This window comes from Pangasianodon hypophthalmus, chromosome 28 (assembly GCF_027358585.1).
Source record: "Pangasianodon hypophthalmus isolate fPanHyp1 chromosome 28, fPanHyp1.pri, whole genome shotgun sequence".
Taxonomy (NCBI): domain Eukaryota; kingdom Metazoa; phylum Chordata; class Actinopteri; order Siluriformes; family Pangasiidae; genus Pangasianodon; species Pangasianodon hypophthalmus.
In genome coordinates, this window is record NC_069737.1 from 12,607,490 (window position 1) to 12,895,847 (window position 288,358).

The 288,358-nt window shown below is 39.5% G+C and overlaps 8 protein-coding genes across 16 annotated transcripts in view; 7 read left to right on the top strand and 1 right to left on the bottom strand.

Annotated features, from left to right (window-relative positions):
• Positions 1 to 13,183, top strand: part of npy1r (neuropeptide Y receptor Y1) — a 20,900-nt gene extending 7,717 nt beyond the window's left edge. The window contains exons 2-4 of the mRNA XM_026942926.3: positions 1,705 to 1,727; positions 1,818 to 2,629; positions 10,018 to 13,183. Coding sequence (XP_026798727.1) covers positions 1,913 to 2,629; positions 10,018 to 10,434 — 1,134 coding nt within the window. The 5' untranslated portion in view covers positions 1,705 to 1,727; positions 1,818 to 1,912 and the 3' untranslated portion in view covers positions 10,435 to 13,183. The remainder of the gene's footprint in view (positions 1 to 1,704; positions 1,728 to 1,817; positions 2,630 to 10,017) is intronic.
• Positions 13,184 to 38,837: 25,654 nt separating this feature from the next.
• On the top strand, positions 38,838 to 71,971 carry rapgef2a (Rap guanine nucleotide exchange factor 2a). Of its 4 annotated transcripts, XM_053230759.1 has the most exons (30): positions 38,838 to 39,533; positions 52,948 to 53,018; positions 53,221 to 53,277; positions 54,506 to 54,589; positions 54,747 to 54,822; positions 54,976 to 55,143; positions 55,974 to 55,991; positions 58,082 to 58,204; positions 58,814 to 58,991; positions 59,118 to 59,254; positions 60,727 to 60,885; positions 60,982 to 61,134; positions 61,299 to 61,463; positions 61,603 to 61,710; positions 61,802 to 62,005; positions 62,085 to 62,193; positions 62,340 to 62,583; positions 63,381 to 63,541; positions 63,789 to 63,803; positions 65,818 to 66,058; positions 66,245 to 66,628; positions 66,781 to 66,992; positions 67,086 to 67,209; positions 68,001 to 68,024; positions 68,612 to 68,826; positions 68,993 to 69,109; positions 69,349 to 69,483; positions 69,730 to 69,883; positions 70,185 to 70,747; positions 70,835 to 71,971. In XM_053230759.1, the coding sequence occupies exons 1-30, from the start codon at positions 39,465 to 39,467 to the stop codon at positions 70,858 to 70,860; spliced, it is 4,494 nt and encodes a 1,497-aa protein (XP_053086734.1). In that variant the 5' UTR covers positions 38,838 to 39,464; the 3' UTR covers positions 70,861 to 71,971. The 4 variants fall into 4 exon arrangements, with proteins under 4 accessions (XP_053086734.1, XP_053086735.1, XP_034157116.2 ...); XM_053230760.1 differs by lacking the exon at positions 68,001 to 68,024; XM_034301225.2 differs by lacking the exon at positions 63,789 to 63,803.
• A 2,101-nt stretch (positions 71,972 to 74,072) lies between these two features.
• Positions 74,073 to 88,534, top strand: klhl2 (kelch-like family member 2). 2 transcript variants are annotated; one of them, XM_026943090.3, is made up of 15 exons: positions 74,073 to 74,583; positions 76,924 to 77,049; positions 77,915 to 78,021; positions 78,163 to 78,284; positions 80,149 to 80,311; positions 80,949 to 81,058; positions 81,432 to 81,548; positions 81,879 to 82,028; positions 83,665 to 83,782; positions 84,061 to 84,258; positions 85,454 to 85,555; positions 85,787 to 85,915; positions 86,003 to 86,143; positions 86,537 to 86,680; positions 87,071 to 88,534. In XM_026943090.3, the coding sequence occupies exons 1-15, from the start codon at positions 74,516 to 74,518 to the stop codon at positions 87,097 to 87,099; spliced, it is 1,824 nt and encodes a 607-aa protein (XP_026798891.1). In that variant the 5' UTR covers positions 74,073 to 74,515; the 3' UTR covers positions 87,100 to 88,534. The 2 variants fall into 2 exon arrangements, with proteins under 2 accessions (XP_026798891.1, XP_053086737.1); XM_053230762.1 differs by lacking the exon at positions 74,073 to 74,583 and having other exon boundaries at positions 77,919 to 78,021.
• Positions 88,535 to 89,535: 1,001 nt separating this feature from the next.
• On the top strand, positions 89,536 to 96,619 carry msmo1 (methylsterol monooxygenase 1). Its single transcript, XM_026943094.3, has 6 exons — positions 89,536 to 89,633; positions 91,249 to 91,505; positions 93,771 to 93,919; positions 94,316 to 94,442; positions 95,045 to 95,199; positions 95,779 to 96,619. Exons 2-6 carry the CDS (start codon positions 91,251 to 91,253, stop codon positions 95,966 to 95,968), a joined length of 876 nt encoding a protein of 291 aa, XP_026798895.3. The 5' UTR covers positions 89,536 to 89,633; positions 91,249 to 91,250; the 3' UTR covers positions 95,969 to 96,619.
• Positions 96,620 to 98,060: 1,441 nt separating this feature from the next.
• cpe (carboxypeptidase E) lies at positions 98,061 to 116,703 on the top strand. Its single transcript, XM_026943093.3, has 9 exons — positions 98,061 to 98,507; positions 109,801 to 109,997; positions 110,292 to 110,459; positions 111,198 to 111,315; positions 112,625 to 112,807; positions 113,127 to 113,266; positions 113,640 to 113,739; positions 114,706 to 114,824; positions 115,657 to 116,703. Exons 1-9 carry the CDS (start codon positions 98,237 to 98,239, stop codon positions 115,753 to 115,755), a joined length of 1,395 nt encoding a protein of 464 aa, XP_026798894.1. The 5' UTR covers positions 98,061 to 98,236; the 3' UTR covers positions 115,756 to 116,703.
• Positions 116,704 to 134,632: 17,929 nt separating this feature from the next.
• tll1 (tolloid-like 1) lies at positions 134,633 to 170,755 on the top strand. Of its 3 annotated transcripts, none has more exons than XM_034301363.2 (23): positions 134,633 to 134,877; positions 137,024 to 137,443; positions 145,867 to 145,977; positions 147,467 to 147,547; positions 148,372 to 148,548; positions 148,961 to 149,078; positions 153,459 to 153,637; positions 153,769 to 153,874; positions 153,965 to 154,089; positions 155,988 to 156,103; positions 156,181 to 156,283; positions 156,425 to 156,541; positions 156,915 to 157,060; positions 158,377 to 158,572; positions 158,739 to 158,864; positions 160,504 to 160,664; positions 161,050 to 161,230; positions 162,268 to 162,369; positions 163,699 to 163,824; positions 165,071 to 165,198; positions 166,613 to 166,826; positions 167,653 to 167,903; positions 168,182 to 170,755. In XM_034301363.2, exons 2-23 carry the CDS (start codon positions 137,266 to 137,268, stop codon positions 168,314 to 168,316), a joined length of 3,177 nt encoding a protein of 1,058 aa, XP_034157254.2. In that variant the 5' UTR covers positions 134,633 to 134,877; positions 137,024 to 137,265; the 3' UTR covers positions 168,317 to 170,755. The 3 variants fall into 3 exon arrangements, with proteins under 3 accessions (XP_034157254.2, XP_053087089.1, XP_034157255.2); XM_034301364.2 differs by lacking the exon at positions 134,633 to 134,877 and adding an exon at positions 136,083 to 136,209; XM_053231114.1 differs by lacking the exon at positions 162,268 to 162,369 and having other exon boundaries at positions 168,182 to 170,754.
• Positions 170,756 to 179,719: 8,964 nt separating this feature from the next.
• On the bottom strand, positions 179,720 to 209,832 carry spock3 (SPARC (osteonectin), cwcv and kazal like domains proteoglycan 3). Of its 3 annotated transcripts, none has more exons than XM_053231062.1 (11): positions 209,574 to 209,832; positions 209,342 to 209,470; positions 195,953 to 195,992; positions 194,526 to 194,628; positions 187,959 to 188,064; positions 187,624 to 187,729; positions 187,007 to 187,111; positions 186,617 to 186,835; positions 185,763 to 185,825; positions 185,046 to 185,183; positions 179,720 to 182,994 (listed from the first exon to the last, which is right to left on the bottom strand). In XM_053231062.1, the coding sequence occupies exons 1-11, from the start codon at positions 209,580 to 209,582 to the stop codon at positions 182,855 to 182,857; spliced, it is 1,158 nt and encodes a 385-aa protein (XP_053087037.1). In that variant the 5' UTR covers positions 209,583 to 209,832; the 3' UTR covers positions 179,720 to 182,854. The 3 variants fall into 3 exon arrangements, with proteins under 3 accessions (XP_053087037.1, XP_026798955.1, XP_053087038.1); XM_026943154.3 differs by having other exon boundaries at positions 186,617 to 186,838; positions 209,574 to 209,831; XM_053231063.1 differs by having other exon boundaries at positions 186,617 to 186,838; positions 209,592 to 209,830.
• Positions 209,833 to 226,167: 16,335 nt separating this feature from the next.
• On the top strand, positions 226,168 to 261,005 carry ugt8 (UDP glycosyltransferase 8). Its single transcript, XM_034301281.2, has 6 exons — positions 226,168 to 226,340; positions 240,604 to 241,436; positions 245,127 to 245,269; positions 250,420 to 250,496; positions 254,226 to 254,445; positions 258,182 to 261,005. The coding sequence occupies exons 2-6, from the start codon at positions 240,606 to 240,608 to the stop codon at positions 258,540 to 258,542; spliced, it is 1,632 nt and encodes a 543-aa protein (XP_034157172.1). The 5' UTR covers positions 226,168 to 226,340; positions 240,604 to 240,605; the 3' UTR covers positions 258,543 to 261,005.
• Positions 261,006 to 288,358: the final 27,353 nt, after the last annotated feature.

Below are 288,358 nucleotides of genomic sequence, written 5' to 3' on the forward strand. Positions count from 1 at the left end.
TTCAAGAACTGACTGTTCACTAACTAACTGTTCACTTGCTGACTAATATATCCCACCCCTTGACAGGTGCCATTGTAATGAGATAATCAATGTTATTCACTTCACCTGTCAGTGGTTTAAATCTTATGGCTGATTGGTGTAGATCCCATACTCATAAAAGAATAACATTTTATTAACCTAATAAACACTGCATGGCTTTAAAAATCAACTTTAAAAATAACGTTTGAAAGGGAAAAAACATATTTTGAAAGGGAAAAAAGAACAAAGCTAAAAGGGAAAACAATTCACTAGGGGGAAAAACAGTGGTTTCCTCAGTGGTTGCAGTACCATTGTTTCAGCTGGCATTAGTCTTGTGCGACACAATATTAAGAAATTAATGGTCCAGAACCAACAGACTGAAAAAGACATGAAATTGAGCATTTCCACCATTTCAGGTTTAAGGAGAGTACAGGGGGAGCGTACCCATAATATTGTCAGCTGTGCAGTCAGGAACTGCTTGCTGGCAGCGGCAATTGCAAAAACTCAGCTGGATGGTGGATTTTTATGTGATTTTTATGTGATTATGTAATGCAGAATAAACAGTGAAAACCATTACAGTTCATTTCAGATATAACCCTTTTATGAATCAGTTGTCTAATGTCAACGTGTCCAACATTTTCACTGTTGATCCGCTGCTCAAAGTGTTTAAAAGTTTCTGAGCACTGACCGGCACAGGAGACCAAAACCACCCCCCCCAAAAAATGGCTCCTGAGTGGCGCAACCAAAAAAGCGTTCGCCCTATCGTCACCCTAAGAGAGCAAAATTAGCCATCCTTTCTGGATGTGAGGGATGGCATACTCCCTCCCCTATCAATCACAGTGGCACTGGCCAATCACAGGGATCTGTGAGTTGAAGGGGGTGGATAGCTCTTTCCTCCGAGTGTGATAAGCTACCCTGTGACTCAGCATGAGCAGCAGTTTGAAAAGATGTGGTTGGCTGGCTTCATATGTCTCGGAGGAAGCATGTGATAGTCGTTAGCGCCCAGATCGGTGGCTGTCATATGATAGGGGAGAGTGAACTTGTAGGTGGGAATTAGCCAAGACTAAATTAAGAAGAATATTTGGCGGGAAAAAACAGACAAACAAAAAACATTATTACCTTTTAGGTAAAAATTTTCAGCCTTTTTCTCTTTCAGACAAAAAACAAAAGTGCCATTTTTGACTATTTTCAGGAAACATATTTTGGTTGCATCCCTGGTTTGGTTGCATATTTTATGCTCCCTCCTTTATTACCACCCTCTGGTAAGCACTGTGATTCAGATACCTAGATACCTAGATGGCTACCCAGGAGATAACCCAGAAAACCCAATAATGGAAACATGCCATCATTGATTTGACTTAATGCAGTACGGAACTGAGCCACCAAAGGTGGAAAAAAAAAATTTAAAATTGAGTATCTGTACTGAGTACCTGTATTACATGAAACCAGTCTGCTGGGTCCTAAAACCCCAAATCCAAGCAGCTGAGACTACCTTTAGAGTCCCACTTTTTACATAACTACTAATTAATGCCTAATAAATAGTCTCAGTAATAGATGTAGATGCTGCATGGAAAGGCTGACTGAAATCTTTGTTCAAGCAATGGTGTTTGTGCTTAATAACAATGACATTGTTAAAGTATTTACAGTTTGATGAGTAATAAATAATGTTTGATTTTTTTTTTTCAGACCCAGTAAATGAATTAGAATCAGTAAGTAAAAACATGAAGATACAGGATATACAAAAGGACAACAGTCTTTTTAATGTTTTGTTCATACCAATTGTTTCCTTTTTTTGACAGTGCCTACTGCTACATCTCAAAAGTTCAAAGCCATGATCTTGACAAAGACCTTCGACTAAAGCAGTCCTCCAGTTAAAGTGAAAAAAGAAGACACAATGCCTTACCCTGACCTTCTCCCTCCTGTCCCACCTCTTGCCATCCTAAACTGCTCCTCCCCCAACTGTACCCTTGCCAACTTTTCGGCATTTCATGGTGACGAGTGCCATGCTGACAAGCCCTTATTTGTGACCCTTGCTGTGGCCTACAGTGCTGTATTCTTGCTGGGAGTGACTGGTAATTTGGCACTGATTGTTTTGATCTGGCGCCAACGTGAACTCTCCAACGCCACTAGTGTGCTTATTGCCAACCTGTCAGCCTCAGACTTGCTGATGGCATTTGTCTGCCTGCCATTCACTTTTGCCTACACATTTATGGACCATTGGGTATTTGGCAGTGCCATGTGCAAGATCAACAGCCTAGTGCAGTGCGCCTCTGTCTCTGTCTCCATCTTTTCCCTTGTGCTGATTGCCATCGAGCGCCACCAGCTGATCGTGCGACCACGTGGCTGGAGACCCAGTGCATTCCAGGCTTCCCTGGGTGTTGGGATCAGCTGGGGTCTGGCCCTACTCACCGCCATGCCTTTTCTACTCTTCTCCATTACCACTGATGCACCCCTGCAGCATCTGCCCGCCATTATGCGCGAGGACTACCGAGGCAAGGTGGTATGTATGGAGCAGTGGCCCTCACGCCAATTCAAGCTTGCCTACACAACCACCATGTTCCTGCTGCAGTATGTCGCACCCCTCGCCTTCATCTTCATTTGCTACTTGAAGGTAAGGAGTGTCAGCTTTTTTCTAGATAGAACTTAGTACTGAGGCACTGAGCCTGTTATATTCAAGACATGGCATTATAGGCTTTAGGCAAGACATCAATAGAAAGCATTAGTGATGCAAGTGACCACAATTCACAAAATGAATTATTTCTCTATAGACTATAAGCAAGCAAAAGTAAAGAAATACTCATTAAAACTACAGGATGAAAGAATTAGACATTTCTCCATTTCTGGTAGAAAAATGTTATCGTGAGCTACTTGCAGAAGAACATTTCGTAACATGGGTTGCGTTGCATTATTCACCATAGTGTGAAGTAAATGAGACCTGTGAGAGGCATTCATCAAAATTTCAGAGTTGTGTCCCAAACTGCTTTCAGCATGCTAAATAGACTGCATAAGTAGTATAGACACCATTGGTGTACTGACATACTAAGTCTAGTAGTATGTGGTTTTGGATGTAGCTCAACCTGGAAAATATAATTACAAGGGAAGGGAAATAAGTATTTGGACGTTTTTGTTTTTTTGTTGTTTAATGTACTTCCAGTGCATATATCCACTTTTACCCAATTTAATGTCTTTTGATTTTGTACTTAGAAATTTGATCAAAAAGGTACACTATATGGCCAAAGTATGTGGACACCTGACCATCATACCCACGTGTTTGTTGAACATCCCATTCCAGATTTAGTCCCCGTTTACTGCGATAACATCCTCCATTCTTTTGGGAAGGGTTTCCACTAGATTTTGGAGTGTGGTTGTAAGAATTTATGCCCATTCAGCATAAAGCATTAGTGAGATCAGGTACTGATGTTGGTGAGGAGGTCTGGCGCACAGTCAGCGTTCCAGTTCATCCCAAAGGTGTTCAGTGGGGTTGAGGTCAGGGCTCTGTGCAGGACACTCGAGTTCCTCCACACCAAACTTGGCATACCTTGTCTTCATGGACCTCAGTGTGTGCACAGGGGCACTATCATGCTGGAACAGGTTTGGGCCTCTTAGTTCCAGTGAAGTGAAATCTTAAAGCTATTTCATACCAAGACATTCTAGACAACAGTGTGCTTTCAACTTTGTGGCAACAGTTTAGGAAAAGAACCACAAATGGATGTGATGTGTATCAAACAGAGGTGTTGGGTTCTGCAACGATGATTCCCTTTGCAAAACAAGCCCAGAATATTTGAGTAATTTGGCCAATTGTGAAAAAGCCCTTAAGTGTGGTGACCATATTGCGCGGAAGGATTGCAGCAATAACAGCGATAATGTGTTTCTCGAAGATGGTGCTCAAAAAAATCTGTCTAAGGCCTGGGGTGCTGATTGCAAATTTCATAATCGGCAGATATTTAAAGCAGAAACACCTGCACTAAATTTTGAAAGACCAAAATTGTGTCTTTCAGAATTACACAATGGCCTTCAAACAACAATTTATTATAGTTATACAATACAAATACCTCTATCAAAGGAGAAAATAACTCCAGATCAATTTTGCTTGCTTCTTTAAGAAATGACAGGAGATATATTGTATTATTATTATTATTATTATTATTATTATTATTATTGTTGTTGTTGTTGTTGTTGCTGAATGTATAAATTATATTGCAGTCTTGACAGGTCCATGTAAATAAGTTTCTCAATGCAGGTGCAAAAAATTGGAGAGCTACTGGACAGCGTCCAACATTAAGAATAAGTGTTAAGAATATGTGTTGCATTTTGAAAGTTTGATAGAACGTGGAATGCAGATTTGCATAGTCAGCTTATTCAAATTCTAATAACTCGATAGTATATGTGGATTATAAGGGTGAATAGATGAGTTATATGATGTTTCCTTCTCTTTTTCATTTATGGAACCACATTAGAGGGATAACACTTTAAGTAAAGGCAAATTGTGATAAATTGTATCTAGATTTAAGAATCTTGATGTAGATATGTAATGAAATGTAAATACTTGCTGTATACGAGGGTTGCTGAAAAGTGAGTGACTCCAAATGACAGCAGTTTGTTTAGCTCTGAATTCATTTACATGGAAAAAAGAAGGAAACCACGGTGATGGTAGCTCATAGCAGAAAATGGATGGTTGTTTTCCCAGAATATGGCACAGGTTAGACACAACTGATTCACCTTATCAGCTAATTATGAAGCTCTTTATCAGCATGATGAGGTCTGTTAGAACAAGGCAAACACCAAAAACGTGCCAAGCTTTGACCTGCTAGGACAGTCAGCCCATCCCTGATCTAGACACTGATACTGTGAAGGCACATCCTGGAACTGTGCATGAACTTTCACATATTTGTAAAAAGTTAGAGGAAAAACAAAAGTACTTTTCACGTTATGAAAAAAAAACCACAAGCGATTTAAGTCTTAAGACGATCCACATATACTGTAAGTGCTACCCATTTTTTTTTCTTTTAATATACTGTAACTTATGAGCTTCTAGAATTACAGCTTGCCATCACACCGAGGCCACTCCATTTTCAATACCATCCCTGTTTATATATGTATTTATAAATGCAACAATATGAAAATTACAGACTGATACTAATAGCCTGGGACACCCGAGTCGACAATTTTTCAATTAAGTTACATCACACAAGGGGAATTGTTTATTTTTATGATAGTTCTTTACATTCCCCTGACTGAGAGTGTGTTTATTACATATTGAAAATGCTTCCCTGATATGCTAAATGCATTTATTTTGTACTTGACAGGCTAATAAAAAAGCAAATCAGTTGTTAAACTGAATTTAAATTTAAAATAAACTTTTAAAAAAATTTCACTGGATACTTTCATGTGTTTAGACACCTTCCTGTAAAAGTGCATTAAAATCGTAATTACATAAAAGATTTTATGATATAAGTGTAATATGCACTGGTTATAGGAGGCAGGACGCAATTGTGTAAAAGCAATGTGATATTTATTAGAGGTAATCCATGAATCATCATCATTGTCCATAAGCAGATATCACAGGCAGATAACATTAAACAGGAATGATCCATAATTATAAAAACAAGTGAGAGTCCAAACCGGGAAATACTTTACACGGAACTTGAACGAGAAAGCAAGGCTTTGACTTAAAGAGACAGAAAGGCGGAAAGACTTCGCAACTACAACAAAGACACAACAACTTACAGGGCTGTTCCTGAACATTTGGTGACACTAAGTGACAACTTACTCAGTGGCCCTTCCCCCACACCCGTTATATTATTTTATATACAAGAATGAATAGAATTAATACTCCATTCTTTTCGATGAGGGGAAAAACAAATTTGGTTGGTTGTAACTCTGACGACACCCCAGAATATTTCCTTAAAGCACCTGAAAAATAACCGTTAGACCAATAGGGTGTTGTTGTCATAGCTAGTAGTAATGAGCTAGCAACTTAACATGTGTTAGCCTAACACTTCATACTCTGGATATTAGCTAGCTGGTTAGCCATTATCTTTTTCTTGCTCGAGCAGAAGCAACAAAACAGACAAATTGACTAAAATTCAATGAATTAGCATTAATTTCTTGTTTTTTTCCCCCTGCCCAAGTAGCTATTACCTTCCTATTCATTTCACATGCTTACTACATAAAGGTATGGGACAGTGGTGTTATATGGATATTTTTACCTCAGTAAAAATATGTAAATATTATGAAAATTTCAGCTAGTATAGAATAAGACACACAATTACGTCACTTCACTTCATTTCTTGCTAAATTTGGTGTATAGAGCAGCCATTTTTTCGCACACAGCCTACGATTTTGACTAGCGTAAAACAATTTGTGATAGTTTTCAGCTGTTTCAAGCGGCCAAGTGCAGGAATATCTGACGTTGACGTTTTGGCTAGTTCCCACAAGAAAAACTGAAAAACCCACGGAGCTAATAGGTTTCCTTTTGGGTACTGAGGATAAATAAGGCTATGGTTAGATTTAGGTGTAGCATAGCATTAATTAGCTGCATTGATAATTACGTCAGTGGAAGGTCCTCACAAGGATAGTAAGACAAATGTGTGTGTGTGTGTAAGTTTGAAATGAGTCAGCATCTGTGGATGGATTTGATTTGCATCAATTATACTGACAGTGGGTTTAACAGAATGCTGTGGCAGTGAACTAGCTTGGTATTTTAGCTTGGTTTGTGTGTGTGTGTGTTTGTGTGAAGCCTTTTTTAGAGTCTTAGTAATAACTGGAGGTTTACCAAGAACCCTCTCTTCCTCTTCTCTTTCTCATTTTCTTGGTTGATTAAAATCTCCACCCCTTGAGAAGAAAAGCAGAAACACACTTACGCAAAATTCCCCCAGAGCAGCTGGAGTACATGCACATACCAGTCTCTCTAAAGCCCTTCATATTATTTATGATGGATATTGTAGTTGGCTTGGACAGGGCTTTGTGGGATGGAGTGTGTGTTGCTGGTTGAAGATTACTAGCAGGCAGCGTGACCTGCCACATGAGCTCAATAACACACGTTACACATGCACGCAGATGCTACATACATACACAATGAGGCTTTACAAGAGAAAGAGAGAGAGAGAGAGAGAGAGAGAGAGAGAGTCGTAAGATTAGAGGGAATTGGGCCAAAGCTGGAGATGTAATAACTTCAGACTTTAGCTCAAAGGCCATAATTATGCTATGAGTGAGAAAAATTGCAAAGCGAGACAGAGGAAGAGAGATGCGTTTAGAAGCATAGGCCCATTTTGAGCAGATGTCAAAGAAGTAATAGATAAATTCATGAGCGTTAATATATAGCCTTATATATTCGCCAGCTATGTAGAGGGTTATGTTTGTTAATGGTGCTGGTGGGATGAAATGAAGGCATCTGCAATCACTACAATAATAATTAGCCATTATAAAGGGATAGCGGATATTCAGCTGAAGTAATTTACATTTGTCTTCAACTCGCTTATGCTTTGCACTTAATTAACCACAAGCTGTGAAAAACAACACTTTCTGTTCCTCTGAACCTAAATTACAGCTCGTGTGGCATTTGCATGTTTGTGGATGCTTACTCCACACATCCTTTTTAGAAGCTAATATGGCAAAATATATCTTTTATCACTTTTATCTAAAGTGCCCTGTGGATAAGTTGAAGGTTAAAGGCTTTGCTTAAGGGCCCAAACAATGTTTCTTCGGCAGCCCTGGGATTTGAAGCAACAAATCTTCCAGGCGCTAATGGATAACCTTAACCACTCAACTTCCACTGCTTCCAAGGACTCTTTTATTCTGCGTCTGGTCAGAAAATTCAGATGCTCAATGACAGGCCACATGGCAATGGTGGTAGAAAATCTGACATTAAGATGACATTTAAAACCATTTAAAAAGTCATTTGCTACCGGTGCATAACTAGCATACTGGCCTCTTTGATGGGGTAACTTAGCTTGCTGCTGCTTGAAAGTGTATTATAGAGTCAATATTTGTGGGACGTCTCAAAAACCATGCACATTTTCTTCATGCAGCTTGATGTTCTCCTGTCGGTGTGATGAAGTACAGCCGATATGAGCAAACAGGATCACGTGACACAACAGATATGAAGAGTGCAAGGTGACAGGCATGCCCCATGTGGCTAGTCAGTGGTGTTATGGTCTAAGTCTACCCTAAAACACATTAAATATGTTTATATTAGCATTTGTCTGTCGCAGTGATGTCACATTGCTAGGGCAGTTACAATAGCATTTAATAGTGATAGTTAAATGATCTACCTTGAATTATCTACCTTGCTGGGAAAATGCTTGGAATGTACTTTAGAAAAGCTGTATGAACCCTGGGTGATAGTTTATCATATTAATAATCTAATCTGCCTCCTGCCATGTCTAGCAAAAATTTTCATAAACAAGCCAGACAACATCCTGTAGCCACTCAAGATTACGTCTGTAAGACTTAATAATGACGTTAATGCTATTATTATGGACGTTTTTATCCAATTCATAAGGCTAAGGATGTACTAGATCTAGATGTGTTGCACTGTTTAAGATGTCTGTCATCCGTTCTTTCTTCTTGTGGCTTCTTGGCCTGACGTTCATTTATCTTTACAAGCACCGACGGCACACACCAAATAGTGAGAACAGATCAAGACTTACACAATTAACTACAACTACCATGACAACTATGACTCATTAGGAAGACATACTAACCCACGTAACAATACGCTCTCATTATACAGCCACCAATGACGTCAGTGACTGTCATCTTGCGTTAACCCACTCCACAATCCCGCAGGGATTTTCTGCATCTTTTAAACGACCCGGTTATAGCGAATCTGCTGTCAGTGAAATCAACCCCAAATCATGCAGAACTGGCAAAACCCCTAAACAATTCTTATCACATTAACCCACATCCAAGAGGAAGATAATGGGAGATTAAAAGGGGTGGATGAGATCACACACACACACACACACACACACACAAATGCCATGACAATTTAGAAAGGCTGAATTCCTGTGTGTCCAGAAGAAAATTAGCCAATAGCGTAAGGCCTGCTAATAAATAGTGTTATCTGTGAGTCCTGCTGTGTAGTTGCTGTAGGTAACAAGAGCCTCAACCAAACAAATTGACTGAAAAGAATTGATTCAGTCATTCTGAGATCCAGGAATTGAACAGACAGGTTGAAAAAGCGAGAGCGGAGGAGGATAAAGGACAGAGACTCTCATTACTCTCATTAAAACACACACACATACACACGTGACCTGAATATTAGCATTTGATGTGTCAGATGAGTGAGTTTCCTCTTTTCTGTAATTTCTTTTGTAAATTTAAAGGTGAAATCCACCCTGACCAACTTGCATTATCACTCCTTAGAATTACCACGTGATCTTCAATGGCGTCTAAGATTTATTTTGTACTGAATTTCTGAGTTAGCTTTTGAAGTTTACACTTAGTTCTTCAACATATTGCTTCATTTTCGCTTTAGTTAACAGGTTCCTACATTCCTCACAATGAGCATGATGCGGCAGCACTTTAGTCCTTTAGTCTGTCCAGCTCTGTCACCTCCTCGTCTGTACACTCTGCTCAAACAGATCAGCTCCCAATGCTTGAACCTTCATCCTAATGCCACCATCAACGCCATCACACTTGTCATTTCATAGATCGCTAACTAGCCAAGCCGAGTTTCTGCGTTGTGTAGCTGCATTGCGTTCTGTACCTTTGAGTCAGCAGTTGCTATCTCCACTACTTCTACACTAGATTTCTCATAAACATGACACTGAACCAACACTAACCAACAAATTAACACTAGAATCACTAAGCACATTACAAATATTTTAATATATCTTTATATTATAAATTTAATGTGTAATTTCTTTCAGAACAATTTGGTACATGATGAATATATGCAGTTAAATAATATAACCTTTTCTCTCTCCCTCATCCTGCCACTTTCTCCCTGTCTTTTTCTGTCTCCTGTGACTTTCACTCTCAAACCCACCTCAGATCTACGTCCGTCTGAGGCGGCGGAAGAGTGTGATGGAGCGAATGCGTGAGAACAAGTACCGCAGCTACGAGACAAAGCGCATCAACGTCATGCTGTTCTCCATCGTGGTGGCCTTCGCTATCTGCTGGCTGCCGCTCAACATCTTCAACGCTGTCGTCGACTGGAACCACGAAGTGGCCATGAACTGCACCCACAATCCCCTGTTCTTGCTGTGCTATCTGACTGCCATGTGCTCCATCTGCATCAACCCCGTCTTCTACGGCCTCCTGAACCGCAACTTCCAGCGCGATCTGCAGTCCTTCCGGCTCTGCAAGAGGCTTTCTACGAAAGAGGAAGAATATGACCCCGTCGCCATGTCCACCATCCACAGCGACCTATCCAAGACATCTCTGAAACTTAGCAGCGCAGATATCTAGGAGAAGCACTCGAGATGCGGCCCTTTGGGCACTACAGAGCTTACGTCATTTGGGTGCTGCCACAACGAGGCAAGAAACTACAAGGTGAATGTGGTTGTGTCTGAAGATGATCACACCCAAGGCAAGATTTGCGAAAAGCGGTGCTTGCTGAAATGCTCATACTATGTAAGATGGACACCATGAAAGAGCACAAAGGTTCACTGGGACAGCTTAGGACCTTAAATAAAAAGTTAAAGCCTTCCTGTGCTTTCCATCTCTGAAAACAAATGGAAAAATTCAAGATAAAGGACTCCCCTAGGAGACTGAATTTATGGTGGTGGACCTCCTACAGGAAAATGTTGGTTTGAATGTCAGTCCTCTAGAGATGCTCCAAATATAGGAGTATAGAAAGATTTTACTGAACAAGATCTGGTTGAGTTAAAAAAAAAAATAAAAACAGGAATATATTTATGGCAGAATAGTCTTTAGTTTATATGGAATTTTATATTTCAGTTCTGTATTTTTAATATCAATATTGGTTTTATTGTAACCAAGTCATCAGAACACAGTTACCGTATAGAGCAGTACTTGTTATGCACTCATGAATGTTACTGGTTTATATTTATTGATTCTTATAACCAATTTAGAATCAAAAATGTTAGATTTAGAAAGACAGATGATTGTTAAAAAAAAAAAAAAAAACAGTTGTACTTTGTATTTGTCTATTGTGACCAGCTATGAATGTAAGTGACATGAGTTTGGTATTGTAATTGCTTAGAAGTGTTAATTCTTGTCAATAATGTTATTTAGAGCATTGTGGTAAGAGTAATTTAATATTCTAGAGTTATTCATTGGTATAATAATGCTACTTAGAGAGATGTTTAATACATACTCACTGGGGAGTAATACTGGGAGGAGCCTACGTTGCTCTCAGAACAGATTCGGTTCTTCGTGGCATGGAATCTACAATGTGTTGGAAAATTCCTTTGAGGGTTCTGGTCTATGGTGATATGAAGGCACATTCATGCAGAAACTATCATGTTCTACTACATCCCAAAGGTGCTCTACTGGATTCAGATCTAGTGACTGTGTCATGTTCATGGAGCCATTTTTAGATGATTTTAGATGTGCTTTGAGACAGGGGACATTAGCATGCTGGATGGGGCTCTTATAAGATGGTAAACTCTGGTCATAAAAAGCATGCACATTGTCAGCAACAATATTCAGACAGGCTGTGCCATTTAAAATACACGATTGGTATAAAGGGGGCCGATGTGTACCAGGAAAACATTCCTCACACCATTACACCACCACTACCACCACCATTAGCCTGAACTGTTGATCCAAGGCAGGTTGGGTCTGTGGATTCATGCTGATGACCTACCTTAACCTTCTGCAGCAGAAATCGAGCTTCATCAAACCAAGCAATGTTCAGTTGTCCAGTTTGGGTGAGCCTGTGCCTACAGATTCATGTTCTTGGCTGACAGATGTGTGACCCTCCACTGGTCTTCTACTCTTGTAGCCCATCCATTTCAAGTTCAACATGCTGTGCATTCTGAGATGCTTTTCTGCTCACCACGGTTGTAAAGAGTGGTTATTTGAATTCCCATAACCTTCCTGTCAGTTCAAACCAATCTGGCCATTCTTCTCTTTCATCAACAAAGTGTTTCTGCCCAACTGCTGTTCAGTTTTTTTTTTTTTGCACCATTCTGTATAAACTATACACAGAATAGACTATCGTGCATGAAAGTCGCAGGAAATCAGCAGTTTTTGAAATAAACCAATCGTGTCTGGTACCAATAAGCATGCCACAGATAAATTTCCTCCTATTCTGATGTTTGATATGAACAATAACTGAATCTCCTGACTTGTATCTGCATGATTTTATGCATCGTGCATTGCTGCTGCCACATAATGGGCTAATTGGATAACTGCATGAATAAACAGGTGTACAGGTGTTCCTAATGCAGTGGCCAGTGAGTGTAGACAGTATTTCATACATAGGACCGTATTCAGGTACGTAGTGAATCTAGCAACTGCATTTTGATTCGATTCAAATATTATTTATTTAAGACTAGTCTTAAACAATAATATGTGTATTACAGGCTTATGAGGTATATTATAGGTATTTATAAATAGAATTATTGTGCATATTGTGAATTTCAGTGTCTGAAATCATGTCTTTCTGTTTCTATTGGTTTTATTTTCTTTTATAAATAGCACCAATTATACAAAGTATCATTAATGACGTTTTTAAATATGATGTGCTGAATTAGGGAGTGCTTTAACCTTGCCACAAGAGCTTAGTGACACGGATTTTACAGCTTGCCCCAACACAGACAATCGCATTAGACAGATTTTTTCAGAGGGTAGACACCCCATGTGTGTGTGTGTATGTATGTGTGTGTGTGTTGACTGTTCTGAAGTAGGGTGACATTATTTTTAGGCACCGAACAGATTAAATCTATGGCTTACAGCCTGATTTGATTAAAATATTTCCTAATTAGCTGCAATTTGTCTAATTATGTCTGCATACAAGATCATAGGATATCAGAATATTAGAAAACAAGCGCTGTATCAAAGTTTTTAAAGGACGTGTACAGGATTTGGTAGCTTGTACACTTTGTTAGTGAAGATTTCCTGTGGACTATATAATGATGTTCTATGGATATTCGAACCATTTGGATTATATAGTCTCTATATTACGTTATTGATATCTCTCATTGTGTCACATTCACACAGGTGGAGTTTAATAAAGAATATCTCTTTACATCTCTTTTTAGTGTTGTTGTATAGCTATTCTTTTTTATAGGAACACACACACACACACACACAAAACTAATCATCTGATCATCTTAAGCCCCACCCAAAAGTTAATTCACGATAATTATCAATGTGACGACGATCTCAAGATATTTACTTTACAGAACAAACACTGACCTCTGAACTCCAACCTTCAGTGTTTAAATGCCAGCAAAAATCTACTGTACAGGAACACACACATACTCATACACACACACACACATACACACACAGGCAAAGTTTGGATTTCAGCATGCTGAGTAAATAGCTTGGACTGGCATTTATATGAGACATGAACCCTTCTATCCTGATTCACCATATCACCATATGTTACATAGTATTGTAACAAAAATAAGTCCATATTTAAATATAACTCCATATACAGTATAAAGGAGCATTTTAACTGAAAATGATTTTTGGAAAGCAGCTACTACGGTGGCCCGTAAGCACAGTGTAAATTAGCGAACCAGAAATGCAACAGCAAATCCAAAAACAATACGAAAAATGTGAAAACGCAATAATGATAACGAAAATGAAAAGGGTTGGTCCTAATTGAACATCACATGCAATAATCGTTGCTGATTCGCGTCAATCTGAGAGGATGGAAAGGATATATTATCAAGCGTTCGTATGATGTTAATTTAGATATGCTGTCAACTTTGAATGGGATTAATATGAGAGTATGAGAACGCTTATAACCTGTATAAAGGAAGCCGGATTATTCAGATTATTATATCAGACTATAATAACATAAGTAACTTGGCACTGAATAATTATTTTCTAGGCTAATTGACAGAAAAAGTGCAATTCTTTTAACCTGTGATAGTCATATGCTGTATCCAATCAGCAACAGTACTGTATATGATGTTCACTAAGGACCTCCCCTTTCGGTTTTGAGTTAACGTTGATGTGTTTTTGGTTTTGCTGTTGCGTTTTCTGATTCGTTGTTGCCTTTTTGGTTTCCTAACATGTTTTGTATATTTGTTTGCTTCCAATTTGCTTGGATGATTTGACACAAAGATATCCCTGAACCTCATAGATGGAACGTGCCAATATTTATGAACACTGAGTACATAACATGTATAACCAATCACGGAGATACATTTTGTCATTTCAGTGATGCTCCTAAGAGCATCTAAGTTCTAATGAGTGAATAGTGTGTATATACATCCACAATTTTCTACCTTTGAATGGCCCTTAAAAATTTCTAACTCTACCATTATGGCCTCTTTTGATCTTCCTCTGTTTGTTCAGGATCAATGTATCCGGGCTGTGCTTATGGAGAGAAAAGAATGCCTTTTAACAGATTAAATACCACTTTAAACGCTCACCTCGCACACACAAACACCTATAAAAACCACAAAATGACTAATCCAATGTGCCATCAAGATGGAGACTGAGCTTGTGTATTACTTGGAAAATTAGAAGAATTTTGTCAAAATTCTTGTCCAAAATTCCAAACAAGTTCCTCTCATAATCTATAAGACCACACAAAAAAGTCAAGGAGAAGGATCGAGGTAGAGAGAAGCATGAGGAAGAGAAGCACGAGGAACAAAACTGCTTTCCATAAGAATCAGCTTTTTGAAGTTGAAAAGCAAATATAAATAGAATAACTGAATAAGGGATTAGGGAATGGGGACACAGAAAGAATGGAAAGAGGAATCTTGTGAAAGAAATAAGATGGGAAATTCTGGGTGGGTTGTTCCTCCTCTCCCACTTTCAGGGGTATTTGAAGACTATGTGACATAGTCAAATTCTCCTGAGCTAGGATGCTATCAACTTCAGAGCCAAGATACACTAAGAAAATAATATTACATTTTATATTACAAAAAAAAAAAAGATGGGAAAAAGACAGCAAAATGTTTTTCCAATCTTCATCCGTCCAGTTTCTGCCCACAGATTGCACACGGATGGACCGTCCATGGACCATCCAATGTGTAGACATTCAATGTTATGCATTCTGAGATGCTTTTCTGTTCACCGTGGTTGTAAAGAGTGCTTATATGAGTTTCTGTCAGCTTGTACCAGTCTAACCATTCTCCTCCTGGGTTTTTTTTTCACACTCTGATGTCGGACGTGAACATTAAATGAAGCTGGTGAGGTTTTTCTGTATGATTTTATGCATTGTGCCACCGCATCAACTCCATCGAACCAGCATTTTAGCCCTGTGAGATGTGAGCTCATATGAGCTGGTGTGAAATGTTCTTGGTCTAGCGTGAAAATGTCGAGCAGTAGGTACCACGGGCAGTTTCAGAGTTATTTGCAAGTTCACGTGCGCTAAATGAAATGAAGCAGCAGGCTATGTTTGGCCCGTGGGCCTTGACTATGACACCTGTGATCTAAACACAACCTGTTATTTCACTTCAGCACTTTGTCTTTTCTTTCTCTGTCCTGTCTTTTTTGTTCTTCATATTCTTTATTTTTTTCCCATTCGGTGTTCTGTATAGAATGGACGCCATTACAACGTACCTCACTGTGCTTTTGTCCTTTTTCACAAAAATCTAAATAGATTGGAGTGCTGCTCCGCTGTTTTTGGCATCCTGCATCACTCTTTAAGGTTGCGTGAGTTTAAAAACAAAGCATTGTGACATTCTTGATGTAAAATCCACCAAAGCAAAAGCTGGAGAAGATCATACCAGAAATGCAGCTACATTAAGTATACACAGAATGATGCAGATCCCAGACTAAATGAATTGATTGTACTTGATTTGATCAGCTTTTATGTTTTTTTTTTTTTTTTCCCACACATGTTGCAACCTTAAGGCTGCTCAATGACAAATTCAATTAATGACAAATGACACTTTAATATACACTGATAGCCTGGACATCATCTAAATCAGGGGTTCTCAAACTTCTTTGCACGCAGGAATCTCTTTAAGTGTAAAATAAATTCCAGAGATCCCTTTTTTTTTAAAGACAATAATAAAAAATTGAATTATTGTTCATTATTTATATATGTCTATTGCCTGGAGGCTTTCATTCCTGAACTTTACACCACCAGAACACCTTAGGTGCAATTTTTTAAATACATTATATATATATATATATATATATATATATATATATATATATATATATATATACTTGGCCTAATTGTTATTCAGTTATTGATGTTGGGATTAAATCTATTCAATTTTAAATGACCTGTTACAGACCCCCTAGTTATGCTTCACAGACGCCATATTGAGAACCATTATTGACTTTGATGTTGACACAATTGCTAATTTCAACAACCTGTCTGCTATGATAGGTCCTAACCAGTGTAATAGAACGCTTTGCCTAAGAGACTGCTTTTCAAATTGCATCAATGCAACATTCACCAATGAGTATGTAAAGGATTCGGAGACGGCCCTTGTGAACACCTTTTTGAATACAAAAAGAGGAAAACTCTGCAGCCTTACATTGTGAACATTGTGCGTGTGCATCGCTAAATGAAGGCCGTAATAGAGACTGCAAATTCGAGACAGCGATTCGGGACAGCGTGTGAGTATGCAATGCGGTCCCATGTACAGCAAATATTATCATTTCTACTTCCTGTGCATACTGTAGCATGCATGCAGAAACACATTTAATTTGATGTGGTGCAGTATTAGTGCTTTGGGCATTAATCTAATATATATTAAGTCAGTAGAAATGTTTTGAAAATTGGATTTTCTATGGAAAAAAAAGTTTTTTATGGGGCATAGACCCTAACAATGCCATTTCGTTCTGTGTTTAAAGCTCAGCACAGTTAAATGCTTCTGACAGTCGCTGTCAGGAATAACTAAGATCAAAAAACCATGACGGCAAGCGCCACTGAGAAACATGAAATCTATTCATGTCTGCGTGATCAAGCATAGCATTACGGGTAAAAAAAAAAAAAAAAAAAAAAAAAACTGCCACCTAATTTCACACAATTTCCAATTTTTTAACTATCTGTGCGTTTAACTTTCCTACTTGGTTACTTTAAAAGTAGTGATTTCGGTGCTGTCAATGAAAATAAACAACACTGCATCTCCTGCTGATCGTCACTCCATCTAGTTCCTGGATGATGGTTGATTTTTGAGCTGAAACATAAAGTTCAGAGTGTTGAAATCACAGCAGAATCTAGCCCAGTGTTTAAACCCTTGTGACAGAATTAAATAACTTCATTGCTGCAGGCAAAAAACATGGCAAGAACAGCTGTGCCATCACTAGTGAGGTGAAAAATGGTGCCAATACTAAGGGTTCCACAGCTTGAGAGTCAGGCACAATGTATGAATTAGCGGTTTAACACAATGCCACTATCTGTATCTGTATCCGGATCAGTGGAACGTTGCAAAACACTAGAAAAAAAAAAAAACAGAGGTAGAAATGTCAGCACTGGCATCATGGTCTGTCATATTACTCGAACGTTCCTAATGAATTAATCAGTTCTATTTTCCAAAATCAACAATATCAATCAACTAGTAGCCTAATTTAAACCACCACATGGAGGATTTGAAGGTGAAATTAGAGTCAAGTGTTTTCAATCAATGGGATGACAATCAGGTTATGAGTGAGTGTTGTTTTATTTAAAGAGCAAGGATCGATCAAAGTCTGATCACACATGTTTGTGGACATGTATCATGGCATGAACAAAGGGGATTTCTGAGGACCTCAGAAAATGGGTTGTTGATGCGCGACATGCTGGAAAAGGTTACAAAACCATCTCTAAAGAGTTTGGACTCCACCAATCTACAGTCAGACAGATTTACAAATGGAGGAAATTCAAGACCATTCTTACCCTCCCCGAGAGTGATTGACCAAAAAAAGGTAACAAGAACCCAGGCAAAGGAACCCAGGGTATCTTCTAAGCAACTAAAGGCCTCTCTCACATTGGCTAATATTAATATTCATAAGTCCGCCATCAGGAGAACACTGAACGACGAGAAAGCCACTGCTCTCCAAAAAGAACATTGCTACCCGTCTACAGTTTGCTAAAGATCATGTGGACAAGCCAGAAGGCTATTGGAAAATGTTTTGTGGAGACCAAAATAGAACTTTTGGTTTAAATGAGAAGCATTATGTTTGGAGAAAGGAAAACACAGCATAAGAACCTTATCTCATCTGTGAAACATGGTGGTGGTAGTATCATCGTTTGGGCCTGTTTTGCTGCATCTGGGCCAAGATGGCTTGCCATTATTGATGGAACAATGAATTCTGAATTATATCAGCGAATTCTAAACAAATTTGGAAGGACCTGAAGCAAGCAGTTCATGTGAGGAAACCCAACAATATCCCCAAGTTGAAGCTGTTCCGTACTGAAGAATGGGCTACAATTCCTCCAAGCCGATGTGCAAGCCGATTGGATCATTTTCCTCAAAAATTTTACTTAATTGGATTCCGTTTGTCTACTTTTAGGACTTGTGTGAAAATCCGATGATGTTTTAGGTCAAATTTTTGCAGAATTATAGAAAATTCTGAAGGGTTCACAAACTTTGAGAACCTGGAACCTCACCACCTCCTCTCTTCTCATAAAAGGTGCAACTGCACCTGGACTTCTTAAGAAGACTGAAGAAAGCTCATCTTACTCCTCAGATCATGGTGAACTTCTATCGCTCTACCATTGAGAGCATCCTTACAAAGTATGGTACAACAACTGCACAGTGTGTGACCAGAAGGCAATACAACGGGTTGTGTAAACTGCCCATTCCAACACATCACTGGAACACAGTTGCCCAACATTTCAATCATTTATCAAAAGCGTTGCTTGCCGAGAGCGAGAGATATTACCAAGGACACCTCCCATCCCCACCATGGACTGTTTATGCATCTCCCATCAGGAAACGCTACGGAAGTCTGAGTTGTCGCACAAAAAAACTCACGAACAGCTTTTTCCCTTCAGCTGTACTGATGCTGAACTCAGCTTCCAAGCATTAACCTCCAGGCTCCACCTAATAACTAAACATTAGCATTAGACACTACTGTTATCTGCAATTATATGCAAGTACTTGCACTTTACTGCAACATCTGTCATTATTATTATTATTACTATTATTTATATCAGACTGTCATTTTGCACAATTGCACATCTGCATTTTTTTCCACTGTATGTACAGTATCCACTGCATCATATTGCATGCATCATGCTGCTTATCACTACCTGTATACTGTTTATCTCAACTAAATGCACCATAATTCTTATTTATTCCATTTAACTTGATTGCCATTTGCATTACTGGTATGCATCATACTATATAATGCATCAAAGTTGAACCTAACCTAACCTAACCTAACGTAATCTCGCGTGCTACACCTGTCTGCGCACAATTAGTTGTGGCTCCGTGAACTTTCCACTTGCATATTATTGAACCAATCGTACTGACAGGGATGTTAAAGATCTCTGCTACGGCTCTGTAGCTCTTTCCATTCGAGTGTTGTTTAATAATGCTGTCCTTGAGAACTTTAGGAAGGTTCTTCACCATCACCATGATTGCTACTTGTCATGGAAAATCTTCCCAGTCTTCCCAATGGCAACGTCCTTTATCATAGGTGCAATTTGCACAAGAACTTTTTCCCAGCGTTTATATCTAGAACTTGATTTCTTTTTATGTAATCTTTACATATTGTGTACAGTGTGTATTTTAAATATAGTGTCTGAATACTTTTTTCCCTATCAATCAATTTAGTTTTTAAACATATCTTTTTATGCTTATGAATATATACGTTTTTGCTCATATGCATATGTCCAAAAACAAAATACATTATGTGTGTATATTAAATAACAGAAAAATTTACTGTATATCAGGGTTTCTCCTGGGTTGGGATGACCTGCCACCACAATTCGGCCATTTTTGACTATAAATCCTTATATTTTCATCAATATGTATTTAGTTCACTTGAAACCTGAAATGAAAAGCAATGAAAGAATGAAAGAGGTTCACTGTATTAAGGTATATAAGGTACATTTTCACTGAAATGTTTGCAAAGCTTACACCAATCTCTTAAGCTAAAGAAAATGTGTATTGAAATGTGTTCCCAATAACTGCTGCTTTATCCCCGTGAATATTCCCCGGATGATACGAGATGGCATTAAAAACAACGAAACAATGAAACTCAAATTGTCTGCTATGTCCCAGACTGCACACTACCGATGAAGTAGTATGTCAGTGGTTTATAAACCTGTCAAAACATACGAGCTCTGCTAAGTGCAATTATCTTCGTGTAACTGTTTCCACATTACAGCCTGTGTGGTAAAGGGACACAGTTTTGCAGAAGACCGTCTCAGGGGATTTCTGTGGGAAAGAAAAGGTTAAAGTGAGCTGGATGACAGCAAATCTTCTCAAACAGAAAAATGAGGGTTTTGCTGGTAGAATTAGTTGCTTAGCAACAAAGAGGTGGGTAATTTCAAATGGTTCAAAGTTCTAAAAAGGAAAAAGAGACGAAGAAAAAAAAAATAGATGAGCAGGATGAGACAGAGGCAGCAACATAACAAATTGCTATAAAAACATGGTGTAAAAACATAAATTAAATGCAGATGTAAGAAAATAAGAAAAGGTAAAGATGTAGAATATGATAAGATAACAGGAATGGCATGGTGGAGTAGAACCACAAGTCCAGGATTTCCAGGGTTTATCCTGAGCTTGGGATTTCCTGTGCATGTTCTAATCATGTCTAATCACGTGGGGTTCCTCTGGGTTCTCTGGTTTCCTCCTATCTCCCTAAAACGTGCTTGTAGGTGGATCGAGTATCGCAAATTGCCCCTGATGTGAATGGATGAGTGACACTGTATATGTGTGTATGTGTGTATTCCCACCTCATACCCAGCATTCCCAGGATAGTCTCCGGATCCACAGTGACACTAACCAGGATAACGCTCGTCCTGAAGATGAATGAATGATGGTGAATGTTCAGTAAGGCAGCACATGAAGATCTTAAACCTTGATTTGGAAAACAGTATGTTAGGAATTTCCTCGTATTTAAATATGTGAGATTTTGGCTGTCAGTTATTGAAATAGGACTTTCGGGTGTTTAGGCTCCTGCGTGTTTTGATGGCACTCGAGCCAGCTAGGCTAAGAAACCGAATTAATATTTCATGCTCAGCTTATGTTTACTTCACAGCATCTGAACGGGTGCCTAGTGAGGGTATTGTGACAGCACACGGATCTCGTCCTAGTATTCTTCATTTCAAATGCAGCAAGTTCTCTTGATTTTTCGCTAATGAGAAGCATAGTCAGAGAGAAAGCAAGAGAGAGAGAGAGAGAGAGAGAGAGAGAGAGGGGGGGGGGGGGGGGGGGGGGGGGGGGGGGAAGAGAGAGTGTTTTTATTTACTTAATTAATTGTGTGTTGGCCTGGGAAAATTATTTCATGTGATCTCTGTCGAGATGGCTCAGTGCGATCTTTGCAAAAAGCCTCGGCAAGTTTGGAAACATTTCTACATTGTTTTAATGAAATGTATTGATAGTTTGCCAGAATTCAGCCACAGCGACTTCTGACAGGTTTTCCCAGATAACTCCGAAATGATTTACTTAAATATTTTTTTTTGTGATTTTGATTATATTTTGTGTGATTAAGGGTGTGTGTGTGTTATATTTTGAGGTCATATATTTCTGACGACAGGCTTATTGGCTTGTATTAAGCGTGACAGAGGGAACATCAATGCAATCATTCTTTCTCTCTGATGCAAAATATACATGCAGGAGTAACAGAGAGATTGAGAGAGAGAGAGAGAGAGAGAGAGAGAGTTTCTGTACCCTCAGTTTACTCATCATGGTAGCCTAAGTGTGTCAATTACTTTGGCTGTGTGCGGTTGTATTTGCATGCATGAAGGCACACACAATGCGAAGTTACATATCTGCAACGGGCTGACCTTATTATTGTGCATGAATTTTTATAATAAGATACGCACAAGATAATAAGCACACTCTCAGTCATAGGCACCAGTGGGTATCACACCAACCTACACAACCCACACAGGCTTCCTGGTGTGCTATGGGCTGTTTACTAGCACTGTTTTATTTTTACTTCTTGCATCTTGCTTTCAAAAAGAAACAAAGGCATCTTTTTTTTCCATCTTTTATTATTAATATTATTAATAATTGTGAAATGATTGTTGGTAAGAGATGAAATGAAGGAAAGGAAAGAAGAAATACATGTCGTCACTATCATGTATTGAGGTGTGTTCGCTCCGAAAGGTCACACACGCTTTCATACCAGCTCTAAATAAGTGCAATGGAAGAGTAATAAAAAAAGATGATTGAGATAACATTTAGATAATACCTTTGACCTCTTTGATACTTATCAGATGTCAATCTGGATTAGTGTGTGCAGCTCATGACTAAATTGAAATCTTTGTCATGTTTGTGATTAACCTGAGCTCAGATCAGGAAACAAGTTCGATGCCAAGTAAAGAAAAAAAAAAAGACAGCGTATGATTATTTTCCAATAACAGAATATTCTGAAGTGTTACATTCCTCTTTTACCAGAGCAATTCTCCAAGAATTCAATTTTTTGAAATTTATTAAAGTAGGACACATTGTACTTTGTATCCATTTATTGTTACAATTTATGTTGTGGAAAGTCCAGGAACCGAGTTAGTTCCTGCTATCACTTATGTTATAGCAGCTATAAACAGTCATTTCCTCACCAGCCTCTCTGTTTTCTCTATCTTGACAAAAAAAAAAAAGAAAGAAAAAAACCCAACTTCCTTCTCCCTGAAGTCTCTTCTGTCATGGAAAATTTACAGGAGCAGCTTTACCACTGGCTGTTAAAAAATTTGCACACTGGACACTGGAGACTCCTTCCATAAATATTAAATCTCCTTTTAGACATCTTCACCATATCAAGAATTATAACATGTTATTTGTTAAATAACTGCACTTTTTCAAAAGAAACTCTCTGTTGCTATAGAAACTATCATGCACTACTGTCAGAGCTGCTGTTATAGAAAAGTATTCAACACCTTCTGACCAATCAGATTCAAGAATTCAACAGCACTGGGGTATAACATGTGAATACTTTATTTTGCTCTATTTATGATGATTGACATGATAACCTTGTGATCCTGGGCTTATTTTTGCACAAAATTCATTTCTTTTTGGTTGCAGATATAATGATAGGGTTAAGTTTAGTTGGGGTGTAGTGGAATGTGTATAGAGTATTGCTCAGAATGATAACTCGTATATCTTGTGCATTCATACAAGTGTATAAGAAACTGCAGAGAGATAGAGAGACTATATTCCTATACGAAAGACACGTGAGAAATTAAAGGAAAAACAGCATAAAGAGTGTTAGTAAGGTGTTGGGCCACCACAAGCTAACAGAACAGCTTCAATGCATAGTAGCATTGATTCTACACGTCTCTGGAACTGTACTTGAGCGATGTCTAACATATCAGTCCAACATCTCGCATTGTTGTTCGATTGAGTTATGATCTGGTGAGTGCATTTGATTTACCACTGTACCCAGTGAGGCCATCAAGATAGAAAGGTTTCATTATAGGCTCAAGGTGATCAGTCAGGAGACCTGTATTGATTCGCAGTGACTCTTCCCAAACCATGCGAGCAAAATCTCTCCCACAGCATAACAGAGCCACCATTTTCCCTCTCTTTAATTTGTCGCCTGTCTGCATTTTAACATGCCCTTGTTGACTTCAGTTCTTCTTGGAGAAACCCCCTTTCCCAGCTTAATGACTAGTAACTTATCGGTTCCTGTAAAGTTCATTTGATAAACCCTTGAGGCCCTTGATTTTCGAATTGTACAATCCAAAATGTAAAAAAATCCACAAACCAGGCATGAAGAACAAGAACAAAACCAGAAGATGAACAAAAGAATAGTAAAATGAAGAGACAGAGTTAAGACACATTCAAGGCTCAAAACGTACAGGACTAGTGTATTGGCAAGACTTCGCAATGAGCTACTGAAATCTCTAGGCTTATATGTGAAATGATGAAGTGAACAGGAAATAAAGCATTAGAGGTCATTCTAGACCCAGTTTAATGGCTAGTACTTTATCAATTTCTGTAAAGTTTGTTTGATAAACCCTTAAGGCCCTTGCTTGTCGAATTCAGGAGCAGAACTTGCCCGCAAGCCATTTCTTATACAAAGCAGCAGAGAAGACAGATTAACCTGTTTGTAAATGTAAATAAAAGCAACAAAATCATTACGAATTTACTTGCTATGTTCAAATTAGGTTTTATGCAGCCAAATACTTTATCTATACATGACAGCTGACATAATTTGCCCAATAGGTAAAAGGAAATAGAGTCTACAAATGAAATTGGTTCAACTACTGTATATTGCGTTTGCAGCCAAAGAAAATTGCACTCCATATTGAGAGGAATTATTAAAGTTAAAGTTAGAGATTTGGGGCCATATTTATGTTATGGCTTAGGATCAGTAAGATACAAAACATAACACGTGTATGTGTCAGACAGAAAGAAGAGAGCTATCTATTTGTGGGGCTACAAGGTCTGTCTAGACCATCTATTGAAAAGAAACCTTCATACGTCTCGAGACGGAGTGACATTTCCCATCACACATGCTTGGAAAAGAAAGTGCCCCTCAGAAAAATATGTCCCCTCTGGCAGGCTTCTTCCCGTGTGTGTGTGTGTGTGTTTGACAGAGCAGCTTGCTCCTGGCATAGAAAGTGGTGCCAGTGTTGGCCCACAGACAAAAAAAAAACATCTTGTAAGAGAGGCAATCTTGATCCACAATACTGCCAACATGTAATTGATTATTTTTTAAAAATAACAGATTGATTAACATTTCATAGTCTGTCTTTAAAGAGAAAACATATTTGTATTATCCTCTAGAAAATTCAAGGTCTTTACAAAAAAGAAGCACACAAAGAGAATGTTTGAAGTTATTCTTAATGTGAGTGCAAAAGGCTGGCTGTCTAAAGAAGATTACAGAGAATTCACATAATTCAAATGTGATCGTCGCATAGGATGAGATGAATGAGCCTAGCGTGAACACAAACACTTGAAATGAATTCACAGAGATGGATTTACTCCAGAAAGTGTTCCAATTTGTAATACACTGAACTCAGGAGAAGGTTGAGCATTCATATTCAGGAATGCTTTATTGACAGTACCAATACACAATCCAAAATCCAACCCCCCTAACACCCCCCCACCCACACACACACACACACACACACACACACGCATGCATGCAAACGAGGCATCAAACTACAGAACCAGAAGATAAGCAAAAGAATAGTAAAATGAACAGACAAAAGGTTAAGACACATTCAAAGCTAACAAGAATGAACAAGGTTCAGGACTAGAGTATTGGCAAGACTTCGCAATGAACTACTGAAATCTCTGAGCTTATATGTGAAATGATGAAATGAACAGGGAATAAAGAATTAGAGTTCATTCTAGAGCACAGGAGAGCTGATAGGCAGGGGTAACATGGTAATGTTCTGAGCTGGTGTTACACATTTACACAATTACTCTTTTCAGGGAAGGAAAAGAGAGTAGTTGTAGTGTCTTTAGTGTAGTGTCTCAGCCATGAGGCGTGCAGCAGGATCAGAATCTAAGTTGAGGCCCCAAGGAGATACTTCCTCCAGTGAATCTGTCCTTGTGAGGGAGAGAAAAGCTAATGCATGGTACCACTCTAGTGCAGCTCAATCAGCACCTCTATTTTCTCCCCTGGTGTGTCACTTTCTTATCTAGCCATGTACTAGCTGCCAGCTCGGGTTGTGCAGCGTAATTATTGTCATCAAGCCACAAGTGGATAGGTCTGGCTTGGGGTGAATGTGCTGTGTTTCATGAAATTTCCTGTCCAGGGTGTTCCTGACTGGTCACGGTGCTGAGTCTGTGCCATTACTTCTCCAGACGTGGTGAGGTCTTTGAGGCAATTTTGAGGCTTTCATCATTGTACAAAAAAGTGTATATGGGTTTAGTAGTCTCCAACCTACAGGGTAGGCCTCCTCTTCCATGTGGATATTAGCCTGTACTATCTATCTATCTATCTATCTATCTATCTATCTATCTATCTATCTGTACTGCAGAACAAGCCAAGCATTACAGATCCAGCATTACTACCAAGCCTGGGGTTTCACATTCATATTGTTGTGCTAGCTCCCTGCGTTGCCAGAAATCAACCAAGTTATGTGGCATCTTTTGCCTTGGCTTTCCATTGGTGGAGTACTAATCTGCGATCAGGGTTTGTTCCTTCCTTGCAAGCTGTGGTCAAAAGATTCTGGGTTTGAAATATTATTGGGTATTGCTCATTTACACCTTCTTGTGACAGCACAGCCATTACAGAGGTTCCACAGGCATCCATCAGCAGGATGAATGGCTGACTGTCTGGGGTTATTAGCACCAGTCCCGTTGTTCTACTGAATGATGCTTTCAGCTATGGGAACCCATTTCACCATCTCAAGCTTGCCCTTTTTGTTCAGATCTGAAAGGTATGAATATGGGGCAGAATGGGGGTACAAAACATATAAGAACCTGAGAATCTCTGAGGGTGTTCCTGCATGTGTTTTTGTAGTACGGGTGAGATCTGGGCATTTGTTTGGACACCTTCTATGCTATATGGGGAGAGTTCTTCACAGACATTTATGGAACAGGTTATCAGGTCTCTAGCCAATAAGCAGTACCACCAGTTCTTGTTCCCTGGACATCCTGGCTTTCAGTTAATCCTTGGTGAAGGTTTTCAAGCAGCCCACCAGCTCCTATGTGACATGTTATTGTTGCACTGAGGTCATCAGGAGATCCTGGAAGGAAGGCTTCCAGTGGTGAAGCTAGACATGTGATAGAAGGCAAAGCATTAATGGTATGGTATAGTACAGCTCATTTACTCTCTCCATCTTTTTTCTCTGGTGTGCAGCTTGCTTATCTGGCCCCATATGAGCTGACAGCCTGGGTTGCTCAGCGTAATTATTGCTCTCAAGCCACAAATGTGTGGTTCCAGCTTCACAGGTGCATATGCTTTGACATTTTCTAAAGGAACTGTTCACGAATGGTTGTATAGTCCTGACTCTAATCCAAAATTACTCATGATTTATAGGTACATATTTAAATTTCTAATTGAATTTGATCGCATGCCCAGGTGCAATTGCATTGTTATATGAGACAAATGGGCTACATAGGTGCCTTTGTGCAACCACATTTGTTATAAGCCTGTCCTGTTTGTTGGTACCTTGGTTATTGTGTGAGTAAATGTGTACATGTTTTTAGTGAAAGTAAAATGTTTTTGGTGAGAGTTTAGAGATAATGGTTTTCTTACCACTATGGTAAGGTCATGGCAGATTTAGAAGACAGCTGCTATAAATGGGATATATTTTAGAAAGCACTTTTGGGGGAAATTGTATTTTTTTATTTTCATCTGAACCAGCCAAATGTCTCCACATCATTACACATTATTCCCACTTGACCACATATGGTCCTAATAAAAAAAAAAAAAAAAGTAAATACATGGTCCTGTGCACTTTATTTTAAAGTGTGTGATAAACAGAATGACTGCGGTGATTGATTCAAGCATGTGTTTAGCATATTTTGCATTTCAGTCTGAGTTATATGTTTGTTTCACTTGGATGTACAGTTGCGCTAGTGCCTGTGTCACTCATAGCAAGATTTGTGGCAGAGTCACTTGGTAAATTTATGAACCTCTGATGCAAGTCAAACCCTTCTGCTGTGTTACAACTACGGAAACCAAGCAGAAACATGCAAACGAGACAGATGGGAGGATGGACAGAAAAGCCTGCATACTAAAATAAATGGATGCTGTACTGCTGAATTTAGCTTTAAAAGGATAGCTTCATGCTGGATATAAATTAGATATTTTTTGTCCATATGGCATAGCAAATTAGGATAATGGTCATTTTCTGAAATAGCATATGGGTAATTTAAGTGTAGCGCTTCTTTTTTTATAGAATTATAATGAACCCAATACTTTTGTCCACAGAATAATCGGTGTGTGCTGTGGATGATATAGTCCATTCAGTTACACTTGACAAGACATTAATCACTCATTTAAAAATAGCAGTAGTATAAGATTATAGCTGAATGGAACAATAACGAAAAGTGTGTGATCAATCAACCTTTACAACAGCATCCGCTTAAAAACAGCCCACTTGATTGGATGCAGTAACCCAAACACTAACTTAATGCTGTAAGCCAAATCGTAGTGTAAATAGATGATATTTTGCAAGGGTACCAAGGTGATCTTACTTGACCAGACTCTGTTTTCGTGAGGCTGCTCCGTGTTTAATGAACCACTCTGAAGAAGGCCCAGATGAGAAGTGTTCTTTTAACAGTCCTTTGAAGTGCTTCCCAATTTGCAACGTCTTCTGTTATTGATTTCATAAACAGCAGCCATGGTTCCACTCAAGGAGTGGGGGGAAGAGTCCAATAACAAAATCCTTCAGAGAGCTGAAGCAGGCATGATAAGCACGATAAGTCTGGATTCCAAGCACAGCCACGAGCACTCTTTAATCAATGGCCGGCAATTATTTCTTAATAACTGGAGTGTTTCATCATCAGGATGAAGTGAGATGTAATCAGTTTGCCGGGTGGAGTTGCAGGGGCATTGCCTTTTGCTGCTGTATGAAGACTATTTTTTCTTTAAATTACATGCAAATGCGTTTCTGCAAATATTTCTATAGTATTTACTATAGAAATATTTAGCTCAATTAGCAATTACTCACAGGTTAGCATACATACAACAGGATAGAACCTCGTAGACAGTGCACAGACTCTTTAGGATACGTTGCTGGTGTTTCTTTATTATTAGTTAATAACTCTTTTCTTAATAAGCAGAAGGAGCTATCTATGCCCTAAGCTTCTAGTTTGCTCCAGATTAGGTTCTAGTTTCTGGCTATTTTTTCATATTACAGAAGGTTGGATGGAGTTTTGTGGGCGTCACTAAATGCAAATGTAAATGAAATTTTTAGTTCAGTTTTGTTTATGCAAACATTACACACAACAGCCTTTCCAGGCCCTTGCTGTCTGATGTTCTCCACTCTGTTTTCACTAAAATCAACACAAGTAACCCTGAGCCATGGAAAGTGTAAATAATGTGGGCCCAACCTTTCACACAATCAAGCTAGTCACTGAGGAAGAATTTATGATGCTGGTGACCACAAATCATCCGATGACCTACTCGCTTGACCTGATACTATTCACACTTCTCTGCATTCTATGTGACCTCTAGTTTGGCTTGAATCACACCTCTGCTTAAGAAACTCATGCAACATTTATCCACAAATGTTGATAACAACTGACATATTTCCCTCCTTCCATTCCTATCCAAGAGCCTGGAACGTCTATTGCTCAGATAGCTGTCTTCATGCCTTCAGCTAAATGACCTACTGGATGCCAATCACTGTGGTTACAAGGCCATGGATTCTTTGGAAATGGCCATTCTTGCAGTCGCTGAGGCTTTACGCAAAGCCAGACAGAATATTCTGTCTTCTGTCCTCAGTCTCCTTGACTTATCTGCTGCATTTGACACTGTGAATCACCGGATTTTCATTTCCACTCTTGCCAGCTTGGAGATTGAGCGTGACCAAAGTCTCATCATTTTAACAGAATCAATCCTATCTCAATTTCAATCACCTCACAGCCTTACTACTGGACTCCCTCATGGGCCAGTACATAGATCGAGTACTGAATACTAAATCAGTGATCAGGTCGCGTAATGCTGAAATTCACGTTTTGGGCATGAAAATACACCAAACACATTTAAAGCTATTCAAGGGCAATATTAAATACATAATAAATATGACACTGTTATTTGATTATTCATGTCATCCCTGTAACGTCCACAGCAGTGGCTTTTTAAAATAGGGGAAGCACAGGGGTCTGTTATTGAAGTGTGTATCTGTGTGTTGGTTACAAGGTTCCCCCTTTTTGAGGAGTCATATGGAGAAGCTGTGTGTCCAGGCGGAGCAAGTGAAGAGTGGACTGTCCAATAAACACTGAGATATATATATTTTTTTTTACACAAAACCTATTTCACTGCCACATTTTAATGAAATTTTAGGAGAGGAAGCGGCTTCCTACGTAGGCTTAAAGCAATCTCCTCTGATCCACAGGTCATCCAGAAAATCAACTTAAACCCCTACGTAAATCAATTCTTAATACCAAGAACTTTCCCAGCATAAACACTGACGTAACGTTTGAACTTAACTCTTATCCTTCAGACTATAAAACCTTGCAGATGTGCTGGAAGCTTTGTATCACCATCTTCAACTGTTTGAACATGTTGCTCTGGATAACAGCATCTGCTAAATAACTATATATGAAGGTAAATGTATATTTGAGACAAATTCTGTCCTTTAACAGTGAACTAATGCGTAGAATATACAAAGGGCACCACATTTTATGGCATAACACCTCTGTTAGGACACAAAGGATTGCCTAGGAGTCAATTATGTTACTCCATGATGTTCACTAATGTTGGTGTGTCCTCTGCAACCTACTTGGCGTGACTGATACAAGGAACTTACAAAGAACCCATATTTATATCAGCACCAAACACAACTGAATACTTTGCAGTCCAAGATCCCATACTGTGTACATTTGCATAATAAGTGTTGTGCAGCCAAAAACTAGGCATGCCAAGTCTTGTTTTTTTACAACGTGGTAATAAAAACCTAGCGACAAAAACAACATTTTGATATTTGCTTGAATGGCAAGAGCTGCCTATGTGGTTGATTACAGCCTCCGATGTGTGTACGTGTGTCAGAAGAAAGAGAAAGGGTAGCTGTGATTAAATCAGTTACAGAGAACTAGATTCAGAGAGCACAAGTGTGTATAAGAATAAATTGTGTGAGTATGCGTTTAGGGAGATGGAAATGTCTGTTGAGAGTTCATTTTTGGAATGATGAATGTTAATTACGGGTTGAATTAAGTTCTTGCATAATGTATCACCATGGAAAAATCTCACAGCTAGAATCTCATCCACCCCAAACCATTTTTACCAGCATGCCATGCACTGGTCCCAGTAATATTGTAAAAGAAATTATACCTTGGGGTTAAACTGGGAATTAGATGGTAGGGGGAGCCCTAATTCTTTAATGGGTACCAACAGTTTTGGAATGGCACCATTCAGTTTCTCAACATTGAAATTATGCAAATGTGATTAACAGTATTTATGTCCCAAGAACTTAATTTAACTAAATACGACTTGCTGGTCATACTTTAGATTTTCTGTTTTGGCAATATCAACAATTATGCAATATCACACAAGCAAGAGTGCTGATGTACTGAATATCTGTGTATGAACACGGCTGTGATTTGGCCGTAGGCACGAGTACCATGGGTAATCACAACCCTGCTGATATAGTCAGTGCAATTGCACGATTGCAAGCGTGATATTCGTTTTATACGATTTTTGCTCCGTTATAAAGGAAATAGTTCCCAAAGAAGCCACAGCTGGAGAGAGCGTTGCGTGTTGCCATGCCAACGCACAGACTGATTGACAGCCCGTAGTAAGTGTAGTAATGTTTTCAGTGTAACTAACTATTGCTGGAATTGTTTTATGACGCAAACACAGATAAGTGGAGTGATACAAACAATACATATGAAAATATGAAATATATATCCTGTTATAATAAATATCGGAATGCTTGGAATGCTGCTTGTTCAATCAAATTGGTCCTCCGGACCTAACTGTAGTATTATCTCAAAATATCATTTGATTGTTTTTCTGGCAAAGAAGATTGTTGCAATTTAATTGAATAAAATAAAATTTTGCTTTAATGATCAAATGTATGCTATTTATTTTTCCTATTTAAAAATGGCTATTTAAAATGAAATCACAAATATGATCACCATTATGTCTTGCAAAGAATTACATTTATTTTAAATTATAGAATTGCATCTCAGAGCATCTAAGCTGATTATGCCTAGTGTAACACTAACCCAGGACATTGTCCCTCCTTGCCGGCAGAGGAAGTGATCTCAGGAGTTCTAGCATGACCTCTGACAAGCATTTCCAGTTCGCATCCTGATTCTATAGAATACAAGCTCAAGAGGTTTAACATAACTGTGAAGTCTTGCAATTCCTAGTGGTTGAACCTTGTATATTGCTGCCTATCGTTGCTGTTATTGACCATCTCTCTGTTCATTAAGAGTACTCTCTGGATTACCTAATGGCTTTGTTATGTCTTGTCTGCTCATGCTTTGATATCGGGATTGTGTTATCAACCCGGTTTACCTAGATTTTGTAATTAAATACCTCTGCACGTGGGTCCTGGTTTGTTACAGAAGATTTTGCCTTCTACCATGGATCCAATGGAGGTTTGGGGATTTGCAATCGTCAGTTGATTCCCAAGCGCACTAGCTCCAGCAGATTTGTTGCACCCATTAGTCAGGATCCTCAAACAGCAGTGAGTACCTCAGTGCAATCCATAAACCCAGAAATAAACACTCCAAAGCTTTGTGTTCCCCTACCTCAGAAACAAGACAGGTCCCCAGGCAAATGTAAAGGTTTCTTCATACAATGCACGTTCCTTTTCTCCAGTTCTCCCTCCCTGAACTCCTGGGACATCAACAGAATATCTCTGATTATATTGCTGCCTTTTCCCTGTTTGTGGATGAAAGGTCATTACAGTGCTGAATGCAAATCAAGTCCACAGAAAACATTTACACAAGTGAGTGCCAGAAACTTCATGGATAAGGAAGTAGAAAAGCAGACAAAAGTTCCACCGGTTCCAATGAAATAATCCTTTAGTACTCATGCTTTAGATGAAGGCCCTCTGGGCAACGGAATTGTAAAAAAAAATTGAGGACCATCTCCCTAACAATGTGCCCCAGTCTTCTACATAGTAAATCTATCTCCTTAACCATAATCCATCTCCCTTCACAACCCTATAGTGCTAGGCTTCCCACATCTAGCAGCTCACATGCCTTCTATTCTCTGGAGTATGGGTTAATTAAAAGCATAGAGCACCCAGCATTACAGTGGCTGTATCTCCTTTTCGTGTAGGATGTCACATATCAAAAGTTCCAAAACTGCACAAGATGTTCAAAAGGCTCTGAATTACCCCCGTATCACACATGGGACTGCGCCATTAACCTCTTGCATCACCCCTATGCAGCCAAGATTACCCATTATTAGAAGGTGTCCTTCCAGTTCCCTGGCCATTGCAGGCTTCTTCTTTGTGGAGAAAAAGGATGGTAGTATCAGATTCTGCAATGATTACTATAACCTTAATGTGGTCAAAATTAAATACCATTACCCATTGCTGTTGGTGGCATCAGCACCTGAAGAGGATAATGCAGTGTTTATAGTCTCATTAGGATCAGAGAGGGGGAAGAGTAGAAAACAGCTTTCATCAATGCATCAGGCTGCTATGAGCATCAGGTCTGAGTATATATCAATTGCATCCTTATTTTCTCACTGCTTAAGGGCAAATCCAAATCTTTCAAGTGGAATGACTCTGCCTCAAAGGCCTGAAGGATGTCAGTCATCCTGACCCATTTTTGCCATTCATAGTAGAGATAGATGTGTCAAAGATCGGAATAGGGGCAATTCTGTCACAACATTATAGAAATGCTCTGAAATTACAGCCGTGTCCTTTCAAAGCAAATGTAACCCAGCAAAGGTACTAGCTGGAGGGTGCTGGAAATTCTCAGTGACCACAGAAACCTTAGATATGTGGAATCAGCAAAACAATTAAACTCCAAGGTTGTTGGGACATTTTTCCCCCCTGTTCAAGTCCTCTCAGCTTGCGAAAACACAAGATGCTATATTGTGAATTTATGAAAGATATCTTGAACTTCATTCCAAACAAAGAATTCTGCCACCAACTTGCACTGTCACATCCATTCCTTGGAAGATCATGAAGGATATCACCAAAGCCCAAAATGATGAGCCTGAATACCCCCAATATATGACACTTGTTTCTCAGACTTCTTCCATAGACTGGTTTCACACATCACTAAGCTCAGGTCACCTTTGCATCTAAAGACCAATCACTCGTTTACAACAAATTTTGGTGGCCATCCCTAAATAACGATCTCACAGGATTAATAAAGAACTTATCAAACATCCTTGCTGACGTAAAGCCCACGCTTTCATTACAGACCTGTCCAAGTCCAAGGCTTTACCACCATAGTATTCATCCTTGACTGCTTGTTGAAAGCCTGTCATCTTGTGCCACTCCCCAAACTCTTCATTGCCATGCAGACAGTTAAAATTATACATATATTGCAGTGTTCCAATACTATGTTATCCCACAAGACATTGTTTCTGACAAAGGGGAGCAATTCATGTCACAGGTCTTGAAAGCATTCTGTCAAAAATTCAGTATCAATGTCAGTCCATCAGGTAGAACACCAAATAAGAAACATTCTCAGGTCCTACTGTGTTAACAACCAACATGACTGAAATGGGGGATGAGAAACAGCTCAATAGCTTTAACATAATTTTGCAAAATATTCCTATTTCTAGGGTTTCAGTAAGTTATGCTGTTTTGGGCCAATTGCCTGTTCATTTGGATCACTCTCTCATCTGCTCATGTTTTGCTTTTATATCTGGTTTGTGATATCAACCCTAATTACCTGGATTTATTCATAATAAATTGCCTCTGCACATGGATCTTCATTCTCCTCCTGAATCTCCTAGCTTTAAAACTAACCTTAACCACTTAGCATAAGAAGATTTTTTTTTTTTTACAAAAGATGTGTTGTAGTAGTTGTTATTCTTTTTATTATTACACGTATATAGATCTCTTTAAGGACGAATGTAAAACTGTGTCATTCTGAACATGCCAGTTGCCATGGGAACAGAACACCTGCACACCTGGCTGCATTGACACGTTGTGTATGTGTGTGTGTGTGTCTTTCTCAATATACTCTTTTGCTCCACTTGTTTTTTAGTTTCATGCACCACTTCATCAGCCTTTCAAACGTCTGTTTTTAGCCACATCACAGAGCTTTGATGCACATGATAAAAGCTGCTTCACTTGTCTTTGGTTCATGCGTGCACATATGTATACACAGACCTTGTAGGATACAAATATGTGTCGCTTTATCAGTATGTAGCTATATCTTTTACTTTTGAAAAAAAATTCAGATATTGTACGTCTAATAATTTACATCTCATAGGAAATAGTGCACATGCAAAATTGTTGAACCTCAGATTTGGAATCAAACTCTTTGCCATGCTATTTTATTAGCCTTGATGTTTTTTAGTGTAGCATCAATGTAGACCAGTCAAGATTAATGTTCCAGGACTCCCCAAGTAACATGAGTTCCAAGAACAGTTGATATGAACACACCAAATGAGCTATCTTTCCTTGAAACTTTCTTGCCAAGTCGGCAAGTCCTAGTAATTATCTGGTTTATATAGAATGCTAGTTACATATATAACTAGCATTCTATTTGACCCTTACTAACCTCCAGTGGCAGTGAGAAGCACTTGGAAATGTTTGCCAACATCATGAGGAAGAGGATTCACCTAATTGAAAAGGTTCTCAGAGAAGTCTGGTGCACTCACACCACTGGGAGGGGCAGTAGTGATCTTGTAGAGCATCATCAGTGCATCCATCAAGTGACACCATCATTGAAGGCATTGTTGGCTGGTATGGGGCCACACCCGACCTGCTCGTGATCCATCATATTAGCTAGAATGGATGCCATTGAGTTCAAGTTCACTGAGGTATAGTGAATTCTGTTCATCCAAACATCCAAACCTACTGTACATCTTTACACTGGCTTCCACAGCTAGTTTCGAGCCTGTCAGTGCCACCTATGATGGAGCAGAAGTCAACCCAGACTCTTCTTCAGGTACTCCTGAGGCCAGATTTGACCAAACTGTTCAACTGCTAGGTCATTATAAGCCTGGATGAATCTCATGGATGCGATTATAGATATAGCATAGGATGTACGTGATGCAGCTCTGAATTGTAACAATCTCAACTCCTAAATCATTGATTTTAACTGAGCAGTGTCTGCCTCCTGGTCATTAATTCACCTAGAAAACAGACCAGACTGCTTTCTGGCTGTTTAGGCCATTGGGCTTGGGTTACAATCGACTCAGAGTCAGGGTCTAAATCTGTTTTCTGAGCATGCCACATTGGCATTGGCATTGGAGTGCTGCACAATGGCTGTTCTAATTGGACACAGTCCTCTTAAGATGGTCAGTGCTGAGGCAGAGAGCACATAACTGGTGCCCTTCTTCAGCTATCAAGGGGTTCACACAATGGCTGCATGAGTGTAATTCTTGCAGCATGGCTCCTAACAACATGGTGTAGGATTTGTAGGGGTTCTATGGAAAAAAAATACTTGTAATGTTTTTTTTAAAAAAAAAAAATACACTCACCTCAATAGAAGAGGATGGGAGGAGGCTATCCCCAGCTTTGGAAGGGATATTCTCATATTTTCATTTAAGTTTCGTTAATTATTCTCAAGTTTATATCTTATTTTTCCAAATTTCATTCAGGCAGGCATGGTGGCACAGCTGGTAGCGTTGCTGCCTCACAGCTCCAGGGTTGTTCTCCATGTTCTCCGCATGTCTTCATGGGGTTCTTCTGGGTTCTCCGGCTTTCCTCACACCTACCAAAAACATTCCAGTAGGTGGACTGGCTATTTTAAATTGCCTGTAATGTTAGTGCATGCATGGTGCCCTTAGATAGACTGGTATCCCATCCAGGGTGTATTCCAACACTGCACCCAGTATTCCCAGGATAGGATAGGATTTGGAGTCATCTCTATCTTGACCAACCAAGATAAAGTAGTTATTGAAGCTGAATGAATGAATATGTTATTACATATTAGTTCCTGAACGGCTCCTCATTATGTATACAAAAGATTCATAACCTGATGCTTATGCTAATGAGAAAAATGATTGTTTAAACTGCAAGTGTAGTATTTTTCTCAATATTATAAGTGTTTATACTGTTCTATATACTGTATTTGTATATAACAATGTACAGTATATTTGTAGATGTACTGACAAGTATGCCTATGGATAGGCTACACACACTGCTTTAGACCAGTGTATTGTATTTTACCACCACCTTGTGGTTGTTTGGAGTATTGCACAAAAATCTTTGGGGGGGAAATAAAACCACACCCACACCCACGCACACACATACACACACACACACACATACACACACACAAGAAACCTTTAGTTTTCTGTTGAAGTAAATCTCACTCACTTACTAACTTTCAATAAGCGATTTACCTGATAGGGATCGCAGGGATCTGGAGCTTATCCTGAGATCACAGGGCGTGAGGCAGGAATACACCCTGGATGGGACGGCATTCCATCACAGGGCACTATCCACACACACACACACACACACACACACACACATTCACACACTCACTCACACTGATGGACAATTTCAGACTAAGGCCTGAAGTAAATCTGTACAAATTAGATTTGCTGCAGGAAAAGGTCAACTGATTCATACTACATAGTGCTACAAATCTAAAAGTGGCACACAAACAGTGGGTTAGAATGTTACGCAGACACGAAAACATGAAACTTCTCACTGATACGGCTTCCTGTGTAGAGACAGCCGCGGATCGTTATCTGATATTTACCCAGAACAATGAGATGTGTTCAGAGATTAGTGACTGCTCCTGCTCAACTGCTGACTGTTCACATGACATGTCACACACTGACATGTACAGACACACTCTACTTAATTAATATACATTTTTCACAACAGATGATGGATGAGTCATGGGAAAATATGTTGTAAGCATGAGAAATGGATTTACTTGGGACGTAATGACATTTGTGACATTGACATAAATGACATTTAGGATCAGTGGGATATAAATGGCACCCCGGTCATGGAAACACCCATTTAAAGGTGCAGTAGGTGATTTTTTTTATATATATATCTTACTTGTACAGATAACCTGAAAGGTATTTAGAACATGATAAAAAATATTGGTTTAAGTCATAGCCTCAGGACAAGTGTATTAAGTGGGTGAAAAAACCTGTATGGAAAACTGGCTTTGGATCCAGAATAATTGTTTGGATGGGCCTCCTGTCAATTATTATTATTATTATTATTATTATTATTATTATCTATGGGCCACTGTAGATCCTAGGGGCGGAAATCTGTGAACATACGTGGGAATGAGGTGGTAGGCTTGAGGAGTAAAAAAAAAAATCAAAGCCCACCTATATAACTCTTAGAGATCTTACCTATTAACTGCAATGATGGAACAAATATATAGTAGGTCCCTATAGTAGTTGTTTTGTTTTATATTTGTATTAATTCCTGTTGGACTCAAAGTTCCACAGACTCGGCTTGGCTCGATCTATGTGATGATGAGTGTGATTGCGATGACGGAACAGAAGGTCGGGGGTTCAAGCCTAACCCTAACCCACTGCCAAACTGCCACTGTTGGGCCCTCGAGCAAGGCCCTTGACCTACTCTGCTCCAGGGGCGCTGTATCATGGCTCGGCCTGCTCTCTGACCCCAGCGAAAGGGTGCGAGGAAAAGAATTTCACTGTGCTATAATGTATAGCAGACTAGGGACAGACTAAAGGACACTTTGAATTCATTTTTCAAGTCATTCAGGGTAGATTTTGACCTTACTAGCAGGTATGAACACAGCCTTAAATGGGCTGCTGTTTTGTTTCTGTAATTACAGGGTTTGTCCACATGGTGGCAGCAGAGAGTGGTTAATCTGTGTGTAATCTGGACCGCAGCACTCCTCCTGAATCACGACGCTGCTGAAGCTCCCACCCGCCCGCAGAGGGACACAGTCGAAGCTCCGCCCGTCCTGTGTTCACGTCTTATCTCGGTTTAACGGGAGTTGTATATTCGTCAGAAGCTTAACTTCATACTTAATTCGCCTGAAAGCATAGCGGACCATTTGGTTACACAAAGTAACCAGATGTTTGAGTAAATATTGCTTGATTCTGATAACACCATGCTGGGACCCTGAGCGGTAGCTTAGCCGCTGCCTGTTAGGTAGCTAGTAACCCACAGTAAGAGGACTGTTTTTTTTTTTTTTTCTTCTCCTGAGGTAGGTTATACGTCTGTAATCTAGAATGGGTCTGTACTGGTGTGATAAACTATCTCCTGATAGACCGGGCAGTGTATGACAGAAGAAGAAATAAATTTGATTCCTGCAGCGAGGAGACGCTTCACTGACGCCGGAACATCGCTCCTTTCTTCAGGCACCGGGAGCAACTCGAGCCCGCGGCTCTGAAAGCGGCCTAAGAAAACAGAACAGACTTTTCTTCTTTTGAAGCCTTCGGATAGGACTCGGTTTCACGTAGCGGGGCGAAAGCAGTTAGGAGAAATGTTCACAGTCTAACAGAAGTTATTTAATGTGTTTGGTTTTAGTAAACGGTTTTAAAACTACAGAATGGCGTCTTATGTGGATAGCAGTTTCCGTCAGGCGATTATGAAGAACCCCAGCGACAGGACGCAACAGGTAAGAAACAGAATGCCTGTTAGCTAACACTGAATTCGTGTTTTCTTTCTTATTATTGTAACCGAGTTTTTTGTACATCAACATTCCGAATTCAGTTGTGAAGAAGGAAGTTTTTGGTGTAAGAAACATCATTTTATTGTTTTGTAAATACTATCAGCTAGCTAAGCTGCTAATTGAACACTCCTAGCTACCGTTACTTGTTACTTGGGATATAGGATTCAGTTTGGACTTGTTTGTAGACCGTAACAACAAACCATATGATTTAAACATATTAGTTTTATTTATTTAATTTTTTTACATGAAAATTTTTGAGCTGAGTGAGAAAAATGCTAGCTAGCTAATCAGATTTTGTGTTTTTTTTTTCCCTCTTGTGGTTGTTCTATTTTAGCCGCGTTACTCACGCGCTGGTTCAGTGGCTCAATCCCAAAAACACTCCTAGTCCCCTATATAAGTGCACTACGTCATGTATGAAATATGGGCTTCTACGCCCTACCTAGTGCATTTATTAGTACAATAAGGAGCCGATGTGGATTCAGCCTGCTACTCCAGGGTCAGTGTAATTAAATCCAAGGCGACCAGTCTGACATCTGTATACATTTACAGTGTAATATTGTGATAGACCGCAGCATTTTTCTGGGCTTCCTACACGGCCCTGTATTTGAGTTGCAAATTATGGTATGAGCTCATGGAGCTTGGGAGAAAGAAAGAAAAAAAAAGACTGACAAGGCTTTTTCAGAAAGTGAGATGCCAGGCTTTGAGAGAATTTGTAAATGTAAAGAGTGACGTCAGCAACCCAACAATGCGCCTAATTGTTTAAAGGTGCAATAGTCAATATTGTTCATTTCTCACTAGTACAAATAATGTGGAAAATTATGTAGAAATTAAAATAATAATAATAATATAAGGGAAATGTTTTACATAGCTGAAAAAAAAAACCCAGTTTTTAAAACTGCCTTCCGGTCCGGAAGATTTGTTTATATTTGGATTAGCCTCTTGTCAATCATTTTATAGACACGCCCCCAAATCTCTCTCATAAATCACTGTGGTTGCATGTTTATAGCGTTATAACTTGGCTTTCATGCTGTTGAATCTCTGATTGTGCTCAAGAATGATGCCATGGCAGTCCTTGCTAATGGACACTAGTTAGCATGCTAACTCTAGTTCAACCACCGTAAGTTTTGAGGGAGGAACTTTGTGTACACGGGTAGAAAAGAGTCTAAAAATCATCCAGATCTCCGGCTATTTTTCACAAATCTTACCTAATGCACCTTTAAATATCCACGCGTACCAGAGCGCTGTCGAATCCTTAAATCTGATTGGTCAGAAGGCGTCGAATCATTTTCAATAACAGCGGCTCTGACCGTAGCTCCAGTTGCAAGGCAGGTTTAAAAACCATGTCGTTATTTAACAGAGAAAATCCCTCATCATCAAAATGGCGACGCTTCGTATAAGGAGACGGTTAGCATTTATGGAAGGAGTCTCCAGTTCGAGTGTCAGTGCTTTGTGACAGTCACGGGAAAGTCTTGCGGGCTTTGCAGTTTCTCAGTAACGGGACAAACTGTTTTATTAATTTTAAGAGAAAATAAGAGAGGCTGGTGAGAGAATGATTGTGTATAGTGTTATCATGTACGTGGTAACAGGAACTAATGTTTCATAGCCCTTCCAGGACATTAAATGTAACTCTAAATAGTTAAAAGTTGGGGTTTAATGATAGCGTTTCATTTTATTTGATATGAGGCACAGACTGCATAACGAAGTAGGATGTTTGTCATAATGTAACGATTATATCACACGAGGCATAATAAGCATTTACACCTAATAATGCCCTCAATCCTTCCTCTGAAAATGCAGCTTCCTTTTATTTTCAATCAGGAGAGGCTACGGGGGTTTACCAAAAAAAAAAAAAAAAAAAACCACACACTGTGTTTTTGATAAGCGATAGCTATGGTCAGTGGCAGACGGGAATTTTTTTAGCATTTCGGCTTCCCGGGAAGTTGCATCGCTGACAGCCAATGACTTCATCCTTCTGTGTCTTTTTGTAGAACTAGACAAAAACAAAGCACCACACACACGTGCACACACACACACACACTCGCACGCACCTTTCTGTGCATTTCCCACTGATTCAATCTGTCCTGAAGAAATCACCACAGTGTTTTGGAAATTCATAAATGCAGATATGCGATTCTACTGAGTGCATTATTCAAAAACATCTCAGAGCTACAGAGAGCTGCGTAACTTTAACAGCCCAATCAGCTAACAGCAGAATTTGTATTAGTTTTATTAGCTATTAAACTTTCTAACGCACAGCGTTTGCTTTCGATATTTGCTGCTAAGAGTCTAAATAGAACGTATAACCGTTGTCCTTGTGTTTCACTTCTTGTAGTTTGATAATGTTGTAGAAAATGGAAATCTGAGGCACATAACATCTACAATACTTATTTTGCTCTATGGATGGAGTATTGTATCAAGACACCGCCGTATCGTATCGAATTTGAATTCTGTGTATTGTAGACGCCTAGTTTAAACGTACGACATGCTGTTGAAGGAAACGAATCAACTTCAGGACGCTAACAGTAAACCCACTTCATCCACTTCATGTTTTAGTCCTGATTTCCAAGCCATGAGAACACCTGCCATTTGATGAAATGCTTTTTTTTTTTATGGTTGTGCATTCAGTCCTGTCAGGACACGCTACAGAAATTTTCACTTACGGATGCATTACACGTGCTACTCAGGCTCTTGAGGACTCAAACAGTAATCTGTGTTTGATCCACTGACACCCGATAAAGAGTCATACTCTACACATGAGTGATTAGCACCATGTTACACGCCTGGTGAACCTCCAGTTACCCTTCATTATCACTGATTTTAAGCTGCCGGCTTGTTATGACTGCGAGGTGAGAAAGAGAGGCTAAAGGAAATCGAAGAGGAAAGCACAATAAGCAACTTGGAAAGCTGGTGTCAGTGCTGCTTTGAAGTTCTTCCTAGAAGCATTTGATTTTTGCGTAATGGCGCCGGAGTTAAATCGACCAAACGACCGGCCTGGAGACGTTCATAGGCATAGTCAGTCCCGTTTGTAATTTTCCACAAGCTGTCAAGTGATGTCAGCTGTAAAAGCGTGTCGATGAAATGAAAAACGCAGCGCTGAACAGATTCAGATGTAGTGATTTATTGTGCAGTTTTCACCAGAAGGCAAGTCCGAAGTTGTTCCAAGCCTTCCTGTTTATTATAACATTCCCAATTCAGGACTTCTCGCTCTAGCTCTAGATCCCACTTATCTTTATCTTAAGGATGATAAAAACAAATATGTATAAGCAAGAATGTTTCCAAGGAATACAAACCTTTGAAATCAAGAACTAAGAAGAGAATTTCTTAGAATTAAGTAACAATAAAAGGCACTTCAGGTGGTCCACTAGGCACGAATCCATAAGCGTAAGTGTAATGCATATCAATTATTCAGTGTGAGTGGGATCCTGCTGGGAAAAATACCTTCAGCTCTTCCTGGAAACATAAAAGTAACTTCATTTAAAATTTAAAAGGTGGCAAAGAAGAGGTAGGAAGTACCCCGGGTAGGCCTCAGCCGACTTGTTTGTTTAGATTATGAGTTATTAAGATTGTCGGAGAAGCTGAGAAGGTCAGCTAGGTTAAGAGGACTTGATGGTCCCTGGACCCCTGAACTCGAAGGCAAAGCAAGCAAACATTTAAGGATCGCGAGTTCAAATCTCGATGGTTGCTGAGAGCAAAAAAGGGAGCAAAGTTAACCGTGCTGACTATGTGGAAAGGCCCTCTCTCTCGCTCTCTCTCGCTCTCATTCTCTCTCCCGTGTCAATTAGAGTGACACTAGCCAATCACAGGCGTCCGTAAGCTCGTGTATGCGTAAGAGGGCAGATAGCCTGTGTTTTTCAGTATGAGACAATGCAGTAGATGTCTTAAAGTGTCTCAGAGGAAGAACGAGTTAGCCTTTACCCTACCCGGTTGCTAGCTGTTGTATGATCAGGCAGTTTATTTAGCGGGGGAAAAAATGAGTTGGCACATCTTTCTGCCTTTCGCACTTTTTCCACATTGTAAGCCTTTCCTTACGTAGATGGAGTACGTTTCGCAGCACAGCGGCCTGTCTGTGACGTTTCTAGCAAGATTAGAATTAGCAAGAAAAATTTGTCTTGATAAAAGGGAAAACTTGCTGTAAATTAATCTCTCTCTCTCTCTCTCTCTCTCTCTCTCTCTCGCGCTCTCGCTTTCTTTTTTTAACTTATGCATATAAAGTGCAGCTGTACCTCTGCCTTGTCTTGCTAAACTCCGCAAGACGAGTTGCTGCACAGCTCTTGCCCGCAGCATTTCTATTTCGCACACACATTGTCTCGCACCCTCATGCACGCTTCCGGTGCATGTGGTCAGAGGATGTTCAGGTAGAATCGTCTGTAGAAACTGTTATTCTCTCAGAAGCTGAAACCTGCAGCAAGCAACAAACCGTTTCTCACAAGGTTTTTTTTTCACACAGCACACCACACTGTGGCATGTATGTAAATATGTGTGTGTGTGTGTGATATATATATATATATATATATATATATATATATATATATATATATATATATATATATATATATATATATACATATATAACGTATGTGTATAAGAGACGACACTCATCTGTGCTGTGTGTGTGTGTGTGTGTGTGTGTGTTTATTAGGGCTGTCAGGTTTCTTTAAACGATGCGTTTGAATTGTTACTTGAAATGCTTCATGTTTTAAACTCGTTCTTACAAAGATAATCACGAGGAACTAAATATAATTCTGACCATAAACCGTAGCGGTTAATAGGTTTGTTATTATAGAGGATATCGAAACAAGTAGAAGAGAAGAACAAACACTGTTGACTGCTATATTAGGAGCATTATACATCTACTTGTCCTCCAGGAAAGTATGACTAAAAAAAACAAAACAAAACGAGTAGCCCAGACGTGTAATCTGCTCGTCTGATTTGTCTGCCCCCGTGTCTACTCGATTCTGAGGTGATTTTTCTGAATCACATCCAGTTCGCCGCTGCCATCCGTTTCCCAACACGCACAAATGTTTACCCGTGAATGCGTCTGGGTGTGTGATAGCGCATGCAGGAATCGAGGTGAAGCATGTGATGGCATTTCCTGTCGAATGACTCCATGCTGACGAGGCCGTCGCCGGAGGAAACAGGAAAAGCGTCTTAAAAAAAAAAAACAGAAGGAAATAAAGAGTTCGGAGAACAATTGCTTGAAACCTCAAGCACTGAGGCAATGTTTTTTTTTTTTTTTTTTTTTTTTGGAACACATCAGAATAACAGTTTTGTTTCTTACATAAGGTCCTGTCTGACCATAAAGGCAAAAAATAAAACAAACAAACCACAGGATTGTATCTTTTTTTTTTTTTTCCTCTCTTTCTTTTCAGAGGCCCATCATTAATATACACTGTACCATAAGACCTGCTGTTGCGTATCCGTTTCTCTATCCCGTTCGCATTCGATACCTCGGGGGAACGAGCATTCCAGTTTCTTTTTGACGGCGCGCTCTTTGAAGGATGCGCAGACGAAAGCGTACACACCTCGGCAAACATTCTCTTTTGTATTTTCGTCCTTTGTGTTCCTTCCCGCACAAAAGAAGGCGCACACAAAAGAAGGCCGTCTCGAGCTACGCGTCAAAGCACGCGCACTTCTGCCCTCGCATTCTGAACACGCCACCGGGAACGAGATTTAATGGCTTCAGCAAGTGGAAACAGGTGTAGGAATCCCAACGTATATGATTCATAGGTTTTCCACACCCTTCTTAGGTTGTGTAGCGAGCAGTAATAAGTGTACACGTCCTCCCTCTTCTGCTACAGCTCCAGGGTTGGGCGATATGACCCATCTGAAATATCATATCACCATACTGGAAAACATTTCTACAACGCAGGATATGTTTCGTGATGGGATCGTGGTTGCAAAACAGTAGTGTAGCGTTACAAGACGAAACAATTTTAAAGATTAAGTACAAACTCGTAGCATCAAATCGCTGATTTTTATATATTGCTTTTCGTTAGTCACGTACTGAAAACGTCCTACACTGAAAAGCAAAACCTTCACTGCATTGCAAAGGTTTCAGTGGTAGTTTGGTTAAGTGTTATTCTATAAATCCTTAATCTAAACCGAAAATTTCTTAAACTTGCTACTAGGACAGAGCGATATGATGATATATTATCAATATCATGATATAATTTATCACGTATCGCCCCGTCCTAGTAGCAAGTTTAAGAAAATTTCAGTTTGGATTAAGGATTTGTTCGATAATACCAATTCAACTAACCAAGTGAAAGTTTTGCTTTTCAGTGTGGAACGTTTTCAGTACGTGACTAACGAAAAGCAATACAGTTTGCGTATTGTGTTTCACGTTGCGCAGCAGAATTTAATGGCGGATAATGTTCACTTCTGATACTTTTTTTTTTTTTTTTTTTTTTTTTTTTTTTTTCTCTCTTCCACTTTTCAAGTGTAAAGGGTTTGTTTTTCGGTGTAGCGCTTTGTCGTCTGCTTCCGATGCACTCTTAAGTAGCTTTGAAGGATAAAAGACAATTTCCACGCTGCATCCGAGACATTACCCGAAAAGGACAAACGCTATATCTATGCCGAGACGCTCGCTTCCCAGGAATTTGAGTGCTTGTCATACTTTTCGAGTTAAGCTAGTTACTTTTTAACCAAAACAGGACGTCGGAGCTTTCACTTGCTTGATAAGCTAGCTAATAGGTGGTTTAGCTAATAGGTTTCATCTGTTTATGATGAGATGTCGATGTGACGTCTATTTGAGTAAACTATAATAAACTATAAACTAAAATGTGTTTTATGGGAAGGATGCACTAAGGTCAAAGGAGTTTTCAGTATTTGGTATGAAGCAGCGTTTTTTTTTTTTCTTCCTTTTTTCTGATTTCTAAGTCTATAAAATAAGACTCTCTTTAGTGTCGTGAGTGGAATGGAATAACACAAGGTGGTTTTTTTTTTTTTTTTCTCCCTCTCTCTCTTTCCCCCCCCTCCCGAACGAAGCTCTCCACCTGCTCAGCCAGCTGCAGTATCTCTTCTCTTTTCCCAGAACAGCAGACTTTGGTTTCATAATGTGGTTTATAAAAAACAGCTGAATAAAGTATTTTGGGAAAAGTAAGCGCCCTCGCCACCCCATGTTTACACAAATAGTATAAGGAACAGAATATAAGCGTCTAGGCATACTTTCTCCAGCCCTGACATTGTCTTTCTGTTCCTCTCTCTCTCTTTCTCCCCCCCCCCCCCTCTTTCTTTAGAAGCGATGTGTCAGTGCTGATGTGTGCATTATCACAAACACTTTTGCTCCTATAATCGTGCAGTACCAGCATTTCTGCCTGTAACCTCCAGACTATTTTTGTGTATTGCGCCGATAAAAACGTGTACCGCGGCGAAAACGAGCGACGATGGTGCTCTGGGTCGTGTCGGGGCAAATTTAAAGAATGAATAAATAAATAAATAAGAAGAGAGGATTGGTAGTCCAAATATAGATGACTTTTCATCGGAATCGTGACTTCACGGGAATATAGCCTGACGTCTGTATTTGCGTTTCAATTGTCAAATTTTTTTTTAAAAATCCGAAACAAGGGGCGAAGATGAATTTCGAACGGCGTCGCTTTCCTTATTTCTGCATTTCTGTTCCCCTATCCCACTTTAAAAATGACATGTCAGTGCCACGTTTAGTTTAAGAGAAGGAAACGTGCATTTCTTCCTTCCGCATGAAGGCATTTATAGGAAAATCTTGTCACTGTGCTATTGTGCGGGTTTTTTTTTAATTTTTATTGACGTGCGATTCACGATAAATTCAGAAGGCAGTCTATTATTAACCAGCATGAGACGTCTTTCTGTTTCTGTTTGCACGCTTCGTTCGATTATGTGTGAGCGCTTGTCATATCGAACCGCATGACTTTTTACCTTTGATCTATTCCTAGAAGTGGCCACACACACACACACACGGGTAGTTATAATAATGGCGGAGGTCTTTTGAGAAGCAATGCCGATGATGAAGAACGTGTTGCTAGAGTAGTAAATTCACCTCCTCTGTTGATTTGCTGTTAAATGCTTATTTTTCGAGTCAGTGTCTTCCCAGAATTTTTAATTTTCCAGGCGATGATGGATAGATGGTTTGGAATTTACCTCAGGCTTTCCGGAGGCAAGGCTAGCCCCGAGGTTTCTGCAATGTTGGTTAATCGCGTAGGCTGTTATTACTACATGAAGCTGGATAAAGCTAGCTAAAGCACAGGACGTCTCAGCTGGCCAGGGTCTCGGATGATGCATCGGTATTCCCTAGCTCGGAACGTGGAATTCTCTTCAATAGACTCTCTGGAATGTGTGTAATGCAGGGTCAGAGTTGACCTCCCGACTCGAGTGGGGCTTCTGGGACAGCTGCTGCCCTCATTCAAACAAAGCGCAAGTGCGTACCGCTCAGAATGCGCAAGATACTCCAGCGCTTACAGTATCCGCTCTCCGGGCGGCGGTTTGAGCAACGCGAACGTGTCACGCTGACTGTTATTATGACCTTTAACCTCACATTGTTTGGATGGGTTATTCTTGCGCACCTAAATTCCTCTGCCCCGACACACCCAGCTGGTACTGACCATTTTTAACTGTCTGCTCCCCTCGACCTCTGAGGCACTTCAGGCTTTACATCAAAGTCAGGCTGTATATCACGACACGCCGTCCGCATGAAACCACGTAAATGCCGAGACTTAAAAACTAGCTAGCGTTCTGGCATGCCTGCTTTCTTTATGGCTAAGTGACTTGTTTTAAGCCCTTTCTAGTTGGTGTATCTTTTATTTGAACTCTCTTTTCAAGTTACTCAGACAAAACACTTAGCTCGGGTCAGCATTCACGTAGCTACAGTATTCACATAGCTACAGTATTCACGTAGCTACACTCACTGGCCTGACTATCAGAACCTATTATCACATTTAGACTGTTAAATCATTTACGTGAATTAAGCAGAACACAGGATCTGTGAAAGAGGAAACAACTATTGTGCAACGTAAGACGTGTCACCAGCAGTTACGTAACTTCTTAAATTTTACATTGGCTCATCTGTGGCAGAGGGTTTTATCCAAAGTGACTTTTTTTTTTTTTTTTTTTTTTTAAATACATGATTACAGAATCCAGTTCATGCCTTCTGGTCACTAGCAAAGAAACTCTAAGCTAATTTCCTCATCAAGCTAGAAATTTCATCAGTGGTGTCTTTACACCAACGCTTGCTTTGTCTACAAACGTTCAAAACAATCAGTTAATTTTTATATATATTTGGTTTGTTCAAGGCAAGATTCATCATAGATTGGGGCGTGGTCATTGATCACAGTGGGAGTTTCACTGAAATTGGGTGTACTCCATCGTTATGCTGATCTGTAACAAGATTTCTAATGATGACTAGGTTACTTAAAGCACGGCCACCATCAGCCAATCAGCTCGCAGCCAGTATTTCCCATGGTTGAAAGACTGCAAAACTTTGAAAAGCATGTTAATGTGTGGTTTTGTTTATTGTTTTGATGTTATTTGGCAAGAAATGGCCGCTACGGCCGCTACTTGAGAAGAGTGCTTGGACCCCGCAGATCAGCACTTGCGGCTATATTTAATGCAAGTATAACGATATTTGTGGATCTCGATAGTTCTTATGTTTAACTGAAAGACATAAAAGCAGGGCTTCTGATGGTTCTGGCTAGTTCGAACCTGGTCTGGCGTTTGTGGGTGTTTCCCCAGCGTTCTCCGGTTTCCTTCCACCTCCCAAAACATGACAGTAGGTGGATTGGCTACTGTACTGTAAAACGCCCTCAGGTGTGAATACGTGTGTATGAACAGTGCCCTGTGATGGATATCTAATCTCGGGTGTGTTCACGCCCAGTGTTTTCAGATCCACAGTGAAAATGAAAGAGTGTTAAATGCATAAATATGCATACATATGCATTAATATTGTGTCGCGCTGTTTTCTTGCTGTTAGTCATTATCCTTTCTTTTGCTTCTAAGTATTCCGGCTATCCAGCGTTCCCGCCGTTAAAAATACTTACACTCCGAGCTGAGAACTGAACGCTCCAAAGCGGCGTAACGACTTTCTCATTCGGTGTTGAATGAATGACCAGATGATGTGGTCGTGTTTAGCGATGTGTGACTCGTGTGTGGTTTCCCTTGCGACGAACGATCCGTATGTTTACCGTACTCGTGGACAAAGCTGAGTATGTACAAATACAAGCGCTGTGTGTTCCTAGGCTTGGTGTGATCATCAGTGACTCAGCTTAGTGCTTACACACACACACACACACACACACACACACACACACACACACACACACACTCTCTCTCTCTCTCTCTCTCTCTCTCTCTCTTCAGATTCTCTCTGTTGACTGAGCGAGTGTTTGAGTATCGATTTGGCTGACTGCTTGTGTTTTGTGGATAACTGACTTTTGTTGTGTTTGTGCATTTATTTAGACAATGTGTGCGCACCATACAGGCAAAAAAAAAAAAAAAACAACCCTAAATCATTAGGAAATCAGCGTAATTTCCGGTGTTATCACACCATACAGAAAGATGGAGCCGCACATCCAGCATCCTGTTGGACTTGTTTGTGGTTTTATACGAACAACAAGAAGCATAGTCTTTGTTAATCTAGCTGCGATAATGTTTACACTCATATCTTCCTTGAGTTCTTTCTCTTTCTCTCTCTCTCTCTTTCTCTTTCTCTGTCTCTATCTCTTTTAATCCTAACTCTGTCATCAACATCGGCCTGTATCATATCACTACGTATTCAGTGGTGAGAATTCTTCAACACGTTGCATAACGTTGAAAGACGTCTCATCTCATCATCATTCTAGCGTGAGAGCAGAGAGCTTCATGCGTCCTCTTCAAACCCCAGATCATCAGAGCCGACAATCAGCTCCGAAATCGAGCTTGAAAACTGCTACACTTTATTACTAGCTTAAAGAGTTAGGTCCATATTGTCTGTAGTCTCTTTGCATTATATTAGGGATCGAACTCTTAACTAGATTTAATGAAATGATAATAATACAGTATTAATGATGCTTATCAGATTGTCACGTCATGAGAATATTATTATGAGAATATTATTAAGTGCTTATGTCAGCCAAAGGAGACACCCAGACTAACACAAGGTGATGGTGTTCTGTAAGTTTTTAATCATTCTGCAAGATAAATACCCGCTGCCTGTCTCTGATTTCCTCTTTGCTTGCCGTGTGTGTGCTCAAGGTGAAGTATTTTTAGTGCAAAACTGACTTTTTGTTTTTGGGACATCCCCAGAATCAGTGACTCGACTCTTTTCGAGATGTGACCCCAAAGGATTGCGTCCCGTTGACTCGAAACACAGAGCCTCTGCTAAGAAAACTAAACGGTGTAGAGAATCATCAGCGCTGCAGGGTCAAAAGATCAAGAAACGTATGACCATCCAGATAACCGGATAAGACAACTCGGCACACGGCAGTTAATAACTAGGAACGTCGAGTTTCTTCTGTCTCTCGCCGCAACCACAAACAACTGATTACAAATCGAAATATTACTCACAAAAAACACAAGTTATGTCATGAGACATGAACAGTGTTGCGTGAGTGTGAGTGTGTGAAGACTTCCCGTTACTACAGAGGAGGTTTTCTGTGCTGTAACGCGCGCCGGCATTTTAATCAAACGCGTCTTCTATTCCGAATAACGTGACGTAGCACCACGGCATGCTTCGTACCAATTCAGTTCAATTTTTATTCAATTTTATTAGGATAGCGCTTGTAACAGTGGATATTCACAAAGCAGCTTCACAGAAATAAATCCATTCAGATTAAATGAAACCAAAATAAATTGGAAGTATATGGATTTACTATTTATTAACACATTTATTATTATTATTAGTTTTTGTGGGTTAGTCGTATTACAGCCCCACAGCCGTGATTCTGATTGGTCAGCAAGCAAGCAAGCAAGCGAGTGCAAACCGGCGCTCACTGGATGTTTTTTGTTTTCCGCACCATTTCCTGTAAAGTCTAGAGGGTGAAAACCCCAGCCAGTCAATGGCTGACGTGACTGGACGCTCTTGACGTGTGTAAAATCTGAATGATTTTATGAATTGTGCTGCTGCTACGTGATTGGCTGATTGGATGACTGCATGAATGTGCAGGTGTTCCTGTTAAATTGAACAGTGCATGTGATTTATTATTATTATTATTATTTATTTATTTATTTATTAATTTCTTTTGTTCAGATGGACAAGTAGTTTCCGGTGAACTTGCACTCCTGCTCCACCCTGAACCCTGCAGCCTCCTGCCGCTGCACTGACACTTCCCCTTAGGAATGTAGGAATTCCGCGGGGGGCCGTGCGGGCAAACCGAGCGCAGGCGGAAATGCCGTGTTCTGAGAGTAAACATCCCCGATGCACAAATCCACCAATCGCAAGCGTTCGTGCGCTGCCTCTGACCTATTCCCATTGGCTGATTTTTGAACGCGCGCGTGGCCACGATGGCTTGTAAATGTTCTTCGGCTGCACTCGGACAACGTCAGAGAGATCTCTAGAATAGAGTAATATTTAAATAAATAAATATTTAAAGAACGTGTTTGTGATTTAGTAATTGAATAAAATATAAAGGTATACGTGGACTATTAATATATTACACAAATTGAATTTTTTGGGTTCAATGTTCTACATAGATTTCGTTTTTTTTTTTTTTTTTTTTTTTTTTTTCTTTCTTGTGTGTGCGCACAGGAATTTCCCCTTAAAAGCAACTGCTTGTGGGATCTCCAGAATGACAAGAGTTTCCATTCCAGTATTCAGTTTCCATTTCATATCAATTCTGCTGACTGCTCCTACCGCTACTCGTACTAAGGTGGTTCCGAATGCTTAACTCAGAATTTCCCATGGTTAAAGGGCTAAAACAGAAAGGTGCGAGTTCTCCAGATCATGCAGCAGGAAATGGGCTGGGGAGGTGGGGTTTGGGGGGGTGTATGGAGAAAGCGAGAGAAAGAATGACAAACGGGTATTGTGGAATCTGCAAACATGCCGTTCTTGTTAAACATTGATCTGAAGAGCGTTGCGTCATGGGATGGGTGTGAGTCTGTGTGTGTGTGTGTGTGTGTGTGTGTGTGCGCGCACGTGAGTTTGCATGCAGCGTGGAAATGGAAGGGAGTGTCGATTGTAGTAGTGTTGCTGCCTCTCGCTGGTCGTCGTGTGGAACTGCAGGGCGTTTCACACACATCTTCATACACGGAGTTGCAGCTGCAGGAACATTCTTCCTTAAATTCATTTCGTAGTTACGGTTAGGAGGTTAGGATATTCTCGGATTCTGTACACGCGCAGACGTGTTTTTTTTTTTTTTTTTTTTTTTTTTTTTTTTTTTTTTTTTTGACACGTTAACGTGACTGTGTTGTTTTGCAGGACCTTCAGATCGTCTACTCGTACCTGCATGGCATGGAAGCACTGTCCAACCTGAGAGAACACCAGCTCAGGTAGGTTTTAAAGGACGTTCTGTGTAGTGCACTACATGGGTACACCCTACGCAGTGAGCATATGTAGTGAGCAGGAAGTCATTTGAGATGTCCACAGTGTGCACGCTCACGCGTTACATACATGATCGTGATTTTATTTATTTATTTATTTTTTTACTTACTTATTTATTTGTTTATTTTTGTCTGTAATTTTCTCTTTCAGGTTGATGTGCGAAACAGTTCGCTACGAGCATCATGAAGCCAACGAGGTTTTATACTAGTGAGTATATCCTCAACGTTTAACAAAAGTGACGTCAGGCTGATGAGTTGCTCACGTGCACATCTGTCTCTCTCACACACACGCGTACAAACATCTGTCCTGGGCGCAGGGCACGTAAACCATGCCGTCGCCTGCAGGCAGTTGAAGTCATTAAAAGCTCTTTGTTTGTGAGTCATAAACACACACACACACACAAACTGCAATACTTAGACTTTGGACTGCATTACGATACTTAAAATGATCAAAGTTATTATTATTATTTTAACTAAAACGCTAAAATTTAAACACTACCATTTCGGTTCATTTTCCTTTGAATCTCTTAAACCGAGTTATTATAAAACTGTCTTGTAGTAACGCAAATAAATAAATGCTTTGCAGTCACTACGCAAATGCACAGATAGTTAAAACACAACAACTCACGGTTTTAGCTGAGCTCCTCAACGTCACAGTCGATTACGTTCCATTAAAGAGGCTGAAATTACGATCACAAGTCACATATGATTCATTTCTCAGTTCTGCAGACAACACTTCCCTCCTGACTCTCTGCCTCTCAAGCTCTGCGGTTAGTCAGCAGCGTATATAATGATCATGTATAGAGAACATGTTTAATGTTTCTAAAAAAAAAAAAAAAAGCAAGCTGCTTTGATGGAAAGAGAGCGCACAGTGCCCCTGTTAGTCATGCTGAGCTTTCACTTTGACTCTCTGAGCAGCGTGATGTTCATTCACATGTTCCAACATGGTTGTGTTTGTAAAAAAAAAAAAAAAAAGTTTGTTTTTGCTAAGAGCTGTTAACACACTTGGGAGGCATGCTGTTTTTGGAAAACAATCAACGACAGAGTGGTGTGATGCAGCCCGAGGAACTGTTTAACGCCAAAGTTGATCGTTTTGCCAAAACAGCACGTCCCGAGGTGTTCTTTGTTGCCAACCAGTACAAATTTTTTATTAATTAAAAAATTTTAAATAATATTGAAACAGATTCTATCGAAGGTCCGCTGTAGCCGTCGGTCCCCGTGTATTAGCCGTTGCTATAGAAACCATAACGAAATGCGTTAAGTCTTTTTGCGATTGCTGAAGCTGTTATTGGAAATGAAGCCCCTTCGGAACAGTCAGATTGGGCATTTCAACAGCACTGTGTTGTAACAACGGCATGATATGACCTCGTGAAGGTTTGATGGAGTATATAAAAGACCAGCGCGCTGTAATTCCTGGCCGTTTCTTTGTGTTTTAGCCCTGATGACATCGGGACCTGCTGGTACATCTTGCTGTCTGGCTCGGTTTTCATTAAGGAGTCGATGTTCCTTCCACGCAGCAGGTGTGTGCATCATTCTACCACAGTTTCTTTGTTTTTTTTTTTGTTTTTTTTAAAAATTTGTTTACTTTTTTTTTGTTTTTTCTGCATAACCTGTAATAGTTTCCATTTTGCTCTCTCTCTCTGTCTCTCTCTCTCTTTCTGTTTCTCTCTCTGTCAGTTTTGGGAAACGTTCTGCAGGGAGTTTGCGGCGAGGCTGTGAGTGTATCGTCCTCGAGGCCTCAGAAATGATCGTGGTGAGCGCGATTGTGTGTGTGTGTGTGTGTGTGAGAACCGAAGAGGATGTGTTATTGTACTGAAGAGGATGTGTGCGAGCTGATGTGTTAGCGTGCACAGACTGAGACGGATTTCAGCCTGTTTAACCGATTTCCTCTCTCCCTCGCTGTCAGGTGGACTACATGGAGGACAGCGAGGAGTATTTTCAGAGGCAGGCGTCACACCGGCAGTCCAGAAGAAGGTTTCGGAAAATAAATCAACGTGGAGAGAGGCAGACAATCATCGACACGGTGGAGCATTATCCAGTTAGCAAGCCTCCTCTGCCTCCAGGCTATCACACGGTCTGTATAAAAAAAAAATATATACACACTCTTGCTTGGAATGTAGCATAAATCATTGAGCATTTTTGATTTTTTATTTGTACTGATTTTATTCAGGTTTGTTTGCATAGTGCCTTCCCTCTCTCTCTCCCTCTCTTTCTCTCTCTCTCTCTCTCTGACAATCTTCAAGTTGAGAAATGCAATGTAAAATATATATATATTTTTTTTTCTCTCCCTAATTTCACACAGTTGGATAATAGAGCTGGTCGAATTTCTTCGGTTTTAGTAAAAGAGCTTTTTAGCAAAAGAGCCTGAAAACAATTATGTCACGGTAATTTGAGAAACTTTTGTTTATAACCTGACATCATTACCCAATTTCTTTCCCCTCTCCCAGGAGCTGAGCATCGCACACACTGAAACTTAAATATACAAAGAATAAAACGCTTCACGATGTAGCCGTTATAGGAAAATAATCAACACCGGGGCGCTGCGATGATGCTACTACTCTAAAGTCGACTATTTGCGTATAATGACGTGAACCAACATGTTTTATTCGTCTTATAATGCAGCAATTTGACAAAGATTACGTTTTTTTTTATTTTTTTTTTAAATTCACTAAAGAACATCACATCATTTTTTTTTTTAAAGCTATTCATAACCTTGTTTATCATGTTCCGGGAAAACGGAAAGTATTTTTTAAACAAGCAAAGTTTAAGGTTTAACGGTTAAAATTTTGCTGATCGTCCAGCTCTATTATGTAATTATAATGTCTTTATTTTCTGTAATTGGAAGTGGTTGGTTTTTAATAATTGGGTGTCTTTTTCTTTTTTTTTTCCCCCCTCCGGCTGCAGGACTCTTCCAAATCCCAGGTAACATTTCTTTCTGCACCCCCTTCCCACTCCAGCAGTGCCTCAGCCGCTTAAAACCTTTTCATTTTGTTTGCTGTGCATGTAAGAAAAACGCTCACACGCAGTAGTTCTCATGAATTGAAACTCCACTGGGTTCAGTGCTGTGCTGCTTGTTCCCTCTTTTTTTTTTTTTTTTGGTCGTTACTAAATTTTCTCAAGCCCGCTTCCTCTTTCTGCATTATCTCCATCGTCAATGACACTCATTATGATTTACACGGGGGGGCGGGGTCTGCGAGCAGCTTGAATCGAAGCTATTGTTCGGCGAACTGCCTGTCGTTTCGGGGTCAGCGCTGATGACTGGTTTAGTAGGGCGCTGGGTGTCAATCATCCCCAAAGCCCACCCCCTTCAGTGTAAACCATTACCATTCTCACCCTTACTAATCTCTCTCTGTGTGTGTGTGTGTGTGTGTGTGTGTGTGAGAGAGAGTGAAAAGGAGGTGGTCTTTGCTGCAGCACTGTCTATGTTCCTCTCCTCCTTCTCTTTCTTTCTCTGCGCCCGTGCAATGTCTGTTGCTGTGGAGATTTTCACGGGAGTTTGCAAGAAAAAAAAAAAAAAATCCCGATGTTGCTGGGTGTGAGCGAAGGAGAGGAAGCAGTTGTGGAAGCACAGGCTGAAAGGAGAAGGGAAAGAGGCCAGGGTTGCGCTGAAGAGAAAGTAGATGAGACATGAGACGAGTCAGGATGTCGTAGAGAGGGTTAAACAGGATGGTCGGGGGGGCTGGGAGGAGGTTAGTGCTCTCGCACAGCTATGGAGTCAGGGAACCAGAGAGGAGGACTGTGAGTATATTTCGACGCACTTTCATATAACGTGCAACAAGTAATGTGAAGCTCCTGATTACTTCGGCGTGTTGTCACGCAGAGCGTCTCGGTCTATTCCCGAATATCGTTTGCGTAGCCGTCAATGCCGCTGAACGCAATCTAGCCGAAACATTTCCGATTCTGTAAATAAAATTTGCGCATTTGCTTTTACTTTGTACTGACCTCCTATTAACTCTGTTTGGCTTGTGAGAGCGAACAGCTGCGTCGTTTGCATTTTGTTCGCTAATAAAAGCGTACAGTAAAAGGTGTTTGCGTCACCGTTTAATATTTCCTTTCAGCATCTACTTCGTAATTTTCTTTTTCTATCAAAAAGGTGTTTTGTGTTCCCATTTCAGCAGACAAGCAAATTTCCTTTGACGCCAGTAATAAAAATCTAGCGACCTTTTTTTTTTTTTGCGCATTATGTTTTATACACTCACTGACCACTTTGTTAGGAACATCTATTTGTTCAAAAGTGCGATGCATAAAATCACAGATGCAGGTTACGTGCGTCAGTTATTGTTTGTTTAAACATCAGGATTAGGGGGAAGAACGTGATCTCCGTGATTCAGAATATTAAGGTGTGTGTGTGTGTGTGTGTGTGTGTGTGTGTGAGAGAGAGAGAGAGAGAATGAATGTGTGCACGTGCATGTCTGTTCTAACCTGTGTGTAGGCCAGTTGAATGGGGTCCAGAGTACAAACCCATCAGCAGTCTCTTTTCCATTAAGCCTCTGGATATACTGATTACAGATACACACACACACACACACACAAGCATGCATGCACATACGTGCACATTAGCCAGTCTGTTGCAAAATGCTAATCATTAGACGGGGCAGTTAATTTGCTGATAAGCATATTTCTTTCCTCGGCCACTTCAAAATGCTCTTGTAGTGACATTTGTGTCAAGCCTAGCACTCATGCAGAATTGCTGAATATACTTGTATACACTTTAGTTCTGCTCGTGTGTGTGTGTGTGTGTGTGTGTGTGTGTGTGTGTGTGTGTGTGAGAGAGAGAGAGAGAGAGAGAGAGTGTGTGCATGCTTCTTTCTTGTTCTGCTGGATGTAATTGTGCTTTCAGTGAAAGGAGTCTCTAGTGAGCTTAATCCTTTGATCCATCTTGGACTCAATGGCAAAAGACATCTCTCTCTCTCTCTCTCTCTCTCTCTCTCTCTCTCTCTCTCTCTTTCTCACACACACATAATGCGCACACAATCCAAAATGTGTAACAGCCTATTCTGGTTGTCTTCCAGCTTCCTGCGGATTTCACTAAGCTCCACCTCTCAGACGGTCTCCACCTCCACATGTCCTCCAGTCAATCTCGATCCAGCATTGCCAGTGACTCAGGAAGCAGCAGCCTATCAGATATTTACCAGGTACACACTCATAGCTCCCTCTTTCTCTCGTTCTTTCATTCTCACACCTCTTCTCCCTCACTTGCGTCAGCGCTCATCATTGCAGGTAGATTAGAGACAATGCATCAGGCAGCTGATTATGAAAACCCCAAATACTTCTGGTCATAATGGTCTGTGTTGGGTTTTGAGTCCATTCGCAAAAATATCTAGCTGGGAATGGGAGATGAGGACGGTTATGGGCTGCTTGGTAAATTATTTAGCTGAAGGCAGCTCATCTGAGCAGAGATTAGCTGCAGGATTCGAGACGTTAGCTCAGAAAGGGGAGAATTTTCACAGGCTGTCATACACTTTTCATTTTAATTATCCACTCTGGTGTAATTAGTGAATAATGTGATTAAGGAAAAGTAGATGATGAAAACAATGTTTCAAGATGAAAAGACAAAAGTAATTTTCTGTGCTGCAATTTCATGGCTCTAGTCAAAAGTCAAAATTTATAGTCATAAACTAAACCTAATAGTTGTGTATTAAAAGGTATGTATTGCATAAACATGAACTTTAATTCCCTTGAAAACGTCGTGTATTTAAATATTACATTGTAATTGTGCTGTTTGAATTTTCTTTCTCTCCCAGGCTACTGAGAGCGATTGCGGCGACGTGGATCTCAGCGGCCTGCCCGAGACGGCGGTGGATTCGGACGACGATGACGACGACGAAGAAGTGGGGAGATCGACGGACCCCCTCATGAGTCGAGACATTGTGAGAGACTGCCTGGAAAAAGACCCCGTGGACCGTACTGACGATGACATCGGTAAGAAGCACACAAACAAGTCATGTATCATGTATCACTTCTAACTCGAAAAGTCAGCGAGGATGAAAACCACCTGTGTTTACACCTTCTCTCTCTCTCTCTCTCTCTCTCTCTCTCTGTCTCCAGAGCAGTTACTGGAGTTTGTGCAGCAGCTCCCGGCGTTCTCCAGTCTCAGCGTGTCTGTGAGGCGAGCGCTCTGTGCCGTCATGGTGTTCGCCGTGGTGGAGCGCGCTGGAACCATCGTGCTGAACCACGGAGAGGAAGTGAGTCAGGATGCGTTTTTGCGCCGCAGCTCATGAGCTCTCACATTAACATGATAATGCACCGCGGTGTGTCATGGAAGTCCCCACGCAGCAGGTTTTAATTACAGCACGGCCAGCCCTTTGATAGAACATACTGATAAAGTCATAATGTGGCAGAATCAGTTATACATTTATTGCGTTTATTTATTTAGCTACTTTCTATATTTTTACAAGTAGAGTATAGATAAGGATGTTCCTTTATGTGCCAAATTTAGCATCTGGATTTTGCCAAACCATACCTTTTTTTGTCAAAAAAAATCTCTTTTGGTTGGAAGTCTTCTGATCAACTAAAAGGAGGAATTCTTATAGTTTGTTGGTATAATTCTTCTAATTTTGCTGGTTCATTTTAAATGAAAGTTTAATTTTTAAAATTGTGGCTCAGTAGTTAGGGCTCTGGCTTGCTGACTGGAAAGTTGTGAGTTGAAATCCTTGAGCCTTGAGCAAAACCTCTAATCTTAATTTTAATCTCGATAATAAAAAAATATAGCTACAAGCGGCGATCTGCGGGGTCCAAGCACCCTTTACTCCCCGAGTGGCCAGTTCTTGCCAAGTTAAATAGAGCCAAAAAGAAACCATAGATGTACATACTATTGAAGTTTTGTCATAAACCTGTGAAATCCGTGCTGAAACCTGATTGGCTGGTGGTTTGTATCGTTAGAAGTTCACTATTACATCAGTGCAGTATACCACACTTAAGGGGGATTGAAATAATTTTTTTTTTTGAGAAACTGCAATTAGAATTGAACTCCACATCCTATGAACAATCATGTCCCAAATTTGACTCAGAATTTTGTCTTTAACTTGCCTATCATGTTTCCTGGAAATCCATACAATCAGTCACGAGTGAGTCATGAGTAAACTAAACTACGCCCCTGAAGAACTGATGACGTGTGGCGGCCATATTGTTTACAAATCTCAGCTTTGATTTTGTGAAGATTCCTGAGACTAGTTTGCAAAAGTAGGTTTTTGCTTATAATGAAAATGAACTCAGAATCTATGTGACAGGAGCTAAATGTTTTTTGATGCCTTTTTTTTGTTTGTTTTGTTTGGCAGAAGCCAAGGAATCAGTGAAAATAATAATAATAATTCATGGTTCCCAAGATATGGACTGGAATATAAAACACTGTGCTGTAGTGCCACCATGTGGCCGATTGGGCCCATCCTGGTTGCCGTAGTAGCAGGGTGGGGTACTACCTTCTGACCAAGTTTCATCTCTGCAACTTAGAAGAAACCTTCGGTGCTTGGACCCCTAATAATTATAATAATAATAATGATAATAATGATGATGATGATGCAACTACAGAGGCTTGCTATGAGGAACGATGATTAATGATTTCAACTGCAAAAACGAGATTTATATGTATATACTGTGTTCTAAATAAGGGATTGGGGATAAACACTAAGCTTTGCGTATATGTGTGTGTGTGATTTAGCTGGACTCATGGTCAGTAATCCTGAACGGAGCCGTGGAGGTGATGTATCAGGACGGCCAGTGCGAGACGGTAGGGATGGGCGGCAGTTTCGGAGTCTCTCCCTCCATGGAGAAAGAGCTGATGGTTGGCGTCATGAGGACCAAAGTAGACGACTGTCAGGTGTGTGTGTGTGTGTGTGTGTGTGTGTGTTCACAAGGATTTTTTTTTAAATTTATTAATTTCGTTGTTTTGACATTTGGTGTTGTGGTTGTGTAGTTTGTGTGTATAGCGCAGCAGGACTACTGCTGCATCCTGAATCAGGTGGAACTGAACACACAGCGGGTGGAGGAGGAGGGAGAGATTGTAATGGTGAAGGAACACAGAGAACTCGACCGCACAGGAACACGCAAGGGACACATCGTCGTTAAGGTGACCGTTTAGAACTTTTTAGTCAATAACGTCATTTATTTTATTTATATGAAAATAATCCATGCCGGAGTGAGTCTCTTTCAATTGTGTTGTTTCTTGTTGGGTGAAGAAAAGATTGTGTTGCGTGTTAACGGAGTAATGTGTTTTAAAAACTCGTCTCCCAGGGCACTCCAGAGCGTCTGATTCAGCATTTAGTGGAGGACCACTCAGTCGTGGACCCAACATACATTGAAGACTTCCTGTTGACTTATCGCACCTTCCTGTCCAGTCCTCTTATTGTGGGCCAAAGACTTTTGGACTGGTTCAATGACCCCAGTTTACGTGACAAGGTATGTAGGGCTGACTGACTGCATTTGCATTTTTAATTACGCAAAATGTTTCGTAGTCGAGCATTTGAATAGTAACGAGTCTAATTTTAGAAAGTATAAACACGCTCTGTACCGCTTTCTGACTCTCACACTCTCTCAGGTGACACGGGTCGTGCTACTTTGGGTTAATAATCACTTCAGTGACTTTGAGGGAGACCCGGACATGACAAACTTCCTGGAGGAGTTCCAGAACAATCTAGAAAGAGAAGTATGCATATGAGCCAAGGCTACTGTTCACTATATACTGTAAGTCTTATCCATTTTCCTTCACTCATTCATTTTGTTCTTTCTTGAATAAGAAAATGAGCGGTCAGCTGCGATTGCTGAACATCGCGTGCGCCGCCAAGGCTAAGTCCCGAGTAGTTACCATCACTAGGGCCTCTCGGGAGCTGCCACTCCCCTTCACTCTGATGGGTGGTGCTGAACGAGGAACGCACCTCTTCATTAGCTCCGTGGAAGCAGGCAGCAAGGCAGAGGAGGCGGGGCTTAAGCGTGGCGACCAGGTAAGACAGTTTCAATATGGATAAGACAAGATTGGCATGCTTAAAATGCTTTCTGACTAACTTGTGACTAACTATTTAGATATTGGAGGTGAATGGGCAGACGTTTGAAAATGTACACCTGTCCAAAGCCGCCGAGATCCTCAAGAATAACGTACAACTGACCATGAGTGTCAAAACCAACCTTCTGGGTGAGTTTATTCACCTTGCACACGTCCTATACAGACACACAGGCATTTAGAAATGCTTTTTTTATGGTTCTTAATGTTTTCATTATGCAGTCCAGTTACAGAAGTACTGTATTTGAGTGATTGAATTCTTCTCATGTCTTTCTCAGTCTTTAAGGAGCTGGTGGCACGCATGGCAGAGGAGCGGAAAAACGGGGTTCCTCACCTTCCTAAGATCGGCGACGGAAAGAAAAGCTCCCGCTACTCTGTACCCGATCTTGGGGTTGAATCTGGGGTCATGTATCAGGAGAAGGTCAGCAAGAAGGCTAAAGCACATACCGTGGGTGGCCGCAACAAACTGATGAAGATTCTGGACAAAACGCGCATCAGCATTCTACCTCAAAAACCATACAGGTAGGTACACACACACACACACACCAGCAGCCGGTTGCTCCAGTAGAACATAAGCTCAGTACAGTCAGGTCTCAGAACTGCTAAAAATTTACACTTGCACTAACTAACACAGGATAAATGTTTTTATAACTTATCCACTATTAGAGAACAAACTATTCAGTAAATATAAGGTGCATAAATGTGTTCTAAAGCTGATTATAAATGTGTTTTGTGTTTATTGTGTGAGGAGAATAATTTGTTTAAGTGGAAAGTATTTTTCTGGGCAGTGTATTTCACCGGACATGACCCTCTCACTGAAATAAATTGTTTGTAACTCTTCATATAAACATAAAGGATCAGAGGAGGTAAATGTTAAACTGAGTAAGACAAACACTAGCCTTGCGTCTCGATACGCACTCTACATAGAAACTTCTCATCTTACAGTATGCTACTATGAGTTATCACTCAAAAAATACACAAAAAGAGCAGTGTCCCACGCCCCCTCCAGTGTTTCCACTATTGTGGAAGCTCCGCCCCCTTTCCCCCACTTCTCTTCTTAGTCATTTCTCGTTTGATTAATTAACTATATTTATAAAGGATGCCATCAGTTTAAAAAAAAAAAAAAAAAAAAAAAAAAAAAAAAAGAATTAAAAGATTATATATGCCTACAACAAAGTGTAAACTCAAACAGCGTGGCAGAGCCTGTCGAGGTTGTGTGTGTGTGTATATACGTGGTTTTAGCATAGCTTTTTAAATTCCTTTTGGTTCATAATGAATTGTCATGTTCATTGCATGATGGGAGTTGGTGTTTTTGACAGTGACCTCGGATTGGGGCAGACGCAGGACGACAGCATCGTGGGCTTGAGGCAGACCAAGCAGGCTCCGCCCACCACGACAATCACCGGCAGCTTGTCGTCTAGCAACCCTGACTTGGCGCAGGGCCAACAGCGCATCATCGACTACAGCACGCAACCACCCGGTAAACGACAACCCCTTTCTAACGCACACATAGCGCCACACACGGCGCCACACACAGTTTACAGCGCCGACAAGGCCGCGGGCCGCAGAAAAGACGGCTACTGCTGCTCCCCTCTCCGCCTCACTTTTCTTTGCAGCGCTAACTATATAGCGTTGGTCGGATGGTTGGCGGGTGTGGGTTGGAAATGGCTTGCCGAATATGTCTGTGTCACATTCTAACTTTTCCACAACCCTCTTCTCGCTCACAGCACCCGGATTCACTCGTGAGTACTCATGCACTGCCGGGATTTCTCTAGAGATACCTGCAACCGTCTTACGCTTCGAGCCGCCTTTTTAGAAACCTCTCTTAGACTTGCTTTCCTTTCCGTTCAGCTCTACTCGACTATCGTAGATCTAGCTGTAGTTCCCTGAATATGGGGATTTATTCGTAATTTTTCATCTTTCTAGTTACCTGTCCACGTCCGATATACCTGTTTTTGACACTCTATTATGGATCATCATCTGTATGCATCTTTTTTTTTTTTTTTTATCTCTATACCTGTGTCCTTATCTCTTTACTATATACCCATTATAGCTACTTGCTTGCTAACTCCCTTGTCAAATTTCTCTCCAATTTCTTTACTTATTTCCAGTTTTGCTTGCCAACAGACACTGTTCTAACAATTCTGCAGGAATACGAATGACCTCAGTCTTTCTTTTTGTCTGTAGTAGCTCACTCCATCCGATGCCTGTTTCTCCAGCTGCCTTTAATCCTGTATCTTGATTTGTTTGGTCTCCAGTAATTTGGGTTTTAATTCAAACCTTTTTTTTTTTTTTTTTTGGTGGATTATAGTTAAATTTGTTCCAGTGGATAATGTGCATGTGATTAGTGTAATGGCAATGCGGTCCTAAAACTCATAAGCTTTCATTTTGTTCCACTCCATGGTTTCAGGCTGGCCTGAAATAAGACCTGAGATAATTAGCGACTGCAGCATTTAGCGGTCATTAGATTTAAAGAATTCGCAATAATTTTTTTTTTTATAATGAACCGTGTCCTTTATTTAAGGAAGGCCTTTATTTATCAAAGTTGCATACGGTCGAGTGAGTGTATGCAAATTTCCAATTGCGTTAGTTTCATCTATGATGTACAGTATCTGTACTTAGTAAGCTGAAAAATACTTGATTTGCAGTTAAATAATCAAAAATCAATATTGTGAATAATTATAACACGTAGAGTAGCGTAGATAATAACAATAAAATCAAATGTTGATAATCTCAGTCACACAGGAGCCTCATACTGAAATGTAGATCTAAAATGGGTTTAGTGTCAACATGTAATTTGCAAATATGAACCAGAAGCGGAAATGTTTATCTGCATCGGCTCATTAGTCCTTCAGCTGCGCATTAGATGCATACATATGCATGCAAGAGATAATTTCATATCAGCACTGAAACAGGCTAGATGCAATAATATTCATGTAGATTATTTTCCTGTTTCTTAGCTCAGCTGTATTTATAAATAGAGCTTTAATTAACTCTGGCTTCAGTCTAATCTGAGACATTTGAGTACTAAAATGAATGAAAACATAGATTTGAATAGATTTTACACAATAGATTGTTTGGTTTTTGATCTGATTTTGACCTTTATGATACACATTATAAAAAAATAGTTTTTTTAAAAAAAGCCCTTCCATCTTCCATAAATGTTTTATGCCACTATTGATTTCAGTAATAATATATGATTGTGAAAAATAAACAAACTATTGTACGTGCTTTCCTTCATTGCATTTTTTTTTAATCTTCCAGAAAGAATATACTGAAATGTATTTTGCTCCGCTTGATTTTACTTCTTTGCTCAGATCTTGGATAACTGGAGTCTAATGGATGCGCTGTTGCAACAGCTGCATAAATTAGGGCATGTGTCAAGTAAATGAGATACATCTGAGAGTGCAGTATACACCTGACGTGTGCATAAGGGACCAGCGGGTGTGAGCTGGTTTCCGTGCTGATTCATCCATCGCGTTCAAATCACTGTATGGCGGTTTAATAAACCACACGGATTCCGTTGATGCGCCATTTTTATGCGCTCATATGTTTTCGTTTGCTGAATAAGGGACAATGTTCTGTTAGGATTTATCAAGGATTATGGTTTAGACCTCAGTGCCAAACTGAAACCAAAAAAAAAAGAAAAAGAGAACAAAGTGAAAGCTTATTCATTGCATGAAGGCTGAACCAGACTGCTTGTTTTAGTAGTTCTGTTAAGTTCCGCTTGTTCTTCCATTCGCCCCCGTTTTTCAGAGTTACAAGATCAGGTGCTGCGAGTGTTCAAGGCGGATCAACAAAGTCGCTACCTGCTGATCAACAGGGACACCACGGCAAGAGAGGCGGCCAATCTGGCCATCCGAGAGTTTGGCCTGACCGCCAGTCCTGAGGCGTATTCGCTGTGCGAGGTTTCCGTTACGGCAGAGGGCGTCATCAAACAGAGGAGACTTCCAGATCAGCTCAATAAACTGGCTGATAGGATTCAGCTCTGTGCGAGGTGCGCTTTGGCAAAATACGTGCTTTTAATCTCACATTTAGTCACGAAAGGAGTTTAAAAAAATCAGGTTCTTTCTAAAAGGAAAACCTATTACAGTTTGAGTTCACCTTGCAGTTAAAACAATTAGATAATATTGCTAGTTTTAATGGTTCTTTTCTCCTTTAACTGCGCTTATGCGTCTTTCAGGTACTACCTTAAGAGTAACATGGAGACGGAGACGCTGTGCTCGGACGTTGAGGCCCAAGAACTGCAAAGAGAATCTCAGGTTTATCTGTTATCTCTGAGCTCCACGGAGATAGCCAATCAGCTCTCAGCACGCAACTACTTGCTCTTTGCCAGCATCGAGCCCACCGATTACATCACAGACCTCTTCAAGCTGCGTCCCCATGAGCCGTCGGTCAACCTTCGCAACTTCGAAGACCTCGTCAATCAGGAGACCTTCTGGGTCGCCACGGAGATTGTGCGGGAACCCAACCAGGCCAAAAGGATGAAGATAATCAAACACTTCATCAAAGTCGCCCTTCACTGTCGGGACTGTAAAAACTTCAACTCCATGTTTGCTATTATCAGGTGAGTCACGGGTTCATTAGCTAAATCGGGTCTGTCCTGACTACGTAGATGTTGTTCTGCACCTTTATGAAGTTAATCAGTGGTGCGGAATTGAGCATTGTGGGTCAAAAATTCTCAAATATTATAAATTTCTCTTTAATTCTGTCGTTCAGCGGGTTGAATCTCGCCCCTGTGTCGCGTCTACGTGCTACATGGGAACGTCTACCGGCTAAGTATGAAAAGTTGTTGGCCGAGCTGCAGGAAGTCTTCGACCCGTCACGCAACATGGCCAAATACCGCAACCTGCTGAACAAGCACAATCTCCAGCCGCCAATCATTCCTCTTTTCCCCGTCATAAAGAAAGACCTCACCTTCCTCCACGAGGGTAGGATTATTAAACCTCACCTCTTTAGGACTTAGCAAATTTAGGATCTGTCTGATCCGTTTGAGAAAGTAAGCGCGTCTGTCCGTGTTGCAGGTAATGACTCGAAAGTGGACGGACTGGTCAATTTCGAGAAACTGAGAATGATCGCTCGAGAGATCCGGCACGTGGTTCGGTTGGCGTCTGTCACCATGGATCCAGCGCTGCTCTTCAGGACAAGGTACACACACATTGTTTCTTCGAGAATTGTTTGCAAATGGTGCGCACACACACATACACTTTCAAGTAGAGAGCTGCATGGGAATGGAGACGAAATCTGTATAAATGAAAAACGCTCCCGTTCTAAAAAGTTGAAAAGTACCGACAGGAGCACCTTATTTGCTGATACGTAACCATAACAACGCTGTCAGTCATCTTGGCTAGTATCTAAATAAGCGCACTAGCTGAAGATTGGTGGCTATAAGGGTTTGTATAGCTGTGGAAGCAGAAAATTAAGAAAAGATGAGCTGCTTTGTTCAACCTGTCATAAATCTCTTTATATCATAAATATTATATACCTCCCTGAGTTAAAGAAAGCACGTGACGTAACATGACGTTCAACTTTCGAAGCTCTACTGTGTTAAAAAAAATAACTTTTTTAGAGCTTTTTTCCCTTTTTAAAAGCAGCTACATCCTGTATGTCCTTAGGATTGCATTCCTGCTGGTTAAGGGAAAATGAGAAAGCACATTTATTCCCATGAGACGAGTCCCCATGCAGCGCTCTGTTTACATTCAGTTTGTCAGACTTGCAGAATTCCTTAAACACGCCCTGTAAGGAAAATGTGTAGGAATTGTTTTGGTCACATTTCCGTCAGCCGTGTTTGTGCTTGTCTTCCTGTGGTCTGTGGTCTGTGGCCTCTGTTCCGTGGGCTTTACTGTATAAGCACCTGTCTGTCTCTCTTGTCTCTCTCCCCCTTTTTATGTCTTTTTCTCTCCGTCCTCCTCTTTGGTGTCTTCACGGCTGTGTTGTAGGAAGAAAAAATGGAGGAGTCTTGGGTAAGTGGGACTGTCGCTCAGCCGTTTTTGATGCTCGCACCCTTGCTGTCTGACTCGTAATATCTATTAACGTCGCTGGTTGTGCTGTGTGATTAACTCAACTCACGTAGACTGATATTAACCTGGTACAAAGCACAGTAGTCTTCTCTCTTCTCCTCTCTTCTCCTCTCCTCTCTTCTCTCCTGTCCTCTCCTGTCTTCTCCACTACCTCTCTTTCCTCCTCTCCACTACTTCAGTTCTCTCCTCTCCTCCTCTCCTATTGTCTACTTCTCTTCTCTTATTTTCTCTTCTCTTCTCTCTTGTCTCAGCTGTTCCTCTCCTCACTTCTCTTCTCTGCCCTTTTCTGCTCTTGTCATCCCTTTTTCTGTTCTCTCCTCTTTTTTTCAGCCTTTCTTCTCTTCTCGTCTCTTCTTTGCACGAGCCGTAGCAGGTTGTAGATCATTTGAGCATGTCTGAACATTTTATTCCTTCAGTTCAGCGTTTTTCTTTCCCTCAAAATGTCCATCGTTTCAGTTTTACTGATTTTTAATTTGGTTTTGTCCTCTGTGTGTGTGTGTGTGTGTGTGTGTGTGTGTGTGTGTGTGTAGGTCTCTGAGTCAGGTGAGCAGCTCCTCGTTGTCTGAGGGGACAGTGAGTCACAGGAGGAGAGGCAGACGGAGCTCCTTTCTCAGCGCCAAGAAACTGTACGAGACCGAGCTGATGAGCAGACGAGTGCGCCAGTACCTCGACATGCTGACATACGAGAGCGACGAGGACGCCTTACACACTCTGTCTCTGCAGTGGGAGCCTTCCAACCACACGGGTGAGTCCCTGATTCCTAGATTAGGTGCTGTTTAAGTGCTGAAGTGAACGTTCTCTCATTTACTTACGTTCTAGGAAGCGCATAAGATTTATTTATTTATTTATTTATGTTTTTATATATTAAATGCATTGTGGGTGAGAATTTCTCTGTTTGTATTTTCCCGTAGTGCACAAGAGCGCTGTGGAAAAAAGGCGAGTCGATGCATCTCCTGCAACGCCAAGAAGCCCCACTCCAAAGAATATCCCTCGGAAGAAGCCACCTGGTAAAGACTTGACAGCATTTGGTAATACCACACACACACACACACACACACACACACACACACACACACACACACGCACACAAAATACCTATACATAGTTATAATTTTAAAAAGCAAAAAATGTATAAACAAACATGATCTTAAGTTGCGTTCTTCTCTTATTTTGATCATTTGAGTTACAAAAGTAAAGCTCAGTTTGTAGTGTATGTTCTCACACTGTGTGTGTGTGTGTGTGTGTGTGTGTGTGTGTGTGTGTGTAGGTGCACATTCGCCCGGGTCTCACCATACAGAAGAGAGCCAGGATAGACAGAGAAGACAGCAGGAAGACAACCAATCAAACGCTTCCTCTCTCCGTTCGTCCCCGCCCACTTTCCCTGGCAACTCGTCCAGAAAGGGTGCGAAAATCTGACCTCTAGTAGTTCATTAACGCTGGCTGTCTTTTACAGGATCACACAACATGAAGTGTGTGTGTGGGACAAACTATTAGCCACGTTATTTAAATGTGTTCAGTAATATTTTCGCTATTTATCAGAGCCTTTTTTTTTTTTTTTTATAATTATTTCTGAATTTACTTGAACATTTGTAAATCTCTGATCTGATGGAAAGAGGAATAAATGTCAGAAACGTTGTTTGTTCACCAGGACCTGATCAGCTCAGTCTCCTGAGTTCCTCATCATCTGACCTGATCATGGCAGACGACCACAACCACGCCCACACACACGCCCCCTCTCACACACGCCCATTCTTACAGACTCCTAACACACACCGGACGGAGCTGGACCAGATCAGCCTTGGGTAAGCAACTTGGAACATGCTAACACAATTAATTGCGATGTCACTGTGTCGATGTCGTTTTTTTAATGTAATTAAAAAAAAAAAAAAGTCATTTGAGATTTTATAGGATGGAAAACACACACCATGTAATATACACCTTAAAAAACAAAACAAGTCAGACATTTAAATAATGATATTCCTTTTAACAATCAGATTCAAGAATTCGACAGCGCCATGATATAAAAATATATAAGTGAGATATAACATTTTCAGAGATAAAAATCGAATTAATTTGCATTCATTTTCTCTCTCTGTCCATCAGATCTTATTCGCTGACCCAGGACCAGTGTGACCGTGCCTCATTGGACGCCGCTGACAGTGGGCGGGGCAGCTGGACCTCCTGCTCCAGCGGCTCTCACGACAACATCCAGAGCATCCCTCAGCGCATCGGCTACTACGACAGCCGCAGCTGGGAGACGCTGTCGGAGGGGCCGGGTATTGGGCGGAGCCAGTCGGCCACACCTCTCGGCTATTGGGCCGACGAATCAGAAGGCGACACGGGCACGATCAAGCGACGAGGGGGAAAGGACGAGGTGCCGAACGTGCAAAAGAGCGCCATGAGTCGAAGGGAGGGGCGTTTCCGAGAGCCTCCGCCCACCCCACCTGGATATACCGCTCTGTCATTGGCTGAAGTCGAGGAACTCGGCCATAATCTCGTCCACAGTCACACTCATGGGCGACGCCCACCCGACTACAACGCGGCCCTGCAGAGGTCCCGCCTCATCAAGAGGTCATTGGACTTAGAACCGCCCCCACAGCCACGCCCACCCACCCGCATGCACGGATTCACTCACTGTCCCACGCCGCGGCGACCACCGTGTGACGGTGAGGATTTTATTCCGATTTAAAGAGTTTCACTGTTGAGTAAATGCACGCACACTGACACTGATTTGTGTTTCGTCCTTCTTGCAGAAAATGAGCAGATATCTGCGGTGTGAGAAATCGGCGCACAGCCACGCTCCATTCATCCGCTCAGAACTGTATTCAACTCGCGCAACACACAAAGCTTCTCAAAACCAAGCCGTCTCGACTCTCTGCTCCTGCTGTCCTCTGACTGGCTCCCACAGCTGTCAATCAAATCCCAAAGTGAGCGGGAACAGATTCTGTGGTGACGAGACTCGCGAACCGCCACAGCACATCGTTTTTTTAAAAAAAAAAAACAAAAAAAACAATTGCTCTTGGTTTGAAATCACTGTGAGAACCACATGAAAGAAGTTTTGGCACTTTGAAGGAAAGAAAATGAAGGAAAACGGACAGCTTGAACAAAATTTTAACTTACACGGACGCTGAATTTTTTTTTTTTTTCTTTTTTCATGGAAACAGTGTTATTTTAATTGTCTGAAGTCTGCATCGTCTGTTTTGTGTGTGTGTGTGTGTATGTAGCATGCAAGGATACTTGAATCAGAAAGTGAGTGTGTGAGAGAGAGAGAGAGAGAGAGAAAAAGCTGCCTGTCATAGACCTCAGAAACAACTCAGTGTTGCCATCAGTATTCATTCGCTCTTGTTGCTTTTTATGATTTCATTCATGTGTGTTTTGTTGAAATCACTAATTTCACACTGATTTCCAGATGCACTCTCAAGCATTTTCATTGTTTTTAAATTCATTTCAGTCTCTGTTTTTATTACGGAATCAGTTTTCATTCCTCTCTTTGCCAATCCAGTGGCATTAGGCACAAATCCTAACTTGTTGCACAGACGGAGAAAGTGTAAAATAACAAAGTAAGTTTGCATTGTTACTACTTGTCATGAAATAGTTATTACATAGCAACAGTTAAAAAAAAAAAAAAAAAAAAAAAAAAAGTCATTATGTATGAGATAAGAATGCCTCCTAGGTCTCCATTTCCCTGCCTGAACCTTTTTCATACCACATGTATTTCTATGTCTTTTAAAAAGACAGCTGGTAAAGTCTGTATCTTATCTGTATTTTTAATACAAAAATTGTAAATAGTGGTTATATTTTGTTTAAAATTGCAGAGAGCTATATACTGTCTGAGGTAACATTCAGCTACAATGAGTTTGAATGGCCAAGAATAAATACTGTAGCAATGACGGCTCGTCTGGTCTCTTGTTGTCCGCAAACACGTTAAAATGGCATGAAGAAAGTTCGAGCTCGGTCTTGCTGCTCGAACAACCGACACTTTTTAATCACTAATTAATAATTTGGTTATTTTGATGAAAATAAGTTACTACGGTGTTTTTTTCTCTCGGTTGCACAAGCCACAGTTGACCACTAGAGGTCAGTGTTGCTGCAGAACATATTTTAAATTCTATCCCAATCATAGACTACAAGTCAGCTGAATGATTGATCAAAAAACTGGACAGTTAATTAATCAAAATGAAATATTCTGCTATCGTAGATAGTAGATAATATCTTAGATATTTGGCTTGTTGGTTAGTTCATGTTTAATAACACTGTTGGAATGATGACTCTTTGTAGGATTAGCAGTGAACATAAAACTAGCTAGCAAATTTTTTAACTAACTACTTAAATTTACTTAAAATCGACTTATATTTTCTTAAAGAAACTTCTACATGCTTCTTTAGACTTGATGGGAGATGAGAGAAGAAATTTTAAAGGCTGGTGTTTTGTTTATGCACAGGCAGTAAAGGAGTCATTGCGTATGAATCATTGTTAAATTTAGCAAAAGAAAATATCTTCCAGGGCCAAAGATGCTCATCTTGCTAATCACAGACATGACTCAAGTTTGTCTGTAGCTTGTCTGGCAAGAGAAATACGTGTATCTCACTATATTTAAGGTTTCTGACAAGTACTTTGGATGTGAAAATGAAAATATAAGGAGTAAAAAGTCTTAAATATCATGAGTTAAGAGTACAAGTATTCAACTTCAGTAAAACTCGTAAAGTACAAATGTTCGAAAATACAGTAGTGTTTAATAAATAATGAACTACATTCGCTCAAATATTTCCTCATGCCTGTTTTTTTTTTTTTTTGTGAAGAGATGTTGATGTTTATTTCACATTTATGGAAGGAGTCTCCAGTGTCAGTGCTTTGTAACACTCAGAGATCAAGCTGCAACTAATTTTTCCGACACTGGAGTCTTGAGGACAGAAGAATTTGGTAACATGATCAGCTGTTTTTCTGTTTTATTAACTTCAGAAGAAGAAAAAAAAAAAAAAAAGAGAGAGAGTCTGGTGACTGAACGGTTGTTTATAGCTGCTGTAACGTAAGTGAGAACCGGAACTTGTTTTTTCACGGATGCTCCACGACATTAAACGTAACCATAAACATTAAAAAGTATCATCGTCATTTATTAATAAATAAAAAAATGTGAAAGTTATTCATTCATTTATTTCCATTTTAAAGAATTATATTATGCCAATTGTCTTGTCTGTGTTTGACATGTATTACTATACGCATTTGTAGAAAGGGATAAAAAGGTTATTTTTAGTAGCTATTCCATCACTAGGCTCAATATAATGCTGTACCGATAAACGCTGAACAAGAGCAAAATATATAAATATATAAATAAATAAATAAATAAATAAGAATTCAATTTTATACCAAATGTAAAGACTATACAAACACTGATATTCATTTTTATTCCTTTTTTTTATTGTCAATGAATAAATTTAATTTGAAGCTGAAATAATAGGCTATGTTTATTCACAACAGTGTAATTATATAATAATTATAATTATTTTTTAAAAATCTAAGTTTTCATATTAAAAATCTGGAATAACTTTATTTTGTCTTATGCTTTGGATTGCGTGTAGTTGCAGCATATATAACTGTTTTTTGCCCAAACCTTTTAGAAATTTATTTAGATATTCTAAAGATTAAAAGTTGGGTATATTTTCTTTTTTATTTTTATTATTTAGAAACATTTTTTTACTCTATGTGCTATATAGTACACACACACACACACATATATATATATAAGTTTTATATAAATTACTATATATAAATTAAATTACTATAAAGAAATATATTCCTTGTTTGCATATTTGAATATTTATCTTCAGGGAACCTTTTAAATAATAGGGGTTAAATCACAAATAGCTCCATGCTCCCTAGAAAGGCTCCCTCCGTAAAGACGTCTAACCTTACGCACGGCGTGAGGAACTCGACTGCGCATGCGCTAAATCCATTCTGCGATCTGTAGTTAATATTCATTGCCGTACTTCCGGGTATGATTAGATGGAGATTGGGTGCATGACGGGTCTCGGTCTTCCACGGCAGGTGGCGCTGCTGTTCACGCCGCTGTTCCGCTCGGCGTTAAAGCAGCGTCTTTTCCCTTCACACAGCTCAAAGAGGAGAAAATAACAAGTGGCCGGGCAGAGCAAAACACATGGGACATGGCTGTCGTGCTTAGGGTAGCGACTCTGCTCTGAAGAAAGAGAGTGTGTGTCTGTGTGTGTGTGTGTGTGTGAGAGAGAGAGAGAGAGAGAGAGAGAGTGTGTGTGTGTGTGTGTGTGTGTGTGTGTGTGTGTGTGTGTGTGTGTTGTTGAGCCGCCCGTGTGTTTACAGTAGCTGGATGTGCAGCGACAGCTGAGCTGGACTCCTGTAACCCGAGGGACGGCGGCGGTGTGATGCGGATTTCCTCTCTCAGGGCCCCGATCCGCTGAGATGGAATGGTGCAAGAAAGTACTGACAGATATCGCGGCCTGAACACACACCACAACATGGAGATCCATCCGCTGTAAGCGCGCCGAACTAGCTAGCTAGCTCTCTCTCTCTCTCTGTCTCTCTCTCATTTCTCTCTCTCTCCCTGTCTCTCTCATTTCTCTCTCTCTCTCTCGTTTTTTTCTGTCTCTTTCTCTCTCTCTCATTCTCTCTTTCTCTCTCTCTCTCTCTCTCTCTCTGTGTGTGCGCGTGCGCGCGCGTGCCCTGAATGAACCATTGGGAACGGTCAGTCTCTAAATCTTCCACACAACGCTTGCTAGCAGTGTTGTGCGTTATTCGCTAACTTTTATCCGAATAATAATTGTAATATAATACTTCACAGAATATTGTCGTGTACAAACTAAAGAAGCACCTGTTGTTATATTAAAAACCCATTCCGACATTCTGTAATTGACAAACAACAACAACAACAAAAACAACAACAAAAACTAGCATTACACACCACAGTCAGAAGTAGTTCCGGCTGCAAGGCAAATCACAGGCTTATATTAATGCGCTCGTTCTAATACGTTATCGTTGCTATAGCAACAGCTTGTATAGGGAATGCTCCATTTACTTGAACAAGGCTACTAATAATAAAGATTATAATAATGATAATAATAATTGTGTTGCTCTTTATCGAAAGTAATTACGGCGATGTTTTCTGCTATGATGTAAGCGATCGTTTATTTCATAGACAATCCACGACATTAAATGTAACTGTAAATGGGTAAAAAGTACGAAGAATCATTTTTAGTGTAATCGCGGACAAATTGCTGTGATATAATCGAGCAGCAAAACACTTTAGGACGTGCTGTAAAAGGAGTCGGTTCATATCATAGTTGATTGTTTTCCTGTCTGAAAAAGGAACAAGGTTTCATTCCTTAATTTCTTTCATAGAAAAGACCACCATTAAGCAGCGATTATTTGGGAGACGGGTCTTTCTCAGCACAGAAGCGACGGCGACATCAGGTGCAGCAGTGTTGTCGAGGGTTTTTAAACACTGTATAGCTTTACTGGTCAGTTTATTACACACACCTACCTTTAGACACATGTAGGTGTCCAGTTAAAGATCACACAGCATGGGTTAGTCATCCTCTAGCCTTCACCAGTGATCGTTTCTAACCACATGACTGCTGTTGGCTGGAAAAGTTTGATCGTTGGACAGTTTCTCAAACCGGCAGTGACCCTGAGATCCCCTTACACTTGTTCTTAGCCAAATTGACGTACTTCGAAGTCTTGATCAAGGGTCCGACCCTGGCTCTCTGGCAGTTCTGGGATTTTTAACCAATGACCCTCTGATCACTAAGAGTCTCTGGTGGATCTCACCTCCACAGCCTGTGCGAAAAGCCGAAAGACCAACAACAACAACAACAACCGTCTGATCACTGACACTGTTCTTATTTTCACAGTTCACACACTAAGCGTTATCCAAATCATTTATGTTCATTGCGTCTATAGCAAAAATGCGAATTCCACCAATTGACGTTTGGACACGTTTCCCTAAAGTCTAAGATTAGTCCTTAAATTCCGTTATTACATGTAAAAAACAACTTTGAAATAATTTTAGTCATGAGTACATGACTAAACAAACCTTAAATAATGAATTCTGTAGATATAGAGTTTACTTTCTAAAATAAAGTGTTAAGAAAAAGGCATATTTTAACCCAAAGCAAATCAGAGATCAGTGTTAAAATAGATCACAACACTGCTAAGTGCTCGATTCTGATTGGTCAGATCCTGTAGTGTGTATTGTAGATGCTCCACAGACTTAAAGATGAATGAATAATAAACAGATTAAAAAAACATGTTGTTTAAAGACAGAAAAACATACACTCGATGATATGCTGAAGCTTTCTGTAAGAAGACATTTACGGAAGGAGTCTCCAGTGTCAGGGTCTAAAGCTGTACCTTTATGATTTCCACTACAGGAAAGTCTTTAGGACGGAGCACATCTGGGTTTTTTTTTCTTTCTTCTTTAATAAATAAATTGTCATTGTTGGCAAACTGCTGTCACAGATTGCTTGAAAATCTATAAAATACCGTTAAATGTATAAAAACAGGAGTACAGTTTAGTTCCTTGACTTGTTTGGTCTGTCAGTCTGCAGACTGTGAGAGCTGTAGGTCTTTTCACACGTTTCTCAGTATACTTTTATTTCCTCGTCACGTGTTTGATAGAGCGCAAACTGTAAACGAATTGTAAACGTTACAAAAGCAAAAGCTCAGTGAAATTCTATATTGTGATGTGTATTGATATTGTGATGGGAATGGTAAAGTATTGTGATCTGATAATTTTTGCAAAATCATCCTCCCCTAATTGTGTGCGCACGTATGTGTGTGTGTGTGTGTGTGTGTATGTGTGTATTTTTTCTTCCAGATGCACTAAGCTTTGCCATCATAAAGCTGTGGAGCTGAAGGATGACGTGTGTGAGAAGCAGAGCGCAGTCACTATTAACCCCCGACACATGAAGAAGGCTTTCAGGATCATGAACGAGTTGCGCAGGTACGTGAAAACTGCGTGTAATAGTAAACGAGTGTAATAACGTGCATGAGTACAGATTTGAGTTCAGAATGGACTAGTCAGTGAGCAGTTTAAACGATTAGTCAGCGTGAAGAAAGATCTAAACCCACGAAAGCCCTGGATTTAGTGAAAATAAAGCAACGAGTTTAAACTTATTTTAAAAAAAAAATCTTAGAATTTCATTACAAAGTCATTATATCTTGGACACTTGTGTTAATCTTAGTTATAAAGATTAATATGCAAGTCGCTCATGGTCTAAATTTTCCTGAATTTCTAGAAAAGTCAGTCACATGACATTGTAATATATAAAGAAATATAAAGCTGTAATAATAATAGCGTTTTTAATCAGCCTGCGGGATCGTCATCTGATTTTTCTGATTTTTTCTTGAAGTCTAATATGGATACGCTCGCTGTTTATAGCTACTATAACATACACAATAACACGAACAAGTTTGTTTCACAACGCTAACACAACCATAAAAAAGATTTTTTGAAAAAGTATGGCATGTCATTCTTTATTAAATATATAATGAAATATGAGTGTTGGCTTTGGTATAAGAGGAATAAAACATTCCAGGATATGCTTTTATTGAAAACTGTTAATAATAAAAGCTGCTAATAATAATAATAATCTAGATTAGATTTTTAAAATATTTATTTGTCAGCTTCACTAATATACTAGTTGGATTTTGGTTGATTAATCGATTAGTTAATTAGTTAATTAGCTAATAGTCTGTTTAATATTTACAAGGGAACAAACCAGAACAGTTTTTTAGTACAAAAAAAATAAAGCATAAAGAAGAAGACCGTTTTTGTGTGTGTGTAACGCTCTTTATTTCTCCGCCAGTCAGAGTGTGTTGTGCGACGTGACCATTGTTGCGGAGGACGTAGAGATTGCGGCACACCGAGTGGTTCTGGCGGCTGGGAGCCCGTATTTCCATGCCATGTTTACAGGTTTACCCTCAATCTAATAATAATAATAATAATAATAATAATAATAATACCAGTTCTGGATAGATACAATGTGTGTGTGTGTGTGTGTTGTTTTGATGTGTATGTGGTGTGTATTGGGATAATGATTGTGCGTGTTTGTAGGTGAGATGAGTGAGAGCAGACAGAAGAAGGTGCGGATAAAGGAGATAGACGGCTGGACGCTGGGGATGCTGATCGATTATGTGTACACTGCCGAAATCCAGGTCACCGAAGAGAACGTACAGGTAACACACACACACACACACACACACACACAGTGTAAAGTGAGAGCTGACACTGTCCTTTGTGAACGGTGGATAGAAAAATTAATATGGCGTAAAACCACTGACTAAGCGTTTACATTTTTTTTTTTTTTCTTATTTGGTCACTTGCCAGCTCCCACCCACCATCCATCTCCCCAATCATACGACAGCTAACACGTGTTTCCTCCAAGACACGTGACGCCAGCCATCTTCATCTTTTTGATCCTGCGTCACAGGGCACTGTAACACACCCGGAGGAAAGCGCTATCTACCCTCTTCCGCATACATGAGCTCACTTGTTCCGCGTACATGAGCACTCATGATTGGCTAGTGTCGCTGTGATTGACAGAGAGAGAGAGAGAGAGAGAGAGAGAGAGAGAGAGTGATAATTCATACTAGCATATTCCGGTGTTAAATCGCGGAGCTCCTACGCAAAAAAACATAAACATTGGCGGATATGGTAATATAATACACATAATTGGATATCGTAGCAGAAATCATCTAGGGATTAATTCGCTATATCGCACAAGCCTTAATTCAAACAGTTAACTTTTGAATTTTTGATGTAAAAAGTCTACATCTATTAGTTAAGGATGTATTGTGTACCTTTTTATATCCACTGTATATGCATAAATACAAGCCACCATGTTTACCCCTTCCTACCTTTTCTTTTCTCCTTTCTTTGTCATGTCTCGCAAACGTAACGCACCAACCATTTCACTCATAATTCGCTTAATAAAGATAAAGGCTTCAGTAATGCTCTTGGTTCATTCATTTTTTTAGACTCGGGCCCCATTAGAGCAGTTGGGTTTGGTAGAGCGGTAAATAAAATTATTTATGCCAGCAATAATAAAAGCAGGGTTATGAAACGGTGCTGCAGTCTTCTGTCTCCTCTCTCAATCTAGAAGAAGTAGTAGTCGTAGTGGGAGTGGTGCACAGCTCTTCTTTTACTCATTTTCTCTACTTTTTCTTTAGTCGTCTACACTTTTTGTCCTTTTAGCTCATGGGCGCAATAGGAGCCCTTAATGAAATCTTGAGAAAATGTGAGCACGTGGGCGGTGTGTGTGTGTGGGTGGCATGTAAGTGTGTTAGTGTTCTGTGTGTGTGTGTGTGTGTGTTGAATAACACTTCGAGTGTGTGTTCTCACTAACACCCAGTGCTCTACGGTCTGGCGTACAGTTAACATTCCTAAAGCTCAGTTTGTTATGAAACACTGCTTCACTAATGAGGAGCAAAAGGTCTGCACTGTTTTAACTGTTTCACAGCGTCCATCTGGATGCTCGCTCACCTCTGTTAGTGTAGCTACTGACAAATTAAAGGGGAAAAAAAACAAAAACACAACATTAAAGTGTGTTAGTAAGGTGTTGGGTCACCACATGTTGCCAGAATGTTGTCAAGCTTGCCTTGCCTTGGCTTGCCTTGTTGGTGATCTAAGTCTCTGGAACTGTACTGGAGAGATGAGCGTTGTTCTTCCTACAGATATTCTGCTCAGATATTCAAAATCTCACAGCTGTAGTATATTGCAAACTGGTTAATGTGAAGGCCATAGCATATGAGTTACATCATCCTCATTAAACCATTCAGTGAGCCCCGATGGCTGTCTATAGGTGAGCCCTCGGATGTGGATGTGGGCGGAGTCGTCCTGTAGGAGACATCACTATAGGAATGTTTCGTTATGAGATAAAGTTAGAAGAGCTACAGTATTGATTTGCAGTGATGCTTCACAAACCATGCCAGCAATATGCACCCAGCATTCAGGCTCCAGATTCACCACAACGATGTGGTTATTGTAGATGAATGAATGAATGAATACGTGAATGAATTTCCTTCGTGCACATGTGCCCAGGTGCTGCTGCCGGCCGCCGGTCTTCTCCAGCTACAGGAAGTGAAAAGAGCATGTTGCGAGTTTCTCTCCACTCAGCTCCACCCCACAAACTGCCTCGGAATCCGGGCCTTCGCTGACCTGCACGCTTGCTCTGATCTCCTCAACCTGGCCAACTCGTATGCAGGTAGGTGTGTGTGTGTGTGTGTGTGTGTGTCTGAGGGTGTCTAAGAGTAGACTTTTGTGTTTGGGTTAAGACAACATTTGTAAGGAATAAAACACAATAAGCATGCTGTTATAGAAAAATAATCAACAACATGGTGTGATGTAGCCTGACATAAAGGCTAGTTAGTATTAATACCAATGTTTATTATTCCCAGTTTATTATCTACTTTAATGTTGTGGAACATTAGTGGGAAGTTGCTTCCTGTTAGCATAACTGTAGCTGTTACGTAAAATGTAGCTTGTAATGCTACAGAGAAACCAGAATTGTCCTCTGTTCGGAAAAATTTCGTGTCGGAAATCTTCCTGTTACAAGATGCTGAAACTGGAGACTCCTTCCATAAATGTTAAAAAAAAAAAAAAAAAAAATCACTGTACCAATGGAGATTTAGATGTTTTTAATCTATTTATTATTGATCTTAGATTATGTGGAACATCCGCCTTACAATCCCAGTGAATTTTCTGTTACTATAGAAACGATAGCATTGCTTGTACAAAATTGGTAAAGCTGTTTATTATTTGTTATAGTGTTTTGAATCTTTTTTTTTTTTTTTTTTTTTTAATTTTTTTTTTTATTCATTCTCACATTCCTACACACACAGAGCAGCACTTCTCGGAGGTGATGCAGTGTGAGGAGTTCCTCAACCTGGGCATGGAGCAAGTGTGCAGCCTTATCGCCAGCGACAAACTCACTATTCCTTCGGAAGAGAAGGTACCCCACACGCGCACACACACACACACACACACACACACACACACATACGCGTACACTGAGGAACTACGAAGAAATCAGCCATAATGTGTGAACTTGTGTTCTCCTTGCTGTCTATAGACTCTATTTACTACCTCACAGATATACAAAACACAACCAGCTGTCCCATGATGCTTTGCTGAATCATTGCTATGGCAATGAGCATCATGCAATAGTCGTCCAGGGTTGTCTTGGCAACGGGAGGCAGCACAGAAGGGCTGTTAAAATGACTTGAAATTGAAATGAATTGGATGCAAGTTGTGCTGTGTTGTGCTGAACAGCCTGGTCTGGAAAGTGGCATTATGCTAATTGGCTGTTTTGTGTTCGTGTGTAGGTGTTCGAAGCGGTCATCGCGTGGGTCAAACACGATAAGGATGTGCGACAGGAACATATGTCTCATCTGATGGAGCATGTACGCCTGCCTCTCCTCTCCAGAGAGTACCTCGTACAGGTTGGTGTGTGACACGAGGATTAAAATCGCTTATGCATCAATAGATATATTTCCATCCAAGTGCAGCAAATACGGAATAAAATTTCCCTTTATGTTAAAATGACCTCCTCGATAAATTTATTGCTGAGTTAATGTATAGAAATGCCACAATAATTAACGAAATGTAATTGTAAGAGTATGGCATAGCGCATTTGTGCCTCACTAGCGCCGTGAAGCAGTCATATTCTTACAGCTGACGGAAATGCTGCAACAGTTCAGTGTTGATTAAATGTGTTGGTGTATTTGCATTGAAACATGATGGATGGTGTAAGAATGTGTGTGACTGTGCAGAGGGTGGAGGAGGAAACGCTGGTGAAGAACAGCAGTGCTTGTAAAGACTACCTGATTGAGGCCATGAAGTACCACCTGCTGCCGGCCGAGCAGCGCTCCATGATGAAGACCGTCCGCACCAGAGTGCGCACGCCAGTCAGCTACCCGAAGGTGTGTATGTGTGTGTGTGTGTCTGTCTGTGTGTGTTTATTACACATGCTCAGTGTTTCTTAAAACGACACATAACTGCTGTTTTAAAAAGGTATTAAATAGTTTAAAAATAGCTGCAAGCAGCGATTTGAGGGGCCCAAACACCAAAGGTGCAGCTGTATGTGTCTGTGTGTCTGTGTGTCTGTGTGTGTGTGTGTGTGTGTGTGTGTTTATTACACATGCTCAGTGTTTCTTAAAACAACACATAACTGCTGTTTTAAAAAGGTATTAAATAGTTTAAAAATAGCTGCAAGCAGCGATTTGAGGGGCCCAAGCACCAAAGGTGCAGCTGTATGTGTCTGTGTGTCTGTGTGTCTGTGTGTCTGTGTGTCTGTGTGTGTGTGCGTGTGTGCGCGTGTGTGTGTGTTTATTACACATACTCAGTGTTTCTTAAAACGACACATAACTGCTGTTTTAAAAAGGTATTAAATAGTTTAAAAATAGCTGCAAGCAGCGATTTGAGGGGCCCAAGCACCAAAGGTGCAGCTGTATGTTTCTGTGTGTGTGTGTGTGTGTGTGTGTGTGTGTGTGTGTGTGTGTGTGTGTGTGTGTGTTAGGAGCCAGTGGATATTATTATGCTGCATCACTGAACAGACATATGAACTTTGGGCCACGTTACATGATGTACAGTGCAGTTAGTGGCACGTTAATTGATCTCCTCACTGTGGCGACACAATAGAAGAGATCAAAAAATTCCTTTGCAATTTATCAATTTGCTTTTTATAACTATCATTTGATATTAAAATATGCTGCACTATAAAAAATGCGTGTACTCGGTTTGCGTCTCAGAGGAGAAAGTGTTCTTGTAGGCAAGCATCTGTTCTTATTCCATACACAAAGGTGCGTTTATATCTTTGTGAGGATATGTGACGTATTCCAGCCAAAAGCAACTAAATAAATGGTGCTAAAAGACGCTGACTCACCTACCAAAGGACACAGGGGACTTTTAAACCCTATTTTTTTGCCTGTGTGATCTAGAGCAGCGTTTCTCTTTTTTGCTTTACCACATGAGTCAGCTGAACAGCTAAGGCTTTGTTCACACAGCAGGACAAATCTGATTTATTTCTAGACTGAGTGTCTTCATTGCAAATAAGTTATGAAATTCAGATAGTTTCTTTCAAGTTACATTTGCTTGCATAGCATAGCTCGCTAGTTAGCTAACCACCCACACGTATTTTGTCATGTATTATTATGTTAAGGGCTACAGTGGAGCTGACAGTGACAAAATTCAGTATTCTAATATGCAGTTTGGAATGCAGCCCATATCATCGCAAATGTTTTCTCACCAGGAAGCACAGTCAGCTAAAACCCAAATGAGCAAGAAATCCAAACTGACCTCATGCTTTTTGTTCTCCTGCTGAAGTTTGGGCTGCATGTTTAAACATAGCCTAGTCATCAAGAGTCGAAATCAACAAACAACAGAGAAATTCGAGGAAATCTGAGTGGAAATTTGAGGATTTGATTAGTTTCAGTGGTTAAAGAGTTTTACCAGGGGGAAATGTGTGTTCTGAGTTGTTGTTGTGGTCCTTAAACCTTTTACAATGCAGTATGTCAATGTGAGTGTGTGTGTGTGTGTGTGTGTGTGTGTGTTTTGTAGGTGATGGTGGTTGTTGGGGGCCAAGCACCGAAAGCTATCCGCAGTGTGGAATGTTATGACTTTGAAGAGGAGAGATGGTTCCAGGTGGCAGAACTGCCATCCAGACGATGTCGAGCAGGTTCAGATCCCCCACTTCCCATCCATCCACACATCCCACCCCCCAACACACACACACACACACACACACACACACACACACAAACAAATAGTGGTTGTCTGGTAAATCAGATCAAATGCCTTATGTGGCAAAAAAGGTTTTTACTATTGGCTTATTATTAGCTGGTTCTTAACAACTGTACAATTCTTTTTTTTTATCTATTAACTGCAGATCATTTTTCTTTCTGATTCCTCCACAACTCTCTCTCTGTGCGTGTGTCTGTATGTGTGCGTGTGTAGGCGTAGTGTACATGGGTGGCATGGTGTACGCTGTCGGAGGCTTTAACGGCTCTCTGCGTGTGAGGACAGTGGACGCGTACGACCCTGTGAAAGACGAGTGGTGCTGCGTGAGCAGTATGCAGGACCGGAGGTCCACACTAGGTGCCGCTGTTCTCAACGGACTCCTTTACGCCGTGGGTGGTTTTGATGGCAGCACAGGTAAAGACCAAGACAGAAACCCCGAGACGCCGACGATGCCAATGATACCATTTTTAAGTTAAGATACATATATTTTTAAAAATGTGTCTCGTCAGTGTTAGAAGATTTTACTATTTTCATGTAAAAACTCATTAATTAAAAGATTTTAGTGCAGTTACCTTCAGCTACGTTCATAAATAAATTATAATACACATAAATTGGTTTTAACTGTTAAAATGAAGTTAATGTCATGTTTTTGTGTGAAAGGTGACTTCTATTACTTGTGACTGTTAAAAGTTGGGGTTCATTTTAAAGCAACTACACCGTTCTGCCTGAAAACATCACTCAGTCTGTGGAAATTTGCTGGTCATGCGCATGACTAATGCTACGTGGTTTGCTAATGAATTAATCAGAAGTACAGTGTCCTGTAAATAACCAGTATTTAGTATTAGCTAGAATTTGACTTGCTGTCTAGCCAATTACTGGACTCAATTCTAGTCTAATCTGGCATTAGCAAAGAAAACAGACTAACTTAGTAAAACATAGCCAGTTAATTCGAGCAAATCAGCGAAACTTACCTCAACACACTTTCAGATTAGATGGAGTTCAGACCTTCTAGGCAGGCAAAGGCGACACGTCATTTTATACAAGTCTTTGGTAATTCCAGCATATGGAAGCATTTTACTGAGGTAGGGCCAGGGGCGTTCATCCTCAAGTTCAACACTGCAGTCTTGTGGCCTGTTCATCTTCAGAATCACAGATACCTCTAGCATTAACTACATTGTGTAGCATGAGGAGATCACAGCAGGTGACAAATCAGCACGATCCTTGATAGTTTTTTACGTTGATGAACTTGACAAGATGCTAATTTGAAATGATTGGGTGTTCTGATGCCAATTTGTGATTTGTAATGAGTATTTATTTATGAGGTCTAAATAAAAATGTGAGGGGTAGAAAGTAAGCTTTTGTTTTTCTTGGAAGTGTAAAAAAATATTCAATTTCAATAATACTATAAGTAAAGTATAAACACCCCGAAATAATACTGATGTATAATCATGAAATATGAAGTATTAACGAAGTATTTCCAACCCAATAGTATTCAGCTTGTGAATATGTACACTGCATTGCCTGGTAACTCAGGAAACACACGGAAGTGGAAGACCTCGCATTGCGAATGTCAGAAGATGAAATATTCAGAGGTATTTTTGTCGCGCAGGTCTGGCTACTGTTGAGGCGTACAACTCGAAGACCAACGAATGGTTCCACATAGCTCCCATGAACACCCGGCGCAGCAGCGTAGGAGTGGGCGTGGTCGGAGGTGAGCGGAGCCAATCGGAGCCAATCTTGCACTGTATATTCAATGTGCAAAATATCCAACAGGATAAATATCTGTACACAAAGAATGTGTGTTCTGTATTGCATTTTGTTCAATGTGTGCCATTAGAATAATATATTTTTTTAAACGTGACACTGGTAAGGGTTTCAGCGTAGACACAAACATTCATGCTGATGTGTTCTATTGTGCGTGCGTGTGTCTGTGTGTGCGCAGGTATACTGTATGCAGTTGGTGGATATGATGGAGCGACACGTCAGTGTTTGAGCACCGTGGAGGCGTATAACCCGAACACCAACGAGTGGTCATACGTAGCAGAGATGGGCACGCGGCGCAGCGGAGCAGGTCACACACACATGCACATGTCTCCTAAATGCTGATTTATGATTGTTTACTTCACAGATTGTAGTTTATACCGAGTGTGTTTGACAGGGGTGGGTGTGCTGAAAGGACTGCTGTATGCGGTGGGCGGGCACGACGGCCCGTTAGTCAGGAAGAGCTGTGAGGTGTACGACCCCGTCTCCTGCACCTGGAAACAAGTGGCCGACATGAACATGTGTCGCCGGAACGCAGGTAGGCTGGACATTCACTCAGTTACTCCACTAATGCTGGGAGGGAAACACCTAGTGCTGTTGTCCTGCATTAAAGGAAACCTTTTCAGCACATCTGAAGCATATGTGTGATTTCCACAGGCAAAAATTTGAACAAGAAAACCTGTTCATTCAAAACACAAGTGTAAGGAAAGTCTAAGGGCAGGGCAAAACTTTTCCAATGTCCTCTAAAGAATGCGAACTCTTTAACATAAGCACCACACCGATGGCCTCGTGGCATATCTTGTTTTTTCATGTGAGCAATATTTTGATTTGTAATCCTTCCTTTGTGGAAGTGCGACAACAGCGGAAGCGTGATGTACCTGCCTGAACCGTGCTTAGCCAACGTTAGCTGATGTCACGTGTCCCTCTGTAGGAGTGTGTGCAGTCGGCAATCTGCTGTATGTGATCGGGGGTGACGACGGCTCTTGTAACCTGGCGTCGGTGGAGTTTTATAATCCCAGTACGGATAAGTGGACCATATTGCCAAGCTGCATGAGCACCGGGCGCAGCTACGCAGGTCAGACACACAAACCAACAGCCTGATGTGATGTAAACTGTGATTGTACACGTAACTCCAGTGGAAACCGGCTGGCAGAATATAAAAATAATACATACATACATAACATATTAGATGGTTAAAAACCCTTTAGAAATGATCATTTGGCATAAATCCCAAAACAAGTGCAACTTTGAATAATCAGCTAATAACCACAGGTCAGATGATAGCATATATATTCTTTAAGATCCTTAGCACAGTTAGTTTATGAATAAATGTGTGAATGTGTGATGATTAGTCAGCAACAGCACCCTCTTGTGGCTGCTTTAAAACTTACAGTTTAATTGCAGTGTTATACAGTATGAAACTAATGTAAAAAATGGTTTTTCGTGTGTGTGTTTGTGTGCGCAGGTGTGACGATCATTGATAAACCTCTTTGAGCAACTGAAGAGTTGAAACTCTGTTGAAGTGGAAGCTGAAAATAAGCTGATGTGATGCTGAGGTGTGGCTCACACTGAGGACGAGGCTGAAGCTTCCTCCTGGAGCTGCTTCATGATTCAGAAGGCCTGGACAACACTGCTCTCTCTCTCTCTCTTTCTCTCTCTCTTTTTCTCTCTCACACACACTCTCTCTCTCTGTGTCTCTCTATCTCTCTTCCTGTCTCTCTCGATAACACTTGGTCTGCATCTCTTTGCCTCTCTGTCTCTACCTGTCTTTATATCTCTGTCTGTTTATCGCTTTATCTTCATCTCTCTCTGTCTCAATTTCTCTATCTGTCTTTCACTCTCTTTCTCGTTTACGTAGTCACTCACTACTCACACATTTTTCCCTCTTCTTTCTTCTTTTTCTTGTTGTCCCCCCCTCTCTTTCTCTCTCTCTCTTTCTGCCTCTTCCTTATATTTGAGAGTAGTTACAGTATGATGAAGATTTTTGCACTTTTACAGCAAAGTACTAACCAAGCGCGATGGTTCAAACTCTAACGTAACGTAAAGGATGCCTCTGAAAACACTAGCGTAACGTTCCAGCGTCTGTGGGCGGGGTTGGTAGTGAACCCGTAGACCTGAAGGAAACCCCTCACTCATCGTGGATGTGTTTGACTCGGAACGGGACCCGATTAAAACGGACCAGCACTTTCTCGCTCTGAATCTCTGAAAGTCGCTGGACTGAAGAGATGATTTTATGAAGAAGGATGGACTAATGGACTAGATTGCTGTTATTCGATTTTATGGCAGGAACGAGAGCTGCTAATCTACAAGCAAAAGCTGCATCGGGTGAACATTAATAGGAGATTTGCGCTTGCATTTCTCGAGTTTTTTTTTTTTTTTTGCCAAACCACGGTTGAAAAGTCTTAACGCTGAACATTTCTTCATTTCTTACGCACCGCGTCTTTTAACTTTGCGACCCGTCTGGGTGTGAATATCGGTTCTGGATGTATCCGTGATGCGCTGCTCTGCTGCTGCGTGTGTCTGAGCATGTGTGTCATTTCGGATTGCTGCTGGCTGCTCGGCTGTGGAAGTGCTTTTGCATGGATCTAGGTTTTCGTGGTTTTGTGTGTGTGTGTGTGTGCGTGCGCGTGTGTACTGTTTTTAAACTACTGCAGTCATCTGTTCAGTGAAGAATGGGACACTGCGTCGCTCTGCCAACTGCTGAACACTGACCAAACGTGTACAAATGTTCTCTTTCTTTCCTTTCCTTTTATCTTCTGTACCTTTTCTATTCTCAGTTCTGTACTCTCTCTAGTATTTCTATTTCTCTATTATTAATTATTGTAATCAATATTAAAACTAAGCATTGGTCAAGAGGAATGCAGCGCATTTGAACCATTTCATAATGTGTTTTATATCATGAATAATAAACATGCTTCTTGTATTTAAATCTATTTGTGTGTGTGTTCACAGAACAAATCTCAGTTTAATGCTTATATAGTTATGTTACCTAAAATAGTTCGAGTTCAAGTAAGCCCCCGCCTTTTTTTTTGTTTTGTTTTGTTAAGGCCACGTATATATTTTTAACAGTATATTTTACAATACAACTTTACCAAGAAATTTGGTGTCTGAAGTTTGCATTTATAGACTCGAAGCTCCAGTTAAAAACGTTAAAGGGTTGCTTATATAGCCTCCAATTTAGCATATCTAAGTCATTCTTTAAACTAATGTACAGCAAAAAGTGTAATAATTTAAGTGTGAACGGAAAGATGCAGGAAGGAGGAAAAAGACAAAAATAAAGAGAGAGAGAGAGAAGGAGAATGGGAGAAAAGCAGAAAGAGGAAAAGGCGGAGGGAGGGAGAGGGGAGAGAGAGAGCTGAAGTACTGGGAAAAGGAGAGGAAAAGAGAAGGAAAGAAAGAAAAACAATGTAATAAAGAGCAGTGAGAGATGCACATCTGTAGTGCTATGGCTGATATGCCCCCTCCAAGATGGCGGCGCCGCTGACGTGTTGTCCTAATCGGAAGTAGCCAGCAAGTTCGTGTTAAAATGCTTGGTTAGCTATGGTCGCTTTTTTCTACGTTTTCTTGTCATCATGAGATCATGTTAAACAGTATAAAAAGAGAGCTAGCTCACGAAATGCCGTTGTACTCTTTTGCTCTACGCTAGTATGAAGGTTCGCGAGCGCCCTGTCTACAGGCTGTGTTCCAATCTGAAGTGATCATCACTATGCCCTCCTCCCTCCGAAGGGGCCACCCTACACACTGAGAGCGCCCCCGCCCCGCCCCTCTCCGCCCCGCCCCTCCAGGCCTCCACACTCTTCCTCCCCGAGTACCGCCACCGTACGGAAAAGGCGAGCACGCTTCTCATTGGTCGTCGCCACGGTTACGTCTGTCTCACTATCATCACTCCACACCATCGACCAATCAGCGTCCCGCTTCCGAAAGCTGCGTCACTCTCCTCTTGTTTCAGCCAATCACAGACGCCAAAACTGTTGTACATTAAACGGGCCCTGAACTCGTACACAGGTAGAGCACAGCGCTTAGGAAAGGTGAGTGAGACTTCATATCAACTACAAGGTTTTAAAACTTATTATGCTTTTATACAGTTTAATACTTTATCCTAAAGTTACAGCTAAACTTAAGTTGTATATATTACAGTATATTTGCAGCTTTTAAGAGGCTAGTTTCAGTCATTTATATTCAAATTTTGCTGCTTTCTTTATGATTTCTGTCTTTTTTAAAATAAGAAATAAGAAAAGAAATGTAGAGTTAGTGTAAGATATTTCACATATTCATGTTATTTTAAAAAATTAACTCACATTACACACCTGGAAAGTTACAGTTCAGGCCTCAAGGTATAAAAATGTCAAATATAAAATATAAATATGAAAACAGCTTATTATTCTGCATGTTTTCATTTATTAGAAAATGAATATTGTACTGGTGAATAATCATTTTGTGTCACACCCTGTTGCAGATGCATGACAGATTGTTATAATTTGTTTACATTATATATATTTGTGAAAAGAAATAATGAAAAGAAATTAAAATATACATTTTTTAATAATTCGTAATTATTAACTATTCAAGAAGCGCAACATACAATTTAATTTTAATTTAATTTAATTTTTTAATTTTAATTTAATTATTTAATTTTAATTTAATTAAATTATATATATATATATATATATATATATATATATATATATATATATATATATATATATATATATATATATATATAATTAAATTAAATTAAAATTGAATAATTAAATTAAAATTAAAAAATTAAATTATGAATTATTAGAAAATGAATATTGTACGGGTGAATAAATATTTTGTGTCACACCCTGTTGCAGATGCATGATCGGTTGCTTTAATTTGTTTACATTATATATTTGTAAAAAGAAATAACAATGTAAAAAAAAAATGCTCATTTTAAATTTATGCCTATGAAATTATGAATTATTAAAAAATGAATATTGTGTCACTATCATTGTGTCAATGTTGCAGATGCATAATGGGTTGTTTTAATTTCTTTAAACATACCCATGATTTTATTCCTATATTTTATATATATATATATATATATATATATATATATAAGGAATAAAATCATTGGTATGTGATTATAGAAAAATAATCAACGACAGGATTAAAGAAAGTCATGTGATATTTTTATCCATTTATTGTTATGTTTAAGAATCAGAATGAGCTTTTATTGCCAAGTGTGCTCCCACACACACACACACACACACAAGGAATGTGACTTGATATGAAGCTTCCAGAACACACATACCAACAGATGGCGAGACATATAATAATAAAATTTACAAATAATAACATAAGAGAATATATAACACTGTACAGTAGACACGATAGGCTTAAACGGAATAGATATATGTACAGATATAATACAGCTATGTGCAAGGTGAAGGTGATGGCAGAGCATTAAGGACATGTGTACAGGTAATATAGTAATAATGAATTTACATATTGCACAAAAAATGTCTCCACAGAGAAAGTTAGTTCCTGTTATCACACTGTTACGTTACAGAAGCTATAAACTGTCGTTCCTTCACCAGCCTCCTTTTCTTCCTCTCTGGAAGCTAATAAAAATGAATATAAATACATAGTTAGTAAAATGTTTTGTTTTTCCGTCAGGCATGGCGATGAACGGCACGGCTGACATCTTGTCCTCGGCGTACCTGGCCGTGGAGTTTGTGGACTCGTTGCTGCCTCAAAACCCGCTGCAGGAGCCTGTGAAGCAGGCGTGGAACCACATGCTGCAGAACTACAGCAAGTTCCAGATCGCCACGTGGGGCTCGCTCATCGTGCACGAACTGGTCTACTTCCTGTTCTGTGTACCGGGCTTCCTGTTTCAGTTCATACCGTTCATGCAGAGGTTCAAGATTCAGCAGGTGGGTGGAGCCTGAGGCATGGCTGTCAATCACATTAAAACTAGCCAATCAGGAGCGACTGTGAGCTTATGTATGCGGAAGAGGGCAGACGGCGCTTTCCGCCAAGATGCGAGCACAAAATAAGTGTCAGAAGTGTCAGAGCTTCCCAGCTGAGCTCATTGACTTTAAATGAATTTACGCTTTAAATCTCTTTAGCGTCTTTTTTAACTTGACCTCATTCGCTTAGCTTAGGCATGACAGGTATCTGAAGTCTTGTTAACTTCAGCAAACTTTATGGCAAACATTTTGGTCATTTTGTGCTGATTTTGTTGTTTAAAAAAAATATTCATAAAGTCTATATTATTTTGTGTAATTTGTATTATTATGGTTATGTGGTTATTGCTTATAATTCCATTATAATAATCAAAATACAACGTCTTGGGATGTCTTCTGTTCTGATTTGTTATTATCAGGCTAGTATTATAATCTTTATATATTATTATAGTCTTTATATATATCAGGCAGCAAGAGAACAGTCAGTACTCTAAGTTGATGTGTTGGAAGCAGGAAAAATGGGCAAGTGTAAGGATCTGAGCGACTTTGACAACGGCCAAATTGTGATGTTTAGACGACTAGGTCAGAGCATCTCCAAAACAGCAGGTCTTGTGGAGTGTTCCCGGTATGCAGTGGTAAGTATCTACCAAAAGTGGTCCAAAGAAGGACAACCGGTGAACTGGCGACAGGGTCATGGGCCCCCAAGGCTCACTGATGCGTGTGGGGATCGAAGGCTAGCTTGTCTGGTCAGATCCCATAGAAGAGCTACTGTAGCACAAATTGCTGAAAAAGTTAATCCTGGCTGTGATAGAAAGACGTCAGAACACACAGTGCATCGCAGCTTGCTGTGTATGAGGCTGCGTAGCTGCAGACCAGTCAGAGTGCCCATGCTGACTCCTGTACACCACCTAAAGTGCCTACAATGGGCATGTGAGCATCAGAACTGGACCATGGAGCAATGGAAGAAGGTGGTCTTGTCTGAATCACGTTTTCTTTTACATCATGTGGACGGACGGATGCGTGTGTCGCTTACCTGGGGAAGAGATGGCACCAGGATGCACTATGGGAAGAAGGCAAGTTGGCGGAGGCAGTGTGATGCTCTGGGCAATGTTCTGCTGGGAAACTTTGAGTCCTGGCCTTCATGTGGATGTTACTTTGACACGTACCACCTACCTAAACAGTGTTTCAGACCAAGTACACCCCTTCATGGCAACAGTATTCCCTAATAGCAATGGTCTCGTTCAGCAGGATAATGCGCCCTGACACACTGCAGAAATTGTTCAGGAATAGTTTGAGGAACATGACAAAGAGTTCAAGGTGATGATTGGCCTCCAAATTCTCCAGATCTCAATCCGATTGAGCATCTGTGAAATGTGCTGGAGAAAACAAGTCAGATCTATGGAGGCCCCACCTCACAACTTACAGGACTTAAAGGATCTGCTGCTAACGTCTTGGTGCCAGATACCAGAGCACACCTTTAGAGGTCTTGTGGTCTTGTGGTCCATGATTCAACAGGTCAGAGCTGTTTTGTCAGCACAAGGGTGATCGGTGTATATACAGTGGGGTCCAAAGGTCTGAGACTTCTGAAAGAAAGTAAATGAAAAGAAAGACGACACTGATGGATTTGATCTAAAATGGATCATAAGGTTTTGCACAAACTTGTGGAGTCCATGCCAGCTCGAGTGCACACTGTCATTAAAGCAAAAAAGTAAGAAACTCTTCTACTTTTCACTCGAGTTGTTGTCAGTAATATAATTTGTAATGAAAATTGTATTAAATTAGAAAAGAATGCACAATTTTCATTAGTGCTCTCAGACTTTTGTGTAGTATAGTATATGTAAAAGTGTAGAGGTGTAAATCACCGGCTTCTACATGATACGATTTCGATTATTAAGGCAGTAATTGTATTATTTGACGAAACCACTGAATCCTGTTTGCACATCAGTTTCAAAATAGGATTTCTTTTTTACACACCAGTCGTCTGTCCTTTTTCCAATCAATTTCTAATCAATTATAATGGACAGTAATGCATCTCAAACGCTGTCTTTTAAAGTGATGCATCAGTCCACAAAACATTTACACCCCTAGTTGCTGTGGATTGAGCCGCGAACTTCAATATTGTAGATATTATTCTCAGCCTTCTTTTATTTACTCACTCACTCCGAATCTCATGGAGATAGAAATGTTTGTAAATCCTTTGTGTTCGTGTGTGTGTGTGTGTGTGTGTTTTAGGATAAACCAGAAACGTGGGAGAAACAGTGGAGGTGCTTCAAGATGCTGCTGTTCAGTCACTTCTGCATCCAGCTGCCTCTCATCTGCGGGACGTATTACTTCACTGAGTACTTTAACATCCCTTACGACTGGGAGTCCATGCCCCGCTGGTAAGAAGACATGTCAAACACTCTGCCTGTGTGATGGGAGACTATAATAAACGAATTATAATTCCTTAGTGTTCGGGTTAATTGATTTTATTTCATTGCTATTTAGACAGCTTTAGTATCTCCGTGGTTAAGATTCTGTAGCGACCAGTAGGTTGTGAGTTCAAATCCCAATCCTAGCTTTGTCCTTGAATTGTATTCTGTTTTATTTCTCTATTATGTTGCTTTCTGCATTGAGAGACACTGAGAAAGTCGTTAAGTCGTTAAGAAAGGTTAGGTCTTGGTTATATGAACATGTGGGACAGGAACGCTTGCACCATAGAGGTGGTACAATACACGCAATAATAAATCTGCTTTTTAGGTTTTCAGTAACACACGCTCTGTCTGCTTCTCCCTCAGGCCGTATCTGTTAGCTCAGTGTTTCGGCTGTTCGGTGATTGAGGACACATGGCACTATTTCCTGCATCGAGCTCTCCATCACCGCAGAATCTACAAATACATCCACAAAGTTCACCACGAGTTCACAGTGAGTGTGAAAGAACTAGAAAATCATTGCGTGTAATTTAACTCGCACACTTTTTTTTTTTTTTTTTTTTTTCCCCAGAAAGAGTGCTAGCTATGGACGAAACACATGACTCACCACGTGACACGCACAATATAACCTTAACAACGCTCTTACTAGGCGTAATTAGTGTCAGCTAACTATCTAGCCTAGCGTAGTGTCTAGATTAGGTTTGATCAGTAAAGCAGATGAAACTCTTGTGATGAGGAGGGTGTTTGTCTGCGCAGTAGCTTTGGAGAAAGAAAATCAAGAGAGTTTGAGCTTTAAACGCAGACCTGGTTAAAGTAGGACGCCATGTTGCTTGAAAATCCCCAAAATAGACACCTCGTTATTTTTAGTTATATTGTCCTCTGTGGTTGTTTTTTCTCACTCGCATCACAATTTTGCGACCTGATTGAAAAGAAAAAAAAAAAAAAGCTTGATGCATCACTCCGAGCGTTTCTGAAAAGTTGAAGATTTTACGTCTTACAAGCTCTGAAAAACACTGCTTTTTAAAAGCAGCCTGTTTCTTGTAGTATTGTAGTAACTGTGTGTGTGTGTGTGTGTGTGTGTGTATGTGTGTTTAGTCTCCGTTCGGGATGCAGGCAGAATACGCTCACCCTCTGGAGACGCTGATCCTGGGCGCCGGCTTCTTCATCGGCATCATGGTGTTCTGTAATCACATGGCACTCTTATGGGCGTGGGTCACCATCCGTCTCCTGGAGACCATTGATGTGCACAGGTACACACACACACACACACACACATCTTACAAGGCTTTATCACTTATTTATATTATTACTGGTGCATTAAAATTGAAATTGAGCTCTCGACATAGAAAAGACATCGACAAAATGCCCCCCCACTGAAGTCAGAACGCTGTTGCTAGGCAACAGGAGCATAAACTGGCTAATGACCGAGGTGATTATTGAAGTAGCTAACCGTAGCATGTATCTCTTATCTGTTTTACATGGACCTTGTAAGTAATGGAGTAGAAACAGTCCACAACCATCAGGAATATTAACATTTCCCTCTGAAGTGTTGATTATATTCTTAAGAAGAAAATTCAGAAATGATATTATGATTAGACTTAGCGTGTAACACCAAGAGTTGCGCCATATTGAGAAACGTTGCAGCTTGTAACAACATGTTACAGTATGCTTTAATAAATAAGAAGAATAAAACACATTTTATAGAACAGTCTTCAACTCCACCTCATGCCTTTGTTTATTATTTTCCTTTAACAGCACATCCTGTCATGTTTGAATTCCTCACGTAATGTACGTGTAATGTTTCGATATATTTTATATTTCCTGCCTAGTGGATATGATATCCCTCTGAACCCGCTGCACTTGATCCCCTTCTACGCCGGCGCACGTTTCCACGACTTTCACCACATGAACTTTGTGGGTAATTACGGCTCCACCTTCACCTGGTGGGACCGACTGTTTAACACCGACGACCAGTACAGCAGCTACACGCAGAAACAGAGCCTGAAGAAAAGCGAGTAACACACACACACACACACACACACACACACACACACACACTTCTTACTAATGTGTTTCACACTGGACTGAACAGATATCAATGCATCAACACCAGCAACTTACACTCATATCACCACAGTGTGCCTTTCAATTATAAAGAGAGCCAAATAGACAGAACTATACACACTTGTCTTTAAAAACAAATCCTTTCGCAAATGACCGTGCATATAGCTTGTATTTTGTGTATCAGTATTTCTATTTTGCTTTGAAGACAAGCGTTAACAGACTTTAGTTTGTCTGTTTAAAAAAAGGGAAACAACACACACACACACACACACATGTATTCATGGTATCTGTGCCTCATATGTACGAAATAATCACAAGAATCAGTGATGCAAACGTTCGTCACTATAAAATAATAAGGACGTCATCCCTGAAAGCACTTTGGATAAAGAGTTTTGTCTTTTCATGTTGATTTGTTATTGTTTTTGTTTCTGTGAATGTCTTTTCTGAGTTTCCTGTGATAACAGAGGATGATTTAAAAGTCATTTTATCATACACCGTTATATTACACACCATGATTATATTATATACTATTTCCATAAGCAACAGCAACAGCCTCTATATTGTAATAAAGACCAAATAAACTGTAAAGGAACCTTGCTTTTGTGTCATTTTGTCAGTTTAACACTTTAAGCAGCTAGCTCATCAGCCAATCGTGTGGCGTTTACGCAGTTAAAGATTGCATAAACATCGCCCGGTCTTTTTCTGATCTTCAGCTGTCCAATTTCGGTGAGCCTGTTCTCCTTGTAGCCTTGTACTCCTGTTCCTGGCTGACAAGAGTGGAACCCCGGGTGGTCTTCTGCTATCTGTTGTAGCTCATCCACCTCAACATTTCACATGTCGTGCATTCTGAGATGCTTTTCTGCTCACCACGGTTGTAAAGAGTGGTTATTTGAGTTCCTGTAGCCTTCCTGTCAGCTCAAATCAGTCTGACCTTTCACCTCTGACCGTCTCTCATCAACAAGGCATTGAACAGAATTTCAGAAGTGAAAAGAAAAGAATGCCAAAATATATTAATTTTTTCACTGGTTGATAATCTAAGAAGATTTTATTTTACAACATTTACATTATGTAATCATAGTGAAGGGTGTGTGACTGTGTGTGAAGGTGGAATAACATGGTGGGACTCTGTATCGCAGTTTTTCCCAATGCTGAAAAATCTGGAAACCGTCGATATATTAAACTTTTGTGAGGTTGCATTGAAAGTAGAATTTATTTCATGTTTTGCACACAAATTAAAGAAGCGAAGGTAAATAAAGAAGGTCTTTATAAACAGTGCATAGAATTTTCAACGTCTGTGCTTTACTAAGTGTAAAGTTTTATTTTTTTTTTATTTTTTTTTTTTATTATTTTAATTTCAGATAAAAATCAGGGACACCATTTGTCACTTGAGGTGTAAAATGACCCGTTAGTGACTTCATCAAATCTGTTTTATTAATTAAGACACAGAAAACATGCTTTTTGGCTGCTGGGTTTCGCTGCAAAAATAAGAAGCGAGTCGACAGTCGAAGTCTCCAGAAGAACTTCTGCAAGATGCTCAGTAACACTTCCAGCTCATTTCCTTATAAAACTGCACACTGTACCTGAGACTACTATTTTTTTTTTAAAGCCAAGGATCCTCACACCAAATATTGACTTTATTTCATTTATTACTGTTTACTGCTCTTTATAGTATTTTTTTAAATGTAGAAACATTAAATTTCATTATTTTCGAAGGCATCTTTGCTCTTACAGCATTTCTTTGCATGTGCCTAAGACTTTTGCCCAGTACTGTGTATAAATAAACTATATATATATATATATATATATATATATATATATATATATATGCTGACTGAAATGCTGAGCATGAGAATTATTTTTAATGAAGATAGCAATGAAGAAGGCGCGCCCCCTGCTGGCGCGTGCGTGTGGTAGCACGTGTGCGCGCACTACACCCCCCCTCCCACCAAAAGCCGTGAATGCACCGGTTCCCCATTAAACAGGTAGCTGCGGAGTGCGCATGCGCGTCTTCATCATCATCATCATCATTATCATCGCGTCAAAGCTTTGCGGTTTCATACGGGACACGACGCAGCAGAGAGAGAGAGAGAGAGAGAGAGAGATATTGAGAGGTAGAGGAGGGATCTGGAGAGCTGACGAGAGGCGGACTCGCGGGAAGAGGAAGGCTTTGACGCGGCGGCTTTTTACAGAGCGGCGGTTTAGACGCGGTGCAGACGAGCAGGGATGAAGGCGGCGGGCTTGTGCGCGGCGGCGCTCGCGCTGCTGCTGGTGCTGGTGCTCTCGGCGTCGGGCGCGCGCGCGGCGGCGCCGCTGCTGACGGACGGCGGGGACATCTCGTTCGAGTATCACCGCTACGAGGAGATGCGCAAAGCTCTGGTGTCCGTGTGGCTGCAGTGTCCGTCCATCGCGCGCATCTACACGGTCGGAGAAAGCGTCGAGGGCCGCGAGCTGCTCGTGCTGGAGATGAGCGACAACCCGGGCATCCACGAGCCTGGTCAGTGTCTGTAGTGAACATAGCCATTGCATTATAACACCATGCACCAGTGTTATGACATCATAAAACCTGATTCATTAAGCATTAATAACTAAGGCGTGGTGATGAAACGGTGTTTATGCTTCACGTGCATGAACATCATTTTAGCATGAGATGCAAATATATATATATATATGTATATATGTATATATTTTATACAGATCATAAGTAATGACACTCACTGATTATGTCTTTACATTTGATCATTGCTTGTTAATGCATTCATTATTCAACTGAAACTGACACTCTGGCGTTAAAAGAGTGGAGCAGGTGCGCACCAGGGCATATGCCAGTGTCTTATCATCCGTGGCCTATATCCAGAGAGCTGTCCTATATTCCACCAGTCATCCTCTAGTCCACCAACAGTCAGTGCAGTGCGGTCTGGGACGCACGGAGACGCACAAGACGCCATTTTGCAAGCTGGGACAAGGATAAGCTCTTAATTGAGCATGGAAAATACAATCCTGGCTGTAAGGGTTCTGCACTGAGCAAATGCCTGGGTGTGCGTATTTAGCTCCAACTCCTGAAAAGTGATGTTCAGAAGTGCATGTTTGAGTCATCAGAGGTTATTATGCCTTAGATGTTGTGATGCGTTTAAAACCCTAACACAGACAGCATAAACACTTCATCATGATGCTTACAAAGAAGTGCATTCAGTGTCTCACAGCATTGTTATTATTATTATTTTTTATTATTATTTGGCAAATCATATTCTAATATGAGGCCATTTTGTAGGCTGTATGGTTTATCTGGATTAAGAATGAATTGGAGATGTACTAATATATACAAACTCATACACTCATACTGTTATATATTATATTATATTATATTATAGTTATTATATAACACATAAAATGTAAATGTGCTGATTTTTTCCCCTTGAAATCAAGTTCATGGTTTGTTACAGAGTCAACAAATGGCTTCACTATGGCCTGTTTTTATTATTATTATTATTATTATTATTATTATTTTGTTAGTACTGCTCTTTATTAAGGTCATTGACATGACTGTATTTATAGCCTGCACTGAATCAAGGTGTGTGTGTGTGTGTGTATGTGAGTGTGTGTGTGTGTGTGAGTGTGTGTGTGTGTATGTGAGTGTGTGAGTGTGTGTGTGTGAAGAAGGAGAGACTTTCACCCTAATGAGTGACTGTTTCCTAAATAGCACTATCATTAGTTCTCCTGGCTTGTGTGTGTGTGTGTGTGTGTGTGAGTCACTGAGGCTTTTTATTGCTACCAGATGAGTTTCCACTTGCCGCCGCCCCCGCCCCGTTGCCATGGGCAACCCGCGGCTCCCCAGCAGCGGCGCACGCGCACTCCAACCTCACGCGAAATCTCTTCTTACTCCATAAGGCGTGAAAAGCGTGAAACAACTCAGTGTACCGTCTTGGTGCACGCGTGAGCGTCTGGATTTAAACATCCGCCGTTAAGGGGGAAGCAGAAATAGCCGTTCGTCGCCGTGGAGCTTGATCGGCTTAAGGTGATGAGCCGTGCGCGCTCCCGTGCCGTGAGATGCAGAGCGAAGGGGAATTAGCGCGTGCGCGCGCGCGCGCGAGAGAGAGAGACATCAGCCAAACCCCCATCCCCAACGCGCGCTCACGCACGCACGCGCGCGCGCGCCATCTGGTCCTCCTTTTCAGATCCCACGCACGCGGCCTGGGCTTATTGCCCAACCCAGTGTCATATAGTGACCTTGCCAACATACATACATAAATAAATAAATAAATAAATAAATAAATAAAAGTCCTGCATGGTACACATGTCACATGTTACTGGTTAAACGTTAATTAAGTTAACTGTCCCTGCTCTTTTAGTTACACTTCCATAATTAACCATATAGCTCAGATGCATAGGATCTGAACTCCCCTGTAATATTTTATGGCAGTTCCAGATGTTTATTCGTGGGCTGTAATGCAGCACACATGCAGTGCAGATGTGTTAAATCACACTGTTTTACACAGTAATTGTGATCGTAAAATGGTCAAGAAGTCATCATTAGTTAACATTCCACCATATTTACGAATATAACGAATCCAACACGTCACATACTTTATTTAATCGCGTTTTATTGGCTACCAGCAATGCCCGCTGTGCATACTGCCTGGGCGCGGGTCAAACCATTCAAAAGTGCATGCACAAACACACACACACACACAGACACACTTCACAAAATGTAAACGGCTGTAACATACAGTATGATCAAACTATAACTCATTCTATTGAAATATGCTATATTGCATATGGAAATAGTAAGTCATCAGCTTAATAGCCAAGAACATGAGGTTAATACGCTCCTACCTTGTTGTTGTTGTTGTTGTTATATTATTTACTTTGCCTTTAAGAGCTTTAAAGTCAGGTTTGGCACACGGTAGAGCTTCAAGAGTTTTTTTTATCAGCTCCAATACAAGAGACAATCACTAGCTAATTGCTTCACTTTTCTCCTTCACATGCGAAGAGCGTCAACGCATCATTCTTATCTTCGCTTTTTCAAAAAGTAACACATTATGGCCAGAGACGGTACAGGCTATGAGACTGTATATGAGAAAAGGTCTGTACGTAGCCACAAAGAGTTCAATGGAAGCTCTTACCACAAAAACGCAGCAGACCAAACCATTATACAAAATAGGGGAAATTTTCACTTATCTGATGAGATGGTACGAACGATGCCATGATCTACATTTTGACCATCTTGGTTTGATCAAATAGAGAAACAGGATTAATCAGGACAGCATTTTCTCGTTTCTGTTAGAAAGCTAGCAGTAGAGATATCTAAGTATCAGACGATAAAGTATTGACGATTTACTTGCAGGAAGAGGAATAAGTAGGGTAGATCTGGTTTTATGAGAGAAAAAGTCATTTTCTCGTATTACTAGCATGTTTATTTTAATCATTTTCACTGGAACTGTGATAAAGGTACAGTATTGTATTTCCTCTGCGTTTTAACATCATTAGTGGCTGGAGATCTCTGAATGCTCAGTGCTGTTCTCATACAGTGATCCATCCTAAGAACTCGATTTGACCTGGTTTTGTCATTTAGTTCATCCATCTTCACTGTACACATGACTGTTTCACAGGAAAGCAGCGTTTTCAGACTGGATTAGTATCTGTATTAGCGTGGCCTTACACACTCCACGTCTTTGGGGGGTAAATAATTATGAGAATTATGAATAATTAAGCAATGCAGGCCAAACTTTCAGTCATGTCACTTCAACTGTTCCATTATATGGATTATCAGGGTGCAAGGATTATCATGCGGTGGTATAATTGTAATATTCCTGCCTCAGAATTATTGGCACCCTTAGGAATCCTTTTACTGAAGTAAATTCACGCAAAGAAAAAACAAAATAAAACCATGTCACAATTATTGTCGTCCCTAGAAATTCATTTCTGAACAAAATACAACTGAAGCACATTCCTATTTAAGTGGTTATCCATGACTTCCTGTTCCACTGGAGTATAAATATGAGACAGATGACGCACAGGCCCCTAGTCATTCCTCAACATGGGGAAGATGAAGAGAATACACAAACGAAATGAGACAAAAGTGTGTTGTGGCTATAAATATAGATAGCTTCATGCCTGAAAATGCCCATATCCGCTGTTAGGGCAGTGATTAAGAAGTTAGAAGCAGAGCTGTAATGAACCTGTCTGCGAGAGTGTATTTTGCCCCCGCATGCACAGTGAGGAGTCTATAATCAGACACCACCTCCATGCCAAGAACAAAACAGAAAGCCTTTTCTTTCATCTAACCACAAATGTAAATGCCTGGACTTCGCTAGACTCTTCTGGAACAGCGACCGGGTTCTGTGGTCCGAGGAGACATAAATAGAGCTGTTGGGCCACAAACACTCAAAACGTGTTCGGTGTAAAGAAGAAGGATGGTTATGCAGAACCACTGTTAAGTATGGCCAAGCACTGCGCCAACAGCCATGCGTGTCAGTTAGTCAGGTTTTGTTTTGTTTACTTAAATGCTGAATGGCCTGTTTTAAAACGAATTGAGGAGAAGAAACTAGTAGTGTGTGTGTGTGTGTGTGTGTGTGTGAGAGAGAGAAAGAGAAAGAGAGAGAACCAGGGGGAGTGAGATGTCTTCCTGTCAGCGTACACTCATTAATAATAAATCAAACAGATTTGCCACATCTGCTCTTCCGCTAAAGATGTGTGTGTATGGGTTTTAACCTCCTGGTTGGGACCAAATGTCCCCACAAGAAAAAAAAGATCGTTTTAACAAAAAATGAAGACTTTATTTTAAAACAAAGAGCCGAAAAGGTCTCCTTTTGGTTACCAAGGTTACGGTTAGGGTTAGATTTAGATGTAGGCACAGCATTCATTAGCTACACTAATAAATGTTAATGGAAGGTCCTCACAAGGATAGTATACAAAAGTGTGTGTGTGTGTGTGTGTGTGTGTGTGGAAAAGAGCCTAGAAAAATGTGTGATTCCTGCCTTTTTTCCTTCTCTCAACGTGACTTATTACCGATGATTATTTTGATGAAAATTCCTAAATGTCCTTCCTAAAAGGACTACACTTCACATTTTACCTTTTAGTTTCACTCAAACAAATGTGTCCAATATCAACAACGATCTCCTTACTTTCCGAGTTCTAATAGTCAACTGTAGAAATCCATTTGAAAACGTTACTAATCTTTTAATCAAGGTGAAACAAGGGCTATGAATGTTTTGGCAGAATCTTTTCGTCATGTTTAAAAGGGAGAACATTTGTACAGGACGCTCCTTTGTTATTATTACACATTTTTTTCTGATTCACTGAAAATAAATCTGATTCGCTAGCTGAAAAGGTAAAAATAAGTCAAATTATTGAGTCTTTATAGTGACTTGAGTGATTTGTTTGTTTAAGTGTTAAATTTGTTAAATGATTCGTTCAAATTCGTTCACCAGTTCACTTCCATGATTTGCTCGGACGTGCAGCCTGATCACGTAGTCGTCTAAAGCATGCAAATTATTAGCTTGATCAGACCGAATGGCTAATAACTGTTGCTTTTTTTGTGTTATTTTGATAATGTGCTTGTATGTCCATAATTTGAAGAATTGTTTTCACACCCAGTCTAATGCGTCTAATATTGCATGCACTGAAATGCTTGAAATCTCCAGCTGGGACTGAAAGAGCTTGAGTAGCACGGATCAGGTTCTGCATATACGCAGTAGCAAAAATCATTCACAAGTGTTTAAACACTGAAAGATAAACATATAATATAAATCCATGTAAATAAAATCCACCTATGTTTGACAGTCATGAAGTCGGTGATGGATGTGTGGAAATGAAGTGCTTTGGCTTCTGTGTTTGGAACTGAATGAATAGGAAAGACTCAGTGAGTGAGAGGAAAAAAAACAATTGTTTCTAGTAAGAAGATAATAGTGGATAAAAGAGATTACTGTAATAGGAGTTCAGCTTCTACTAAAGTACTTTTTATAATTTTTTTTATTCCTCCTTTTTTGTTTTGCTCTCCCTGCTGAAAAAAAACAATAGAAACCATCACAGAAATTAATGGTTTTCATTACAAATACCATTACAAACCATCAGCTAACCAGTAAAACCATTAGCATTACCATTATTGGTCCTTAATAGTATCCACTAGACATGCAACCAGTAGAAGGCCACAAATTACCAATAGAGACCCACAGGGACCATAGTTTCCATTAAAACCAATACAATTCCCATTATAACCATTAAAACCATTACAAATTCTGTGAGAGTTTCTATTGTTTTTTCAGCAGGGCTGATTGTTTTTAATATAGACTTTTGAATTTTTACCCAATTTACTGTAAGAAAACACTAATTCAGTAAAGCCTGTGGTGCAAGCTGAGGCAATGAAAGCTATAGCAGTATTGCAAACAGGGATGATTTCAAATGAATCCACTTCTATTGTATTAAAGAAACTAACGAATTGAAATTTTCTTAGTTCTAAATTCACGAGATGCGACACAGTATTAATATTTAAATAGCAATCAGTGCTAGACATAACTGGGTCATCATTTTAGTTGTACCACGTCTTTTCTTAGTAATTTAGGGAAATGATGATATTCGCAAAAGTTTTGTCTTGTTTCTGCTGTGATTAGACATTCACATTGTCCATACAAAGCCTACCTAATGGCTGAGTGCTAGCTAGATAAGCAGTTTAGCCTTGGCTTATCCTTAGCATACTTCCCAGTTGGTTAGCAACAGCGTTCGCTCACTGGACATCACTGAACATCTTTCTATGGTGAAAGCACAATTTCACAAGATCCGTTGAAATGCATCTGTAACTAAGCTTGGTGAGCTAATGATGGCTAAAGGTGCTAACCGAGTAAGCTGAGGTAATAATGTGAACAAATCTGGTACAAAACATTTAATACATTCAGCAATTTGTTCAAATGTCTCATTTCCAATTTTTTTTTTTGCTTATATCTCAGTTTTTATGTTTCAATTCCAGCATTCTGAGAAATCTTACATGCTAAACTCATGCTAGCTTTCTCACATAATTTGCCTCAGTGAATCCTCAGAGAGTATTTTTGCTGCCGGGGCAAAAGATGGCTTGCTAACCCAACAAAGCTAATCTCTGTAGACTGTCATGCTAACTGGCAGATGTTAACCTCAAGTTTGTGTGGATTTTTATTCCTCCTCAACGACATAGCAGAAACACTAATTGTTCTCACTACTGCTTTTAGAGCTAGCTATACAATTAGCAAAAGGATGCTATCAGAGTTTGCGAACTTTCTCACCTTTCCAGTTTATCATTTTGCAAGGAAGTTAATGGAAATGAACTGAAATGGGGATAAATGTGGAATTATACATACACAATATCAATTAAATATACATCTAGCTAGTCATCATCAATGCTAACATCAGTTAAGGTTATCTTAGCCTGATAGCTGTGAATGAATTCTTCCCCATTGAATGTATATCCTTTATTCGGCTTTGTTGCTTTGTGTTCTTCAACAAAAAACGCTTAGTCTCAGCTACGTTGACAAAAATGAGGTGAAAAATCTTTACACTGTGAGCGAAGGTGATAAAACCAAGGCCCATTACACGATGTAGTGACTGACGGCTAAAGCAAATGGCACTAATGGCACATTGTAGAGTCAATACTTTGGTCCATTTCCATAATGACTCAGCACTAGTGTGTGTTTCCAGTGCGTTCTTATCTTGAGGTAAATGCCACCTTTTGTCACAATATCCATAGAAACCAGGTCACCAGTGACGTCTCTTCGCATGTCTGTGCAAATTCTGACATATGTTGACTTAGGCATGGAGAAGCAAGCGACAGAGGCTTTACTGTTTATTTAATGAATGAATGGTTGGATGGATAGAAGCCTGGATAAATGAACAGGTGGAAAGATTGATGTTTGTTAGAAACCGCGAGCACCAGCTGTATCATTTCAGAGATTGATATCATCCTCCATCTGGTTTCTGTCTCCTCTCAAGCTCCAGATCAATAAAAGTCGGAGTCCAAATGTCAGAGAATGGAGGAGTGCAAGGAGCAATGGCCAAAGGAGAGATATTTTCCACATTATATAACGAGATTCTTCTCTCTCTCTCTCTCTCTCACACACACACACACACATGTTCAGGCTAAGAACAGATTAATCCGCCTCCCTGTTCCATCTCTCTCTCCAGCTTTCCTTACAGTCTCTGTTAGTTTAAGATCAGTCCATATATCATCTTTTGTTCCACAGTGCGTTTATATGAGTAAGGGAGTGAGTGTCATGTGTTTTTAATCATAAAATCTTTAAGCGAATGAATAGAGTTGACAGGGCTCATGGCCAGAAACGGGGAAACGGAGCCAGAAAGAGTGCAAAGCCTACACACTGGTGCTGCTTATTTCATAGTGGAAAGAAGAATAGTAATAAGAATTTAGAAAGCAGCTTTAGACTTGAGCACGATTCCCATAACACAAATACTGATACGTATGTTAAACACAAATCCCAGTGTTGTTTTTCTCATAATACATTCGTACAAAGGTTTAGTGTTGATGCTTTTGATGAAACGGTGCAGCAGAAACGAGCTCCCAGAGGCTTCCGCAAGACACAACACTACTGCCTCCAGTTTGGGATTTATGAAGCGTGCGTAAAACAGTTCATGCTATTGTTTATACGCCGAAGTTCACATGCAGAACCGCAGTGGAAAGCGATGACGTATACAAATGCATCATTACACACAACACTGAAACGGGATAATAAAACTGTCCCAGATGCTACGAGAGAGGGTAATTGGTACATGTGGCTGTAAAGGTGTGTGTGTGCGTGTGTGTGTGCGTGCATGTGTGCGTGTGTGTGGTGAAGAGTGCTTTCAGAGCTCTGTTAATGAGTTTGGCAGATGTTGGATATCAGTCCAGCTTGCTCCTCTGAGGTTTATTTTCTTTGAGAGTGAGAGTATCACCAACCCTCGTGCGTGTGTGTGTGTGTGTGTGTGAGGGAGAAAGAGCAAAACTTGCCTGTGTGGCTTTAATTTGATCATTAACATTAACAATCTATGTATATACGCTTAAGTGTGTGTGTTAAGTAAGGTATAAACCACTTGGGGGAGTGTTGTTATAGGAAAATAATCAACGACAAGCTGGTGTGATGTCGTTACCACCCTAAAGTTAATTATTCTTTTTTTGTAACACCATGTCTCAAAGTGTTTTATTCCTCTTTTAACACGGCAATTTGCCAACCATATTTTTAAAAATTGAGTAATGAATAACATTTTGTAGTTTTTATCCACTTAGAGTTACATTTAATGTTATGGAATGTCTGTGAGATTTACTTCTGACTGTTACTGCCGTTTTTCTTTGATAAAAAAAGGATTTTTTTATTACAAGTCCCGTGAATGAGCTGCTACTACAGAAACGATAACATATTAGAACCTGCGTGTTAGTATAAACTTGTGATTTTTGCTTGTTCTCTCTCTCAGCACAGATTCTAAGAGGTTTATATGTAATGTTATAAAAATAACATTTCTACAATGTTCTGAAAACATCTGATGCATTAATGGTTTGCTTCATGTTGCTCACGCAATGTTCCTAGATAGAAACTAACATTATAGAAAGTCAAGTATGTGTGTTCCTACAAAAAATCCTGACCTTCTTATGCTGCGTTCATGAAAACTGGGAATTCAGAATAACTCGGAATCTCCTACTTCTCACAACAGAGCGTTCAGCAGAACTTAGCCGTGTAATGTCGGAAATAAAATGAATATTCACTGTAACGTGTCTGCAGAAAGTGGAATTAAATAATTATTTTTATTTTTAAAGTGGATGTGATTTTTAGAGCTGAAAATGACCTGAAAAGAGCAGTTTGATCAAAAAAAATCTTACAGAAAGCCAATTAACATTTCAATTATCAAAGTATCCCGCAGTATTTAGTGATTTCAGATGGAAACAGAAACTCAAAAAAAAAAAAAACTGCTTAAAAACCTTAAATCACACTGTTATTTCTTGTTCTTACTTTTCACGGAATTGCAGCTTTAAGAAGTCGGAGCTCTTGAAAAACTGGAGAGCCGTTTGAATGCATCTTTCCAACTGGGAAATCAGAAACTTGGTGAAGAACGCAGCATAAGAAATGAAAGATCGTAGACCTGTAATATTTCTAAAATGTTCTGCTAACCTAAAATTATTCGCTGGGATTGGGATTGAGCAATATGTGCAAAAATATCATGCAATTTTTAATAACATTTGAATATTTAATATGTTATATGTAACAGATTTTCTAAACAGCAGTGACATATTTGGAAATCCTGTGGGTTGAATGATACAGTGCCTACGGAATGCCTTGAGAAATGAATTGTTTAACTGGGAAGAGAAGGAAAAATGAAACACTATCCAATCTGTGAGCAGCAGTCAGTCGTTGTTTAGTAACGACTGACATTTTCTCCCAGACAAGTGAGCTGTAACATAATTTATCACATCAAAAGTCTTGATACGTCTGTGATAAGTGTCATTTGGCCAAATAAAAATACATTACACCCAATTAATATAATGCTGCATACAAATATTATTATGTTTTAAAAGCACCAAATCTTCCAAGTAGTAAAAAACGATAGAATCATATAAAACGCCATGAATCGTGAGACGCATAGAGATTTCCACTCCTTGTAAAACCATGCTAAAAACACACACACGTCCCTCTTTCCACATATATGCATGTGTGTATCACAGTCACACACACTCGCAGAGATGTTTCCTGTGAAGCTCTGGGAAATGCTTTGACTTTACCATCTGCTAAAGAGGTTGAAATTGAAATTTATTTTTAGAGGACTTCAAAGACTGATTTTTTTTTTTTTTATGTGACAGGAACCTACTATTACTTAGAGACACACACCTGCACACATGCACACACACACACACATGCGCGCACCACGAATTTATGTACGGCATGTGGGTTTTTTATGTTAAGGGCAGGCAACGGTATAAAACGGTTATAAAAATGCCGAATAGAGAGTTACCCCTGCTGCTGCAGCTCAATTAAACAGCTTCCTGTCCATCTGTTTCCAATGTGTGTGTATACGTGAGTGTGTGTGTATCTGTGCCCCTGTTTATTCGGAGCTATTTTGATGCAAACTGTGTAAGTTCTTTTACGACCCACAGAATCAGGGCTGGTGTTTAACATGTGGGACTTCAGGTGAAATCATTTTATAATCTCAGAAAAAAAAAAGGTCATATTCGCAGCATACAGCAAATTTCCTTGTGATTTGAAGGACTTTAAAAAGCAGCACAGGAACACCAGAAACCATCACTACATTTAAAAGAAAACAAAACTACAGAAACATACATGTTAGAGCAAGCCATGGAGAGAAATTCAAGCTTTCTTAAGCAGACACATTCTTAATACTTGCTCAGTAATTCTATACACAGCATGCTGAAATTCTACTGAAATAGATATGGACAGAACATATTTTCTTATCTGTTATGTAAGGAATAAATCAAGACAAGGCATGCTGTTATAGGAAAACTAATCAGTGGCAGGGTGGTGTGATGCAGCTTGTCCCGAATTGCTTTATTCATCTTATACCACAGCCATTTGCTAATAATTACAATTTTCTTATTTTTTTTTTTTAAAGAACAACACGTAATACTTGTAATCTATTTATTCAAATCCTGTTTACAATGTGTTTTGTGATTTTAAATACAATATAATTGTCTAGGAAAGATCCCAGTGCTGACTGTATTGCCATGAAATTCATTCATATGACATTTATATATGTATATAAATATATATACATATATTCATATATATATGTAAAATATATATAACTCTACATATGTTGTGTGTGCATTGTAGGTGAGCCAGAATTTAAGTACATTGGGAACATGCATGGCAATGAAGCGGTTGGCAGGGAGCTGTTGATCTATCTGGCTCAGTATCTGTGTAATGAGTATCAACAGGGCAACGACACCATCATCAACCTGATCCACTCCACCCGCATCCACATCATGCCCTCCATGAACCCCGATGGCTTTGAGAAAGCCGCCTCGCAGGTAAGGACTCATACAAAGTGCATGAACACACAGATACGCCTACATACAGTGTGATCTGTGCCATGCAATAAGCCTTACATTCATGCCATGTAGGGATATTTAAATCTACAAATATCTGAGACCGCAGCAACTAAAGCTCAGTTGGTGTGATATTTGTTGTTTCTAGTGCATTTAATCGATAACACACTTTTGATCTGTTAGTGAAAAATGGTGGAAACTTTTCAGAGAAATATAACACAAATTGTATAGGGGATACACAGTGGAATTTAACAGTGTGTGTGTGTGTGTGTTTAGTCTGGTGAGATGAAGGACTGGTTCGTGGGACGCAGCAACGCTCAGGGTATCGATCTGAACCGGAACTTTCCGGATTTGGATCGTATCGTCTACATGAATGAGAGAGACGGAGGAGCGAACAACCACCTGCTGAAAAACATGAAGAAGGCCGTAGATGAAAATACTAAGGTGAGAGAGAACGAGAAAGCAAATGAGGTGTTTCTTCGTGCAGTCAGCTCCAGAATTATTAGCACCCATCGGGAAGGTGGGGAAAAAATACAAAGGTAGTGAAGAAGTGTGTGTAGTTAATTAGCTTAGCCTGAAAATTTGGGAGAAATCTAAATCTTAATTGATGTACATTATTTTAGGAAATTTAAAAACATTATTGGCTAGGGTGCCAATTTTTCTGGAGCTGTCTCTATAGTGAATAGACACTAGACATAGGCAATGGACAACCCAGAATCCTAATATATACTATGATATTTTCAATAATATCAATTCCTCATATTCTTGCTTTTATTCACGTGAAGTTTATAAAGAGTTCGAATCCCGACAATGCCACAGCCATCTGTGGCCGGGAGTCTAAAGGGCAAAATTGCCCGTGCTGTCTGGTTAGGAAGGATGGCATACTCTCTCTCTTCTGTCAAACACAGCGACCAATCGTGGGCATCCGTGAGCTCATGTATGTAGAAGAGGGCAGATAGCACTTTCCTCTAGGTGCCCTGAGACACAGCATGAGCAGAATTTCAAAATGATGTGCTTGGTTGGCTTGAAGGAAGCACGTGTTAGCCTTGACCCTCCCTGTTTGGTAGCTGTTGTATGAAAGGGGAGAGCTGATTGGTGGGTGGGTATGGGGCGGGGGAAACAATCAAGTGCTGTAATACTCTTATAGAAATGGTAACCTCCATGCCTTTGTGTGCTTTGCAGCTCGCTCCTGAGACGAAGGCAGTAATTCACTGGATTATGGACATCCCATTTGTCCTTTCGGCCAACCTCCATGGAGGAGATGTGGTGGCCAATTACCCATATGACGAAACCCGAAGTGGTGCGAGAACAGACACACACACACACACATTTTGACCCCAAACTCAGAGCTAACACAGTGAAGGTTGTTTGTATTGAGGTCTAAAACTCTTATGTTCAGTAGAACCCCTGCTGAAAAATCCAGCTTAGTCTGACCAGCTGCCAGAACACATGCTGAGCTGGACTAACTTGTAGACCATCTTTAAGATAATCTGTGGTAAATGCTGGTAGGAAGGAAACAGTTTCTGTATTACTGCTATTGATGTTACATCATAGATAGGTTAAGAAAATAGCACGACATTAAGGCAGGTAGAAAAACCGAAACATTGAGCTAGAAGCTGGAAGAACATTACCATAACAAGTATGTCAGACCAAGCTGGATTCCTCAGGAAGAACTGGAAAGAAAATGCTTAAGTGATTGTGTAAAAAGTTTACAATGATGCTTTACATTATTAAAATCTATGTTGATTAATAAACTTTAATATTTTATAATACCAAAGAAGCTACTTAAATGGTCTAGGAACAGCTCTATACCATAACTCTCAATAAAAAAATACCAGGATCCATAAATACAGAACATCCCAACTAGCCAAAAAGCACTAACTTTAGTTGACATAGCTAGCTGACTAGCTAATTTTTAATACCCCAAATTTGTCATGAAACGAGTAGGATATCAGTAGCCAAAGTACCGTAGCCAATTAGGTATAAGGATAGAAGTTAGCTAGATGGCTAACTGTTAGTAAACTAGCTTGTAGTTGCCATAGGGTATTTTACTTTACTCACTATTTGCTTGATTTTCAAAATAAAAACTAATATCTGCTAGTTTAGCTACGTTAGCTAGCTTAGCACAGATTTTGTGGCTAAAAGTATCCATTTTGTCCATTTTTCCCATATCGATTATGGTGTGAATGCACTGATATGTTAAAAAAAAGTTGCCTAATACCAGTCTGCATAATCAGAATAAGCCATTTTTGAGTTTCAGAAGATGACAGCAGGGATGTAAGGGGCGGTTGAGTCAAATCTCCGTGAGAGAAAGACCGTTTCAGGCTCTTCCCCTCCGCCTTCAGCAAGATAAACACACATGTGGCTTTCTTAAGTGTTTCCTTTCCAAGCTCCACAAAACAGCACCTGTTTAACAGTCATGTTTATGGGCCTCAGTAAAAAAAAAATAAATAAACACAGTTGTTAAAGACGAGATCAGAAAGACCAGCTAGACTTGGAGGGGGGACTGAAATGAGTAGCAGATGAGGCAGCAGGTGGAGTGTGTGGATGTTTGCAGTGCATAATATTTCTCTCATTCTCTCATCTCTCCACCTCTTTCTGCTTCTCAGGATCTACTCACGAGTACAGCGCCAGCCCTGACGACTTGGTGTTTAAGAGCTTGGCGAAGGCGTACTCCAGCTACAACCCGGTGATGTCGGACCCTAATCGAGCGCCGTGCCGCAAAAATGACGATGACTCCAGTTTCAAAGAAGGCATCACTAATGGAGGGGCCTGGTACAGTGTGCCTGGAGGTACATGACTACAAATCATTATAGCTTTCGACATATATGTGGCATGTTGTATTAGCTGACTCTGCTCTAAGTAAGGTGCAGTCTAGTGGTGTCTCAATTAAATCCAACTTCTGACAGTTCCCAAAAGAATTCTGACAAATTCCAGCTACTCCTACAACATTATCAGAACATTAGTTGTTTTATTTCCACAAAACTTGTATTTTAAAATGTTAAAATCTGCACATAACCATAAAATAACAGTTATAAACAAAAAGCAGCAGATACAGAGCGGGCTCACTCCTTTCAAATCACATGACCTTTCTTTTTCTTTCTCGCTCAGGCATGCAGGACTTTAACTATCTGAGCAGCAACTGTTTCGAGATCACGCTGGAGTTGAGCTGTGACAAGTTTCCACTCGAAAACACACTCAAAATGTACTGGGACCAGAACCGCAACTCCCTCATCAACTATATTTCACAGGTGTGTGTGTGTTTGTATGTGATGATATGGGTATGTATATGCAGATTCCTGTCTCTGTATTGAAACCTTTTATAGCTCTAACCGGTTTCTGGCTGCTTTGAATAAAACATCTGCTCAGATGAGGCTCTGCGATACCCCAGGCCTGTAAACAGGTGAAAAACCAAATGACGTAGACCAACACCCAATAAGACCAAGGAGGCATGTCTGCATGTTACGTAGCAATTCAGAAAGCTCGCTCTCTTGCCCTAGCCAACTAAGGAAGGAAGCTGTTATATTTAAAAACAGCTAGCGTCAGCTCATGTCTGCCAAAATCGCTGACTGTACCTTAAATAATCCTGTATAGCTTACAACGACTTTTCGTGTCCTTCCTCAGGTTCATCGTGGAGTGAAAGGTTTTGTGCATGATCTTCAGGGAAATCCCATCTCCAACGCCTCCGTTTCTGTGGAGGGCATTGACCATGACATTACCTCAGGTGGACGCACACACTCTTACTGACACTGTATCGTCCTGGCGCTAATCAGAACGAAGTGACAGCAGGAAACTAATAAACGTCACTTAAAGTATTGGGACAGCTGTTAAGATGGCAACATGATCAACATGATGCCAAGACTGCCATCTAGTGGCAACATGGTGTAGTGTGCTTAAAACGATTAGCTGAGTATTACTTCATTTTTCTGGCAATATAAATTCAGCAGAAATATTAGATTAATTACAAAAATGACAGAGCCTTTGAGGTGACGTAGTGGTTATTTTTTAATAAGGTGTGTCCACAAATAAGTATATTAAGGCCATGTTTCTCAAGATCTACCTTGTGGCCGTGAAATACTCACTTCGTGGCAGCTGTTGTATTTTAAAACGAGTCAGAAATTAGAGAAATCAACTGAATTAGATCGTTACGGCACCTAAGCAGGAATCATGGATGATTGATAATATTGCACTTTGCTTCATTTTGGAATGACGCATATGGACATATTGGAGTTATTGGTATTGTGTTATGGATATACCATTAGCCGGCGTTATCTAAAGTGAGTTTTGACTATAGGCCACGTATTAAATACAGTAAAAGATAAGTACAGGAAGTGCACAACTTCCTCAACTTATACAATTCGTGGCCACCAATGAATTATTTGTAGGGAAAAATTCCCTACAGTTGACTTTAGTATCTCACGGCCATGAGATATTTAGTTCGTGGCTTCCAAATATTAACCCGTGGCCTCTATATATTAATTCATTCATAGCACTCCATGTTAAAAAAACAACCATCATGTCCCCACAGAACAATTCCTAACGAGTTAGTGTCATTATTGCTATTATAATTAATTATATATCATTCTAATTGATAACATATTAATTACATAATAACATATAATTAATAACATATTATTCTAAATGACATTTTTCTGTTTTCTATCTAACACACATCTCTATGTTTCTGTAGCTAAGGACGGTGATTATTGGCGCTTATTGGCTCCTGGTAACTACAAGGTTTCAGCCTCAGCTCCCGGATATCTTACAGTGACTAAGAAAGTGGCTGTACCACACAGCCCTGCTATTCGGGTAAATGCACACACACACACACACACACACACAGCATAAAATAACAGCAACCATGTTCAAATATGAGCTTTAATTACTATGCAAAGGCATTCGCATATCTACACAGCAAAGACATCATCACAGACCATCAATGCATGAGATGAAATTATCGCTTTTAGCACCTTTGGAGACAAGACACTTGTCTCTGTCTTTAGATCAAAAAAAGATTATTGGCATGTGCAATTTTCAACCAAAAAAAAATCTCAAATAATTAATTACTCCAGGAAAGTGTCCTGAGAGCTGAATTTTCAAATTCCAACCAGCGAGTCAGAAATATATTACGTTTTTTTATAAAAATAAATAGATTGTGTACATTAGGCAACTGATGCCTATGTTGTACTCATGTGCCAGTGCCCAGTTAGTAAAAAAAAAATTAACCAGGGACTTTTGAATGGCAGAGGTGGCACATAATCTGAGACTAATAATAAATGTATTTAAAAAAACCTATTTTTATAATACAGAAAAATGCATAATGATTGATGTTTATGGAAGGAGTCTCCATTGTCAGCATTTTGTTACAGTCAGTAAGTTTTCCGCCACAGAAACTTCCGGAAAGATGTTTCTCTGTTACATAACAAGCTGGAGTTTTTTTTTTTTGTCTTATTAACTTCAGGAGAGAAAGATAGCAAGGCTGGTGAGGGAAAGACTGTTTATAGCTGCTATAATAAAAGTTATAGCAGGAAGTAACTATAAAGAGATAAAATGTACATGTTCTCATTTAATTAATGAAAAGCATTAAAGACGTGTTGGTATGAGAAAGTATTGATTCTGACTCTGTGTCTGTGTGTCGCAGCTCGATTTCGAGTTGGAGTCCTTGGAGGAACGGAAGGAGGAAGAGAAGGAGGAGCTTATGGATTGGTGGAAGATGATGTCAGAGACCCTGAACTTCTAAATAGTGATTGCTGATTTGACTGAGCATCCTGGGTGTAAAATATTAAATTGATGTTGTACGTGTGCTCATTTACATTCTAGCAGCTTTTTTAGGGGCGCTACATGTGGACTAAATGTCGATACAAACACAGAACGCTGGGTTCTTCTGTAGAAGAATGTGTATCAGTATAAGAGGAGGATAAAAACTGGCATTTAATAGAGTTTCACTAATCAAAAGTCCTAATGTCGTGCTCTGCGATTCATGTATTGATGGTTTCTTTTTTGCAAATATTAATGGGCATTTAGCTTATAGGTGTTGTTTGCAATAATACGTTAATTGTCAACTGCCTGTGTGTGTGTCCACACACATATATATATATATATATACACACACACACAGAGGTAGTAAATAATGCAAATAGTGTACTCTATCTTTCCTTTTCAACATTGTTCTTGTGAGATAACTTTATCACCAACCAACCAGGAAGCACTGTGTTGTGAATGAATGTATGTGTCAAAATATGAATTATATTGATCACTATTAATTACGACGATGACTAATTAAGACCGACGCCAACGTAGACGACTCGACATCCTATTTATGCTTTCCATCTCTTCTGTTGAAACATCGTTCTGTGAATGTTTTTTTGTTGTTGTTGTTGTTGTTGTTGTTGCGATTTTAAAAGGAGTTGCATCAGTAAACCTGTCTAGTTTTATGATATTAAATATTTAAATGAATTTCGGGGAATGCTCAAGAGGTTCTTCGTGAACTCTTTTATTATTAGATCTATATAAGAAATAATTCTATTAGAGCTATTAACTGTATGATGTATATTCCTACACTAAAGATACACGTAACGTAACTGACAGTGATGGCACAAATGTGACGATTTTGTAAACGATACCAAAATGCACAAGTGTGAGACGGATAACTATCCACGGTCTTTATTTAATAAACACTGTAACTCTGTGTTTGCTCTTCCTCAGTGTGTAGATTTAAAATGAGACGTATATTTAAAATGACACCAGCCTCCAGGGGTAAATGAACAACTTTCTGGTCTCGTATGCACACTATGACTTCAGGTTGTTCACCTAACACTGTGTCGCAGCACTACACACACAAATTCACACATTCGGAAATGTGAAATTGTTTAATTGACTCCACCCACACTTTGAATTCATCCATACACTTGCGTCTTAATGATAAATATCGGATTGAAACCCGAAAGGTCTATTTCACTTTCCAAACTGATTTGTTAATCTTGTATATGAATGTACTGCTGATCAGAATGAATCCAAACAAATTAAACTTCTCTTTTAGTTGCCAGGCTTTTCTCTCTTTTCCATTTTCTACCTCTTACACTCTTTACACGCTTTTAGTATTATTACACCACGGCGCTCTTGAATTCTCAATTCTGATTGGTCAGCAGGTGTTGATTAATTTTCAATAACAACAGTTCATAGTTTTATATTAAGATGCTCCTTAATATGTTATATGTTATCGTTTCTATAGTAACAGCTTACACAGGTTGAGGGAATAAATGTACATAGCTGCTATAACACATGTAGCGTAAGTGATAACTAGCTTCATGGACGTTCAACAACATTAAATGTAAGTATAAACGGATAAAAAGTATGACGTGTATAACACTACATCACATCACCCTGTAGTTGATTTCGCCCCTATAACAGCACGCCATTGTGCCATGTTTTATTTCTTGCAGTGGAGTTCAAATGAAACCTTACTCATGCTTCAACAAATACATTGAACATGGTTAGGACATTCTAATGATTGAATTAAATGTAAAAATGTACTTTTTTTACTTTAAAAAATTTGGTTTTTCCTTTCAGGGTGACCTCATAAGTCGAAATCACAATATCATTTAAAAAAAAAAAAAGAAAAATGAATGAGAGAACTTACTTTTCTTCTTCCCAAGATCTTCAGAAATTCCACATGATGCAATTTCCTGTTGAACATGTGAGTTGTGGAATATTCCAAATTTTTCATAGGGGTGAACAGGATTGAGTGAATGTTGTGGAAATAAAATATATACGTTTTTCATAGAATATAATTGATGATAACTCATGGAAAAGGATGCTTCAAGCATGTGCTGTTCAATGGACTTAGGCGTTAATGCAAAAATGGCATTAGAATTTTATTTTAAAGAATTTTAATGATTATCTTTGAAAGGAAAGTGTAGTTATAGTAGATACAGAGATACAATACAGAGTAGTACACTATATATACATACATACACACACACACACACACACACATATATATATATATATATAAACTCAATGGCTTCAAATTGACAAAATATTATTGGACAGATGTGAAGGATTCAGATGGAGCCAGATGTTTAAATAGTTGAATCATGGCCACAAAATGCTTGAGGGGGTCCGTAGGATTTCCTGCTATGGAAACACGAACAAACAAAACATGCAAAGATAAACTACTGAAAGCTAATAGATATGAAATCTACTGTATAATATACCAAAATATTGAGCTTTATAGTTCTCATTCTGTGGGTTTTTCACACTGTGCCTCACCAGCTTAATACACAGAATACTAAAACGTATTAAAAATCTATATTTCCTTTGAATAAGCACTCAAACCAATAAAGCCACTCAAAAGGACTCAAGTTTGAGGCTTTAAGTAAAGTTACAGTTATAAACTTCTCCTGTCAATTTCTATTACAGTACTTATTTACTTAGTTCCATAGGTACATATAGGTTTCTTGTCAGGAGGCATGGTCAAATGCTGGCAAAGCAGATCTAAACAACCGTCCTCATTATTCTTCTCTTGCCTATCAGGGTGGCTTGGATCAATAATATTGATTAGGATGGAGACAATGCTGTAGTGCAGCTCGGCTGTCGGCCTAGAGGGATTTACAGAATCCCTAAAGTAAGCAATATGTTTGGCTCATTACAGTAAGCACACCATGGTAAGAATAGCACTGAATCGTGTTTAATTAAAGCTAAAAATAAACCCAGGCCACCATCTCCCTTGAGTCATAACCTCCATAGCTAATGAAATGAATTATACAACAGTGTATAGTTTTTACTGGGCAATTATTTTTGGACTTCAGAAACTTTTTTTTTTTTTTTTGCACTTGGGGCTTGCTTTGTGATTCTCTCTCTCTCTCTCTCTCTCTCTCTCTATCTGTCTATCTCTCCATATATTTAACATCTCATGCTTGAAACATCCTTTTCCTAACAGAGTCATCTGTTATAGCTTATGAAAAACGTCCACTGGAGCCCCAAAACATTCACTCAGCCCTGTTACCTGGACACGTTCACACCTATGAAATATTTGGAATATTCAAGTCAAGTCAAAGTCACATATTCGACAGGAAGTTGCATCATCTGAAGCAAGGGAAGAAGAAGTCCTGTTTTTCTTAATTTTCATTGATATTGACTGATGAGGTCACTTTGAAAGTATAACCCTGTTACACGGATTAAAAGTGAATGATTAAGTGAAAAAAATATATATAAAGTAAGTTGTTCTCATTCCATTATCATGGATACCTGTTAACCAAGTTTTATTTTGATATGGATTAAATACCTCAGTTATGAAAATCAGCCATTTAATGCTTCACTTTCTGCAGCATCAGGTGAAAAATTCTTGTGTTTCTCTTTGCATGTTTCTTTCGGTTGGTTTGATTTGTTCATATTTAATACTGAAATGTATTACATTGCTCCTCACAACAGATGGCACTCTTGAGGACACTTTCTATTCCATAACAAACCTTTTTATGGTCCAGATCCCCAGAAAATCCAGTGAGATGATTCAACACTAAACATACATGCATACACATCACAAAGAACAGACTAATTCATTTTTAATTAATTATATTAATTAGTAAAAAATTAAAGTAAATTTTTTTTTAAAAAATCATCTTATTATTTTAATTTGAATAAAATTTTGATTTAAATAATCAATTGTGAAATTATTAAATTATTTTGGTATTTATAAGTTATTTTATTATTTATTTCCTATCTGTCAAATAATAATAATAATAATAATAATAATAATAATAATAGAGACTCAGAGCCATATGGCACTCAGAGAAGCAGAACAGCTCTACAGCATAGAGGCGAAAAAGAGCTGATTCTGTCTCTCGCACTTAAAAAATGAAGAATGTGATCTGAGCAAATTCAAGCCTTACGTCCAGACAGAGATGCTTGGACAAAAAGAACTTCTTAATGTGAAGTTAAAGGTGCAGTTTGTGTTGGCAAAGTGTTTCTTGACTAGTAATAATCATACAGTTTTAAAGATAGCTTTAGTGAATTGTTATATTGCAAATTGATCTGGATTGTTTCCTCACTTCAGGCTTCTCATTACATTTTTCCAGATACAGAAACGAGCTCCGCCCCTGCCTGACGCAATATTAACCCAAAGACCAATCAGGAAGTGGCTTTTTGTTCATTAGTTAACTAAAAAAAAAAAACAGTAACCTTTAGCATTAGTAAATTATCATATGTATTAACTGACATTTATTTAAATGTTAATCTGCAGTCATTAATGTTTATTCAATCCATGACTAATAATAGGTTCGTATAATTGAGCAAAAAATGAAAATGCAGCAAATGTTGCAAAATTCTGATCACTCACTGAACTCTGGGCTCCAGATGTAAATACAGGAACTTGGTTTTCTGAATTTTCACCAGTTAACTACTGCAACGGTGGTCCATAAGGTGCTGGTTCAACACCCTGTGGGGTTAATTTTATTAATTATTGGTATGAACATGGTATGGTTTTGTTACTGATGGTATATTAATGTTACAGATGGCATATTAATGCTGAAATATATGATTTATTCACTGTTAAGTAACACATTATATAAATAAGGAATAAAATACTACAGGGCATGCTGTTATAGGAAAATAATCAGTGATGTAGTACTGTGATGTGTTCTGACGTGAAGCGGAGTTACTGTTACCACCCTGTTAGTTATTTTCCTATAACGGCACTTCCTGAAGTGTTTTGCTCCTCTTATACAACAGCAATTTGTCAGCAATTTGTCAACATTTTTAAAAATTTATTAAAGAACGTCACGTCATACTTTTACCCATTCATAGTTACATCTCAAGTTGTGAAAGGTCCACGACATTGAGTCGGTTATGTCGTTACTGAATATTACAGAATAATAAGTGCTGACACTAGAGACTAAAGATGGTAAATAAACATCTCCTTACAGAAAACTTCACCATATCAATGATTGTATGACTTTGTTAAAAAGACCTATAAAATGAAAGACACAGAAAAGTAATCGACATCATCTGACCAATCGGATTCAGACATTCAACAGTTATAATGGGTTATAATGTCACTGTGTTATAATGTCAGTTAAGAGACCTTTAATATAAAGTGATTATATTTTAGTAGAACCATAACTTCATCCCAAACTCTACAGTATAATCCCATGGTATTAAATGGTATATGATCAGTATGGCATATTTGTGTATAAGATATTTAGTGTACTATTTTGGCGTACTAGTTAGTACAGCAGTTTGTAGTTTGGGATGAAACCCTATAGGATCAGCGAATTGTGAATGTTCTAAGGTCTTTATAACGCCAGCCTTACTGACACTTGTACAACCACGTCTCTGTATGACAGTCAGGTAAACGGAGTCGTAAAGTACCGTATGTGAACACGGTAATCTGTTCACATTCACTTACTTAACATGCCTCATCAGCCCTTATAATGTTGACTAGTGTTGTCCATGTGACCACTGGAGGTGTTAATCAATCACTGTAACAGTTATTTCAACACATAATAAACAGCTTAACTTTGTAAAGCCGAAAACTTCAGGCTTCTACTTCGACTCTTTTACTTTGTACGCTGTATATTTTTATAGATTACACACAGTCTGTGTTTGTGTGAGAAAAAAAAGAGGGAGGATATTAATACAGTACACATATTACTTCTCTAAAATGTTATCCAAAGCATTCCAGTGTATCAGTGTGCGGCTGTAAGAATTGGTGCCAAATGCATCAAGCCCACACACACACACACACACACACACACACACACACACACACACACACACACACATAGACAGTGCATGTGTAAGAGAGCACCAGGGAGCTTTGCTTTGATTGAGGATGTGTTTCAAATCTGCCCTTTCTTTCAGTCTTTCTCCTTCCTCTCTTTACCTCTTTTGTTCTTCAGGGTGGGCTAACCTTCTCATCTTTCACCTCTACTTTCACATCCTGTGATCTTTGTTTATGTGCATGTGCGTGTGCGTGTGTGTGTGTATGTGTGTGTGTGGCTGTATTGGGCTTCCTTATCATTGTGATAAGAAATAATTGCTTATGACCCTAGAAATGTATGCACTGTGGGTGCGAGACAGCTTTATTATGTACAGTACAATTTAATGTTCTATTGAATTTAAGCTGGTGCTTGATCCTGAGACACTTCTACTGCTGTGGCTCCTCTTTCCCTTCATCCTGATACGTTTTTTTATTTATTTTTTTTTTTGCATGGAGCTTTCTGCACTTGTGACTCACCTCTTGCTGCTGTGGATGGTCCCACATGGACGACATGAATAATTGCACTTCCTAAAAAGGAAGCTGAACCTGAACATCCTTTCAACACATTTAGCACTGTTCGAGTTTATAGTACACTAGAAGAGGAATGATCTATAATCGCACTATCCAGTGGGTTCGCTTTTAATTCTGGCTCCTCTCAAGGTTGTCTTCCTCATGTTGTCTCAAGGTGTTCTCCCGTGACCGGAGATTCTGGTGTGGTGTGGCAGGAAGACATTAATAATGTTTTAATAATAAAACAGCTCATTTTGAGCTTTAACTGTGTTTGAGGTAATATTATTAATCAGGGTTGACAGATTTCAGCAAAATTGTGTTCCAGCACAACTACATCTCCAAAACCACACAAAAGAACCTGAAACTAGCCCAAAAAATTTTGGACATTGGAAAATGGAGCCATTTTTCTTCTTTTTATCCGCCTTAGCTTGGGAAACTAGTATTTCACATGTATTTATGTTGTACAGACATAATCCATTCCATAATCCCCCTTTCCCTCTTTGAATCTTTGCAATATATCTTACAGTAGAAATGGATCTGTTCACAGACACACTGTCTGCGCTTATAGTTTGGCTTTTTGCTGATTTTTTTTTTTACATCTATTTCTGATGATTTGCTATAAAACACCAACAGACCAACAGTGTTTTTAAACTAATCAACCCTGACAACCCTGTCATTAACCGTCCTGTCTGCTGCTCCTCCCCAGAGCGTGGGGCAGCATCATTCCCGCCCCAGTGGGCTTCTATTATTGCTTGTTGTAGTTCTCATTTTTGACCACTAGGTGCAATAATAACTCTATGGAGCTAAATCTGCACAATATCTAAAAAGGTGAGTAAATCAATGGAACATTGGCTTATACTGACTTTTTAAAAACACATTCAAAAGAGGTCATAAGTATTTCAATTGGACTTTATGAAGATTAACATCATTCATAGACTATGTCTATGAATCTATGAATAGAGACAACAAACCTTACTTGAGCGATATCAACGAGCTATCAAAGTGAGATAATTAAGTGGTGTTTTAAAATTTAAAATCAGCTGAACGCACTAAAATACAGTACGTATTAAATATGCTAACAACTGCTTGTTGGGTTTAGTGGTTGTTAAGCAATATATATATTTTTTTAATTTTCTTGTCCGAGGTTGATCTACACTTCAGCAATTACACACTGAGCACCTTTAAAATAAATCTATTAATCATAAGGTATGCTGGGTCACAGCAGGGACACACAGCATGGGACACTACTCCAGGAATATGTGCATACATGTGTGTATGTGTGTGTGTGTGTGTGTGTGTGTGTGTGTGTTATCAAATTGCTCTGTTATCCCTATTGCTTTCTGGGGTTTTCTTTACATTTACACTATCCCTTCCTACCATTACTCTCTTTTCTGCTTCTTGTGTGTGTGTGTGTGTGTGTGTGTGTGTGTTTGTTCCTGCACATCAGCTTGTCGATTCCCTGTAGCCTGCAGAGATGTGTGACACACAATCTCAGAAGCAGCATCGTGACAACTGCCGGAGTTTGAGGCTTATCCACTGGAACAGCTGCTGCAGGGGATGGAAGAGTCACAAAGACGAGCGGTCACATTCACACACACACACAAACACACACTTCATACATACATCCACGCATCAGAACACTTGTGCAAGAGGACAGCACCCAGTGTGTACTCATACAAACTCATACACACACAAAAGCACACATGTACACATATTGAAGCTGGTTGCTTTATAGGCACACAATGTTTTTTCTCTGCAATTCAGTTAACAGACTATTAAGTATTTTTCTTATTATTATTTATACTACATCATTGTTGAAATCTTGATTCTGATTGGTCAGAAGGTGTTGATTCATTTTCTATAACAGCAGCTCTGACAATAGTTCTGGCTGCTAGGTTTGTATCGATGCTCTCATTGTAATGTTCTCGCTTCTATAGTAGCTTACACAGGGACTTGTACGAAGGAAACTCCACATACACGAGTTTAAAAAAAGCAATGTTTTCAGTGAGGAGATGTTTATTTAGCATTTTTATAAGGAGTCTCCGTCTCCAGCGTCAGATCTTTGTCACAGTCGGAGGTAAAGCTGTAACTTTAATGGGAAAGTCTTCAAGACAGAGGACTTTGCGGTTTCTCTGTAACATGACAAGCCGCATTTGCTTTGTTTTATAAACTTCAAGAGATAACAGGAAGTGATAACAGGAAATATCTCGTTTTGCAGATGTTCCACAACATTAAACATTCCACACCAATAAGCGTAATCCCACTGTATGAGTCGCTGGCTGTCTTCAGACAAAGCCGAAAGACCTGCCTCTTATCCAAGCACTAAAATGAGCACTAATTTAATGATATTCTTAGACCCTGACCCATTTAAGTATGTGGATATGCTTCTGATGGAGAATACAAAGAGCTCTGGATAACAACGTCTGACAAATTTCTGTAAATGTAAGCTATAAACTGATAAAAATTTTGGCTTGTTGTTGTTTACTAACTAAAAAATAGCAGTTGCTGGCAAATCGTATGTGGTATAAGAGAAAGAAAATTCGGATGTGCTATTATTGGAAACTTCGGGGTCGTAACAGTAACTGTACTTTGTGTCAGACTTCACTATGCCACCCTATTGTTGATTATTTTCCAACAACTGCATGCTCCAAGGGTTTTATGCCTTCCATAATAGATATATTTGTTTTCAGTAGTGTGCAAACAAAGGAATACATTCTGAGGTAAAAATTACTTTTCATGGAACAAACATTTGTTCCTACATTGTGCTTACTTTTTTGTACCTTTAAAACTCATTTAAAGTATTGTATAGCATAATATACGATATAGCTACACCTTAAGGACCCGCTGTTGTACCTTTGAGAATACATTTTCACTTGTACCTTTGGGAGAAAAACTGCCTTTTTGTCTAACAGTATAGAAATGAAGAGAGGAACATGCTTTTGTTTCTCCATATTGATTTGAAACATTCCCTCTTCTGGTCCTCCGTCAATCTTATCATTCCTCTCTGCAGTGTAAATCGATGGATAGATTGCCTGTGAAGAAAGAAGTGTGACAGGGACAAGTGAAGGACAGATCAAGATGAAGAGTGAGTGAGAGGAAATAAAGGGAGGCATAGAGGAAAGGAAAGTAAGATACAGTATGAGCATGTGCATGTGTGTGTGTGTGTGTGTGTGTGTGTCTGTGTGTGTGTGGGTGTGTGAGTGTAGTGTGAGAAGACTGAAAGTGCTCACAGGCCTGTCTGAGTCTACATGTCCTTCATTAGATGTTATACTGCCACTGGCCAGTAGCACCCGAAATAGCAATTACACATATGTAAAGGTTTAAGTTTAACCTCAATGTTATTGTAAGTAAACAAACCGGAGAACAAGTAATTGTTGCAAGGTCTTATGATTGTATGTTTTTTTTCCCCCAAGCCAGGATAACAAAAGGAACAGTCCTCCAGCATCACCCAGACCAAATCATATTGCTATAGGGGTCATTCTACACAAATAACACAAATTCAAGATTGTTTTTTTTTTTACCTTTGTGTTTGACATTTAAAAAATCTATAAATGTAATTAGCATACACTAAAATCTTTTTAAATGTTTTTACAATTTAGATAATTTCAGAGAATTCTAATTTTTAGGAATGGTATTAAAGTGGCACAAAAATAATTTTGTTTCCATTTTTAGATCCTATTATCAAATTACATTCGTTCACACAACTACTGTGCTTCTGTGGTGATCATTACCTTCAAGTTGGCCTTCTAGCATTGCTAGCTTTATAAGTTATCGCATAGTGCACTGTTTGCTAGTAATCTCTAAGAACTTCTGTGTTGCTGCTCATTACTGCCTCATTCTCCTTCGGGTATTTCACATTTCCTGCTGTCTAGTCGACCACCTGGCCTGTGATTATGTGTTAAAAGCTTAGTGGAATGATTTTTTCTTACTATGCCACACTCTTTCACCACCTTGCATGGTTTTCCCTTGCTGTACCACACACTATTCATTGCTGAACCTGCTAAGTTAGCTAAATTCCATTAACACTGGGGCTGGATTTGAATTACACCTCATTGTCCTTTCCAGGTTGGGTTCTCTTTCCTTTGCCATACCACATGCTGTTCTCGGTTTAGTCTGCAAAGTTAGCCAAATTTTAGCTAATATTCACCTCTGGGGATGGAGCTGGTTTCCCTTTATGACCCCTCATTCTTTCACAATATACTGACTGGTTGACTGAGCCAACCTGGTTTTCACAAAGGGCCAAGCATGGCTAGCAAAATATGGGCCGGCTGCCAAAGAGGCCCTATAGAGGAGAATGCAGGCTTCGGATTCACAAAACCAGCCAAACATCCACCAGACCATTCTGTGCAACCCAGTTCTGTATCCCAAAACCCACAAAGATTCCACCTGCCTTGCACAAGCCTCAGGCAGGAGGAATCATGCCATCAGGCCCATAGTAGGCACTTCTATCCATCACATGGAGCTGGCCCTAAACCCATTCATATCACTAAAATCCATACCACTAAAGGGCCCCATGGATCACACCCATGTGGAGAGACACTTTATAGCTGAAAATATTGTTCATTGAGCAGTGACTGTCAGACCATTGGGTTCTGGGAATGTTGCAGGGACACAAACCTTGTAACTTATCAGTGTACAGGGTCTTGTCAATATCAGATATTGCTGTAACACAAGAAAAGTTCCAGTTCTAGATTTGAGGGGGTTGACCTCTTTTTATGAAACACCAGATATAATATATGCCATGCAATTACAGGACTTGGCAAAGCAAGGACTGTTGATGGTAGCTCAGTGATTAAGCTGTTAGACTGCTAATTGGAAGGTCATGGGTTCAATCCCCAGTACTGCCAAGCTGCCACTATTGGGCCCTTGAGCAAGGCCCTTAACCCTCGACTACTCAGATGTATAAATGAGATAAATGTAAGTCACTCTGGATAAGGGTGTCTGCCAAATGCTGTAAAGGTAGCTGCAGAAGTAGTCCCCTTGGGCTTCTATCTGAGGCCCACAGCTTATTTCACTATATATGCTACCTCTGGGTGCAATTAATCATAATCTTGGTATCCATTGCTATTCCAATGACACACAACTGTATGCTTTAGCAAAGCCAGATGACAGACACCAGCTTAATAAAATTGAGCAAAGTGTAAATGACATTAGGCACTTGATACTAAGTAACCTCCTCCTACTTAATTCCAAGAATACAGAAAAACTTCTTCTAGGACCACACACAGCTAGAAGTAAGCATTCTGATTGTATAGTAACTCTTGATGGCCTTTCAATTTCATCATGTGCAGCAGTGAAAGATTCTGAGTTTTTTTTTAAATCTCAGAAACAAATTTAAGAAATATAATGTCATTACATGATACAGCCTTACTAGAGTCCTTACTAGAGCCAGAAAGTTTGATTTTTATCCACGCTACATTGGCTTGCAGGAAATGTGTGCATTGATGATAAGATTTTACTAATATCTAATTCTACCGAATGGTCTCACCACACAGTATAGTGAAACTTTGGTCTATTATGACATTATGATCATAGCTGCTTCAATCAAAAGGTGCAGGATCTTTATCAGTATCTAGAATAACTGCAGGAAGCAGAGCTTTTTTTCCCCCACAACTAGGTTTAGGAATAATCTTTCAATTAGTGTTTGGAGTCAGACTCTAGGTCTAAGCCCAAATGTAGCTTGAAAACCTGTGTAGTTAGGCATTTTACTAAATAACTTTTCTCTTAGATAAAGGTGCAAATATGGGAGATTCAGGGGCAAGTGAGTTATCATAAACCAAGATGTTTTGAAGCTGTCACACCACCTCTCTCACGTGATCACTCTGGTTGGATGATGGTGGAGTGGCCAGAGCTAAATCTTACTCCCCATGTTGAGTTCTGCCAAGGTTCCTCAGAAAAGATCTAGCCCTTGCTTCGTCCCTACCTAAAGAGAACGATGCGGCAGCACTTCAGTCCTTAGCATGTCTAGCTCTCACCTTCTTCTACACTCTGCTCACACAAATTATCTTCCAAAGCTTCAACTTTAACGCTAATACTACTGCTGTTACTCAGGGCTCAGAATTTTTTTCTTCTTTTAAATGCCACCGTAACTGTGCTAGCAATGTCCTGCACACAGCCACTAACTTCTCACATAACTAATGGAAATACATCAAAAACAAACAACTCAGCAACAAAATCTCTAAGCACATCACAAATATTCAAATATGAACAAAGTTAATATATTTCAGGGTGGCATTTTCTTTTAACATGCTGTACCTTGGAGACAATTTATTTTTAACAATTTTAGGTTAACAGGACCTTTATACACAGTTATGGTTTTTGGAACTTTTGGTTCCTAGAGAGCTTAGGGTTTAAAATATTCCTACAACTTGCCTGCATTTTAATTTCCATGGGAAGTTTTGTTTTAAATGGGAATGTTGTGTGAGAAATTTGAAGGAATGTTACAGTCTAACTTTGTCTTCTTTCTGAATGTTTTATTTATATTCTGTATTATCTGGCTTGTAAAAAAAAAAGCTATGAAAATTCTATTCTAAATTCAGAGAGAGAGAGAGAGAGAGAGAGAGAGAGAGAGAGAGAGAATACACAAAAGCTCTTTGAAAGTTGTCACAATCCTTTCTACGTCCTTTCACAAACACTCTTCATTTCCTCTTCCTGTTTCAAAGGGGCCACTTCCTTTTGGCTGGGATTGGACACCTTGGTTGTGAAATATTCTCATTCTTGAAGTTAGTTGTATTCACTCGGGTCGTATCTTATCTGGAGCAGTCCACACCTTCACAGTAGGTGATAGAGAGAAACACTGGGAACTTAAAAATCACACACATACATTTTATTTGCACCCTACATTCAAATTTGAGTACTTCTATTGTATCTGTTTTGTTATAAAACAGTAGTTATAGCTAAAGCTGTATTCGAGTGTTGCATATTATAAAAGGAATTGGCTGTGCAACATTCAGATATGAAGCATACAAAGATTTGCAGAAACTTTTTTTTCTCACCTGAGATCAACATTGGATGGAGTTCAAATGATCACGCACATATAAACACACACACTCACTCACACACACACACACACAAACACAAGCCGTAATGCACTTCCATTCTACTTTGGAAAGGAAACATATCTCACACAGCCAGGGACGCAAGACTCAAAGAGACAGCGGTTCCTGACACACACACACACACACACACACACACACTCGCAGGGTGGTGGTTTTGTGGGTTGGCAGAGTGTGAGAGAGCTCTGCTCTCCTCAGATATTAGCGGATGCATGTGGCTTAAATTGGATTAAATTAAATTCCTTACAGCACCCTGCCTCTCTTATGTTGTCTTACTCTCTTATCTTGCTTTTTATTCGTTCTCCGCAGGCAGCTTGCCTTTTTGTTTGTAATCCACTAATTACCCTCTTTCGAATGCTTTGTTAGGCTAATTCTATTCCATAATAACAAAGGCTTTATCGTAAACCACAAACATTCACACAAAGGATTTATTTGATCTGTATTGAACTTTGTACTCCGTATGGAAAAACCACATCACATTTCATTCATTCATTCGTCTTCAGTAAGCGCTTTATCCTGGTCAGGGTTGTGATGGATCTTGGGAACACCGGGCTTGAGGCTGGAATACACCCCGTCTCAGGGCCCATCTCAAGGCTCCATGCACACACACATTCACACTCATTCAATCCTACAGGCAATTTATCATAGCCAGTTCTCCTACTGGCATGTTTTTAGGAGGAAACCAGAGTACTTAGAGGAAACCTAAGTGAACCCAGCGAGAACATGCGCAGATACTCCACACAGAGAGGCTGCAACGGTACACTCTGTGCCACCTTGCCACCCACATATTGGCAAGCTGCCACAGTTCGGCAGCTAGAATCCTGACTAGGTCCAGGACAGATGATCACTCCTATTTTGGAGTCCTTGCACTGGCTCCCTGTCAGGTTTCGTGTTGATTTTAAAATACCCATACAAGGCTTTGCGTGGTTTGGCTCCCCAGTATTTGGCTGAACTTTTAACCCATTGCACCCCAAAATGTGATCTCCGCTCGTCCAATTCTGGAAGAGCGGAGATCGTTTACGTACTATGGGTGATAGGACATTTTCTTCTTATGCTCCAAAACTGTGGAACTCACTACCATCTGATCTTAGAGAAGCCCAGTCTTTTAGTATATTTAAATCTTCTCTCAAAACTTATCTCGTTAGGATAGCTTTTCCCTGATGACTTTTTTTATTACTATTATTGCTATTATTATTGAATTGTATTTTATTATTAACTGCTTTTGGCACATGCTTATATACTTTGTTTTATGCTATGTATGTCTGTTTCTATTTTCTTTTCCTATTTACAGTGCCTTGAGAGGCCTTTTTGAAGGCACAATATAAAATAAAGTTTATTATTATTATTATTATTATTATTATTATTACATACAGTACATTTCATGTGATCATGTTTTTCACATGTGATTGTGTGAACTGTATGTGATTACATGTGGAAAAACGTGAAGGTGTTATATACAGACTCAAGTAATCATGTGACATAATATGAATGTCATAAATAATTGAAAAAATTATATACATTTTTTAAATTTTATATGAATAAATCACATGTGAAAATAACCAAATCATGCCTGGGAAAAATCACGTAAAAATAAATGAACAATGTGTAAAAAAAAATTGGGGAAAAAATGGGGGGAAAAAATGTTGAAACTAAATTAATCATTTCTAAAAATCACAGAAAAAATTCACAGGAAAAAAAAATGAATCGTGTACAAATCAAATAAAATTAATGATCAAAAAAAATCACGTGAAAAATATTAATCATGTAAAAAAAATCACATGTGAAAATCGCTGAATGTGTCAAAATCACGTAAAAATAAATGAATCTTTTATTAAAAAAAGTCACAAGTGAAAATAAATCAGTTGTGAAAAATTGCATTTGAAAATAAATAAATAAATAAATAAATTTTAAAAATCACATGAAAATAAATGAATCATGAAAAAAATCATTATAAATGAATTTTGTGAAAAGAATTTATGAACATAAACTAAACATATGTAAAAATCAAATATGAAAATAAATCAATCGTAACAAGTCATGTGAGAAATTAATCATGTGAAAAAAAAATCACATGAAAATAAATAATGTGTAAAAAATAACATGAAAAATAAATCAGATGAAAATAAATGAATCGTGTGAAAAAATAATAATCATAATCAATAAAAAAACACTACATGTGTAAATGTTTGAAACATTTCACATGACTTCTTTAGGAGAGACACTTGATCTTTTGCTCTTATCTCCTTCCTTATAGAACTTCCATATGTTTACATGTGTGTGAGCTGATATCTCTCATTTTATCTGCTATAATTTTGTAAATCTTTGTAAGAGTTCACTAAAATCCTTTTCTTGCACTTTCGTATTGTTTTAACTCTTCTTTCTTTCTCTCACACACTTCCACATGGAGGCACACACTCACGCAGCATGTTTAAACAGAGGAAATCCTCTCTCTCCGCTAGCCAAGTTTGTGTGTGTGTGTGTGTGTGTGTGTGTGTGTGTACTCTCCCAAGGACTCTGCTGAGCTCCAGATCTGAGGTCATACACAGCGGGTAAGGGTTACAACTGTTCACTACGCACACGAACACTTCGTACTGTAGCTTACGTCAATTCTCAGTCGGAGTGGTGTGTGCCTGATCACACTCAAAGTACACACATATGCGCACACACTGATAATCTTAAAGGAAAACTCCATTTTGAAACACTATTAAATATGAAATAATTGCGATGTGCTTAAATGATGGGGTTGGCGATGGTATTGGCAGGAAAGTTGAAGATGTGGAAGTTGATCTGAGGTGAGAGAGCTGGAGTAAAAGCACTAAAGCGCTGCTGCATCACTCTTCATCAGTGTCTGCGCAGCTATTGCAATTCCGCTTGCAGCCAATAGGGGGCTTAAAAAACTAGCTCGCCTTTAACGTGATGTTTCAAATAATACGTAAGTAACAATCTCCGCACAATGATAGGAATATTTTACAAATATTTTTCTTTTTTTTAGCTTTAAAACACTAAAAGAGGTTACCGAGCTTAAGGATAGGGTTAGGTTTAGGTGAAGCATAGCATTACTATGTCATTGAAAAGTTCTCATAAGTATAAGACTATAAGTGTGTGTGTGTGTGTGTTTGAGTGCAAAATTAATTATCTAAACTTCTGAGTTCTAAAACAGGACTGCTTGCATTGGACTTTTCCAACTTTTCAGCGTATCACAGATCGATGCTATTTAAAAATAGAGCTCGGCTAGTACGCGGTTCATTAATCTATGTACTCACCATTTGGACAGATAGCTCACTTGTTTCTCAGGGGGACTTCACACCTCCTTTATTTACCTCTCTTAATGAATACCTGGAGAATGTCCTGCATTCCCTTGTGTATAGGACCATACAGAGGAGACTATATAGATTCACTCGTAGAGACAACAACGTTCATCTTCTGTGTTTCAGTTCAATCACAAAACGTTTAAGAGGTTTCACACAAATGATTCCCAGCCTGTTCCGTTGTGTTCCCTTCCTGTCATATCTCATTTCACCCTCTACAGGGTCCCTGTGTGTCTTGACAAATCATTACCATCCACAGTTTGGCAATCAATCCCAATAATGGTACTGAAATGATGAGTCTGACGTAGGCAGAAAAAGTGGTTGGATTCCTACTATGAAGATTGGGTCCAAACTATTGTATTATTGTGTTAACAAATACGGCCAGCTCTGACACCCAGAACTCTTCAGTGATCACTGTAATAACATAGACATCATTGTAGCTAAATGCCAACCAGTCACTAGAATTATTGATGGTACTATTTTTTTGTCTGTAGTATACTCTGTCACAAGGATCATCATTGTGGTGTCTATAGCAGATCCACAGTTGTGGCCAACCGCATGCATAATGCAAATTATTTTGCAGAGGGCGGATCATCATACCAGCGAATAGCTACACGGCTAGAGACATTATGGCAGGAAGAGAAGAGTTATCACAGACTTTCAGAGATTTTTCTGGTCAGCAATAAAAGGTAACTGCTGTCTGATCACCATTGTCACCAAAAACCAATCACTGATCACCATTGTTCCCAATGTCCAATCACTGACCACTGTTGTTCCCAATGTCCAATCACTAATTACCATTGTCACCAACAACCAATCAGTAATCACACTTGTCACCAACAACAAATCACTGATCACTATGGTGCCCAATGTCCATTCACTAATTACCATTGTTCCCAATGTCCAATCACTGACCACTGTTGTTCCCAATGTCCAATCACTAATTACCATTGTCACCAACAACCAATCACTAATCACGCTTGTCACCAACAACAAATCACTGATCACCATGGTGCCCAATGTCCAATCACTAATTACCATTGTTCCCAATGTCCAATCACTGATCATTGTTGTTCCCAACGCCCAATCACTAATTGCCATTGTTCCTAACATCCAATCACTGATCACCTTTGTTCCCAGTGTCCAATCACTAATTACTATTGTCCCCAATGTCCAGTCACTGATCACCGATTCATCCCACTGGTACACTGTTTTGTCCTTCATTTTAAACTCTCTCCTTGGTCATATTTACAAGTAATAAAAATGTGTTTTTTTTTCATCTGTGTGTGGAGCGGTGGTGCAACAGGCAGCATTGCCACCTCACAGCTCCAGGGTCTCAGGTTCAACCTTGAGCTTGTGTTACTGTCTGTGAGGAGTTTCTGTACATGTTCTCCCTGTGTCCTCGTGTTCTCTGGCGTGAGGTCGGTGTACACACCACATGGGACATCATTAAATGTAACTCTAAATGAATGAAAAGCATGACATGTTGTTGATTAATAAGTTTAACATAGGTACGAGCTGGTAAAAGGAATTCTGCTTTGTGCCAGGCTGCATCACAGCACCTTCTGTTTTATTCCTTACTTATTTGATACAACTTTATTCAGTCAGAACAGTGTCCATAGAAGACCTCACTCCTTCATGCTTCACGTTTTTATACGCAAATAAGCATAAAGATGACTTATGAAGATGCAAATTAGTAATGAATATGCAAATGAGCCCGTGGCGTCATCTGTAGCGACTTTTTGAGCATGCATTAGCTACTTTTGCCCCAGTGAAAAGACTCTGCAGCACTGGCGTCATCTGTCATTTACGATCTCAGTCGCCGGCGTGTTGTGTCTCGCGCCCCGAAAGCTTCCCCCGAAGTTCAGCTCCGCGCAGCTTGATGGACTGATGACGTGACGTCAGCAGGCAGCTACCTCGAGCAGCGCGGGAGGGGAGGGGAGGGGAGGTGTGTGTGTGGGGGGGGGATTAATCTGTGCGCGCGCGGCTGAGAGCGAGCGAGCGAGCGATTGAGCGCGCGAGCCAGCAGAGAGACGCGCTCACTAATCTCCAGGGAAACGGGCCCGTTCGGAAAAACCCGGTACCGAGTCAGCGGAGGCCATAAACGCCGCTACTCCGCCTGAGTGCAGGAGCAGAAGCGCTGCTGAAGAGTTTGTGAGAGACAGACACGCAGTCGTGGAGGATGAGCCTGCGCTTTGAAGCCGTGTAGACCCTGAGGGCATTTTCCTGAGGTAAGCTGCCTCTCTCTCTCTCCCTCTCTCTCTCTCTCTCTCTAATATAACGCGTGAGTTAACAAGGGAGTGTAAAACCCCGCTTCATAAATATCCCTAAAAGCCTGCTCCATAAGTAAGGCTACTTTTTTATAGCAGGACTTCGAGGTTTCAGTGGCGCTACTCGCTTTGCATTGGGTCGCTTAGTTTGTAACCTTTCTTGTTTACACACACACACACACACACACGGGTACTATCATGAGTTCTCTACTTGTGTGATAAATTTGAGCTTCAGGGTAGTAAATAAGGTTTAAAGAACCTTTTTGTTTGACTTTTATTCAGGTTTTCAGGGCAAATGATTTACCTCAGAGCTGCGTTTATCCAGCTACAGGAGCTACCGGCTAGTGGAGTTACTCACTATACTATTTTGACACATTAGGCTACTTAATATGCGGTTTAGGACGGCTAATAATTGGCTAATTAGTTAACAAAATGGCGGCCATTTATGAAAGGAGTTGACAGAAGTGTAGTTTTTATAGTATTAGCACGTCTCTTCTTCTTAAACTCTGATTTAATGTATACAACTGGACCTTAAGGATCAGTCGTGCACCTTTAATTAGCTTTTAGAGTAATACTTTTAGGGTAGGTGCACAAAGATGTACCCCTGAGAGTACCACCTCAGTGACAAGGTAGGGTAGAGGTTTAGTGCACTTTTTTTTTCTGAGTGTGTGGTTTAGGACGAAGACCCGAATATTACTCCTCTCTCTCTCTCTCTCTGTCTCTGTCTCTCTCTCTCTCTCTGTCTCTGTCTCTCTCTCTGTGTGTGTGTGTGTGTGTGTGTGTGTGTGTTTGGGGGGGCTGTATTACCTTTATGGGCCCCAAATTAAGAAGTAAATGGGGTTTGTTAATTGTCACACGGTGAATGAAGCCTCATTGGCGTTTATAACGGTTCCTCTCACCTACATGGAAAGTTACCTCACATCCTGACGCCTGTGTGCGCGCGCCCTTTTATAGGAGGATTACTGAAATTTTAGGCACCGTGTTACTTTTACAGCTACCGGCTCGCTCCCAAAAAAAAAAAACAAACAACAACAACAAAAAAAAAACCGGTTGTTCCTGTTGGAGAGACGCCTGTGTCCACAATAGGCCAGGTAGCGTGTCAGAGACGTACACACAGGTGTATAAAAAGCGCGTGCCATGTCTCAGGCGCAAACCCGTGAGCAGCACGCGCGCAGCTGGTGCGCGCGCGGCGTCTGAGTGCAAATCGCTTTAGTTTTAAGACTGAATTTACGAAAGCAGTCAAAGATTCAGGCATTTCTCCTTTCTGCCGGACGCTCGCGCCACTTTCTTTCGGTAAGTTTCATTATTTAGACTCGTGCCATCTCTCTCTCTCTCTCTCTCTCCCTCCCTCCGTCTCTCTCTCTCTCTCTCTCTCTGTCTCAGTACAGTTCAAACTCACTGGCTTAATCATAGAATATTAAACCTTTAAATCAGTCTGTAGCACAACAGTAGGTCATATACAGAAATAAAGGTACAGAACTGAACCTTTCCGCGGAGCTCGAGAGCCATCAGGGATGCATGTTTTGTGCTCTATTATGTACCTGGAAAGGTGCATGTGGTGCAGCTTTTAGAGTAAAGCTTTAAAAGTGGTTCTTAAGGTCCAGTTGTGTATATCTTAAATTATTTTTAAAGGTATAAAGATGCATATTAAAGGGTACAAAAGATGTACCCTTGATGGCACAACCCAAGCGACAAGGATCATGCATCACTATTGCTTTTTTTTTTTTTTTTGAATAGCTCTAACAAAAAAAAAAACTTACAAATATGAACGTGTTTTTGGCCATTTACCAAGAAACAGCAACAACAACACCTACAACTATTACTACTACTAGTAAAGTGCTATGATAATAATAATAATATAATATTAATGTTATATTTCCAGATTGCACATCCCTTTAAGAGTAATTTAAATTCTAGATTACTTTAATACAAACAGACTGATTGTTTACTAATCACTGTGTATTGATTTGATGTTGTTTGCATAATGTAAAGCTGCCTTGTGATGCGTTTAATAGGCTGTACACTATGTAGTTACTAGATAACTGCAGTAAATTGATAATAATTCTATCTCTCTGTCTCTCTCTCTCTCTCTCTCTCTCTCTCTCAGTGAGCTCTGACCCCCCGCAGCTCTGCTCTGCTCTGCTCTCTGGGAGCGCGTGCATGTCGGTGGGGGTGTGTGTGTGTGTATGTGTATGTGTGTGTATGTGTGTGTGCGTCCTCTGAGACCTGCGCGAGCCCCCGCTCCGTCCTGCCCCGCTCGTCGTACCGGACCAATGAGGTTCTACGCGAGCCGCTAAATTGCAGCGCGAGCTCTCCAAGCCTGCACACTCCGCTGTTTTTTTCCCCCTGATGGACTGCATGCATTCAACACGGACTAGTAAAATGCATTGGATCACTCTGCTGCTGGCCGGCTTCACTTTTTGGGGCAAAGTGTCCGTGTACAACTGCTTAGATTACGAAGAGAGCTTTGACTATTATGAAGAGGAGAAAACGGAGACCATAGACTACAAAGATCCCTGCAAAGCCGGTAAGATTATTATTATTATTATTATTATTATTATTATTAATTTTTGCTAACACTCAGGCTATTTATAGACCTACCTGAAGCGTTATGGCTATAGCAAATTAACAGTTACTTTGTCACTCTTTCTGTTACCTTGAGTTGACCGGAAAAGTTTTTATTAACGGATTGCACCGCTTATGTGTGTAGTTCGCGGCGCGCGCGTTCCTGCTCTCCTGCGTTCTCTTGTTTTCTAGTCGCAGTGATGGCAGTAAGACAGAGTAGTGATGACTTTCTCCTTCCTTCACTGAGTCGCTGCGCCAGCGCTTTAACAGCCTGCGGTTCCTCCTCACAACACACACACACACAAGCCCCCCCCCCCCCCCCCCCCCCCCCCCCCCCCCCCCCCCCCACTCCAAACCAGGATGATCCCGCGGTTCCCCAAGCCACGTGCGCACCGCCGCCACTCGGGCACGTGCGCCACCTGTCCGCGCGCACGCGCACATTCTCCTTGACAGCGAGTAGATGTGTGCAAACTTCACTGTCAGTCAGTGTGCAGAGCCGCATCTGCCCCAGAGCAGAGATTAAGTGTGTGTGTGTTTGTGTATGTGTGTGTGTGTTTGTGTGTGTAATTGACTTTTTCTCTCAGACATATTCATTCATCCAATCATTCGTCTTAAGTAAGCGCTTTATCCTGGTCAGGGTCACGCAAATACTGAGTGCAAGGCAGGGAATACATCCTACATGGGATGTCCATCGCAGGGCACCATGCACACACACATGCACACACACACACACACACATGCACACACACATTCACACCTAGAGGTAATTAAGCGCAGCAAATCCACCTACTGTCATGTTTTCAGTAGGAAACCAGAGACCCTAGCAATGAAGTGTTCAACACAAAACATGGGGAAATGAAACATTTTGTACAGAGATAGATTTTAATATCCAGTCAGGTGTTTGCTGCTATGAGTACTAGTGGAGTCGGTCAGCGATGATATTAGAAAATTGTATTGTGGCACTATTAAAGTTGCATCATATCATCCAGCCAAATCAACCAGTTTACCACGGCTTTCAGCAACAACTGGCACTCACGGCTAAATCCCAAATGTAAAACTAACACCCCGAGTGTGAAATTATCCCCTAAAGTGTCGAATCAACCCAAACACGTAGCACCGTGGGCTAATATAGCTAACAGGTAACATTTCTTTACTGGCAGCTTTCTCAGCACAAACATGTTGTGTGATGAAACTGGAGAGTGACTGACTCCATGAGTGCTGTACAGCTGTGTGTGTGTTTACGTGTGTGTGTGCGTGTGCACGTATGAAATATGACGCCCCTGCATTGTTATTAAGCTGACAGACAGCTGGACAGCTTTCCACATCTCACACATCTGGACACATCGACAGCTCTGTGTGTGTGCGTGTGTGTGTGTGTGTGTGTGGGTGGGTGTGTTTAAGTTGACTGAGGATCTAAAAGACTGTAATGTGTTGTCCTTTCTGTTCTTTGTGATGTGTACACGTGTGTGTGCGTGTGTGTGAGTGTGTGTGTGAGAGAGCGAGAGAGAGAAACTTCACCCAAGGCTGAACAGATGTTTAAAACAGTCTGCAACTCTTTTTAAATGCTCTCCCTGTGTGTGTGTGTGTGTCTCTCTCTCTTTCTTTCTCTCTCTATCTCTCTCTCTCCGTCTCTCTCGGCGTCTCCGCATGCGTCTGTCTCGCTGTCGTCTTGCTTGTAATGTTTACACAGTAATTGTAAATCTGAGAAGCTGTCTCATTGTTCTGGCAGTGTTTGTTAACTTGCAACCGTTAAGCTGTTTTCCAACTTTAAAGCATCAAGAAGCAACCGTTTAAGGAGTGTGTGTGTGTGTGTGTGTGTGTGTGTGTGTGTATAGGGGGAGGGAAAGTGTAGGAGTATTAGATGGTTGTAGGGAGGACCTCTGTTTTCCTAAACTGAAAAATATTTGTGAGAATCACTTAAGGGAAAGGGCGGACAATATTTAGATCATTTCTCCCACGCATATACACACACATGTTTGGCTTACTGTCCTTGTGAGGACCTTCTATTGACATAATTATTAATGCAGCTAATTAATACCTTAAACTCAGTAACCAAAAGCAAGATCTTGCTTTTTTTTTTTTTTTTGTGGAAAGATCTTAAAGAAGGTTTAAATACGCTTTATGTATGTGCTGCTCATCTTCAGGGCGTCTGTGTTATTTCATTATTTAAATACTTTCCTAATACTGTGACTGATTTTAAAACAACAGCAAGTATCCAGGTAAATATCGCTGCAGTAAGGTAGTGCATTACGAAGTAAACACGGCAACAAAAAGTGCCGATAAGTTGTATTTTCTGACTCTCGGTGTGTAATGCGAAATGCTGACCGGCTAAAAATAACCGAGCCATTGAACACCTTCGATCCGCATCTCGCTAGAGCAATCGCTAGCTGAGTGAGCGTTTTAAATGCTGCCTTCTAGCACTGCTAGCTAAGATACCAGAGCACACACACCACACAACACACACGCATTCATTCACAAACATCACCCTAACGGTCCACAGCAGTATCCAAATGATGGGCAATTTTTTCTTTTCATAACTGCAGCTGTAATTGTAACGACTGTCCTGTGCTCATCCCAGTCTAATCATCCTGAACATAGTGAACACACTCAGTACTGCACGCACAGAAGAGCTTCCCTTTTGAGTCTTTTCTTCCTCTGGGAGTTTTTCCTCGCCCCTGGTTTGCTCATCAGGGATCTAAATCTACACCCGGATTTCTGCAGACGTGCTACACAGAATTGTAAAATGAAACTCTTCCATTTGATAAAGTTAAGCTTGTAGAGATTTGAGCTGAGCCGTAGCCTTTCTGGCTCCCAAATAAGAAGCTTTGTCCTGCTTTTATTTACAGAAACTGCTTAAAAAAAGTTGTATTAGTTTCAATAGGCCAGTAATAGGCTCGTATCATTATGCAGTCATTACAGCGCGTTTATCTGTTGCTGTTATCTTAAGACATTGTAATCATAATGGCCCTGTCACTGCAGAATAACCAATCCTTTCAGATTATGCAAATCCAGCCCACGCCCCCTAAATAAGAGAGCAAAGAAACACAAACAAACCCGAGCTACTGCCTAATGGGCGTGTGTCCATGTCAGTGTGTGTGTGTGTGTGTCTTTGTATGTCTATGTCTCTCCATACATCTCGATCTATTCCCTCCATACATGTTTCCAAGCCGAGACTGTGTGTTTGAAGGTTGTGCATGATTATAGTGCAATACAATTCTAGGTTTATGCTAGGATAGGTTTTGTGTGTGTGTGTGTGTGTGTGTGAGTGCGTGTGTGAGGTTAATGGTAGGGCATTTTACAGCTTAATGAGAGGGAGAGGTTTTAAAAACCATGTCTCTTTTCAGACTGTCAATACTATCATTACACACAAACACACACATACCCATGCATGCACACAAACCCAGAGCCAGGCATCACAGGATCGTGAGTTTGCATCTGTACTTGTGCTATTTGTTTGTGTGTATCTGTGTACTCTTAATTAACCCACAGGCCGGTGATGTGTTTTATGGCTGTGTTTCACTAATTGCAGAGATGGATCCTGTATTTAGTGCATATGTAATTACCTGCATTGCAAGGTTGAACGTTTGTCTGTGGAAAAACTGCAGTTATGTATAAAAAAAAAAAAAAACCCAAACGGACATGACTGAACTGACCTCCTTACCTCATATGGTGTTAAGCCTGAAGAGTAAACGTTAGTTTTATTATAGTGAATAAGAAGAGTGCAGACTCTCCATGTTAACAGTGAATCTGTTAGAGTTTCAGATATATACATGAGACGCAAGTGTTTTTTAAAACTTGCTATGTACTGAATAATGGAACGACAGAAGGTTTGAAAAAGAATGCATCTATTTAAATGTACGATTGCTAATATATATGTACGATTGCTGTTTTCTGCCGTTTTCTTCAGATCCAGCAACGACAAAAAAAACCATCTTTCCGTGGACGGCTTTTTCCGCCCTGTTTCTCCATCAGCCTTCACATGACTTCTACAGTCTTCTTATTCACGACTGAATGCGTAAGGAGGTGTGCTCAGGGAGATTTAGTGTAGACAGGTGACAACAAACTTCTGCCAGTGTTCACCACAGCAACCAACTTTCACGACGTTCTGACTATGTGCTTCACGGACCCCACTAGTGTAGCGTATACATCTATGCCATTCTGAGCACAATGTGTCTTTTAACAGACAATCAAAGTCATGTGATTACATTTTCACGAATCGAAATTTCTTTAAATCTCTGCACTGCGCCACATAATCTCATTTTCCTGTTGAATTGGGCAGAAAGCCTCATTTCTGTTTGCTCTGTATTCGCCTATGCGGTTCGCTTTCTCTCACATTTCCTTGAGTGTATGTGTGTGACCTTGGGAGCATACAGTACGTGCATGTGTATCACGCGCGTGTGTATGAAACGTGGAAATGACCCTGTGCTCTCGGTGGTCTTGCTTCTGTTGCTCTAGGGAAAACCGAGTGTGAACATTTTGGCTTTGTGCTTATCTCATGCCATTAGAGTGCACTAAACACATTTCCATCTCTTTGTACGCCGATTTCCCTCTGTGTGTGTTTATATATGTGTGTGTAAGAGGAGCAAGTGTGGGAGCCCACTTCATTCAGGCACTTATCTCTTCCTGGTAGCCTGCATCCTGCCACTTAGCTAGAGAAGAGTCTCCTCTCTCTGTCTCTCTCTCTCTCTCTCTCTCTCTCTCTCTGTAGCTCAAATGCTCATTCATGCACAAAAGAGTGTTTTCATAATAAAAATGTACACACAGCAGAACTGGCCGAGGGAACGAAAGAGAAAGCAAAATGCACTGTGTGTGCGTACATGAGTCTGCTCTTTAACGTAAAGATTGCTGTTTGCTAACTTCAGCATATCTGAGTGTGTATGTATAACAGGGGCAAATATTTAAGCTGTGGATCTTTGGCATGTGTCCAGCAAGTTTGTCTTTTTAATAAATTGGACTTGACATGTGACACAGGACGGAGACTGTGTATGTGTGTGTGTGTGTGTGTGTGTGTGTGTGTGTGTGTGTGTGTGTATCGAGGGCAGAAGGGAAGCTCATCCGCGGAGTCACATTCTGTTAAACAGGATTTTCCAGGAGCACTCCGGCCTGACAGCCAGCTTCCGAAAATTTGCCGAATATTCCCGACTCAGCGCTTCGCCCCTTCGCCGGCTGTTTGTTTTGGAGCGGAAAAGCGTGAATCAGCAGCACACACTCTTCCTCCCAGAATGCATTTCACTAATTAAGCAATTACGGCTTTGAACACAGCGACGCGTGAAAGGATCGCTCTGATGCGCAACTGACCGCCAGCTGCTCAGCTCACAAAAGTACAGTTGCTGAGGATGTGAGGACTGAAATAAAGTGTGTGAGAGAGAGAGAGGGAGAGAGAGTGTCTCAGGAAAGATGTTGCGTTGTCCTCATATAGAATTGAGGAGTTTTTCAGTCTCTCTAGATGCTCGTTTTGTATCACTGGCTGAGTCACTTTTATTACAGTTTAGGGTAATTTCAGTGTCGACTCGAGACGCATCACCTGATTTAGGGTGCATCTAAGTTTTTATGAATCTTAATGCATCTTGATTTTGGATTTCTATAACCCCTGTTATGATTTTTCTAATTTTCTAAGTTTCAAAATATACTTTCCTTTATCATAAACACGACAAAATCTTCAGGATGGAGGAGTTTGCGCTTTGTGGTTTCTCAAGCTGGTGAATAGAGCTTGGTGATATGGTTAAATAATATTAATATTAAGTCACAACATGCTTTTCTGACATAATGCTCCCAAATTTGTGAGTTTATTTGATTAGATTAAAAAACATCTTATTCTGATATCACTAAATCAGGCTTTAGCAAGGATTAATCAAGTGTTTGTATCTCTTCTTTCTTAGAATGCCAGACCTCTAAAGAATTGCTCTTGGCTTTTACCCAGAATGCTCTGCGTCACTTTTATTGCTCATGTCCCTCAGAGGTCTTCAGTTACATTAGTTACAGAAACTCTTCCTCATCGTCCCCTGATACTCGTTTATATAACTACTGACGTGTGAGTGAGTGCATGTGTGTGTCTGCGTGTGTTTACAGGAACACATCACTCAGATCACTGCATACAGTCCTTTGTTTCATCCGAGACGAGTTTGCGTGGAAGTGTGGCGTCTCATTTTCTTTCCCATCACTAGTTTTGTCCCATCTCTGTATTTGGAGAGAGATAAACATATCATCTAAGGACAGAGCTCTCATGGATTAAACCAGCTGTCTGACCCCAAATAACACACACATGCACACACGCACACACACACACAGGTTAAGATCATACCCGAACACCTTATTTTCATTGTCAATAATTTGTAGAATTTCATACTTCATAATAATAAATCAAAGGATAACTTAGGGGATATGAAAAACTTCCTTTTAACCTCATTTTGATGAGGTTTAATCTCATATATTTTTGAATGCAGGATCTAGTGCACGGATATTACTACACAGATTAAATAACTCAGCCCCATCCGATGCACCCAACTTAACACTGACGTTATAATTCCACAGCGTCCCGAACCATTTCATTCTAGTGCAGATTACACGAAAGCTTTTTTTCCACCCCAACCCCAAATCCCGGATCACAGATACAGTTTTCTTGTCTCGCTGAGCTGTAAAGACAGTAGCTCCATTCAGTAGAATTTCTTTTAATGCATATTGTAACTTTTCAGTTTAGTCTTCTGAATTCATCAGCACCGTGGCATAAAGTTCGTTAAGGCTCCAGCAGGACTTGCAGTAGATAATAAATGAAAATGAAACACCAGGCTTTGTGGTTGAGCTTGCTGTGCATGTGTAGCGTTAATGGCCGTGTTATACAAACATTACACAAACATTTGTGCCGCTTTCTCATTGTTTGTCTACTCGCACCCTGTCATCAGAACAGTGTTGTCTCAGCGCTGGAGGAAATTTCTCTCTGATTGTTGCGCCAGCTCAAAGCTCTGCACTGCTGCAGAATCGATTCTTAATCTTCTCGATCCCTGAATGTTATTAGATATGACATTTGTAACGTTTTTTGGCTTAAGTACATGAAGCTACATTCAGTGGCCTGTTTTTTCTTATTGTTGATCCTACTGCTGGGCAAGTACTAATCAAAATCGAATGACCAAGGCACAAAATTTGCTCGTTCCAGACACCCGGGCTACTGATTTGTCCACCCCTGGTGTAGGTTCAGTTTGTTTTAGTCACATGCTTGCAGTGTTCTCACAGCTAGATGTTACCTCAGCGTTTTCTGAAGGCTGTTTCAGCATTTCCACCAAATCCCTTTATACAGGTGTATGGATTCATGCATTCTTTATTCGTCTATAGATTGCTTGGACCTTGTAACATCGATAGGTCAATCTTGCTGTCATTTAGAGTGAATCACAGTCATCAGTGCAGAAAGTAACATTAAGGTACATTATAAGAAAAGTTTAGTTAGTGCAAACGGTAAAACTAAAGGCTAAATCATCCAAAATGACCTCCAACACACACGGAAGATAGAGAAAGATGAGAGCTATACTTAGGTTTTGGGTTTTCTAATAGAGGGTATTATCCAGTGTGTAATGAGAACTGAGAGAGTCCCAAGAGACAAAGAACGCTGATACCCATCAAATACGGAGCGCCGTTAGAGACTGGGGAAGGGTATTGTGCGAGAGCAGAGAATGAAGAATGGACACACACACACACACACACACACACACACACACACATACATGCGGGTGTGCACCCATTTCAATTTCATTGAACCACAAGCCATGCATTGTGTTTTTTTTTTTTGTTAAGCATCAGCGTTAAGTAACCCTTTGTCTCTCTCTCACATGCGTATACACACGTTTCATTATGTTCTCTATCATAGCCATCTCTACGATCTCCTCGGCGACAGCCTAAATTAGGAACGTCATACGACATACTGGGCGTGACTGAGAATAAGCTAGGGCACGGTGTACTGGGAATCAGAGTCGGAAGGAAATTGGGATAATTCTTAGAAAGTAAATGGCTTTAAAGTGATGCAACTTGTACTAACTCTTCGCATGTCCTTGTGTGAGACAAAATGACACAGCCGCCACTTTTTTCCTATAGGAATAGTTTCAGTGTTAAAGCTAATTAGGATTTCGTTCTTGCTTCAGAAGTGATGTCATCAGCAGCATGAGCGTCTGAGTGGACCGCTATGCCTCGCTGTTTTTCTAATATACGACAGCAATTTGTATTAAATCAGCTATTACAGTAAAACAGTGCTGACTTGTTATTGTGGAGAGTGTGCAGAAATTAGACACTACTCCCAAAGAGTGCGTTTGTGTCTAAGCGCACTAATAATGTTTGTGTATGTTTTTTTTCCTAATACTATATTCCCTCTCTCTTTCTCTTTGTCCTACCCATCCACTCCAGCTGTCTTTTGGGGAGATATCGCGTTGGATGAGGAGGATCTGAAAATGTTTCAGGTGGACAGGACGATAGACCTCGTTCGACACCAACATGTGAGGCAAGGGCACACGTCGGGTAAGATTCAGCCTTTCTCATGCATTAGCATATGTCCACATCGCCATCCAGCATTCAGAAGGTTTTAAAACTTGTTTTAAGCTTGTGGTTAGTTGAGGACAGAAAAGAGTTTTTACAGTTTGTCGTGCTTACTTTTAACCTTATGTTTGGTCTATGTGTTAATTTCATATAGCACTGAGAGTGATGCTTTATTAAGAGCTCGGCTTGAAACTGTCATGAGCTGTTAAATATCATTTTCAGCAGACGCTAGCTTATGCAAAATGTTATAATAAATACAAGAGAGTGTTTGAGCAATCAGATGTGTGATTATGTATTTTAGACTCGTGCATAGGGTACAATATATCGAGCTGGGAGACAGCACAGAAGATATGAAGGGATTAGTGGGATTGAGTAAGATGATATTTAGTTGATTACAGGTTTGGAGGAGTTGATATTGGTGGAGTTTAAAGGTCTAGGCGATTAGAGTTGATAAATGCCACTGCAGCAGCATCAGCAAACCATCTGGGTGTGTGTACGTGAGAATTGTGTGCGTGTGTGCTGGTTTAAAGAGAAAGAGAGAAGAAAGCATATGTGTGTCAGTGTGTTTGCACAGATATGATGTGTGTGTGCGCACAGAGTTGTGATGAGAGTTTGTCTGGAATAATATCCTCCCTCTCGTTCTTCATAATTCACCTGACAACTTCAATGGCTATTGCCAAAATGTGTATCTGCGTGTGTTGTGGGACGATCCTTGACGATAGGCACATTAAGCCTGATCTAGTGTCAGGATAATGTTCACAGCACATGAAAAACGATGCACCAGGATGGACATGACTGGCACAGAGCACAAAGTTTTAATGAGACGCTGACGACATGCTCATATAATACAGAGAAGACATTAATGCATGCAGCTTTGTTAGTGCCAAAGTGCAGAGGGGTATGTTTGTGTGAGTGAGTGTGTATGTGTGTGTATGCGCATATCCCTAACCTCAGCCTTTTCCTGCGCCTCCGACTCGGCCAGTTTTGTTTGTTCCTGATTTTCCTGTCCACTTCGACATTCCAGAGTGAGAGAATTAGAGAGCGAGAGAGGGTTACAGAAAGAGAGGGAAAGACCAAGAGTGTGTATGTGAGAGGAAAGAAGGGAAGAATGAGTAAGTGGGTTAGAAAAACGAATAAGAGACAAAAGCAGATGACGGAGTGACAACAATGGAGGCCTTATAAGAGAAATGAAAAGGTAAAGATGGGGGGGTTGAATGAGGTGTGAAGACGGTAAAGAACACACACTCAGTCACATACATACACGCACCCATGCACACACACACACAAACTCTGTGGAATTTCACACCTTCCTGTCACACTTGGGCAGGAAGAGATGCATTCATAAAAATCTAATGCTGTAATACTGTCACATCTATAAAACGCTGAATTAGGATTACTTTCCAATGTCCACAATGTCATAACACCTGACATACAACGACACGCATTTTCTTTTCTTTTCTATCTCTGTCAGGTGGTGCAGAAGAGCACGACTCCACTAAAAAGCGAGGACAGTTATACCTCCTACTAGAGAGAATACGACGACTAGGTCTCGGTAAGTTCACTTTTGTGCACGTCCACGTTTCTGTTTCTCTCTTATCTGTGTTTGACCTTTACTGAGTCGAATCTTGAGCATATTTTTAGTTCAAGGTGTTTGATTTTAATATCTGCTGATCCCTTAAACTTCATAACCATCTACCATGGCATTTAGACATGAAGACTTTGATAACACAGAGAAAGAGCCTTAGGAAGCCGGACAGGTTATCTACTCCCACTCACTGCTGTGGATATGAAATATGACAGTATGCTACTGCATTGAAACTGCATGTGACATATAACTGCAAGCATGGTGTATGGAACAAATTAATGTTAACCCTGCCAATAATGCGTTTCTGATTGTGAATGTGTGGATATCAGTGTCATGTGTATAAACAGAATGAACAAATAATGTGTTCCAAATAGATACAAATACACTTATGAATTGGAGACACACTATTATTAACATGCCTTACATTCATTCATCCTTAGTAACTGCCTGGTCAGGGTCACGGTGGTTTAAATTACTAGACCTAACTAAGTTTGTTAAAAGATGTCGCAGACAAGCCCTACGCATATCTCTGGTTCCAGTTACGAACTACAGTGATGTAGCTGAGGTTGAGGAACTCTCGGAGCCAGAATTCACACACCATGCTCCCAGTGCTGCCACTTCTACTTATGAGGGATAGTGGTAGGGTTCATATTTAATTAAAGAGAGTTTAGGTTAGGCCACGCCCACTTAGGGTTAAAACCTAATACAGATATAGATAGTGGCATTACATTACACCCCTATTGGGTATAAAAGATGTAATAATTGCATAAGTGTTTGCTTTCTTTGTGCAGAACCGACTAAGAACTCGAGTAAGGAGGAGAGCTCGCGAGCTGGCTCAGTGGGCAGTGGGGAAAGAGAGAGAAGGGTGAGAGGAGGTAAATCTCGTGTCCCACGAGCTGCCACTTCCAGAGCAGAGCGAATCTGGCCCGGAGGTGTCATCCCTTACGTTATAGGAGGCAACTTCACTGGTGAGTAACCTGTGTGTCTGCGTGTACAGTATGTGTGTGCACCTGTTTCTGCTTTTGCTGTGTGTTACAGCCTTCATCAGAGTGAGCCTGAACAAGCCGAACCACCGCATCATTGTTGATTATATTCCGCTGACAACATGACCTCAAATGTGTTTTATTCCGTACATAATCATTATCATGATATTTTGATAAAATGTGCATTGCAGTATTCAGCTCTATGTCTGTATGTGAAATGTGTATGTTCTGAAACTGTGTGTGTGTTCATGCAGGCATGCACAGAGGTGTCTATGCTTGTTAGGTTTAGGTATTTAATACTTATATGAAAAGGTGAAACACTGCATGCATGGTTTTATATTTCATGTAAATACTGTGTGTGTGTGTGTGTGTGTGTGTGTGTTGGTGTGTTTCTCAGGCAGTCAAAGAGCGATGTTTAAGCAGGCCATGAGACACTGGGAGAAACAGACCTGTGTGACCTTCGTTGAGAAAACAGATGAAGAGAGCTACATCGTCTTCACATACCGGCCCTGCGGGTGAGACCGCGTGTATGAGTGTGTCTGTGTGTGTGTGAGGTCATCCGCTGTAATGTAACACAGTATAACGCTTTATAAAGCCTAAGGCAAAGTACACAAGCAAATCATTTGATGAACACTTTCCTGTGGGACTCATTTCAAAGGTTTGGACTGCTGGATGATTTGTAGTTGACACAGTCTGATGATTTGATTGGCTTTCGTGTGGTTAGTAAATGACACCATTGTTTGTATTGGGGCCCATGCTGAAAAACACAGCCGATTTAGAAGCACTCTTGGACTTCTCAATAGAAAGAAAAGAGCAAATGGATGGAGAGAGAGAGAGAGAGTGAGAGAGAGAGAAAGAGGGGTTGAAAGAAAATGGCATGCTCTGAAGTAAACGTCCAGTATGTAAGTTTGGGATAATTGGATGCTCACTTGTTTAGTATTCCTTCAGGTAATAACTCAAATGAGATTTGCCGCAGTTTAAAAAATTTTTTAGATACACACACACACACACACACACACACGCATACACATACACACACTTTTACTCTCTTACTCATTCACCTCTCATTGTTATGTGGGCATCCTGTAGTGTGTGTGTTTTTAAAACAAAGCAGTGTGTATGTGTGTGTGTGTGTGTGTGTGTCAGAGGAGACGACTTTACTACAGTCAGCTCACTTTTCCTTCCTGCCTCGTTACCACGCTGAGCAGGCCGGCTATTGTTCTGTGGAATGGCATCTAACGAGCCGGCGTGATAATGAGAGAGAGAAAGAGAGGGAGAGAAGAAAAATAACGAGATGAGAGTTAGAAAAGCAGCACTAAATCAATATCTGTCCATCACAGCGGTAGTCTAATATACAGTCTGTATGCACTCACCGAGCACCTTAATAGGAACACCTGTACCTCAGCTCATTCATGCAATTATCCAATCAGCCAATCATGGGGGCGCAGTGTAATGCATAAAGTCCTGCAAGAGCTTCATTTACTGTTCACATCAGAGATCAGAACGAGGGGAAAATGTGATCTCGGGAACTTTGAGATCACACCATGGCATGGTTGTTGGTGCCAGTTTGGCACAAGTTCATCAAAACACCAATTTTGATTAGAAGATTGAAAAAAGGTCACCTGTTTTTTTTTTTTCCAAGTTCCAGCTATCCAGTTTCAGTGAGCATGTAATCCTTCTTGGCAACTAGCATTCAGAAAAATATGTCTTATCATTGCCATATTTGTGTGATAGTGAGTTTTGGTATGAGAAATCACCTCAAACTGGGAGTTGCCTGAAAAAGTAGTGGAAACACAAAAACATTTAGGAAGTTGCCAAAGCTGATAGGCTCAAGGCAAGAATAATGGAGCAAAACATTACATAACATACATGGCTGTTATAATAGTCAGGTGCCCATCACACATGCACCTGTTCACATAAGCACATCTGCACTGCACTTCAGTGTGTCGTTTGCTGTTGTGTAATTGCAGTATGTATGAAGGATTGGTCACACATAGTGCCAGTGATGTGCCAGTGCCAGTGGATGACAGTGTTTGTGTGTGTATATAATTGCAATACCTGCTGTGTATATAGTGTATAATTCTTGTTAGTCATGATGAGGTTCCATGCAAAGCTTTATCGTTTAGCTTGAGCTTGTGTGCGAGAGCAAGAGAGTGTGTGTGTGTGTGTGTGTGTCTGTGTGTGCGCACTGTGCTATCATTGGCAAAGAAATAAGGGCTTTAGGTGTTCTAATCCACAATATAAATAGAGTCCTGACTGAGATTACGACTGTGTGTATGCGTGTGTGTCCTAGCCATGCATAAGTACCGACTTTCAAGGTTTCACTCTATTGCTTGAGCTTTGACTTTACTATCCTGACCCTTCTCTGCAATATCATGCAGTATTTTTTTTTTTGAGTGTCTCTTTCTACATAATCCATAGTACTATGGTCACTGAATTGCCATTCCCAAGAGTGGAAAAACCCCAGTATAAGAGAATAGCAGAATATAGAATGTATCATTGAGAGTATTTTTGACTTATCTATATAATTTATTTTGGAAAAACTCATGACTTGGAGACCTGGGTGGCACATGCTGTGCAGAATGAAGCCTGAAACAAGACGAGAGACAATAAGAAACATAGAAAGGGCCAAGTAGCACAGGATCCGGGACAGAAATCAGGACTGAGTCATAGGCTGGGCTTAGGTCTTAAAGACTGAGGTCAACAGGGGAAGTAACAGGGCATGCAAGCAACAGTGGGGAGGGAACGGGACCTGTGTGCAACACACGGGAGGGAACAGGACCTGTGAAGAGTACTGAGAAGGAAACAGGACTTGTGAGCAATGCTAAGGAGGGATCATGACCTATGAGCAACACCGGCGAGGGAATAGGACCTGTGAAGACCACTCCGAAGGAAACAGGACTTGTGAGCAACACTAGGGAGGGAACAGGAACTGTGAAGAACACTTGTAAGGGAACAGCACCTGAACAGGACCTTTGAGGAGCATTGGGGGAGGGAACCCATGAGCAACGCTGGGAAGAGAACAGGACCTGTGAGCAACAATGAGAAGGAAAGAGGGTCAGTTAGTGACACTGGGAAGGGAACAGGACCTGTGAACAACATTGGGGTGGGAACAGGACCTGTGAGTAACACTTGGAAGGAATCAGCCATGTGAGCAGAGCTGGTGAAGGAGCAGGAGCTGTGAGCAACAATAGGAAGGAAAGAGGACCTGTTTGAAACACTGGGACACCTGATGGAAAGGTTAATAGAAATTATCTGGTGAAGAAATTGAGACAACAGACAGCCTAGAAAAGACTGAGACAAGGGATGAAACAGAGGCTGACACTGAGATTGGGGAAAGTTCCCAGTCTGTATCTGCCACTGGGGTATTCTCTTGGGCTTGGTTTGACCCTGGGAAAGGCTCAGTGAAAGGAGCTGGGCTAGATTTAGCTGATATGGGCAGGGGAACAGTCAGGAGCTAAGAAGACAGATATGGAATCATAATAAAAGATTGAGGTTGAAAGAGCAGTGGAGACAAAGACACAGTCAAGGCCTGGAGCAGAAAGGAATGAGGAGCAGAAGCAGGATTGGCGAACAAGCTAGGACAGTGACCTTAAAAAAAGTCATAGGCTGAACCAGAAGCTTGAGCAGAGTTCCTGGTAGAAGTAGCATCAGTACAGGAACAGAATATAAATTCATGACTGGAGCCATGACAGGTTTTGGAGGCCCCAGCTAGTGGGAACTGCAAAATAATCTGTATGCTGGGACAGCTGGGTTACCTGCAGCTCGGTCTGCAAGGCGTTATGAATGTAGGACTAATTCAAGAGGGAACACACCACAAGAAACTTTACCTGCCTTTAATAACATGTCTAGAGCTTTTGCAAAGGACGACAGTGAAATAGGCTTTTTCACAATTCGCAACAGAGTGGAAGGGCTCAGACAGATGAGCACCAAAAGCAGCAGCTTGAGGTAGCAGGAAATTACTTGGAAAACTTATAAACCCAATAACTAGGAAATAGAATAGGATTCCATGGTAATATGACTCTGGATTTCATAAGAACATGCAAGACTCTGCCAAGACAGTTGGAAAACAAAGCATTATACAGTATACACTGACCTGGACAATAAGATGTGATTGTCATGAAAAGTTATGGGACACCAAGTGACATGTTCTGCAAGAGAATTTATGTATTTATTTGTATTTTTTTTTAAATGACAAAAGTGTGAGCACGGCTTTATGTGTTTCTCTCTGGAGTATTCACAGAAACCATGCTAATTATAATAAACAGCTTTGTGGGCTTGTACTGCCAAGGTATAATTATAACATCGCCAAGACATCCAAATTACGCACAAGGTGCCAAATATTGTAACCCTCTTAATACTGGGTTATGAACTGATTAGCTGTTGGCAAACACATGCATTTATACACGTACACATTACAGGGTGTCAAAAGCTCAGTGTCTTTAAGTGCTACTTCTATATAAGTAACTACACCAGCTGTCAAGTACGATAAGTCATCTGTGTGTATGTGTGTAACATATTGTATGTGTGGAATGAGGTACTTGGGTTCTATCATTGATTAGTTTCCTATAATAGCATGCCCCCAAATGTGTTAATCCTTACTTAATACACGCTGTCACCATATACTACCCCACTGTCCTATATATATCAGGCAAAAGAAGAAAATTTAAATAAATTCCCCTGGGAATTTAAGTACGTAAGCTATCCAAATAACGAAAATGCAGTTATGTTTTAATATTTACATTTTAAATGAACACTTTATGCCTGGATGATAAACAGCATTATTTCCACAGGAAGTTGGTGTTCCAGTTAAAATCTATATCTGAAGGATTTGAAGAGACACTTTAAACTTTAATTAATGAATTAATTAATTATTATCCATTTTCATGTCGCAGATGCTGTTCCTATGTGGGTCGTCGTGGTAACGGGCCTCAGGCCATCTCCATTGGGAAAAACTGCGACAAGTTTGGCATTGTGGTTCATGAGCTGGGTCATGTGATCGGATTCTGGCATGAGCACACACGGCCCGATCGCGACGATCATGTGACCATCATTAGGGACAACATTCAGCCCGGTACTGCCTTACCCATTTGTTATTTATTTTATGTCTTCTGTAAATGAGGATAACATAATTCCATAACCAGAACATGTTTTTCTGTGTGTGTGTGTGTGTGTGTGTGTGTGTGTGTGCGTGTTCATGTGCAGGTCAGGAATATAACTTTCTAAAGATGGAGCCCGGTGAAGTGAACTCTCTCGGCGAGCCATATGACTTTGACAGCATCATGCATTATGCCAGAAACACTTTCTCCAGGTGAGACGTATACACACGTAGGAAAAATTAGCTCTCAGCATTACTCTCCGTTCTGAACGCTGCAGAATCAATATTCATTCTATCTTTCAGGGGAATGTTTTTGGACACCATCCTCCCCTCTCGTGATGAGAACGGCGTCCGGCCTGCGATCGGGCAGAGAACCAGGCTCAGCAAAGGAGACATTTCACAAGCCAAGAAACTCTACAGGTGTCCAGGTAATCTACTGTGTGTGTGGGCACAAACAAGATTGAGGTGTGTACTTTAGGTGTGTGCTTTTTAGCTCTCTGCCAAAGAGTCATCCAAAGCAAACAATACGCTGAATAATAAAGACAGAAAAGGAGTGGAACAATAGATGACTAATAATGTTAGTTAAATGCTGAATGATGGTGAGATGATCTCATTTTATAGGCACTTCATAGATATAAATTGTCTTTAGAGTTAAAGGCTACAGATGCGTAACAGTGTGTGTACAGAAAGATGTGTTATCTTAATTCGTAACTTTATGAATTGCTGTTGAATTCTTCATTCCGATTACAGCTCTGTCACTAGTTCTGGCTGTACTTCAAATCACACGTTTATATTAATGCGTTTGTTCTAATACATTATATTTTTTGGAGAATAATCAATTTTGGAGTGGGAACAGTATCCCTGCTTCATGTTGGGCCTCATCACACCACCCTTTCGTTAATTATTTTCCAACTGTTTTATTCCCTATGTATTGTTTGTGTCCTTGGTTTTACATAAGTTTGAGTGAAAATTTCAAATGATCATGTTATAAATAAACAAGATACATTTTTCGACATGAAAGCACACATATTATTCATTGTTATGCTGAGCTACGTGAATGACTGTCATTTTATTTATCTACACAAATGACTATATGAGCGTTTTGTCAATACCAGTGGCGATATGTGTACAGTGACAGTGTGTGTGTGTGTGGTCGACATTTCATTCTTTATTATATTCACTAACGAAGCAGCTGATTTGAACATGTTCTCGGTCCATGTCCCTTCATGACTGATGTATTGTCTGAGGTGACACTAATTAGTGTACAAAAGTCTCTCTCTCTCTCTTTCTTTCTTTCTCTCTCTCTCTCTGTTTCGGTCTCTCTCAAGCAGGAGCTGATTAATGATGAGTAAACACCAGTTAGGCATTCCTCTTACCCTCATGGCCTGCTTGCAGACCGTGACGCTAAATGGTCCAGTTCAAACCTGTGCTTTAATTAAGATGATGTCATTTAAGCACAAGAGTACACACATGTGCTTACTATTATTTTCACCACCAGCAGCATTTTAACGGAGAGGCAGCGGTTGATTTTGCCCTTGCTCATTTAATTTTTTGTGTAAGGGACACCTAAAGGCACTTCCACATATATTCAGTGGCTAATTAACTAGGAAGAAAAGGAGGTTTTAATGGTTGATGTTTGGCCAAGGTTAGTGCAAATTTGGCTTGACTTACAGGCAGCATCCGATTCCCTACCATACTGGCTTATTAAGGTTTCATTATTTGTTGCTGGCACTCTTTTGTGTGTGTGTGTGTGTGTGTGTGCAGACAAATAAAGTAAAGAACGAAACATTGGCTTAAGATTATTTTGAACGTCCGCTATGTACACGAGTTGTTACTATAGAAAGGATAACGTATGAGAACAATAAACCTGTTCTTTGAATTACAGCTGGAACCACTGTCAGAGTTGCTGTTATAGAATATTAATCAACACCTTCTGACCAATCAGAGTTGAGCATTCAACAGCGCTGTGATATGCTGTGAAGTCAGCATAACACATGGGGCCATATTTGTAAAAAAAAAAGGGCTCAGGTTATAGTGAATACATTATCGAGAAGTCAAAAAAAAAAAGTGTAAATTTGCAAATATGATACTAGATACCAGGGTTATTCCACTAAATTAAAAACAGAGCTGATAATTGCATAATGTGTAAGGAACCCACTTTTATTTTTTGTTTCTTACTTGTAAAAATAACCGTTTTCAGTTGGATCACCAGGCACGCTGAAAGGAATGTGACAATATCAGGCTTATGCGATATCACATTTCTTTGTATTGTGAGACATTATATTGTCTAAATCTAATTATTTTTCACTTTCCTTGTCTTGACCAGCATGTGGTGAGACATTGCAAGACTCAGCGGGCAACTTTTCATCTCCCGGTTACCCGAACGGATACCCTTCATACACACACTGTGTCTGGAGGATCTCAGTCACACCCGGGGAGAAGGTAACACACAGCTCTCCAATGAAAACTGTTTTGTAACAGTTTCATAATGTCTATAACCATTCATAATCCTTTTCCAGATAGTGCTCAACTTCACCACCATGGACCTCTACAAGAGCAGTCTGTGCTGGTACGACTACATCGAGGTGCGGGACGGGTACTGGAGGAAAGCCCCTCTTCTAGGTATACACACACAGAATAATGTGTACTAAGCAGGAAAAATCCAATAACTGGATAAATAATTCAAGAGTGTTCTCAGATGTCTTTGTCTATTATTGTTTCTAAAATATGAATGTTTCCCTTTTTCTGTCTCTGTGCGTGCAGGTCGTTTTTGTGGTGATAAGATTCCAGAAACGCTGATCTCCACGGACAGTCGGATGTGGATCGAGTTTCGCAGCAGCAGTAACTGGGTGGGAAAAGGCTTCTCTGCCGTATACGAAGGTGAGTTTCACGTCTGCAGTGTGTGATTTTACTTCATAAGGATACAGAATCTGAGTTTACTCCAAGTGCGTATTTACCGTTCGTCTCAGATTATCGTCTCCAGCTCAGCTTGTTCTAAATAGAAAAAGGTGCACATGTATTAAATAAAGCTGCTTTCATAATTATATGATATATATATATATATATATATATATATATATATATATATATATATATATATATAAAACAGCTCATGCAACTTACACACACTGTAAACATAACAACTCTCTTAACAGTTCTAGCTAGTGCTGGATAACTAACCATTAAGGAAAAAACTGACTTTTGGCTTAAAACATGAATTTATGTAAACTGAGCTTCTCTCTCTTTTCTGTAGCGGTTTGCGGTGGGGACGTCAGTAAAGATTCAGGGCAGATTCAGTCTCCAAACTACCCAGATGACTACAGGCCCTCTAAGGAGTGTGTGTGGAGGATCACCGTGTCTGAGGGCTACAGCGTGGGCCTCAGCTTTCAGGCCTTTGAGGTACAAAGAGAGATGTTTACATTTTTACACTGGCTGTGTAAGGAATAAAACACTTTGGGGGTGTGCTGTTTTAAGAAAATAATCAGCGATAGGGTGGTGTCACGTGGCCTGATGCAAAGTGGAGTTACTTTCAATGCTTTACAGCATGACTTTTTAATTTAATTTTAAAGAATGACATGCCATACTTTTCATTTTATCCATTTAAAGTTACATTTAATGTTGCCTAATGTCCATGAAACCATGATTTATCAAATAATGATTTAATGTAAATTTGAATCTTGACATCCTCTTTCTTCCCCTTTCCCCCATTTTTACATTAGTTTCATCTTCCTCTGTCCTGCTAGTCTTTGTGATCTCTCTCTCTCTCTCTCTCTCTCTCTCTCTCTCTCTTTAATCAGATTAGGATTGTGCCTAGCCACTACAGTCAGATGTCCATGTGTGTGAAGTGTGTGTGTGATGTGTGTCATGATAAGGATAGGAATATCCATCAGTTTTGACCTTGTGAGGACATTTGGGTCATCCCATGAGAAACACTTAAAAAAGTTTTTTTTTTTTTTTAAAAAATGCAGCTTTTATTAAAAAAAAAAACAAAAAAAAAATAAAGGGTCAAAAGGTTGTGTCGTGGTAATGACATCAAGGTTTGGGTTAGATTTATGTGTAGGGATAGTGTTAATTAGCTGCATTAATGATTATGTGAATGAAAGGCAAATGTGTGTGTGTGTGTGTGTGTGTGTGTGTTTTGTGGAATGTTTGGAGTTGTATAGTTATGGCCCTCTTGGGTCTGTAGGCCATAGAGGAAGGTTAAAGCTTTGAAAGTAAAAGGAAGTGTTCTCCTTTTTAATCATGACTGTTTAGGAATGTGTGTATAGATGTGTGTGTTAGTGTGTGTGAGAGAAGGATAGACACACAAACCGGCACAGGATGGAACTTTTTTTTTTTTAAACCTGCACACACTTACACACATTGCTCACTCTCTTGCACCCATATAGTCCAAGAGGAAAACACAGCACTAACCCAAAGACCTTGGCATACCAGTGAACACACAAACACACACACACACACACACACACACACACACACGCATCTGGTATGTGAGATCCTGTTTTCATTGGAATGCTTTAAGGCTATAACACCTAAGGTGCTATTAACATGATAATGTAAAGAACACACGATATGTTTATGTTCCTGCGGGTGAATTCCTGCGCCACTGATTGAGTGTATATGTGTGAACATGTTCAGATTGTGCAGAACTGCAGAGGAAGTTTGTGTACGTGAGCTTTCATGCACTCTGTTTATCGACGTGTGTGTTTGTGTAGATCGAGAGGCATGATAGCTGTGCATATGACTATCTGGAGGTGCGGGATGGCCTTTCTGAAAGCAGCCCCCTGATTGGTCGATTCTGTGGCTATGACATCCCTGAAGACATTCGCTCCACCTCCAACACGCTGTGGATGAAATTTGTTTCAGATGGAACTGTGAATAAAGCTGGCTTCGCTGCAAATTTCTTTAAAGGTCTCACACACACACACAACTCAAAATCTTTTATGCTTATTTTTGCAATATCTATAAAGCACTTACATATGAAAGGCTTGATACATAGGAATAAAGTATAAGGTGACTCACTAACAGCATTTATGCTTCTAAACATGTGTGTGTGTGTGTGTGTGTTTATTTGTAGAGGAGGACGAGTGCATGAAGCCAGATAATGGTGGCTGTGAGCAGAGGTGTGTGAACACTTTGGGGAGCTTCAAGTGTGCGTGTGACCCTGGATACGAACTGGCCCCGGATAAAAAAAGTTGTGAAGGTATGAGAAATCATGTGTGTCTGTCTGTGTGTGTGTGTGTGTGTGTGTGTGTGTGTGTGTGTGTGGGCATGTGTTTGTGAGAGTGCAGGTGCAGGTGTTTCCGCCTGTCTGACCCAGACATGGCCAGCGGAAGCTATGACCAATCCACATGGCTGAAGAAAACATCCTCGGTCAACAGGAAAACAACAGGGACAAACAGTGTGCACGCTGAACTATTCACAACCAAACTCACAGCAACCACGCAAATAAAGAACTACCACTGAGCACACACACACACACACACACACAGTGTTCCACGCAACTCCTTACAGCCAAACACACAAATATACATAATCATATACCAGAGTGTTTCCTGACTGATGATGAGGCAAAGTGGGCACTCAGCGCAGAAGGGTAGAGATGTGTAGTGCAAACAGTTCCCCTGTCTGATGATGGCCAACCATACTGCATTAAAGTATTCAAAACTGAAAACTTATTTTTTTATTTTTTTTTTTTTACATATGCTAAGGCACATTGAATGTTTACGGTGCTATGTTCTACTTTTAGTTGCCTAATATAAGTCTGTCAAAACGAATGAGAATGAAAAGATCCCTAAATAAAAGCATATTATAGCATACTTTATTTTCCACATTTTTATTACGTATACATTTTCCAATTAAATATTTAAAAATGTGTGCTAAGTACTGTAATATTACATGTAATTAATTAAAACAGGCTCTTATTTCAAATCACCATTACACTATACCAGGGGGTCATCAACTGGGGACAGTGATATTAACAGTGATAAAATATTTCAATTTAACTCCTCGTCATGTAGTGACTCTAGTTTTTTTTTTTTTTTTTTAGCAACGAACCAGCTTCTGTAGCAGATCCACTGTTTTGGTCAATCATATGTCAAGGCATCTCATCAGACAATAGACTAGCAACAGGGATAGAGACAGATCAGAAAGTTTTTCTCAATTTTTTAATTTATGTTTTCTTGTCTGATTAGCTAACTGATGACACGGATTGTGCAGTAGAGAAGTATGTAAGTCCATGGCGCTACTCAAAAGTGGTAACTTGAAGCGTTATTACGAAACAAAACCTCTTCAAATGGTCTTATCACAAATGATTATGCTTTAGTAGGTAACTGTTGTCCACTGAGTCATATTATTCTCTTATCTGGACCTTTGTAAATCAGAAATTTTATGTAGCTGGAACAAACTTTATCTGTTTTATACCCTATGTGTTGAATGTATATAGTGGGAAAGGACAATTCAAGGAATTAGGGTGCTAGAACGAACCTTTTTTTTCTTTTTTTCTTTTCTTTTCTTTTTTTTTTTTAATTTTTTTTTTAGAAACTCTGCATTCACACAGTGACCTCACACACAATCCCACCACATTGCCACATGTAAGCGCAATCGGAAATGCACAACCGCACACACGTCCCCATATAGCTCATGTGAATCTTTTGCCTCTAATTAGATTACACTGCAAGGCACAGTGTGTTGTGGTGACTCTGAAATAACACAGCAACCATCAAACATTCCGACCGTGTTTGTTTTCATGCAGACTTACAAGCGCATCATTCATCTGTTATTTAACGCAAAACAGATGTTAATGATATTTGTTCCTGTTTCTGTATCCTGCTCTCTCGTAGCTGCGTGTGGAGGTCTGCTGTCCAAACTGAATGGCACAATCACCACCCCAGGCTGGCCGAAAGAATACCCGCCCAACAAGAACTGTGTTTGGCAAGTGGTGGCCCCCACGCAGTACCGCATATCTGTGCAGTTTGAGGCCTTTGAATTGGAGGGGAACGAGGTGAGGAGTGTGTGTGCGTGTGTTCTATACTGTATATAAGGAATAAAACACTTGAGAGCAATCTGTTATAGGAAAATAATCATTACCAAAGCCCTCTCTCCTGAATACTTTCCCTTGTCAGCAAACTTACAGACTGTTAAAAAATGCTGATACTGTAGACTTCTTCTATAAACGTTAAATAAACTTCTCCTTACTATAGAAATATATTAGAATCAGTGCATTAACATAAACCTGAGATTTGAATTATATCATTGTCAGAGCTGCTCTTAGAGAAAATTCATCAACACCTTCTAACCAATCAGATTGAATAAGTTGACAGGGCTGTTGTATGTATAATAGTAACGCATATACCCGATGACAGCATGTCCGTATATTGTTTCTAAAGGTGTGTAAGTATGACTTTGTGGAGGTGCGGAGCGGCCTCTCTTCTGACTCTAAGCTTCATGGGAAATATTGTGGCACGGAAGTTCCCGAGGTCATCACTTCCCAGTACAACAACATGCGCATCGAGTTTAAGTCGGACAACACCGTTTCAAAGAAAGGCTTCAAAGCACACTTCTTTTCTGGTAAGTGAAATTTCACACTCTGTCTTAGCGATAATGAAAAACAAAATCACAAAATGCCTCTGTTGCAGATTTGGTTGACAAGTGTGTGTGTGTGTGTGTGTGTGTGTTTGACATGATTGAATTTCATCAGAAAAGCTTTTGAGCTTGGTTGTATAAACCAACTTTTGTGGTGTTGGTTATATAAACCAAGTTCTGTTGTTTTGTGGTGTAGATTTCAGAAGTTGTTTTTGGGTTTCTTTTTTAGCATTTTTTTGTCCGTCATCCTGTTTGGCTAACCCTGTTCTTTCTCACAGTGTTGTGTCCTGAGAAATTTGTAGAATTTGAACAAAGCCTGGATTTACACATGGTCACACTGTGGCCATCTTTTAATGTACTGTATGTGTGTGTGTGCGCTAGAGATTTAACCCAGCTTGAAATTTTGATCGCTGCCCAACTTTAGTACAGCATGAGAACATTCATGAGAACATTTCATTCAGCCAACCGACCCAAAGTGACGAATATTGAGTCGGAAATTTAGTCCAAAACCAACACAAACTTCAACCACCAGCACGACTGAACCGTTAAGTGTGTTGTTGCAATGGCATATTTCCTGTTCTTTAAGATTTGTACCTCAGGACTAGACAAACCCCACAGGTTCATTCTTCATATAGTGCACCAAAAAGAAAAGATTTCACAAAAATGTACTAAGCTCAATTGAGATGCTGCTTTACCTCATTTGCATTCATTCTCTTCATGTTGTGTAATGTCGCCCTTGGTGCCAACAATGCGGGTGACTATAGTGTGCCAAGTTTAGAAAAATATTTGAGATAATAAAAAAATAATAAATTAGGCTGAAATTCAGGCCAGTTTGGCAGTGAGGAACTTGAAAGTGTAATCCAAGCTGAAAGAATATTTGTGAAACTATGTGTGTTGTGCGCATTGTTATAAAAATTACTGTAAATAATCTTAATGTGTAATAATCTTCTGTAACCTTTCCTTAGTGTTTTTTTATGGTGTGTGTATATGTGCTGTAATATTGGGGGCATTCTCTTCCACAGATAAACCTGCAACCTGCAAAGCACGGATCTTTATATTTAAGTCCTGTCAGGACATAGCTTCACGTCCTTCTGCTCGTAGGGCAGCCATAGGGCAGGTCACAGGTATGGCCGCCTCTCCCATGATTGGTTTTGGGGAATGGATTGGCCCTTCTCTAATCTATCTTGCATATGAGGTGTTCTCCTTTAGTGGCAACAAATGTACTTTCAACACCATTTGTTGATCTAACGTCAGAGTCTATCAACAGATCAATCCATTCAAGCTGGTTCAGATAGCTGATGCATTTAAGCAAAAGTTTTTGGTGTAGCTTAGAGAAGATAAGCTTGACTTTTATGTCACAACTTTCTTCTCACTAACAGCAGGTCTTGAATATCATGCTCCTTCTCCAAACACTTAGATGAACACTTAGGTGTTTTTGTTAACGGTTGCAGGTTGAGTAGACCTTTTCATGCAATCAGTTAGAATAAAACACTTGGGGGTGTGCTGTTAAAGGAAAAAAATCAACATTGCGATGGTGTGATGTGGCCTGACTATTTATAGAAATGATAATAAAGATAATAGAGTGTGTGTTGATATTATTTAAGGAGTACTTTAAGGAGATAGATACACACTATGGTATCTATTTACTAAAACAAACCTGACAAACCTGATTAAAGGTGTACAGAAGCACTTTTTAAGTGAATGAGAGAGAGATAGATACAAAGGGGGATGCTGAGAAGCACAGAGAAGAATGAAGAGAGAGAGAGAGAGAGAGAATGTCATTCAGTAGGTAAATTAAGAAAAAACTCAGTCATTGTCAGGGGTATCAGATCTCCGCTGGCCCAGTGCCTTCAGGTTCAGGGTGGTTCCCATAGCCCTCCCACACACCCCTAATCCTCGTGTGTGTGTGTGTGACCAAGTGTGTCAGAGGTTTGAAAGCCAATGGAGCATTTGCAATAATTTGATAATGTCGAATTAGTCATAGTAACATATCACAAGGCAAAATGCAAGCCATGTGTCTGCAGGAAAATACTGTAGAAGCCAGTCATCAGTTTTTAATCACTCCTGATTGAATTCAGATTATTTAGATGTAAAGAAAGTTTTTAATCATCTGGAATGGCGCTTCAGGGGTGGACAAATCAGTAGCCTAGGCGCCCGGGACATTAAATGAGCTTGTCTCATTTTCTTCCTCCTGAATTGAATATCCATTTTTTTACAGGATGAATGGATGCACATGTTGGTTTATTCCCTTCTTTTCATTTCTGCCTTTGCTTTGACCAAATTATTTGGTCTAACAAAGAAGCCTTAGGGTAGATTTGGGCTAATTGGACAATTTTTTTAATTACAGTTTGTGGTATTTATTTTATTTGCTGGGTGATGGATCTTCCTACATATTCCTATATCGTCGTTTCTCCAACTGATTTGGCCGCATGTCTCTCTGTTGTGTGTGTCAGATAAGGACGAGTGCTCAAAGGATAACGGCGGATGCCAGCATGAGTGCATCAACATCATCGGCAGCTATGTTTGCCAGTGTCGCAATGGCTTTATACTGCACGAGAACAAGCATGACTGCAAAGAAGGTGCGCGCACATGCACACACACACACACACACACGCACACACACACATATACAGACATACACAGTAGCAAGGTTGTTGTATACCAGGTGTGGTCATTAAGAAAGCACTGGGTCTTTATGTTAAAGCTTTCCACTGTAGCATTCAGTGTGTGTGTGTGTGTGTGTGTGTGTGTGTGTGTGTGTGTTAGTCCACCACTGCCTGTAATGATCCTCCGCCTATCTTTGAAGCTCTGAGAGCACAGTTGACCGTCTTTAACATGGCTTTGTGGTTTGAAAAGTATAAAGCAGTCTTTCTCCTACATGTGTGTGTGTGTGTGTGTGTGTGTGTGTTGTGTCTTTGAAAAGAAAAAAAAAAGACCTGGGAGAAGATGACATTAGAAAGACATTATCCTTTCAACTTGAGAGACAGGGAGTCAGGATGACTAGAAAACACACACACACACACACACACACACACACACACACACATAAACTTCAACATCTATTCAAGGGTATTTAATTCACTCTGATTTTAAACATCTGGACTGTCAGGAATCTGGACCCAGGACTCCTTAAGTTCATGTTTTTCACGTGTGTGTCTGAGAAACGAACTCTGTATCAATATGTACACAGGTTAATTCACAAACTAACAAAGTGCTCTGAGAGAATTAGAAAACAACCACAGACAAAATTGGTCACAATACGTTCCGTTTTAAGGACAGCACACACAAATGTATGATTCGATTAGTGACTAACTTCTTGTTTAACCAGAGGGTGGAGTGACTTCTTTTAATGTGGAGGTTTCAGCCTATTTTTGTTTAAAGACATATGGCCGAAACCTTTCCGGCGGCTTGACTCAGTTTTCCCGAGGGAGAAACTCGGGTTGCGCGAAAGCGGTTTCTCCTGCAGCCATTAGTGTTCCTGATTCTCCCTTAGAGCGAAAAGGCTGATGTGGCTTCAGAGGGAACACGGGTTCAGCTTAAAGGGAAGAAGAACCTGGCTCTTCTCTTAAAGGTGCATCTCGGGTGACGGTGAACTAGCGTTGACACCTGGGAACTGGGCCAGAGTTCAGAAAACATTCTTACCCTAATCCTCTGCAGAAGAATGTTTTTTTTTTTCACCTGCAGTTAGTGCAGACTCAGGCGTTTTCATGCTATAACACATTCTATAAATCTTCTTTCCTTTTTCACCTATATGAATTTACATGACTGATTACATTCCTCTGTTCTTCTACACCTTCTCTTTACTCTGTCTCTCTGATCCTGTAGCGGAGTGTGAGCACAAGATCCACAGCCCCACCGGCACCATAAGTAGCCCCAACTGGCCTGATAAGTACCCCAGCAGGAAGGAGTGTACCTGGGACATCACTGCCACTCCAGGCCACCGCGTCAAAATTGTGAGTGTGTCAGCCTGTAAAAGCAACGGCAGAATATGCACACACTTCGATCCTTACTTTGTCAGAACATAGCGCACAGCGCTGTTGAATGCTACATTCCGATTGGTCAGAAGGCGTTCATTAATTTTCTATAACAGCAGTTCGGAAAGTATATTAAGACTTTTACTTAGCATTTATGGAAGGGTTGTTTTCTGTGTTATCAACTTTAAGAGAGAAAAAAGAAGCCGGGTTCACAGACAGTCCACTATAACCGGATAAAAAGTATGACGTCATTATTTAATTATTAAAAAACTATAATCTTTAGCAAATTTCTGTGGTATAGGAGGAATAAAACAGCGCCTCGTTTTTTTAAAGTGTTTTATTTCTTACATAATTTGCTCTTGCTAACTGATCATATTCGCAGCAATGTTAGCATAACACATACAGAGTCTTTTTGTCTTCCTGTCAAACTGTCTCACACACTCGTACACACCTCTGCGCGTTAATACTGTCTTATACTGACAGACATGTAGTAACACATCCCTCACACACACATGCACACACATACTGTACATCCCATATGATATGCACACATGCGTTATTATCATATCTGATTCCTGCTCTATCCCATGCCTCAAACGTATAAATCATCACCGAAGTGCATCTATTAACTTAATAAATTACACACTCCCAGAGCAGCTGCTTCCTCTGGAAACTCTTCTGAAATATATTTTATGATTTTAATATATTCATGTGTCTATGCAGGAAAACCCTCTTGGCCAGGGAGGTCAGCGCAGGCATTTTAACAGGTCCATCTGATCAAAGAGAGCTGTCAGGAGAGCTGCCGTGAGGCCTGCTTGTGTGTGTTAAGCGACTTTTAATGGCTCAGGAAAGAGAGATACACACGGGAGTGAACGATGAGAAGTCAGGTTGCAGGGCTACATGAATCAGTCTGTGAAATGTTTAAAAGGAGATTTAGACTTGTAGCCTCCCAGATCAGTTTCTGAATTCCAGGGGAATCCTGTAAGAATTAATTTGCCAATGCACTGAGATAATATTACTTAATAACCTTTGATCAGTTTACTTCATAGATTTGTATCTTACAAGTGGGTCCATAACTAATATTCATCTCTCCTTTCTGCTTTTCTCATTTTAAAGATAAATTTCACACTTAAAACACACTGATTTGTAGCTGAATGGATGACGGTGATTCATGCACGCAAAATAGATGCAGACATAAGGAAACATGTCTGCGTCAGTTTTGCGTACATGAATAGGAATGTTCAAGGGAAGGGAGTGTAGATGGAGAGAGATACTAAATATAGTAGGCAAAAGAGAAGAAACAGATCAGAAGGCTTCCCTCCAGATTTCTGACGTGCTGGGGACTGATGGTTCACTGACATCTTTTCTTTGTCCTCCTCTGTACCTTCTGCAGTCGTTTAACGAGTTTGAGATTGAGCAGCACCAGGAATGCGCATACGATCACCTGGAGGCCTTCGACGGCGACTCGGACAAGGCGCCCATTCTGAGTCGGCTCTGCGGCAGCAAGCTTCCAGAGCCCCTTGTCTCCACGGGCAACAGGATTTACCTGCGCTTCATCTCCGACGCCTCAGTGCAGCGCAAGGGCTTCCACGCTACACACTCCACAGGTCAGTGGATGTGTGTGTGCTACAGTAGTGGATATATCTATATTATTATTTCACTGTAAGGTTTAGGAGCAACATTTAGACAGAGCAGATACCACTTGCAGGACCACCGTAATGCTTCAAGCTTACCAGCACAGAGCCGGTTACAGGAATCTATGTTTGTGTGAGTGCATAGATATTTAAAGAAGAAAAAATATCCTGATTCAATAGCTCTCAGTTATTTAAACATATAAAACAGAGATGCATGACGTTTAGATATCTAGGTTATTAAATAATCTAGTAACTGTAAGTTGAGGCAACTGGACGCTTCCATGGGGCTTTAACAGTTTAACAGACTTTATGTACAGCAGTGCTCTCTATTGGCCAAAGTAGTACATGACATACATCAACTAATGTTTGGTTAAAGTGTGTAATGTATAAAACTGAGAGGATCAACAAAGAATTTGTTCATCACATAAAAATGAAATGAAACAATGATCAGCACATACAAAGAAGATTGCTTGACATTTTATTTAGCAATAGTTAAATATTATGTCCTGTTATTAAATGTGGAAAATACTAAAAACTATATATCTGCTGTATAATGATTCTGAACAAAACCATATTTATATTACATCTCGTATATATGCACGTGAATACTTTGGAAAGCGTGTTTATACTTTCTTTAATATTTCATCTTGCGTACACATAAACAAATTTAAAAGATGCATTAAAACAAATTTCATAATTACGTTGGTCCTGACATTAGGACTGCCATTGTTAGGTAGTGAACAGAACATGAAACTTGAATAATAAATAACAATATAATACTATGTGTTTGTGTGTGTAGAGTGTGGAGGCAGGCTGAGGGCTGAGGCCAGGCAGAAGAACCTGTACTCTCACGCACAGTTCGGAGACAATAACTATCCGGGCCACACAGACTGCGAGTGGCTAATCACAGCCGAGGCAGGTTACAGCATCGAGCTCACCTTCACCACCTTTGAGCTGGAGGAGGAAGCAGAGTGTGGATATGACTACATCGAGCTGTACGATGGGCAAGACACGTCAGCACACAAACTAGGACGCTTCTGTGGCTCTGGGGTGAGGACTGAAGCTGTGTGTGTGTGTGTGTGCGCAAAAAAACATAGTGTAGATGAAAACATAACACTGTACTCAATAATAAGTCAAAACAGTATTCCAGCAACAGTGGCTATAATAACCTGTAGTTGGAATTTTGTTGTTTAACAAACAATGACGAACTTATTTTTTTGAACATTTGAATTACTTACTTTAATTCTGAGGACTGCTTAAATAGACTTTTTGTTTTTTACTTTGTTATACACTGAATCTGTTGTCTCTTTCTTTCTGTCTCCGTCTAGCCCCGTGAGGAACTGTATTCAGCCAGCGACGCCATGCTGATTCGCTTCCACAGCGACGACACCATCAGTAAGAAAGGCTTCCACATCCGCTACACAAGCACCAAGTTCCAGGAGGAGTTACACACGCACAAGTAACACACCCACACACACGCCTCCAGGACAAAGGGTGCCACAGACTGAAAAAGGCACACAGATTCTCGAGAGTAAAGATACTCTAAGGCTTTCCTGCACTGGATTTGCCTCCATGTTATCAGCCACTAGGAGTGCGCTGTTCATCAGACTCCTAGCTCCAATCAATAAACTGGAGGCAAGCTCCGCCCATTTTGCCACAGACTGATGCTCGGTCGGACCGTGGCAGGCAGCCATTTGCAAACTCCTGTCTATACTATACACCCAAATACACAAAATAATATTCTAAAAACTGAAACGCTTCTCTTCAAGAGAGAAGCTTATTGTAGATGCTGCACATGAAAAGAGACAAAGTCTTAAAACGAGTAGGTCATTTTCAAGCCTGTGAAAAAAAAAAAAAACCCTGTTGTTGTGTTATGTGTCATAATTTTACAAGCTAAGGACAACATGGGAAGTCTGCTTCTGAGCAACTAAGCTGCTGTTGTCACACTGTAACTTAAAATGTGTGTGCACTCGTCTGCATGTTTTCATTTAGGTGCGTGTACATGCCTGTGGGATTTTTCTTTAAAAAAATGAAATCAAAAGAAATCTTTAATGTTATGACATCTGTGGCTGTTTACATGTAATGATATATAATTTATATATGAATGTAAGGAAGTATGCAGAGATAAAGAGCAACCTTAGAATCCTGATCTCATTAGTTCTACGGATAAAATCATGTTTTTCAGCGTCAACAGGCTTGTAAGATCTAACATCACGGTTTCAATGTCATTACATTCTAATTAAGAACATTGAGCTCTCATGTATAGAATTTTTTGTCTCGCAGTCCCTGAAAGCCACACATGAAATTTGTCTTGTTTGTTTATGAGGGTGTACACGAGTGTTTTTCTTACAAAAGCTGTAAAGCAGAAGTAAAGCCTTGTATGAAGTGTGCGTTACAGCTGTGAAAACCCCCATAATCCTGTGCGCTTAACATGCACTTAGCACAGAGGATGAGGAAGAGAGACTCTATCCAGCTGTGCGCTTAACTATTCATGCTCTCCAAACTAACGTTTCCAGTGTTGTTGGAGGCAAATGAACTACAGTCGACTCAGTCGCAGGGAGTCGATTCAGTCACAGGGAGTCGATTCAGTAACAGGGAGTCGATTCAGTAACAGCGAGTCGATTCGGTCACACGGAGTTCACTCAGTCACAGGGAACCTTTCCTGGGATGATCAATGAGACACATTTTCCTGGAACTCCTATTCATTTTGAGATTTGTTCTCCTGAAAACACACGAGGCAAGCGGACGGCGAGGTGATCGCTGTGGAAGGGAAATCCTAATGGTGCTACTCAGAGCTTCAGAACTACAGATCCTGTGAGGCAACGATCCAGACACTCGGTGTGCACTGTTCATGATTTACAGGCAGCAGGAAAGGAACGCTGCGACATTAGCACACACACATCATTGACAGCGCCACTACTGTGGACGAGCAACTATGGCCTTAGAACCAAAATGTATATTATTGCACATGTGGATGTTTATGTAGATAATGTTTGTTGTGTCATTGTTTTTTTAATTATTAATGTATTTTATTTGATATTGAATTTAATGAACTTGAACAATCATCCTTAAAAAAAAAAAAAAAAGTCTGACCTAAAGTTTTTCCTTTCTCTCCAAATTCCAGTACAGATGTATATATATATACACACACACACAGCCAGCCACACACACAAGATTTTAAAATGTTTCCGTTTGCAACACGACACAATGGGTCTCATTTATCAATCTTTATCAAGCTTTTATCAGTCTAAAATTGTGTTTCCAATTCAAAATTTCAGTAATGCAGTTTCGCTTTGTACTCATGTGCATATGTTGATCAACGACAATCATCTGTAAATTACCAAGTGTGTTCACGGCACAGCTGATTTACACTCAGCGATGCCCACAAAAGAAAGATTTAAGTGCAGTGTATTGGCAACAAGTGCAGCATATTGGCTACAACAGACACACACTGACTTTTCCTCTTTTATAGGGTGCCATTTCTTTTGACCTAATTGAACAGCTAGACTTATTTGTCATAATTTATGGATTTGTTTTTTCGATCGCTTTCTTGCAAATCATTAATATGAAACAGCTGACAAGAAAATGCAGTAAATTCCTGTGTGTAGTTAAAATAAATAAGCATTTCAATTTGACAGCTTGATAATCGAGGCCCATGGTGTATCTGATAATGAGAAGTGTATGTGAGAGTGTGTGCCACTCAGACACACCTAAACCCCTGTGATATTTTATGACTATTTCTGGTGTTGGTGTCTCTTCATGTGCCAAGTTCCCACTTTGCCCTAATTCAGTTTATAGAATATGAAATATGATTTTCTTCCCTCTCTGTATCTGCCTGATAAAAAAGACTCATCACCCTGCTGGTGATTAAACTGATGTCAGGTCAAAGATGTGCTTGTGTTATTTTCAGTCTTTTCATCTGTTTCCTTTCTGTTTTACTCCTGCATTTCTTTTGTCCAACTGACAGTGAGAGCTACGGTGGCCCATAAGTGCAAAAGATATTAATAAACCACAAACACCTAGTAAATCAGAAAACACAGCAGCAAATTCAGAAAAAGCAAGAAGAAATCAGATAACACAATGACAAAAATAAAAACACAACAAAATCAAAAACACAACAATAAAACCAGAAATGCAAAAATGTAACAAAAAAAAAACGCAACAAATTCAGAAAACACAAACAACAAAACCAAAACCACAACAGTCACTCAGGAAAAAAAAACAACAATGCAAGAGAATATCAGGGAAAAACAAAATACAGCAGTTCAGAAAACAAACTGAAAAAAAAAAATGCAACAGAAAATTAGAAAGTGCAAGAACAAAACCAAAAACGCAACAACAAATAAGAAAACAGAAAAAAAAATGCAACAGCAAATTCAGAAAAACAGCAAATCAGAAAATATAACAAAACCAAAAATGCAACAGCTAATTCAGAAAAACAGCAAATTAAAAAAAAAAAGCAAATCAGAAAACAACAACAAAACCAAAAATGCAACAGCAAATTCAGAAAACACAGCTGAACTAAAAACGCACCAGCAAATCTGAAAAGGTAACGACAAACCAAAAAACGCAACAGCAAAGCAAACATAACAACAAAACCAAAAACGAAACAATAACTTTGGAAACACGTCAGGTCCTGTTTGGGAAAAAGCTGTAAAAATGCAGATTCTAAGCATCAGATCCTGTCGTCTGGTCCAAATTACGTATACAGGACACATACTGAGCACAGAAGGAAATGCTCTAGAGGCTCAGCCTTATTGAAAAAATGAGGTTCACATCCTAGACATCTGGCCACCATCACATACAGCAGAGCATACAACTCCGAAATACACAGTCGTTGCAGTAGCCAGCGTAAATGAACAGTTTTGATAAAAACCAATGTAGGAGGACAAGCAACATCAACCATGGCTGGGTAGCGTGAAGGTTATGGAAGGTTTAGCCACGATTAGCCCCTCCTACTTTACATAAAAAGGGGAGAAATTCTGAAAAATGAAATGTAGAAATTGTCACCAGTTCTGCTAGTATCTGAGTTAGTATTCAGATACACATCATCAGTAGTGTTTCATTATATAATAATGTACAGTAAAGCTGCATTTTGGCATAATGGCATTCTTTATTATTTTGTTTCTACAGTCTTCTACAGTGCATATGCCTTCGATGCGATTTTACAGTGAGGATTACACTCAGGAGCCACATATGGATCTCTTTATCTACAGATGAGTACAAAAGTTTGCACCCCCCCATGGTTTTCAGATGGGGTATACAGTATATGTATAAACATGCATACATATATTTTCCATTTTATCTTTTTTTTTTTTCAATAAAATCATCAGCAGCAAAAACAACAATCCAAAACACAAGGAAAAATCAACAGAAATCTATATTTTGAAAAGATTTGCGACAACTCACCATGTCTCCAGACCTGATGGGAAGAAATCTGTGTATGACATCTGGTTAAGTTATCAGAGAGATGTCAAGAAGAAGAGTGCAACTATTTTCCAAGTGATCTGGCAATGTTAGAACAGATGTCAGGAAAATAAAAAATAATAATAATAAATAAATAATAATACTATCTTTATACCATACACTATTTGATAATTTGTTAATTCTGACATGTTAAGGGTGTACAAACATTTGCATTTTCTCACCATTTGTATTTGCAGCTCCCAGATATGCTTTCAAAGTCAAAGTCTTTTTAAATTTTATTTTTTTTTTATTGGACACTGACATTTTAAGAGCATTTCCTGATTTAATATAATCTAACTACAACTAAAATGTCACTTACAACGTAAATAGTTGTGTGTGTGACTGTAAATAGCCACCAGGTGGCAGTACATAAGCTGCAAATGGATGTGTGCAGGCAGTCAGCCCCAGAATTATTGGCACCCTGAAAAATAGACAAAAATGATTGTATACAGTAAAGACAAAATGCAATAATTCAAATTTGTAATTGGAAAAAAATCAATTTTTAACAACAACATAAAAACCTTATTCTATTATTGTAAATAATAGCATTTTGTCTCAAAAACAAAAATTACTGGCATCTAGTTACAGCTGGTCATCAGTATTATGAAACCATGATGGTTGACCCTTATAGTACAGGGTCTTGTAATCATGAAACCATTATATTTAAATCAAGTGAGAAATCAAGCCATGTTTCAAACACAATAAACCCAAGCTGCACTTTTTTTACCCAGCTTTTTCATTCAAACCACTTAAAAACATACACTTCTGCTGTTTGTCACTTGGGCTTCCCACATCACACCATTCAAATCCTTTCTATATAGAAAAAGAAAGAATATGGCACAGCTATGACTCCACCAAAAGTGTAGGGCATTAGTCAGAGAAGCAACCAAGAGTTCAAGGGTAACGCTTAACGCGATGCTGCCACCACCGTGCTTCACTGCAGGAAGGTCTTATCAGGGTGATAAGCAGTGTTGAGTTTCTGCCTAGCGTAAATACACTATATGGCAAAAAAGAATGTGGACCATATGAGGGCCTTTCCCAAAACTAGTGCAAGTTGCAAACACACAATTGTATAGGATGTCTTTGTATGCTGTAGGTTTGAGATTTCCCTTCACTCTTGGTGTGGAAGAACTCGAGCGTCCTGCACAGAGCCCTGGCCTCGATCCCACTGAACACCTTTGGGATGAACTGGAACACTGACTGTGCGCCAAGTTTTCTCGTTCAACAGCAGTGCTTGACCTCGCTAACACACTTGTAGATGACAGGACACAGTTCTCCACAGCCACGCTCCAAAATCTAAAGGTAAGCCTTCACAAAAGATTGGCAGCAAAGGGAGGACTAAATCTGGAATGGGATGTTCCACATGCACATATGGGTGTGATGGTCAGGTGTCTACAAACTTTTACCCACTTCAGTATTATGGGCTGTTTTTGTGTAGATTCATAACTTATAATCCTAGTTACAACCATTTCATCCTTTTGCAGGTTGTAACACTACAAAATGTAAAATAAATGTTTTAATTTTCATGTTGTGTGTCAATAATTGTGGAGTTGATCTCTACAACAGACTGTTCCCATATCCTGATATTAAAAAAAACATGTTAGGAAGTAAAGAGGATCATTATTCCAAGACTGTAAGTAGTTTATAATTGTTTGGGTGGAAAATATACAAAAGGCATGTGTGTGTGTGTGTGTGTGTGTGTGTGTGTGTGTGTGTGTTCTGTTATCTTGGCATATCGTGTGTTTATTGGTGGCGCTCCTTTGATGTCTCTTTCTGCTGCATCTGGTTCATTCTCGCAGACTTTCATTCTCCTGTAGCTCATCTATCTCTCTGTCCAAACTTCCATTACACTGCATTCTGAGTCTCTCGCTCTTCCTCTCTCATCTGTGTGTGTATTGATGAATGGATCTGGGGCTTTAAGTAAATGGATTGTATCGATCCTAGGAAGATAAGCACAGACACAAAACCCACTCACAACCTTCATAAACATCCCCCCCCCCCCCCCCCCCTCTCTCTCTGTCTCTCAGGCACATGTTTATTGAAACGGTGATGATTCTGCTCTTTTTCTACTGGTAATAACCTTTTATTGCCGTGCCAGCTAGATTAATGGAAACCCACCATTACGCACCCCCTCACACACTCACTCATGTGTGCACCCAGCAAAACATTCCGACATCCTGTGTACATTATCCAAGCTGTTATTGTTACAGTGTTATGCAGTGTTACCTTTTTGGTAAAATGTCTTTTTACATTAAAATATTAGATCGATGGGACAGAGGATAAAAATGATGGAATGTCAGAGTTAATAGTGATAATAATGAATACTACACAAGACAACAGGTTACACACGACAAAAGCTCGACAACTAAACACACAGAAACCAGAACATTAATACTGATAGTAATTAGGGAAGCACAAAATATGTGCGAACGGTTATAAGCCATTAGATGGAGTCACGTGATTTGCGAGGCTGCTGGATCCTCGTCGACCATTTTGAGGCCAAATCCAGCGTGACATTAATGCAGTTAGTCGAAAATGTTATCGTAACAGCTTTGTTCACAGGGACTTTTACGGCAGATGCTCAACATAAACAAGTGTGTCATTGATATGGAGAACTTTTCTGTGAAGAGACATTTCATTTAACATTTTTGGAAGGAGTCTCCAGTGTAAATGCTTTGTAAAAGTCAGAGGTAAAGCTGTACGCTTATTTTTCAGACTGTCTTCAGGACAGAGGAGTTTGCGGTTTGTCAGTCGGCTGAGGGAACGACTGGTTATAGCTGTTATAGCATAAATCATTTGTTTTGTGGACATTCAACGACTTTAAACGTAACTATAAGCGGATAAAATATACAACGTGCCATTCTTTAATCACTTAAAGACTGTAATCTCCGGCACACTGCTGTGGTATAAGAGAGGTAACAGATAATAGGTAACAGTAACTCTGCTTTGCTGATTATTTTCCTATAACAGCATTTCCTGTTAAGTGTTTTATTCCCTAAATCAAAAAAAGGCACATTAAACACTCTTGCACCTGATACAATTATTACTATTTATTTTGAATATAAACACCACTGGTTAAGCCTGCAGGATGATTCTACCTGCAAGGCTTCATTTGCACAAATCTTTTTATTCCAGCAGAAAAAAAAGTCTCGTCACTTGGTTACTGTTGCATGACAACCATAGAGTTTATGCTCTAACTGCCTTTTTTTTTTTTTTTTGGCAGGCATTTTCATCCAAAGCAAGTTCCAAGTGAGGAATAATCTCATCCAAGCATTTAGCTTAGTAGTGAAGGGTCTCACCAAGTGTCAGTTTGAATGCTCAAATTATAATTAAATTCTAATTGAAATTGAAAGTGCTGCATTTAAAACCATATCTTTCAAAGCATTCTTATATAAGTGCGGTTTCTTATTGTAATAGCAACGTTAAGCTGTTCTTTTGAAACCATTCGAGGTCTGAGTGTGCCGCCATTAACGCAACCCACAGCTTCAATTTGCTCGCTAGTTGCTAAGCAATTCTGGTTTTACTTTAAAGGTCCAGAGGATTTTAGTTCCAAAACACACACACACACACACACACACACACACACTGATCTATATGCCCTCAGGGAAGGTCCAACAATTTCCCATTTACTGCAAAAAAAATACAAAAGAAAAAAACGCACACTTTGGGTCATTTCCGATATTAGACACTCTAATACATACCATCTGATTAAAAAAAAAAAAAAACTTCAAAATGTGACATGAAAAGCCAACCATGAATCAATAGAAGGTTAAGAAGAGCTTTGTTGGTCATGTGACCTCTTCATTTTTTTTAATGGAATCGTTAATTGCTGATGTAACCAGAAAAGTGCTTCACCTCACTTGCCAAATGGTGAGGAAGACTCATTGATTGAGCAGGCGAAGGAAGAAGGACAGAGCATTTCTCCCGTGTTCATTCTCCCATGTTCATCTCTCACATTCATTTTGAAAGGAGATGAGACGTCTTCATCGCATATTTTAAGTCAGAAAAGTACTGACACACTATGGAGAAGAATCCCTGAGACACTATATTAATATACGTAAAGGTTGCATTACAAATAAATCAAGTTGTATATATATATATATAAATGCTACAAAAAAAAATTCTCAGGCAAATTGCACCTGATGTCATTATAAAAGACGTTGCCATTGTTTGGGAAGATTTCATGCAAAACGTAGCAATCCTGCTGAAGGTGAAGGAGCTGCCTAAAGTTCTCAGGGACAGGACTGTTAAACAACGCTCAAGTGGAAAAAGCTACAGAGCCCTAGCAAAGACCTTTCACCACACTTGGTTTGATAATACAGTATGCTTGTGGAACGTTCATGGAACCACTACAAATCTCCCAGGACAGGTGCATCACTCAAGACTTCACTCAATGCTCTCTGACTAATGATAAGGAAAGTAAGAGATTGAAGCCAGCAGGCAATTGAAAAGAGTTGCAGGACAACCTGAAAGCAGCATGAACAACAGTTACATGGAGAACAATAACCAATGAACTGCACTACAGTCCTCAAAGTTCCTACACCTCATGCTAACTCCGTCTGCTAACAAAGAAGCACAGAGAAAATTTGCACACAAGCATTTCGACAAATCTGAACACTTTTGGAACGAAAGATGAAAAAAATACAGCTCTTTGGCAATAACTCAGCTCGTCACGTTTAGAGAAATAAGGGTTATGCGTATGACCCCATGAACACCACACCCACAGTGAGGTATGAAGGTGTGAGCTTCATGATATGGTGCTGCTTCTCTTCCCACAGTACTGGGGTATTACACGTCATTGAAGGAACCACGATTGGAGCAAAGGCGTGATGTACCGGGACATATTAGAGGAAAATTTAAATTCATCAGCCAAGAAATTGAATCTGGAGAGAAGATGGACGTTTCATCAAGCATGCAGCCAAAATAACCGGTTTCTAAAAAAAGAAGGTGAACGTTCTTGCGTAGCCTGACTTTATTGATGGAGGGCTTTGAAATTATGAGTCCATTAGACGGACCTTCGGAGGGATGATTTGCCAAGAAGAATGGGCCAAAATTTCACCGCAATGCTGCAGAATTATTAGAATTACGTCTTATTGTAGATGACTCGAAGCTGTAATCATGAACAATAGCTTTGCCAAGCAAACAGCAAAGCACTAATGTCAGTAATTTGTGACGTCCAAATACTATTTTCCTTCTCAATTTTGTTTTTAGACATATCTTTGTTTATCTTTACGAATACATACTACATACTACATAATACAAGTCAAAACATATTAGGTGTGTAGAAGGTGTGTAAAGTGGATAGATGGTGTCCTGGGAAAACTCTTCATGTGGTAATTAATAATAATCATATATATTTTTTACTATACTGTATGCTGTATAGCACTTTAGGGTGTGCTGATGTAGGAATAGAAGATTATCCACTGAAGCCTTCACACTTACGTTTCCTGAGTCCATGATAAATATAGAAATTACGTCCTCCAACCACAAAGGCACGTCCACAATCAGATTGGTCAGTGGGTTTGGTGTTAGCTAATGGACGCCACTATTGCACCCTTGAGCAACTCACTTAACCCTTCAGAGGGCATTTTCTATTTACAGTGTCAGTGTCTGTTGTTGTGTAGGACATAAAAATGTGGTAGAGGAATACATTTACTCTTATAGGCTCTTGAAGATCAGTGGCTGTGAGTTCAAAAGTGTGACTGTTGGGTGGTTAACCACTGACGGCTTGGTGAAAGGATTCTGCCTTACTTCTATGTTGTTATGGCTGGAACCATCTGCCACCTACAAAAAAATAATAATAAAATGGCTGGAATGTGAATATGTAGGCCTGCCGCTTTATTAGGAACACCTGTACACTGTACTGTGGGGCAGTCGTGGCCTAACGGATAGAGAGTCGGACTTGCAACCCAAAGGTGAACCTGAAGGTTGTGGGTTTGAGTCTCAGGTCCGGCAGAGATTGTAGGTGGGGGGAATGAATGACCAGCGCTCTCTCCCACCCTCAATACCACGACTGAGGAGAGACCCTTGAGCAAGGCACCGACCCCCCAAACTGCACAAACCCTGAGTATGGGTCACCATACTTGGCCACAAGTCACTTCACTTCACTGTACTCCAATCAGTGCAATGCACAATATGAGATTCAGTTATCAGATGTTCACATCAAACATCAGAATGGGGGAAAAAATCGCAGTGTTAGTTCGCAGAAATCTCCTAGGATTTTCCACACAGAACATTTTCTAGAGTTTACACAGAATGGTGCAGAAAACAAACAAAAAAAAACAACAACATCCAGTTCTTTGGACGGAAACACCTTGTAGACGAAAAAGGTCAGAAGAGAATGGCCAGACTGGTTCAAGCTGTACAGTAATGCAAACACTCTTTGCAGCAGTGGTTAACAGAAAAGCATCTCAGAATGAATGTGAATGTCACATTGGGCACGGGTTCACTGAAACTGGACAGTTGTAGATTAGAAAAAAATGTAACCTGGTTTAGCACCAACAACCATATCATACTCCAACATATCGGAACGTAATATTTTATACTGCAAAAACAAATAGATGTGATTATTTAATATCTGTATACACTTAAATTAGCCACCATGCCAAAGTGAACGAGTAAGAGACAGGACGAGACAGGACAAGACAGGACGAGACAGGACGAGACAGGACGTGTGTTTGGTTGTTGCGGTTCACCTCCTGGTCTTCCTGTCTTCTTATCACACTTATGAATACACACACAAGCAGAGAAGTGTGAATTAATGTTCATAATACACTGTACAGAGAGAAATTATGTGTGTGTGTGTGTGTGTGTGTGTGTGTGTGTGGGTTTGATTAAGGTCCAAAATCAGCAACCGTTATGTCATGTTCTCTTTTACAGGAAGGCGAAAAGGTAATGAAAGAAAACATTTTTTATTTATCCAGCTTTTTCCTCATACTGAGGAAACACAAGGACACACGCACACACACACACACACACACATTTTAAGGATGTGTGTATGTGTGCATGTTTGCCACTGGCTCTCACTGCACTGTTTCCAGGTCATTGATTTCCATTTTTTTTGGGGTAATTTAATTGCACTGAGAGATGAAAGTGCCCGAAAGAGCCATAATCCTTCACACACACACGCACACACACACACACACACACACACACACACACACACACACACACTGACCGACAGATAAGCCATTGGGCTGTAATGATGAAACAACCTAGTCCTCAAACGTCCCTGCTTGTGTGTGAGTGTGCGTGCGCTTATCTTCCAGAAGCCTGATGAGGAACTGCATAAAATATTTACACTGTGTTTATACATAATGCAATACTGACCACACACACACACACACACACACACACACACACACTCATGGACACACAAGTACTTCAGAGAATTAACATAATTCAGGTTGATAGAACTTTATTTCAGCAAATATAACATACACTGTAAAAAAATGCATTTGGAACTTCTATATCAACAGCTGGACAGATGTGCATAAGGGAATAAAGGAGGATTTTCTCCTTCTAGTTTTTCTATTTCGCTCTGACGTGGGTGTGAATGCGGAACGCTGTTAAATAAAACTCCGAATTAATTCAAAAGATCATGAAGCGACACTACGGACAGACCCATACTGAACATCTGGAAATTTTGAACGTTTTGTCAGGTGCAAAATATAAACTATCCACAGAAATGCACACGGAGAAATACAGAGAAGTGAGAAAAAAAAACCACTGTAGGCTAAAATTCCCTAGAAGTCTCTTTCTCTTCTACTCAAAGGCACTGTACATTTCAGGACAGCTAACAGATGACACATAACAAAAATCTGTGTGTGTGTGTGTGTGTGTTTGTGTGTGTGTGTGTGAGTGACACAAAACGCTCCAGTGAGTCTGATCTCAGGTTTGGCGTCGCCCCCAAAAGCCGGAGCACAAACACAGACGCCTGTGTGTGTATGTGTGTGTGTGTGTGTATGTGTGTGATTATAATTGTATCTCATCAGCCACTGAATCAATGTGTCTGTAACATAACGTTTTGTGTTAAAGGAGTAGTCCAATGTTTTTTTTTAACCTAATTTTTATTCACCACATCCGTAACGTTCGTATTAGTAGCAGAGATGTATAGAATTTCTCCACCTTTTCTTGTAGTAGAAAAAGAACACACAAAAAAACAATGTGTCTACTGGTAACTTGCTTATAACAGAAGTCTAGGGGAAGTAAATGCTTCTGCCACACAAATTTCCACAGAGTCTGTAAAAAAAGAGTCATATTTCCAGATTCAACATATGTACACCTGTCCTTCAGCAAGAATGTAGTCAAGCCCACTACTGTCAAGTCCAAGACAAGTTCAGCTAAGAGTGAGTCAAGACCGAGTCCTAAAGGGGGTTGAGGCCAAATCAAGATTGTGTTCAAATGAGTCAAGATGGAGTTTCAATGAGTCAAGATTGAGTTCAAATGAATCAAGACCGAGTTCCAATGAGTCAAAATCGAGTTCCAATGAGTCAAAATCGAGTTCCAATGAGTCAAAATTGAGTTTCAATGAGTCAAGATGGAGTTTCAATGAGTCAAAATCGAGTTCCAATGACTCAAGATGGAGTTCCAATGAGTCAAAATCGAGTTCCAATGAGTCAAAATCGAGTTCCAATGACTCAAGATGGAGTTTCAATGAGTCAAAATCGAGTTCAAATGAGTCAAGATGGAGTTCAAATGACTCAAGATGGAGTTTCAATGAGTCAAGATGGAGTTTCAATGAGTCAAGATGGAGTTCCAATGAGTCAAGATGGAGTTCAAATGAGTCAAAATGGAGTTCCAATGAGTCAAGATGGAGTTCAAATGAATCAAGACCGAGTTCCAATGAGTCAAAATCGAGTTCCAATTACTCAAGATGGTGTTGCAATGAGTCAAGATGGAGTTCCAATGAGTCAAGTTGGAGTTCAAATGAATCAAGACCGAGTTGCAATGAGTCAAAATCGAGTTCCAGTGACTCAAGACCGAGTTCCAATCAGTCAAGATGGAGTTCCAATGAGTCAAGATCGAGACAAGCATTAACTTTAGTTTCACATATGCCAAAACAAAATTGCAAATTCTCTTGAGAATATGCAACTATGAATATGCAATTACAGCAAAAAATTGCTTGTTCGTTGTGAACAACATCCTTTCTCACTCTACCAATGGTAAAAAGCTCTTTTAGCAGCCAATGTCAATATTCATTATTAAATCATTAGTTGAGTATGCTAGTTCTCTCAGCTAGTTGACTTGATTTGTGCGTCGCATCAATGATTAGACTGTTTTCTAGAAGAAGGTCAAATGTCAAAAGGTCAAATGTCTTGTTGGTAGCGGAGGCATCCCAATTAATGTCGATTTCTACATGTTAATTACTATTTTACTGTGATAAAGAGAGAGAAAAATGCAATAAAGCACATTGCAATTTTTCTGGAAGGAGTCTCCAGTGTCAGTGCAGCATTTTTTTTTTTCTCTTATTAACTTCAAGAGAAAGAAAAAAATAGCCTGGTGAGGAAATGCCCATTACTGATTATAGAAACTTATTCATTTCATGGACATCCCACAGCATTAAATGTAACTATAAATGGTTAAAAAGTATGATATGTTGTTCATTAATACATTTAGAATTGTTGATAAGCTGCTGGGGTATAAGAGGAATAAAACACTTCAGGACATGCTGTTATAGGAAAATAACAATTTGGCGTGCTAACAGTAACTCTGCTTCATGTTGGAGCACATCACACCAACCCACTGGTGATTATTTTCCTGTAACTGCAAGTATAGAAGTTTTTTATTTCACAAATATCTTTGACTAAATAATACATGAAGTTCTGAATAAACAGGTTTTTTTTTTTTGTCTGTGGTAACACAGTGTGTGCTATAAATGCAGTGGATACCAATTAGGCTAACAGTGTTCAAGAATAATGTGTGATAATCATAACTCATTAAAGTAGAGCTGCTTTAGGTAGAAATTTGCTAATCCTGTATCCTCTTTATTGAGCTTACATATTCTATATTCGTCATTTAAACAGAAATAGTGCAATGATGTCCATAAGGTACAGTAAACAAGGACACACACCAACATAAATGGAACTAGAATAAATTCTGTTAGAAATATGTCAGCAGCTCTGTGAGTGTGAGTGTGTGTATGTGTGTACGTGTGTGTTCACATTTCCCTTCAGAAAGTGAGTCTAATGAGTCTCAATCAAAGTGGGACTTTTTGCACATGGCTGTATGTGAACATGTTATTGTGTGTGTGTGTGTGTGTGTGTGTGATATTCCTACTTCTTGCCCAGAGGGATACAGCAGATTCACTCTCGAAAATGCTCAACGACGTCAAAATGACAAAAATAAAATGCATTGTATTAATCAATCCTATTAATTTCTTTTAAATACAAATGTTACACAGCGAGAGGGAAATATACCTTTTTCTAAGCCATTAGTAATATTAGTACTTCGTTTCTACAAGTGACGCCTAAAAACGTGCTTTTGGTTTCCCCTTCCTCTTTTAGAAAAAAAAAAAGAAAAACGCATGACGACGATTACGACAAGTAGCCGTCGTCTTCGTCATCGTCGTCATATTCTTCGTCGTCTCCCATATCCTCCTGATCGTTCAGGACGTCGTCCTCGTCGTCTGAGAGCGACGAGTCCCCACTTCCAAAGTCTCCAGAACCCTCCAATGCTGCAAAAAAACACACAAATGCACACACACACTCAGGAAAAAGTTTCATGCATGTTAATAATCTAACGCAACGGCACCTTAAAGAGAATTCGAATGAATCAGATCAGCTTCTGTAAAGTGAAATAACTGAACCAGGAAAATAAAAGCATCTGTTAATGTCGAAGTATCAGATTTGTTAAAGAACTTGAGTGACAAAATTGTTTCATTTTCTAATGTAATACGTGCAGTATATTCATAATATTAACAATTCAGTGTTTTGCATAATCACAAATCTGAGGTCTGGGATTTGATTGGGATATTCAGAAACATTCAATTCTTGGTTTTGAACCACTTCACTGTCGCTTCAGCAGAATGCTTAGGGCCATTCTTCTGTTGGAAGATGATGCTCCACCCAAGTCTCTAGTCTTTTGCCTTCTAGGATTGCCCTGTATCTGGCTCCATCCACCTTGCACTCAGCACTGACCAGTATCCCAGCTCCTGCTGATGAAAAGCATTCCCACAAAATGGTGCTCCCACCACCATGCTTCACTGTGGGGATCTTGGCCTCATCAGAACCGAGAACCTTTTTCTATGTTTGCTATGTCTCTTACATGTTTGGTAAACTACAAATGGGATTTCATGTTTTTTGCCCATGCGACCAGGTGGTGGAGGAATTATGTTTTCAGGTTGTCTTTGCGTCTGTCCTTCTGTCTGAGATATGTGTCAGCATGATATCTCAAGAACAAATGTTTGAATGTTCGTAGGATTTAGGTGGAATTATCAGTGTAACCAGCAGATGAACCGATTAGATTTTGGAAGTGATCCAATCCGGGTCAAGGTCATGTTCATGTTCAGGAACTCAAGGCCCATTTTCTGGCTATCTAAGATTTTTGCCATTGGTCCGTCTGTCAGTCTGTCAGTAGGGAATTCTTGTTAGTGTGATATCTCAAAAATAAGTGGTTAAATTTAGGATTTGTATGGACTTATCCTTGCTACCACCAGATGAACTGGCATTGATCCAAACATGGTTGTAGAGACTTCCCTTTTCCATTAGAATGAGAATTTAAGTCAGGCAAGTGAAAGGGCAACCTCAAGCAGGTCTTTAGGCAGCTCTGGGGGCCTTAGCATATGGTGTGTAGCAGTAGGAAGTAGTGACCCCCCTTGCTTCTGTGATTGTGTACACTCCATGCTTACTAGCTAATAGAAAGTGCTGTAAACACACTTCCTGTCTGTGTCTTCACTCTCTAATTGGAGTTCTGCTGTGGATGAAGTACATCATCAAGGAATTTGAGGCATAAAATTAGTTACAATAAGAGCTACACTTGTTTGCAGCAGAGGCATACCTGGTAATGCTACTGGCATTGAGTTCTACTTGTTCCAATAGTGACTTTCTTCTCACCAATCTTCCATTAAGCCTAGCTGTCCAGGTTATGGTTGTCCTGTGAGCAGCTTCTCCCAAATGAGTTGTGGGTCTCTTCATGGCCTTCAGAGTTACCCAAGGCCTCTTCTTTGCCTCATCTTCGCTTGACTGACTAATGCCTTTCTCATCCAGTCGCTTACTTTTGGTGGACAGCCTCTTCTAGGCGGGGGCATGGCTGTGCTGATGGTACTCTGTGGGATGTTCAAACCCTGGCTGACACTTTTCCAGAACCTTGTCCTGGATTTGGTTTGATAGCTCCTTGATCTTCATGATACTGCTTGTTCAGGTATGTTCTGTGACAAACTCCGGGGTGTATTTGTATTGAAATCATGTGATCCTTTAATTGCACGCAGGTCGACTCTATTCAAAATACAGCACCAGAATTTGGTAATTTATAGGTTTTTCAACAATGAGGTGAACACACCACTACCAGGACATTACAGTTCAACATGCACACACTTTCACACCTGGAGACAATTTAGGGTACTAAAAAACCTAGAGGCAATCCACCTACTGGCATATTTTTCAAAGGTGGGAAGAAAAACCAGAGAAATTTCATTTGACATAATTCTATTTGTATTCATCAACTGATGCTTTATAATTCTATCCAGAATTGAATGAAAGTATCATGTAAGTGCTTTAAGATGCCCACCACATTCGGCCGGGCCCATCTTGCTTGACCCGGCGACCTTGTTTCCATAGCGATCCACACACCAGCACTGTCCACTGCTACCAAGGCATTGCTGAGGCTTATAGAAGCCGTCCTCATCGCAGGAGGGGACATATTGACCTACACATGCACATAAAGACTTTACTTAAAATCAGGAAACGCAACCACTGCCACTACTAACACTCCTCACAGCTAGATCACACTCTCGCTGCATAACATCCTGTTAAATGACAAAAACAATGACAGAAACACATTACGTTATTAAATCTAATGGTAATATTCAGTGGTTTTTTTTTTGGTTCATTTTTCATTCCATGCCTGCAGCTATTGTGACCTTGAGCGAGAGAAAAAGAAGAGCTTGACACCTTAAATGCACAGAGTAGCTTCTTTTTTTTTTTCCCTCAAATTGACTCAAACTCAAATCGGGATGTGTGAAAGATGTTATTTTTCCGGTGTGACTGAAAAACCTAACACACTTATGTTAAGATGGGCATGTGTTACATATCCATGATTGTATTTCTATGCAAAATCATAATTTCAACGCACATGTGCTAAATGTAATCATCTGAGGCAGAGACATTTACATTGATTTACATAGATTTACGCAGATTTGCTAATGTTCAAGGCACAGAAATGAGCCCAAAGTATCTCTTTAGCTCTAACGGTGAGAGAGAGAGAGAGAGAAAGAGAGTCACTCACCCAATAATTTCTTCCTAGCTTGCTGTTTGTAGATGTTAGTAATCTCTGTCTGGCAGGGAGACTCTAAAATAAGTGATGCAAAATCTCAAATCAGCACAAACAATATAAGTAGTGACGGCTGGCCCTGATATTAGATAGGAAGTCTAGAATCTAATATCTATCAGTAAATTAACACTGAAACTATTAGGATAAAGTGCATTATATCACATGGTTCTGTCATCTGTCCTTTTGTGTAATTTGTACTTTGATTTGGATGATGTGTGCTTAGTCTATTTTTACTACTTTTACTTTCTCCATGAAAAGCCATTTCAGGGGGAAAAAAAGAATGATCGAGTAAATAATCCACTTTGTTCATGTTCATTACGCCCATCACTGTATTTCACATCACTGCTATTACAAAGTGTCAGCAAAGCAAGCTGAAAAATCTCTCCATCTAAAATGGAGATCAAATCTAGGGGGCGTGTCACTTTGTCTAATCAGCTGACACGACTGCCACTGAGAGACTTCATGAATCTACAGTCTAGGGTAGAAAGAAATCAGCCTCACTTCTTGCTTCTTCATGCCATTCTGTGTATTTTTTCCTACCACTACAAGTGGTGCTGTTGCGCACGCGTCCGCAAAAATCCAAAATAATCCGATGTGGATGCCAAAAACAATAATGTGCTAGCCTACTAGCCTTGAGTAAATAAATAAAAATGAATCTATCACAGATTTGTAATAAAATTATGATAATGCCTTTAGGCAACATAGTGTAGTGGTACTGCCACATGTTCTCTCTGTCTATGGAAGTATAAGATTCATAAATATTACTACATTTTAAATGAAATTTTTAAAATCAGCCCTTGTTTGTTTACCCTGGTGTCTCTGGAAGCAAGAGCACCACTCTTTGCTGGAGATGAGCTGGTCCCGGCCCAGGTCACATGACCTGAGGAAGGCCTTTGTGCAAACGTCGTCCTTCTCCGAACCCAGGCCAGCCAGTTCTGACTGGTCCAGGTGAAGGTCAAAGTTCATGTCCAGTCTGGTGAACATCCAACCCAGGGAGCCTTTACAGATGGGTGTCTTATTCACATCCACTGCTACACACCCGGGCAGAGACAGAGAGAGAGAGAGAGAGAGAGGGATAAATCAATCAAACCATGCTGTACTTGGTTACTGAAGCAGCACGTCTAACCTAATCTCTCTGTAGCTGTTTTATTTTCGCGCAAATAAGAGAGAACAGTATGCGATTGTGGATCATAACTTACTCATTTCTGGTTTGGACAGCTTGAGCTTCTTGCTGCTCTCGTGCACATCTCTGCTCCAGTCTCTCAGTCTGCTTGCCACTTTGTTCAGTTCAGCATCACTGCACTCTACAAACACACACATGCACACAATTTCCTGACTGTCTTCTATGTACAACTCTGTGATTAGAAGATTTCATTAACCTGCATTTTAAAAGCTGTCAACAACACAATGACACAATGGCAATTTACTAAAGCCACAATTACTGGAAGATGTTTTGTACGTCTGAAAGGCATGAAAACGGCGTTGCACAGCATGCGTTTTTAAACTGCACTATTCATCTCCCTCGCTCTCTTTCACTCAGACAGTCAGATTTTAACTTTTAATAAGTTTCTAAGGCATACAGATTGCAGATTTTAGGGAGAAAAATAAGAACAGTTTGCTGGATGGTAAGCCTTAAATTAATCATGTAGTGTACAAAGATGGTGTGTGTGTGTGTGTGTGTGTGTGTGAGAGAGAGAGAGAGAGAGAGAGATTGTAGGAGTGCATGAAATAGAGCATTATAAAATAGTTACTTTTTGAGGAACTGTGTGTGTGTGTGTGTCTGTGTGTCTGTGTGTCTGTGTGTGTGTATGTATACCTTTCTTCTCCACAGATCTGTTTATTTCTGACGCACATGGACACTGTCCTGGACACTTCACTGCAATCTGTGTTCCAGAGATACATGCCTGATACTCCATTTGACACTACCACACACACACACACACACACACACACAGAGAGAAAGAGAGAGAGGAACAGTATACTACGCTGTGTGTAATAAGTTAATCTTTAGATTATATATTGGAAAATATTTTGGAAAATTACAGACAAACACACATGCACACAGAAATTGATATCAGACGGAGGGGTGTGTGTGTGTGTGTGTGTGTGTGTGTGTGTGTGTGTGTGTGTGTGTGTGTGTGTGTGTGCTACCTTGGTAGAATAAGTGTGTCTGTCTGTTGCACAGACTGGTGCAGGATGTGCCAGCGGACATCTCTTACACTTCTGCAGCACAGGTTTGAAACTCATGCTCTTTAAGCTAAAAGACAGGGAGAAGAGAAAAAGAAGAAGAGCGAATGAGAGAAAGCTATCTATAAAGAAAGAAAAACTATACTGAATATTGTGAATAATTCAGTCTCGAGGAATGGACCCAAGTTATACATTAACTTATTCAAAGTGAGCTGTAAGTGTAGTGGATGAGTGCTTGGTCAGCTTATCATTTAAAGCATGGGCATGTTTAAGTTGACAACACAAAATAGTGAATTAAAGACGTGATAAAACAGCCTACATCCAGAGCACTCATTATGACTTTATAACCTTAATGTTCATTATGTTGTGTACACAATTTACTGTCAGAGCATGATATCAAAAAAAAAAAAAATCGGAAAATAAGTGCTGGATCAAGTATTATTTTTAAGTTGTTGTCATACTGCTCTCTCGTTTTGTTTATATTGACCATCTGCTTTGTTTTGATTTTGTTTTGTCTCCACCCTGTCCTGTCATTGGTATGTTTACTGATTGTATCCACCTGTTCTGTTGTTTTCAGTCCTTAATTAGTCATTTTATAGCCTGTTCTGTTTAGTCTCATTGCGAAGTCTTGCCAACGTTAATGTGCATTAATGAGCCTTGGTTTTCTTGTATTCCTAGTTTCTCTATGTCCAGTTTTGACCCTCTTCTTTTTCTCCATGTTTTGTAGTATGGATATTACTCGCTTGATGCTGTCTGCCTGTTATTTGACCTATGACCATGATTCTTGGATTACCCTTAATAAACACCATGAATATATTTCCCCACTTAAATACTGACATGACATACTTTGAATACAAACTTAAATGTGGATATATTTGCTTTGGATGACATCGTAATGTGCATGTAAACAGAGATTAGGATTCATGTAAACAGATCATTCGAAATCTGAAATGAAATGCATTCCCTTGCGCTGCAAGTGACCACTAATATGTCGGAGGTTATTTCTGCTTGAATGATTTTAAATAGAAGCTGAAATGGCTGTCTCATGGAACATTTTAATTCCAACCTCTTTTTTTTTTTTTTGCGTCAAGATGTGTCACTCTACAGCAAAAGAGCGTGTGAAGCAAAGTGGAAGAGATAACAGAAAAAGAGTCCAGCTTCTTTTTCATTTCACCCTCTCTCGTTCCTCCCCCATTCCCTTCTTTCATCAGATCATTAGCAGCCTCTTGTTATTGCCATGTTGTGCGCTCATACTCGGCACACTTCCTGTTGCTGTTTGTGCGGCCACAATTGCTGTTGACAAGTGTTTAGGAGCAAACAAGGACAGTGTTCCCTCATTTTCACCTCAGTAAACACTAGCCTCTTTGCATGAACTTGGTGTATGTGTAAGTACCTGTAAATATATAAATCTAAACAAGTGAAAATAATCTATTTTAAGAATTACATTGGGTAGCATGTTTTTAATGCATCTAAAATGGCATGGAAATATATCTACATATCTGTATCTACTCTTTACTGTTTTAATGGCAATGCTAGCATTATGTTCAATCCGGAATATCTATATTTGAAAGTAAGTTAAGCATATAAACTTTATCATTTAATTCTTTTGTGGTGTTCCATCAGCTGGCCAAACATCATCCAAAATGAATATGCAAAACAGGCAGCCATGTCCAATGAATATTCACATTCTATTTACACACTAGTCAGACCCGAAGAGGATAGCAACATTTGCTGTATATGCTTTACATATGCTTGTAAATGCTCTGGTTACTGTACTTGCTGGTCTTCATATTAGAAAGTCTTCAGCTAATATTGTATCTAATGTCAGATAACATTAGCATTACATTATTTACAGACTATATAAAGCCAGCTGAAACACTGTCAGTGCGAAGTCTTGCCAACTTCATGTAATTTTTGAGCCTTGTATTCTGTTATTCCCATGTCTGCTAAACCCTTGCCTTGTTGTTTGACTATTCTTTGGATTTGCCCTTTGTTTTGTCTATATGGGAATTTCTGTGTTTGACCATTGCCCTTGTTTTGACTAGTTTTGGATTCTGTCTTGGAATCTCACACATCTCCTGTAAGTTACTATGCTATATTGGTAACTGGTTTAAAATACTGCTAATTCTTCATGTTGAAGATGAAAGTGAAATGTTCTTGTATCTTTCAGAATACATTCAGAAAAAGAAAACTGAGCCAACTTCAAAACATACGTATATGCTATTCATTTTATCTCTGAGCTATAGTATAAGATCTCATTTACTCTGCATTTACTGAGATTGAGGGATTGATTATGGGAAACTGCATAAAAGAACCTAAACTATATGTGAGCTTACAGAATAATGTGCTTGGCAAAGTTCCACCAAAAAAGCCATATTCTACCTGTCTCAGTTTTGATAACTTACATATGAAGTAACCTTAAAAGTAATCCTTGTTGAGCTGTAAATGGAAATTGCAGTACTTTAGAGTTTTGCTAGCTGAAATGTCAAAATATTAGTGCTCCATAACTCAAATTGTTGCTTCAGAGTGAACATTATAATACCGGAAATGCAAAAAGTCACAGAATGCCAAGATCTATAAAAATACATTATTAAACACTTTATCATCCAAATAGCTAGCTAACTAGCTAGTTTACAGCTAGTAAACGAGCCCGCATTTGTCATAGGTCTTAGTCAGGATTTATGCTGACATATTCTTTGCAATTTATTAACACTAGCCAAATCTGTCACAGTATACATATAGCAACATTAACAGAGTTAGCAAGATAGCTAGCTGACCATGCAGGTTCTGTGGCTAAAAGTTGCTGGATTCTACACCCTCCTCTAACAATCTGCATATTGTTGGTTCAAATCTGTGGAACTTATTTTGTATCACAAAATCAGCTTATCTATAATGCTACCTGAATCGAACTGTAATTTAAAAAAAAGTAATCAGACTTTAAAATGCTGCTTGTGATTGAGATACCCGCAAATAAGAAACATATTTCTGTGTGTGTGTGTGTGTGTGTGTGTGTGTATATAGCGCAATATAAAATATCAAAATTTCACCTTCTGAAGGGTTTTCTCAGGCCACCACATACATTCGACCAAGTCACAACCTATAAAATCATTTACAAATTATGGTTCCTAATTTAGTAGCGCTTGATCTCTAAATTCTTGATTTTTTTTTCTCTCTCGATTGCCTCAGGGTGACTTTGTGACTCTCTCATAAATCTGTAAACGAGATTTCAGCACTAGTTCGGTGCATTGAGTCTCCTGGAATTGGAACATGGCTTACCCAGAAGGTTTAGCGCATTTAACTTCATGCTGTCGTAGTGTCCTTGGGAAAAATCATCTAATCCTGGCGAACTGAATCTTCAGCACCACAATGGGGACACGCCTCTACTGTGATTCAAAACTTGAACGACACCTTAAAACGCCGAAGCCTTTATTACATTTAAGGCTGTTTTGTTCATGTCAGAGCCCACTTGTTTGGAGATTACTGTATTTTTCTTTTAGAAATAACATGCTCTTTTGTCCGCAGAAGATGTAGCGCTGCTCTTATTGTCTTCCAGAGCACATAATCACACATCGTCAAATGAGGCCCATCTTTTCTCTCTCATCGTGTTCTCTTAAAGATAATGTATGCTAATCAGAGGTGCTACAGTCTTCTGCTGTACACAGGGTTCCACTTCGCCAAACGTATTCAACCTGTAATGTTCAAACGCAAATGTCCCAGCCTTAATGCGCTTTTACAGCATGTTAAAACCGGCAAAATGGTTCTGGTGTTAATCAGACCTCGGGAGTATAACGTCTCATCCTCCATTGGCCTATTTTTCAGGATGAGCAATAAGCAGGGTTTTTTTTTTTGTGCTTTATACTGCACCTTAACTTGAACTGTAAATTTATGCACAGAGATCTGAGCTCACTGTCCTTGAACATTTCCACATTTTGTAGTGTTACAACCTGGAACTGAATGAACTTATTTTTCATGAAGTGGGAGAAAATCTATATAGTTTACAAATTTCTTTCAAATAAATTTAAAAAAAGAAAAACATACACGTTTGACAAACAAAAATGACCAAAATCAGGTCATTTTATTCCTCTGAGACGTCAACTTTAAGCAATTATAAATATATTTCACCAAAACTACATGGAAATGTTTTTATTTACGCTAACCTTGCTTTGGTTTTCTGTCTGAAAAAGAGCCAGTTTAACAAACTCAGCAATTAAAAACAGTCAGTGTGACTAAAAAGGTCTAAAACCTTGCTAGCTAAGTGTGTTTTTCTCACCCAGTGAATGTCACGTTTTGATCAAGTTTTTGGATACCAGCTGTCAAAATGTCCTCGATGCTCCTGTTACTCCATTACGGTTGGATGCAATGTTCTCCTTTTCCAGATTTTAAATTGCTAGAGCTTTACTTGAACTTGTGCATATTTTAAATCAGGAAAGTCTGTCTTTTTTTTTTAGAACTAGACATAGTAGAAAATGTCAAAAATTCACCATGTGATGCATTTCCCAAGCCACTGTCACTGTTATCCAATACACACCCTGCCAGTTGATTTTTTTAAGCCATTGCCTATGTGTTTTTTTAGCGTGTCCTGCACCTCTGGTAAGTTGTGGCCAGGTCTGCTTTTGACATGCAGTACGAAGGTTGGACATTTTTGTTATATAATAGATTCACAGTTTTGTGTGTGAAACCGTTAAGCTGAAGTATCGATGCTATGTTACGATTGAAATGTAGTGAATATTACCAGGTAAAATGGTGGATCAGTAGAATTAAAGTAACGCCAGTGAATGAAGATGGTAGCTTTTCTGTACACAAGTGCATCTGCATCAGTGTATTGTTTTAATCCTTCTCAGTTACTCTTCATTTATGAAAAGTTATAATATGAGGCCATTGTAGGACCTTGTTAGGAAAAACTGCTTCATTTAGACATGTAGAAATTTACCAATAAATATTACAATATCTTTGGTAATGATAGTCAAAAAGTCCTGATTTGAGACTCTCAGGTTTTGGTGGGGTCAGATTTTGACGTTTTGGAATTGGACTGCTTGTATTGATCCACTGGGTTTGTTTTTGGGAACATCTCAAACAGACACCGGGCTGTTTTTGTCTCACAGACCTGGCAGTCCTGATTCCCACTAGTCCGTCCCTGTCAGCTCCAAATGAACATGTTTAATTGGCATCGGAGCCTGGCAAGAGACGGAGCTCTCCGATTGACTGCTCAGCTGAGCAAAAACAGTCCAGGAGAAGAGAAATGAAAGCGAGCATAACAAGCAAACAACATTTCTGCTGTAGCTAGCTATTTTTTTTTTCAACAAAATACAGACTAGGAGATTGTTTAAACTGCGAGCAGACCTTGGAAATGGTAGCTAGGCTAGTTTGTTTTGGCTTTGTCCATACACTTGATATAGCATTTAGTAGAGTAATACGCAAATACACTACTGCTACCTCCTGCTATGGAGAACTATTTCCATTCCTGCAAAGTGCCTGCAAGTCAATTTTCACTAAAGACTTAAAGCAATGAGACGTGCTAATGAATTCAGTCTTGGTTGGTGCTAGTTGTTCGACGTTGGTGTGTTATGACCGAGCCCAAAGATGCTGAAAAGTGCAATGTCTTGCTTTTGGAGTCCAAGATTGTTATTGAGGATTTAATCTTATACATTCTTGGGGAAATTTATAATGAAACATAGATACATACAGTTCTGTGCAAAAGTCTTAGGCACATGCAAAGAAATGCTGTAGAGCAAAGATGCCTTCAAAAATAATGAAATTAGATTTCTGCATTTCAAAAAAAATACTATAAAGAGCAGTAAACAGTAATAAATGAAACCAAGTCAATATTTGGTGCGATGATCCTTCGCGTTGAAAAAAAAAATAGTAGTCTCAGGTACAGTGTGTGCAGTTTTATAAGGAAATGAGCTGTAAGTGTTACTGAGCATCTTGCAGAAGCAGCCACAGTTCTTCTGGAGACTTTGACTGTCGATTTGCTTCTTATTTCTGCAGCGAAACCCAGCAGCCTTCATTATGTTTTTTTTGTCTGAAGAGTGTAATACGCTGCTTTCTTTACTGACATACAAACATTTTTCTGTAACATTTAATTTTGTGCTGGAAAACTAATGCTTGGAATCTAAAATGTTTTTGTACTGAATCAATAATGTAGAAGTCATAAAATAAAAATCTATAGCAAAGTTTGTACTTAAAAAAATAGGGTGTCTAAGACTTTTGCACAGCGCTGTAGATCTGCGTTCATTTGATAAAGCTCAGGATTAGACAAAGAACATGACTTAACCCATGTTTAATACAATAAATGTAGTAATATTTAGTAAGAGAACCAATATTTTCACTCTATATGAAGCATGTCCCACCGTATAACTGTGACTGAGAGTTCTACTTTTAGAAACTGTGAAAACAAAGCACTGGGAATAACAGTGAGCCATATGATAGGGACATTTGGTGTGTTCTCTGTTTGTAAACCGAGAGCTAATTCTGGTTCCAATCCACTGTGACCTATAGCTTGGGTTTAAGTGTGGAACCGATGATAATTACCTCGTCTGGCTAACGCAGGTCGGCGTTTTGTAGTCTTCAGCCACACACTGCTTGTGTCGACCACATTTAACCTTTAAGCAGGGATCTTTGGCAGGATCCAGAGCTAACACACACACACACAAAAGAAGGAAAAGTGATAACATCAAAGATAATTTGATTCACACACTTTTCAAATTAACAACTGTTGAACAGACTGTTCATTTAATGGTGAAATAAGTGTGTGTTTGAAATGAAACCTGTATTTCTCATGTGTTCGTGAACATATTGTGAGAAGAGACAACATTTCTTTAAAATGATATGAGGCTAACACACACAGACACATACACACACTCGCACACACTTTGAATGGTCTCTGACCTCGCAGTTAAGAGTCTTAGCAAAATCCAGCACTGGCTTCAGCAGCTTATTCAAACCTAATCTCCTCACCACCTTTTAATTTCATTGTTTTAGTGCCTCTGTGTGTGTGTGTGTGTGTGTGTGTGTGTGAGTGTGTGTATCTATGATATTGCATTCATGAGTGTGATTCCTCTTCAATCTAATAACCTTAGATTGATGCTTGATTTCAGGGGACACAGGAATAAAGTGATATCACACAATCATTGTTCAAACTAAACAACACTAATTAGTAGTTGACCAACACAGTCACTAGGCTTCACCAGGTGTGTAGATGGGTGACTATCCACTAGGGTTTGGCACGTCACTATGCAATCAGCTAGTTTAGAGCAGCAAATGAGAAATGCTAAACTAAACTAAAATTTTCTGACTTGAACATGGTGGCAAAACAGCCAAGACGCTATTAGGAGGATAGCTCTGTCGATGGACATGAGCTTCCATGCTGCGCGCTCTCGGTTCAGCAATTTCAAAAGCTGCCAGTTCACCCAAAGGAATGCATTTTAAGAACTGCTTTGTTCTTAAATTTTGTAATAGGATATGCAGATTTATTAGTTTGCACACTGTTACAAATTTATTAAATTATTTATTATTACTAAGATACTAAATTCATTAAAAAAAAAGCACTGCATCTGGAAATGTAATTTGTAGCCTGTGTATAGGTGATAAGTGAAACGCAGTTTGAGGTGTTCTTTGCTTAAAAATAAATAAATAAATAAATAAAGTGATGTCATGAATCAGTTTTTACGTGGAAAAGGTGACTAGTCCCCTAATATACTGTATATAAATGACATTTGATTAAACAGCGAAGCTCTAATGGGTGCAGCTTAAATCCAGCGCAAAATCTGATTGGTTAAAAGCCACTTGGAGATAATACTTGCTTGAAAGTATGCTTGAGCTGTTAAAATATTATAAATCATACTAACAGTAAGCCTGGGCTTTGACAAATTTGCCTTACTTAAATGATGCTTTTGTGTAGCCATGATAATCTCTTTTTAGAAATATAGCATTTTAGACATCGAGTTTGTCTCATGCACCTTGATCAAGCGGCTTCCCAGGGTTCCATGATCCGGGCTCCTGAAACACACAACAATATTAGGTGAAATAAGTAATGCACTGTAATGGTGGTGTTCAGTATTCATTCCTTGCATCTTACATATTTCATCTTACAAAGCAAAGCACATTTTATACGAACCTCTACTTCCTGTTAGTATAGGAAGCGTTAGAGAGAGACAAATAAAGACGAACGTTAGTGGGATACACACGCAGTACATCAGTAACTGATATACACACTTCCACACAAGCTGCATCTCCGATCACGCCTGTTAATTAGCTTACACTTGAGAACATATTTAATTGATTCTGACACTTTTGAGTCCTGTCATTGCAAGCCCTAAGAGTGATATTTCTCTCATTCCTGATCGCTCCATATGCCATTCCACATGCTGAGAGAAACGCACACATACACTGAGTGAGAGAGACACAGAAATAGAATAGCAAGATTAGTCAGCTGGCCGTTTGGCAGCGTAAAACAGACGTATTTTTTACTTCTTCTTGTCCGTCATAATGTTTTAGAGACTGATAAAGACTGCTAAACACCTGCAGTCTGACAGCTGTCAATAAAGTAGAGGATAGGCTTATGAGATTGTGTGTAATATGCCATTACCCAATCGCACACCTTAACTATCCCTGACTGACGATAGTATCAGCAATCAGGAAAAAGAAGGGGGCGTGGCCAGACATACATAATGCATATCGTGTACAAGTAACGTCATTACATCGACAAATTACCAGAAGCTGGTTGTGAGTCAGGAAGTAGCTGCAATCGCTAGCATCGCTGTTTATTTTTTAATTTTTTTATTAATTATCCACTAACAAGTTCAGAAATGCTGAAAAACTGAAGTCAGGCCTGTTCTAACAGCACGTCCTGTCACGTTTTATTCCTCTTACACCAGTAAATTTTACTTTCTAAACAGTGGCATGTCATACTTTTTATACAATATAAACATTTATCAAGTTTATAGTTACATTAAACATTTAAGTTCTCATGCAGAGTTGCTGTTATAGACATTTAACACCTTCTGACCAATCAGAATCAAGAATTTCACATCACTGTGGTATAAATCTGTATATAATACCAAGGTCACAAAGTGTATTAAAAAAAAAAAAAAAAAAAAAAAAGGAATATTCGTGACCAATTTTCACTTCAAAATGGCTGACACAAAGTTTCTGGACACTTTTTTGGACAGTTCTGAATAAAAAAGTTAGTCTCGAGTCCTGTAACTACTCCATCATCCTTAATCAATCTATACTGGATTGTGGAGATTTTCAATTCAGCATCACTGTGTTCTGTGTTTTATTATTTATAACGCACTCCATACACATTACCGTGATGTTTGTTTCAGGCTGAATCTGATATCTTTATGCTGAGGCAGCAGTACTTCCCGTAATTTATTTATTGAGACTTATTACAAATGTTTCACGACCAATAAGCGATATGAGCGATGCGATCCTGTATTAATGTTTTCCTTGAAACGGAACGGCATTGATTTTAGTAAGAAAGCATTTTGCCTCAAAGCATCTTTGCAGTGGAATCAATTTCAGGAACGATAAATCCTGCACATGCATCATTTCTGGACAGTATTGGGCGTTCTGTGCTCTTTATGTCTTTAAATTGATTTAGTTTAACTTTTTTAAAATTAAACTATTGTGCTTTTTTGTAAGTTGGTTGCGAGTTTTTTTAATATTCACTATTACGTTTACGAATTTTTTTTTTTTAGGTGATTCTACTTCCTGTGCTATTGAGCTGATGTTAATTTAATGTTTGCTATGCTGTGTAAAAGCAAAGAAGTGGAATGTTCTGCAATTGCCAAGTCTATCACCTGACTAGAATCTAATTGAGCATGCATTTCATTTGCTGAAGGAAAAAAAAAAAAAGAAACTAAGAACAGGCAGGAACTGAAGACGGCTGCAGGAACAGCCTGGCAGAGCGTCACCAGGGAAGAATCTCGGTGTCTGCTGATGTCTGTGGGTTCCAGCAAAGGATTTGCAACCAAGCATTAAATATAACAATTTAATTTAGTTTGTCCAATTACTTTTGGTCGCTCCTTTTTAAGTGCTGGAGCTCCCACACCATTCACCTGATACTCACTTGGCACTTTGAGCTCATACTCATTATTTCATTTCAACTAGACAGCTGAAATTATTAGTTTGCATGTCCAAATATTTATGGACCTGACTTTACATGTATTGCTGTGTTTTATGTCTCTGCGACGACTATGTTTGTGTTGCGTGCCACACCTTTGGGTTGATTTCCTGCTCACTGCCTTTGGACTTGCCAATGGTAATCTGTCTTCCTGTATTTTACCACTATTGTTTGTTCTGTTCTCATGTGGGTACGGGCAAACATATCTATTAAGTGTTGACAATTTCAGCAACTTCTAAGCAAAAATGTCTTGTTTTTAAGGACTATTCAAGAGGTGTCGTGTCAGACAGTGACTCACAAATCTGGGCATCACAAATGATTTCACCATTTATTCAAGTTATAGTAGGTTATATTACAAACTAGGGCAGTGAGGGGCAATTAATGATCTAATAAACGTGATTAATAATAAATGAATAAACCTAGTTTTATTATACTAAATGTAGTTCTTTAACTTATTAACTTATTATATTATATCATATTATAAAGAGGCTATATTCAAGTATTCCAGGCATATACATAAAGTGTGAATGTGTGTGTGTGTGTGTGTATATATACATATATATATATTAAATAAACACTTTGATTTAAAGTGTATTCCTTCATAAAATTCCTTTCCATTTAAGTAAGTAGTCATTTCTGTGCAGCACTTCAATTTTCAGACAGTAAGACTTAAATTAAATTAGTAAAAAAAACAACAAGATATTACCCAATTTTGCCCTCTGAACAAGATGCAAGAGGTAAGGTTGATGGTGGCAATCAATTTGCCGAGTGCAAAGATGGGAAACACTTCACAAATCACCTTTGCTTTAAGTGTGTTAATATGAAAGTAAGGCCAAAAACATGGGCTAGTTTGTTTGAAATGAATATTTAATGTTAATAATTATATTAACAAGTACGCCCTACACCGCAAAGGAAACGCTCGTTGAACGTACTTAATTCAAATATATACATCGGTTTCATGTAAATGAATTGAGTTACAATTCCCTGACTCAAATCTAACAGCGCGCTCGCACCAGAGCTCAGGTTCGAACCCTGGTCATTGGCGTTATGAGACAGCGACATTACCACTTCCCCGTATGTATTAATCAGGTTCATTTAACACTATAGTTATTGCATCCTTACGAGATTTTATATAACATAAGTGGATTAATTAATATTACGTGAATTGATCACTCACTCTGCATAATTCAATGGTAATTAGAAACTTGTTGAAATTAAATTTAGCGTAAGCAATGAAATCATGATTTGATGAGAAACTTCATAGTATTGTATAAACTACACGTAATATGTTCATTTAAATTTGGCCAACCACATATTCCTTTTTTTTCAGTGTAGCTTATACGTTAAATATAATAAATTACCCAAGTGTTAAGTTTTCTTAATGGCATAAAACAGTAAAACGTATTGAGTAAGTTATCGGACTATGAAAAAGACAAATCAAACTAGTGAAATTAGGATATTAGGAAGGTGATGAAATCATACATCCTGTGCAAACTTCACGGTTTCATGACCACAATTTACTAACTAATAGCTTCATTACATTGTGTGCATGAATAACTGCCAGCACACCAAATAGAAAATAAAATGTAGAATAATAGGATGTGCTGGATCAAGTGCTATTCTCAAAGCTGCTTTAACAGCATAGGAAAAAGGTGATTTCCTTCTTCAGTCCACATTTTCTAGCCCAAATTTTTTACTTTTATGAAAGGCGGTGTTCTAGATGTTATTGAAAACCCTTGTCTCAGACACTTCTACTTAAGAAAAGCCTAGCAACCGTGTAGGCCTGAACGACATGCAGGCGACTTGCACAATTCGAAAGGGAAGCCCAGAAAATCTACTTAAGCATAACTTTCTGACTTAAGTTGAAAAGTGTGAATATGGCCCATAGTCTCTGCGTTTTATTTTTGAAAAAGGATTCAGTTTTATTGAATTATCAAGCTCTGTGTGAGTTAAGAATGCAATGGGAAGCAAAAAACTACAAAGAGAGTCTCTAAATATGGCAACACTGCTTCAATGTTGCTACATCTGACTGGAAATAACACCGAGCAATAACCTTGAAGTGTTGAAGTGCACTCATTACATGAGAGAGAGAGAGAGAGAGAGAGAGAGAGAGAGAGAAGTGAAAGGATGGGTTGATTTGTTTAACCTGCCTTGCAGACAGGACACTTTATCCTAATGGAACAGAACATACACACACACACACAGACACACACACACACAGACACACACACACAGACACACACACACACACACACCCCTGAGGATTATTTCAGTCTCAGCACTGTAAATTATCATTGCATTATGCGTTTTATGAGCACTTTAATAACACATTCCAAACAGACATGATTGATCCTTTCTTTGAAGAACTTTTTAGAAGTGGTGCACTAAATAAAAGACACGCAGAGAGAATGACAAGCATCAATTCATTCTATAAACTGTTTGTGAGATGATGTGAGAGAGAGAGCGAAGATGCTTGGCAATTCGCACAACGCACATTTTTTTAACATATGCACAGCACATGTTAAAAGCGTAGACACAGGAACAGAGAATTTACACTCCTAAGTGTGTCTGAATGTGAATCAGTGTCTCTCTCTGTCTGTCTCTTTCTCATCATCCTCTCTATCTTCCTCTCTGCCTGTCTAATCCCCTGTCTTTCTCTCTGTCTATCTCTCTTACTCTCTATCTTCCTCTCTGGCTGTCTAATCCCCTGTCTTTCTCTCTGTCCATCTGTCTAACCCTCTATCTTTCTCTATGTCTCACTTTCTGTCTGCCTCTCTCACCCTCTGTCTTTCTTTCTGCAAGTCTCTCTCACTCTCTCTTTATCTCTGCATGTCTCCCTCACGCGCTGTCTGTCTTTCAGCCTTTCTCCCCGTCTGCCTCTCTCACCCTGTCTTTCTCTCTGGCTGACTCTCACCCTCTTTTTGTCTATCTCTGTGTCCCTTAACCTCTGTCTTCCTGTCTGTCTCTCACCCTTTTTTTTCTGTCTGCCTCCCTCAGCCTCTGTTCTCTCTCTGCCTTTCTCACTCTCTTTCTCTTTCACCCTTCTGTCTGTCTGTTGCACTTTGTCTTTCTCTCACTCTGTCATTCTCTATGCCTGCCTATCACCCTCTGTCTTTCTGGTTGTCTTTCACCCTCTATTCTCTCATCCTCTGTCTTTCTCTGTAGGTCTCTTTCCCTCTGCCTATTCTCTCTGTAAATGTCATCTCTCTTTCTCTCTGTCTCTCACTGCTTTCCCTCTTTTTTCCCCTGTGTCTCTCACCTTCTGACTCTCCCTGTCTCTCCCTCTGTTGCTCTCTAATCTGTTCCTGTATAGCTGTCTGTTTTTCTCTATGTCTGTTTCTCTAACCTTTCTCCCCCCTCTAACCTGTCTTTCTGTTTCTCTGTCTCTTTCAATCGCTGTCTTTCTCTCTGTCTCTCTCTCAAATTCTAACTGTCCCTCTGTTCACCCCATCTTTGTCAGTAACTGTCTGTCCCTGTTTGTCCACCCAATCCCCCGACCCCCGGGTTTGTTTGTCGGTCTGGCAATAAAGCTGTCTCAGTATAAATCCATTTCTCTCTCTCTCTGTCTCTCTCTCTCTCTCTCTCTCTCTCTCTCTCGTTATCTATCTATTAGGCTGCCAGCCTGCATTCCATTAAGACAGAAATAATGGCGTACACACAAAAGCAGAGATACAGACCAACAGAAAAAAATACGGATAAAGAAAGACAGAGAGAAACAGCTTGAGGAAGTGAGTGAGTGCTATACTCAACATCTAATACTACTTACTTCCTGTTTCTACATACCTGCACACACAACATGAAAATATTAGCAATGTCACAGCACACATGAGCAAGTCAAATGACTTTCAATTACTCCAGTTACTTCCTCATCTCAGAGTTTGTTTTTTTTTAAGGGGGAAATAAGACATGCAGCTTCTGCCGAGTGCATCACATAGGGGGACCACATAAAGATCAAAGTATACGCACACACACACACGCGCACACACACACACAGGCTCATACGAAAAAACATGCATCACTTCTGATATTTCATGCACACTTAATACACTTATTCATTTTTGACCTTGGGGAAGATTTCGCTGTATATGGGTTTAAGCTTAAAGCGGATAGGGTTATGACATAATACACATACAGGAATTCACCACACACGTTGTAGGCTTTGTATAGATGTTACACACATATAGGAGATAAGTGTGGCATTGTCGGGATTCAAACTTGCAATCTCCCAAAGAAAGGGCAAACAGTTTTCTGTTGCACCACTTAGCAGTCATTTTAAGTTCACTACTAAGCGGTCATCCATGACTTTCTATTTCTCTGGGGTACAAGTACGATGTGACACACAGGCCAAATTCCCTTAGTCATACATCTATTTGGTGAAGATTAGAGAATATACAATTGAAATAAGACAAAAGTGTGTTGACTTTCATAAATCAGGCAATGGATATAAAAATAGCTACATTCAGTATGTGAAAAAGCCCATATCCACTGTTAAGGCAATAATTAAGATTAAGTTTAAAACAACCTTTAATGAATCTGTCTGGAAGAAGAAGTAAGTGTGTTTTGCCCTGGCGCACACACAGTGAGGAGGAAGTTAGAGAGGCAAACGTATCTCCAAGGACCATGGTTGGAAATTTGCAAATGATGGGCGTCACCACGTCTTCAAATCTGTGTATCACTGGACGTCACCTCAATGCAAATAAACTACTTGGAGGGGATGCCAGAAAAAAAGCCTTTTCATTCCTCTAACCACAAAAATAGGTGCCTGGAGTTCACTAGATGCTACTTTATACAAAAATAAAGCTTGGGTTTGGCATAAAAAGAAGCAAAGAACCGAATCCCAACTGGTGTGGAGTATGGTGGAGGATCTGTGATGCTGTGTGGCTGGTTTTCCTCCAAAGACTCTAGGACTCTTATTAGGACACATCGAATCATGGACTCCATGAAGTGCCGGGAGATTTTAAATGAAAATCTGGCTGCCTCTGCCAAAACGTTACAACTGGGTGGATCTTCCAGCAGGACAATGATCCAAAACATCCATCTAAATCCACCCAATTACAACAGAATCAAATGTTTGACATGGCCAATCCAGTCCTATGACCTAACCTCTATAGAAAACTTGTGAGGTGGGATGAAGGGCAGAATCCACAAGACAGGATTTAGGACCCTGGAGAATCTGGAAACATTCTGTATTGAGATTCTGTATTCGACAATCACATGAAGCAGTACAAGAGAAGACAGTGCTGTTATACTTGCAAAACTACTAAAGGGTGCCAATAATTATGACATGTTCTATTTAAAAAAAATCAATTTTTTTCTTTAGATTTCTCTCCAATTTTCAGTGAAATTTCAGTGAATTTTTATACCCCCGTTCTACCTGCATCTTTACCAAGGGTGCCAATAATTATGGAGCTGATTGTATGCCACCCTGTATTTATCCTTTTAATGTCAAACTCAAATGCCGTTAAATCTCTAAATGTCATTTAAATGAGTTTTTAAGCGAACAGGCTGTTTAAAGCCTGCATTAATTCAGGCAGTTTTGCCTCGTTTAAAATCGAGCATCTCATTAATGTCATGTTTAGTGAGATGATAATCCGCATACAGCTTCATCTCGTCACTGACTGGCCTTGAAAGGTCACATGGAGAGGCTCAGCTAATCTTTAATGTGATCTTTAAGATCTTTAAGAGAGAGAGCTAGAGAGAGAGAAAGATATAGGAGAAGATATTGATTAATCAAAGAATGTATTGGAACATATGTTAAAGGTCGTTTGCTCTTAGAAAGTTCTGGCAATGTTGCTGAATACGTGAACAGATACAGAGAAAGGGAGAAAGGAGGAACAAGGGACAGAGAGAGAGAAAGATAGAGAGCTTTCTTGGCCCACTTCCAGCACAGACAGCATTGGGTGATTTGGCTTTTCCTGGAAATACCATAGCACACCGCCTATCTGATAGTCCAAACTGCAAACCGTATATACACCTCATTACCACAAACACACATGCACACACACACCCAGAAACGGAAATGAAAGTCCTCTGGAACAGGAGATATCATCAGGCACTAGGTTCACTGCCATTAAAAGTCATCTGACTGTAAGCAGTCGATGTGGAATATCCAGTTACCGGAACAAGTTTTGTCAAAAAAAAAAAAAAAAAAAAAACATATAAATGGATGCATTTGTCCTTTATAATGCTCATTTCTGATAATCTAATTTTCAAAAGTTTATACTTCCTTATTTATTTTCCGGGTCAGAGATAATGGCTGAAACCTAAATACTAGTATATATGAAAAAAGAATTCATGCTAGAATTCATCCTGACAACAACCAAGAAAACACAGGTGTACAAAGTTAAAAGAGGAGTAGGTAGAAAAGGGAAAACTGTGCATGGTTGCATGACATACTGGTAGGAATGTTAAAAATAAGCGCAAAGAGGGCGGAGCAATGAAGTGAGCAGCTAGAGAAAATGTCGTACGTTTGAGCACTTCACTTCTGCAAGCACTGAGACACACATACTCGCCAGGGTTTACACTCTGTTCAGAATTCACAGCATTTTAATGACAATGCTCGCTGATACTGCTCTGCATGCTCAGGTCGGCCGACTTTGCGCTTTATATTGATCGTACTCTTTAAATAACATCCATAATTCTTAGAAATAAAACAGCACAAGGAGTTCATCGCTAGCACAACTCCGGAGCAATGCAACACAAAAAAAGCTAAACCAAATGTTCCATGAAGCCCCTGGCTGCTTAACACTAAGCAGGCTACTCATGTCTATCAGTTTCGGTATCAGTATAGACGAGTACCTAATATCCTCGTACTAAAATGTAACCTATTATTTACTATAAATTTGTGTGGCATTCTGTGAAAACCCTTTGGATGTCACAGGGGCTGAATTCTGTCAAATTCTGACAAAAAAATTGGAATCAAATTTAATTTAAATGAACTTTTTCACTTTTGGAGGTAATCAGATTTTAATGCTAGAACTTTATTGGGAAAAGAGAAACATTTCAGTTCAAGGAAAAACTGTCATTTTCAGAACTATATATAGCATAAAATGTCAAAATTTCACCATTGAAAGGGTTTTCTCAGACCGCTACACACAATCTTAGCACTAATTTATGAATTTATACAAAGTCAGTGTAATCAGTCTCAAAACTAGACATTTGGTGGTCTATCTTTTGCTCTGGTATGTTATAAAAACTGATACATGTGAAGGTGACAACCAAACAATCCAATGAAAATCGCATCAGTCATCCAAACTGTGTCAAGTGAATATTACTAATCAGATCAGTCCATTATTCTACAAAGATTGTTTAAAGCTTCACATTTTTTTTTTCCATTTCAGTCGCAGAGAATGAGCAGGTAATGAGTGAGTAGTTACACCTGTGAAGCGCATTTATATACAGTTTGTTATACAGTGAGGTTTTTTTGGAGAGTGGATACAGAGTTGTCATTGACCTCGACCATGAACAGACCAACAACAACTGAACTGCTGTGCGTGCCTTTCGTTTTATTCTTATGTGTCATAATTTATTGCTAAAGCACTGAAATGCACCAAGAGAAAAATAAATTACAACAACAGCATCACACTCCAAAGCCTGACTCTTGTGTCCTCAATTCCCTTGCTACCCAGCAGGGTATTCCAATTATTGAAATGAATTTGATTTTAGACAGATATTCTGGTTCGGGACTGAATCAAGACTTTCAGCTAATTTATACACAGTTTTGTTTCTTTGTGAAAATGTCTTGGGTATGAAAACATCATACTACAAATTTGGTGGTCTACCACTTTACCACCTGGGGGACTGAAAACCTTTACAGATGCTTATTTGGTAATTTTGTGCTTATCCATTCAAGGTTACATTCTTATCTCTCTTGCAGAGTTAAAAACATGTTATTTACCATATATATGTAATTGTTGAAATGGTGAAGTTTTCTGAAAGGAGATGTTTATTTAACATTTATGGAAAGAGTCTCCAGTGTCACTGCTTTGTAACAGTAAGTAGGTTTTCCACCACAGGAAAGTCTTCAGGACTTCTTTTTTTGTCTTACTAACTTGGAGTGAGAGAAAAAAAAGTGGTTGGAGACTGAACGACTGTTTATACTTTATATGTTTATACTGTAGGTGATAACAGGAACTAACTTGTCTTGTAGATGTTCCACAACATTAAATGTAGTGTACAGCATTATACACCCGTTAATTGCTTTTCATGTGCTCCCTGGATGATTTTATTTCTTATTTGGGAAGCTGTATTTATAATGACTTTGTGTTCAAGAATTCTCATACAGCAAAGCTGTTAAATATAAACATGTAAACACATATGTAGTAAAAGTTCTGCACTTTATGCAAAGTTTCAGGATGTTTCAGACAGATTTTTAAAATGTGTAGTTGTTGTTAAGGTACAGTTTTCAGTAATGTCCAGTGAGTGTTTACTCAGTATTTACAGAAGGAGTCTCCAGTGTCAATGGCTTCATGACTTTATGGTTTCTCAGTAACATCACAAGCTGCACTATTTGTCTAACTAATTTCAAGAGAGAGAAAAAATAAGAGTCTGGTGAGTACATTTGTACTTGATATTGACTTGGTCTCAACCCCCTTAAGACTGGGTCTTGACTAGATCTTGGCTAGTCCTGGTCTTCAACTTGTCTTGGACTTGACAAAGGCAGCCTTGATCACAGCCCTGTCCTTACATATTATAGAGACGGGTCTTCTGTATGAACTATAGTCTGGTTTTAGAGAAGCCCATTCCACAGATACTTGCTCCTTGTATTTAACATATTTTATAAGTGAAGTGGATGATGGGAAAATTTGCGTTATGATTTTGTTGGATTTGCAGAAAGCACTTGATACTGTACAGTAGATCACAAATTCTTATAAACTAAGCTTAAGGCCATGGGCTTTTGAGGGATAACAATAAAGGGGGTTCAGTCGTATTTAACTAATCACACCCAGGAGGGTGATATAACCTAAATAGGACTTTGTCAGAGTCTAAAACTATGATGTATGGGATACCACAGGGGACCTCTCTCTTTTCTATACTATATATGATTTAAAATGTGCTTGCGCAGGCAATATCTTTTTATATGCCATATCTAATACGGTGTCTAATATGGATAAAGCAGTTGAAAACCCCTTAGTGCAGAATTTCAAATAACCGATAACAGATTATCTCTCTATCTAGGGAGAACTGAAACCTTTCTTTGCAGCTCTAAAATAAAATTAGGTGAATCATCAGAATTAAATGTGAACCTGGGGGGAAATCTCATTACCACAAAAACCAATGTAAATGATATTGGCTGTAAAATAGGCAGGGATTTATCAGGGGAAAATATGGCTTAAAAAGCCTTTCGAATCATAAAATGATCTAGGAAAGCCTAGATTTAGCAAAGGAAAGCGACCTTTTGGATAGTTTTATAATTTACATTGTACATTATATTTTACAATTTATACAAACTTTAAATTTGGACATGCTTCTGAATACAGCCTCAAAGCAGCATTTAAAAAGCATTATTAAAGCCTTAAGATGGCATTTTATGTTTCAGACATACCACAAAACACGCAAAACACTAGCCAACCAATTAATGTTATCAATCCACTTTAACACAAAGACTTCGCAGTTATGACTTTGCAAGGTAAATATAGCTCTTCAATAAGCACAGGAAGACTGCACTGTTTCCGAATCGTAACTGCATATTGAAGGAATGTTTTGTGTAACTATATGATAAGTCATGAAGGCAACATTATTGCAAATGTCATGTATGTAAACAGAAGTGTGTAAGACATTTCCAAGATGCAACCCATAGATGGATGATTCCATGATTGTGATGCCATTTAACAATTGTAAATCTTTATTTTTTAAATCATTTTTAAAATTCAATAACTGAATGGCTGAAAAAAATCCATCTCAGGCAACAATATCTTTTTTTTTTTTTAATAAGATTTCTTAGTTGACAGGCTGCATGTTGTTCTTAAATGAGTATCAGGGTTGAAATAATGTTTTTTCTTGCATAGAAATAGCAAATACACAAAATGTAGTTAACTAGCGTCCATGCTAAGGCCTGCGTAAGGCCATTAAGGATATTCTAACAACTCACTCAAATTTTTTTTTTAAATTAATAATTTACTTTGAGGCTATAAATTGTATAACACTGTTCTAATTTCTTGTTAGTCTATATCACAATATCATTGAAAATGAAGAAAATGAGAGACTGCACTTCTTCTTCCTGTGATCTTCGGAAAATTCAGATGATGCAACTTCCTGTCTTGTGGAATATTCCAAATACTTCATAGGGGTGAGTGTTTTCAGGTAACAGGTTTGAGCGAATGTTGTGGAAGTAAAATGTACATTTTTCATAACCTATAATGGATAGCACATGGAAAAGGATGTTTCAAGTATGAGATGTTAAATGGATTCACACCTTTAAAAAAAAAAAAGATTTTTGAAGTATTTTAATGATTATATTTGAAGGTACAGTGAAGGTATACTGGACTGGGACTGTACTGTTTTCTTAATGATTTAGAGGTTTTATTAATGTTTTAATTTATTTGTCTGAAATCTTATTGTAAAAGGAATTTACCAGTGTTTAAAATGTCTTATATTTTGTATATATATATTTGTAAATGTAATATCAGTGGGGCACCAATGGCACCTCAGTTGTGGAAGCACCCATTTGTTAGCATGTGAGAGGACAGAATTATGTATATTTCTCTTTATATGTACTATATAAAACAATATTAACTCAGAAACTCTTCAAAACTCAGTTAAAAGTAAACTATTAGAAAAATTATAAGGTCATGAGTCGGACAAAAACGTACTTATTAGTGTATTAATTAGGTTACTGTATCTAAACAACATAGCCTAATGTCACCTCAGCTTTAGGTTCATGGCTGCTAAATATCTTATCGTCTAACAGGATATTTAGAGGAAATAAATCTCAGTGGTAGGTGTTAATGCCATTAACTAGCCAGTTAACTAATTACCTCAGCGGGTTTAAAGCCTACATGACGGAATTAGAGGGTGAAATTAGCCTCATTATGCTTTCTCACAGCATGACGTAGAAAACACAAACACATACACGCGCTCGCGCACGAATGCACACGCGCGCATGAATACACACACACACACACACATATACACGCGCGCGCGCGCACGCACGCGAGCACACAAATAGCCCCCTAAACCCGGGGCTGTTAAGAGTCGTAAAAAAAAATAAAGCGCAACTCACGTCACGAAATTTGTCCCATCGAGCTGTCAGCCATTTGTCGTCCAGGAAATTGCCGTTGTCCTGGCGGGCGGCTGCTCCGGTGATCACCGCCGCGCACACACACACCAGCAGCATGACGGCGCGGAGCATCTGCGGAAGGGGAAACAAAACAACACATATACACACACACACGCACGCACGCACTGAGAAGCTGCTGCCTCTAAAAACAAACAAAAATCCTGAGGAGAAAAACCTGAATCATCCGCGTCACCTTCAGCAAGAGGACTTCAGAGCTGTCGCGTGAAGCTGCGCGCGCCGAGCCGTTACTGCTGCTGCGACTCTCTCTCTCTCTCTCTCTCTGTATTTTTCTCTGTCTGTGTGTGCGTCTCTCTCTCTCTCTCTCTCTCTCTCTCTGTGTTCGCAATCCGTTACCCGTCACCTTCAAGCACGAGGGCACGAGCGCTGTCGCGCGCTACTTCTCTCTGCCTCTGTTTCTGCGCACTGACCGTATGTTCATGAAGGCGGATGCGCGCGCGCGCGCGCTGTCTCTCTCTCTCTCTCTCTCTCTCTCTCTCTGTTTTTTCTCTTTCTGTCTCTCTTGTTCTCTTTCTCTGTGTATTTCTCGCTTTCCTGTTAGTTATGAAAAGTTAGTTTGTATACCTTTTAAGATTTTATATATATATATATATATATATATATATATATATATATATATATGAGAGAGAGAGATAGATAGATAGATAGACAGATATAAATATAGATATAGAGATAGATAGATATTGTCCTTGATTTTATTTTTGTCATATTAGTTTTTTTTTTTAACAAAGTGAGAATTGATATAACAATGTTTTAATAATTGTACTAAAGGTCTTTGAAAATTCCAAATATATATATATATATATATATATATATATATATATTCTCTCTCTCTCTCTCTCTCTCTCTGTCTCTGTCTCTCTGCACCCTGACCCTGTTCTTCCAGCAGCACGTGAAAACCGGATGATTTCCTAATGCTGCCGCTTGTTCATTCGCCTTTTCATCATCTAAATCCAATCATAATCACACAAAATAAATAAATAAATCAACGAATATAAATATCCAGGAAGTGACTGTTTCCTTCCCTCCTGTATGCTCCTGTATAATGTACTGTATATACGGTCAAGTCCAGAATTACTGGTGCCACTGAGTGTTAATTTGCGTTTGAACTAATGAGATAGCTTCTTTCATTTATACATTCATCTGTTTATCTTCCGTAAGAGCTTCAGCCTCAGGGATGTGGTGGATCCGGAGAATATCTCAGGAACACTGGGAGCAAGGCTGGAACGTCAGTCTACCATAGAGCACCATGCACGCACACACACACATACACACACACCTACGGGCAATTTAGCATAGCCAATACATTATATTTAGATATATGTTAAGAATCATTATCTTATTGAAAGATCATTTTACAACCACCTCCTGGCAGCCAGGTTTTGTGCTAAAACCATCACGAATCCCCCCTCTCCACATACATTGCAGTTCCCAGCACAACAGGTTCTGCTTCCATTTCATATGTTTTGTTCTACATGTAATTTTTTTTATTATTATGTTTCTGTTCTGGTGCTATCTCCCATCATTGGTCTGTTGCTGACTGTAGTCACCTGTTCTGTGTTAACTGTGTGATCAGTTTGCCTTCTTATATCCATGGTGTGTTATTGTTCTTTGCGAAGTCTTGCCAATTGTATCATGCAATTCTGAGCTTTACTGTTTGTTCCATGTTTATTCAATGGTTCTGACATGTGCCCACTTTACTGTTATTGATTATGGATTATCCTTGTTTGATGTTCCTTACATGTGACACCCTGCTATAGATACTTACAACAGTCCTGGCCAAACAAAGCCTGCCCTTCAGTGTATATACACCTGCAACTTGCCTCATTTGCCAGCATGTTATCTGATATGTTTGTTCTGAAAGCTTTTGATGAATGACAGCGGGATTTTTCATGTGTGCAGCCTCATATGTGGTCAAAGCCAACAAGAGAGTTTGCAGAGACTGAGAGTAATTTAAAATAGGTATATAGGGGATCCTATAATGATAGGCATTTGCCCTATCGTGAATACCACAGCCATCCATGGCCATTAGTCTAGAAAGCAAAATCGGCCAAACTCTCTCTCTCCCGTCAATCACAGTGACACTAGCCAATCGTGGGCATCTGTGGGCTCATGTATGTGGAAGAGGGCAGAGAGCACTTTACTCTGAGTGTATTACGCTGCCAGAATAAGCAGCAGTTTGAAAAGACGCAGCTGGTTGGCTTCACGTGTCTTGGAGCATGTGTTAGCCTTCACCTTCCCTAGTTTGTAGCTGTCATATGATTAGAGGAGAGATGGTTGGTGGGTGGGAATTGGCAGTTGACCAAATTGGGTAGAAAATGGGCAAAAAAAAAAAAAATTTGGCCGAATTTAGATTTGAGTGAATATTATTATATTTTAAAAATTATATCTTTAAAAAGAGGGGGAAGTGAAGTGACTTGTGGCCAAGTATGGTGGCCCATACTCAGAATTTGTGCTCTGCATTTAACCCATTCAAGTGCGCGCACACACACACACACACACACACACACACACACACACACACACACACACACACACACACACACACACACACACACACACACACACGGAGCAGTGGGCAGCCTTTTTTGCTGCGGCGCCCAGGGAGCAGTTGGGGGTTCGGTGCCTTGTTCAAGGGTCTCGCCTCAGTCGTGGTATTGAGGGTGAGAGAGAGCGCTGGTCATTCACTCCCCCCACCTACAATCCCTGCTGGACCCGAGACTCGAACCCACAACCTTCAGGTTCACCTTCGGGTTGCAAGTCCGCCTCTCTATCCATTAGGCCCTGACTGCCCGACTGCCCAATTGAAGTAGTTTCAGCAACGATGGAAATATGTAAAGAATTGTTGGCAGTGCTTATTTTTATAGGTTTGGCTCACAAGCAAAAAAGCAATTCAAGAGAGTATATGAGGCTCCTCAAACTGACTGTTTCCATGACCAACATTCATTGCCATTATGTTTCTCAGTAGGCCTATTTAAGACAACTGAAATAAAACTGAGGGTCATTGTGGATCCGTAGTCAATCCCAAGAACGAATGGGACCCTGTTCTATCGCAGGTCATCACACACTTGTTCACACTTAGGGACAATTTAGAATAGCCAGTTCACCTACCATCAGAAAAATGTAACTAACCTTCTGAGATAGAATAGAAAACAAAATAAATGAACGGCTTAAAGCTTATTGGCCATATTCTCAGCTTGCTAGAAATTCATTCGAATTTCATTATAAGACACCTTGACCTCCTATACATTTATAACCTAACCTACTTATGGAAAAACAACATTACAGTGGAGCGAGAGTTTCATATTGCGTATAATATATGAAAAGTTTTTAATATGAATGAAAAAAACACCCGCAGCTATTATTTTAAATAAATAAATAAAAACAGCCATTCCCCACACAGGTTTCCTTTTGGTTACTGAGGTTAAGGTTAGATTTAGGGGTAGTATAGCATTAATTAGCTGTATTAATAATTATGTCAGTGGAAGGTCTTCACAAGGATAGTAAGTCAAACCTATGTATGTATGTATGTATATTTGTGTGTGTGTGTGTGTGTGTGTGTGTTTAAGAGGTGTTAGCCTTTGATCCTGGAGTTAATGGATGTTCCTGAAAATCTTTCAATCAGACTGCCAGACCAAATGGATTTCCTCTTAGACACACACACACACACACACAGCTAAACTGCCTGAAAATGTGTGTGTAAAGACTGCATAAAACAATTAAGAGTCCATTTTCAGAAGCTGTGAGGAGACAGAAAGTGAGATTATATGAGACTAGTGGAGCAGTGATGATAAGCATGGTCATTTTAAAAGGCACTTTGGCATCACTGTGTGGTGCTTCTGACTGCGAGACAGAAAAATAAAAAAATTCGATGGAAGTCGTGAAGTCAATGGAGCGAGTGTTTCATTTTGCACGTAATATATGAAATTTTGAAAAAAGGTGTGTATAGATTTGAGAAATGTGTTGAAGAAATTGAAGGGCAGAGAATCAACTACTTTGTAGGAAAGGCCTGTTCAAGTACAAGGAGAGAAGAGTACACTGTATATACAGAAGGGTTCTCTGGGTTGTCTCTCTTTGGGAAAGGTTTATACAGAACCCTACATCAGTGTTTCCCTTTCAGAGGAAGGAAGTTAAGACCTTTAAGTAACCAAATAAACCTTGAGGAACCATTTGTCTAGTGTATATAATAGAGCAGAGATTTGTTCATCCAAACACATTTGACAAGTACAACGTAGATGATGAGACTTTCTAGTCCTGAGGTTTTTTAATTTTAATAATAAAATTTTCAATTTTAATAATAAAACAAATTAGGCAAAAGAAATTTGGCTCTAGTAAATAGACAACGTATTATTGTATAATGTACATTTTTAAATAATTTATTTGGAAAAATAAATCTGTACTGATTTGGTCTGTGATTTTTTTTTTTTGCAGTTAAAGTGGTCCCTGACTCTTGAAAAGTTTGAGAATCTGTGTTCTAATAAATGTTTCTATTCCTAATCAGCTAGCTAGAGAGCTGACTAACAGGCTAACTAACTAGCTAGCAGTACAAAGTGCTGAACAACTAGCTTGCTAACTCCCCAGAAGAATAAATCGGCTAATGAAGTTATGTCAAACGTATACACATATAGTCTCCCAGAGAATAAAAATATGATAAATAAAAAGTGGCCAGGAGTGTGTTTAGTTATTTTAGTGACTATTGTGCCAAAAACAAAGCGCTAAACGCATAGAAGTAGAACAGCATTTGCGTTTATAAGATGTATTTTAAGTTCAGCCACAGAAGATGTTGAGGGATGAGATACTAAATACTAAAAAATAACTATTTAAATGACTGTATCAGAAGTAGTTGAAAAGTAGTAGCCTGTTGACAAGTTTGTTCTTGTTGGGCAGTCAGGGGGTGGGGACATAAATTCTCGTCCTTTTGGGAAGGCTTTCCACTAGATTTTGGAGCGTGGCTGTGGGGATTTATGTTCATTCAGCCATAAGAGAGTTAGTGAGGTCGGGCACTGATGTTGGGTGAGGAGGTCTGGGGTGCAGTTCCAGTTTTATCTAGAGGTGTTCAGTGGGGTTGAGGTCAGGGCTCTGTGCAGGACACTCAAGTTCATCCACTCCAACCTTGGCAAACCATGTCTTCATGGAGCTCACTTTGTGCACGGGGTATTGTCATGCTGGAACAGGTTTGGGTCTCTTAGTTCCAGTGATGGGAAATTGTAATGTTACAGAATACAAAGACATGCTATACAATTGTGAGCTTCCAACTTTGTGGCAACAGTTTGGAGAAGAACCACATATGGCTGTGATGATCAGATGTCCACAAACTATTGGCCATATAGTGTACTTACAAAGTAACATCATATAAAACCTTACTAATAAATGTATGGCAACACTGCACTACTGACCTACTAAGATGTTGTGACGTTGTGATTTGTCGAGTGGTTTATGTTCTTAACATTCATGTTTCAGCCACAGTTTTAGATTGGCTCGGCTGTAATGGCTCCTCTGGGCTGTGCACAAAGTCCCAGAACTCCTCAGAGACATTTTACTGCAAACAAAACAACAGTTAAAGCAAAGCCAACAAACAGCAAGCAATGAACAGTTTTTTTTTTTTTTTTTTGAATTTCCTTTTCCTAAACAGAAGGACACATATCTCGAAATACAGAGGTTGGTTACATAAAATCGAAAGTCAAATGTTGCTGGTTTGAAAAGTTCATTGTCAGATCGCAACGTCCTCAGGGAGAATTTGGCTCCTGAAGTCTACATTGCTCGTATTGACTCGATCCCACCGCCCTCCAAAGGCCTGTCTAATGCACTTCCCTTCAGCTGTTAGAAGTAGGGGAGCAGCTCATGTTTAAAAATGACCTTTAGGAACTGTTTTAGTACCTGTCATGACAATAAGGACCATTTTTTCTGTCATTTTCATACACTTGGGAATGTTTACATGGAATGAATAATGCATGAATCACACACAGACAGCCAGGGACACACACACACACACACACCACACACAATAGTGAAGATTTGGCTTTGGGCTCTTCTGCATTATTTAAAATGGCATTAAAAATGTAAGATTCGGTTTGAGATGTAGGCAAGAGACACACACATGCTATTTTGGCTTGCGTCTGTGTGTGTGCGTGTGTGTGTGTGTGTGTGTGTGTGTGTGTGTGTGCGCGTTTTGCCTACATCTCAAACCCAGTCAGGTTTTAATATCTTGGTGGGAACCAAATGTTCCCACAAGGATAGGAATATTAGACAGGTGTAAACATTGTATTAATTGCTTACATTAATAATTAGGAAGGTCCTCACAAAGATAGTAAGACAAATGTGTGTGTGTGTGTGTGAATGCATTTACCTAGAAAAGAGATGTGAGATCTAGTAAAAGAACAGATGGCACAGCAGTCAGCCTGAACAAGAAGTGAAAGATGAACGAGAAGTGAAAAAAATCTCAAGACAGACACACGCAACTCACACACACACACACACCTGTGCACACATACGCAACTTTAGAGACGTAAAAAGTTTTGCCCTGAAACTAACAACAAATCAGCAGTTTGTATATTTAGGTACCATTCACTGAACATGTACAAATATGGTGCTGAGCGAATGAGGCATGAAAAGAAGGGGGGAAAAAGAGTAGAAAGAGAAAGAAGGGATGGTTTTTTTCAAGACAGACAAAAAACAAGAAGTACATGATGAGAGAACAGTCCATGCACGCTTGCTCACTGTGTGCAGAGAGAGGAGAGAGAGAGAGGAGAATGAATCTTTAATTAAATCAAGTACCCCTGATGTGACTCAGGCGCCACTGAACATTTGCCGCAATGTGATAATAGCCCTTTGTGGTAAGTTGTGTGTTTGTCTTTGCTGTAACAAAACTCAAAACGCATAAAAATGCAAAATGGCCCCATTACAAGCAGAACCATTGTTTATTCACAATGAATCTGGGACGTTAAATGTGAACTCAAAGAAACAGAGATGTTCCTGTATAACAGGAAGACCATACAGGAAAGGACAACGTTTCGAAACACGTTAACACAATTTTAGAGAACTTTGTACACAATAATGTAGAAAACAGACTTTGTGATTCAAGTAACATACAGTTTGCTGATCAGTCACAAAACCATTACAAATGTTGTAGCATTTATCATTCCAACACTCATCGAGCCAAGGCCGTGCATCACCTTTAAATATACCACAGCCCTTTTAAATTCTTGATTGTGATTGGTCAGAAGGTTGATTGATTGATTACATTAATGTGCTCATTCTAATATGTTAACGTTTCTAACATGTTTAAAAATCGATCTGTTATTTCCCAAAGAAACATGTATACTCATTGATATAGTGACGTTTTCTGCAAAAAGACATTTATTTAACATTTTAGGAAGGAGTCTCCAGTGTCACTGCATTGTTACAGTCATATGTAAAGCTGTAACTTTAAGCTGGAGGACAGAGGAACAATATGATATAATATAAGTGATAACAGGAACTAGTTTCTTTCCACAACAATTAATGGATAAAAAAAAAGTATGATTTGTCATTCTTTAAGAAATACAAAATTTGTAATAGTTGGCAAATTGGTTTCATATAGAAGGAATACAACACTTAAAGATGTGCTGTTATTGGAAAACAATCAACTCCAGGGTGGTAACAGTAACTCTGTTTCATCACACCCCGTCACTGATTATTTTCCTATAACAGCACACCCCCAAGACTTTTAGCCATAGATCCTTACCCATAGACGTATATTATGTACGTTATATTGCACCAGGTTATACAGTAAACTGCATACTATTTATTCCACATCTGGTATACCGGCAAGATCATGTCAGTTAAATCCATCGTGGTTGTTTTCACAGTTAAAGTGACCCACATTGTGTTAACTTTGGATTGTTCTGTTCTGTCTTAAGTAAAGCCGTATCAGTTACTTATCAATAAAAATAGAGAAAAAAAAAACATTACAGTTAAATGTATCAGTTAATTAATAACAGACAGCCAATGACAATGAATAAAAGACTAGCAGGTAAACAAGCTAGTTAGCCAGTAGGTACTTAGCTAATAGATGTCTAGCTAGCTATGTTATGGGACTACTGGGAAGCCAGTAGTGCTAACATTAGTGAAAGTTAGTTAGTGAGCAGCTATCAACTTGCAATGACAAAGAATTCTTTCTCCTAATGATGACACACCCTGGGATCGTTTACTCACCCGGACGTGAAGAGCTGCTAGACGTCTGTGCTCTTAAAAGCTTCCAGGAACTCTCCAGAATAATGAGTGGTTGTGTATGGGATAAATAAATATATATCAGGATAACATTATAACATTATAAGATTTTAAGTGGAATCATTATTTCCCATAATGCAAGGGAAAGTACATAAAAATCACAGCCTGGTTTTACTGACTTTGCCAAGGTACAGATTCTCCTCCAACGTAAGGTGAGTAATTTTAGCCATCGTTTACCTATAATTATGTTCCCGCTGTGCAGCAAAGCCAGAAATTTGGCACCAAATATGGTGACTGCAACAGATAAACCATGTGACTAAAGCACTTGCATTGCATTGTGGGATGATGTATGCCATAAAGACAGCTTTGGCTACATACTTGGAAATTTGGCATGTGTATTATGTGATCCTTCACGTACTCTGTACTACATACAGTACAGATGTAGTAGTATGCTCAGCATAGATATACTCAGATATACTCAGCAGCTTTAGACGTCCATCGTTTGTCTTTGAGCATGATAATTAGAAATATTAACAGGGATTGTATCTGAAACCACACTGCACATAGTTCACTTCATAGTGTACTATTTTGAGAGGCCACCATTTTGCAGACATGTCTGAAAACACTGTAGAGACCAGCCAGAGAACTCAGAAATCTCACAATCCATTGCATCATGCAGTCGTACCTCATCTTGTGTTCTGATACTCTTTTTACACCAACTTCCCCTTATAACTTCGAAATGTGTATCAACTACGTCACATAGTGGCCTCTTATAGTACATTTTCCTACAATCTAAACAGTCAACTTCCTTTAAAGTAATTAGTTGTTTGGTAACTAGTTAGCATGCTAATGATTCCAGTACTCACTTTGCTAGCTAGGTACCAGAATAAAGTAATAACTATAGCTACAATTTTAAATGATTGCTCCTAAACAAGATATTCCCTGCGAATTAGCTGGGACGTTAGCTTTCTAATTAGCTTATTAGGTACCATGCTAACGGGGGCACGGTGGCTTAGTGGTTAGCGCTGTGTGTGTGGAGTTTGCATGTTCTTCCTGTGCTTCAGGGGTTTTCTCTGGGTACTCCAGTTTCCTCCCCCAGTCCAAAGACATGCTGTAGGCTGATTGGCATTTCCAAATTGTCCATAGTGTGTGAATGTGTGTGCAGTTGTGCCCTGTGGTGGGTTGGCACCTCGTCCAGGGTGTCCTCTGCCTTGTGGCCCGAGTTCCCTGGCATAGGCTCCGGGCTGTGTGTGACCCTGTGTAGGACAAACGGCACAGAAGATGGAAGGATGGATGGATGGATAGTACTATGCTAACTAATTACTAACAGGCTACATTAGGTGTTGGTGTTTTCTGACTTTCCATATTATGAAACATAATGTCTGTCAAATCTGCCAAGTATTTTTTTTTTTTTTATTATCCACCAGTGATGCTACAACTATAGCTCTAAAACATAACCTTTTTACAAATTGTGTTATAAAACAATGCAGGTATTCCTATATAAAAAATACTGGGACTAGTATGTACTTATGTAATATATATATAAAAAAAATTGAGTACACAAAGTTTTTTTCCTTGATGCTTTGGAAAACTTGCCTGATTAGTAAATAAAAAGTAAATAAAGAAATAAATAAAAGTAAAATATATTTCACTAACGGCGCTATTAGTTTTTATTTAACGTCTGTGATCACTTGGAAGTGTCAGTTTAAGCAGGTGTGATTCAATAGTGCTACAATGTCGCCCTCTGCTGGTGAAAGTCGCGACATTACAGTTCCTACAGTGCAGTTCACTACTTCTGCCACTAGATGTCGGTAAATGATTTCTTTACTGATCTGTAAAAAAAAAAAAAGCTAGCAGACATTTTGCAAAAGCCTATAAATTATTTATTATTATTATTATTATTATTATTATTATTATTATTATTATTATTTTACAGCCACACAAACACATTTATGGACCAGAGACCATTTTAATAGCACTTGCAGACTTCCAAACAGATTTGGAAACCCAGATTTTCACCTGGCATTTTCTTTTTTTCTCCTTTTTTGCATTTATTTACATTTACATTTATTCATTAATTTACATTTATTTACATCGAGTGACTTACAACTAAGGCAGAATGCAGTCCAAGGATAAAGCTCAGGAGTTTAGGGTTTCAAGGACTCATCTTGGATATTAACTAACAACTGAGATAATCTGATAATCGTAATTTGTTTAATTTAATTTAATGTTTTATATTATCATTATTTTATTGCTATTTTAAAAAATTATATTTCCCTTTCAATTTGTATTATATTATTTTTTGCCCAAAGAAAAGGAAAAAAAAAAAACAAAACGGTTGTACCATGGTTACCATAGTGTCAGTCCTAGCATTTTACTATCAGTTTAGTAAACATAGCAGTTACCACCTCAAAGTAGATTCTTTTCCAATAATGGCATGTCCTCAAGCCTTTTATTCCTCTTATACCACAGAATCACATCATACTAGTTTTGGAATTTGGAACACTCGCAAAACAAGTTACTGTAGTTCCTGTTATCACTTGCATTATAGCAGCTTTAAACAGTCGTTCCCTCTAAGAAGGACTTTTAAGAGCAAAAAAACACAGCTTGTCATGTGACCAAGAAATCAGAAAGCGCAAAGTCGTCTGTCCTGAAGACTTTCCTTTGTTAGAAACCTGAAAGTTACAGCTTCACTATTAAATAAGAAGCACTGAAACTGGAGACTCCTTCCAAAAATGGCTAAATAAAAGCCTCCTTACAGAAAACTTCACCATATCAACAATCACATGCATTTTTTTTATCTGTCTATGTGAAGTCTCTATTGTACAAGTCTTGTGTAATATGGACTAATAGAAGAAGTGTATCTAGAACTACTGTCAGAGCTGCTATTATAGAAAATTAATCAACATCCTTCTGACCAATCAGAATTGAGAATTCAGCAGTGTTGTGGTCTGATTGTCTCACTGCCCAAACCCAATTTCACAGTTTATCGCTTTTCACTTCCTTCTTTTTTGTTTTCTATTTCTCTCCTCATATGAATGCTAGATGCTACAGCACCTGCCCCCCACCACATACACACACACACACACTTGCTCTCTTACTTTCTCAATATCAGTTGGTGATTAAGTATTGATATCAGTCTCAAGTGGCCTAACTGATACTAGGTGTACAGGTGCAGTCTGCTAGATCTCTCTGTCTCTCTCTCTCTCTCTCTCTCTCACACACACACACACACACACACACACCTTTGTTAGATGATGCATTAGGTTCATATGACAATATATTTAGGCAATTATGTTACATTACATTACATTATTTAATTACATAATCATTTAAATTACATACTTAAATACCCTTCTCCTATATCCACACGGCGTATACTGTTACTGATCAACTAGACCTAGTCTCAAAACACACTAAACACAAACCACTACCAATAAATACCTTTGCACAATGAAAGACTGAATAAAAGACTGATTTGGCCAATAGAATTTTTTTGTAGTTACATTCTGTGAAATAAAGAAAAGCCGAAAGCTTATAGCCTACAACAAATACACACTAATGGATGTCTCTATACACATCCCGTCAGCATTGTTCTGGGTTTTCATGAGTTTATCATAATGACTAAGCACTATAGGTCCTTTATGAAGCCTTTATTAACAGTCCCAGAGCTCAGACATATGCACCGTCAGCTTAAGTAGACGGTTTAATTAGAGAACATGCACTACATCAACTGCAGTGCCTAAGGGACCTTTAAACAAATGTGTGTAATAGTAGTAGGGGAGGGAGAGAGAGAGAGAGTGAGTGAGTGTGTGTACAGGGTGGGATAATGTTTGACATCCACTTTCCTTGCATTTATCTTCTTTTATGATTTTTTTCACCTTCTTGGGATGAAGCATGTTAACCTACTGCACAGGCCAAGTGCTAAAGAAACTCTTTATGTGCACTTGCCGATGTATTTGTGTAGGTATTAGCTCTCACCAAAAGCCTGAAAAAACACACTACGGCAAACAAGATGTTATTAAGCCTTCACACACCAGCGCACACAAATAATCTAGTCGAACCAAGTTATATTACAGAATAGTGTGGATTATGATTAAATAAAGGCGCATAAATAAAGGTTCATTCTATGCAACCTCGCTGTGTGTGCGTGTTCTACATTGTGCAACCCACACAGACGTGCTTCACAGAAACACGAACCCCGCCAGTGGGGGAATATCATGAATGATTCAAACACAATCCTCATCTCTCTCTCCTTCTCACTCATTCACATACACACAAAATGACGCTCAAAGATTGCATTGTCCTTTGTCCATGGTTTTCTTTGAATGAATACATGTCTGTCAAAGAGTGTCATCCCTTAGTTTATTGAAAAAGCCTATAATTGGTACGTAAGTCTATAGTTATGTTTTAAAGGGTTTAAAGAACGTCCAGATTCCAGCACCTTATCTTGATCTTGCTGACACAGTTAGAAAAGCACAAGCCTCAGAGCTGCTGCCTCACGAACGCTTTTTACTGTTCCATTGACCTCCTCCCTGGTGCTTCACCTCCACGTAGCAGAGCCTATCCTCTATCAGTTCCAGGTACTCAGGCAATATGTAAAGGAATCACATAAGCCTTGGCCTATATTTAGCAGTCTACCTCTCCTGCAGTCATTCCTTCACTAGACTGCAGTGAAGAACACGTGTCCACTACCACCAGTTCCATCCAGAGGCACTAAAGTCCTCACTTGGTTAGACCTACATAGTGCATCAAGTGTTACATGGATCAGAGATTCTTCAATGTCATATGGTTTGGTCAGTGCCCCCTTCTGTGTGGCAGGCTTTTGCAAATAAAATGTTTGGTGAATTGCCTAACCATTTAATCTATAGCTGCTATTCTGATCTTCTCATCCTCAGAGCAAGAACATGTAAATCATGTATACCATGTCCTTTTTCCAAGTTTCTGGAGAACCTGTTCATCCAGTTGGAGGAGTGTGAATTACACCAGCCCTCAGTTAAGTTCCTGGGATACATCCTAGATACCCAGGGAGTGGAGATTAACAACACTAAAGAAACAGTAATCTCATTTGCAGATGTTTTGCAGAGGTTTGTGGGGGTTCATAAATTTTTAGGAGGTCTAGAAAAAGAGGATTCTGTTCAGTGGCCACCCCTCTCACATCATTATTGAAAGAAAAACCTAAGATGCTCAAATGCACTGAATCCCAAGCCTTTCAAAATCTCAAAGATGGTTTTAGCAGTGCCCCATTCTTCTTCACCCTGATCCATTGCTGCCCTGATCCATCGCTGATTCCTCCACAAGCACCACAAACTAAGTCCAGCAGAATTGTATTATGATATAGGGAGCACAGTACTACTATCAATAAAGGCAGGAGACCAACAAGACCAAAGCTGATGTTTTGTCAAGGCTCCATGATGGCCCCAAGAACATCAACCTGAACAAGCAATTCTTCTGCAATCCTGCATAGTAGCTCACATATCCTGGGAAATCATGCATGATATTAGTGCCCGAAATGATAAACCCACACCACCAGAATGTCCAGCTGTGAAGACTTTTGTTCCCAAAGGTATATGAGAACAGCTCATACAGTGGGTCCATACAAACAACCAGGAATCTGGTGAGTGACAAGATTTGGTGGCCGCAACTTAATGATGTAACAAGGCATGTAAAATCTCATCACATATGTGCTCAATCCAGAACATTCTGCCACTTACTCACAGGGTTACTAGAACCTCTGCCTGTACAACAGTGCCCCTGGTCACATATTTCCATTGATTTCATTATAGATCTGCCAGTATCAAAAGGTTTCACAACCATTCTGGTAATTATTGACTGTTTCTATGGTCTGTTACTTACTCCCACTATTCAAATTTCCCATGGCTATGGAAAACAGCTGTGATCTTTATCGAGATACTGTGGTATTTCCAAAGGCATGGTTTCAGATAGGGGAGTCCAGTTTACTTTGCATATTTGAAACACAACTAAACGTCAATGCGTATATGACCTCAACATACCATCTACAAATCAACAGCAAGGTGCAAAGATTTAATCAGGAAATTGGAAGATTTCTCAGATCATACTATAAGAACAATCAACAAGACTTGAGCCACTACCTGCCTTGATCCGAGCACACCTAAACCTTCCTCACTCATTCCTTTATGGGCTTCACTCTTTCCCATGCTTCCTGGGTTACCAACCTGCACTATAGTAGGGAGAGCCAGCCAATGTTCTGGCCATTGATGAATAGATAAGGAGTGAGCAGCCCTGGGAAGTGGCATATATCTAAATAAAAGAGCAAGGATGACAAAATATCCAAGCTGTTAGAAAGCGCAGACCCCAACCTCAGCTACACCTGGGTCAGTTGGTCACCCCACCCATCTCGGTATTAGCCTAGCCACTAACATGCTACTTCTGGGTTACTTGCTAGTGGTATGATATACATGGCATACATATGCATTGTGTATATGCGAAGTCTTGCCATTCCCAGTGTTTGTGTAAGAGTTTACTCTGACTGATATTTTCATGATTTGACCTTTGCCTTGCCTCTTTTGGATTTGCCCTCCTTTTAATGGTATCATGCCTCTCTGTGATTGACCCTTGGCTCAGTCAATAAAACTACCTTCACGTGGATCCTCTCTGTTACAGTTGTACTTTGCACTACTTTGTAAGTACTGTATTCACACCGGAAAAACTCAGTGAAGCGTAGTGTACAAGTAATACACAAATGACAAAATGCACACCATGCACATACACATACACATATTCACACATTTATTCACACAATCATTCACACATGGGTAGAACACAAGCAACTCCGCACAGACAGTAACCTGAGCTCAGGATTGAAATGGGGACCCTGAGGCAGAAGCGCTACCTGCTTTGGCACCATGCCGCCCAACAATTTTTCCAAATATATGAAAGTGATAATCTCAGGATCAGATGAGTATCATATATTAGCAAAGTGTTCTCTTTTTAATGGCCTGTAGGGAAGATTAGTACAGGTTTCAGCCAATCATATTAGTTCTAGGTATCTTTGATCATTTATTCAGAAAGAATTCTAGCAACCTGCGATAAGCATACGGTAAGTGATTACACTTTATCAGACTTTTGCAGTAAAATGTACATATAAATTCATATATGTAATTCTAGATCAGGTCTTTACATCCTGTCAAAGTAACATATTATAATGATGCTATGTGACAGACTTTAACCTTTACATTGCCAGATGTGGGGTTGTAAAGGAATCATTTTTACAACATTTCTAATCAAATTTAATGTGAATTTTTTACCACAAAGCAGAGAAAATATTCTATCAGTGTCACAATTCATTTTCACATAAATAAATGTAATGAATTTACAATTTACGAAGCATACTTTATATCAAAATGCCAGTTTTGTTTATGTCCCACACATGTGATTTTAATCTTTGGATGCAATTACTAAATGCATTGCACAAATGTTAAATAACAAATATTTTAATAAATATTGGTGTTGATCAGTCATTTAGTATGATTTTTTTTTCTGTAAATATGTCTGTCCCACATTTATATGTCCTGGCCAACTTTTTTCAACTGAACAACTTTAGTTTCCATGGAAACATATAGTATATTAGCAAAAGAGTACAGTTAGAAAAGGGTGAGCTAATATAAGGAAAGCTAAGATAGGGGGAAAAAAAGGTAGGCTAAATCCATCCATCCACCCATTTTCTGTACAGCTTATCCTACACAGGGTCGTGGGGAGCCTGGAGCCTATCCCAGGGGACTCGGGGTACAAGGTGGGGGACACCCTGGACACGGTGCTAACCCATCAAAGGGCACAATCACACACAAACACACACATTTAGGAGATGCCAATCAGCCTACAACACATGTTTGGATTCGAGGAGGAAACTGGAGTAGCTGGAGAAAACCCCTGAAGCACGGGGGTGAAAATACAAACTCCACACACACGCAGGGAGGAGGCGGGATTCGAACCCCCAGCCCTGGGGGGATATATTCATATTCAATATTATTATTAAAAATAAATAATATAGCAATTAATCATAAATAATAGAGCTTTAAAACTATTCGATGTTGCCTATGGGCCTATTTTCGATCTGTTGCGCTGAAGCTAAAGTAGTAGACCATGCTATATGTTAAATAATTTGTTAAATATATTTTATTTTATCTATATAATAATATTAATATATTGAGCCTGGTTAAGGGTTGAACATGCCAAGGGATGAGTGCATTCTTACTTAACTATTCATACACTCATTCAAAGACATGATGTCAGTTTACATAGGTTTCTACATGGACTACGCCTGTCCTTACACACCTGCTGCTATTATAATATTATAACCAAAAAAAAAAAAAAAAAAAGGAAAGGCTTGCTTTTGTCTTTCTATTGCTCCTGAACAAATCAGGGCGTGAACAAATCTCCTTCCCGTGCGCGAGCCTCGTCTCGTGGCCACGCCCTCATCACCTCAAAAAAAAAAAAAAAAAAAAAAAAAACCCGCCCCTCCACTCTCTTCGCCCCTCCTCTCCGCGTCCCCTCCCGCCGCGAGGTTGCGCGCGCTCCCACTTCCACCGACTTCACCGTCATTTCGACGTTGTGGAAAGTCCGCTCCTCGCGCTGGGCTCGTTCTCCTTTTCGACAGCAGTACTGGGGATTTAATTTCGCCAACCTCCGAGAGCCGGGACGGTGAATTTCGGAGCACCGGCTCACCTGCGCGCAGGTAAATTACAGCGCGAGGAGGAAGGGAAAGGAGAGGGGAGGGGGGAAGCGCGGAGGGGGGGGGGGGCAGAAAGCGGGGAGGGGGGAAGAGGGGAGGCGGGGGCGATGCTCCAAAACTGCAGGAAGTGACTAGCAGGTGGTTTTGTCACAAACTGTTTTTATTTTTATTAAAAAAAAAACTATATTTAAGCCGACTACAGTACACTATTTTTCTATTTGGGACGTCGCCACACGTCAGGTCGCTTTGTTAGTAGGGAAATTAGTTAACACTTTAAGTGACATTGCTCTTTTAACTCCAAAAAAACCAACCTAAACTAGTTTTTTAGACATTTTTGCAGTTTGTTTAACTCCATGTTCCGGTTCCAGGTGTGACTAACAGGTGCAGGGAAGAGAGAGAGAGAGAGAGAGAGAGAGAGAAACAAGAGTAAGAGATGAATGAGATCAGCTGAGTACAGGAGTGTTCATGTCTCTTCATGGCACGCCTTAGATATGACACACACACACACACACACACACACACACAGAGCCAGGGCCGGACGATATATCGAAAAGACTGAAATATCACGATATTCATATCGCTTCACAAGGGCTTGCGATAACGGAATGATTTTAATACTTCAGGAAGTTACGAAACGTTTTAGGGCGACGCAGAGGATGCTTTTTTTCCCTGAAAGAACATGACACATATACGTTTCTTATATCATTTCCAATTTTTAAATATATATATAAATATAATTTACACTGATTTGACACACTTATAGCATTATCGCGTTATTTACCAAGTTATCACCCATCAGATTTTTCTTCAGTATCGTACAGCCCTACTCACATCCTTTCCTAAAGGTACCAGACTGTACTTTTTCTTCTTGTTGGGCTGGAACATGGTAACCCTAACCCTAACCCTAACCCTAACACTCGAGTGTGTATCTTTATAGCTTTAAAAACAATATTGGACAGTTGGATAACTGATAACGCACCTCCCCAAGTTAAAGACGGTTCCATCTCAGCAGCAAGGAAAAGTACAGTTTGGTACCTTTGTTTCTGAGAATGAGACTTTATTTATTTATTTATTTATTTTGGGGTGATTCTGCATCAATATTTAACAACCGGTTCTCTTGTCCTTTGAAAAAAAAAAAAAAATATATATATATATATAGCATTATTATATTCTTTACAGCATTATAACTCCAGGTACAAATCTCCGGTATCCAAGTGACTTTATGCACTCAAGCAAGAGCGAGAACTTTTTTTACAATTTTAAATGATGTCCTAAATGAACTCTTACAGCTTCAGCTAACACATAAAGAGTCAGATTTACTCTCTTACGGTGTTAAAATAGGACGTTGAATTAAAGGCATATGTTTGTAACGCATATTATGGAGAAACTAAGAGATGAGGAACAGGGATGTTGGTAAGAAGGTTTTTTTTTTTGCCCCTTGATCCATGTGTCCATGTGTAATTCCCAGCCCTGGGACCTGCCGGCAGGTGCTATAGGATTTATATTACACCTGCTGTGTTGAGTCAACTCTAACAGTGTTGAATTAGCGCTTAGTATTCAGACTTCCCAATCTGATGTGTTTTTTTTTCCCACATGAACACCACTCTATAAATCTCGCACTGTCTGTTTCACTTCCTTACGAGTGTATTATTCAGTATTATTCAGGTATTCATCCCAGTACTTATCTAGGAGTTTAATTCAGCACTTCATGTCTTAATTCAGCAGTTCATTTTGATGTGTGAACGCTCTCACCTGCCTACATCAGTCGAATGCCTCAAGACGTATGTAGGATCTTTTTTTTTTTTTTTTTTTTTTTATACCGGAAGATGTATAACTTAGGAAATGATCACAGCACTTTTTTAATCAGTCATGCTGCCTTACTTTTCTGTGCCAAAAATTGTGAGTATGTGTGTGTGTGTGTATGTGTGTGTGTGTGTGTGTGTGCACGCACGCATGAGTGTGTGTGTGATGTGAAGAGCGACGAACAAAGCCTGTTTGGCAAGTCTGACGTTTATTGCACCTTGAGCCCTTTTGTTTTTGCTTGCGCTCTACCCTGTTCGCGAGTGTGTGTGTGCGCGTGCTTGCGCATGCGCACACACACTTTGGGGGCAGGGACAATTTCACGTGTGCACGTAGTCTTGTATACAACGATTCCTAGAAGACAACAGGTGCCTTAAAGTGCCACTGTCATGATCTCATGATGAGGAAATCTGAACTAGTTTTAATGTGAATGTTCACTGTAATGGAAAATATGTGTACATGTACAGAATATGCTACTTTTTTTTTTTTTAAAGAACAAATAACGTAACCTAGTACCTTCGAAAAACAAACTGTTTAGAGAAATCAGATAAAATTACACTATACATTCAAATCTACATTTTTTTTTTTTTTGAAAATTCACTATAATTCATTTCCACCTAGAAATGATGCGTTTAAAAGTCTTTGTTCAAGTTTTATTGTTTGTCTGTATATACTGTGATATTGGTTACCCTTTAGATCGCTATTATAAATATTGTATTTTATTTATTTATTTACCTGAAGTACAAATTCAGTGTTTGTTTGTCCATCAAATGTACAACACTGGTCCTTCAGGTTCAGTTATATATGGGATAAATTACACGGATATAGTTTTATGGAAATAGTCATGGACGCTTCAGTGGTCGTCATTTGTTAGCAACAAGCGAGGCAGCTAACTGTGATGAGTGATATTTATTTACCTCATCAAAACAGCCAACTGTATAGTCAATGCTCTAGATTTAACAAGTGAATACACAGGTATCTGTATGTCGATTGATCTGAAGCAAACACCAGTATACACAGCATAACTCATTTAAAAGTAAGAAGTGCTACTTTGTTTACTGTTCATGCTGTGAGCAGCCATGTTGATTTGATGTCACTTGCTGAACTCTGGGAGTTTTGTAGGACTTTTGAGTTTTCTTTGGATTTTCCTAGCCGAAGGTAGAAAAATATTGATTAATTACATTTGACAATCGATCCTCATATGTCTTTTGCTATGGTACCAAAACTTTGTATGTTGAAAAGCAATAGATCAGTTTGAAATTGGTAGGCAATATGACAAAAATATCATATCACGAAACTTGAAGCTGTTTCTGTGATGCATCAAATGTATCATGATATACAAGTTTGCTAACAAACTTTCAGCAAAACAGTATATAAAAAACTATGAAATGTTATGTTTAATGATACATTAATTTAAAATGTACATTCAATTTAACAGTGAAGAAGAGGGAAAGTACAAAATTGTAACATTATACATTTTAAAGGTTCAACACAAATATTATTCTAATCAGCTACTTCTAACCAGAGTTGGTATTCATTATAAAATTGCTAATGATACATGTGATATTTCAGAAAATTTTATCACTATATTTCATGGCAATATCAATATTATGTTGTCATATTGCGCGGCTTGAAATCTGAATATACGTTTATAAAGATAAGCTCTTTGTTATTTACCCAACCCATTTCTAGTCTGTAGTCCTCCATGGTCTTTCTCTACGTGTTTACTCTACCTTGGCCAGTACAAATATTGACCTTTGGATCAGTGTGAGACTCAGTAGAATAGCCAAGTCTATTGTTTATAGACACGCAGAAATTTAAATTTCTGTAATTTTGTTATTTACATATAAGTCGGACAACTGGCAGCTTGGTGATTGCGAAATACAAACCAAATCGTATAATACAGATGTTCTTTGTACTGGAATTTAATTGCTTAAATTGCATTTGTACTTATACTCATTCAGATCACTTCTTATAAATGTAAAAATGTGATCATTTTAGTAAAGTGTACAGTACAAGTTTGATGCTTGTGTAACTGTATCGAGTATCCATTATTTAGTGGCTGAAATTGTAAAAATTGTTCTAAGTGCACTTGAAGCAAAAAAGAAACATAAAGATTTAAATGTTAAAAATTCTTAATAATGAAGTTTAAACGCATTTGAATTTCTAGCATTGAGATATAGGCCTATTTCTTTGAAAATCTCACACTTATATTTATTTTTGTGTTGAATGAAACCTCTTGAAATTTAATGTAGTTTTATTTCAGTGTTCAGAGATTTACGTTTTCAAAAAGAATCTATGATCAGATTTTTGATCAGGTTTTTCTCAATGTTCAAAGCAAATTCAGATGTAATAATTCAGTAATAATTAGATTCAAGGCTCCAATGCCTATTCTTGGGTAGCCCACTTGCTTAACTTAATTATTATTAACTTAATAATTTTTTTCTGAAGTGAATTTTGCAAACTGAGTTTGACTGAATTACTGAATTTGAATTTTGCAGATTCAGTTTTACAGATTTACAGATTTACAGATGTACGAACTGAATAAATACCATTTAATGCTATTTAAAAATTACGATTAAGAATTCAATGCCACTGTTTTGGATTTATTGGATGAAATTTGACAAAATTTCAAAATCGTTCAAACAAGTTTGTCCTTCTTTAATTATATATTAAAAAGCGTATATTTATTTACAATAAAAATACTAATGGACTAAACAGTAGGTATGAGGCATTAAGAGATCACAGCAATTCAAATAAAGATCATCTATATATTATCATTTAAATGAAATCTGTGGCAGTGGATTGTGAAAAAAATAAAGAAAACGATGTGCAAATGGAGATGTATCAGGTGTTGAATGAAAAACCAGCAGCCAAATTGTCTCTAATCAGCCCTGCTGCTTTGAGTCAATGACTTTTTTTTTGTTTTAATGAAGAGTTTTGTTTGAGAAATAGAACTTAAGATATTTGCAGCTTGTTTTTGGTGGCATTTTGACAGTCGGTTTCTGATTACAAACTGAATTCCGAAGGCGAGTCAAATGAAAACATTAAAAGTGTGACATAAATTAGAATTGAATCGAATTTTGTTCTAGTTAAGCACTGGAAAGTTCGCGCTGAACGAAATGGAGATCATGTAGAAAAGCAATACAATTTTGTGACACCTATTTGCAATAAACAATAAGGTTTTCTTTAGACTGACCTTCATAATTAGGGTTAAGAATGAATACCAAAAGCTGTGTGAAAGAGGAAGTCATTTTTCCATACACAATGAAACGTAGCTAGAAAGGGGAACATCATACCTTCCTGCTATTGTAGGAATTAACGGACGGTTACAGTGTGAAAAAGCATGAATATAAATACCCTGGTGGCTAATCATCTAATTAATGTGTTTTAAAGATAGCGTTTTATATCAGTCATCATGGTTTTCATGCATGCGTGTGTGTGTAAAACACATGCAAACTTAATGAAAATGTGCAAGCTAATTTACTACCAGGGTTTGCGGAAGATTGCATTTTTCAAATGACGTTTTCAAATAATAAGTTTTCCAGATTTGTATGTTTGCCTTCTTGAATAACCGATTTATACCGTTCCTACCTAAAAATGCAAAATACAGGGCGGAATCAATGCCAATAGATGAATTTAGCATCCATAATGTGATTTACTAAACCAGAAAAGTGATTGTATGCGCAAATTAATACAACTGAAGGCCAAGTATTAAATTAGCTAATTATATTCACTTGCATTAATAGTGCGAAGATTTATCACGATTATGCTTTGGCATGTTAAACTGAACAAAAAAGTTTCTTAAAATGGTGACGGTATAATCTCAGCAAGGGATTGAAAATATCAAATTCACAAGCCAGCTGATGGGGAAAGTAAAATTTCTGCCCAGTCCCATGTTTTGTTTGCACGTAAACATAACTGACTAGGCAATAAAAAACAAAATGGTAGCTATCGTTAGCTCGACGAGTGCATTAATACCAAATAATGTGGTTTTCTGTTCTTGCGTTGCACATAAAAAGACATGATCAGAGTCTGGTTAGCGTCTTTTTTTTTTCTCACAACTTTTTTAATCATGAGGTGATTGTGTGTAGTAATCAGGAGAGGTATGTGACCGCTTTGCCATGGATTTTATTTTGCTCGGTTTCATCAGTGTTTCCATTTACTCACATGGTCCTGATTTTGAAAAGATTATCTATCATCCATGTATCAGATTAGTAAAAAATGCTGTACTACAAGCAGTACATGCAAAAATCTAATTTCCATAAAAATAAAAAAAAGAAGTTATGCACTAATTATTTGTAAATTACCCACAGCATGCCCACTTTTTCCCTTCACAATTGATCTCCTTGTACATGCAAATTAGCCCAGGTTATTTGGGTTCTTAGTGAATCAGGGTCACAGTTTCTGGGACAGCAAGACTACATTATAAGAACACTTAAAGTCTTGTTTGAGGAGATTGTTGTGCTCATGCTGTCAATTACAGTAACATGTACAGTACAATATGGTAGAATTCAGATAGAGGTTTGATTACAAATGGCGTTGTTTCTGCTTTAATGGTGCAGAAGTGTGAAATAATTGGAGGACCATCTTAAGGAAGAGACAGATATTTCACACTAGGAGCACCCGGGTATTATGCTTTGAATGAAATATGTAGCAGTGTTGAAAATGTGCAAAAAAAATAAAGCAAATGATTTGCAAATGGAGTTGTATCAGGTGTGTTTCCACTTGGAATGAAACCAGCAGTGATAAAGCACTGTGCATCAAACTAGGGATGTAACTCAATGCCACTGTATGATTTTTTTAAAATCTTTTTTTAAATGAAATATGAACTCTACCCCATTCTCCAGTGTTTCCAGGGGCAATACTGAAAAAAAAAAACCCAGACATAGAAATGGCAGCAGTGTTAAATATAGTGTTCTGGACAGATCCTTAACCTCAGCTCCATCACTCAGTTGTGAACAGTACTGATTTTAATCCTGCGTGAGCAGTTATTATTTTTGTTTATACCTACCAATGATATTTTCGGATGAATTTAATCATCCAGAACCGATTTCCTGAAGAAAGACAAGAAAATAAACATTTCCACCATTTCATGTTTAAGGAGAATACAGGAGAGTAGTAATACTATTACTAGCTGTGTAGTCAGGAACTGCTTGCTGGCAGTGGCAATCACGAAAACTGGTGATCCTGCAGTAATACTCAGCGAATAGCAGCATCTTTTCAATATAATCCTTTTACAAAACAGTTGCGTAGTGTCAGCATGGCCAACATTTACACATCACTATTAATATTATTTGTAAAGTGTTAGATTTGACACCTTTTAAATCTTCTCTTTTGGCAGAAAACCGAAAGTGAAATATTTCTTTGGCATCACTAATAAATATAGTTAACTGATGTTAACTGTATACTTGTCTAACGTTAGCTAAACTGAGCATATATTGATAGTTTTCAAAATAATGAACTCGAAATATTCTTAAATTACTTGACGGAAATTGAGGGCGCACCCTGAGTCTAGAGGATAACATATGAGATTGGGGGAAGGGGGCGGGGCTTCCATGTGGTGTCGGTTATCTCAAAACACCTGCACAAATCATAACAGATTAATATGGCAATCTCCTGTTTTACTGGTCGGAAAAAGACTGCTCTTTTGGTGGATTTTTGAGTGATAACTCATAGTAGCGTAATCCGATATTAAATTGCGAAGCGTAATGTGTTTAGAACATGTTACCAATCCAAATAATGCATTCATATTCAGATACATTCCTATATCAAATCGATTGCCTGTTGATATTGTGAACATATTAGTGTTTAGATGTTCTGAAATTTATTCACCCGTTCATCCTTGTAATCCGAACACCGCCTGTGTTGACAAATAGAGAATAGCTGTTCTGTCTATAATGTAAATAGTTCACATTCATTTAGTGGTTAATGTAGCATACAGTGAGGGATTCACAGCCAGCGAAGCCCTGAGCTGTTTGTAAAAAAAAAAAAAACACGTATAACAGACAAAGAGTCCTGCTGCATCTATTGTTGTCTGTCACTCAAGAGCCGAGGTAGAGAAAGCTGCTATGTTTTCATGACAAATTTCTTAATGGCGATCCTGGTATGAGAAAGTACTGTTGATTTAAATCACTTCCAGAGCATCAAGTAGGACGTTTCTCAATAGCAGGTCTCCCAGAAGACCTCGCATTCACACATCTTTAATATTTCCAACAATAACGACCCAGATCTGAGCAGCGATTAAGCCCAGGATGAGCCTAAAAGCTGCTAATGGAGCAGGTGTAATTGGATCCAAGGCAGGGCGTAAATGCTGTCTGGGAGGCCAGCTTTATTATGTTTTAAATAGCTGGAGAGCTAATGACACCGGAGAATGTCATTATGTGGCGTAAAGAGTCAACGCTATTCCCACGTCACCGAACAAGACGTTCTAAAGGGAACGCAATCAGTGTACGGATTTTCTCGGTTTGGGATTAAACCATAGGCATAAAAAAAATGAATGAATGAATGTGATCCATCCTTAAAATGTGAAACAATACTAAATAATCTAATAATAATACTATATTCGGACACAGCTCAAGGTGTTCACAAGGTATTATTAAAAGAAGACAGAAGGGTAAAATATCTAAACGAGAGAGCGATGTCACCACCTGTAGGTGTTGGCCCGCTCGGATGACTTCATTCTCCGATACTCGAGAGGAGAGAGGTGTGTACGGTAGCCTCGATTCCAGGTAATCGTATCATTTGGGAGTGTTGCTCCCATGAGTCAGCCATTAGTCCAAATGTAAATCAGCCATTCCTGAGTGAGGAGTGAAATAAACGAAGTCGAGGCATGATTCACCGCTGGGTTCAATTTCTCTCATTTGCTTAGAAAGTGACATGCTATGAAGCGTGAAATCGTGGCATATCTTCATCTGAAAAGTGTGGGTTAAGAAACTAGAAAATGAGTAAAAAAAAAAACGTTTTAAGTCACAATCACCAAGCTTTAAAAAAAGCCAACAAAACAAAGTAGTGAAGATGAAGTAGTCATGCAAAAAAATTTGGCTGCACCTGACTCTCTCTCTCTCTCTCTCTCTCTCTCTCTCTCTCTCTCTTATTCTCTCCCTCTCTCACTGTGTGTATGTGTGTGGATGTGGGTGTGTGTGCATTTGCCTATGTTCCGCTCTCATATGGTTAAATGGTTGAACAATAGTAGGACGCAATGCTATAACACACGACACGATATTCACATATTATTCCTCCCAACTGAAGCGACAAGCGCCTTCTGCATGTACGCCGCAATAGCGCTCGTATCATTTGTTTAAATAAATAGACGTTCTCCGCCGGGACGGCTGCTAGGTAACCCGACTCCAGTGTCAGAAACCCAAGCCGCGATGCGTGGCGCGGGTCGCCAAGGCAACAGTCAACAAGTCCGATCTGAAAACGAAAGGGTGTAACGGCAATAGGCTCATCTGAAACCCCGCAAGAAGAGTCCTGGACGAAGGAGAAATCGAGCCACAGAACTGACAGCTGCCCTCTGAAGGCCGCACAATCAGGACATTGTTTTACCTCAACAGGTGTGTAGTGGAGTTTAGGCGAAAGTAAATTGACTTATAATCAGTGTTCGTTATAAAGTACGGAACCTGAGGTGTCTGATTGTATTTTGGTAAAATCTAAAATGTCGTATAATGTTAAGATTGGGTTGGGCGATATGTAAGGAACAAAGCACTCGGGGTTGTTGTAGGAAATTACTGAAGGACGAGGTGATGTGATGCCGCATGACAGGAAGCGGAATTGCTGTTACCATCCAGACGTTGATTATTTTCCTGCAACAGGGAGTCCCTGTTACATGTTCTAACAGTTACAATTTTATATTAATTAAAGCACGACACGTCATACTTCTCATCCGTATACAGTTAGGTGTAACATTATAGAACGTCCCCCAGACGAAATCCTCAGGTCCTCAAGAAAACTTCACTGTTCCAAAACGCTGACACTGGAGACTCCTTCCATAAACGCTAAATAAACCTATACTCCATGTACTGTCCCTGTCTGTATTCATATTTGTATAGAATCATCATCTGTTCATTATGAATAATGTATTTGTATTCAGAGTTCAATGAGATTTTAATGTAACACCCTTCAAATGTAATTTATTTGACACCGAAGAGGATGGAAAATACGAACAAATTGGTAGAAAATTAACATTTTAACATCACAGAGGTGAACTTCCAGGTGTAAAGTTACTGACTGTAGCCCATCTGTTGCCATACAATTCATCAGCTCTCCTCTACCCTGTCCAACAAACAAGAAAAAAGGGACCACCACAGGACCACCGCTGACCATCTGTTAGTATTTGGGTGCTGGTCCATTTTAGCAGACATGGTAGTGTGTGTATGTGTGTGTGTGTGTGTGTATGGTGCTGGTGTGAATGTAGGGTACAAATGTAACGGCATGGTAGAATTTGAGTTTTTAAAACATTACATTTACCACCGCAGTGGACAAAACATAAATTCATTAAAATAGTAAAAGCTCCAGTGTGCTGCCCAAATTTTGGTTCGCCTTGAAACCGACTAGCCTAAAAGGTTGTAGCTAACATAAGGTAACAACTTATGACGAGCCAATTTGCTAGCTAAGTTATCGCATTATTGCAGATTAAGAGAAACAAACAAGTGTATAATCATGAAGTATGTTGTGTTTGTGCCATCAAAAGATAGTCAGTTGATTCGTTGGCCAACATTGCGGTTAGAAGCTGCGGTGTACTCTGCCTGTATCGCAAATATGTATTTTAGCTAGCGTGTTTATTTTTTTCTCAATGTGTTTTAGATGTTTTTACAGTTAGCTATGAATGAAAACTTGTACCACCTTATTAAACGCACCGATCTTATGGGTTTTCGAAGTCGCAGTAACTCACAGTTGCAATATAAATAGTCACAACTCTGAGATATTAACTTGCTGTTGCAAGACAAAAAGTCACAATTGCGTGATATCTTCCAATTATGAGGAGAAAAAAGTCATAATTGCGAGAGAAAACATATGTAATATTTTTTTCATACGTGGCAGAAACAAGCATCCATAGCTTCCGTTGTTTATTGATTTATTTCATTTATTGTTTACTGATCTTTTAAATGTGTAGGGTGATTCACTATCCTATGTTTAGTTACGTTTTAGTTTATTGTTCTTGCGTAGATGAGATTGTTCTAGAAACAAAGTTTGCGTTTGAGTACTGAGGCAAAAACATAAACAGGTTAAAAAAAAGTGTTTTGCTACCTTTGATAGCAAATTATAGCAAATTTAAACTGGCAGCTTCGGTGGCTGGGTTTTATGTGCTGCTGTCAGAATGTTGAGATTCTATTCCTGTACTTGGTGCGCTTTGGTTTCTGGCTGGATTTAAATTCATATCTGGGATAGATAAGGAATCCAGCTAGGGATTATCTTTAATTGGCCTTACAACATGATTTTAGGGTTATTACACCCCGTGGTTGCAAAATGTTAAGCTTAAGTTAACGCTGCAAATTGCAGTTTCAACACATTTAATGGGAATGCTGCCAAGTAGGGATTTGGATGAAATGTCTTTCTCCGTCCTGCCAATCAAACCGTCCTTAGTGTTCACTTTGTCTAAACACAACACGCTTATATGTAGGCACATATGTTTGATGGAATCGATTAACCCCTTAAAGTCTCAGTTATCTCAAAGCATGTTATTCAGTTAGGGCTATGGATTTCTCAGTACTGCCGGTTTAAATAAATAGAAAAGGTGACTAGTTAAATGTATGGAATGCAAGTCTGGATTTGCTGAGAGTTGCTGAAAGTTTAAGGGGACCATATGTGAGACTAGTGTTCTGAAGTTGCTTTATCAAAGTTAAATTTGTTATCGAGTTTTTATAACTATCAGCCGATTTGACTGTTAACTTTAATTGATGGGGTTTAATCCAAACCTCAACCTAGTCCTAAACCCTGACCTAGACAAGCTGGTTTCCTTATGAAAATGCAGAGGAAGGTGTTTGGTGTACTCTTTAGATTTAGTGGCTGTTTTGCCAGCCTGGTTTAGGTCAGCGTCACTGCAAATCAATGCAAACTTCTTCGGACTGATCACGTCTATCTTACAGTGAAACATTTCTATCCTATTCAAATCATGTTATAGGCAGAAAAACATTTTAGTATGTTTGCCAGAATTCAGCCGCAGCGACATCTGATGGGTTTTCCAGACCCCCACACAAAAATGGTCAGAAATTGCAGAGGAGAAAACCAAAAAAAACAAAAGTTCTTTTATCTCTCATAGGTTTTCAGTCCAGTGTGTTCTGAATTTTTTCCTAGTCTAGCATGTCCTGAATTTTATTTTTAGGTCCAGTGTATCCTGGACTTTGGTTTTGTGGTTTAGTGTGTCCTGAATTTCAGTTTTTGTCCAGTGTGTCCTGAACTTTGTGTGTCCTGAACTTTGTTGTCCAGTGTGTCCCAGTTTTTGGTCCAGTGTGTTCTGAATATCAGATTTTAATTGGTGTACCTTGAATTTTGGTTTCGGTTTTCAGTCTAATGTGTCCTAAATTTCAGTTTTAGTTTTTGGTTCCTTGTCTCCTGAATTTCGGTTTTGTGGTCTTGTATGTCTAGAATTTCACTTTTTGGTTCATTGATTTCTATATTTTGGTTTTCGGTCCAGTGTGTCCTGAATTTCAGTTGTTGGTCCAGTGTGTCCTGAATTACATTTTTAGTTTTTGGTCCAGTGTGTCCTGAATTTCAGTTGTGGGTCCAATATGGACACAATTTCAGTTTTTGGTCCAGGGTATTAAGAATTTCAGTTTTTTGGTCTAGTGTGTCCTTAATTTTGGTTTTGTGATCTATGTGTCCTAAATTTTTGTTTTTGGTCCAGCGAATCCCAAATTTTGCTTTTTGTTTTTCCTTCCAGTTTTTGGTCCAGTGTGTTCTCACTATCCGATTTCAATCCAGTGTCCCCTGAATTTTGATTTTGGTTTTCAGTCTAATGTGTCCTAAATTTCAGTTTTTCTGTCCAGTATGTCCTGAATATGAGTTTTAGTTTTTGGTCCAGTGTCTCCTGAATTTCAGTTTTATGGTCTAGTGTGTTCAGAATTTCAGTTGTTGGTCCAGTGTGTCCTGAATTTTTGTTTTTGGTCCAGTGTCTCTTGAATTTCAGTTCTGTGGTTTAGTGTGTTCTGAATTTCGGTTTTTGGTCCAGCGTCTCCTGAATTCTGGTTTTGGTTTTTGGTCCAATGTGTCCTAACTTCAGTTTATGCTCCACTGTGTCCTGAATGTCAGTTTCGGGCAAATCTGTCACACCCACACGCTCCAACAGATACTCAAACACACAACTCAAATAAATGCAGTCATGTGTGGTTATAAATGCTACACACACATACACACACAGTCTGTGAGTGTGCATGTGTGTGTGTGTGTGTGTGTGTTTGTTTGTAGCATTGTGGAGGATTTGCACATGAACACATGACTGGGAGTGGTCTCATGTCTGTTATTTCGGTGTAACAGCAGAGCATGTGTTTGAACTTTGTCCAAACACTTTATCACAGAAAATCTCGGCTTAGTGTCAGTTGTACATGCTGTTCTTCAGCCATAACGTTGACTCATTAACACACATTCACTTTAGAGTTATTAATGTCAAATAATAAATATTAATAGCGTAAATATTAAATATAATGACTTGAATAACTAAAAGAAAAAAAACACTTCTAGACTACAAGATATTTCTACAGTCATCCCGATACTAAACTACGTAACATATCTGATCCATCAGCACATTTCGTGTCGTAAACCTGTATTGAATGACGCAAAACAGGATGTGCACGTGAACACATTTTGCATAACAGATGCTTGCAGAAATATTATCAGTATTGTGACAGCTCTGGTATTGGAATTGGTGCCTCTCTAATTAACTGCATTTTTGAGTAAGTCTGTAGTTCCAGCTAAGACAGTAGTTCCAGCTGCAAGGCACGTCACAAGACACTCCACATTAACAGGGTTAAAAAAAACATTATAAAAAAGGATTACTGTAAGTAGACATTTATTTAGCATTTTTGGAAGGAGTCTCCAGTGTCAGCACTTCATAGCAATCAACAGTAAAGCTGTAACTCTGTTTTCTGATATGACAAGGTCTTCATGAAAAAGGGCTTTGCATTTGTTGTCTTATTACCTTTAAGAGAAAGAAAAAAGAAAGACTGGTGAGGGAACGACTGTTTATAGCTTCTATAAAGACTAATTTGTTTTACAGATGTTCCACAACTTTAAACACAATTATAAACAGATCCAAAGTATGACATGTTATTCTTTAATTTAAAGAAGTTTTAAGATATGAATTTTAAGAAGTGCTGTTGTATGAAAATACCACCCTGTTGTGAGCACTGTCTTTCAAAACTGTCTGTTATCCACATATTAAGCATTATTCTTGTGTAGTTATTTCCTCTGTCTATGGAGAAGCTTGATAAATTAATCATTAATCAACATTTCATCCATCTCCTCACAGTCATGAAAACCTCCTTTGGGCTCCTCGCCACAATACTGTGGTACCTGTCACCAAGTCTCTCATGGGCTGCTAAGATCATTGTGGTCCCTCCAATAATGTTTGAGAGCCATCTGTACATCTTTAAGACACTGGCATCGGCGCTGCACGCTGAAGGTCATGAGACGGTGCTGCTGGTGTCGGAGGGAAGAGACGTGGCGCCTTCGGAGCACTACCGTCTGCAACGCTACCCAGGTATATTCAACAGCTCATCAGCAGCAGATGACTTCCTGCAGGCCAAGGTTCACAACATCTTCTCGGGCCGCCCAACACCGCTGGAGCTCTTTGACATCCTGGAGCACTATGCACAGAACTGTGACAGCGTGGTGGGCAGCAGTTCGGTGATGGCACAGCTGCAGCAGGAGCGCTTCGACCTGTTGCTTGTTGACCCTAATGAAATGTGTGGCTTTGTGCTGGCACACATCCTGGGTGTGCCCTATGCCGTCTTCAGCACAGGCCTGTGGTATCCAGCGGAAGTGGGCGCACCGGCACCGCTTGCCTATGTGCCGGAGTTCAACTCGCTGCTAACGGACCACATGACGCTGGTACAGCGTGTGGCCAACACCGTTGTGTACTTGGCATCGCGGGTAGGAGTGCACTTGCTTGTGCTGCCCAAGTACGACCGCATCATGTGGCGGCACGCTGTGCAGCCACCAGCCTCCATGCATGAGCTGGTGCAGGGGAGTCGTCTATGGATGCTGTGTACCGACTTGGCTCTAGAGTTCCCTCGACCCACGTTACCACATGTCGTCTATGTTGGCGGAATCCTCACCAAGCCACCGAGCCCTCTGCCACAGGTAAGGGGCCCTAAATAGGATGCTAACCCAATAAGGTGTCTACCACAGGGTATTATTGCAGATAAGCAGGAAGTTTGTACAGTAAGGGAATGTTTAATCCTGATGAAACCTGGTGCTTAGATTGCATGATGCTTTAGTTCTTGTTTCACTTGAAGGTGATGAGTAGAATAGTACATTGGCAGGGCTTTTAAAGACCTAAAGAAGCACTTGGAGTGGCAGAAGTTGAGTGGAAATTTGTAGGGACATATGTATTTAAAACTCACACTCACCTCCACAGACATTCTAACCAAACTGATATCACCTGCTTCCAGTTCTTTGTTCGTACTTCCATCAGTTGGTCGATTTCCCCAAATTATAAACAAATACGCAACTGAAATGAGGTTAACACTGTTCCTTTTTAATGAGCACATTTCTCCCACCCACGTGAGAGGAAAACATCTAACACCCGCACCTTTTTGTTCCCTGTAGAATCCCAGTTCCAGTGCACACTACTGGCAGTGTCTTCATGAAATTTCCACATTATATAAAGTCATGAAACTCTCCAAAGAGAAAATTCTTAGTTCCCCAGGATTATGTGGTGTAAATGATGGAGTCAAGTTTAAAACCACTATTCACTCTCTCAGGGGATCATTCAAGTTTACTTGGGCAGGAACCTTCCTGTTCTCTACCACAATACAGGCCTTCTTGTTCCCTGTGTAGGAGAACTGATTTCAGATCTGATAAGTTGATTGAAGGTTGTTATCTTTGTGCACCAGTTAAGGCTTGTGATCTCATCCACATAACCCTGGAATGCGGATATCAGATTTCACAGCAATTGTTCAAAAGTCGAGGCCATAGTCCTCGGACATGCTGTGGAGCAATTAAAAGTATTAGAAAGGACACAATGAGGGCCATTTTAGCATAATCTGTGTGACCTTTGTGGTACTCCAGGAGGGTTATCTGTTGTGAGGGAAGTATTAGTGATAGATTATTGAAGTGTGTCAGGTTAAAAGTCCCTGGGGCAGATTATAATTCCCTTGTACTGGACTAGTTGCCAGATGGTTGAGGTGTCGCAAGTTAATAGTCCCTCATACTGGATTGTTTGCCACATGGTTGCATTCTGGACTAGTTGCCTGATGGTGGAGGTGTGGCTGGTTAACTGTCCATTATACTGGACTAGTTGCCAGATGGTTGAGGAGTGGCATGTTAACAGTCCTTCATGCTGGAATATTTGCCAGATGTTTGGGTGCTGGAGTACTGGGTACTGGTGTGGCAGGTTACAAGTCAGGTATCTGTTGAGTGGGAAGTATTAGTGATGGATTATTGAGGTGTGGCAAAGTTCCTATGACAGGTTCCATTCCCACGCACTGGACTAATTGCTGGATGGTTGAGGTATGGCAGACTAACTTTCCTTGTGTAGTAGACTAGGTGCCAGATGGTTAACTGTGTGTGGCAGGTTAACAGTCCCTCATACTGAACTAGTGGCAAGATGAATCCATTGGGGCATCTCCCAAACTGGACATTTGTGTTTGTTGCTTCAGCAGATGACTGTGAGGAGCTACTAGTGAGGAGCTACAATTTTTGGTGAAGTCTTTTGTAATAATACTTGTAGATCTGGCTGATGTTAAAGGGTGGAACATTTTAAGTCAAGGGACAAAAAAACAGGATCCAAAAGCTCAGTAGTCAAAAAAATAACAGTGAAAAAACCTTGGAGCTGCACGTTCCTCACTTTCAGTATCAAGGGTGGGCAAAATATCATTCAAAGTGTTGCAATAATAAATTTATTTGAGAATGTGAAAAGGTAGTATAGTGCTGTGGCTCAAATCCGGAGTCTGTGATCCAAAGTCTCCTTGCTGTCATAGTAAATGCTTTGTCACTGGGGCTGTATGACATTCATGGAGGTCAGTGAGGAACGTCAGGCTTTGGGGTGTGGGTTGTATAACACAGTAACTGTTTTGTAATTAGGAGAGATCAAAAAGCAAAATGCATCAGATCTTATCAAAAGAAGGCTCACCCCCAAAATGCCAACCAACCAACCTACAGCCACTGAGAAATCCATGTATAGTGGCTTGCAAAAGTATTTAACCACCCTGGAAATGATCAACTCACATATGTAACAAATGATAAATATGGATATTCTTGCTGTCTCATGTTTACAATGAATTTTCATTGCTATTCAATGAAATAGCATTGATAGTTTTTGGCCAGAAAGCAGCTAATATGACCAAATAGTGACAACAGTTACTTCTAATGCATAACCAGTAATATCGATAAATAAGACCATTTGATAAACCAGAACAGAGGAGCTTAATGTCTAAAAACCTGGAGCCGCTGATCTAAGGCCAGTTTTTCCCCCCATACAGTTATTGCTTTGCTATAAAAGTGTATTGTGTTGTAATCATGATATTGATATTATATCATCATCCTGCCCAGCTCTAATCGCTACAAATTCGTCATGCAATCATGTTTTTCCTAGTACAGTACTTCTTCGGCTCCTACCTCAAACACACTCTGTGGGATCACAAAGGCCTGCGTTATTAACGCGAGCAATTGCAAGGATCAGCGCACAGAACGGGAGTGGGGGGTTCTTTAGCCTAGACTTGCAGTTTTGGAATACCAATCACCGAAAGGAGCTCATTGTGTGCCTTCTGGGCCAGTGTGTGTTGAGGGTGTGTGTGTATGTGTGCGTGTGAGTGTGTGTAGACATGGGTCGTACGATTAAATGTACCCATTGTGGAACGTGTGTGGAGCACAGTGGGACCAGTGTAAGGGACGGATTGTCAGTGCCAGGCCGACTCGGGCGACTCTGGTGCAGCTGGACTCACAACTGACACAAAACCCCTACTGATTCTCGGGATATGCTAGCACACTAAGACAAACGTCCAATCACACGCTATGAACAAATTACGTTCTGCAGATCCTTGCTAATATCCCAACAGTGAGCTAATATTCTAGTAAACAATACTAACTTGTCTGGTATCATGTTTCTATTGTAGTACTAGTGGATTGCACTCATTAATTCGCTGATGTGTTGACAAAAACCTTCAGTCATTTTCACATATTTTAAGCTCAGAAATAGAGCGCGTTATCCAATATACGTTTTCCCGGACAAAATCATGAGCTAGCAGTGCATACATGTAATGCTAATATGAACCAATTTGGGGTAGTTTAACTAAGGCTAGCAAACAGTTTTGGTAGCATTAGCATCATGGTACTAAGAAGTGATAGTGTAACTAGTAGGATGGGAAATTTAGTTGGAAGACTTTTAAATGTAAGATTTAAGTTGACTTTCAAAACAGGAGAATGTCTTTAATTTTGGTTTGATGCTTAGAACGAAACATATAAGGTCAAATGTTAGATCAGTTCAGCTCTCTGTCCATTGTTCGCTTGTCTTTTTGTGGGACGTGAGGAGGAGCTTGAGTCCTGGCATGACGTCAAGGGTGAGTAAGGTCATTATAGCAGACAAGGAGGTCAATGAGAGCAATACGTACAGTAGCAACGCCACAGACACACTGGTGACAGAAAGAAAACGTCCAACAAATGATTAAAAGTTCAGTTTTTCTGTGCTTTTCTTTTCTCTGACGCACAAACAGAATTCAAATATATGTAAAATAAACCCATCTGAGCCTTTAGTACTTGGGATTTGAATAAGCTTTACGGATTTCTGAGGCTACGTGTGGTGTGTTATGTTGTGTGGTGTGTGTGCGACAGGAATTTGCAGCCTGGGTGAATGACACGGACGAGCACGGGTTTGTGGTGGTGTCGTTCGGCGCAGGGGTGAAGTACCTCTCTGATGACATCAGTTACAAGCTGGCAGGAGCGCTGAGCCGTCTAAGTCAGAAGGTCATCTGGAGGTAGGACTACTGCTCACTCACTCATTTATTTGGGATTGCACCAAAATCTCTCAGGCCAAAAATGACACTAAGAATAATAATAATAATAATAATAATTTTATTTATTTATTTATTTATTTATTTATTTCTAAATTTTCTTTTTTACTTACTTATTTTTTTTAATTAATTTATTATTTATTGATTTACTGATCTATTTATTATTTTTTAATTTTTTATTTATTACTTCATTAATTATGGCTGGCCATGCATCTGGTCATTACTGTATGCATGACACACATGTGCACACTCACACTGAGCCCCTCATCTCTTCTTCCCGCCGCTCCCGTTAAAGGTCGCCACAGCGCCACAGATCGTCCGTCTCCATTATGGAAATCCGGTTTCCAATCCGCATATTTGATTTGGCACAGATTTTAGGCCAGATGCCCTTCCTAACGCAGCCCATCCCTTTTTATCCGGGTTCGGGACCGGCACTGAGAGCACGCTAACTCGTGCAACCCCAGTGGCTAGGCTTGATGCCTGACGTGTACACACAGTACACACAAAAGAAAACACACCCATACTTACAAACACACCTCCTGGCAGCTTCCTGTTTTGAATATTTAATGAAGTTGTCTGGCGTATGTAAATCGGTGCATTCAAAATTCAAGTTTTTCCTTGTGTGTAAATAGATTACATTTTATTTTAATATGAAGAATAAGACATTTTCACATATTTTATTTATTTCCAATTCAGTACAAAACCACTTTGTTAGGTAAGCATGTGTATGGGGATATAAAGTTTTTGTATATCTCTTAAGTGTGTGTAAAAGAAAAGCAAGCAGTTATTTCCCTTATTACTGTATGAAAGTACATTTAAATTTTAAAGAGATTTTGTCTTTTCTTTTGCTGATAAGTTGTCTGAATTTACCAACACAGTCAGAGATAATCATCGACTGAACACAAGTGAAAGTCAAAGTGTGTAAAGTGTGGAGAAAGGGGAAAAAAAAAAACTTCTGACGCGCCGAAGCATATCACCAGATGTGTGACACACAGCGTGAAAGTGGAGGTAGTGTAAACTCGTGATCATGCTTTGCCACCTCCGGATTTGCACGTCACCTTTAATTAGTGAATTTAGTCAACACTAGAAGAAGAAGAAGAATTTGTGACCTGATCCGAACCGCTCATTAACAGCAGAATTTGCATTCCGTTCGAGATAAACCCGGAAAAAGTAAAAGATAACCCTCAGGCCGAAGGTGACAGCAAGGTGAACGTGTAGTCCTGATGTGCTGAAGCATGTCACCTGATCTGCGGAAGCGTGTGAAACGTGGAGGTGGAGTAAACGCCTGAGCCCGCATGGCTGCCTCTGCGACCAGTCATCTTTATTAGTGTTTAAATAATGATTATCCCAGCTGTAAATGCCTTCAGGTTCATCATGCAGAAAGATAATTACCGAAAACACTTAGCCAGTGCTATATAACTGAAGAGCGAATAAAGTGGCTGGCTTTAAAAAAAAAAAAAAAAAAAAAAAAGAATGTAGTACTAAAAAAAAAAAAAAAAAAAAAATGCTAATTGTATTCAACAACTAAGAGTCTTTTGGAAAGACTTCGTGAAACTAGAACGAGCTGAGCGTTAACTTGGTGGTCAGATGCTAAATGTTTCAAACGGATTTATTTCACCTTTGCTCATGGTGAAAATTTCATGAATCAATGTTAAAAACAGGTGAAATTTCGATTGTTCTGGTAGTTATATGAAGTTCTGTGGTTTTCTATCACGAATTATATCCAAGACCGTTTTTTTCGCGATTCTTAAAATTGTGGGTAATTTTATTCCTTAAAAGTACAAGATATAAACCCATGTGGTTTAAGGAAGAAATTATTCGAGAGTATGCTGTTATAAGGAAATGATCAAGCCGTATTGAAGCCGAGTTCCTGTTTCCACCCTAAAGTTGATTATTTTCCTGTAACAATATCCCGAAGTGCTGTATTCCTCTTATACCGCAGCAGTTTGTCGAGGCTAACAATTTTTTTTTTTGTTTATGAAAGAGTGCTGCATTGTATCTGTCAGCATTATCTGTTTATGATTTTGATTAACGTTGTGGTCCGTCAGCAAAACAGGAACAGGTGGTTCCTGTTATCACTTACGTTATAGCAGTTCTAAACATTCGATCCCTCACCGTCCTTTGTTTTTTCTTCTCTCTCTTGAAGTTAATAAGACAAAATAATGCAGCGAGGCATGTGATACAAAGCGTCACAAAGCGCCGACACCGGAGACTCCTTCTAAAAATGGACCATATCAACAATTACACACCATTTATGTGGAGCGTGCACAATACGAGTCCCTGCGTAAGCTGTTAACATAGAAACGAGTGCATTAATACAAACCTTGCACTGTCAATCAACACCACCTGACCAATCAGATTCGAGCATTCAACAGCGCTGTGGTCGAATTACAAATAAAACCTTTTTTCTGGCGCATGCTTTAAACCGTTATTTCAAATGCAAAACGTTATAAAGAAAGCTTTCTCGCTAAAGAGATGCTCTGGGCTTTTTTTTTTTTTTTTTTTTTTTTTGTATAGAGAAAATGCTACCTAGAGCAATTTTTTGTGTTGATATAAAAAAAAAAAACAGCTCCTGCAACACAGTGTGTAACCATGACAACGCTGACAACACGGAGTTCTGTTATGTACCAGAGTGTACCAGCTAAGAGCGCACACACACACACACATACACACACACACACACACAAACACACTAAATTTTTTGAGGTTTGGTGTTCAACACTGAAATATTTAGAAATATTAAGAATGTGCAACTCTTTATATCCTTTTGCTCCAGCTTGAGTGTTTTCGCTTGTCTCCTGACCTTCAACCTTGACTTCACTCTTATGTTTTTCTAAAAAAGAAAACAACCATGATTGATGAATATTCACTCAGTGGTAATTTGTATAGTATCATGCCAATCGGAGAGGTTTGACCATGAAGTTTGACCATTTGACCCTGAAACCATTTAAAAAAAAAAAAAGTGGGACATTCTGATGATTTACTTAAAATATGTTTTTTTTTTTTTTTTTAATTAATAATTTACTTCAATCTACAATTTGTGTAACGTTCAAAGTGACCTCATCAGTAAATATCACAATATCACTGAAAGTAAAGGAAGAAAAAAGAATGAGAGAATTTCTTTTTCTTTTTCCCGTGATCTTCAGGAAGTTCGGATGATGCAACCTGTTGAACATGTGACTTGTGGAATGTTCCAAATGTCTCATAGGGGGTGAATGTGTTAAGGTAACAGGGTTGCGGGACTAAAGCGTATATTTTTGAGAACGTGTGATGATGGAGATTATGGATGGAGTGTTATTGCGCCAGGTTCTTGTACTTCCAGGTATTGATCAGCGATCGCTAGTATTTAAAGGGGACCTCAGCTTATCTTCCATCACAATGCAAAGCAAATTTGACTTGTCGTTGTCTAGCATTAGCGTTAACTCTCAGTGCGTTGGCTCTTTCTGTGTTACACGAAGTTCTTGGATAGCTCATCGTTTCAGATGGCCAGCCACAGAGGAGACCGAGCTGACTCCGTGAGACCGTTGCATAGTGGCGGTGGAAACCAGGGACCGCGCCGTTCCTGTCCTCTGCCATCATTTACGCCATGGCTCAGCGTGGAATTGTTGTTGTTTATCGTCTTTCCTAATGAGCAGTCTGTGGTTGGGCCACCTCAGGGAGGACGCACGGGTACAAGTCCCCGATGTCCGCTCCAGAATAACTGGAGACATGCATCCAAGGACAACTAAACCCATATATACAGATGTTTGTGCCATCTCGAGCTTCTAACACCTGGGGACATCGGAAATATCAGAATATAAAATACTTACTACAGAAGATTCCACCCCTGTGTGTGTGCGTGTGTGTGTGTGTGTGTGTGTGTGTGTGTGTGTGTGTGTGTATATGATATGCTTTGTATGACTATAAAGTGCAGTGTTAACCATTTCGCTGTGCTGTTTTATGCTGTTTTATGACCATTTTATGATGAATTGTTGCATTGTTATTGTCAAATCGTCCTTATTTAATCTGATTCTGATTGGTCATAAGGTGATCTCGTATAACAGTATAATGCGTCTGGCATAATACGTTATCGCTTCCGACTTTTTGGTTTCTTGGTACGCTGCATTTTTTTTTTTTAAAGTTTTTAACGTCAAGAGAGAAAAAGAGCGGCTGTTGTGGGATCGACTGTTTATCGATGCTATAACGTTAGTAATAACATGAGCTAGCTTGTTTTGCGTTATAATTCTACGACATTAATTTAACCCAACTTTAAACGTAAACTAACTTCCGCAACGTTCCACATAAACATAGTTATAGACAAATAAAAATATGGATACGATGTGTTGTTCTTTAATAAACAAAAATGTGGTTGTTATGTAAGAGAAGTAAGATACTTCAAGGATATTGTGTTTTTGAAAAATCCCAAGTTTTGGATTGTAGAAGTAACAACAAACTCTGGATCACACACCCTTTGGACGATATCTACCGTTGTATCCCAGCGCACTTCTGGAATGTCAAATGTGAGGTTAATTATCCGCAGTAATAAAATAATGACTAATAATAATAATAATAATAATAATAATAATGATTGTTATATAGATATTCTCTGATGTCACATGTTCACCGTATTTCGCGGGACACTGACAGCCCAGGAACGCACTAAATTACAAAGTCAGCTGTTGTCACGTTTGCCTGAAAAGTGTCATAACACAACCGTATGTCAATAAAAAACAGTTGGGTGTTATGTTAACGCGGCGTCGAAACTGACGAAAGACGTCTTTATGCCACGCGATGCCGATCAGCATACGTCTTTGTAAACATTTTTGTACATTAGTAGCCCCATTTTCACTGTACTTTTCTTTCAGCTTTTTTAGAAAATTCGCTGTGTGAAAATGACACGCAGGTCACGCATGTGGGACTTTACCTCCCGATTTTGCTTGCCCAGCCGAATCTTGGCTGTTATTTGCAATCTGATCATTGTTTTATAGAACTGCCAAGTGTGTACACTGCAAACAAAGGATAAACACGCGGCTCAGCTGATTGGCCCAGCGCTCTGTCCCTTGTAGGTTCTACCAATGCAATGGCAGCAAGATCATGTGACCCCAGATGTCAATCTTTCTTCCGTTTTCCTGCAGGTTTTCTGGAGTTCCCCCAAGGAACCTGGGCAACAACACAAAACTAGTGGAGTGGATGCCACAGAATGACCTGTTGGGTGAGTTAACACATGCACACACACACACACACACACACACATATGTATGCTGACGCAGCATGAGTGCCCTCCTCCATCATATCTTCCTGTGAATGAGCACTGACGTATTTTTGAAACTTTTTCTGAAGTCTTGGTGTGTGTGTGTGTCCCTGTGTGCATCTGTGTGATGTGTATATCTTGGTGACCAAATGTCCCCACAAGGATAGCAATATAGTTTTTGACAGTTTTTGCCTTATGGGGACATTTTTCTGGTCCCCATGAGCCATTAATCAGTTACATTAATAGTTATGTCAGTGGAGGTCCTCACAAGAATAGTAACACAACTGTGTGTGTGTCTGTTTGTCTCTGTCTGTGTGTGTCCATGTGTCTGTGCGTGAATGTCTTTGAGTTCGTTTCTGTGTTTGTGTGCGTCCATCCTTGTCCGTGTCTGTCCCTGTGTGTATCCCTATGTGTGTGTCCTTTTGTGTCTGTGTGTGTGTGCATGTACATGTGTGTGTCTATGTATGTTCACCTGTGTGTGTGTGTGTGTGTGTGTGTGTCTGCCAGTGTGTGTCCCTGTGTGTGTCTATATGAGTCTGCCTGTGTGTGCGACTGTCTCTTTCTGAGTGTGCCTATGTATGTCTGCCTGTGTGTGTATGCCTCTCTGTCTGTGTGTGTCCTTGTGTGTGTGAATGTGTATGCTTATCTCTGTGTATGCCTATCTCTTTGTGTTTCCCTGTGTGCGTTTGTGTTTGTTTGCATGTCTGTGTGTGTATCCATCTGTAAGGCTGTAAGGCTGTGTGTGTGTGTGTGTGTGTCTGTGTGTGTCTGTGTGTGTCTGTCTGCAACACTGTGTGTGTCTGGCTGTAAGGCTGTGTGTGTGTGTGCATGTGTGTGTGTGCGTGTGTGTGTGTGTAATGGTAACTGAAACAGAGAAACTTTGTTTTTCTTCTTGTCCCTTTCTCTTTCTTGTGCAAAGCCAATCATCCATTCTTTGCGTTCATTCCCTCGATTCATCCCCCCATCCATCTATCCATCCCTCACATACTTGTAGAAGAAAACGCTTTTCAGAGAGAGAGAGAAAGTCAAATTATCTGATTGTTAACTGGTGTCTGAATCACATCCTGCTTGTGTCTGTCAATGGCACATTGTGCTCTCGCTACTCTCGTTCACACACACACACACACACACACACACACACACACACACAGACTGAGGATTGTGACCTCGCCTAATCATACCTTTGGGCTAATTTCCCTGGTTTTGAATACACAGGCTGGAGAAATGCACGAGAGACAGAGAGAGAGAGAGAGAGAGAGAGAGAGAGAGAGAAAGAGAACAGAAGTGACAGAGACATTCTGCTTCACTTTCTTCTCATCCTCCATTTTTATTGACACAGATGAGGGTTCACCTGCATACACCAATACATCACTCATTTAATCATTACTGGTTAAATATTAGCTTAGACAACACACACACACACACACACACCCATAGATCCTTATATTCAGAACTCATCGCTTGAACCTGTGTGTGCCACGTATGTGTGTGTGTGTTGAATTCAAATAATTTGGTTTTCAATGATTTAGCAAATACATATTAACTCTATATTAAAGAAAAGAATCCAAGAAAGGACACAGGAAGACGTAGTGCATATATATATGTGTGTGTGTGTGTGTGTGTGTGTGTGTGTTGATAACGCTCCATAAACTGTTTTGTTTTATTGTTATGGTAACAATAATTAAGTGAGATTAGCAAGATCAGAACTCAGTCCGGCCTTCCAGCAGTTATCTTTGCTTGCCTGTCAATCACATCGCCTGTCAGTTTAGAAAGCTCCGCCTCTTCACACTTCATACTAACAAACGACAAGGTGTTTCTCAATTCTATGCAGATTAGCTATGAAGTGGCAAAGCAGAAAAACGGTCATCTTTAGTTCCCCATCACAACTGTAGCTCCTGCCGCAGTTAGTTCCCATTTACTGTTTAACACGCACACAGAAGAACAAAGACTGATCTGTGGTTATAAATGTGTATAGAGATTTTACAAAGAAAAATAACGCTTGGAAGGAAGTAGTAGGGATTGTTGGCACCTTTGGTGAGTCTGTGTAGCTAGCACAGTTAGCTTGCTTTGCTAATCTGCCCATAAAACTAGTGCAAAAACGATCAACTACAAGCAACAAGAGTGACTTGTCACAAGGTTATGGATCGTCATGATGTCTCAGGGAGTTTTTCCTTGCCACCGTCACCTCCGGCTTGCTCATAAGGGATAAATTCACATATTTACAATTTAATTTGAATGTATTTATTTCTGTGAAGCTGCTTTGTGGCAATGTCCGTTGTTAAAAGCGCTATACAAATAAAATTGAATTGAATTGAAGACGTTCTTTAGATTGTTTCAGGGTTCTTCGCAGAACCTTTAAGGGTGCTTCCACATATGCAGTTTTTTTTTTTTTGTACTCTGTTTGAATTAAACCCTCGTGAGTTTTCCACCTCTGTGCGCTTCTTCAGGTTAGAACACACCAAACAACCGGTGCGAGAACATCAGAGCAAAGTGGTTTCTGTTTGCTTCCAGTCCAAGTCTAACATGATATATGTTAAGTGCAATATCTCAGCTGCGGAACTGAACTGCTCATCTTAACTGAACAGATCTGATCACTTAAGTTAATATTTATCATTATCCTTTTATATTTATGTTATCCCTTCCTCCTTTTATTTTATTCTTATGCACCATTAGGAGGGACACTCAGTTTCGTTGTACCCTGTGCAATGACAATAAAGAATCTATCTATTTGATTCCTGAAAACGATTCGACTCTGAATCGACTCGATGGCAGGAAGTGAACAAAACATGCCGTGTGACAACCGATGAATGAAATTTTTACAAGTATGTTTTTTTAAAGACCCTACACAACCCGCGTCCTGCATTTTTTTGCTTTTGGGTTCATTTAGTTACGCGTGAAATAAAATCAAACCAAACAGCAAATGAATCAATTCAAAACGGAAGCAATTTTGCTCTGATTCAGACTGATGGGTGTTAAAGCACCCGAGAGAAACAAACCAAAGCAACTTTCACGGGTGTGTTCATGGAGGGGACAGTGATGGGAGGGGCTGAAATTTGTTTAGATTTTGAGTTTCAAAGCAGCTCAGTTCGAACAAAATCACTGAACATACGTTTAATACTATATAACAATCTAAAACTAAAATAATAAAATATTGTATTGAGATCAGATTAATCCACTTTCTGAGCTTTATGAGAGGCATGATCACTTATCCTCTGTCCTAATGGGTGTGGTCACTTCCAGCATGACTCCGCCCCCCATGTACAGGGCACAGGGGGCTCACTGAATAGTTTGATGAGGGTGAAAATGATGTAAATCATATGCTATGGTTTTCAAACTCATCAGATCTCAACCCAGCTGAACACCACCGTGATCAAAACGTGAACTAAGCGAAAGACGACCGTTTGAAAGACGATATTCGAGTACAGTTCCACAGATTTGTACATTCTGGCAGCTTGTAGTGGCCCAAAGCTTTACTAACACGTTTGTGTTTCCTTTAATTCGTCACCCATCTGCGTGCGTTCGTTGAATGTTGCTACGGCACATAGTTCAAGTTGAAAGAAAATACTGATTTACAAGTCAAATTCCAGTCTACTGTGTACATCTGGAAAAAATAAGGAGTCTCTGATGCTGAACAAATACAAAAACTCGAACGAAACGCAAGCGTATAAAATTTCTGTCTCCGTTTCTTAGGACACAAAAACACGAGGGCGTTCCTGAGCCACGGCGGCCTGAACAGCATCTACGAGGCCATGTACCACGGCGTGCCCGTCGTCGGAGTGCCCCTCTTCGGCGATCACTACGACACCATGACCCGAGTGCAAGCCAAAGGCATGGGCATCATGCTGGAGTGGAAGAAAATGAGCGAGGAGGATCTCTACACAGCCATGCTTAACATCATCACGGACAGCAGGTAGCACACACACACACACACACTGGGTTTCAGGCTCAGACCCATCCCTGAGATCTGTCACTCTCAAAAGACGTGTTCAAAACCGTAGACGTGAGGGAAAGTTAACCTCGATCTCAATGTTACTGTTGATGATTGAACACTTTTCAGACTTCACATACGTATTTTCACGAAACTAACGTGACGTACGTGAAAATACATACCCCACACATTGTTATTCATTCCACTGTATTCAAATCCACGAGAACTCCTTTATGATTGCAGCACAAATTTTGCATTTTATAACCATAATCCTGCCATTTAAATATTATGCACATTAGGCAAATACGTACCATCATATGTATTTGTTGAAGCCATTAAAGCCATTTTTTTTCCACCCGCAGAACCCAAACTAATTACTCTCTGTTAAAGTGTAGATTTGGGTTTTTTTTTCTATTATATAAACAGCAGCTTCTTAGTTTTAAAACTATTCCAGTAGCCAGTCAGTCAGGTTTAACTACTGTATAACTCATAGTTCATTATAATGATCAGTGTAATTTATTTGCAAACTTTCCCAAACTTTTTGGGCAAACGACCATAAATGGACATTATGAATTTTCTGCGACCGCAACCATTGACCAGCGTACATTTTTTTTTTTAATTACAGATTTATAATATAGAACTTTATACTTTTTATTATGTCACTTGCACAGGTATGTGTAACAGAAGTGACAGTGGAATATTCCTCACGCTGATTTACCCATTTATTGGGAAGTGGGTTGTTCTAGGAAAATGGTGTGATATGGCCTGACGCAGGCCTGATTTATACTTGACACGTGATTTTGTGTGCACAAACAGAAGCAGTGGCAACACGAGCGGCCTTGTTCACACACACTCACTTCTGGAAGATTTGAAAGTGACATTTACTAGATGGCAGAAAGCCAAAACATCCCTGTCCATCAGGTTTCCAAGTCCAACTGGAAACGTTTAGTGACTTCATGCACAGCGACATTAACCACACTGACAAGCTCTGTCTCTCTTTAAAATATTCCACCGTCGTCGTGATCGTTGTCATGAGCGGCATCTTAAACCTCTGATCTTACATTCAAAAGTATTTACTGATCACGAAAATCCAGAAGTCTAGTACGCAACACAGAGTTTTGGGTAGGTTTGAAGACGACCTGAGACGTTTTTAAATTTCAAAAACTAACTGTAATAAGAAAATAGTACATGTATGCGATTTGAGACACAACTCAACGGAGGGTGATGGGTGGGAAAATATGTCCATTTATTGCTGAGTTACGCAACTCCAGTGTGTCAGGAAAGTGAAAAGAAGAGTAAAATAAGCCCAGGAATGTATCCTGTTAATTTAAATTTAAACATTTCCAAATATTAGCACACAAAATCCCTTGATTTATGAAATGAATGAATGAATGAAGCAAAGAGGAGATTTTGAGTTTCTCTCATGACCCCATTTGTAAATCAAGCGACCCCCGCATGAGGTCATAACCCCGAGGTCATAACCCCTAGTTCGGATTATTATTTACTTATTGTTTAATCAAGAAAAACAAGAATTTCCCTCATGGGATCAATAAAGTCTATCTATCTATCTATCTGTCTATCTAGTTTGGGAACCTCTGGCTTATAGCCTAGTAGCAATAAACAGCCGTTCACTCACCAGCCTCTCTTTTCTCTATCTTGAAGTTAATAAGAACGAAAAGAAATGCAGCTTGTCGTGTTAGAGAAGCCACAAACCTGTGCCAGAAAACTTCAAGCACTGACCCTGGAGACTCCATCCATACATGCCAAAACTTCACCACATCACTAATTACACACGTTTTTAATCGGTTAACGCGGAGCCTCAGCTATACAAGTCCCCGTGCTCGAGAAAAATAATAACGTATTACAATGAGCACGTGAAAACGAACTTGTCTCGAAGCTGGAACTACAGTCAGAGCTGCTGTTATAGACAATAACACTTCTGACCAATCAGAAGGCTTCAGAACAGTGCTGTGGTATAGATGTTATTACAGTGTAGCTGTAGCAGTAATGATTGTAGTTTGGCATAGACCTCATATAGCTTTCTAGAAAAAGAAAAAAAAAAAGAAAAGTGATATCTTGATGTAGAATAAAAGGAGACAGGGAGAGCGGTGTCCTCATTCCGATGCACACAAAGTTAATTTTTAATGCCAGTCCAATCAGGGTGACTCAAGTTTACAGGCTTGTGTTGAGTGGAAGCCAGTCCGCGTCCTCGCTAACCGAATATTTGCACAAGCATGACGTTTATGTGTACAGTTCAAAGGAGGAATTGTGAACAAACAGTTCTATAAAATATCTAATTGAGCTTTCAGGTCGGTGCTGTTTCACCAAAACGTGTGTTTGTTTTAAGGCAAGACAGCGCAGGTGAATACAGTCATAAGGCTTCGTTTTAATTAAATATTTATATAAATTTGCATACTTAATAAACTCTAAAACGGAAAAATGGAAGTCATTAGAATTCAAATATTTATTTTACTGGTAAGATGATCTCATAAGAAGAATTTTACAGAACGTTTCGGATTATTATTTACTTATTGTTTAATCAAGAAGATGTGTCATCTGCTGTTCTAAATATTTTATGCCATTTTTTAGTAATATAAATCTAACAGTAATTAAGATTTTGCAAAATTCCTCTGTAATATCCTTCTAATTACGATAGGAAGGAACGAGGAAGGAGATTTTTGGTTAAAAAAAAAAAAAAAAAAGAACAAAATCGAGGAAAGTAGTTTTAAAAATACAACACAATGTCACAATGACACAAACTGACACGTATGAGGAAAAAAAATTTATAAATGATAACTGAAATTGTACAAAGTGGGCGGAGCTTAAGCTTTCTTCAAAGTTGCTGAGTCTCAGATAATGTAAGATAAACAAAAACAGTGAAAGAAACGTTTTTTTCTGTTGAGTTTTGATATTATTATTATTATTATTATTATTATTATTATTACAGTGTTATAAAAGATGAGTTATAGATGTCCAGAAATCTAAAGATAATTGTCCTTTCTGCCTGTAGTGTCTCACAAATGCTGTGAGTTGGACTCCTCTGAGTCACACCATGTTCCAAGAGTTTGATTTTTCTTCTTCAGCACACGTTAGAGAAAGAATAAAGCTATACAGCGCTGTATTCATTTTTACTCGGTGTTTGCGGAGCATGTTTAATTTATTGCTACGTCTACAGCAAACATCACATCAGTCAATAAAAACCTGTCGGGCATGTTCAGCACACAGGATGACGCCATGGGGTTTGACATGCCGACTTTGGAAAAATTTTAGCCCAGAGGCACAAAACTGATGGCGTGCTGCCTCCTTGTGGTCGCAGGGAGAAAGTCCGGGTCTCATGTAGTTACAAAATACAAAATTAAATTGAATTACTGTCCAATACCAGTTGTTATTATTATTATTATTATTAATTTTTTTTTACTCGTACAAGTTACTTACTCCAGTGGTTCTCATCTCTTTTGTGTCTTGCTGTGAGTCCACAAAAATGTCGGTTTGATTATACACCCCCCGGACTTCTAAATCACCCTCTGTTTCTCAGTGCAGGGGGACACGAACAGGGGAAACGCCTTATTCCTCATGGCCACGCTGTCCTTCTCAGAAACACCTTTCTAAGAAAGAAGAACATTCAGGAGATTTGATCTTTTTGTCTGTACCCACTCATTCATCTCGCTGACTCTTCCTCCCTTCCTTTTTCTGTTTCTCGTTCTTCCACTTCTCTCAGGTATCGAGAGAAAGCCCTCAAGTTGTCCGAGATCCACAAAGATCAGCCCGGCCATCCAGTGACGCGCGCCGTTTACTGGATCAGCTACATCCTGCGGCACCGCGGCGCCGAGCACCTGCGCTCGGCCGTCTACAGCGTCCCCGTCTACCAGTACTTCCTGCTGGACGTCGCCGCCGTCCTGGGGGCGGGCTTGTTTCTCATCTGCTACTGCGTATACTGGATAGTTCGACTCGTCCGCTCGTGTTTGAGAAGACGCAGGGCCTCGGTGGAAAAGGCCAACGGACACTGTCACAACGGCATCGCAAACGGCAAGCACAAACGCAACGGCCACGTCAAGAGCCTCGACAAGAAGCTCAAATAACAAAACCCAGGCAAAAAATAATTAATAGACGCTGAAGCTATACTAAAGAGGAAAAACTAACGACATGCCATGTGCGACAGGAACTGAACACACAGGTGAACAGACCAACAAATAAACAAAACAAGATGAAGGCGTGAGCTGAAAGCCAAATGGAGTGGGGGGGAAAAACGAAATTCGGATTGCGCTTCTTTGTTGATCAGAGTCTGATTTCTTCACTCGTCCATTTGGATACAGTGAACGTTGGTGTGTGATTCGGAATATCGACTCCATCCTTGTAGGACAAACGTGACAGTTTTAATGTTACAAATACATTTTATTAACTAGTCGCCCTCCTGATGTCTCAAGTTTCAGATGTCTGTATAGAATAACTGTATTTATTTTTCAACTAATTTTTGGAAATATTCCCATCTTTTCCTGCTTCTCTATACTGAAGGTGCTCGCATCCCCTAAATATGATTGTTTTCGGCTTGTTAGACATCGTAAACATGCTAGTTGTTGCTAGAGAGATTAGTGATGCTGGGCCTTAAAGAAGAAAATCCACCCTGGATGACTTTAATATCAATAATTATAAACTGAATGTGATCTTCACTGGTGCAAAAGATTCGTCTTATGATTAAATGTTAATCGTCACGATGGGCTGTTTTCACTGTTTCCAACGTTACCCACAATGCCGATAGTGATGATAGTGATGCAGTGGGATTTAGCCATTGCTTCACCTCTACTTAAAGAGAGCGATGCACTTTAGTCAAGTGCTTTAGTCCATTTTATGTTAATGCCGTCAAAGTAACTGCTAAACACAACTGTAACTGCACTGGCAATGCCCCCCCTTTGCCATCAGCGCACAACGAAAATACAGCCGACAAATCAGCACCAGAATGACATCACAAATGACATCACAAATATCACACACGCAGTTTTTATATTGTTTTTCAGGGTGGAATTTTCCTTGTGCTAATAACGCAGTGCGATTTAGAGAAACTGTGCACAAGTGCTGCTGCTAACAGGCAATACTAGTTCGCCATAGAGCAAGCCCACCTGCCATTTTTTTCTATTAGGATCTTTAAAACTTAATTTAAATTAAATTCTTTAGAGCGTAGATGTGTCCATTTCAAGGGTGTAGATGTGTTTTCAAATGATAGGCAATAGTCGTAGATCAAAATGTTCCAATACTGCTTTTATCTTAAATACAACAGGAAAACACATGTTTTTTAATCTTCTGCTATCTTCTTTTCTTGTACTCACACTCCCTTTCATTCCGCCTTGAGGCACTTAACTTGTGTGTGCATGTGTGAATGAATGAAACAGGTCTGATCGTTGATGTGTAGAATAAACAAAGCGCTGATGTACGTCTTGTAGCTTCTCACAGAGGGAGTGTGTCCTATGAGGCCTTATATTGTAAATCTTTGGTACTGTAGTTGAAATCCCATGATGCACCATGCCTCTTTGGAACCAGCCTTTTTTTTTTTTTTGTGATCGTTTAGGGTTGGTCCTTTTAGCACTGCTGCTTGAAGAGTTCCGATAACATTTCACACAAATCTGAATGATTTGTTCTGTCCGAGTGATCGCTCATGCAACAGACTACAATTAGAAACAAATTTTATTTCTGGCTATATAGCATAATTTAGAAGAAAAAAAAAAATATCACACTTAGATCCCATGTTGATTTTACACAGCTAAGCATTACAGTAAAGTGTAACCATCTTTTTTTCTGAGCATCTTCTGACTTTTTGGATTGTACTAAATCCTGTCAGACCTTCACAGTGGAAAAACATACTGACTGACCTCTCAATCCAGTGATCGTGTCAGATAACATAAAACCAAACAGTAAAAATGTGTAAATAATTCAGAAATGTAACAGTTCAGCCATTTTCACTGTGAGCTTTAGGCATTTTGCCAGCCAAGCACTGTTTATAATTATGTCCATACTTGAATATTGTACTGTACATGGCTGCGAAATGGCTGGAAATGCAAATAAGCTATGACTGGAGAAATGGCTACACCCAGAAAATTCTTTAAACCATTTAACCATCACTTTCTGCTCACTTTTTGGTCATAATTACAGTATTAATAGATGCCTAATAGTGGAAGAAATAACATTAGTTGCTTAATGTAGTGGAAAATGAGTGTATCTGAGCAACTATATGAAGTGTGTGTGTATGTGTGTGTGTGTGCGTGTGCGTGTGTGTGCACGTGTGCGTCCAGTGCTCTCTTTATATTGCTAATTTAAAACATGCTACAAAAAAATTTCCCTTTTCATTTCTCAACACTTTCTTTCCTTTTACTGTCAGATTCCATCGAGTTAGTTTATTCCTGCTTACACGTTTTTGTTGTTTTTTTTTATTAAGTAATGATTTAAATATTTTAAAGTGTCTATCGTGTGTCTGTTGTAATGTAAATATAGTATGTAAACAAAAATACTAATGTTAAATAAACATTAAATTTTTTTGTTTGCCTAAAATCTGGCATCTGAGAACGTTTTTTGCCCTCCCGCGCGGTCTTTTTTTCTCTGTCTTAATCAAGTTGGAAAATTATTGGCTGATCGAACATGTTGAATCTAGAAAAGAATTCCCCATCTGATGATGTGAATCCTCAGTTTCTTCTGGAATCTATTCTTTTGTAGGTAGTATATTTCAGTTTTTATATCAAAATGTGTTGATATAACATAATTCTTTTGATCTCTTGTCTTACATGCTGTAGTTTATTGAATATTAAAACGTCAGTTAAATACTTGTAAGACAATTAGATCATTTAAGTGCATTTCATTTTGTATCTTTCATACCTCAGTTATTTCTTCCAAAAGTAATGCAATAGCACTGAGAAACCATTCCCTTCAAGTATCACCCTTGGACAAGCCATTAAAAACACACACTGCTGTGTAGAGCTATGCTCAGTTCATCTATTTGGATGATGCTGAGGTGACAGGTTTGTAAACCCACCCTCATGTGTAACCATCTCTGACAGTTTACTTGGTACCCACAGGTATGTAACTTTGTGGTAGTTGGCATGCCAGTTCTCCCCTTGAAGTAAAGCTGCTTTTCTGCTGCACAGCTCAAGAAAATATATTACACAACGGTGACTGTTACTAGAGCCTTTAGCTTGGTCAGACTGTTGATCTATCAGGCCTTTTTGAGTTGGGAGAAAAGCTGCCCCTGGAGAGTCTCCACTATTGAACGAGTCTATATATGCTAGGTGTGGTCAGTAGATCAGCTCTCGCTCTTGGCAGAGGGGTGAATGCTACAGTAGTAGCTCAATGGCACCTGTGGCTAATACTGTCTGATGTGCCAGATGGAGTCACTGGATTCCATCTTGGCCAAGTTCAAGTTCAAAAATAAACAGACTAAGGCCTTTTGGAGCACCTTTCCTAAGCAATGCATGAATCTCAAACCATCCACAAGCAATCATGAACCGACAACCATGGAGCTGTCTTTTTCTCCTGATGTTCCACCAAAGCAACAGCCACCCAGAAGTGCTGCATGGCCATCAGCCTGGAACGAAGGCCCATACCTGGCCTCCAAAGGTGAGGAAGACGAAGCCTAGCAGAGAGCACTAGTGTTCAGGAGATATCATTACTATAACCCTAGTGCCACCCAAGAGGTGTCCTATTTTTTTCCATTCAGGGGCCCAAAATGAACATGTTCAATGCTATCATAGTAACCCAAACACCTTCTGTTTGCCATAACAAACTGTGTTTTTCCACAACCTGATTGCTGTATTCAGAGGTTCGAGAATCCTCAGTTCCTCGGTTTGGGCGCACTAGTAGTTTCTAAGGGGTTGGGGTTGGGTAGGAAAAATGTCGTACATGTTTTGAGCAACCCAGTAAAGAATGTTCTTGCTGTGGCCATGCTTGTCTGTTGTAGAAAGAAATATACTGTGGCTGTGATGAAAGAGGAAATACAAACTCTTCTCACCAAGCAAGTGATCATATCACAAAGCGGCTGGTACAGCTGTTTTTTGTTTTTCCCAAAAAGAGTGAGGGTTTGTTTCCTATACTAGATCTGCATGTGTTAAACATTTAGAAATGTTCAAATTCAGGATGTTAACACTTTGACAGTTAATGCACACAGTCAGTCCAGGGAACTGGTTTACTCTGACAGATCCGATGGATGCTTATGTTCATGTGGTAATACACCCGGTAGTGTCTTAGGTTTGAATTAGAGGGCATATCATACAGATATTTAATTCCGCCCTTTATACTTTCACTAGCACCTAGAACCTTCACAATGTTTGTATTGGTGTCAATATTTTCAGACTTCTTGGACTGAGGCGGAAAGTGCACATCTGTGCTGTCACATATTCAGGCACTGGGATTTTCTGTGAATACCAATAGGAGTATCCTGACCCCAACTCAGAATCTGTCATTTCTAAGGTTAGAAACTCAGAAACTCTCATCTCTGAGTTTCACTCAACAGTCAGGCATATCTTTCAGTTCACAGTGTTTAAGCTTTTCAGAGAAAATGGTCCCCAGTACAAAGAAAACTCCATATAATTATCTACCTATTTAGTCTGGTTGGCCCTCAGGCATTTTTTTTTCCTGCCTTCAAGGGTCCTCATGGAACAACACGAGTGGTATCCTACAAAAACAGGCAGGGTGAACACTTTCTCTCCCTCTTTTGAAACTGTATTGCTCCATTTTGACATGTAGTAGTCTTCACTTGTTATCTCTCTGGGCAGGGCCACCTCAGTCTCAGAGCAGACTTCCTCTCCAGAGCTGGCCCTCTGTTAAGAGAACATAGGCGTCACCCCCGAGTAGCAGAAAAGATATGGGATCAGTTCAGCAGGGCTGACATCAGTCTCTTTGCATCCAGAGAAAACTGGCTAATGTTTTTCTCTTTGATGGATCACAGAGCACATCCTTGGGTGGATGCACTGGCACACAGGTGGTCAAAACACCATATTAGAGAAGGTTCCTCCTATGTGTAGCACCTGTTGGTTGCATTAGTGGCCAGGGAAATCATGGTATGCTAAATAATTAGTCTCCTAGCAAGGAACCCTGGTGCCTTCCACTGCACAGGGACCTCCTATCTCAGACAGGAGACCAGGTGTTTCAGTGGGGGTGTCTGAGGTCTAAAAGCTTGCTACAAATTAGAATGCAAGGGAGTCCTCTACAGGTGGTGAGTGTTTGTGCAAGGGTGCCAAGGGAAAGATCTTGTGCATTTCTAATTTTTTTCTGTGAACATTCCCACAGGACCTTTTGGAGCAAGGACATTCTTGACAATAAAAGTATATCTGGCCACAATATTTGCTAGTCCTGTGAGCTTTGAAAGAGTATTGCCAGTGGCTCACACTCTTGCCACGCACTTTATGAGGGCTGTGCAATATCTGATGCCTAGTGCTATGCTACTGTAACTGCCTCCTCATGGAATTTATTACTCATACTGTGGGGCACTATGGGTTCCCTATTTGAACCTTGGAGTGAGCGGACATTGAATTTCTTGCAAATAATTTCTTGCACTACTCTTTTCTTAGCCTCGTGTTGTCCATGCATCCTGGTTTGCACCAAGTGACTCAAGGGTAATGCTGAACCATAATGCAGTCTATGTACCTATGTACTATCGTTCAATGGCATTTGAGCTGCTGTACTACTATCCTGCTCTGTTTAACTCTAAGGAATGCAAAATGCTGTATGTATTGTGTCCAATGCATACTTTATCCATACAAGGTTTCAACAGCTCACAGCAAAGCACTGTCTAAACAGTGTCTCTGTCACTCACTTGTGGAGTCAATCTTACAGGCATATGGCAGTAAAGGGTTCACACTACCTATGAACATTTTCCACACAAGGGATAGCTGCATCTTTGCAGCATTTGGCAGATGCCTTTATCCAGAGCAACTTACATTTATCTCATTTATACAGCTGAGGGTTAAGGGCAGTTCCCAACAGTGGCAGCACTGGGATTTGAGCTCACAACCTTCCAATCAGTATGCCAACAACTTAACCACTGAGCTACCATAGCCTTAGCTTATGAATCTTATGCTTCTTATATCTTTTATGCTTCCCTTCATACAGTGGAGCATTATTTCCCACTCTTTGACTGCAGCTATGAATATATATTTCCAATACTATCTATGTTATACTGAGTAAATCAACTGAAAGGAAATGATAGTTTATGTACACTATGTGGCCAAAAGTATGGGGATCCCTGACCTTCCACACCCATATGTCATTCTTCCCCAAACTGTTGCCATAAAGTTGGAAGTTCAGAATTGTCTGGAAGGTCTTTGTATGCTGTGGCATTAAGATTTCAACTCCACTGATCTCTTTTGGGATGAATTAGAATGCTGACTGAGTGCCTTCTTGCGCAATATCATTGCCACTACTGCTCTTGTGACTGAATAGGCACAAATCCCCACAGCAATGTTCCAAAATCTAGGGTTGTTCTCTGGACACGTACACTAAGCATCCACTAATTCCTGGGCTGCCAGCCACCACATCACCTGGGGTAAGTTTATCTCCCCAAAGAAACAGGCACCACCATTACCACGTCCTTGATTCCATTATGTGGAAGAGGAAATCTGTAGAGCGCAGACAGAAGGTGCTTCCTCTCCAAACTGTCCAGTAGACATCATATACTATATGTACCCTGAGCCATATCTGATTCTTACAGCATATGGGCTCACACAGCTGTTGCTACTGGGCATTCAGGTACATGTACCCTTGCAACATTCTCCTAAAGATACTGGTGGCTCACTTTTGGGTTCAGATGTTACACAATATGTTCATTCATGTAGTAAATGTGCCATAGTGGCACCTTGTTCACATCCAGTTCCACCAAGACCATGGCCTCATCGATGTATAGTCTTGTTACAGATACCCCCACCCCCCCCACCCCCCACTGAGATAGAAGGAATATTGGTTGTTGGTAAGGGCACTTTGGACTGCCCTTAGTAACCAGTATATTATGTATCTGACCCTCTGTCTGTTCTTTGCTATGTCTCTAGATTGTATCTGCCTGGTTCTGTCAATAAACACTCAGTGTTTGCTGTGTTGGTAGCTGAGGGGTTAAGTGTACTACCAAAATAGACCCTGAGCATACATCAGGGTTTCTTGGTTTGTCTCTTCCTATTTTAAGTTTAGACAAGTAGATTAGCAGTGGAGCACTCATTCTGTGAGTGCAGACCACACCTGCAACTCACTGACATGGAGAGTCACTGTGGAACGTCCAGAAATATGAAAAATTCTGGAGAATAGCTGGGCTGCCTGCTGAAAACTCTTGGGTAGAAGTTAGTAGGGAGGAGATGGGGAGGTGGTGGTGCGGAAATTTCCTTATTAGTGGAGAAGGAGACAGATGGAATTATTTAGGAAGTTAACTAGATGGAGCTTCGGGCATGGTCTTTCTCCCAAACAATTTCACAGTGGTGGTAACTAACCTGGTGGTGGCTCAGTGGTTTACGGCTTTGGACTACTGATCAAAAGGCCATGAGTTTATGGCCAAGAAACTGTTTTTTTTTTTCATGGGCAAGAACCAACCAGTTATATCCTGTCTCAAGTCACTTTGAATAAACATGTTAGTCAAAAGAGCAAATCTTCTCAAATGACACACAGGAGTAGTGACAAATATTTTGAAACATTTTCTTTAAGAAATATGATTTGACAAAATTGTGTGAAAGACACATCATGGTACAACTGGGATTGACTCCAGGGCATTCCCACTTTGTAAATGAACCTTCTTAAACTTGCCTGGCATGTATTATTACACCTGAACACTCTTAAGTAATTGCAGTCAAGTAAAAGCTTAAAAGATCATGGCTCTGCAGGTGGCAATTTGCTGGACCATCGGGTATCAGGTGATCTGATGGTCTAATGTCGTCAGTGTCCTGTCACACTAGATGCAGTGTAGTGGTAAGATGTGTGTGCAAGTGTGTGTGTGTGTTTGTGTGTGTATTTGTTCTTGCTGAGCAATGGCAGGTAAGCCAACACCACATCCCCCCAACATTCTTCTCCGCTTCACTTAATTATTCACTGGCAGCTGTAGATTGCAGTCTGCGTGGATGAATGAAACAGAAAAGAGAGAAGGAAAGATAGAAGTAGATAACCAAACTGCAGATGGAAGAATCACAATAGAACATGTAACGAATAAAACACTTGGGGGCATGCTATTACAGGAAAATAAAACATGAAAGAGTGGTGTGTTGCAGCCCGACACAAGTTACTGTTACTACCCCGAAGTTGTTGTTTGCAGTTAGAGTTTGTATTTGCAATGCAATTAGTCAGATAATAAAATAAAATTAGTTTTGGCTGTAAATCACACAGGTTTACAGTGGGTTTGGAATTATTCAGACTGCTTCACTTTTCGCATACTTGATTGTGTTAAAGATCTAATTTAAATGTATTTTTTGGTCATTATTTTACACACAGTAACCCATAATGACAAAGTGAAAACGTTTTAAGAATTTTTTTTTTCAAATTCTAAATCAACACAATCTCGTATATCAGCTTCAAAGAACTTTGCTTTTGATACCAAAAGATGTCACTGTTGCACCACATTGTAATACAGAGACCCAGCTAAACGATCCATATCAGTTTTAAATGATAAAGCAAGAATTACACTAAATGCTTTCTGTACTAGGGAAGGTGATTTAAACGTACACTTTTGGCAAACTGGGCACTTTTTTTTTTTTTTTTTTTTTTTTAAATGGCATTTTGCCATTATTTAGTTTTTTAGCACTGAGACATGCACCTCAATTGCCATTGCTCTCCAGGGTCTACACTCCGCTTGCGAGTCAAGGTGCAATTCATTTTTTAACAAATTTATTTGGTTGTATTTACCAAAATATAAACAAATTAGTAGCCTAGTTTAAGTACTTGATCTGTATTTGTATCTGTTTAGAATACATTATCTGTTCATTGTAATGTATTCGGTTACGTCCCATGGCAAAGCAAGAATACAGTCGGCCCTGGCTCCAATGCCAACATCAAATGAAAGGCTTTAAGGCAAAAATACGAAGAGAATGAAGTCTACAATAATTGCAGTGGAAACAATACAATCACTTGTCCTTTCTATAAACAAGGTAATCCTGAGGATAAACCCAGTTGCCGTCTATCTGAAGTATTCTACAGCTCCTAGATGATGAGACAACGGCATCCAAGAACAGAATGCAGATGGATGAGGGCGAGTTTTATCTTTGGTCTAGTCTAAGCTAACTTACGTGTTTAGCTTTACATTAACTAACTAGCATTTGGAATCTTGACAGTGTATGACTTCCATTCTGAAACTGAAACTGCCAAATCAGTTCTCTATTTTATATGTATATAGCTACTTTTGCTGATGTTCTCACGACCGCAGTATCATAAGTTTCTGTCTGCCATTTTGGATGAAAATGAGTTAACCACGTAAAGAGGAATCGGTTATGGGTCAGGCCTTATGTATGTGTAAAAAGGTGGGAGAAAAAAATCAGATCTATGCCAAAATATCAAATATGAATTGTGCATCAAGGAGCACAGTGTAAATGCAGCTTAAGAGTTAATCTGGACCGTGGCACAGACAGTTGTTTTGAGGACCTAGAAGTGGTGTTGGGTCACATGAGGTCCCAAATATTAAGTGGAAACTTTATAAAGGTTACAACAGCATATCAGAGCCACGGAGCATATGTAAGATGTATACGGTCTATGATCAGATCATATACGGGGAAAGTTCGAAACCTAACAAACTTGCGAGTACACTCAGTCCTCATAAACACACTAATGCTGGTACACATAGACTCCGTGAGAAAAATGGTTTTGTGTTACTATCCTTGTAAGGCCCTTCACTGGCATAATTATTAATGCATCTCATTTTACCTCAGTAACTAAAAGAAAGCTTTTTGCCTAATTAGATTTTTTAAAATAAAAGATCTCAAAATTGTTAGATATTCATATCCTTGTAGGGACATTTTTTCCCTACCAAGATAAGATATATAACAGGCACACACACATTCTAAGTAAATGCACTCATGTCACATCACCACCTCTTCTGAAAACTGAACTGCTGAGTCACAATACTGTCATATTTGTGTGTGTGTGTGTGTGTGTGTGTGTGTGTGTGTGTGTGTGTTGAGAAGGGGGGGTGGGGGGGTGGGGGGTTAAGGGGGGAGTGTTTTATATCCTCAGAGCCAGTATAGATTAAATTCTTGATTACCAGCTTTCTAAATCTTGTCTTAGCAAGATTTAACACTGAGAAAGACTGAGGCGCCACACACACACACACACACACACACACACACACACACACACACACACACACACAGGAGCTGGAGGAGGACTATTGGTCATGGTTGACCAAATGTTGTCTTTCTTGGCATTAAACTACATCATGCTGCTCTTCTGTAATGTAATGCTCTCTCCTGTACATCTCTTCTCTTCTCCTCTACATCTCTTCTCTTCTCTTCTCTTCCACAATGAAGAATTAAGCTACAGAAACAAAGCAGGAGAGAGAAAGAGAGAGAATTAAAGAGAGGACTTCTCAGTGAAGTACTTGATTTAATCTGAGTGAAGAGAATGACTTCAGACTGAAGCCTACAGCTACGGCTTTCAACATGTACCACACACACACACATGCACACACATACACACATACACACATGCACACACACTTTGGCATGCTGGCACTTGGCTTGAGTTCTGTCACATCACCTTGAAGTGGGTAGAAGATAAATAAAGAGGAAACGACAAGAGTGTCGAAAAACAAGACTAGCAGGCTTCCCACACATCCTGAACAACCTGAATTATAGAATAGTTATGGAAAACTCCTGAAAGTGAGAAAATGGATGAAATGTAGTGAAAACAGTGAACTGTCAGGCAATTAAGACAGAGAGATTGCATATTTTGGCTTAGTTAGTGTTATATTTAGCGGATAGTATATAGTAAGGTTATGATGCTCAGAGATAACTACAATAAAGAGACGCTGCTTGTTTGCCATGTTTTTATTGAAATGTGTTGTAATTATAGCTTTTCTAACTTCGCCTGTCCCCATTCCCAGTGTTTCTTTGACACGGCTCTACATTTGTGTGTTCGTTTTCCTGCTAAAAATGAAGCACATTGTTGTGGCAATAGCTCAAAAGGAAAACGTACGCTGTGTATTGAACTGATGGTAGCTAGAAAGATTATGCAACGCTACGTTAGTTCTAGCTAAATAGATCTACCTTTGATTGATTGCTAGTTTGTTTGCGTTTTTGAAGCAAAATATGTTTCACTGCATTGCTTTTGCAAAATATTATCTAGCATTTGTTGCTAGAATTTTGATTTGATTGTGTTTAGTTCCTTTTTCAACTTAAATTTTAACTGTATTTTATTATGCGTATATTGTATGTCAATTGTTTGTCAATAAATAGTTATATGCAATTTGATAAATATAAAATATGGAGTGGTTTAGCAGTTCTGTTCATATATCCATATTATCTTAACACCAAATAGACATTATTTCTTGAATTTGTGACACAGCCAATGACATGAGACATAGTTTTTTTTTGTTTGTTTGTTTGTTTTTTACATACACAGTATACTTGTACTTTTCTATGTATATACGTATATCCTCAGTAAACAGATCACGACCCAGAGCCACTTCCTGTTCACCTTGATTTGGACTTGGTTCACTTAACCGGAGGCCATTTTGATTTTGATGCTGACGATAAACTATAGTCAGAGGAGGAGAGGTGAATGCTAAATACGAACTCTGTTTCTCGCTCCCTTGCTTTCTAAGGTCTGATTTTATCTTCCTCTCAATCATCTATGGTTTTCGGGGCCCTTCAGAGCGAGAGATGCTATCTTTCTTTCCTTCAGCTCCTCCCTTGACTTCTTCTTAACCTTTTTGGGTTTTTTTTTTTTTCCCCCCAGGAGTATCAACCTCTTCATTTTCATAGTGACCAACATGTGAACTAGCATTAGTGCCCTTTTGGCAGTTATTAATTTCTGCAATATTTTGACCATTTATAATGTCACGTTGTGTTTTCCTACCATTCATATTTTCCACCACCTTGTCTTGGACATCTTTATGTTTTCTCTTTCTATCGCTCTATCTTTGTTGCCTTCTCTCTCTATCTATCTCTCTCTCTCTCTCTCTTTCCTCTGCGTCTCCTCGCTATCTTTCGTCATTTCTGAATAAGATGAGCGTGTCGCTGACCCGTGACTGAAATCGCACTCGTCTTCTCCATCACTGTCAGTCTGCGCACACCAGGCTAACGTTGAGTGCACGTTTGATAGATGTTCCCTCGCTAACCTTTGCTGCTACGCTGTTTAAGCCCTGCTTCAGGAGCCCGTCCTCATTTGTCACCAGCTGCGAGACATCCTTTTAAAATGTGTTGGATCGAACCGAGAGATTCACCCTGTCATAATTCTAGCCTTCTCATCCCAACGCCCGTCTCCTTCTGAAGATGACACCAGATGGCCATTTTGTGAACAAGACCAGGTTATAGAGAAAAGTACAAAAGTTCATTTGAAGTTTGAAATCTCAGACAAAATCTCAATTGCACAATTACCAAAGTGACTTGGTTTTGCTTTGAAATTCCCACCATGGACTGCGTCTAATTTCACACTGAATTACACTGTCTGTGGGTGCCAACGTGTTCTTGTAACTCCACATGTAATTGTAACTCCAGCGTTTAGTTCCAACACTTATCCAGAACAGGCTATAATACTCAAATGGTCTTGAACTTTCATCACCCTGATGTATTAGGGGGCTTTAAGGAAAATCTACTTTATTCTTAAATTTTTTGGGCTGTCATAGCTTTTTTTTTGGGGTAACATTTGTATTTGACCAACCACAAAAGAAGTCCACTTCCTGCCTTCAAATCCATGGTTTCATCCAGTTCTCCTTGGTAGATATTTAGCTTATGTTCACATTATCCATGACAGTTACTCATGTTTATGTTAACAAAAAAACGGTCATTCAAAATGCAGACATTACAAAGCTTTGTAGACGTCCGCATTTTGAATGACCGTTGTTTGTTAACATAAACATGTTAACATATTTGTTAACGTAACGGTAAATAGACGTTACACGTAGCTATATGACTAGCTAGTTTACACATTGGCAGTGACCACATAGGCTCACATTAAACCTAGCAAATTAGGCCAGAAGGAGGCCATAAAGCTCTGAGCTAGGAAAGCTGAAAAGAGTTAATGTTCGAACATCAGATTGGGGAAAAATGTGATCTCAGTGACTATGGCATGGTTGTTGGTGCCAGATAAGCTGGTTGTAGTATTTCAGAAACTGTTGAAAGTGCTCGCTGAAACAGAAAGTGCTCACTGGACAGATGAAGATTGAAGAAACCTCACCTGATCCTCATTTTTCCGATCTTCATCTGTCCCTTCTGTACCCTCAGATTCCTGTTCTTGGTTGACAGGAGTGGAACCTACAGTAGTATGATCTTTTGCTGTTGTAGCCCATCAGCTTCAAGGTTTGATTCTGAGATGCTTTTCTGCGTACCACGGTTGTAAAGAGTGCTTATTCAAGTTACAGTACCCTTCCTGTTAACTCAAAGTAGTCTGTCCATTCTCCTCTGACTTCTCTCATAAACAAGGCGTTTACGTCCGCAGAACTGCCGCTCAATGGATGCTCTTTGTTCTTCGCAGCATTCGTAGTAATCTCTAGACACTGCTGGGACACAACACACAACAATGTTCATTTTTATATGTGTACCAATCATTGTATACAGTATATACAGTATATTCGAACTTTGCTGGAGGTTTGATTATTACACTCTCAAACCTTGTAATACAAACATTTTAAACCTTTTAAACATTTATAGAGTTTCGTTATTCCTGGTATGCTAGCTAGCACATTTTTCTAGCTAGCTAACTATTGTTAGTGTTCTCCTGTTAGTTCAGCTAAAACTATATTTCTTAAAATAAAACTGATCTTCGGTTTATCCAGTCTGAAAGCAACTGTCTTTTCACAGAACTCGTTTTTTTTTTTTTTTTTTTCACACATTAGGGTTTGGCTAAACTACACTTTCCAAGTCATATCTTTTCCCTCTAATGCACTTCCTTTGTTACTTGTTTCATGCTTCTTTGTTATGTTTAAGACGATATTCATATTGTTTTTTGTTTTGTTTTGTTTTTTAAAAGTGGCCATTTTGATTATGCCCGATGGCCTGATTTGCTTAAATGCTTTTCACTGCTTGATTGGCAGCTACGTTTCCAAACATCATCAGAAGTGTCATGGTCAATTTCTCCACCCATCAGTCTCCACCCTGTCTCGCCTTCTCAGGTAACAGGTCCAGAGCCCTAGTGGAATTTATTTATTTTTATTTTTATTTTTTTTTTTTTACAATATTGCACTACAATTTTTTGTTGTTTCTTCAGTTCTTTCATTTGCATCCCAACACCTGAGGTGTTGATGGTGTGTGCTGTCTTGTACTAATGGAGCACCATTTTCTCCCGGACGGCGATGTGTCTGTGTGTCTGTTCCACAATTACTGCATAACTCCATGTCAATGAATATAAATGAAACTGTGGGAGGGCAGTGAAAGAGTGCCTTAATATCAATATTGGACTTTCTCCCTGCTGTTATTATTTGATGATAGTCATTTTCCGTTTTCAGTGCCGCAGGTGGCCATGTGATTGACAGCTAATAGAGAAGAGTTGAATGAGGATGCATGTGTGTGTGTGTGTGTGTGCACCAGTCTTTGTTTTTGGACCATCCATCCATGTGCTTGTGTGTGTGTGTGTGTGTGTGTGTGTATGTATATGTATGAGCATCTGTGTGATGGTGTATGAATGTGTGTGTGTGGGTGTGTGTATACCTCATACAGTACACACATGGCCAACCCCAGATGTCTCAACAAAACTCAGCAACTAGTATATATTTACAGCTGACTAAGTTATTTATATCCAAGGGGAAGTGCAAGTGTTTTTATTTTTGTCATTTTTCCCACATGACTCATGCAGACTTTGTTGGAATGGCAACCTATGGTGGGGCAAAATGCTAATCTGTATCCGTGGTCTGTGACATAATGTTGTCACGCCTATCTGATCACAGTCTGATTAGGACCCTGATTGGACATAAAGCGCACCCAGAGAAGCAGTATTTGTTTGGCGTCTACCAAGCTACATAAAATTCATAACTAACATAACATCAGGCTACATCTTATAAAGTATGCTAGCATTGCAAATTCAATATCACTAGTTTAATGGTAGCTAATAACGCACTGAAGAAATCCAATGTTAGCCAAATAATTGTTTGTTTTTGTGGCCAGGTATTAATTTGCTTCTGTTTGAGCTAGCTAAACTTGCTTTTTCCTGCACGACATTGCACTCGTTTATAATCCCCGCCATTAAGATGTTTCCAGAGATGTCGTAGTGGTCATTCTGTTATTATCCAAACTAACAGAGACTAAATAAGACAGATTTCCAGCACCTTTGCTGCTTTAATAATAATAATGTATTACTGGGGTGGCTAGAGGAGTGGCCAGTGCCTGAAGCTCCGCCCATGGATTCGTTTATTTTAACATGTTCATTTTTTTCACATGTAATGCACATAGCAGTGTTCGATCACACGATTACGCGTGAAAACTTTTGACCCCATGTGAAATGTATGTGATGTTTAGGAAAGCACTAAAAATCGTACAGAGGGTTTGAGAGAGAGAGAGAGTGAGATAGAGCGAATAATGAATGGCGGAGGAGAGAAATGCACTTCTGTTTTCTGAGAGCTTGCGTCCTGGTGTCCTTTAGCTGTCAATCAAATCAGGCTGAAGAGGCTACAGCTGGTTTTTTGGAGCCGAGCAGAAGAGCCTGGGGTCATTAATGTTTTATGTGAATGTGCCACGCCAAACATATTACAACTTATGACTGAAATATTCATGGTGGCCAGGGTGAAATATTAATGCTGCCATGATTCACCAGTTAAAATGCACTTAACCAGATCTGTGGGCTGCAGAGAGTGTGTGTGTGTGTGTGTGTGTGTGTGTGGCTCTGTGTGTGGCTCTGTGTGTCTTTAAGTATTCTGTAGAATAAATGCAGGGAGAAAGGATGTGTGTGTGTGTGTGTGTGTGTGTGTGTGCGTGTGTGTGTGTGTGTGTGTGTGTGTGTGTGTGTGTGAGAGAGAGAGAGAGCGAGAGAGAAGACCAAGGGAGTCTACTTTTCTACTACCATCATTTCAAAGATTTACAAAGTGCTTATGAAAGTAATTTTCTCGGCTTATTTATGCTTTTTTTCTTTTTTTCCGACTTATTATTTTTTAATCAATTGTGTTTCTGTTTCATTTCCAGTGTCGTCATATTTCTGTAATTGGGTGTGTTATTTTCAAATGGAAACCAAACTAAGAAAACACTGAGAAGTGCAAGAGATATAAGTCATAACATCAAAAAAAGGACAAGAAAATAAGCATAAATACATGAATGATAATAATGACAAAGTAATAATGATATTTAATAGTAATAACCAACAACAATCAACAATCTATTATTATTCTTCTTATTATTATTATGAGGGAAATTGTTACTATCATTACTAACTATATAAATTACTTAGAATCAGACATTATGTAATAACTCCACATAAAATCCTTCACTAAAATGATTCGGGATCCACTTGGTGTCGCTGTTATTTGTCATCTCAAACAGCACCAGTAATAATATTTACGAGCCCGTGTAGTCTATTACAGAAGGACGGAGGCCAAGCAGCCGATCAATAAAGGGCTGAGGAGAGGAAAGCAACCCTTAAGCACAGAAAGCTATAAATATGATAACTACTGCTGGGCATTAAAACACATTTTCCTAAGCAGTTTAACTGTTAGACATTAAAGAGTTAAATGGTCAGGGGTTTCCTCCTGGCAGCCATGTGGTTACTGGAGATAAAACGGAATATTTCCTCCTGAAAATAAAAACAGGATAGGCGTAGTTCTCTTGTGGGAAGATTCAGCTTAGCTTGCTGAACTGTGTATTAATTTGGAAATAGTTTTATTTACTGTTGCACATGGTGCAACTCTTATTGTGCATTCACCAGATCTTTATATTTAGATACATTTTCCATACCATGGACTTTTTTCATAGCTTTATTTATTAGATAGTAATAATTTAGATAGAGGATGGTGTTCTATTTTATATAAATGGTTCATTGTTTATTATCTGTTTATCTAATAATAGAAAAATTAAGAAATATTGCATGAGCAAGAGTGTGATAAGCTACAGCCGAATCACAGCCATACTGATATTCCATAAACCACACTCCTGCTCGTGTGATATTTCTTAATTCAGTATATTCAAATATTCAGATATTCAGTATAACAGTGCAATTGCGAGTGCGATATTGCTTTTATACAACAGTTCTATAAACACGAAATGAATACAGAGTAACTGATATTTCGGATACAATATGACCAGATGTTCTGTTTATATTTTGCTCCATTAGTGGAAATAGATCCAGAATGAAGAAGCCACTCCCCCTTTATCGCACTTCAGCTAGCTAGCTCACGTTGATTTGTACATTCCTGTTAAAGGTGCGTCCAGGGAAATTGGCATCCCTTCTTCCTTTTCATCTTCATCTGATGATCTTTAATATTTTAAGTTTCATATTTAAAGTTATATTCCTGAAACAAAAAGTATCGTTGCCGTTTCCGCTGATGACTTCGCTAACATTACTGTAGTAACCGTTTCGAACCAGGAAGTGGAATTTTACGTGGCGAACACAGACAAGCGGAGTGATACACACAGTGAAATGTCGCAGTGTGGTTATAGGAAATATAGGCACTCTTGGAATGGCGCTCGACCAATCAGATTAGTGGATTGGAACTAGCTGTTGTATAATAACAATTCATTTATACGTTTGACTATGTTACGTATGTTTGTATGCTATGTTATGTTATGTTATATTATGTTATGTTATGTATGATATGTATGGCTTTTAAATGACGACTAGTATGTGTTTCATGCACTATATGAATCGAATTTTCACATCATCATCATTATTTACCATTTAACGAAGAAAAGCGAAATCAATTAATGTGTTAGGTACAAAGGAGATTAAAAAAACACTTTTGGGATGAGCTGGAACTGGAAATCATCTGTATTACATAGCAGTCTATCAGATCTATGGTCACAACCCAAACATTTTTGTTTCCCACTCACATTACAGCTGATTTGAGTAGCTTCTTAGATCCATTGATTGATTGATTGGTTGATTGACGGATCAGGAATCAGGAAACATCCTGAAAAGAGCCCAGTCCATGTACTATATCTATTTCTATCTATCTATCTCACCTTCTCTCTCGACTCATGGGACAGACCCTGGTGTTTGGTGGAGGCAGATGCTCACATAGATTTAGACACTGTGCGTTCGGTGAATTGTTCCCCGGAAACATAGTCAGGCCATTTTTGTATTCTGGGTTTTGGGAATAGTGTCATTTTGTTTGCAACTCAGGCCCCATCCACAAATATATATATATTTTCGAAAAGTTTTGGCCTCCTGTCCAAACGTAGAGAAATTATAAACTCTATTTTCACTGTTTTTGTGTGTGAATGTGTGTATTTGAAAACGCTATCACAGTGTGCATACCCAGTGCAGTTTTGCATACATTATGAATGTGCTAGGAGTTTTTTTTTTTATCACTGTTGTTGACCGGGTTGGTACTTTGTGGTCTGTAATTTCTTGTTTAACATTTTCACAGTGTAATTTAGCTTTAAAAATTTTTTTGGATATTTTGGTTTCGGTATGTTTTGAAGTGTGTGTATGTCTTGATGTGTGTGTGTGTGTGTGTGTGTGTGTGCATCAGTCTGCCAGTCAGGTTGAGAGTTTTGCCATACCCTGCACAAGCACTGATATTAAACTATTGATTTGCCCTGCCATGCATTGCTGTAAATAATGTGTGTGTGTGTGTGTGTGTGTGTATGTAGGTGTGTGTGTGTGTGTGTGTGTGTGAGCCTGTCACTGTGGCTGTGAAAACAGCCATTAGCTTGTCCCTGTTTGGGTTTGTGTGCGTATGTGTGTGTGTGTGTGTGTGTGTGTGTGGAATTAATTTGTGCTCTTGGTGGCTCAAGAAAAAAACAGGAGTGATATTGATCAAAGGAAAGAAAGATAGAGATGGAAAAAGAAGCAAGAAAAAGGGAGAAAGAAAACAAAGGAGAAAAAAAGAGAGCTAAACTAAAGCTATTTGAACCCCTGTAGCGTTTTATGAAATGCACACACACACACACACACACACACAAAAGAAAACACAGGCTTTAAATATACACTGTGGCCTCTCAAGCACACATTAATTAACAGAAAACCTTGCTACAGGTCAGAGGCCCGTCAACACAACTGACAAACACAAACAGCGTTTGTTTACTGTAAACAAAAAAGTTAAAATAATGTTACGGTCATAGAACAAAAAAAAAAAAGAAGCCAAAAACTGGTTTAGGGGGACAGGATTTAGTAAATGGTGGTGATTGTGATGGTGTGTGTGTGTGTGTGTGTGTGTGTGTGGAGACAGAGAAAGTAACAATGTAAATTTTGACAAATTTGTCATCATTTGATGAAATCACTGAGTTTTTTATACACATAGATATAATTATAGAGCTACTAGAACTGCAAAACTACAGCCCTTTTGTTAAGAAGTACTTAAGAATTAAGTACTTATGAAAACTTAATAAGTAATAAATATTTTTACTTATGAAAACGTATTTTTCATAATTTTTTTTACCTAGCCCACTAGGTTTAAATGTTCTCATTTTATTGTAGCAGTTGTATACAGTGTTTTACTATCAAAATAACTTGAGTTTGCTGTGTGTTTTATCTCTCTAGGGGGTCTCCTTTCCCATCGCCCTGCTCATGAGCAGCTAAACACAGAGTCATGATACTCTACACACAGAAACCCAACAGTGTCCTGACTAAACTTATAACAGGCTCGCGGTGATAAAATTATTATTTTGTTTATACTGATGGAAAATGTCCGATAAGTCAATTTCCATTCTGTTAAAGTTAATGTTAATAATCCTATATATTCATAATAATGTGTCCATTTATGGTAAAACTCGACAAATTGATTGTTTCACAAATTTAAACCACTATGCTGGGGATGCAAAAAAGGCATATTATATTGATATTGACCCTGATTTCAAGTGAAATATCATATAAAATTAGATAAATCTGACGATGTAACTAAGATATAACTTTTATGCACTGCATGATAGAGGAGGATCAGTCACTGTTTAAGAAGTTTGCATAAGAATAAGTACGTAGGGGAGTGTGTGTGTGTGTGTGTGTGTGTCTTTGCTACAGAACACTTGCGTGTACGTGTTCGCTCACACGGCAGGGAGAAGGGGCGGATTAACCAAAATGGGATTTCTCTGTTCTCTGCTCCTGTGGCTTGCACTGGTGTACCTTATCTAAAGCTGCTTTTTATACCGAGCAGATTCTTTCATTAGGCCCTCATTTCCATCTCCTGCTCCTTCTCCTTCGCTCTGGCGGCCCTTTCATGTAGCATCAGGATGAAGAGTGCTCTCCAAAGAAAGCCTCGGCAGGGGATTATTATCTAACACTGTATTATACAGCCAGAGATAGAAATGGAGGCGAGAGAGAGAGAGAGAGAGAGAGAGAGAGATCTGCTTCCTGACAGTCAACAGGGAAGAAAGTGGCCATGCTAATAAATGAGTTATGTCCTGAACGGAGGATTGAGTGACAAGATGGTTTTGTGTGTGGGGGGTGTCTCATTGTCTTCTTAACACGTTAGGAAAAATGGACACTGCAAAAGAGAAGTTTAAATATGTGGAATGCACTCATTTGGTGTTTTAACGTTAACGTCTTAATGTCACTTAAATCCGTCTTAAATAGAGGTGGTAGAAGTGTAAAATAATTCTTTACTGAAGTCAAAGTACAAAATGACAAACTCTTAAGTAAGCAATAAAACACACGGGAGTGTGCGAACAGCATGTGTTTTATTCCTCTTACACCACAGCACTTTAGTTTTATCACTTTATAGTTACATGAGATGTTGTGAAACAAGTTCATTCCTGTCCTCACATTGCCGTAGCTAGAAACAGTTCCTGTTCCCTCAGTTTAACTTTCAGCTTGTCATGTTAACGAGAAGTCCTCCGTCCTGAAGAATTTCTCATGCTAAAAAAAAACAGTTTTACGTCTGATTGTTACAAAGCCCTGACGCTGGAGACTCCTTATATTTAGCATAAATGCTCAATTCTTTTCACAGAAAATGTCATGATAAGGATATCAGGATTAAATGTGGTTTATGTGTAGCATCCACCAGTTGATGCTATAGAAACTTTAACATATTAGGAGTGCTTTGTCACTTTCGTGCATAAATTACTCAAAAACATCCAGGTGCATATGAATTTGGACCTTATGTAAGAAATTATTCCGATGTGTTTATAAACAAAAATTGTTAACATGAAAGTCAAAATAATATATTTAAAGTTAATGACCAAAATTATAGAAAGTATCATTTTTTTAACAAAATATTCTTAAAATTCACAAAATTGCAGTACTTTTTTAAACTTAATATGGGAATTTTAGAAAGATTGTACAGATATACCAGAAATATCCTGCACTGAAAATGGCCAATCTAGAGAGTAACACAAGTCTCAGTAAGAATTTATGTTAAATTACAGCAATGGAGACGATTTATGTCTTATATCTTCCTAAAGACTATCCAAAAGTGTGGACATTATGCATGAAAGGGTTAATAGAAATCTGTGATTTGCCCTGCAGCTGGAACTATAGTCATAGCTCTTACCTTCTGACCAATCAGAATCGAGAACTCAATGGCACTATTCTTATAATAAGAATAAAACACCTGATATCATCTGTCCATTGTTAGCGACATTTGGGTCAAGTGATGCCAAATTTACTCTACAATTCGAGGCTCAATGTTCCTTATAGACACAGAGATTTGAGACAACAACGACAACAGCAACAACAACAAAAAAACACACAAACGAGTGCTAATGCCAGCCATCAGTGCCTGTTAGACATATGATTCACAATCTGTCCTGGCACTGTGTCTTTTTGCTACTCAAGCAAAGCCAGATGTTCAGAAGTTCAGCCAGGTTCTGCAAGTTCCTTATTTCAGCATGCGATGTTGATCAAGGGTAGCCGGATGTACCAAAACTGTTGCGCCACCTGTAAGGAGCTTGATGGTGGGGTACATTTTTTATTTGGTTTTGGGAGCTGAAACATCTCGCTAACATTGGCATTGGTATAACATTGGCTATTGATGCAGTTATGCAAAGAGGTATAATTAATGTTCCAAAGCTAATGATACAAAGAAGCATTCTTCGATGGTTCATTGGATAATTAGTTGGGTGGCATTGCCGCCTCACAGCTCCAGGGTCTCTGGTTCAATCATGAGCTCGGGTTATTGTCTGTGTGGAGTTTTTCATCTATTCTACTCATGCCACAGCCATCCGTAGCCGGGAGTCCAGAAAGCAAAATTGGTCATGCTGTCTGGGTGGGATCACAGGGACTCTAGCCAATCATTGATATCTGTGAGTTCATGTATGTGGAAGAGGGCAGACAGCACTTTCCTCTGAGTGTTTTAAGCTGCCCTGTGATGCAGCATAACCAGCAGTTTGAAAAAAAAATGCAGTTGGCTGGCTTCACACGGAGGAAGCACGTGTTAGCCTTCACCTTCCCCATTTGGTAGCTGTCGTATGACATGGGAATGGGAATTGGCAGGTGACCAAATTGTGGAGAAAAATGGGGAAAAACCCAAAACCACAATAACATGTGTTTTAGAGAATTGATCTGAATTGAAATGAAATTTTTTCAAGTTTTTTTGACAAATTAAAATTGGCTAATATGAAAAGGAGGCCAAAGGGGTACCGATTGCTGGCATACGTTCAAAATTTCATCAGGTCTACCAAAAGTTTGTATTGCACACAGTTGACGTAAAATGAAAATATTCCTATCCAAAGCACTTTTCAAAAAGTCCACAGTGGTGTTTTATGTTTGTAGCCAAGCAAATATTGGAAATCTTTTTATAGGCCACATAACTAGTGGAACTAGTGAGTTCCAGGGCTATCACTAGTGGGGTTCTAGGACCCACAAAAATTCCAGTAAGATCTCTGTATATGTATGAAAAGCATATGAAATTGAAGAGGTGGCCTATTGCTCCTCGCTACATCCATGTTGAGTCATGTTTTACTTCTGTATATGGAGGTATATAATGTTGTTGATGATTGGTTGTGCTTTTGCAAAATTTAAAACCAGCATCGCTATTGTGTTTTTGCCTAAAATGACAGAATGGCCTCATTGTTGGTCTATTTTTCCTAGTCTTTTTGTGTAGTTTTTGTCTAGACACTTTAGTTACTGTCTAAAGCAGTGATGCTGCTTTTAAATTCCTAGTTTTTGGGTTTGACCCAGGTTCCCTATTGTGCATTTGCCAAACTTGATTATGTCTGCCAGTGTAGACCCAAGAAATGGAGGAGAAGCCGGCAGGACCCTAGCATGGAGGTTTCATCATAAAATTGGCATGACTGCACTGACAAAGAGAAATTTAGAGACATTGGTACAGGATTTTACCGCATAATCAAGCTCTTTGAGAAATGTTCTTGCTTGACACTAGCTCTGTTCTCACTAGTGAAGTGAGATACTTCTGAGTTTTCAGATTAGCTGATCTTTCTCAGGGATCCCTCCAGATAAAGATCTTGCAGTTCCTTTAACATTCACTTTACCAAACTAAGCTAGGGCTGAGCTTATTAGCAGTTCAGCCACTTATAATCTTATAAGCAATAAACCTTTGAAAGGTATTAAACCATACTCAGATATACTAACACTGAAGGTAACTCCTGAGCTCATTTTCGCTCATCCAGACCTCAGCTATGTCATCTAACATACAGCACATATAGTCAGGAAATAACTTCCCCATCAACAATGACATAAACTGCTACCTTCTTCTCGCTCTGCTGCTTTTTCTGAGGTTACTGTCAGATGTTTAACAGGGATGCATTTTGGAGTTGATGTATTTCCCTGTAATGGAGTGATTTTCTACGAGATCAGCAGTGGCGTGGCAATGTTTAACGGGACACTAATATGGCAGGACACGGAGGTTAAACACACTCATCTATTCACCTGCCATCGCCATTGCTGTTCCGCTCTGTGAGACTGCGGCGCGCGTAATTAGGCAATCCGAGGCCAGGAGCGCGGTAAATTAATTCTCAAAACAAACAATGGCGCTCCACCTGCAGTGAGGCGGGAATGCTAATTATAAAATGTGCACGTCCATACGAGACAGTTCATATCAAGGCTTTAATTTGTGCCTGTTTGGGGGAAAAAATTGCACAAACATAACACTTTGATGGCCACGTTTAGCTCATTCTTAGTCCTGCCGTGTTTCTTCTCACACACAAATAATAGGCAGGTTTCTCAAAGCTACATTTAACACAGTAAACTAAACCAGCGATCACACAAAGCAAGAGTTTGCTGTGAATAAAAGACCAAATTTAACTTGGCAAATAGCAGCAGCTCTGTGTACTGCGCTTAATCTCTGTTCATCCTGTTCTTCTGCCTCGCGGATCAAGCAGGATGGGAAGTACATAGAGAAAAATTAGAGCGGACCGGTGTTAGATTTATAACCTGAGCACAGTGTGAAGAAGAAAAAAAAATGAGTGTGAGAGAGGAAAATGTTTGAGACTTATCATCAGTCTGATCTTCCTGCCATTTTACAGTAATGAGGAGTCAGATTATCGTCAGGTCTACTTTTAAAATCCATTCATGGGTTGTATTTTCAGGTCTTCTCAGCAGACTAAAGTAAACAGTAACACGCAAATTGGTCAAAGACAACCTTGATATCTAACCACCATCTGGGGCAAGCGAAAAACAAAGGTTGCAGGATATGAATTCATAATTGTTCTTTGACAGTTCACGTTAGAACTAATAAAAAGAGAGAAAATAAACCCAAATTCCCCCATATAGAGACTCATGGGATGCATTTAAATTAGAGAGAACTCATATTTTGTTAAACACTTTAATATAAACGCATCGTTCTCAAAGAAGGGCTCTGGAACCACCGAGGGGGGAGGGGTCAATCACAGCCCACATTTATTAAAATTATTACATTACATTTATTATAGTGTTCTTATAGTTATTAATCTGTTTTATACCACAGCGCTGTTGAATTCTCGAATCTGATTGGTCAGACGGTTTTGATTCATCTTCTATAAATGCAAATCTGACAGTAGTTCAAGTGACAATGCTTATATCTAATGTGTTATTGTTTCTATAGTAACAGCATATCCACATAATCTTTAGCAAAGAAAAACATATAAATGTTTATGTGATAAAGTTTTCTGTGAGGACAGAATTTATGAAAGGAGTCTCCAGTGTTAGTCGGTTTTCCGCCATGGGAAAGTCTTCAGGATGCTTTCCTGTTTCTTAGTAACATGAAGAGATGTTTTTTTTATTAAAAATAAAAAAAACAGGCTGATGAGGAAACTCCAGCTATATAGCTGTTATAATGTAAGCGATAACAGGATCGAACTTGTCTTGTGGATGTTCCACAACAATAAATGTAACTTTAAATGGATAAAAGTTACGACATCCTTATGTTATGATATCCTTCAGTAATTAATTTTAAATTGTTGGAAAATTGCTGTGGTGTAAGAGGAATAAAAAAAAAAAAACCTCAGGATGTGCTGTTATTGGAAAATAATCAACTTCAGGGTCACAGTTACTCCACTTCGCATCGGACTTCATCACACCACCCCTGAAGTTGATTATTTTCCTATAACAGCAGGCCATGAAGTGCTTTATTTTCTTACTTAGTGGTCCCTTAAATTGAAAGTCTTCTATCAAAACCTTAAAAACTCAAAAACAAGTCGGTGTATAAATAAATGTCAGCTTTAATGACATTAATTTTCATTAGAAAATGAATGGAAAGTTCTATGAGTGGAAAGTTCAGTAATGAAAACGCTCCAGTTAAAAGACAAAATATAATTGCACACATTTAAATAAAAAAAGTCTATCTATAGACCTTTATGTAAATATAATATAAATAATAAATAAATATAATATAAATAATATAAAGGTCTCTCTATCTGAAGAGCCTAATACAGTATACGAGTTGCTGGAATGTGTTCATAAAAGTCTTTTTTTTTTTAACAGTTAAAAGTTTTTCTAGTTGCAAACAGTGTCAGAACCTCTGCTTTAGACAATACTTGAATCCCTTAAGATGAATTAAACAAACAAATGTGCATAAAATATAACTATGCACATAAGCTGTGAGCTGCCTGTTAAGAATAAGGTGTAAATGAAATACCAGAAATACAAGACATCAGGAAAAAAAGAAACACCGCTTGCTTAGTCTATCTAAATGGTAATTAGTGTTAGACGCTCGCTCAGGCCGTGAAGCTGTCCTACAATCGTTTCTAAACCCAGCACGTGAGCGGCTTCTCTATAACACGTGCGTCTGTATTTTTGGAACTGATGCTGAGGAGACGTCACAACTGTCTATCATGTTCTATCAGGGCAGATGTTTCTTCTGGACAGCGCTGTCAGATATTTCTGGTTTGGACTTTTAATTGATTAAATACACGCTCAATAAACCAGCAATGGCGAGATTGTCAATGAGAACTGTCAATCAAGGTGTCAGAAGGGGTTGATTTATTTACCATAACACCTCTGATAGTAGTTCCGGCTCCAAGGCTTATATTAATGCGCTTTTTTCAATTACGTTATCGTTTCTATAGGAACAGCTCATTTTGCAGCGACTTGTATGGCAGACGCTCCAAATATTAATCTAATAAACAGATTTGTAATGTTGCTATTCAACAAAGGAATGTATATAATAATTGATATTTTGTTATCCACCTTCTAAGATTTAAGGAAGGAGTCTCCAGTGTTAGCACTTTGTAACAGTAAGTTTTCCACCGCAGGAAAGTCTTCAGGACAGACGAGTTTCTGATTTCTTGTTAAGATGACAAGCTATGTATTTTTTCCCGGTCAACTTTAAGAGAGAAGAAAAGAGAGGCTGGTGAGGGAACGATTGTCAAGTCAAGTCAAGTCAAGTGGAGTTTATTGTCATTTCAACCATATACAAGTACATAGTAAAACGAAACGACGTTACATATGACTATAAATGCATTGTTGATTATTTTCCTATATATGCACATCCTGTTATATTTTCTCACTTAATACTACTTGGATGATTTTTCACTGTAGATGCCTTCAAGTTAGCTGTGTATATGTAGATTGTCATTGGATGGACATGTTAACAGCCAGTAGCTGATTACAAACTGAATTGTTTAGCCTTATGACCCTTTTGCTAGGACATATACATACATGTAGCTATCCAACAACTTGATCAAAGCTTGACATTCAATGCGTGAGGAAATCACACTTAGCTAGCAATGTTTTTGCACCCACATTGGGTGAAATGTAGTATGGTTTCTTAAAGTTGAGGTGTCATAGTCATAGACATCCAAAGGGTTTTCCCAGACCACCGCACATATAGTGTACATATAGATATTGAAGTAATTCTCTACGCAATTACTTAAAATTCAAGACCAGTCTCATTTGTTTGCCCATCGTGCCTTTTATTAGCCCACTGTTTGCAGGCTTAATGTGCTTTAGTGGTCTAGTTCTTGAGATATCTGTGTGAGAGAATTTTTAATGAAGGTCTATGGATGTGTATACATTATGGCTAAAGCATGATTTGAATATAATTGGAATACAGAGTCGCTTATTTCCAGCCATCTTGGGATCCCAACTGCCAGTGGGTTTCAGGCAGGGGAGTAAAATGGGATTACATTCGCAGGCTTGAACATTTGGCTGACGTGAGCGAACCATCTGGGAGCAAATCGATGTTTCGTTTCCTACATACATGCAGGATCGAAATCGAAATTAGCAGCTAATCTGAATAAGATTTCCAAATCTCAGTCTTTAATGAACAGAGTCATTGATTAGTGTCAAAGCTTACAATGTAATATAAATACTGTATAATTAATTGTACGCAAAACAGTGCTTAGGTAGTTTTTGTGTTTTGCTGTTAAACACTGCTTTTACCTCGCCTGTATCTGATCACAATTATTATTAGATTATTCCACCGCAATCATTTTTGCTTATGATGAAAACACTCCTGCTGGAAAGTTTGTACAGCAAATTAACTCCCAAATGGGGAAAAAGTGCAAGTTGTGTCTTAAGGAGATGGCACTGGCTCGTTGATTTTCTGGCAGATTATGGCAAGGCAGATAGAATCATTCTATTACACGCTTTTTCAGTAAACTTAACAGCCATAGGATTTCAAAATTGGACATCAAATATGTTTCTGGAGTGGAGGGCGGGTGCAAATCAAAGCTGTGATTTTTTTAAAAATAAAAGAGAAATAGAGAAATGGAGGCGTGGCAATATTAAAGTGAAGATTTCAAGCAAAAGACAAGGGAAAAATAAGCCGCGAATAAGTTTATGAGCAAAGCAAGAATAACGATTGAAATGAAATGAAATGCTGATGTGAGCGGGAAAAAAAAAGACTTTTGATGTTTGAAATCCTGCAGTAATTCACCTTGTCATTAATTTTTCTGAGTGAGTCCAGTAGCTCATATTTCTGCTCCTTCCTCTATTGACAAGCTGTCAAACATGGCTGCCAAGATGGATGCCGTGTCACCTTGTAGGCAAATCACATGCAACACAGGTGTCAATCCTGGTAACTGTGTGTGTGTGTGTGTGTGTGTGTGTGTGTGTGTTCAGTTAGCATATCATTCCTGTCCTCCAGTCAAATTCAGTTTGCCCAAGTTTTAGCTCTGGATGTCCCATCAATCTTCTGATTTTCATAGCCGTAACCATAACATTATTCATTTACAACACGCACTTTATCTTATCTCCAGTATGATAAACATTATTTATGTAAATAGACATACAAAAGCTCTTCAAATGCTTGCGAGAGAAACTGAGCCGTGCACTTAAAGCTGGAGAAATCATTCATTGCAGAGATTGCAGGTTTTGTTGTTAGCGGTAGCGTAAAGGACATTCCGCCGAGGTTAAAATGACAAGCAGAGCCAGCCACTTGTACTATCATCTTCCCATTTTAATGAAAGATTAGCATTTGGTTGAGACGTGCAGATCCATGCTTTAGATCTGTTTCCATTTCGGAAACGATAAGAAAACGAGCTTTTTTAGGAACGAGCTTTTTTTTTTGCTGAACATCGGTAATTAAATGAGTCTTCCAAAAATCTTACCTCAGCAGTCTGACAAATGCTAGCTCATTCAATCAGAGGGAGTTTTTAGTTTCAGTGTACAGCTTCTCACACTGTAGGCCACAAAGCCTAAACAAATGTCTTTTGCTTAACCAGGAATTTAGCAGACATCACAGCAATTTGAAGTTAAACTCAACTATTTCTATAAGATATACTGTATGTACTTATACATTCACTGACCAAACAACAAACAGCATCCAGTGAGCTGTGATTCTACAGGCAGAAATGCTTTGCTGATGGGAAAGGTCAGAGGAAAATGGCCAAATAACCACTCTTTACAACCATGGTGAGCAGAAAAGCATTTCAGTAAGCGCCGAACATTGATGCATATGGGCTAGAACTGTAGAAAACCACATCGGGTTCCACTCTTGTCACCCAGGAACAGGAATCTGAGGCTATAGTTGGCGCGGGATCACCAAATCTGGATGGTTGAAGACAGGAACATCAGCAAAGGGTGGTAGGGTCACGATTTGGCATCAACAACATGAATCCATGGACCCAAAATGGCTCGTGGGAACGTTTCAGTTCAGGCTGGTGGTGGTGGTGTAATGCTGTGGGGAATGTTTTCTTGGCACACCTTGAGCCAGAGTTCTTACTCTGAAGGGTGTAGCCTTTAGATGGAGTATGGCAGAGACTTTCCATCATGTCAGAACTGCCCAGACCGTCCAACATCGACTTTAAACCTGAAGTCATGTGACAGGTGGAGTGTGGAAATATTCAAGGGA

What these genes read in the sequence shown, in the direction of transcription:
- rapgef2a (XM_053230759.1), top strand. Translation starts at nt 39,465, where the DNA reads ATGGCGTCTTATGTGGATAGCAGTTTCCGTCAGGCGATTATGAAGAAC. An exon ending in CCAGCGACAGGACGCAACAG is followed by an intron (nt 39,534 to 52,947) that starts GTAAGAAACAGA and finishes GTTGTTTTGCAG; the next exon opens with GACCTTCAGATCGTCTACTC. An exon ending in CTGGACCAGATCAGCCTTGG is followed by an intron (nt 69,884 to 70,184) that starts GTAAGCAACTTG and finishes TCTGTCCATCAG; the next exon opens with ATCTTATTCGCTGACCCAGG.
- klhl2 (XM_026943090.3), top strand. Translation starts at nt 74,516, where the DNA reads ATGGTGCAAGAAAGTACTGACAGATATCGCGGCCTGAACACACACCAC. An exon ending in TCACCGAAGAGAACGTACAG is followed by an intron (nt 78,285 to 80,148) that starts GTAACACACACA and finishes ACATGTGCCCAG; the next exon opens with GTGCTGCTGCCGGCCGCCGG. An exon ending in CACGCGGCGCAGCGGAGCAG is followed by an intron (nt 85,916 to 86,002) that starts GTCACACACACA and finishes TGTGTTTGACAG; the next exon opens with GGGTGGGTGTGCTGAAAGGA.
- msmo1 (XM_026943094.3), top strand. Translation starts at nt 91,251, where the DNA reads ATGGCGATGAACGGCACGGCTGACATCTTGTCCTCGGCGTACCTGGCC. An exon ending in AAGTTCACCACGAGTTCACA is followed by an intron (nt 94,443 to 95,044) that starts GTGAGTGTGAAA and finishes ATGTGTGTTTAG; the next exon opens with TCTCCGTTCGGGATGCAGGC. An exon ending in GAGACCATTGATGTGCACAG is followed by an intron (nt 95,200 to 95,778) that starts GTACACACACAC and finishes TTTCCTGCCTAG; the next exon opens with TGGATATGATATCCCTCTGA.
- cpe (XM_026943093.3), top strand. Translation starts at nt 98,237, where the DNA reads ATGAAGGCGGCGGGCTTGTGCGCGGCGGCGCTCGCGCTGCTGCTGGTG. An exon ending in TTGAGAAAGCCGCCTCGCAG is followed by an intron (nt 109,998 to 110,291) that starts GTAAGGACTCAT and finishes GTGTGTGTTTAG; the next exon opens with TCTGGTGAGATGAAGGACTG. An exon ending in TGACCATGACATTACCTCAG is followed by an intron (nt 113,740 to 114,705) that starts GTGGACGCACAC and finishes ATGTTTCTGTAG; the next exon opens with CTAAGGACGGTGATTATTGG.
- tll1 (XM_034301363.2), top strand. Translation starts at nt 137,266, where the DNA reads ATGGACTGCATGCATTCAACACGGACTAGTAAAATGCATTGGATCACT. An exon ending in TTCACATACCGGCCCTGCGG is followed by an intron (nt 149,079 to 153,458) that starts GTGAGACCGCGT and finishes TTCATGTCGCAG; the next exon opens with ATGCTGTTCCTATGTGGGTC. An exon ending in CAGTCACACCCGGGGAGAAG is followed by an intron (nt 156,104 to 156,180) that starts GTAACACACAGC and finishes ATCCTTTTCCAG; the next exon opens with ATAGTGCTCAACTTCACCAC.
- spock3 (XM_026943154.3), bottom strand. An exon ending in GATGGGACAAATTTCGTGAC is followed by an intron (nt 195,993 to 209,341) that starts GTGAGTTGCGCT and finishes TGTGTGTTTCAG; the next exon opens with GAGCCCGGATCATGGAACCC. An exon ending in CAGATCTGTGGAGAAGAAAG is followed by an intron (nt 187,112 to 187,623) that starts GTATACATACAC and finishes GTGTGTTTGTAG; the next exon opens with AGTGCAGTGATGCTGAACTG.
- ugt8 (XM_034301281.2), top strand. Translation starts at nt 240,606, where the DNA reads ATGAAAACCTCCTTTGGGCTCCTCGCCACAATACTGTGGTACCTGTCA. An exon ending in CACCGAGCCCTCTGCCACAG is followed by an intron (nt 241,437 to 245,126) that starts GTAAGGGGCCCT and finishes TGTGTGCGACAG; the next exon opens with GAATTTGCAGCCTGGGTGAA. An exon ending in GCCACAGAATGACCTGTTGG is followed by an intron (nt 250,497 to 254,225) that starts GTGAGTTAACAC and finishes TCCGTTTCTTAG; the next exon opens with GACACAAAAACACGAGGGCG.